The 284,886-nt window shown below is 43.6% G+C and overlaps 8 protein-coding genes and 2 long non-coding RNA genes across 38 annotated transcripts; 7 read left to right on the plus strand and 3 right to left on the minus strand.

Annotated features, from left to right (window-relative positions):
- The first annotated feature begins 5,492 nt into the window (after positions 1-5,492).
- Positions 5,493-17,931, plus strand: LOC109905044 (myotilin). 4 transcript variants are annotated; one of them, XM_031789848.1, is made up of 11 exons: positions 5,493-5,689; positions 9,799-10,613; positions 10,734-10,881; positions 13,040-13,132; positions 13,481-13,660; positions 14,052-14,089; positions 14,786-14,918; positions 15,371-15,578; positions 15,673-15,838; positions 16,074-16,207; positions 17,207-17,931. In XM_031789848.1, exons 2-11 carry the CDS (start codon positions 9,949-9,951, stop codon positions 17,317-17,319), a joined length of 1,878 nt encoding a protein of 625 aa, XP_031645708.1. In that variant the 5' UTR covers positions 5,493-5,689; positions 9,799-9,948; the 3' UTR covers positions 17,320-17,931. The 4 variants fall into 4 exon arrangements, with proteins under 4 accessions (XP_031645708.1, XP_031645707.1, XP_020357767.1 ...); XM_031789847.1 differs by having other exon boundaries at positions 5,495-5,689; positions 13,037-13,132; XM_020502178.2 differs by lacking the exon at positions 13,481-13,660 and having other exon boundaries at positions 5,501-5,689.
- Positions 17,760-29,662, minus strand: LOC109905045 (histone deacetylase 3). 5 transcript variants are annotated; one of them, XM_020502182.2, is made up of 15 exons: positions 29,391-29,662; positions 26,536-26,618; positions 26,161-26,303; positions 25,464-25,564; positions 25,252-25,308; positions 25,082-25,137; positions 24,843-24,976; positions 22,914-22,994; positions 22,502-22,575; positions 22,345-22,409; positions 21,979-22,068; positions 21,777-21,835; positions 21,624-21,703; positions 21,334-21,491; positions 17,760-18,719 (listed from the first exon to the last, which is right to left on the minus strand). In XM_020502182.2, the coding sequence occupies exons 2-15, from the start codon at positions 26,556-26,558 to the stop codon at positions 18,650-18,652; spliced, it is 1,191 nt and encodes a 396-aa protein (XP_020357771.1). In that variant the 5' UTR covers positions 26,559-26,618; positions 29,391-29,662; the 3' UTR covers positions 17,760-18,649. The 5 variants fall into 5 exon arrangements, with proteins under 5 accessions (XP_020357771.1, XP_020357768.1, XP_031645709.1 ...); XM_020502179.2 differs by lacking the exon at positions 29,391-29,662 and adding an exon at positions 27,110-27,509 and having other exon boundaries at positions 25,464-25,545; XM_031789849.1 differs by lacking the exon at positions 29,391-29,662 and adding an exon at positions 27,439-27,481 and having other exon boundaries at positions 25,464-25,545.
- Positions 29,663-31,551: 1,889 nt separating this feature from the next.
- Positions 31,552-45,285, plus strand: LOC109905941 (mucin-17-like). Its single transcript, XM_020503586.2, has 6 exons — positions 31,552-31,689; positions 38,075-38,316; positions 41,253-41,318; positions 41,426-41,489; positions 42,994-43,194; positions 43,455-45,285. The coding sequence occupies exons 2-6, from the start codon at positions 38,118-38,120 to the stop codon at positions 45,283-45,285; spliced, it is 2,361 nt and encodes a 786-aa protein (XP_020359175.2). The 5' UTR covers positions 31,552-31,689; positions 38,075-38,117.
- Positions 45,286-48,068: 2,783 nt separating this feature from the next.
- LOC109905046 (F-BAR and double SH3 domains protein 1) lies at positions 48,069-89,156 on the minus strand. Of its 2 annotated transcripts, XM_020502183.2 has the most exons (19): positions 89,064-89,156; positions 85,584-85,681; positions 85,064-85,109; positions 83,523-83,596; positions 83,118-83,262; positions 81,311-81,447; positions 78,304-78,367; positions 77,343-77,471; positions 76,623-76,745; positions 75,861-75,956; positions 75,567-75,686; positions 75,383-75,487; positions 61,169-61,450; positions 60,981-61,064; positions 54,579-54,771; positions 53,737-53,942; positions 53,244-53,433; positions 52,840-52,895; positions 48,069-50,507 (listed from the first exon to the last, which is right to left on the minus strand). In XM_020502183.2, exons 1-19 carry the CDS (start codon positions 89,082-89,084, stop codon positions 50,457-50,459), a joined length of 2,220 nt encoding a protein of 739 aa, XP_020357772.1. In that variant the 5' UTR covers positions 89,085-89,156; the 3' UTR covers positions 48,069-50,456. The 2 variants fall into 2 exon arrangements, with proteins under 2 accessions (XP_020357772.1, XP_031645711.1); XM_031789851.1 differs by lacking the exons at positions 48,069-50,507; positions 52,840-52,895; positions 53,244-53,433; positions 53,737-53,942 and adding an exon at positions 54,004-54,250.
- Positions 89,157-101,247: 12,091 nt separating this feature from the next.
- Positions 101,248-111,058, plus strand: LOC109905047 (stress-70 protein, mitochondrial). Its single transcript, XM_020502184.2, has 17 exons — positions 101,248-101,602; positions 102,980-103,038; positions 103,172-103,259; positions 103,555-103,736; positions 103,856-103,980; positions 104,111-104,184; positions 106,659-106,765; positions 106,883-107,045; positions 107,160-107,252; positions 107,593-107,802; positions 107,883-108,110; positions 108,222-108,326; positions 108,424-108,541; positions 108,922-109,016; positions 109,155-109,247; positions 109,420-109,560; positions 109,768-111,058. The coding sequence occupies exons 1-17, from the start codon at positions 101,522-101,524 to the stop codon at positions 109,855-109,857; spliced, it is 2,052 nt and encodes a 683-aa protein (XP_020357773.1). The 5' UTR covers positions 101,248-101,521; the 3' UTR covers positions 109,858-111,058.
- Positions 111,059-111,940: 882 nt separating this feature from the next.
- LOC109905048 (uncharacterized) lies at positions 111,941-116,708 on the plus strand. 4 transcript variants are annotated; one of them, XR_002257228.2, is made up of 14 exons: positions 111,950-112,055; positions 112,794-112,812; positions 112,982-113,031; positions 113,230-113,269; positions 113,441-113,487; positions 113,732-113,820; positions 114,017-114,054; positions 114,229-114,293; positions 114,509-114,550; positions 114,707-114,750; positions 115,123-115,169; positions 115,508-115,533; positions 115,711-115,794; positions 116,159-116,708. It is a non-coding gene; the product is annotated as an uncharacterized LOC109905048 (long non-coding RNA). The 4 variants fall into 4 exon arrangements; XR_002257230.2 differs by having other exon boundaries at positions 111,952-112,055; positions 114,017-114,060; XR_004202995.1 differs by lacking the exon at positions 112,794-112,812 and having other exon boundaries at positions 111,941-112,055; positions 114,017-114,060.
- A 169-nt stretch (positions 116,709-116,877) lies between these two features.
- LOC109905993 (fibroblast growth factor receptor-like 1) lies at positions 116,878-172,173 on the plus strand. Of its 2 annotated transcripts, XR_004202996.1 has the most exons (8): positions 116,878-117,351; positions 117,505-117,601; positions 142,647-142,919; positions 168,344-168,436; positions 168,529-168,807; positions 168,974-169,327; positions 169,709-170,984; positions 171,040-172,173. XR_004202996.1 is itself a non-coding variant. In XM_020503622.2 (7 exons), the coding sequence occupies exons 2-7, from the start codon at positions 117,532-117,534 to the stop codon at positions 170,110-170,112; spliced, it is 1,473 nt and encodes a 490-aa protein (XP_020359211.1). In that variant the 5' UTR covers positions 117,054-117,351; positions 117,505-117,531; the 3' UTR covers positions 170,113-172,173. The 2 variants fall into 2 exon arrangements, 1 of the variants encoding a protein (XP_020359211.1); XM_020503622.2 differs by having other exon boundaries at positions 117,054-117,351; positions 169,709-172,173.
- Positions 172,174-175,561: 3,388 nt separating this feature from the next.
- Positions 175,562-196,980, plus strand: LOC109905942 (basic proline-rich protein). 2 transcript variants are annotated; one of them, XM_031789852.1, is made up of 11 exons: positions 175,568-176,121; positions 178,681-178,815; positions 179,058-179,224; positions 179,550-179,824; positions 184,538-184,678; positions 185,016-185,181; positions 185,570-186,457; positions 186,582-186,770; positions 192,823-193,033; positions 193,967-194,070; positions 195,142-196,142. In XM_031789852.1, the coding sequence occupies exons 5-9, from the start codon at positions 184,550-184,552 to the stop codon at positions 192,999-193,001; spliced, it is 1,551 nt and encodes a 516-aa protein (XP_031645712.1). In that variant the 5' UTR covers positions 175,568-176,121; positions 178,681-178,815; positions 179,058-179,224; positions 179,550-179,824; positions 184,538-184,549; the 3' UTR covers positions 193,002-193,033; positions 193,967-194,070; positions 195,142-196,142. The 2 variants fall into 2 exon arrangements, with proteins under 2 accessions (XP_031645713.1, XP_031645712.1); XM_031789853.1 differs by having other exon boundaries at positions 175,562-176,121; positions 192,823-194,070; positions 195,142-196,980.
- Positions 196,981-214,504: 17,524 nt separating this feature from the next.
- On the plus strand, positions 214,505-226,798 carry LOC116353578 (uncharacterized). The gene is made up of 2 exons (XR_004202997.1): positions 214,505-214,700; positions 225,702-226,798. It is a non-coding gene; the product is annotated as an uncharacterized LOC116353578 (long non-coding RNA).
- A 12,344-nt stretch (positions 226,799-239,142) lies between these two features.
- LOC109905049 (casein kinase I) lies at positions 239,143-265,490 on the minus strand. Of its 16 annotated transcripts, none has more exons than XM_031789857.1 (12): positions 264,605-265,368; positions 264,115-264,221; positions 254,642-254,768; positions 254,328-254,426; positions 251,983-252,066; positions 249,483-249,622; positions 248,458-248,536; positions 247,728-247,802; positions 247,094-247,200; positions 246,619-246,731; positions 245,896-245,973; positions 239,143-240,993 (listed from the first exon to the last, which is right to left on the minus strand). In XM_031789857.1, the coding sequence occupies exons 1-11, from the start codon at positions 264,725-264,727 to the stop codon at positions 245,948-245,950; spliced, it is 1,080 nt and encodes a 359-aa protein (XP_031645717.1). In that variant the 5' UTR covers positions 264,728-265,368; the 3' UTR covers positions 239,143-240,993; positions 245,896-245,947. The 16 variants fall into 16 exon arrangements, with proteins under 16 accessions (XP_031645717.1, XP_031645716.1, XP_031645714.1 ...); XM_031789856.1 differs by having other exon boundaries at positions 248,449-248,536; positions 264,605-265,348; XM_031789854.1 differs by having other exon boundaries at positions 246,583-246,731; positions 248,449-248,536; positions 264,605-265,348.
- Positions 265,491-284,886: the final 19,396 nt, after the last annotated feature.

Consider the following 284,886-nt stretch of genomic DNA (forward strand, 5'->3'; position numbering starts at 1 on the left):
GACAGATAAAGCAAACTAAAGGAATGCTACATTCAAGGAACATGCTTTGTTAGACCTTCACAATGTTCTATATTTGATGAGAAAGTGGCTGAATGTTAATGGTACTATATAAAGCTTAAATAAGACCTCAGGCCATTTCATGTACCTGTAGTTTCAGAGGGCTTGCATGTCTATTGAGACAGTACTTGTTTACGTGATGCCTCTAAATACTCCAAAGCTGTCCAATGCCCTGCCTCTCCTGGTAATGTGTAGAGGAAAAGGTCTCTACATTCATGTTCCCTCCTTTACCTTTGCCTCTCAAAAATATGGGATTGTTGTTTCTTATGGCGACGACTGCCGGACAGAGGAGATGGAATGTCTTTAGATGCTTCGTTTAATAAGAGGACAATGCGAGGGGAGCAAGCGAAGGGACGACTAGTGTGAATATGCGAATTAAGCCCACTATCGATTTGGGACAGCACTTTGTCTCCAGTGGACATTCCAGACCAGGAGCAGGGAAGATTTATCTTACGCCATCTGTTTCTAAATCCAACTCACAGAAGGCTAAACAAATTTAGACTGTGACTTAGCTCAGGTTTCCTCTCGTCCTAATGCTCCATTCTAGCTAGTAGCTAAATCCCTCCAGTCCTCCAGTCCTCCAGTCCTCCAGTCCTCCAGGTCCAGGGCATCAATAGGTGGTGGAGGCCCAGTCACCGGATCTCATGCAGGGCACACTGTGAATACCATGCACCATTCTGGTCTGGGTGAAAGCAGTGTCATAGGGAAAGGTTTACATGTCTGAAACAAGCCCACTTGTTAGATGTCACATATCTGATATGTTGAAGAGATGAATCAGATCACCTGATCACCAGATCACAGATCACCTGACTGGGTGTTCAGAAGAAGGTGTCTCCCTGACGACCGTACGGGTTTCCCTCCTGACGACAATCCTATCATGAGATCCAGTCTGTCTGTCGTTAAATGGAGCCTCTGTTTTAAGGGTCATATGCCACTCACACTAACAACCCCATCTCTCTGGAGTGTTGGGGTTACCTCATGCACATGTCCATTTTCCTCCCAACTCTGTGACATGGTGGAGGCTTTTCTCGTTAGCCTAGCTGCTTGTCCTGGTCAAATGTGATCTGGTACAATCAGTAAATGTCTCCATGCTTGGCCAGGAAGAAGAAGTGCACGATGTCACAGGAAGGCCATAAAGATCATCAAGGACAACACCCCGCTATCATCCAGAAGGTGAGGTCAGTACAGGTGCATCAAAGCTGGGACCGAGAGACTGAAAAACAGCTTCTATCTCAAGGCCATCAGACTGTTAAACAGCCACCACTAACATTGAGTGGCTGCTGCCAACATACTGACTCAACTCCAGCCACTTTAATAATGGAAATGGATGGAAATTGATGTAAAAACGTGTCACTAGCCACTTTAAACAATGCCACTTAATATAATGTTCACATACCCTACATTACTCATCTCATATGTATATGTATATACTGTAATCTATATCATCTACTGCATATTTATGTAACACATGTATCACTAGCCACTTTAAACTATGTCACTTTGTTTACATACCCTACATTACTCATCTCATATGTATATACTGTACTCGATACCATCTACTGCATCTTGCCTATGCCGTTCTGTACCATCACTCATTCATATATCTGTATGTACATATTCTTTATCCCTTTACACTTGTGTGTATAAGGTAGTAGTTGTGGAACTGTTAGGTTAGATTACTCATTGGTTATTACTGCATTGTCGGAACTAGAAGCACAAGCATTTCGCTACACTCGCATTAACATCTGCAAACCATGTGTATGTGATAAATCAAATTTGATTTGATTTGATTTTGAAAAAGAAAAAAAGGTGTGTGTTTAGTGTTTTTTGTGTGATGCTTGTCCTCCTCTTAGCAGTGTGATGTGGTGTTGTTTTCATGTGAAGCATTTAGAAGTCTCATGTTGCTACTCTGGAGTGTTGAACCTTCCCCTAATGCTGTTGTATTGTGTGGGCGGGGGAGTTTGAGATGCTGACAAACACTGACGCATCTCCTGGCAAACACTGACGCATCATCTCCTGGCAAACACTGACGCATCATCTCCTGGCAAACACTGACGCATCATCTCCTGGCAAACACTGACGCATCATCTCCTGACAAACACTGATGCATCTCCTGGCAAACACTGACGCATCATCTCCTGGCAAACACTGACGCATCTCCTGGCAAACACTGACGCATCTCCTGGCAAACACTGACGCATCTCCTGGCAAACACTGACGCATCTCCTGGCAAACACTGACGCATCTCCTGGCAAACACTGATGCATCTCCAGATAGATACAGTTATATGAAATCCCATCAAATAGAATGGTTTTCTGTCTTTGTAACTAATTCTGATGAAGACCAGAATAAACAATTGCATGGATTTTGTCTGTATTCCACAGGAATAACCTGCAGTACCATATTTCTGAGTTGGTTCAGTCAACAGCACATGATTTACATTGTTGTAGAGTCTTGGCCCCAAGCTGAGCTCCCTCTGTGGGCCAATGGGATCCCCTTTCTGTATCAATAGACAGAGGCTCATGCCAGTATCCATCAGCACGGTGATTGTGGGAGATTAAAGGAGATGAACAGTGCCTTTCTGAGAAAAACAACATGATCCTTCAGATGGATAGATTGTTATGTAACCTTTACACACCATGATGATCACTCAGTCATTGGCTTTTGACACAACACACACACAGGCAGTTAAACTTGGATGTTTCATTTGTAAGGTCACATAGGGGGTGTTTTTATACTGAACAAAAATATAAATGCAACATGCAACAATTTCAAAGATTTTGCTGAGTTACAGTTTATATAAGGAAATCAGTCAATTGAAATATATTCACTAGGCCCTAATCTATGTATGTCACATTACTGGGCAGGGGAGGTATAAGCATCTGCAGCTCATGCTCATTCTCCCTTCCCTCTGTACAGAAATCAGCAGCTATTGGACACAGTGACACTCCCCCTGGGAAGGCCTGAAACATGACACAGTAGGTTGAAAGGACATGAATGACTAGAATGAAAAATGTTCAATGAAAACCAGTACATCATTTTCCGTAAGATATTGAGACATTGGAATGACATGGGGACAACTGTGTGATTGCACACCGTCTTGGGGTCTGTGTGTGTGTGTGTGTGTGTGTGTGTGTGTGTGTGTGTGTGTGTGTGTGTGTGTGTGTGTGTGTGTGTGTGTGTGTGTGTGCAGCATCCAGAAGAAGACCAGCACCATGTCTCTGACCATCTCCAGCTCCTCCAAAGCAATCTCCTCTTCCTCCACTGTGGTCCAGCAGCAGAGACACTCCAGCCTGGTGCAGCCCCTCTGCATCAGCCCCCAGAGGGTACCTGACACACACATTCCACATACTCACCAAGCTCGTCACACGATATACACACTCAACAGCTTCAACTGCTCCTGATCAATATTGATGATGTCATGTACCCACAGACAGACAGCATATTGACAGTGCTACTTTGTATTTTGGTATCTACTGATTGTTGTTCCATCTTGTTTCTAGACACAGAGTCCATCCTACCCCAGACAGTATTCAGGAGGTGGTGGCGTGGCCCCAACTTTTGTCGAGGTAAATTAATACAGGATACATCTTTACCCCCATCTGGTGACTGAATATGGAACTGAAGGTTTAGGTTGGGTTGGCACTATATCCATTTCATGAAGGATCCTTCCTCCTTATATCAGTGTGTCCAGTGGCCTAATCCTTGCCATTCAAATGGATTTACACCTACTCTAGTTCCTTATGACGTCCTAGGCAGTTATCTGAATATGACATAGCTTTTCAGTCAAAAGATGCCAAAGACCATTGTCTTAATTGCTGTCAGAAGTACAAAAATTTGTCAAAAGCATTCTTCTTGTCAGTTTGTTAACGATTGTTCCCTAAACAGCTATGAAAAAGTATGAAAATGTATGCACACAGTAAGTCTGGATAAGAGTGTCTATTAAATGACTAACAGCTGGGTACCCACTGTATGAGCGTAGGGCTGAGATGAGGAGAGTGGTTGAGATTGGAGGAGCTTGGTGGTGATGGCATGTGGGTGTCAACAGCCATTAGCTTTGATCCACTTCTCTCCTGTGTCCAGCGTCTCCATGACATCAGCACGGTCAAGGGTCAGCTGGTGGTTCTAGAGTGCCTTATTCGTGGAACGCCACCACTGCAGATTCTGTGGTACCGTGAGAATGAGCAGATAGTGGACTCAGCTGACTTCCACATCCTCAGAAAGAGTAAGTAGGAGTAGATCACAGTGTGAAACAGACCAAGAATGACCTTTGAGGCACTAAATAGAAATGCTCTTAACGTTCTCCTTTTTCAGGGGCTACTTCTGCATCAGTGCCAGGTGAGTTGGAAAACATACCCAAGGCCCACTGTTGGCTATTGAAGGACACATTTACCCCAGTTTGCCACTATAAGATGACCAATCAAACCTGATACATTGGTGCTGGTATGTCCTCCTCTCTTACCTCTACAGAGGAGCTGTGGACCCTTGTCATCACAGAGGGTTGTTCAAATGTATAGCTGGGAATCAGTTGGGAACAGTATCATGCGACACCATACTGGAGGTGTACCTAGGTGAGCAGAGACTAGCTTCAGAACTGGTCAGACACAGGAGACTACTGTTGTGCTTCTGCACAGCTTTCTTCATCCACTGTAATCCACATACAATCCTGAAATACATTCTGACAATGTGACCACGTCTGTGTCCAGACCTGGAAGAGCAGATGGAGAAAGAGACGCCCATGGATGAGCAGTCCTTAGAGTCTAATAGGCTGGAACCTTATGACTTTCCCTCTTTACTTCATGACATAACAGGGATTCCCCCTCCAGAGTGGCCAGAGAGCCCAGTCTGTGAGATTGGTCACCCACTTGAAGAACAGTGAGTTCAACTATTCTAACATCCTGCAAAAACCCTCAAATTGAAAGATGAATGTCCAGTATGCTGTTCTGTGAGACAGTATTTTTTTATTTTTTTTATCAAAATACCTATCAATAATGTAAATGTAAAATTTTGAGGAATTATTTTATAGGTCATCTTTGCTTTAGCAGGGATGAAGAGCTTAGAGAAATACAGTGTTTCCCTAATGTCATTTTGATTAAACTGCCACAAGAGTGGGCTATTGCCTTGTTTGAAGTTGCTGGTAGGCTGCAACAGTTTTAAACATTGTATGATCGAATTCTCTGTGTACATTCATTAATTAGGACTTGATTAAGATAGGTATTACTTACAGCGCTGATAGTTTGGTTTGAAGATGGTTTATCATCTGATTATAATAACAGGGAGGGGATTATTATTATTTAGCCTATTTGTCCTTAAAAAACATGTTTATAAGTTTATACCATGTTATTAAATAGGAGATTATAAAGGCTTGTGTGTATGCTAAAGGCACAACGAATGTGGGCGACTGTGACATGTAAATACAAATAAATGCAGGTCAGGGGTCGCATTACAGCCGCGCTCTGAAATCACCTGTGAGTCGGCGCGCACGTCATTCTGCATACCCGATGTGGGTGTACACAAGTTACTACGGACCTGTTGCACTCCAACTCTTATCACAAACATTTAACTCTCCTCTGCGGTGCCTTTATTGAAGTTGAAATAGCATACGATATTTAATCTAGGAACATTTATCCAGGTAAGCTTAATGCATTGTTTGATTAATTTGTCACAGGTGCAATTTATTATACACGTTTGTAATTGATTTATGTTTTTCTATAATCAGTTGAAATGTATAAATGTGTAGTCTAAATAAAACCTTGTGTGGTCGTGTTCTGAGTAAGTAAATGGAAATGATCTGTCCATGTTAGTGTTGACGTTCGTCTGCATATCATACCAGTGATTAAAGTGTTTAATTTATTAAGTGTCATGTCAAAGTGAGGTCACTCTATAGGCAACTTGGATTACTATCATTTAATTGTGCATACCAAAGAGTTCAAGAAACGTTGGCTGCATGCACACAGGCAGCCCAATTCTGGTCTTTTTTACATTAATTGGTCTTTTGATCTATAGCATCAGCTCTGAAAAAGATCTGATGTAAAATAACTGATGTGATTGGTCAAAAGACCAATTAGTAGGAAAAAAATATTAGAATTGGGATGCCTGTGTGTTGGTGCTGCTCTGTAGTGAATGTGTGATTTATCTTTAGGGCATGGTATTTGAGGTAGTTTAACAATACGGAAAATCCATGGTAACAGAAGGATGCTGACACTCACATTTGACAAAATCCCATTTACTTGAACAGTGCAGATGCAAAGTTTGGTAACAGAATGATGACAGAAAAAGCAGGAATTGTCATTCTGTTACCAAATGTTACACTGTTCAAGTAAATGGGCTTTAATGACATTTTAAGTGGAAGTTGTTAACAGTAGTCCTTGTGCATAGAGTTGTGTGGTTTGTTTAACTTCGCAGTCCTTGTTTTTTGTTTGACATTTTAAAGTGAAACATCTGAGTTGGCATCATTCTGTTACTGTGGAATTGCCTAATAGCTACAGTATTCTCTAATGCCTGTTTGTTTGACTAGGCAGGGACCGGACCCCTTTATACCCCCTGGTTTATTAAAAAATGGTACTTTCTGTCAGTGATGTGGTTCGCTAAGGTATAAGTCCCAAAATAGACTATAATTTTCCTAAGATTCTGAGAGCAGACTATTTGAAACTACTGTGATTAGTTTTGCTTATGCCCACTTGTTTAAAAAAATTATGTAAAAAAACAGTCCACTCTTCTCCATTGGGCTCTCTACCTGTTCTGCTTAATAGGACAATATGTCTTTGAATAATGGCTTGCATCAATGGAATCAACAAAAACACTCACTATTTACTTTTATTGATTTCCTTCAAAATGGAAAGATTGTCGGCCGCCACCCCCCGCAGCTCCTCGCCCAAGCCTCTCCAGGTTCTCCTTTAACCAAATCCAGATAGCAGATGTTCTGAAAGAGCTGCAAAACCTGGACCCGTACAAATCAGCTGGGCTTGACAATCTGGACCCTCTATTTCTGAAACTATCTGCCACCATTGTCGCAACCCCTATTACCAGCCTGTTCAACCTCTCTTTCATATCGTCTGAGATCCCCAAGGATTGGAAAGCTGCCGCAGTCATCCCCCTCTTCAAAGGGGGAGACACCCTGGACCCAAACTGATACAGACCTATATCCATCCTGCCCTGCCTATCTAAGGTCTTCGAAAGCCAAGTCAACAAACAGGTCACTGACCATCTCGAATCCCACCGCACCTTCTCCGCTGTGCAATCTGGTTTCCGAGCCGGTCATGGGTGCACCTCAGCCACACTCAAGGTACTCAACGATATCATAACCGCCATCGATAAAAGACAGTACTGTGCAGCCGTCTTCATCGACCTTGCCAAGGCTTTCGACTCTGTCAATCACCATATTCTTATCGGCAGACTCAGGAGCCTCGGTTTTTCGGATGACTGCCTTGCCTGGTTCACCAATTACTTTGCAGACAGAGTTCAGTGCGTCAAATCGGAGGGCATGCTGTCTGGTCCTCTGGCAGTCTCTATGGGGGTGCCACAGGGTTCAATTCTCGGGCCGACTCTTTTCTCTGTGTATATCAATGATGTTGCTCTTGCTGCGGGCGACTCCCTGATCCACCTCTACGCAGACGACACCATTCTATATACCTTCGGCCCGTCTTTGGACACTGTGCTATCTAACCTCCAAACAAGCTTCAATGCCATACAACACTCCTTCCGTGGCCTCCAACTGCTCTTAAACGCTAGTAAAACCAAATGCATGCTTTTCAACCGGTCGCTGCCTGCACCCGCATGCCCGACTAGCATCACCACCCTGGATGGTTCCGACCTAGAATATGTGGACGTCTATAAGTACCTAGGTGTCTGGCTAGACTGCAAACTCTCCTTCCAGACTCATATCAAACATCTCCAATCGAAAATCAAATCAAGAGTCGGCTTTCTATTCCGCAACAAAGCCTCCTTCACTCACGCCGCCAAGCTTACCCTAGTAAAACTGACTATCCTACCGATCCTCGACTTCGGCGATGTCATCTACAAAATGGCTTCCAACACTCTACTCAGCAAACTGGATGCAGTCTATCACAGTGCCATCCGTTTCGTCACTAAAGCACCTTATACCACCCACCACTGCGACTTGTATGCTCTAGTCGGCTGGCCCTCGCTACATATTCGTCGCCAGACCCACTGGCTCCAGGTCATCTACAAGTCCATGCTAGGTAAAGCTCCGCCTTATCTCGGCTCACTGGTCACGATGGCAACACCCATCCGTAGCACGCGCTCGAGCAGGTGTATCTCACTGATCATCCCTAAAGCCAACACCTCATTTGGCCGCCTTTCGTTCCAGTACTCTGCTGCCTGTGACTGGAACGAATTGCAAAAATCGCTGAAGCTGGAGACTTTTATATCCCTCACCAACTTCAAACATCAGCTATCTGAGCAGCTAACCGATCGCTGCAGCTGTACATAGTCTATTGGTAAATAGCCCACCCTTTTTCACCTACCTCATCCCCATACTGTTTTTATTTATTTACTTTTCTGCTCTTTTGCACACCAATATCTCTACCTGTACATGACCATCTGATCATTCATCACTCCAGTGTTAATCTGCAAAATTTTAATTATTTGCCTACCTCCTCATGCCTTTTGCACACATTGTATATAGACTCCCCCTTTGGTTTCTACTGTGTTATTGACTTGTTAATTGTTTACTCCATGTGTAACTCTTTGTTGTCTGCTCACACTGCTATGCTTTATCTTGGCCAGGTCGCAGTTGCAAATGAGAACTTGTTCTCAACTAGCCTACCTGGTTAAATAAAGGTGAAATAAAAAAAATCAAAAAAAAAATCTAATCAAATTGTATTGGTCACATGCACATGGTTAGCAGATGTTATTGCGAGTGTAGTGAAATACTCTTGAGTGGCCTGCCAGATTTCCACAAAAGGAAAACTGGCTGCATTCCAGGGAGAGGACCAAGAGCACTCCAATGGCATCTCTCGGTCTCCTCTGGATCACAGGTCATACCATTCCACTGTTCCCAAAGTACCCTGGCCCGTTACATAATGGAGAGAGACATCAGCTTGTGTGGTGTGCTGCTGCTCTCCATCTGTCAGAGATCGAGGGAATGTATACTGAATATAAGGCTTGACACTAAAGAGCAGGGCTGTATTGAGTTGGAGCGATTACAGAGTAAATCATGTGTAGAGGAGACAACTCCTTATTCTAAACCACAGATAATCATCTTGGTTTGATCATTTCTTTCTGAATGACCTTTAGCATTGAGTAGAAATAAGTTGTGTTGTTTCTAGACCCTGCGTGATTCTGTTGATGATCGTTGGCGACAGTGTAGCCTGCTCTGCTCTTACCCACAATGCTCGTCACATGGGCCCGGGTGTCGGAGTTAGCTGAGCTGCACCTGCCAGCTAATGTCAGCCTCCTGATTTAGCCACTCACACGTTATTAGAAACATACAGCAACATGTGTCCACTTCTCTTCAAGGTCATGTGGACACTGTTTGTGTTCAAGAATTGTTTATTTTACGTGTGTAAGGCAAGACAAAAGGAATTGCACACAGATGAACTATTACTATGCAAAAAAGAGCAACTGAAAATGGACTTTCCACCTTTTTAAGAAGGCTGTGCATGGGTGGGTACTGGTGTAACAATTTTATTGTAGGAAGGAATGTTGCTTCTTTGGTCACCACTTGTCCAGTTAACTTGAGTAATGCAGATGAAGTTACCAAAGTGTTTTCCCATTCAGGTGTCCAGATTCAGAGCTGCAGTGTGAGTGAAGAGGGTATCCACAGGTCAGAGGTCACATAAAGCCTGCAGAACCAAAAAAACAACCCCCAAACTGTTCACTCCCAGCAAGCCCAGCTTCCAGAACTCAAGAGACTTTGGAGGCAGTAGCATGAGCAGCAGTGTGGCTGACCTGCCCACCTTCTCCCCCAGCCTTTTTGCCCCCAGTGCCTTCAACTATGCTCGGCCACGCCAGTTCATCCAGTCTCAGCCAGCCTTTCAGGCCACCAGCTACAATGTCGCCCAGGCTCTGCCTCAGCCCAGCGGGAACAGCAGCAAGGCCTCTCCTTCCTCTTCCAATCTGAGCTTCCCCATTTCCACCCCTGCATCCTCACAGCTGACGGTGTTCCCTCGTGATCCTCCTCCCTCCGCTGCCCAGTCCATGTCCCCCTCTTGCGCCCCCATGCGCTCCACTATCACCCTCACCCCCAGGGCCTATGCCAGTGTCCCAGCCCCACCTGAGCCCAAGCCCAAGTCTTCTCCAGCTGCCTTCCTCTGCTCTGTCCTGCCCTCTCAGTCCACCCCACATTACAAGCCTGCTCCCATGTCTATTCCTCAGCCTCTATCCCCAGCTCTCTCCCCCAACCCCCCCAACCCTCTGCCTAAGCCCAGGTTTGATGCCTCCCTGCACATGGGACAGGGACTGTCTCTCCCTACACAGAGCCTGCCTATGAGTCAGTTTCCCCACTCTCCGCCCCCGGTTTCCATGCCACAGCCCCCCTTTCCTCCTCCCTCATGTGTGTCTCTGCCTCCTAGCTACAGAGGGACCCCAAACATGTGAGTTTCTATATTTTTGAACAGTAAATAAAACGTCTAAATATTACTAGTATGTAATAGCATTACGTTTTTAGTGTTAATGGTTGCCTTCTGGCTATCCTGTTCTCGTTCCCTCCCCAGCCTTCCCAAGCCCCCCCTGAAGAAGGCTCCTGTTCCTAGGTCAGGGTCCCGCAACACGGATGACGATATCCAGGGCTCCAAGGACGCCCTGATCCAGGATCTGGAGAAGAATCTGCGTACCAAAGAGGCCCGTAGGCAAAACAGCCAGGTATCCCTTTTAACAAACTGACCTGGTGTCAGTGGGGAGGAAAATTGTTTTTGTGTGGATATACAGTATCAGTCAAGTTTGGACATACTTACTCATTCATGGGTTTCTTTATTTTTACTATTTTCTACATTGTAGAATAATAGTGAAGACATCAAAACTATGAAATAACACATATGGAATCAGGTAGTAATCAAAATATATTTTATATTTGAGATTCTTCAAAGTAGCCACCCTTTGCCTTGATGGCAGCTTTGCACACTTGGCATTCTCTCAACCAGCTTCACGAGGTAGTCACCTGGAATGCATTTCAATTAACAGGCATGCCTTGTTAAAAGTTCATTTGTGGAATTTCTTTAATGTGTTTGAGCCGATCAGTTGAGTTGTGACAAGGTAGGGGTGTTATACAGAAGATAGCCCTGTTTGGTAAAAGACCAAGTCCATATTATGGCAAGAACAGTTCAAATAAGCAGAGAGAAACTTTATTCCATCATTAATTTAAGACATGAAGCTCAGTTAAAACGGAACATTTCAAGAACTTTGAAGTTCAAGTGCAATCGCAAACACCATCAAGCGCTATGATGAAACTGGCTCTCATGAGGACCATCACAGGAAAGAAATACCCAGAGTTACCTCTGCTACAGAGGATAAGTTCATTAGAGTTACCAGCCTTAGAAATTGCAGCCCAAAGAAATGCTTCAGAGTTAAAGTAACTGACACATCTCAACATCAACTGTTCAGAGGATTAAAGAACACCAATAAGAAGACTTGCTTGGGCCAAGAAACATGAGCAATTGACATTAGACCGGTGGAATTCTGTCCTGTGGTCTCATGAGTCCAAATTTGAGATTTTTGGTTCCAACTGGCGTGACTTTGTGACGCAGAGTAGGTGAACATATGATCTCCGCATGTGTGGTTCCCACCGTGATGCATGGTGGTGGGGTGTCTTTATTGGTGACACTGTTGGTGAGTTATTTAGAATTCAAGGCACACTTGACCAGCATGGATACCACAGCATTCTGCAGTGATACGCCATCCCATCTGGTTTGGGCTTAGTGGGACTATAATTTGTTTTTCAACAGGACAATGAACCAAAACACCTCCAGGCTGTGTAAGGGCTATTTGACCAAGAAAGAGAGTGATGGAGTGCTGTATCAGATGACCTGGTCTCCACAACCCAATTGAGATGATTTGGGATGAGTTGGACCTCGGTGAAGGAAAAGCAGCCAACAAGTGCTCCGCATATGTGGGAACTCCTTCAAGATGGTTGGAAAAGCATTCCTCGTGAATGCTGGTTGAGAAAATACCAAGAGTGTGCGAAGCTGTCAAGGCAAAGGGTGGTTTTCTTTTGAAGAATATAAAATATATTTGGATTTCTTTAACTTTTTTTTTTGGTTACTACATGATTCCATATGTGTTATTTCATAGTTTTGATGTCTTCACTATTATTCTACAATGTAGAAAATAGTAAAAAATAAAGAAACCCTGGAATGAGTAGGTGTCAACTTAGGACTTGTATGTGGATAGGGAAATGTAAAATATGTGAGTCAAGACAGATACTACACTCTAAATGTTAGTTTATTACCAAACCACATTAAATAAGTGTTTGTTTATTCCACTACCGTATGAATGCTGTACATGAATGTGTGGTTCCTATTTGATTTGAACCCATATCAGCGTACATCAGACCATTTAATACCACAATGTGGCCCTGGCAATTATGCAAGAGAAAAATATGGATTTAGTCATTTATCATTCCCTTGTAGCCTTCCTGTATTAATGTAATTCATGTCAAGGACACAATATCCTTGATGCCAGTTTCATTCTTCATTAGAAACCAACTTCCAATGAATGAAGGCTTCAGTGGAATCCCAGGGGCTTAGTGGACCAGTATAATATGATCAACACAAGGTAGCTGTTGTGTTGAAATAGACCCAATAACATTGGAGGCTGCTCTATGGACAGATTTACTGGCACAGCTGGTCCCAATTCACTCCCTACCCCTTCCATTTTTTGCAGATCTGAAGCATCTTAATAGGTAGAAAGATTTCAGTGGTGGAGTTTCCACCATTTGCTTCCAATTAACAAATTGGGACTTACTGGCATTTTGCAGTATACTGACTGAACAGTGGCTGGTTTCCTGTCTGTCTCTTGACAGAAGCTGTCCTATGAGGAGCGCATGGCTCGGAGGTTGCTGGGTCCAGATAACGCTGCCTCTGTCTTTGAGAATTCCTCTGACTCACAACCCGACCAGGTATAATCTACGCATATCACTTCTACATCATCCAGTACAGCCCATTTGGTTTGTAGGAAAGTTATTTAGGGAGGTACCTGCACTTAGACATTTACATTTGATATTTGAGTCATTTAGCAGACGCTGTTATCCAGAGAGACTTAGTGCATTCATCTTAAGATAGCTAGGTGAGACAACCACATCACAGGCATAAAAAGTACACTTTTCCTCAATACACTAGTTCACTTAGCTCAAGTCATTGTATATTTTAAGGATACATATTTTGCCATGCTACTGTATGTTTCCAGATGTTCTGATAATAGTTTGTCAGGCTGGGAGCCGTCGTTACTAATAGTATGTGGGTTTTAGGTTAGACGGGATGTTCCCTGTACCGTGTGTGTGACTAGTCCCCTGTCACTGTCCATCACCCCTGAGTCCTCCTCACACAATGGGCCTGGCCTCTGGTTCTGTTGTCCTCTTCAGTCACAGGAGATAAGTCTACAGCCAATCCACAGCGCTCTTCAAAGAATGCAGCTAGAAATAGCAGGGGTGAAGATTGTGTGCCAAAGCAGCATTTTCCCAGGGATTTGTAGTGTAGGATGCTGGGAATAGACCACCACACACACACACAGTAAAATACACGTGCCCACACCACAGGTATAGCCCTCTACATCCAACCATCCCCATTGTCCTAGGCATAGTGTCATGTACTTAGAAAGATTAGCAAGTCTCTGGTTATTCAAAAAGGTTGTTTCAAAGTAATGCATTTCAGGAGAAGGTGCAGCCTTGAACCTAGACAACCTTTGTGGGTCAACTTTAGTGTTGGCTAGTTTAGCGGCAGAGATGAATCGCAGCCTGTAAACAGTATAGGAATGGTTTTACACACAGATGGGTGCATTGCATACTTTTAATTCCCAAATCTCTCTGTCTTCTCTTGCAGCCAGAATCACCAGAGGGACGTAACACCGGAGGAATATGGTACCTTTTACCAACGGATAGCAAAAGCATGTGCAATATTTCATAGTACATTACATACTGGTATACAGATTTGCTGCTATGGAATGTGTACTGCATCACATAATGAAGCAGTAGGTGATGAGAGGAGGCCAGAAAGAGGGGCGCAGTGCTCCACGTGAGGATGAAGATGTGTGAATGAGGCTTGAGGTCTGGGATTGGGAGGCAGGTTGTCTGATCCGGGTTGGGTTTCCTGGCACTGCAGTGTGTTTGTGCCGTTTCCACCGTCTACCACGGGCTCCGGTTCCCCCCTGGCCATGCCGTAACGAGGACAATTATAGACCATGTACTGAGCGTGCTGACATGTCTGTGTGGCTTCCTCACTGGGATTGCCTTGTCTTCCAATGATGATAAACTGTATGTAAAGGGCACATGCTGTGCTGCTTGAAGTGAGTTGGTTTAGGATCCATGGATGGACTTGTTAATTTGCTTGTCAATGTTATGGGGTTTTCTGTACGGTTCAGCATGAATGGTGATGCAGCACAATTCATTAGTTCAATTAGCTCTCTGAAGCTGAAAAGATGAGTGAGCTCTGTTGTCTGCATGAGAACTCATTCAGCCATCAGAACAGTTATGAATGAAAGCACCTTTGTTCCTATCCTCTCTCCTTTTGCTTTCTCGCTCTTTCATTCTCTCTCGCTTTTTCTTATTTTTTTCAAGGGGCAAACACCACTCCGGTACTGATGTCAACGAGGGCTCAGCCATCCAGGAGAAGTGCTATGCTCCACGCTTCATCCAGGTCCCCCAGGACCTCACGGTGGAGGAGGGCAGGTTCTGTAGGATCCAATTCAAGGTACAGAACTGGATACGCTCTAATCAGTTTAGTAATGCATGTTGATAACTGGACTCATTCAACATTTATAGCTGGGATCCATTTCCTATGTAGGAACTTATTTCTGAGGTATCTTCTGTAAAGACCTTGTTGAACTATGACACTGACTCATGCAACACTTTTATTCAAGTGTAATGAAAGCCTCTAGTGACAACATGAAACCCAATAGCCCCTGTGACTAGAATAACCAGGTTGTAAAAGCTGCGCTATACTCCCTATCACCCCCCACTCTGGGCCCTTGCACTACGCCCCCTCATGACCCCCTAGTAGTCCACACTACAGTCCACACTCTCCCAGGGTCCTATTCATTAGCACACACCGTAGCAATTTATTTTCTTATTGGGCATTTCAGGTTGTCCCTCCCTGTTTGTCAGTTTTTTCCCTAATGAATACACCTCTGTCTGTGCCTTCAGGTGGGGGGTCTGCCCACACCAGACGTGACCTGGTACCTGGATGGTAAAGCCATCCGTCCAGACGACTACCACAAGATGCTGGTGTGTGAGAAGGGCATGCACTCCTTCATCATTGAGATCGTGACGGTGCATCACGCCGGAGTCTACGAGTGTATTGCCAGGAACCGCGCCGGGGAGAACCGCTTCTCCATGAAACTGGAGGTTATCGGTAAGGGCTGTTTTGACTACTGTCAAATAATTTCCCATCGCTTAGCATTGCTGACACTGCTCCACCTTCACCCCAACCCCTCTCACCTCTCCAGCCCAGGAGGTGCTTCGTCCCCCTACCTTCGTCCAGAAGATGCTGAACTCTCGTGCCTTGGAGGGGGACACAGTGAGGTTAGAGTCGAAGGTGGCTGCCTCCCCTCCACCAAAGCTCTTCTGGAAGAAAGACAAAGACATGCTACGCATTGACCCCACCAGAATGAGGTGGGTGGAACTTATATTCCATCACTTTCAGGGTGTTTGTATACCTTTTTAGAAGGAGAAATACTCACAGTAGAGATTGTAATTTCCATCCCTTAGCTGAGTAGAATATATCTGAAGTGTACATGTGCTAATTAGCTGATATAGCTTTGCTAGGTAACGTGAACCTCTTAGCTGAAAGTGAGAGGTTCTATTGATTCCATAAGAGGTTAACCCAGGCCTGATGTTTGTTCCCCAGCCTGTACCAGGACAGCACAGGAAGTCAATGCCTGCTCATTGAGAGGCTAGTCAAATCTGATGCAGGCTGGTACACCCTGTCTGCCATCAATGAGGCCGGCATGTCCACCTGCAATGCCAGACTGGATGTAGGAAGTAAGTGGACCTTGTGCATTTGTGTGTGGTTTGAAGTTAAGCACAGACTACTGTTCAGTTCGGAGGTAAATTGGCTGTTCCTTGTCCATGGTAGCTGTTCAGAATTCACCTCATAAACACCACAAAGGCTTTGGCCATCAACCCCCTGTGGCCCTACACAGCTACCAGCTACATGAACTACCAGTGTTGTAGAATAACTTATGTACTGTAGCAGCAGGGGGAAATGTTCTGTTATTCAATATTCGTAGCACTTTCTCCTGTTAGAATGAAGCAGAGGGGCCTCTTTCTAGTTTGCGTTTCTCCAATGTAAATGGAGGGTAATTCCCAGGAATGTATCCCTTGTCCCGCAAATGGTTGCCATGGCAGCGCAGGTTGTAAAGGCTGAATTAGAAACCCATAGTAGATATATTATTACTAGGGAAATGCGGGCCTGGCTGGCTATTGTATTTCCCCTTGATCACATAACATGCCATCTGTTACGCGGACCGAGAGCGGCCATGAGGTGAACCTCCATTCAGCCTAGCTCGCTGAAGTCGTCAAGTCTGTAATGGATCAGGTGAGAGTGCGTATTTTGCTCTGTCCACTCGGGCTTACTAAATGGAAAAACTGACGACTTTGCTCATATAATTGTCTCAGCGCTGTAATAATCAGGCTTCAACTGTGCAGTAACATTTGGCCGTGCACTCTACTGACCAGAAGGAAAGCTTGTCTTTCGAACCCCAAGGGTTGAACCTGGAGCTGGGGCTTAATACATCTCTTATATAAGCTGTTATTTTAGGAAACTCTCTTAGGATAGCAACACATTCCTCCTGTGGATTAGGAGATCCAACCATTTCTCAGATTGTTTCAAATAATAGGTTGGTAACATTTATGACAATGACCGGCTTTATTTAAATGTTTTATTACCTGGCTCAAACACACTTCCTCTTATTGCATTAGAGGTTCAAGGGTTCTATTCTGAATATATCCTGACCGTTTTATTTCATTCTGTCTCTGCAGCTCGCACCAACAAGCCTGCCCCCCCTACAGGCAAGCATTTTAAAGTCCCCCTACTCCGCCATCTCCCCATCCTGTTTCCGGACCCCCCCCTGTACGAGAGTGAGGAGCTTTAGACGACACTAAACCAGCAGTATAATAACCTGTTGTACCCCTCTGCTCCACTTTATACTGGTCTGTCAGTCTGTCCACTGAGACGGTCATGTTGTCTGTGCCTGGGGGAGGAAATTAATCAAAGTTTTGAGGAAGCAGATATACCCACAGTGCCTCAGTCTCAATCAGGACACCTCACCAGTCCCCGCATTTGTCAAATGCACTTTAGTTCGAGCCCTTCTGTTGTTTTTTTTAGGGTGGGCTGGTTAGATGGTTCTCAACATCATCCTCTAGTATGGTGAATCTTACCTGGCCTGAGCACAGACCTTTGTCAAATGCTGTCTCTGTGGTTTGCTGTTCTAGTTCAAGAATGAATCATGTATTGTCTCCAGATATCTAACCCTTTTGAAGTTCCTTTACAAAAAGCAGCATTTATGACTGCTGCTTCAAGTGAGACTCTTTCTGGTTTTAAAAAGGTAACATTATTTTAATGTATAAAGTATTTATTGGACAATTCTGAAATGTAAACGGTTGCCTTCACACCCAAATGTACGACCTCTGTCTGATTCTGACCATAGAAAAACATTTAAGTCTTATGTATGTGAATGAATGCGTAATAAAGTTTTTACAACACAGGTGGTCTCATTTCACTTTCTAAATATCAAATTGAGTATTTATAGATTGGAAGCATTGTAGCCATGCAGTTTTCCTATTTTATGAAAAAAAAGATCAAAACATTTTAACTTGTTATTCAGATGACCGACCTCTGATCCCAGTGTGTGAAGTGAAAACTGGTAAATATAAGCCTCACCTAGCAACCACAGGAAGTCGACGCCCTTTGGACCAAGGGGAAGTATCTTCCTCTTTATCCTGTGCTGGTGAATAAGGCCCAGATGTTTCATACACAATCATTCCCTCTGTTAATCTGGCTGTATTGGGCCCCTCTAGGCTGTCTTCTGGTGAATCAGAATGTTTTTTGACTCACTGCTGTTTATCCTGTTTCCTATTCACATGTACATATCTACCTCGTACCCCTGCACATCAACTGGGTACGGGTATCCTGTGTATATAGCTGTTATCATTACTCACTGTGTAAGTAAGCATTTCACTGTTAGTCTACACCTGTTTACGAAATGTGAGGAATAGCATTTTAAGTGCTTGACAATGTCCTCTACATACTCAATGATAGACATAGTAAAAAAAAAAAGGAATAAATGGTGGTCTCTGAGTATAGTATGGACATTGAATAGTCCATTTGTTGGGGAAAAGAAGTTTGGTCAACTGACTGCAGCCTTGATGGTTTCCCAAAAATATCATGAGCGACCAGAGGGGAAAAGTCTGACATCTGAGCGTTCAAATCTCCACATCGCTCTCCTTGTCGTTGTCATGGTCACCATCGTAGAACTCATTGGCTGCCTCTGGCCTGTAAAGACAAGCTATTTAGTTCCAGACTATCACACACCATACCAATGTCAGTTGTTCACACATACGATATACACTAAGGCTGGGATTCAATCCAATCGTGTTGCCGGCAATGTGCGCGCAGACACCACATCCATGGTAAATGCTGCATTTGTTGGCTCAATCAGAAATCAACTTTAAAAATGGCGCATTGTCGAAATCTGCAATCAGATTGAATCCCGTCCTTAAACTGGTCCTATTGATTCCATTACATGTATAATAGAACATATGCTCCTGTGTGTGTCACAGAGCTGGGACGATAAAACAAATGACATGACTTCCACTTACCGAGGCATGTTGCTACACAACACTCCTGTAGATTGTTCTAAAACAAATACTTGGTCAACTGTAATGGGCTTTGCATTATGTTGATTCCTGCTATGAAAGTATCTGCCTGTCCCTGTTTCGCTGCTGTGTGAGCGAGCCACTCCCTTCCCTCACTGTGACACCAAGGAGGGAGAGATGCATTCTGAGAAGCATATGTAGGGCATGTAGGCCATCATTGTAAATTAGAATTTGTTCTCAACTGACTTGCCTAGTTAAATAAAAAATTAAGAAAATGACTGTTGCTCAAACTGCTATTGTGGGAAACATTTAAGCAACTACTGTTCTAGCTACAGAGAGGAAAGTCACAGCTTTCTGTATAATTTTTTCTCACCTCTTGATATAGAGTTCATGACACCCCTTTAGAACCGCAGTAGACTAGTGTAATGGGCTGTGGTTTTGACGTGCTCGCAGAGAGTAATTTGCAGTGAATAGGCCTACAAATCAGCTGGGCAAGACAATCTGGACGCTCTTCCTAAAATTATCCGACGCCATTGTTGCAACCCCTATTACTAGTCTGTTCAACCTCTCGTATCGTCGGAGATTCCTAAAGATTGGAAAGCTGCCGCGGTCATTCCCCTCTTCAAAAGGGGGTGACACTCTAGACCCAAACTGTTACAGACCTATATCCATCCTGCCCTGCCTTTCTAAAGTCTTCAAAAGCCAAGTGAACAAACAGATCACTGACCATTTTGAATCCCGCTGTGCAACCTGGTTTCCGAGCTGGTCACGGCTGCACCTCAGCCACGCTCAAGGTACTAAACGATATCATAACCACCATCGATAAAAGACAGTACTGTGCAGCAGTCTTCATCGACCTGGCCAAGGCTTTCGACTCTGTCAATCACCGTATTCTTATCGGCAGACTCAATAGCCTTGGTTTCTCAAATGACTGCCTCGCCTGGTTCACTAACTACTTCTCAGATAGAGTTCAGTGTGTCAAATCGGAGGGCCTGTAGTCCGGACCTCTGGCAGTCTCTATGGGGGTACCACAGGGTTCAATTTTCGGGCATATCTTATCTGTATATCTAAACGATGTCGCTCTTGCTGCGGGTGATTCCTTGATTCACATCTATGCAGACGACATCATTCTGTATACATCTGGCCCCTCTTTGGACACTGTGCCATACAACACTCCTTCCGTGGCCTCCAACTGCTCTTAAATGCTAGTAAAACTAAGTGCATGCTCTTCAACCGATCGCTGTCCGCACCCCCCGCCCAACTAGCATCACTACTCTGGACGGTTCTGGCTTAGAAAATGTGGACAACGCCAAATACCTAGGTGTCTGGTTAGACTGTAAACTCTCCTTCCAGAATCGTATTAAGCATCTCCAATCCAAAAATTAAATCTAGAATCGGCTTCCTATTTCTCAAACAAAGCCTCTACTCATGCTGCCAAACATACCCTCGTAAAACTGACTATCATACCGATCCTCGACTTTGGCGATGTCATTTACAAAATAGCCTCCAACACTCTACTCAGCAAACTGGATACAGTCTATCACAGTGCCATCTATATTGTCACCAAAGCCCCACTGCAACCTGTATGCTCTCGTCGACTGACCCTCGCTACAGTTGAAGTCGGAAGTTGACATATACCTTAGCCAAATACATTTAAACTCAATTTTTCACAATTCCTGATATTTAATCCTAGTAAAAATTCCCTGTCTTAGGTCAGTTAGGATCACCACTTTGTTTTAAGAATGTGAAATGTCAGAATAATTGTAGAGAGAATGATTTGTGATTTTCATCACATTCCCGCTAGTATTTAGAGTTAGCAATCTAGTGTTTTGAGTTCCCACTTCCTCAGGTGGTGAATAATATTGTCAATATGCACAAAGATTTAGCAAATTCTCTGAAGTGTCATAAATCAAATCTAGATCATATTTTGACAGGTTGCACATCAATCATGCATTTCCTGTATTGTTTAGATTTTTTATTTTTTATAAAAAAATAAAACGTACTTCCTGAATCATAGGCTACCATCTCAGTTCTCTTACCTGGCACTGGAATTTATTATTTTGACTAGAGCCCTGCCGCTAATGCCAAGTAACTTTCTCTAAAAAAAAAAAAAAGTTATTTATTGCATAAAAGTTATATTTATCACAATTGGACTTTGTTCATAACGCCTATCAAAAATAATTTATTGCATATTCTTTTGTTAGCGCAAAAAATGTACATTTATTGCGATATGTATTCCCCCCCCACCATATCACCCAGCTCTAGCGTCACATAAGGCAGAGTGTGTTGACCTGGAATAGTTGTCCTCTGAACCCCTCTCATCTGGGTCTCCCTCATCAGTGCGCTCGTAGCTCAGGATGTCCGAGGGCACGTCGTGGATCTGGACACTGGGGGAATGGTTCAACATCTTCAAGTTCTCAAAGACCGTCGAACGGATCTGCTCCAGGTACTAAACAAGCACAAGATGGAGATAAATGACTTACACCATGGAGAGAATTCTGTTTGAATTGTTAAAACAGTATGTAGACTGTGGTTCAGAAAGAGAGAGGGAGGACCGCATGCTGTATGTCCTCAAACTGACCTGTCGGGAGTTCTGGTTCTCTATCCTGGTGCTGACATCTGGGTGGAGTGTGAAGTCTGGGGCAAAATACTCAAAGTACTCTGGAGGGGTGAGGAGAGAAAATTAGCAAATGGAAAAAAACTGTGGCAGAAGAGCTTAGGCTTGCTCGCTTACCGCTATAGGGCAGCTCATCACTAATTGGCTCATCAACCAGGAGGGAGGTCTCATAGGTCCTGGAATAGAAGAGCAACAGAGTTCATTCTTAAGTGGTTCCATATACACTGTGAGAATGTTCTCTTGGTCTCCATCAAAAACAACTGTCACCTAATCGCCCCACTATAGTCCAGTTACAGCACTGAGAGAAATGAGCCCTCACCAGCATCTGGCCACGTTGCGTACTGTGTACCCTCCTCCTCCCAGTACCAGCAGGGGAATCCTGAAGCTCTTCACAAACTCCACACACTCCCTATAGAAAGCATATACCCTGGGTGAGACAGTTTACCATAACCTGACTCCTGTGTTAACCAAATCCTGTACCAATTTCTCTATAATCCCTTAAATTTGCTCTCCTACCAACAGGTGGCAGTACATCCTCATAGAGTACATTGAATTCCATCCTCCAAACATGTATCCTTATCTCTATTAAGACACTTACCCATAAAGCTGTATTCAAAGGCAATTTAATACTGATGTAAGTGTTGGTGAGGGTTATAATGTATTATTTATTGAGCAATACACCTACCCATGGCCTCGTATACTGAGGTTGAAGCACCCTAATCTGTCACAGCCCAGAGAGTCAGCCCCACACTGTCAATGACAAAAGGTGCATGTGAGTCCCATCCTCAATACCACAATTCATGCAAAATACCACCGATGATCTCTGGCTGCCAAATTATCACCTGAAGAACGATACAGGTTGGCTGGTAGAAGTCCACCACTTGCTTGATGACTGGCTGAAAGAGTTGCCTGTAGCCTAAAACAAAGTGATATGTTAAGATATTGGACACATGGAAGAGAATTCATCCTTTCAATCATTTTAGATATTGACAAAGTGATATAATTGAACCCCTATCAAACATAAGGAAACGTATTGTTGGATATTATCCTGCATACTATCAGACCTTCTGAACTGTAACAGCCATCAGATAGATGTAAATAGTTTAGAGTGCAGGTAAACTAACAGTCAGGGAGCATAACATCTGATAATAGCACTCCCCAGAGACATCTCAATGGCCTCAGTCTAATAGCATTATCAGAGTGGAGCGCCAGAGAGCCAGCCTGAGTGGGAGATCCAGGAAGGACACTACTCACTCTGGTCATCGATCCCATCCCGGAGAGGTACGTTCAGGCAATAGTACCGGCCACTCTCAGCCCCTACCTCATACATGTCACCTATGGGACAAAACAGACAAGATTTGTTTAACAAATAATAAGCTCATTAAGACAACCTCTATTGTACCATAGAGATATTCAATCATTTAGTCATTAAGACAAACTCAAATCAAATTTTATTGGTCACATACACATGGTTAGCAGATGTTAATGTGTCTAGTTCAGACAGCGCAGTAATATCTAACAAGTAATCTAACAATTCCCCAACAACTACCTAATACACACAAATCTAAAGGGGTGAATGAGAATATGTACATATAAGTATATGGATGAGCGATGGCGGAGCGGCATAGGCAAGGTGCAATAGATGGTATAAAATACAGTATACACATGTGATATGAGCAATGTAAGATATGTAAACATGATTAAAGTGGCATTATTTAAAGTGGCATTGTTTAAAGTGACTAATGATCCATTTATTAAAGTGTCCAGTCATTGGGTCTCAATGTAGGCAGCAGTCTCTGAGTTAGTAATGGCTGTTTAGCAGTCTGGTGGCCTTGAGATACAGTGGGGGGAAAAAGTATTGAGTCAGCCACCAATTGTGCAAGTTCTCCCTCTTAAAAAGATGGGAGAGGCCTGTAATTTTCATCATAGGTACACTTCAACCATGACAGACAAAATGAAAAAAAAAAAGTATGGCTAGGCCACTCCAGGACCTTGAAATGCTTCTTACGAAGCCACTCCTTCGTTGCCCGGGCGGTGTGTTTGGGATCATTGTCATGCTGAAAGACCCAGCCACGTTTCATCTTCAATGCCCTTGCTGATGGAAGGAGGTTTTCACTCAAAATCTCACGATACATGGCCCCATTCATTCTTTCCTTTACACGGATCAGTCGTCCTGGTCCCTTTGCAGAAAAACAGCCCCAAAGCATGATGTTTCAACCCCCATGCGTCACAGTAGGTATGGTGTTCTTTGGATGCAACTCAGCATTCTTTGTCCTCCAAACACGGCGAGTTGACATTCTCCCAATCTTCTTCTGGATCATCCAAATGCTCTCTAGCAAACTTCAGACGGGCCTGGACATGTACTGATTAAGCAGGGGGACACGTCTGGCACTGCAGGATTTGAGTCCCTGGCGGCGTAGTGTGCATTACTGATGGTAGGCTTTGTTACTTTGGTCCCAGCTCTCTGCAGGTCATTCACTAGGTCCCCCCGTGTGGTTCTGGGATTTTTGCTCACCGTTCTTGTGATCGTTTTGAACCCACGGGGTGAGATCTTGCGTGGAGCCCCAGATCAAGGGGGATTATCAGTGGTCTTGTATGTCTTCCATTTCCTAATTGCTCCCACAGTTGATTTCTTCAAACCAAGCTGCTTACCTATTGCAGATTCAGTCTTCCCAGCCTGGTGCAGGTCTACAATTTTGTTTCTGGTGTCCTTTGACAGCTCTTTGGTCTTGGCCATAGTGGAGTTTGGAGTGTGACTGTATGAGGTTGTGGACCGGTGTCTTTTATACTGATAACAAGTTCAAACAGGTGCCATTAATACAGGTAACAAGTGGAGAACAGAGGAGCCTCTTAAAGAAGAAGTTAGAGGTCTGTGAGAGTCAGAAATCTTGCTTGTTTGTAGGTGACCAAATACTTATTTTCCACCATAATTTGCAAATTAATTAATTAAAAATCCTACAATGTGATTTTCTGGATTTTTTTCTCAAATTTTGTCTGTCATAGTTGAAGTGTACCTACGATGAAAATTACAGGCCTCTGTCATCTTTTTAAGAGGGAGAACTTGCACAATTGGTGGCTGACTCAATACTTTTTTCCCCCACTGTAGAAGCTGTTTTTCAATCTCTCTGTCTCAACTGTATCTGTATTTCTGGTTTTAACAGATACTCATATGGCTTGTCTTACCTGTCCCTGGAAAGAAGTAGTTCCCGTACTTGTGGAAGGATACAGTCATGACCCGATCAGTCAGGTAGAAGGCTTCCTGCACCCCATCACCATGGTGAATGTCAATGTCTATGTACAACACACGCGGGTGGTACCTAAAGGGACATTTACATTATTAGTTGTTAGAGATCCTTAGCGGGACGTGAACCCCGAATTGGACAAAAACATAATAAAAGACTGTAGGGGTGCTTTGCTCTTACTTCAGAAGCTCCAGTATACTGATGACAATGTCATTCACATAGCAAAATCCAGAGGCCTGAAAACCAAAACAAATGAAATCATGATATCAAAGAGCTGTACATAAGCAGGTGACCAGAGGCCGTAGAAATAAATTGTCTTGACAAAGAAACAAATGTTGCATAATTCTTACCTCAAATTTCTTAGCATGATGAAGACCCCCGGCCCAGTTGATGGCGATGTCACATATCTGCAAAGCAATGGTCCCGATCATTGATCAAATATAAATCTGGTCAACAATTTACCTGGCTGTATAAATTGCTGAATGGGTCTTAATAAATATGTCCGATCCGTAAATAGAATACATTTAACAGAAAATAAGCTGACTGCTGGGGGGGGGCATACCTTGTGGTTTAGCTGTGTCGCTCCCTGTAGAGATGCTCCTGTATACCTGGAGCAGAACTCAAACAGGCCTGGGAATACAGGGCTGACAGAGGACACCTTACCTTTATACAGGCCACATAGATAGATCAACAGCTGCACATTACACTGATCATAATATTACATGAGTCAAAAGAACATCCTGCAGGGCCTCCTGGGTGGTGCAGTGATCTAGGACACTGCATCGCAGTGCTAGCTGTGCCGCCAGAGACTCTGGGTTCGAGCCGGGAGGTCTATGGGGCGACGCACAATTGACCTAGTGTCATCTGGGTTAGGGAGGATTTGGTCGGTAGGGATATCCTTGTCTCATCGTGCACTAGCGACTCCTGTGGCGGGCCAGGCGCAGTGCACACTAACCAGGTGCATGGTGTTTCCTCCGACACATTGGTGCGGATGGTTCCGGGTTGGATGAGCGTTATGTTAAGTAGCAGTGCGGCTTGGTTGGGTTTCGGAGGACGCATGGCTTTCAACCTTCGTCTCTCCTGAGCCCGTACGGGAGTTGTAGCGATGAGACAATTGGATACCACGAAAAGGGGGTAAAACATTTTTGAAAAGAACATTCTGCACTTTGACAAATATATATTAAGCACAAAATATCTTATGAATCCAAATATACGCCAGGCAGTAATGTAATACATTATAGAAGATAAGACATTCTTACCAGTCATCCCCAACATTAAAGGTGTTGAGACTCTTTGTGAAACCCTGCATATTGTTGGGGCTGACCTTCTGCAGAAAGTCGATGTAATCTTCTGAGTGGAATCGGCACATGTCATGTTGTGAGGCTTTGTATGGTTTAAAAACCTGGGGAACATGGACCAGTCAAATTAACATGGTGTCAAGAAGGACATGAACTTGTCTGGTTTAATCGGGGTGTATTCATTTCGCTGATTCTGTTGCAAAACGTTTCTTAAATGAAGCAAACAGACTTAAACAGGGAGGGACCAATATAAACCCTTGTTTTAGTTGCAAAACTGTTTGGACTAATGATTACATCTCCAGCCTTCTCAGCATGTTGATCATCAGCAGGACTTACCTGCATCTTTTTGTAGAGGCCATAGTGCAAAACAAGGCTGTGCGTCAGCGAGAGACGATGGGGTTTCATAGGGTGACCAGCACCTTGATAAGGAAAGGAAAACATGTGTCAGTGTGTTGTCATCTCATACGCAGTTATCAATGTCCGGATTTCTCTGTGGTTCTTCTGCGTGATGCTATCATTCATAACATGCCAGCTAAATAGCTGTAGAATAAAGAAACTCTTGCAAACACACGACTAATAGCTAGTAACGTTAGCGAGATCAATTCACCCGATTGCTAGCAGAAATAAGAATCTAATACCAACGTTAGCTATCTAGCTAATCACAAACTGAAGAGGAAACAGTAGGTGGTTAAGAGCGTTGGGCCAGTTACCGAAAGGTCGTTGGTTCGAATCCCAGAGTTGACTAACTGAAAAATCTGTTAATATGCCATTGAGCACTTAACTCTAATTACTTCTGTAAATCGCTCTGGATACGAGTGTCTGCTAAATAACAACAATTTAAATAGTTAGCTAGCCGGCTTCTTAACATGCTAATCTGCTTCGTGCCTTTTGTAACCAAAATTAATCTTACCATAATGAAAGTTCCCCACATCCGGATCATAAAAATATGCTGTTCTGTTGGACATTGCAAACGAGACTTCTTGGTTTTTCTACGGTTCGCTACTGTAAATGTATCTTTCCTTCATTTAGAAAGTGGTCGCCATTGTAAACAGCGAGTAAAACGTACGTCATTGTCCAGCGACAAGCGAAGTGGGCGGGCAAAGACAGTACCAAAGATTATGGATGGTGTACCCGATTTACCACCTATCACCCCATTAAAAAGGTGGAAACATTTTACCAATCACACAATTCATATGGTGAATGTGGTAGCCCACACGCCACGTGTGTGGTACGCGTTACCTTTGAATAGTGATTCAGAACCACACATTGTACTGTGTGATAAGCGACATTTTCAATGGTGATTTTAACTAAGACTGAGTGCGCATGTTCGTCATAGAAGCCAACCCCAAAACCTTTCCCGGGAGTTTGAATGGTGTGATTGGTAAAAATGTTTCCACCTTTTTAATGGGGTGATTGGTGGCTAATCGGGTGAATATCCGCCCTAACAATGGGAGTCGTTGACCACAAAGCGGTATGGCGGGCTGTCCTAGCGCCCACCAATGCATTCTTTGGATTGGTGGAATTGTATTTTTGTAACAAAGAATATAACCTTTATTTAGCCAGTTAGGCTAGTTGAGAACAAGTTCTCATTTACAACTGCGACCTGGCCAAGATAAAGCATAGCAGTGTGAACAGACAACAACACAGAGTTACACATGGAGTAAACAATAAACAAGTCAATAACACAGTCGAAAAAATATTTTAAAGAGTCTATATACATTGTGTGCAAAAGGCATGAGGAGGTAGGCGAATAATTACAATTTTGCAGATTAACACTGGAGTGATAAATGATCAGATGGTCATGTGCAGGTAGAGATACTGGTGTGCAAAAGAGCAGAAAAGTAAATAAATAAAAACAGTATGGGGATGAGGTAGGTAAATTGGGTGGGCTATTTACCGATGGACTATGTACAGCTGCAGCGACCAGTTAGCTGCTCAGATAGCAGATGTTTAAAGTTGGTGAGGGAGATAAAAGTCTCCAACTTCAGCGATTTTTGCAATTCGTTCTGGGGAATGTCCTGGGGAATGTTCTTGTTACTTACAACCTCATGCTAATCGCATTAGCCTACGTTAGCTCAACCTCAAGGGGGGAACCCACCAATCCTGTAGAGGTTTTAACTGACTTGCCTAGTTAAATAAAGTTTTTATTTTTTTATTTTTTTATTAAATAGACATATGGCGGAAAGCTTTAATTCTTGTTAATCTAACTGCACTGTCCAATTTACAGTAACTATTACAGTGAAAGACTACCATGCTATTGTTTGAGGAGAGTGAACTTAAACATGTATTAATAAACCAATTAGGCACATTTGGGCAGTCTTAATACAATATTTTGAACAGAAACGCAATGGTTCATTGGATCAGTCTAAAACTTTGCACATACACTGCTGCCATCTAGTGGCCAAAATCTAAATTGCGCCTGGGCTGGAATATTACATTATGCCCTTTCTCTTGCATTTCAAAGATGATGGTACATCTTTTATTATATTATATCTTTTATCTAATGTGTTATATTCTCCTACATTCATTTCACATTTCCACAAACTTCAAAGTGTTTCCTTTCAAATGGTACCAATAATATGCATATCCTTGCTTCAGGGACTGAGCTACAGGCAGTTAGATTCAGGTATGTCATTTTAGGATATTTTTAAAAAAAAGGGGCTAATCCTTAAGAACAAATTCTTATTTAAGATGACAGCCTACACCAGCCAAACCCGGACGACGTGCCAATTGTACGCCGCCCTATGGGATTCCCAATCACGGCCGGTTGTGATACAGCCTGGATTCAAATCAGGGTGTCTGTAGTGACGCCTCTAGCACTGAGATGCCTTAGACCTCTGCGCCTCAAGGGAGCCAAATCAACCAATCAAATGTATTTATAAAGCCCTTTTTACATCAGCAGATGTCACAGAGTGCTATACAGAAACCCAGCCTAAAACTACAAACAGCAAGCAATGTAGAAGCATAGTGGCTAGGAAAAACTCCCTAGAAAGGCAGGAACCTAGGAAGAAACCTAGAGAGGAACCAGGCAGAGGGGTGGCCAGTCCTCTTCTGGCTGTGCCGGGTGGAGATTATAAGAGTACATGGCCATTAAAGGCCAGATTGTTCTTCAAGATGTTCAAACGTTCATAGATGACCAGCAGGGTCAAATAATAATCACAGGGGTTGTAGAGGGTGCAACAGGTCAGTACCTCAGGAGTAAATGTCAGTTGGTTTATCATAGCTGAGCATTCAGAGGTCGAAACAGCAGGTGCGGTAGAGAGAGAGAGTCGAAAACAGCAGGTCAGGTACAAGGTATCCCGTCTGGTGAAACAGGTCAGGGTTCCATAGCCGCAGGCAGAACAGTTGAACTGGAGCTGCAGCACCAGCAGGTGGAATGGGGGCAGCCAGGAGTCATCAGGCCAGGTAGTCCTGAGGTTCAGATCCTCCGGGAGAGGAGAAAGAAAGGGAGAGTGAGAGAATTAGAGGGATCATGCTTAAATTCACACAGGACACCAGATAAGACAGGAGAATTACACCAGATATAACAGACTGACCCTAGCCCCCCGGCACATAAACTATTGCAGCATAGATACTGAAGGCTGAGACAGGGTTGGGTCGGGAGACAGGGTTGGGTCGGGGGACACTGTGGCCCCGGTTTGTTGCTCAAGTACCTTGCCGTTTACCTTTGCACCCCTGGGCCAGACTACACTCAATCATAGGACCTACTGAAGAGATGAGTATTCAGTAAAGACTTAAAAATCAAGACCGTATGTACGTCTCTCACATGTATTAGCAGACCGTTCCATAAAAATGTAGATCTGTAGGAGAAAGCTCTGCCTCCAGCTGTTTACTTAGAAATTCCAGGGACAATAAGGAGGCCTGAGTCTTGTGACCGTAGCGTACGTGTAGGTATGTGCAACAGGACCAAATTGGAGAGGTAGGTAGTAGCAAGCCCATGTAATGCTTTGTAGGTTAGCAGTAAAACCTTGAAATCAGCCCTCGCCTTAACAGGAAACCAGTGTAGAGAGGCTAGCACTGGAGTAATGTGATAACATTTTGGGGTTCTAGTCAAGGTTCTAGCAGCCTGGTTTAGCACTAACTGAAGTTTATGTAGTGCTTTATCTGGGTATCCAGAGAGTAGAGCATTGCAGTAGTCTAATCAAGAAGTGACAAAGCATGGATTAGTTTATCTACTGTACATCAGTTTTGGACAAAAAGTTTAAGATTTTTGCAATGTTACGAAGATTGTAATCTAGTTTTAAATATTCAATTAGGGTTGTTGAGGTCAACCGCCTGTATTCAACGGAGACGCTATACTACTTGCCTCATGTCATGAATATGCATAGCCATCTCGAGAGAAGTCCGATATAACGTATTTTTTTCTCAAAGTTGCCGGGATGTCACGTGTACACTCAAAACAATTTAAGCATTACGAAACTTCTATTCGATGAAATAAACCTCACATAGCAAATAAGCAATTAATTGTTTTGTTTACCAAACTTGACACTCTCGCTTGGTGGTCGAAACAGCGAAAAAACGCCACCTGTTGGAGGGAGACAGATTTTCTGCCGATTTGGGCCTCTCTCTTCCTCTTCGTCTCTGACAGTACCAAACAATACAGTCTGTGGGGCGGGGACAGAAAGAGGGGCTTGGGAAATGTACTACCAATCACAGCCGCTAGGAGCTAGGCTAATACTTTCTCCCTGGCTACGCATGGCAGTCCGGCTGTTTTTTTATTATGGGTCAAATGTTGAGAAAGAAAAATGTCAGAGCTTAGTAACAAAAATTGTAGTTCACTTTTTATGATGAGTATGACTTATTGTAAGCAAATTTGATATCGATATGATGTGTTAACTAGCCTATATCCTTCACATAGCCTTCTGGTTATCCAAATGGTTTCCCCTTTATGTGGATAATGCATGGTGCTGACAAAACTAGCTTGATATCACTTTAGTTTAATCATATCATGTGTAAACTTGTCCAGTTCCTCTTTAACTCTTCTGTTCTAAGGGGTGTGTTCTTCAAGAAACAACATCTCACTGTAGTTATTGGATAAATTTCTAATGCACCCGTCTATGTAGATATTGTTGTTTATTTTTAACTGGACTACTAGAACAACTATTGAGTCAAACATCTTACAAATTTAAGCATTTGTAAGTATTATGCAGGATTTTGAAATTAGTTATTCAATGCTTCACTTTCAAATGTGGATTTTTTTTTTCAATTATCTACTGGTTAGCATCGATTAATTGGACCAATTGGATGAATTGTAAAAGTGTAACAGTCCAAAAATCTGGCCTCAAAATAAAATAACGGCTACACAATATGTCTTTGCTCTTTTCCCTTTAAATAACTTGCAGAATCTCATTCCCTCCGTTTGCTCCAGAGCAGCTCTCGTTTGGCCAGAAGAAAACTGTAGCGGATCTCAATGGATTTACTATATGAGATCACACACCTATCGGGATAGCATCCACATTTACTACGGGTTCATAATGTTTCTGAAAGAACGTAAGTAGGGTGCTTTGCAACTCGTTAAATAATGATAAAAGGGAACGGTTCATTATAGATGGGCGTATGGGCAGTTCAAGTCGGCAATTGAACCTGGGGAGCGTATGATGCAGCAAATGAATTGCTACACTGTTGTTATTCACAGCGATTGGAACATTATTACTATGGGAATGATATTATAGGATTATAATTAATATATATATTTATAGTTTAGCGCAGCAGTGTGTCATTGATTAATTATGTAGACTGCCTGATTTAGTCACGATGATGGAGCTACAGTATCAGGCGCTCAAGAGCATCCTCGGTCAAGTTCAGACTCAGCAAGAATATCTGGTTTTGTCATATTTGTCCTTGTCAAAATTCCATCACGTGTGCATGTCGTACAGTAGCTACTAGCGCATTTAAAATACCAAGGGCAGATGTGTTATCATGGGCCATGAGGCCGCCTGAAACTTGCAAAAGATGGAGTGCACTGCGGGGTGGTCACTCTCTCTGTTGTGGGTTTTCAATTTAGGCTACCGTTGTAGGTACGGGCCACCATGTCACGAATGTCACAATTCATTTTCGAACTTCACTAGTTTTTGTTAAAAGGATAGGCTTACAAAAGTAGAACTTGATAATTCCTACATGCTGTCCGACAGAGGCACTATGATCAATGTATAAAGGTGTATTATAAACTGGGTGGTTCAAGCCCTGAATGCTGATTGGCTGATTGCCGTGGTATATCAGACCATATAACACAGGTATGACAGAACATTTGTTTTTACTGCTCTAATTACGTTGGTAAAGAGTTTATAATAGCAATAAGGCACCTCTGGTGTTTGTGATATATGGCTAATAGCCATGGTATATTGGCCATATATCACACCCCCTCGGGCTTTATTGCTTAAATAACTAAGGAATAGCCTAGTGAGCCAAGACTTTACAAAATCCAACTAAACTTGAAATAGGCTACAGTGTTTCCATATTTAACAAAGTATAGGAAGATCGATAGGTTAAGTATATCCTAAATAGAGTTTATGATTTTTTTTCAGGTGGCTCAACTGTCCCCTGCTTTACCAACAGGCTACAGTGGCCATTGTTCCATTGCCTAGAAGCTGTCTTGCCTGTCCCATTGTTCCATTGCCTAGAAGCTGTCTTGCCTGTCCCATTGTCCCATTGCCTAGAAGCTGTCTTGCCTGTCCCATTGTCCCATTGCCTAGAAGCTGTCTTGCCTGTCCATTGCTTGTCTTTAGTTTATAGTAGCCTAAATGGTGTACACCTGTAGCCTTCATGTAGGTCTAACTGTAATATGATTAGTAAAATGTCAGGTAGTCATCACTGAGATCAAGGTCACTCATGTAGCCCTAAACTTGTACTTGAACTGAGACAATTAATGTTGATGTAGTTATACAAATATTGTACAGCTGTACATTCTTCACAGTTGAAGATATAGTGAAGGTTATCTGAAAGGAAATGGCTATTCAAAACGTCATGCATTTTTATGTCACTGAGGAGGGTCAGAATGTGGAAACAGTCAGCCATGGTGAGTAGAGGTCACGTATACAGCTGTGGGATCTTAATTTGATCACCCTGTTGAATGAGAACTTTCCTGTAAATGCAGGACATTTTAATCTTGTAGTGTATTTGATGTTAAAAATACTTCTGAAGATTGTAATTTCCACTTTCTCTTACAAAAAAATGTTTCAACCCCTACAAAAATGTCCATTAATTATAAAACACATAATAATTCAAATTTTCTGTTGCTGCAGGATTATTTTCCTGCTGTAGCTAACTGTCTCAAATTAAGATCCTAAAACAGTATTTGATATGACAGACTACGAATTCAAATGGCCAGTTTGTAGTTTTGAAATGATCATATGCATCTCTAGGAAATAAAATGTGAAAAAGACAGCTGACAACTGCAGGCATCACATATAAAAATCAATGGCACAATTGAATCAAGTGACCCTTTCTATTCTTAGCAATGGATCACATTATTTTCCACTCTCTGAAAAATTCTGTTTGTAATGATATGAGTACAGAGCTTCCCGAAAATGACAGGGCCTTTAAAAACACAATCATCAATGTGTGTGTTCCTGATGGGGGGCATTATATTGCTGAGTCACCTCAATATTCTCTGTGCTTATGCTGATGCAGAGATATTCTGCTTCATATTTCAATTGGCTTGTGTCGATTCCTGACATTTTCTTCTGCAAATACAATGTTAGCAAATTAGCTCATTGTAATTCAACAGATTTATTGACAATCTATATTATACATTGATGTACTGTAAGTATGACAGAGCTCTATACAGGACTTGTCCTCTTGTGACAGTGACACTAGACCATTGACAACCTTATTGGTGAGTGGCATAATTTAGAGGGACATATAGACTGTACATTTCTGTTTCCTGAGACATTAGTTGTTTCCAATTACACCCACATATTGTAAACATGTTAGGCTGAGAGAGTAGCCAGAAGGGAATGTACTATATTTCTATGAGATACACAGGAAATATTATTTTACTGCCTCAAGGTGGATCTGCTAGGGAGTATATGTCTGCTGAGGTGAGGGGCTTTCTGGTTGTGTCTAGGCTAGAGGTCGACGGATTATAATTTTTCAACACCGATACCGATTATTGGAGGACCAAAAAAGCCGATACGGATTAATCGGACAATTTTGATTTATTTATTTGTAATAATGACAATTACAACAATACTGAATGAACACTTATTTTAACTTAATATAATACATCAATAAATAAATTTAGCCTTAAGTAAAATAATGAAACATGTTCAATTTGGTTTAAATAATGCAAAAACAAAGTGTTGGAGAAGAAAGTAAAAGTGCAATATGTGCTATGTAAGAAAGCTAACGTTTCAGTTCCTTGCTCAGAACATGAGAACATATGAAAGCTGGTGGTTCCTTTTAACATGAGTCTTCAATATTCCCAGGTAAGAAGTTTTAGGTTGTAGTTATTATAGGAATTATAGGACTATTTCCCTCTATACCATTTGTATTTAATTAACCTTTGACTATTGGATGTTCTTATAGGCACTTTAGTATTGCCAGTGTAACAGTATAGCTTCTGTCCCTCTCCTCGCTCCTTCCTGGGCTCAAACCAGGAACACAACGACAACAGCCACCATCGAAGCAGCGTTACCCATGCAGAGCAAGGGGAACAACTACTAGAAGGCTCAGAGCGAGTTACGTTTGAAACGCTATTAGCCCGCACTAACTAGCTAGCCATTTGACTTCGGTTACACCAGCCTCATCTCGGGAGTTGATAGGCTTGAAGTCATGAACAGCGCAATGCTTGAGGCACAACGAAGAGCTGCTGGCAAAACGCACGAAAGTGCTGTTTGAATGAATGTTTACGAGCCTGCTTCTGCCTACCACCGCTCAGTCAGATCCTTAGATACTTGTATGCTTGTATGCTCAGTCAGATTATATGCAACTAGTAATATCATCAACCATGTGTAGTTAACTAGTGATTATGATTGATTGTTTTTTATAATATAAGTTTAATGCTAGCTAACAACTTACCTTGGATCCCCCGGGCTGACAAGGTGAAAATCTGTTGTTCTGCCCCTGAACGAGGCAGTTAACCCACCGTTCCTAGGCCATCATTGAAAATAAGAATGTGTTCTTAACTGACTTGACCAGTTAAATAAAGGTATAAAAAAATATATATATAGTAATAATAAAAAATAATACAAATCGGCGCCCAAAAATACCGATTTCCGATTGTTATGAAAACTTGAAATCAGCCCTAATTAATCGGCCATTCCAATTAATCTGTCGACCTCTAGTCTAGGCCCTATCCAGTTCATTCAGAAAGTATTTACACCTCTTGACTTTTTCCACATTTTGTTGTCTTACAGCCTGAATTTAAAATGGATTAAATTGAAATGTTGTATCACTGTCCAGTGGCCTACACACAACAATACCCCATAATGTCAAGGTGGAATTATGTTTTATTTTATGTATTCAACCCTTTTGTTATGGCAAGCCTAAATATGTTCAGGAGTAAAGATTTGCTTATCAAGTCACATAATAAATTGCATGGACTCTGTGTGCATGCAATAATAGTTTTAAACAAGATTGTTGAATGACTACCTCATCTCTGTACCCTCTGTACAATTATCAGTAAGGACTCTCAGTCAAACAATTATTTTCAAACACAGATTAAACCCCAAAGACCAGGGAGGTTTTCCAACGCCTCGCAAAGAAGGGCACCTAAGGGCCTCCCGAATCTCTGGTGGCACAGCTAGCACTGCGATGCAGTGCCTTAGACCACTGCGCCACCAGAGATTCTGGGTTCGAGCCGGGAGGCCCATGGGGCGGGGCACAATTGGCCCAGCGTCGTCCGGGTTAGGGAGGGTTTGGCCGGCAGGGATATCCTTGTCTCATCGTGCATTAGCGACTCCTTCCATTGGTGTGGCTGGCTTCTGGGTTGGATGTGCATTGTGTCAAGAAGCAGTGCAGCTGGGCCTCCCGGGTGGCACAGTGGTTAAGGGCGCTGTGCCACCAGAGACCCTGGGTTCGCGCCCAGGCTCTGTCGTAACCGGCCGCGACCGGGAGGTCCGTGGGGCGACGCACAATTGGCCTAGCGTCGTCTGGGTTAGCGAGGGCTTGGCCGGTAGGGATATTCTTGTCTCATCGCACACCAGCAACTCCTGTGGCGGGCCAGGCGCAGTACGCGCTAACCAAGGTTGCCAGGTGCATGGTGTTTCCTCCGACACATTTGTGCAGGAGGATGCGCGCTGTATTAAGAAGCAGTGCGGCTTGGTTGGGTTGTGTATCGGAGGACGCATGACTTTCAACCTTCGTCTTTCCCGAGCCTGTACGGGAGTTGTAGCGATGAGACAAGATAGTAGCTACTAAAACAATTGGATACCACGAAATTGGGGAGAAAAAGGGGTAAACATTTTGTTAAAGAGGCAGTGCAACTTGGTTGGGTTGTGTTTGTGTTGTGTTGTGTTGTGTTTCGGAGGACTCTCCGCCTCTCCCGAGGACCTTTGCCTCTCCCGAGTCCGTACAGGGGTTGCAGAGATGAGACAAGACTGTTGCGATGAGACAATTGTTAGATTGGTAATAAAAAAATGACATTGAGTTATTCATCCTATCAATACACAAATGTAACTCAGTTGCCAGAGAGGAAGGAAACCACTCAGGGATTTTACCATGAGGCCAATGGTGACTTTAAAACAGTTACAGAGTTTAATGGGTGAAAACTGAGGTTGGATCAACAACATTGTAGTTACTCCGCAATAGGGAGTGACAGAGTGAAAATATTCCAAAATATGCATCCTTTTTGCAAAAGGCAGAGAGTAAAACTGCAAACAAAATGGCTAATATATTTACTTTATGTCCTGAATACAAATGTTTGGGGCAAATTCAACACATCACTGAGTACCACTCTTCATATTTTCAAGCATGGTGGTGGTATCATGGTATGAGTATGCTTCTCATCGGCAAGGACAAGGGAGTTTTTAGGACAAAAAGAAACGGAATACAACTAAGCACAGGCAAAATCCAACCGGAAAACCTGGTTCAGTCAGCTTTTCAACAGACACTGGGAGATACATTCACCTTTCAGCAGGACAATAACTTAAAACACAAGGCCAAGTATACACTGGAGTTGCTTACCAAGACGACATTGAATGTTCCCAAGTGGTCTGGTTACAATTTTGACTTAAATCGGCTTGAAAATCTATGACAAGACTTGAAAATGGCTATCTAGCAATGATCAACAAACAACTTGAAGAATTAAAAAAATATATATGTGCAAATAGTGTACAATTCAGGTGTGAAAAGCTCTTAGAGACTTACCCAGAAAGACTCACAGCTGTAATCCCTTCCAAAGGTGAGTCTGACATGTATTGACTCAGGGGTGTGAATACTTATGCAAATGAGATATTTCTGTATTTAATTTGGAATACATTTGAAAAAATGTCTAATGTTAACATTGTTGTACAAAAATTGCGATATTTTGCCGACCAGGTACTATACAACAAAATATTAGTTGATGAGTGGTTGATGAAATCCTCACTTCTTGGCCTGTAGAATTTAGCACGGTGTGTGAGGGAGTGAGTGAGTGTGGGCCAAGATGCTCAGTAAAAAACATCCAATGGTGTGTACCACCAGGCCCAGCTCTCTCTGCCTGCTGAGATAGATAAAGTTGTCTCTAGCCAGTGGTACGCACAGGAAGTTGAGAACAGGGATTATCTAGTCACAACATGATGACAGGAGACTCAGGTGGCCTTACAAGACAAACACACAGGCCCATCAATGCCACTGAGTGGATCAAGAGTTGACATCTTCTGATAAGTGTGGGGGACCACCTTCATGGTTACGTTACTGACTACAGGACATATGTGTGTACCCATTGGCTATACAGGACTACACTACAGATAGAGGACGAGTGAAGACCCTTTTGAGGGATGACCGACCTGGAGGCATCGACAGTGGGGGAACCCCCTCCCCCGTATATGATCTTCCTCCTGGTCTTCTTCTTCTTCATCACTGGCCTCCTGGGCTTCCTGGTCTGCCACCTGCTGAAGAAGAAGGGCTACCGTTGCAGGACTGGGGAGGAGGAGGACGATGAGGAGTGTGAGCAGAAACTGGGACCAGACAAGAATGGTAGGTATCTACCAGGATCTGTCAGAGTGTGTTTACATATACTGTATATTGGCTTTTGATCTAATGTAATACCATTTCATATTTTTAACAAAGAGTAATAGTTAGTATATTACATTTATGTAAATCATGAATGCTTTTAAAAATATATTTATTACTTTCTAAATAAACTTTATATTTCCATGGAAATACATGGGTAGCCATAAGAAAGACCCCCCCCAATAGTGATCGACTATCGAGGATCGCTATCGGGCGATGTAGGCTTATACACAATCTCCCAACCTTCACACACACACACACACACACACACACACACACACAAACGGTGTGTGTGGTTACAGTAGGCTAACATATGTCAATGGCTTTAGGAACAGTAGTAACATCATGCAGGATTTAGGCTACTGACTGCCTAGCCAGTTGTAGCTCAATCTTGGGTGCAATGATCACATTCCCACACTGACTGACTGTGTGGAGGATCATTTAATTGGAGCCAACATGCTACACTAGCAAAGTTATGAATGATATAGCTGTCGGCTATATTAGCTACGACTTAGCGTTCTTTGTGCAGCTTCAAATGTCGAACAAAGTTGGAAGTTGGTGCGCCTCCGTCTGTCATTTTCTTCCCGCATGTTTTGCAAGTTGCAATATGTTTTTGTTGCAATATGTCTTTATATCCCAAAATAATAATTTTGGGTGTCATCTTTCCAAGCGCTCCATCTGAATTCACCCGCCAACATTCCTCTGCACTGCCACACGCAACTTTTTCTCAGCTGGCACAATTTGATTGGCTGTTGTCCGATTCAAACTGTAATCCATTAAATGAAGAGTTGATGCGCTGCACATTTTTTTTAATAGCCTCATTTTTAATATTTGGGCTTGGGGAGGGTATCAAGTCAGTTCGAGTCAAAAGGCTCAAGTCCAAGTTAAGTCACGAGTCATTGGTGTTAAAGTCAAAGTCAAGTTGCAAGTCATGATACTTGAGTCCACACCTCTGGTATATACATATGAAATGAGTAAAGCAGTATGTTAACATTATTAAAGTGACTAGTATTCTAATATTAAAGTGACCAGTGATTCCATGTCTATGTACATGGGGCAGCAGCCTCTAAGATGCAGGGTTGAGTAGCCAGGTGGTAGCCATGAAGGCTATTTAACAGACTGATGGCCTTGAGATAGAAGCTGTCTTTCAGTCTCTAGGTCCCAGCTTTGATGCACCTGTACTGACCTCGCCTTCTAGATGGTAGTGGGGTGAACAGGCCTTGGCTCAGGTGGTTGTTGTCCTCTGATCCTTTTGGCCTTCCTGTGACATCAGCTGCTGTAGGTGTCCTAGAGGGCAGGCAGTGTGCACACAGTGATGCGTTGTGCAGACCTCACTACGCTCTTGAGAGCCTCACAGCTGGGCGGTGCAGTTTGCGTACCAGGTGGTGATACAGCCTGACAGGATGCTCTCAATTGTGCACCTGTAAAAGTTTGTGAGGGTCTTAGGGGCCAAGACAAATTTCTTCAGCCTCCTGAGTTTGAAGAGCCGCTGTTGCGCCACCTTCACCACACTGTCTGTGAGGGTGGACCATTTCAGTTTGTCAGGGATGTGTATGCCGAGGAACTTGAAGCTTTCCACCTTCTCCACTGCGGTCCCGTCGATGTGGATAGGGGCGTGCTCCCTCTGCTGTTTCCTGAAGTCCACGATCAGCTCCTTCGTTTTGTTGACGTTGAGGGAGAATATATTTTCCTGGCACCACTCCACCAGGGCCCTCACCTCCTCCCTGTAGGCTGTTTTGTCATTGTTGGTAATCAGGCCTGTCATCTGCAAACTTGATGCTTGAGTTGGAGGCGTGTGTGGCCATGCAGTCATAGGTGAAAAGGGAGTACAGGAGGATGCTTAGCATGCACCCTTGTGGGGCCCCTGTGTTGAGGATCTGCGAAGTGGAGGTGTTGTTTCCTTCCTTCACAACCTGGGGGCAGGTCGTCAGGAAGTCCAGGACCCAGTTGCACAGGGCGGGGTTCAGACCCAGGGCCCCAAGCTTAATGATGAGCTTGGAGGGTACTATGGTGTTTAAGGCTAAGCTATAGTCAATGAACAGAACGAGAGCCCACAGTCCTTGGGACCGGTGGTACTGTGTTATCCTCAAAACGGGAAAATAAGGTGTTTAGCTTGTCCGGGGCAAGACGTCAGTGTCCGCGACATGGCTGGTTTTCCCTTTGTAACCTGTGATTATCTATTGACCCTCACCACATACGTCTCGTGTCTGAGTCGTTGATTTGCGACTCCACTTTATCTCTGTACTGACGTTTTCCCTGTTTGATTGCCTTACGGAGGGAATAACTACATTGTTTGTATTTGACCATATTCCCAGTCACCTTGCCATGATTAAATGTGGTAGTTTGCATTTTCAGTTTTGCGTGAATGCTGCTGTCTATCCACGGTTTCTGGTTTGGGTAGGTTTTAATAGTCACAGTGGGAACAACATCGGGGTCAGGGATATGGCTTGGAGAAGGCAAGTGTCCATGATTGATTTTTTAAGGCAGATACAAGGGGTATGCGTGACGTTTTTCGGACATGTCTGTCTTTATCCAAAGGCCCTTGGTCATTTACCAAGCAGGAAACTGTACTCTTTATGTTAGAGGATGTTATTTCAGCTGGAATTCAATTCAGTCCAATGTAACCACTGAACACTCACGAAGAAGTAATATTTCCCATATTGAATTAGTGTTTATTTAATGGGTACTTGAAAACCATGGGCCTCAGTGGAAGTAAACAACTTTAAAGGAAGTAGAATCTCGTGGAAGCATACAAACAAACAGAAATATGCTCCTTTCATTGAAGTAAGGAAAAACGGTCCAGGTCAATAACTTTGAGAATTTCCTTTAATAATCTTGAATGATGATGAAGCACGCTTGGAGGCAAGCTGCTTCGTCAGATAAGCTTTCATATATTACAGATGATGAAGAAGAGGAAAATCAAGACACCGTTGAACAAATCCTGAAGTGCATCATTGAAAATGAAGGCAATAACTTAATAGATACTACATTTTGTCAATACCTTTGGCACTTAAATACTGCAATTTAAATTGTGCTTAGCAAAAGTGTGTAATGTTTGTGTTCTACCTTCTAGCTAACATGGAAGCCTTCAAGGATATGCTAGGAAAACAGGATATATGTCAACATCATGATCCTAGGTACGTATTGCTAAGATCAATTTTTATTTTACTTAGTTATAATGTATTTTTGTGTAAGTAGATTTACATTCACCTTGTCTTACTCCAGCGTGTTATCACCGTTGGTGAAAGTATTTTAGTGCAGAGCTAAGGTTACTTCGTAACAGCACCAACTCCTCTCAAGTAATATACTCCTACTTTATTTCTCTCTGGAACAAACCAGTATTTCTGTGGTACATAATGCAAATGGTTTAAATGCAGGTCTCCTGTACTGTACTACAGGGTTTCCACCTGCTTTAGGCTGTTGTGTTTTCAGAGAGGCCACAACAATGGGTGTAGCCTACATTTCTATGTGCCTGTGGCAGTCAGGCAGAGTCTGGAGAAAGTCAATGTATTGTGTGGCTTGTATTTATGCTGGGACTAGCGGGTAGCTATGGAGTGGGGTGCCCAGCCCCTCTGTTCCTGCGTGATGCAGGGTGTCCTTGGGCTATCTGTCCCATGGGGTCACCTGGCTTAATGTTGTCTTGGTCTCAGCAGCTCTGTTATGGGATCTAGGCCCATAACCACAAAGTGTCTCAGAGTAGGAGTGCTGATCTAGGATCTGTCCATACAATCTGATTTATTTTTAACTTAAACTCTTACTCTGAGACTCTTTGTGGATACAGGACCTGATCTTTACTGCCTTGTTGTGAGGCAACGAGACAAATAGTCTCCGTACATAGTATGCTATTACTGCACTCAACCAACGTGCTTCTCCTTACATCCATATCAAGCATTCTAGGTAGAGATGATAGAGGGCATTCAAGGTAGAGATGATCGAGGGTATTCTAGAGAAACAGACCCAGTGGTGTGCTGTGATAATATAACTGTGATGTGCTACTAGTATATTGGAGAGATTTATGCTTGTTAATTAGATCCATGTTCTTACTTGGCACCTCTAGGTTGAGGGTTTTAGTGTTCCTGTCTGTTTACCAAGATAGTGCTCTCAGACTGACAGCAGCCTACAGGGCCGTGGCGTTCGTTGGTATTCTTCCCACACTCTCCTCTCTCAGCCAGCTACAGCAGCAGTACAGCTACAGTACTCCCCAGAGATGCTGCAGTCCTGATGGGATGGAGGTCACAGACAGAGGCGGCCAGAGAGGGGAACAGAGGGACTGATGGATCACACTAGAGACTCTTATTTTCACAGGCAGACTACAACAAATATGCTACTATAAACCAGATGCTTAGAAATGGCGTTTAGATGCTTAGAAAGATGTTTTTGGATGTTTTTGCTTAGTCATGGTCTAGAGTGTTTCCCAGACACGCTCCTCGGGACCCCAAGGGGTGCATGTTTTTGTTTTTGCCCTAGCACTACACAGTTGATTCAAATAATCAACTAAACATTGAGCTTTGATTAATTGAATCAGCTGTGTAGCGCTAGGACAAAAACCTAGGACCCCTTGCGGTCTCCAGGACCGATTTTGGAAAAGGAATGGAAAATAAACATGCTGACTGAATGGGTATTTCATTGTCTTTCCAAAAGATTACTGCGCAAAGAGAGCCTGGGGGGTATTCCACCTCATCACCACACAGTGCACTCTGGCGCCCAGCTCGACCATAAGTCCTGCACACTCTGTGTGCAAGGGCGGTCCAAGAAGGCCCGCCGCCTGAGCCGTGTGCCTCGGACCAATAAGCCCAGAACGCCAGGAGAGAGGAGAGAGTCCACTGTGTTCGCTGTGGGAAGGTGAGTCACACTGAACGGGTGTTTGACAACACAATACATTCATCTTTATTTATTTAATTCGTTTTTGCCTGGTAACCCATTAAGAACACATTTGTAGTCTCTCTAGTCACACTACTTTGTGTTTTCTAATGGGATTTAGGATTCAGAGAATTCAGAGGCCTTTGTGTTTGTGTTTAAGTACTTTACATGTGTACGGTTATGCTATCTAGGATTCTCATTGTGGTGATGTACAGTACTATCTGATATCCGTATACCTACAGGTTCCGAGTCACCCACATGGACAAGAAGGATCAGGGGTCTGGCGACCAGTTGGACCAATCGGAGGCCCTGGATAGTGAGAAGGCGGATGAGGAGGACCCCCAGAGGAAGGAGGGGTACAACCTGCAGAGCATGTTCAAAGACGTCAAAACAGAGACCACAAACGGTGTGGTGGCCACCGCGGCCAAGCGGAAGAAGAGTCTAGTTCTGTTCTCGCTGCGCAGAGGCAGTGATCCAGTGGGGGTCAAAGTGTCACTGAGCCAGCCTGTGGTGGAAGAGGAACCCCTCTTCAATGATCCGTTGAAGACTGCTCCAGTGCAGACCTCCAGCCCTGTGAAGGCCCTGTCGTCCCAGCCCAGCATGGGCTCTGCTGCACCTGACGACACTGAGATGGCCCCTGTTAAGATGTCCCCCACTAGGGTCACTTTTATAGTGTCCCCCACAGAGGCTCCCGAACCGGTCTCTCCCAACACGAGTCCAGCAGGAGTTTCCCCCCTAACGCCCCCGGTACAAGAATCCCCCATCACCACCCCAGTACAAGTCACCCCTATGACCCCTGAAATATTCCCCCTTACCCCAGGCTCCCCTACTAACCTAGCCCCTAGCCCCTTAAATGTCTCCCCTGCCACTTCCCCTGTACAAGCCCACCCTACCCCTGTACAAGCCTCCCCTACCCCTGTACAAGCCTCCCCTACCCCTGTACAAGCCTCCCATACCCCTACCCCGGTACAAGCCTCCCCTACCCCTGTACAAGCCTCCCCTACCCCTGTACAACCCTCCCCTACCCCGGTACAAGCCTCCCCTACCCCTGTACAAGCCTCCCCTACCCCTGTACAAGCCTCCCCTACCCCTACCCCTGTACAAGCCTCCCCTACCCCTGTACAAGCCTCCCCTACCCCTGCACAAGCCTCCCCTACCACTGCCCCCTTAAATCTCTCCCCTGCCCTGTCCTCCAGAATGGTGTCCCCCTCCCCTAACTCCTTAAATCTCTCCCCTTCCCTGTCCTCTAGAAAAGTGTCCTCCAATACTACTCCTTTAAATCTCTCCCCCACCCCTACCCCCATGCAAGTCTCCCCTGCCCTGTCCTCCAGAAAAGTGTCCTCCAATACTACTCCTTTAAATCTCTCCCCCACCCCTACCCCCATGCAAGTCTCCCCTGCCCTGTCCTCCAGAAAAGTGTCCTCCAATACTACTCCTTTAAATCTCTCCCCCACCCCTACCCCCATGCAAGTATCTCCTGCCCTGTCCTCCAGAAATGTCTCCCCTGCCCTGACCTCCAGAAAAGTCTCCCCTACCCCCTTAATGGTGTCCCCTATAGCTCCTCATAGCATTCTAAGTAATACTACTACTTTAGTCAAGGTGGAACAAACCTCACCCTCCTCCTCTCCGTTCACGACCTCAGCCACAGCCACCATGAAAGGGCCAGAACACAAGGCCGACAGCCTTGCTAGGTTTAAGGCCGACAAAGTCTCTCCCACTGTGGCCACTGTGAAAATCTCCCCCACCGTGGACCACATGAAAGTCTCCGCCACCATGACTCCAACAAAAGTCTGCCCCTCCAGTGGAAGCCCTCTAGAGAACAAGCTGGAGTTGGGTAGTGTTGCCATAGTCAACGCCAGTCCTGACAGTCAGAGGGAAGTCTCTGTGGTGTGTATGGCTGATGTGGTGAAGGGGGAGAAGGAGGACCCTGCTGTGGCCCAGAGCCCCCCAGAGGAGGAGAAGGAGGACGAGGTGGAGATGGAGGACATAAAGAACTGTCGGGTCAGCCAGGAGGAGGAGGGCGTGTCTCTGAAGGAGAAGAGGAGATCAGTACACAGTCAGCACAAGTGGTGAGAGAGAGAGAGAGAGAGAGAGAGAGAGAAAGGGGGAAGAGAGAGAGAGAGAGAGAGAGAGAGAGAGAGAGAGAGAGAGAGAGAGAGAGAGAGAGAGAGAGACTGTCCACGCCCCACTGTGACGAGGACAAATGGATATATAGCAATACTACGGAGGTAAACCAACCAGGCCATGTCAAAACTCAACTGAGTACACCATGCCAGGCTGGCTGAGACTGTCTGGCACCAACTATGAAGTGACATGGTTTCAAAACGACAAGGCTGTGATTCATCCAGATGGATGGATCTTAAACACTTGCATAATGTGACTAGCAGCACAGCTATAATACTACTCCTTTTATAACCAGACAGTGCAAGCCCAGGCCTCAGACTACACCAACAACCATCAATTATACCCCCAACAACCATCAACAATACCCCCAACAACAATCAACTATACCCCCAACAACAATCAACTATACCCCCAACAACAATCAACTACACCCCCAACAACCATCATCTATACCCAACAACAATCAACTATACCCAACAACAATCAACTATACCCCCAGCAACAATCAACTATACCCCCAACAACCATCAGCTATACCCCCAACAACCATCAACTATACCCCCAACAACCATCAACTATACCACCGTGTAAGTCGACCAAGAGAAAACAATGGGTAATATCGGTGTAGCCTAGCTACTTGTCAGTCTGTTCTGTAACTCTACTACATACTATGGAATTAGAGGCAGAAACGGCCTCTGAGTAGGTTAACTCCAGGTTTAGTCACCACTGGCTGTTTCTCTACCTATACAACCACATGCTTCCCATGTCATCTTGCAAATCAGTGGACCCATTTTGGTTCACTAAAATGTTACCAGGGGCTCGATTCAATCTATTTCGGCGAAGTTCAGGTAATTTCCGATTGAGTCAACAAATGCAGCCTTTACATTTAATTTGCGTTATAGCACTGAACTTCAGCAATACGGATTCAATTGAACCTAGTCCCAAGTGTCATTTAGGACATATTATCATCAAGGGTATTGATACAGCCCAAAATAATTCAGCTATCTGAGCTTCTAGATTCTAGCATGTGGATTCACTGTCTGTGTAGACTAATAGACTGAGAGACCAAAAGTCCGTCTTAGATCACTTTGAAACATCTATTCTTCCATTGACTCAGCGGTGTCCAATCTTATTAAGTTCAAATGTGTACAGTGGGACAGAAGTCTCCCTGCCCTGAGAAATGTTGTGCTGGGTATGGTAGAGTGGGACAGAAGTCTCCCTGCCCTGAGAAATGTTGTGCTGGGTATGGTACAGTGGGACAGAAGTCTCCCTGCCCTGAGAAATGTTGTGCTGGGTATGGTAGAGTGGGTATGGTAGAGTGGGTATGGTACAGTGGGTATGGTACAGTGGGTATTCTAGAGTGGGTATGGTACAGTGGGTATGGTACAGTGGGTATGGTAGAGTGGGTATGGTAGAGTGGGTATGGTACAGTGGGTATGGTAGAGTGGGTATGGAAGAGTGGGTATGGTACAGTGGGTATGGTAGAGTGGGTATGGTAGAGTGGGTATGGTACAGTGGGTATGGTAGAGTGGGTATGGTACAGTGGGTATGGTACAGTGGGTATGGTACAGTGACGTGATACAGAGGGTAGTTATGTCACTTTTCATATTCTCAGAGAAAACTAAAAAAACTAAAGCTAGTCCTTAACCAACCGTAACAAATACTCCAAAATGTTTCAGTCTGAATCGTGCTTTTAGCTAATGACTTTAGAATGTATGTTTAAGGTACTGGAATGTTATGTTATGTTGTTTACTTGGAAGCATACAGTAGCAGTGTACACGCTTAAGTCTTATTCATATAGAAACCATAGGCCAGCACTGCAGTTGATAAATATACATCATTAGGATGGTATTTTATCTGTAGTGGTAATTTGTTTTGTGTCAGGGCAGCTTCAATATTCCCACTGGACTACATAATAATGTGTAGTCCTGGATAGAAACATATACTTCCAGGGTTGTATTTACTAGGAACCAAACAGAAGCAATTTGGTTGAAACAGGGAGGGACCTACCTGATTTGTCCAATAAGAAATGCTTGTTTTTGTTTTCTGTTGCAAAACATTTGCTATGGTGTATCATAATGAATAGGACCCTGATCCATAGTAGTGAACAGTGTTTCTCTCAAAGACATACAACATACGCCTCACCTCTTCTCACTCGTTGACTCCAATTCCTTATTGCTGCACTTCATCATTTTAACAAAGAACCAATGGGATTTCAGTGTGATATGATGTTCAATGTCAACAGGGCATTAAGGCTGTGTTAAATTTTTTGCACAACAGATATTTCCTTATTAGCCAGAGAATACGGTTTTAGCCATACGATGACAATATTCCTGAGTTGAATTTGAATTATGGAAAATATGTGAAACTCTTGATACCAGATTATTTCATCTAGTTTTGCTTTGCTAGTTCTGTTTTCATTTACTACAGATGCATAGCACTTTGAAAGTGCTTTTTTATTTAACTAGGCAGTTAAGAACAACTTATTATTTACAATGACGGCCTACTCCGGCCAAACCCTGACGACACTGGGCCAGTTGTGCACCGCCCTATGGGACTCCCAATCACGGCTGGATGTGATGTAGTCTGGATTCAAACCAGGTACTGCAGTGACATCTCTTGTACTGTGATGCAGTGTCTTAGACCACTGCGCCACTCGGGAGCCCCAACCTTGTAGAGATAGTATCAACATTGAAAATATTATAAAACGCAATAAAGAACAACTAACAAAATGGCGTTTATATGCATTAGACATGTTTACTTTAATATACATCATAGATGTGAAATGGTCAAGAAATCAAAAGCTTACTACTGTATATATCTGACTGTATGTCACAGTCATAAATGTTTCACCAGCGAACAGTACTGTAACTCCATATGTGAATGGTACTATATCTGGTTATAGCTCTGCTAAGCACAGAATATGACTGATTTCAATTAAGATTTCATGTTTTCAAATTAACTGGCAAACAAAAGCACACCAAAGTTGTATTTTTGTGGAATCGAAGGAATCGTTACATACAGGAATCGAAGGAATCGTTACATACAGGAATCGAAGGAATCGTCACATACAGGAATCGAAGGAATCGTCACATACAGGAATCGTTTCCTGTATGTGTTACCAGAATGTGGTCTCCTCTGCTGGTCATGGCTGCTACATGCATTATCAGTTCACAGTAATGATCTAACTCCTTAGTCTTACACTGTGTCCATTGAGTGTAAAATATATTTAAATGTGTTTGTAATGGCCTTAGAATCATATATTGCATGTGTCTTCATTGACCAAAGCTGGAAATAACATATATATATTATATGCATACTATTAATCAACAACCTGATGATTTGAGTCATCTCAAATGTGAAAATGCAGCTGAACAATGAACAATTGTTAAGGAATCAAACTAAGTATATATTAAAGCTATGCATTTGACCATTGTTGTCTGTATGACTAATTGTTGAGGTGGACTTAACCCAATGTAGTACTGTTAGAGCATTTCGTTCTGATACTTCAACCATCCTGTAATTCTGAGGTAAGATATTAACAAGCACAAACACACCAGGAAGATTGTTTAATACATCTCAGTGTCCATGTTTGATTCTGGTTCTCATGGAAATAGAACATGACATCTAGAATATGGTTTACTACTGTATAATTAATACAGTGCATTATATGTGGTTTACTACTGTATAATTAATACAGTACATTATATATGATTTACTACTGTATAATTAATGCAGTATATTATATATGATTTACTACTGTATAATTAATACAGTACATTATATATGATTTACTACTGTATAATTAATACAGTGCATTATATATGATTTACTACTGTATAATTAATACAGTACATTATATATGATTTACTACTGTATAATTAATACAGTACATTATATATGATTTACTACTGTATAATTAATACAGTACATTATATATGATTTACTACTGTATAATTACAGTACATTATATATGATTTACTACTGTATAATTACAGTACATTATATATGATTTACTACTGTATAATTAATACAGTACATTATATATGATGTACTACTGTATAATTAATACAGTACATTATATATGATTTACTACTGTATAATTAATACAGTACATTATATATGATTTACTACTGTATAATTAATACAGTACATTATTTATGATTTACTACTGTATAATTAATACAGTACATTATATATGATTTACTACTGTATAATTAATACAGTACATTATATATGATTTACTACTGTATAATTAATACAGTACATTATATATGATTTACTACTGTATAATTAATACAGCACATTATATATGATGTACTACTGTATAATTACAGTACATTATATATGATTTACTACTGTATAATTAATACAGTACATTATATATGATGTACTACTGTATAATTAATACAGTACATTATATATGATTTACTACTGTATAATTAATACAGTACATTATATATGATTTACTACTGTATAATTAATACAGTACATTATATATGATTTACTACTGTATAATTAATACAGTACATTATATATGATTTACTACTGTATAATTAATACAGTACATTATATATGATTTACTACTGTATAATTAATACAGTACATTATATATGATTTACTACTGTATAATTAATACAGTATATTATATATGATTTACTACTGTATAATTAATACAGTACATTATATATGATTTACTACTGTATAATTAATGCAGTATATTATCATGCAAGCAAAAAAAACATCAGGCACAAGCTTATTTGAACTGCAATACTGAACATTTATTTCTACAGGATCTCAAATAACCCTGTATCTTATCATACGCAAATTATAAACATCACTTCCTACAAGATAGTTTAAAACTTCTGAAAACTGGTGAATGATGTCCCTGAAGCTCAGAGACAGATGAATCCATGTTTTTTGACATATTATCACGTAAACAATACAAGAATACTAACTTTCAAAAATAGTGTAGCCTGTCAGGAAGAGACAAAGCTCACCTGGTAGCTACATACTGTACAAGTCCCGGTGAGGGTGTGTTTCATCCTTTCGGTGAAGGCACAAGACTCTCCTGTGGTGTCCACTCGGTCTCTTCTGAACACTCCCCCACACATGCTTCCTCAGGGCATGGGGGAGTGTCTCTGAGTCGGGGGAAGAGGGGGAGCCCTTGTCTGGGACAACAAAACAATGAATAAAGACAGACAAACAGATGAAACGCTTCAAAAGAGACTGAATGTAGTTATACAAAACATTCTAACTACAGTAATAGTGTATTTTGAGCTTTAGAGAGGGCATTCAGCAGATCAACTGAAAAGATTTAAGAGCATGTTCACGCTTAAGGAGCATAATATCATGACTGAAAAACTGAGCCGCCTCGCTTTATGCGCCAAAATTCAATCAAGAAGATAGGACACCACAAAAAAGAAATAAGAAAATGAGGAAGCGGCACAAACCCTGCCCATCTCTACCCAGCCGTACCCAGCCCATCTCTACCCAGCTCTACCCAGCCGTACCCAGCCCATCTCTACCCAGCTCTACCCAGCCCATCTCTACCCAGCTCTACCCAGCCGTACCCAGCCCAGCTCTACCTAGCTCTACCCAGCCGTACCCAGCCCATCTCTACTCAGCCGTACCCAGCCCATCTCTACCCAGCTCTACCCAGCCGTACCCAGCCCTACTCAACACTACCCAGTCCTACCCAACACCACCCAGTCCTACCCAGCCCTACTCAAAACTACCCAGTCCTACCCAGCCCTGCTCAACACTACCCAGTCCAATCCTACCCAGCCCTACTCAACACTACCCAGCCCTACTCAACACTACCCATACCTACCCAACACTACCCAGTCCTACTCAAAACTACCCAGTCCTAATTAACACTACCCAGCCGAACCCAGCCCTACCCAGTCCTACCCAGCCCTACTCAACACTACCCAGCCCATCCCTACTCAACACTACCCAGTCCTACCCAGCCATACTCAACACTACCCAGCCCAGCCCAACCCTACTCAACACTACCCAGTACAACCCTACCCAGCCCTACTCAACACTACCCAGTCCTACCCAGCCCTACTCAACACTACCCAGTCCTACAGAGCCCTACTCAACACTACCCAGTCCCACCCAGCCCTACTCAACACTACCCAGTCCTACTCAACACTACCCAGCCCAACCTTACACAGCCCTATCAAATCCTACTCAGCACTACCAATTCCTACACAGCCCTACCCAAACCTACCAGGTCTTACCCAGTTCTACCCATCCCTGCCCTACCCACCCCTAACCAACCCTACCCAGCCCTATCCTGTCCTGCCCAGTCCTACCATTTCCTACACAGACCTACCCAGCCCAAGCCAAACCTTCCCAGTCTTACCCAGTACTACCCATCCCTCCCCACCCCTACCCAGCCCAGCCCCTCCCTACCCACCCTACCCAGCCCAGACCTACCCAGCCCAGCCCTACCCCTCCCTAACCATCCCTACCCCTCCCTACCCACCCACCCTACCCAGTCCTACCCAGCCCCTCCCTACCCACCCTTCCCAGCCCTGCCCTACCCAGCCCCTCCCTACCCACCCTACCCAGTCCTACCCAGCCCATCTCTACCCAGCTCTACTCAGCCGTACCCAGCCGTACCCAGCCCATCTCTACCCATCTCTACTCAGCCGTACCCAGCCCATCTCTACCCAGCTCTACCCAGCCGTACCCAGCCCTACCCAACACCACCCAGTCCTACCCAGCCCTACTCAAAACTACCCAGTCCTAATCAACACTACCCAGTCCTACCCAACACTACCCAGTCCTACCCAACACCACCCAGTCCTACCCATACCTACCCAACACTACCCAGTCCTACTCAAAACTACCCAGTCCTAATTAACACTACCCAGCCGGACCCAGCCCTACCCAGTCCTACCCAGCCCTACTCAACACTACCCAGCCCATCCCTACTCAACACTACCCAGTCCTACCCAGCCATACTCAACACTACCCAGCCCAACCCTACTCAACACTACCCAGTCCAACCCTACCCAGCCCTACTCAACACTACCCAGTCCTACCCAGCCCTACTCAACACTACCCAGTCCTACTCAACACTACCCAGCCCAACCTTACACAGCCCTATCAAATCCTACTCAGCACTACCAATTCCTACACAGCCCTACCCAAACCTACCAGGTCTTACCCAGTTCTACCCATCCCTGCCCTACCCACCCCTAACCAACCCTACCCAGCCCTATCCTGTCCTGCCCAGTCCTACCATTTCCTACACAGACCTACCCAGCCCAAGCCAAACCTTCCCAGTCTTACCCAGTACTACCCATCCCTCCCCAGCCCTACCCACCCCTACCCAGCCCCTCCCTACCCACCCTACCCAGCCCAGACCTACCCCTCCCTAACCATCCCTACCCCTCCCTACCCACCCACCCTACCCAGTCCTACCCAGCCCCTCCCTACCCACCCTTCCCAGCCCTGCCATACCCAGCCCTAGTCTAGTCTACATACCGGTCGTATTCTTCCGGCTGAGAGGTCAGGTGAGCTGTGTGTGCTGCCTGCACTCTCTGAGAGGATGTGAGAGAAAACAAGACCAGATACACAGTGTTCAGAGAAAAGAAAAGGAACAAAACAGTGCGTGTCCTGTACACTGTTAATGAAGACTACTGTGTTTCTAACAGTGCATGTACTGTATATTGTTAATGAAGACTACTGTGTTTTCAACAGTGCGCTTACTGTACATTGTTAATGAAGACTACTGTGTTTCTAACAGTGCGCTTACTGTACATTGTTAATGAAGACTACTGTGTTTCTAACAGTGCGTGTACTGTACATTGTTAATGAAGACTACTGTGTTTCTAACAGTGCGTGTACTGTACACTGGTTTTCTATGATGACGGAGAGTTAATCCCCACCTGCCCTGCTGTCTGACAGGCTCTGTGATTTCAGTGAGAAAGAAGCCTGCAACCTGTCCTCCGGGTCCTTAGGGGGCGTACTGTTTACAGACCAGGACCCAGGGCCAGATGAGAAGCAGAGGAGATTGCAGGGGGTTCCAGAAATAGGGATGGGTGGAGAGAATGGAGGAAGAGTGGGGGTGGGAAGGCTCTGCAGAATTAAAAATGTAGGAACAATGGGAATTCAGATCATGAAAATAATAGTAATCCCCTTGAGAATGCAGAGTTTTTGTAACAGATTCCAAATTCTATCTGCAGAGTTGAATCTTCTATCACTTGACTAGTCTTATGGAATGTGTTGTACAGTATTATACCACAAGGTGGCACACTTCACAAATAGACCTCATCCATACTGTTATGTTCAAAGCTTTCTTTCTCATCACTCCATGTATGTTTTGAGTCCAGGTACATTTGACAACAAAGTGTCATTCAGAGGGTAAACCAGATCTCTCACCTCCTCTTCCTCCTCTTTCTCCCCGTCCCCCAGCAGCTCCACCACCAGAGAAGGAAAGACCCCCAAGCGTCCGTCCAGCTCTCCCTCCCAGAAGCCGTCGTCCACCTCCCCCTGGCGGCAGCGCAGCAGCCTAATGACCGCCCCTTCTGGGAAGGACAGCTCCTCTGGTCCCTGGCCCTGGTACTCAAACAGAGCCCGTGCCAGACCTACACCACAGAACAGACCAGACCAGAACCAAACACACAGACATCAGACTGGTACTCAAACAGAGCCCGTGCCAGACCTACACCACAGACCAGACCAGACCAGAACCAAACACACAGACATCAGACTGGTACTCAAACAGAGCCCGTGCCAGACCTACACCACAGAACAGACCAGACCAGAACCAAACACACAGACATCAGACTGGTACTCAAACAGAGCCCGTGCCAGACCTACACCACAGAACAGACCAGACCAGAACCAAACACACAGACATCAGACTGGTACTCAAACAGAGCCCGTGCCAGACCTACACCACAGAACAGACCAGACCAGAACCAAACACACAGACATCAGACTGGTACTCAAACAGAGCCAGTGCCAGACATTCGTCACAGAACAGACTCAGACAAGTCAGTAATACATGGGTAAACATTGTCTACATTAATAATGATTAACAAGATGGCGACAGCATTACTAATGATTAACAAGATGGTGACACAGTTATATCAATGACGGCTTGAACCTGGAATTTGGCCACTTGTCCAAATGGTATGAATCATGTCACAAACATTCAGAGGTGGGAGAGAAGCTTTCTGGTTAGTGATGATTCTTAAGACAGAAGAGCCCCTACTAACCCCCAGAGTGAGGGGAGCGGCCCTGCTGCCTCTTGGAATGTTCTGATGAGGAGCTGGAACTGTTGAAGGACCAGTCCAGCTGGGGACAAGGGAAGCCCTGCGCCAGGCAGACAGAGGAGCCCTCTCCTGGTGACCACAGGAACTGCAGGTACCTCTCAGGGACGTAGCCAACCTGGCCTGCTGCATTACGGGCCTGGAGAGGAGCACACAGTCAGTGAGTGTCAATAACATGGCTTTAGGGATAGTATATTCAGGGACAGTTGGACTTCATAGATGTGTTAAGAAGATAGTATTATAGCCATTCAATTATGGCGTCTCGTTGGGTCAATTATGGAGTCTCGTTGGGTCAATTGCAACCAACAGGCTTAACGCGCAGCTGCAGGTTGGTGCTGGATTTCTTAAAACGCTACTAACGGGAGATTACGTGCACCGGCGTGTTAAAACAAACTGCTTGCAACCAAAAAAGCCACAAGAATAAACCAGATCAGTTCATCTCCCGTTGTACTGTGTCAAATTAGTTAGATACCGCACAGCTGGGTCTAGCTTCACTACTCCAGGCCCCAATTAAATATCGACTATCAGGAACATTGAAAATAGCAAGGCTGGTAATGAATCAATATTTATTGTAAGAATATGCACTAGACAATACACATTATTGTTGTCTATCAACAATGACAAGCCACCGGGGTCTGACAATCTGGATGGACAATTACTGAGGATAATAGCAGACAATATTGCCACTCCTATTTGCCACATCTTCAATTTAAGCCTACTAGAAAGTGTGTGCCCTCAGGACTGGAGGGACACTAAAGTCATTCTGCTACCCAAGAATGGTAAAGACCCCTTTACTGGCTCAAATAGCTGACCAATCAGCCTGTTACCAACCCTTAGTAAACTTCAGATTTTTTTGTTGTTGACCAGATACAATGCTATTTCACAGTAAATAAATTGAAAACAGACTTTCAGCACACTTATAGGGAAGGACACTCAACAAGCACAGCACTTACACAAATGACTGGTGAGAAATTGATGATAAAATGATTATGGGAGCTGTCTTGTTCGACTTCAGTGCAGCTTTTGACATTATTGATCATTGTCTACTGCTGGAAAAACCTGTGTTATGGCTTTACACCCCCTGCTATAATGTGGAGAAGTTACTTGTCCAACAGGTGTTCTTTAATAGAAGCCTCTCAAACATAATCCAGGTAGAATCAGGAATTCCCTAGAGTAGCTGTTTAGGCCCCTTGCTCTTTTAAATTTTTACTAACGACATGCCACTGACTGAGTGAAGCCAGAGTGTCTACGTATGCAGATGACTCAACACTATACACGTCAGCTACTACAGGAACTGAAATTAATGCAACACTTAACACTGGGACTGGGAACTGTCCCCGGAAGCTCTGGACTGGGAACTGTCGCCGGAAGCTCTGGACTGGGGATCGTCGCAGGAAGCTTGGTGCTTGGAACCGGCACTGGTGGTACTAGGCTGGTGACACGCACCTCAGGGCGAGCGAGAGGAGCAGGCACAGGACGTACTTGACTGGGAAGACGCACTTGAGGGATAGTGCGAGGAGCAGGAACAGGACACACCTGACTGGGAAAGCGCACTTCAGGGCGAGTGTGAGGAGGAGGCACAGGACGTACTGGACTGGGGACACGCATTTCAGGGAAATGACTGACTGCGAGGAGCAGGCACAGGACATACCGGGCTGTGGAGGCGCACTGCAGACACGGTGCGTAGAACCGGCACACATTGTACCGGAACGATGACACTCTTCACACGGTGAGTACGAGGAGTTGGCAGAGGACATACTGGGCTGTGGAGGCGCACTGGAGACACGGTGCGTAGAACCGGCACACATTGTACCGGAACATGACACTCTTCACACGGTGAGTACGAGGAGTTGGCAGAGGAAATACTGGGCTGTGAAGGAGCACTGGAGACACAGTTCTGGCACACATTGTACCAGAACGATGACACTCTTCACACGGTGAGTATGAGGAGTTGGCAGAGGACATACTGGGCTGTGGAGGCACACTGGAGACACGGTGTGTATAGCCGGCATCAATTGTTCCGGAACTTTAACACTTCTCAGGATGAGTACGGGGAGCTGACTACGTAGTGCTCAAACACACGATACATAAAGAACATCCCATAACCCACAGGTGGAAAAAATGCTTAAGTATGATCCCCAATTAGAGACAACGATAACCAGAGGCCTCTAATTGGGAATCATACAAATCACCAACATAGAAAATCAAACCTAGAACCCCACATAGAAGATATAAACTAGAACAATAAACCCTAGTCACGCCCTGACCTACTCCACCATAGAAAATACAGGTTTTCAATATTCAGGATGTGACATTGATACAACAGTAGCTAAGATGGGAAGAAGTCCATAATAAAGCGAGGCTTTGCCTTCTTAACAACACTATCAACAAGGCAGGTCCTACAGGCCCTAGTTTTGTTGCACCTTGACTACTGTTCAGTCGTGTGGTCAGGTGCCACAAAAAAATTGCAATTGATTCAAAACAGGTCAGCACGGCTGGCCTTTGGATGTACTCAGAGAGCTAATATCAATAATATGCATGTCAATCTCTCCTGGCTCAAAGTGGAGAGATTGACTTCATCACTACTTGTATTTGTGAGAGGTATTGACATGTTGAATGCACCAATCTTTCTGTTTGAACTACTGGCACACAGCTCGGACACCCATGTATATCCCACAAGACATGTCACAAGAGGTCTCTTCACAGTCCCCAAGTCCAGAACAGACTATAGGAGGCACACAGTACTACATAGAGCCATGACTACATGGAACTCTATTCCACATCAAGTAACTGATGCAAACAGTAAAATTAGATTGAAAAAACAGATAATAAAACACCTTATGGAACAGCAGGGACTGTGAAGCAACACAAACATAGACACAGACTCATGCATACACACACACACACGATAACATTGACGAATATGCTGATTCGGTGTGCGAGTTCATTAGAACGTGCGTTGAAGATGTCGTTCCCATAGCAACGATTAAAACATTCCCAAACCAGAAACCGTGGATTGATGGCAGCATTCGGGTGAAACTGAAAGCTCAAACCACTGCTTTTAATCAGGGCAAGGTGACCGGAAACATGACCGAATACAAACAGTGTAGTTATTCCCTCCGCAAGGCAATCAAACAATCTAAGCATCAGTATAGAGACAAAGTAGAATCTCAATTCAACGGCTCAGACACAAAAGGTATGTTGCAGGGTCTACAGTCAATCACGGATTACAAAAAGAAAACCAGCCCAGTCACGGACCAGGATGTCTTGCTCCCAGGCAGACTAAATAACTTTTTTGCCCGCTTTGAGGACAATACAGTGCCACTGACACGGCCTGCAACCAAAACATGCGGCCTCTCCTTCACTGCAGCCGAGGTGAGTAAAACATTTAAACGTGTTAACCCTCGCAAGGCTGCAGGCCCAGACGGCATCCCCAGCCGCGCCCTCAGAGCATGCGCAGACCAGCTGGCTGGTGTGTTTACGGACATATTCAATCAATCCCTATCCCAGTCTGCTGTTCCCACATGCTTCAAGAGGGCCACCATTGTTCTTGTTCCCAAGAAAGCTAAGGTAACTGAGCTAAACGACTACCGCCCCGTAGCACTCACTTCCGTCATCATGAAGTGCTTTGAGAGACTAGTCAAGGACCATATCACCTCCACCCTACCTGACACCCTAGACCCACTCCAATTTGCTTACCGCCCAAATAGGTCCACAGACGATGCAATCTCAACCACACTAACCCATCTGGACAAGAGGAATACCTATGTGAGAATGCTGTTCATCGACTACAGCTCGGCATTTAACACCATAGTACCCTCCAAGCTCGTCATCAAGCTCGAGACCCTGAGTCTCGACCCCGCCCTGTGCAACTGGGTACTGGACTTCCTGACGGGCCGCCCCCAGGTGGTGAGGGTAGGCAACAACATCTCCAACCCGCTGATCCTCAACACTGGGGCCCCACAAGGGTGCGTTCTGAGCCCTCTCCTGTACTCCCTGTTCACCCACGACTGCGTAGCCACGCACGCCTCCAACTCAATCATCAAGTTTGCGGATGACACAACAGTGGTAGGCTTGATTACCAACAACGACGAGACGGCCTACAGGGAGGAGGTGAGGGCCCTCGGAGTGTGGTGTCAGGAAAATAACCTCACACTCAACATCAACAAAACTAAGGAGATGATTGTGGACTTCAGGAAACAGCAGAGGGAACACCCCCCTATCCACATTGATGGAACAGTAGTGGAGAGGGTAGCAAGTTTTAAGTTCCTCGGCATACACATCACAGACAAACTGAATTGGTCCACCCACACAGACAGCATTGTGAAGAAGGCGCAGCAGCGCCTGTATCACCGCCTGGTACGGCAACTGCTCCGCCCACAACCGTAAGGCTCTCCAGAGGGTAGTGAGGTCTGCACAACGCATCACCAGGGGCAAACTACCTGCCCTCCAGGACACCTACACCACCCGATGTTACAGGAAGGCCATAAAGATCATCAAGGACAACAACCACCCGAGCCACTGCCTGTTCACCCCGCTATCATCCAGAAGGTGAGGTCAGTACAGGTGCATCAAAGCTGGGACCGAGAGACTGAAAAACAGCTTCTATCTCAAGGCCATCAGACTGTTAAACAGCCACCACTAACATTGAGTGGCTGCTGCCAACACACTGACTCAACTCCAGCCACTTTAATAATGGGAATTGATGGGAAATGATGTAAAATATATCACTAGCCACTTTAAACAATGCTACCTAATATAATGTTTACATACCCTACATTATTCATCTCATATGTATACGTATATACTGTACTCTATATCATCTGCTGCATCTTTATGTAATACATGTATCACTAGCCACTTTAACTATGCCACTTTGTTTACATACTCATCTCATATGTATATACTGTACTCGATACCATCTACTGTATCTTGCCTATGCCGCTCTGTACCATCACTCATTCATATATCTTTATGTACATATTCTTTATCCCCTTACACTTGTGTGTATAAGACAGTAGTTTTGGAATTGTTAGTTAGATTACTTGTTGGTTATTACTGCATTGTCGGAAGTAGAAGCACAAGCATTTCGCTACACTCGCATTAACATCTGCTAACCATGTGTATGTGACAAATAAAATGTGATTTGATTTGATTTGACATACAGTACATAAAGCTAGCTGCCATTGGACTCTGGAGCAGTGGAAATGCATTATCTGGAGTGATAAATCATGCTTCACCATCTGGCAGTCCGACGGACGAATCTGGGTTTGGCGGATGCCAGGAGAACACTACTGCTAACTGTAAAATTTGGTGGAGGAGGAATAATGGTCTGGGGCTGTTTTTCATGGTTCGGGCTAGACCCCTCAGTTCCAGTGAAGGGAAATCTTAACACTACAGCATACAATGACATTCTAGACAATTCTGTGCTTCTAACTTTGTGGCAACAGCTTGAGGGAAGGCCCTTTCCTGTTTCAGCATAATAATAACCGTGTGCACAAAGCGGCCTTCCCCCAAGGCCAGTCAAGTTCTTCCACACCGATCTCGTCAAACCATTTCTGTACGAACCTCGCTTTGTGCACAGGGGTACTGTAGAGTACAGTACAGTAAAGTACAATACATTATAGACATCAATGTTTGGGCTACATTATAATATAATTTGATTAGACTATAATTTAATGAAAACATATATTATATTAACTCAATCATGATTGGCTTGATGTGGATAGTTCAGGATACTTTATCTTCCGATAAAATGTGAATGTTAAATTGTCACAGTAAACGAGGAATGATTGTTAAATAGTCAAATCTGTGCTTAGTCTGCTCAAATAGAAGGTTTAATTTATTCTGAAGATAATACCCACCAGAGGGCTAAATAGTCTTGAAAAATGTTGGCAGTAACCATGACTTAAAGTTAACACTTTTAGGGAGCGGTAACATGGTGGCCAATAGTTGTTGCAGTTGAGATCAACTGTGTGGGATCTCATTAATGGTTTACAGAGAGCTCGCCTAATGTTGACAGTGCTTAATGTTGGTTGGAATTGACCCGTTATTTTTCACAACTGTTACGGATCAGTAAATATGAAGTTGAAGCAACATAAAGCCTCTCTTTCTCTAACAGGAAGACCGGCAGTTTGTTTACACTGTGCTTAGTAGAAACAGGAAGTGAGGAGACCGCAGGCATTTGGTAGAGTGGGCAAATGCGTGGGAACAACTGCCTGCTACAGTAAATAGCACTGTTCCATGAGACAAAATGTGCATCCCAAATGGCACCCTATTCCCTACATAGTTCACTGCTTTTGACCAGAGCCCTATGGAGCCTAAATATGGAATAGGGTCCTCATTTACCTTCAGCCAGTCCTCCATGTCCCCATCCTCTATCAACTGAAGCTCTTCTCCCTCTGTGATTGACAGCTCGTCTCCTTGGCAGGCCTGCAGGAAGATGGGCCAGAAAATTACACACAATAACACCTGAGAGGAAAATCCCATTCCTGTAATGTTGACATTTCTAAAATGTTAAGTCCTGATATTGTCACCTGATAGCTGTAGAGAACCATGCAAGTCAAGGGGTATCCACACGGCACAGAGCAGGAAGTTGAATCGATGAAAGTGTCACCATCTTCATCGTAGTCGTCGAAGTCTGTGAACTCAAACTCGTCCTCGGAGATATCTCCGTTGGACATGCGTGCCTCGCTCAGCCTCCTGTCCCTCTCCAGCTCCTCGTCTGCCTGGGTCATAGCACTGCTCACCCATGGCTCCACGTCCACCCCCGCCGACGCCAGCAGCGCCAGCCTGGACTCCGCCTTCACCCGGCTCACCTGGACACACACAAACATACCACTTACTACCTGTCACCCCTCCCACACGTCTCTCACAGGTACCTTGTACCAGATTACTTTTCCTCGATGTCATCCCTTTTACAGCCACAACTCAATGTAACACCTCAGGCACTGGAACACCTCAGACACTGGAACACCTCAGACACTACAACACCTCAGACACTACAACACCTCAGACACTACAACACCTCAGACACTACAACACCTCAGACACTGGAAAACCTCAGACACTGCAACACCTCAGACACTGGAACACCTCAGACACTGGAACACCTCAGACACTGGAACACCTCAGGCACTGGAACACCTCAGACACTGGAACACCTCAGACACTGGAACACCTCAGACACTGGAACACCTCAGACACTGGAACACCTCAGACACTGGAACACCTCAGACACTGGAACACCTCAGACACTGTAGCACCTCAGACACTGGAACACCTCAGACACTACAACACCTCAGACACTGGAACACCTCAGACACTGGAACACCTCAGACACTGGAACACCTCAGACACTGGAACACCTCAGACACTGTAGCACCTCAGACACTGGAACACCTCAGACACTACAACACCTCAGACACTGGAACACCTCAGACACTGGAACACCTCAGACACTGGAACACCTCAGACACTGGAACACCTCAGACACTGTAGCACCTCAGACACTGGAACACCTCAGACACTGGAACACCTCAGACACTACAACACCTCAGACACTGGAACACCTCAGACACTGGAACACCTCAGACACTGGAACACCTCAGACACTGGAACACCTCAGACACTGGAACACCTCAGACACTGCAACACCTCAGACACTGCAACACCTCAGACACTGTAACACTTCACACACTGTAACACCTCAGACACTGTAACACCTCAGACACTATAACACCTCACACACTATAACACCTCACACACTATAACACCTCACACACTATAACACCTCACACACTGTAACACCTCACACACTGTAACACCTCACACACTGTAACACCTCACACACTGTAACACCTCACACACTATAACACCTCAGATACTGTAACAACTCATACACTGTAACACCTCACACACTGTAACACCTCACACACTGTAACACCTCACACACTGTAACACCTCACACACTGTAACACCTCAGACACTGTAACACCTCAGACACTGTAACACCTCAGACATTGTAACACCTCAGACACTACAACACCTCAGACATTGTAACACCTCAGACATTGTAACACCTCAGACACTGTAACACCTCAGACACTATAACACCTCAGACACTATAACACCTCACACACTATAACACCTCAGACACTGTAACACCTCAGACATTGTAACACCTCAGACATTGTAACACCTCAGACACTACAACACCTCAGACATTGTAACACCTCAGACATTGTAACACCCCAGACACTGTAACACCTCAGACATTGTAACACCTCAGACACTGTAACACCTCAGACACTGTAACACCTCAGACATTGTAACACCTCAGACACTGTAACACCTCAGACATTGTAACACCTCAGACACTGTAACACCTCAGACACTATAACACCTCACACACTGTAGCACCTCAGACACTGGAACACCTCAGACACTGGAACACCTCAGACACTACAACACCTCAGACACTGGAACACCTCAGACACTGGAACACCTCAGACACTGGAACACCTCAGACACTGGAACACCTCAGACACTGGAACACCTCAGACACTGCAACACCTCAGACACTGTAACACTTCACACACTGTAACACCTCAGACACTGTAACACCTCAGACACTGTAACACCTCACACACTATAACACCTCACACACTATAACACCTCACACACTATAACACCTCACACACTGTAACACCTCACACACTGTAACACCTCACACACTGTAACACCTCACACACTGTAACACCTCACACACTATAACACCTCAGATACTGTAACAACTCATACACTGTAACACCTCACACACTGTAACACCTCACACACTGTAACACCTCACACACTGTAACACCTCACACACTATAACACCTCAGACACTGTAACACCTCACACACTGTAACACCTCACACACTGTAACACCTCACACACTGTAACACCTCACACACTGTAACACCTCAGATACTGTAACAACTCATACACTGTAACACCTCACACACTGTAACACGTCACACACTGTAACACCTCAGACACTGTAACACCTCAGACACTGTAACACCTCAGACACTGTAACACCTCAGACACTGTAACACCTCAGACACTGTAACACCTCACACACTATAACACCTCACACACTATAACACCTCAGACACTGTAACACTTCAGACACTGTAACACCTCACACACTAACACCTCACACACTGTAACACCTCACACACTGTAACACCTCAGACACTGTAACACCTCAGACACTGTAACACCTCAGACATTGTAACACCTCAGACACTACAACACCTCAGACATTGTAACACCTCAGACATTGTAACACCTCAGACACTGTAACACCTCAGACACTGTAACACCTCACACACTATAACACCTCAGACACTGTAACACCTCAGACATTGTAACACCTCAGACACTACAACACCTCAGACATTGTAACACCTCAGACATTGTAACACCCCAGACACTATAACACCTCACACACTGTAGCACCTCAGACACTGGAACACCTCAGACACTGGAACACCTCAGACACTACAACACCTCAGACACTGGAACACCTCAGACACTGGAACACCTCAGACACTGGAACACCTCAGACACTGGAACACCTCAGACACTGGAACACCTCAGACACTGCAACACCTCAGACACTGTAACACTTCACACACTGTAACACCTCAGACACTGTAACACCTCAGACACTGTAACACCTCACACACTATAACACCTCACACACTATAACACCTCACACACTATAACACCTCACACACTGTAACACCTCACACACTGTAACACCTCACACACTGTAACACCTCACACACTGTAACACCTCACACACTATAACACCTCAGATACTGTAACAACTCACACACTGTAACACCTCACACACTGTAACACCTCACACACTGTAACACCTCACACACTATAACACCTCAGACACTGTAACACCTCACACACTGTAACACCTCACACACTGTAACACCTCACACACTGTAACACCTCACACACTGTAACACCTCAGATACTGTAACAACTCATACACTGTAAACACCTCACACACTGTAACACCTCACACACTGTAACACCTCAGACACTGTAACACCTCAGGCACTGGAACACCTCAGACACTGGAACACCTCAGACACTGGAACACCTCAGACACTGGAACACCTCAGACACTGCAACACCTCAGACACTGTAACACTTCACACACTGTAACACCTCAGACACTGTAACACCTCAGACACTGTAACACCTCACACACTATAACACCTCACACACTATAACACCTCACACACTATAACACCTCACACACTGTAACACCTCACACACTGTAACACCTCACACACTGTAACACCTCACACACTGTAACACCTCACACACTATAACACCTCAATACTGTAACAACTTATACACTGTAACACCTCACACACTGTAACACCTCACACACTGTAACACCTCACACACTGTAACACCTCACACACTATAACACCTCAGACACTGTAACACCTCACACACTGTAACACCTCACACACTGTAACACCTCACACACTGTAACACCTCACACACTGTAACACCTCAGATACTGTAACAACTCATACACTGTAACACCTCACACACTGTAACACGTCACACACTGTAACACCTCAGACACTGTAACACCTCAGACACTGTAACACCTCAGACACTGTAACACCTCAGACACTGTAACACCTCAGACACTGTAACACCTCACACACTATAACACCTCACACACTATAACACCTCAGACACTGTAACACTTCAGACACTGTAACACCTCACACACTAACACCTCACACACTGTAACACCTCACACACTGTAACACCTCAGACACTGTAACACCTCAGACACTGTAACACCTCAGACATTGTAACACCTCAGACACTACAACACCTCAGACATTGTAACACCTCAGACATTGTAACACCTCAGACACTGTAACACCTCAGACACTGTAACACCTCACACACTATAACACCTCAGACACTGTAACACCTCAGACATTGTAACACCTCAGACACTACAACACCTCAGACATTGTAACACCTCAGACATTGTAACACCCCAGACACTATAACACCTCACACACTGTAGCACCTCAGACACTGGAACACCTCAGACACTGGAACACCTCAGACACTACAACACCTCAGACACTGGAACACCTCAGACACTGGAACACCTCAGACACTGGAACACCTCAGACACTGGAACACCTCAGACACTGGAACACCTCAGACACTGCAACACCTCAGACACTGTAACACTTCACACACTGTAACACCTCAGACACTGTAACACCTCAGACACTGTAACACCTCACACACTATAACACCTCACACACTATAACACCTCACACACTATAACACCTCACACACTGTAACACCTCACACACTGTAACACCTCACACACTGTAACACCTCACACACTGTAACACCTCACACACTATAACACCTCAGATACTGTAACAACTCATACACTGTAACACCTCACACACTGTAACACCTCACACACTGTAAACACCTCACACACTGTAACACCTCACACACTATAACACCTCAGACACTGTAACACCTCACACACTGTAACACCTCACACACTGTAACACCTCACACACTGTAACACCTCACACACTGTAACACCTCAGATACTGTAACAACTCATACACTGTAACACCTCACACACTGTAACACCTCACACACTGTAACACCTCAGACACTGTAACACCTCAGGCACTGGAACACCTCAGACACTGGAACACCTCAGACACTACAACACCTCAGACACTACAACACCTCAGACACTACAACACCTCAGACACTACAACACCTCAGACACTGGAAAACCTCAGACACTGCAACACCTCAGACACTGGAACACCTCAGACACTGGAACACCTCAGACACTGGAACACCTCAGGCACTGGAACACCTCAGACACTGGAACACCTCAGACACTGGAACACCTCAGACACTGGAACACCTCAGACACTGGAACACCTCAGACACTGGAACACCTCAGACACTGGAACACCTCAGACACTGGAACACCTCAGACACTGTAGCACCTCAGACACTGTAGCACCTCAGACACTGGAACACCTCAGACACTACAACACCTCAGACACTGGAACACCTCAGACACTGGAACACCTCAGACACTGGAACACCTCAGACACTGGAACACCTCAGACACTGGAACACCTCAGACACTGCAACACCTCAGACACTGCAACACCTCAGACACTGTAACACTTCACACACTGTAAACACCTCAGACACTGTAACACCTCAGACACTGTAACACCTCACACACTATAACACCTCACACACTATAACACCTCACACACTATAACACCTCACACACTGTAACACCTCACACACTGTAACACCTCACACACTGTAACACCTCACACACTGTAACACCTCACACACTGTAACACCTCAGATACTGTAACAACTCATACACTGTAACACCTCACACACTGTAACACCTCACACACTGTAACACCTCAGACACTGTAACACCTCACACACTGTAACACCTCAGACACTGTAACACCTCAGACACTGTAACACCTCAGACACTGTAACACCTCACACACTATAACACCTCACACACTATAACACCTCAGACACTGTAACACTTCAGACACTGTAACACCTCACACACTAACACCTCACACACTGTAACACCTCACACACTGTAACACCTCAGACACTGTAACACCTCAGACACTGTAACACCTCAGACATTGTAACACCTCAGACACTACAACACCTCAGACATTGTAACACCTCAGACATTGTAACAACCTCAGACACTGTAACACCTCAGACACTATAACACCTCAGACACTATAACACCTCACACACTATAACACCTCAGACACTGTAACACCTCAGACATTGTAACACCTCAGACATTGTAACACCTCAGACACTACAACACCTCAGACATTGTAACACCTCAGACATTGTAACACCCCAGACACTGTAACACCTCAGACATTGTAACACCTCAGACACTGTAACACCTCAGACACTGTAACACCTCAGACATTGTAACACCTCAGACACTGTAACACCTCAGACATTGTAACACCTCAGACACTGTAACACCTCAGACACTATAACACCTCACACACTGTAGCACCTCAGACACTGGAACACCTCAGACACTGGAACACCTCAGACACTACAACACCTCAGACACTGGAACACCTCAGACACTACAACACCTCAGACACTGGAACACCTCAGACACTGGAACACCTCAGACACTGGAACACCTCAGACACTGGAACACCTCAGACACTGCAACACCTCAGACACTGTAACACTTCACACACTGTAACACCTCAGACACTGTAACACTTCACACACTGTAACACCTCAGACACTGTAACACCTCAGACACTGTAACACCTCACACACTATAACACCTCACACACTATAACACCTCACACACTATAACACCTCACACACTGTAACACCTCACACACTGTAACACCTCACACACTGTAACACCTCACACACTGTAACACCTCACACACTATAACACCTCAGATACTGTAACAACTCATACACTGTAACACCTCACACACTGTAACACCTCACACACTGTAACACCTCACACACTGTAACACCTCACACACTATAACACCTCAGACACTGTAACACCTCACACACTGTAACACCTCACACACTGTAACACCTCACACACTGTAACACCTCACACACTGTAACACCTCAGATACTGTAACAACTCATACACTGTAACACCTCACACACTGTAACACCTCACACACTGTAACACCTCAGACACTGTAACACCTCAGACACTGTAACACCTCAGACACTGTAACACCTCAGACACTGTAACACCTCAGACACTGTAACACCTCACACACTATAACACCTCACACACTATAACACCTCAGACACTGTAACACTTCAGACACTGTAACACCTCACACACTAACACCTCACACACTGTAACACCTCACACACTGTAACACCTCAGACACTGTAACACCTCAGACACTGTAACACCTCAGACATTGTAACACCTCAGACACTACAACACCTCAGACATTGTAACACCTCAGACATTGTAACACCTCAGACACTGTAACACCTCAGACACTGTAACACCTCACACACTATAACACCTCAGACACTGTAACACCTCAGACATTGTAACACCTCAGACACTACAACACCTCAGACATTGTAAACACCTCAGACATTGTAACACCCCAGACACTATAACACCTCACACACTGTCTGAGCACCTCAGACACTGGAACACCTCAGACACTGGAACACCTCAGACACTACAACACCTCAGACACTGGAACACCTCAGACACTGGAACACCTCAGACACTGGAACACCTCAGACACTGGAACACCTCAGACACTGGAACACCTCAGACACTGGAACACCTCAGACACTGCAACACCTCAGACACTGCAACACCTCAGACACTGTAACACTTCACACACTGTAACACCTCAGACACTGTAACACCTCAGACACTGTAACACCTCACACACTATAACACCTCACACACTATAACACCTCACACACTATAACACCTCACACACTGTAACACCTCACACACTGTAACACCTCACACACTGTAACACCTCACACACTGTAACACCTCACACACTATAACACCTCAGATACTGTAACAACTCATACACTGTAACACCTCACACACTGTAACACCTCACACACTGTAACACCTCACACACTGTAACACCTCACACACTATAACACCTCAGACACTGTAACACCTCACACACTGTAACACCTCACACACTGTAACACCTCACACACTGTAACACTCACACACTGTAACACCTCAGATACTGTAACAACTCATACACTGTAACACCTCACACACTGTAACACCTCACACACTGTAACACCTCAGACACTGTAACACCTCAGACACTGTAACACCTCAGACACTGTAACACCTCAGACACTGTAACACCTCACACACTATAACACCTCACACACTATAACACCTCAGACACTGTAACACTTCAGACACTGTAACACCTCACACACTAACACCTCACACACTGTAACACCTCACACACTGTAACACCTCAGACACTGTAACACCTCAGACACTGTAACACCTCAGACATTGTAACACCTCAGACACTACAACACCTCAGACATTGTAACACCTCAGACATTGTAACACCTCAGACACTGTAACACCTCAGACACTGTAACACCTCACACACTATAACACCTCAGACACTGTAACACCTCAGACATTGTAACACCTCAGACACTACAACACCTCAGACATTGTAACACCTCAGACATTGTAACACCCCAGACACTGTAACACCTCAGACACTGGAACACCTCAGACACTGGAACACCTCAGACACTGGAACACCTCAGACACTGTAGCACCTCAGACACTGGAACACCTCAGACACTACAACACCTCAGACACTGGAACACCTCAGACACTGGAACACCTCAGACACTGGAACACCTCAGACACTGGAACACCTCAGACACTGGAACACCTCAGACACTGCAACACCTCAGACATTGTAACACCTCAGACATTGTAACACCTCAGACACTGTAACACCTCAGACACTATAACACCTCAGACACTATAACACCTCACACACTATAACACCTCAGACACTGTAACACCTCAGACATTGTAACACCTCAGACACTACAACACCTCAGACATTGTAACACCTCAGACATTGTAACACCCCAGACACTGTAACACCTCAGACATTGTAACACCTCAGACACTGTAACACCTCAGACACTGTAACACCTCAGACATTGTAACACCTCAGACACTGTAACACCTCAGACATTGTAACACCTCAGACACTGTAACACCTCAGACACTATAACACCTCACACACTGTAGCACCTCAGACACTGGAACACCTCAGACACTACAACACCTCAGACACTGGAACACCTCAGACACTGGAACACCTCAGACACTGGAACACCTCAGACACTGGAACACCTCAGACACTGGAACACCTCAGACACTGGAACACCTCAGACACTGGAACACCTCAGACACTGCAACACCTCAGACACTGTAACACTTCACACACTGTAACACCTCAGACACTGTAACACCTCAGACACTGTAACACCTCACACACTATAACACCTCACACACTATAACACCTCACACACTATAACACCTCACACACTGTAACACCTCACACACTGTAACACCTCACACACTGTAACACCTCACACACTGTAACACCTCACACACTATAACACCTCAGATACTGTAACAACTCATACACTGTAACACCTCACACACTGTAACACCTCACACACTGTAACACCTCACACACTGTAACACCTCACACACTATAACACCTCAGACACTGTATCACCTCACACACTGTAACACCTCACACACTGTAACACCTCACACACTGTAACACCTCACACACTGTAACACCTCAGATACTGTAACAACTCATACACTGTAACACCTCACACACTGTAACACCTCAGACACTGTAACACCTCAGACACTGTAACACCTCAGACACTGTAACACCTCAGACACTGTAACACCTCACACACTATAACACCTCACACACTATAACACCTCAGACACTGTAACACTTCAGACACTGTAACACCTCACACACTAACACCTCACACACTGTAACACCTCACACACTGTAACACCTCAGACACTGTAACACCTCAGACACTGTAACACCTCAGACATTGTAACACCTCAGACACTACAACACCTCAGACATTGTAACACCTCAGACATTGTAACACCTCAGACACTGTAACACCTCAGACCTGTAACACCTCACACACTGTAACACCTCAGACACTGTAACACCTCAGACATTGTAACACCTCAGACACTACAACACCTCAGACATTGTAACACCTCAGACATTGTAACACCCCAGACACTGTAACACCTCAGACACTGGAACACCTCAGACACTGGAACACCTCAGACACTGGAACACCTCAGACACTGGAACACCTCAGACACTGCAACACCTCAGACACTGTAACACTTCACACACTGTAACACCTCAGACACTGTAACACCTCAGACACTGTAACACCTCACACACTATAACACCTCACACACTATAACACCTCACACACTATAACACCTCACACACTGTAACACCTCACACACTGTAACACCTCACACACTGTAACACCTCACACACTGTAACACCTCACACACTATAACACCTCAGATACTGTAACAACTCATACACTGTAACACCTCACACACTGTAACACCTCACACACTGTAACACCTCACACACTGTAACACCTCACACACTATAACACCTCAGACACTGTAACACCTCACACACTATAACACCTCACACACTGTAACACCTCACACACTGTAACACCTCACACACTGTAACACCTCAGATACTGTAACAACTCATACACTGTAACACCTCACACACTGTAACACCCTCACACACTGTAACACCTCAGACACTGTAACACCTCAGACACTGTAACACCTCAGACACTGTAACACCTCAGACACTGTAACACCTCACACACTATAACACCTCACACACTATAACACCTCAGACACTGTAACACTTCAGACACTGTAACACCTCACACACTAACACCTCACACACTGTAACACCTCACACACTGTAACACCTCAGACACTGTAACACCTCAGACACTGTAACACCTCAGACATTGTAACACCTCAGACACTACAACACCTCAGACATTGTAACACCTCAGACATTGTAACACCTCAGACACTGTAACACCTCAGACACTAACCTCAGACACTATAACACCTCAGACACTATAACACCTCACACACTATAACACCTCAGACACTGTAACACCTCAGACATTGTAACACCTCAGACACTACAACACCTCAGACATTGTAACACCTCAGACATTGTAACACCCCAGACACTGTAACACCTCAGACATTGTAACACCTCAGACACTGTAACACCTCAGACACTGTAACACCTCAGACATTGTAACACCTCAGACACTGTAACACCTCAGACACTGTAACACCTCAGACACTGTAACACCTCAGACACTATAACACCTCACACACTGTAGCACCTCAGACACTGGAACACCTCAGACACTACAACACCTCAGACACTGGAACACCTCAGACACTGGAACACCTCAGACACTGGAACACCTCAGACACTGGAACACCTCAGACACTGCAACACCTCAGACACTGTAACACTTCACACACTGTAACACCTCAGACACTGTAACACCTCAGACACTGTAACACCTCACACACTATAACACCTCACACACTATAACACCTCACACACTATAACACCTCACACACTGTAACACCTCACACACTGTAACACCTCACACACTGTAACACCTCACACACTGTAACACCTCACACACTATAACACCTCAGATACTGTAACAACTCATACACTGTAACACCTCACACACTGTAACACCTCACACACTGTAACACCTCACACACTGTAACACCTCACACACTATAACACCTCAGACACTGTAACACCTCACACACTGTAACACCTCACACACTGTAACACCTCACACACTGTAACACCTCACACACTGTAACACCTCAGATACTGTAACAACTCATACACTGTAACACCTCACACACTGTAACACCTCACACACTGTAACACCTCAGACACTGTAACACCTCACACACTGTAACACCTCAGACACTGTAACACCTCAGACACTGTAACACCTCAGACACTGTAACACCTCACACACTATAACACCTCACACACTATAACACCTCACACACTATAACACCTCAGACACTGTAACACCTCAGACATTGTAACACCTCAGACACTACAACACCTCAGACATTGTAACACCTCAGACATTGTAACACCCCAGACACTGTAACACCTCAGACATTGTAACACCTCAGACACTGTAACACCTCAGACACTGTAACACCTCAGACATTGTAACACCTCAGACACTGTAACACCTCAGACATTGTAACACCTCAGACACTGTAACACCTCAGACACTGTAACACCTCACACACTGTAACACCTCAGACACTGTAACACCTCAGACACTGTAACACCTCAGACACTATAACACCTCAGACATTGTAACACCTCACACACTGTAACACCTCAGACACTGTAACACCTCACACACTGTAACACCTCAGACACTGTAACACCTCACACACTGTAACACCTCAGACATTGTAACACCTCAGACACTAACACCTCAGACATTGTAACACCTCACACACTGTAACACCTCAGACATTGTAACACCTCAGACACTGTAACACCTCAGACATTGTAACACCTCAGACATTGTAACACCTCAGACACTGTAACACCTCACACACTGTAACACCTCAGACATTGTAACACCTCACACACTGTAACACCTCAGACACTGTAACACCTCACACACTGTAACACCTCAGACACTGTAACACCTCAGACACTGTAACACCTCAGACACTGTAACACCTCAGACACTGTAACACCTCAGACATTGTAACACCTCAGACACTGTAACACCTCACACACTATAACACCTCAGACACTGTAACACCTCAGACACTGTAACACCTCAGACACTGTAACACCTCAGACACTGTAACACCTCAGACACTGTAACACCTCAGACATTGTAACACCTCAGACACTGTAACATCTCAGACACTGTAACATCTCAGACATAATAACTTAAACACACTACATATGAATAAGCCATAATACTAATAACATTAAACAGCACAGCAAAATAAGTGTTGTAGTCATCAAGGACATCTGGGGTTGGCTGTAGCATCATACTAGGTTCATATTAGCAGTACATTAACAGCATATTGGCTGCATTATGTTTCCTAATCCCAACTTCTTTCTTGTAAGTAAAGAAACATGTTTTTTCAGGCCAATACAAAAGCTTGATTACATCACATAACGCTTACTCTGAGCCCAAGACAACTGAATAAAGCAGGAGGAGGTGGTGGGTTGAATGAACAGTTCCAACTGACGCATGATGCCAGCAGCATTTGCATTTGTCCTTGTGGGAAGTAGGAAGTAGGCAGTGACACATTCCATTCAGATCCAGATAGAGGGCATCCACCTGGCTCATTAATGGGCCAGGCAGAGTGGAGGAGAGAGCCCTGTCGTTAGCTCTACAAAGGCTCTAGTAGTAGAAAGCATCCTGCATCTGCAGAGGCATGGCTATAGGCCTAGAACACACGCAGCCTTGGTCTCATCACCCACCAGTCACTTAGCATTAAATAACTACATCCACCTCTACACTGCACCATAGGAGAAACCTTTGAAGATCCCTTTTTAGTTCCAGGTAGAACCCTTTTGGGTTTCATGTAGAACCCTTTCCACAGAGGGGAACCAAAAAGGATTATCGTATGGGGACAGCCAAAGAACCCTTTTGGAACCCTTTTTTCTAAGAGTGTAAAGAAGGCTAACACCAGCGTATCAAAGAGGAACTCTGATAAAGCCTGGTTAATGACTGCTTGCCTTATCATTATCCATTTCCTGGTAGGGTGGAATAGTAGGAGGGTAATGTGAGGTCATTAACATTACGTTGGGCTTGTAGTAGCTAACAGTAACATTACGTTGGGCTAGTAGTAGTCCTACCTGTGCTTTCCTCACACTCTCCTTCACCCCCACCATCTTCTGTTCCACGCTGACTCCTGTGTCTCCTGACAGCAGTTTGAAACGCCTGTCCAGCATCTGCAGTGCCTATGAGGAAGGTAGACAGAGGTTACACAAGGTCAAGCTCCCGAACCAGAGGTAAACAGAGATTTCGCCCACTACTCACCCTATCTCCATGTGAGATGATCTTGTAGTCTTTGGCAGCCTTAGCAGACCACTTGCGGGCCTCCTTGTCCAAACAGCTCTCCCCCTCAGCACTGGAGCTATGTTGCTTCAGAATGCACACCTTTAGAAAGAACAGGAGGTGAAGCTGGGATTATCTCACACACAAAATACTATATGGAAATCTCAACAATTTCACCTCAATCAGGGTTTTATTCAAACAGCTTTGTGGATATTAATTGTGATATAATGGTGTTTACATGGTAATCAAGAACAGTGGTACTACAGTGAGCCACACCTTGTCTTTAGGGGCAACCTGGAAGTGAAAGCCGGCTGTTCTGGTGAAGACCGGGAACTCCTGGAGGAAGATCTGGATGTTCTGTTCTCTAGACACCTATCAGAGAACCAAACAAACGTCCTGACCTTAGTTCCTTTTTTATGTCTCTATTTTAGTTTGGTCAGGGCGTGAGTTGGGGTGGGCATTCTATGTTTTGTATTTCTGGTTTTGGCCTGGTATGGTTCCCAATCAGAGGCAGCTGTCAATCGTTGTCTCTGATTGAGAACCATACTTAGGAAGCCTGTTTTCCCACTATGGGTTGTGGGTAGTTATTTTCTGTTTAGTGTGTTTTGCACCTGACGGAGCTGTTTCGGTTGTTTCTTTTATTCCTTGTTGTATTTAGTGTTCAGTTTATTAAAATAATGATGAACACTTACCACGCTGCATCTTGGTCCTCACCTTCTTCCACCAACAGTCATTACACAAACCCTCATTACCTCCACGTTGGCACATTATTTATTACATAGTTCACTACTTTGGGCCAAAGCCCTATGGGCCCTTGTCAAAAGTAATGCAATATATAGGGAATATGGTGTTATTTGCGACACAGACACTAGTTCACATGTCTCCCATAGAACAGAACATCAGTCAGTGGTCTGTCTGGCCTCCATCAGCAATGCCCAGGTGAGGAATGTCACAGCTCTGGGTATTACAGTGGGGCTACTGTCTGTGGAAGGTTTTTACTGTGAAAAGGGCTTCAGTGGATCCCACGCACGGCCTCACCTTGGTGTAGTTCTCGCAGATCTTGCTAAAGTTACTATGCGTTGACCGGCAGGTGTCGATCTCTGTGCAGCACAAGAGAGTGAAGTGTTCTCGGATTTGCTCATACAGGTCACTGTCCAGTCTCTGTTGAGTAAACGACAGAGGTGAGAGCTGGGGTTATAGCCAAAGCCCTGATGCAATACAAAATCAGAGGTGATTTGAGATTTCCTTATTTTCCAATGTTTCAGTCATTCCAATGTTTCAGTCTGAGGGATTTGAATCAACTGATTCATAATGAATTACATTGGTTACTGCAATAACAAGAGTTGAGTCACTGAGTGATATTTCCCTTGATTGAGACATAGACACTTTCAAGAAGATTGTTGTCTTATGAATGTTCTGAGGGGGAAATACCCCTGAAATGAATGGTTTCTACTGAGCTGAATTTATGACTCACCTGATTACTTTGCAAAGGTAAAAAGCCAAAAAGGAACATTTGAGGATTTCCTATTTGGATGAATTTCAGTGTAGTTTGTGCTCTCCACTCTACAGCTAAGACAACCACAATGGGACAGGAAATTATGTCAACTAGCAGTGACTCATCACAAACAAAAAAGGAAGTTTTTTTCACTGACAGGAGGTACATCTGAGGGGACGATGCAGTGTGTTCAGTCTTATGACAGACTCATGATGAGAATCAAGAGAGACAGTATGCCGTTAGGAGATGCCAGGTGGTCTTACCCTCATGATGGCAGGCAGCTCTGCAGTGTAGTAGTACTGGTGATGAGAGTTGACGGCAGACAGTGTTAGAAGGTACTCATTACGCACCTCTGTCAGTCTCTGGTCACACTCCCTCAGCCTGGTATTCAGCTGAACAACGTTTACAGGGAGTGAGTTGAGGATAAAATATGTTTCATTATTACAATCAATTCTACTATCAAAATGTGTTTGATTTGATAGGTAATCAATAGGCAAAGTGCAAGGTGACTAAGAAGAGTATAATATTCAACAGCGCAAATGCATTATTCCTACATGTTTTATTGAAGACATTTCTTCATAGTAAAGCATATAACAGATAAAACACGATTTGCCCTTTCAGAAATATGTATACTCGGCCTCCCGGGTGGCGCAGTGGTTAAGGGCGCTGTACTGCAGCGCCAGCTGTGCCATCAGAGTCCCTGGGTTCACACCCAGGCTCTGTCGTAACCGGCCACGACCGGGAGGTCCGTGGGGCGACGCACAATTGGCCTAGCGTTGTCCGGGTTAGGGAGGGCTTGGTCGGTAGGGATATCCTTGTCTCATCGCACACCAGCGACTCCTGTGGCGGGCCGGGTGCAGTGAGCGCTAACCAAGGTTGCCAGGTGCACGGTGTACCCTCCGACACATTGGTGCGGCTGGCTTCCGGGTTGGATGCGCGCTGTGTTAAGAAGCAGTACGGCTGGTTGGGTTGTGTATAGGAGGACGCATGACTTTCAACCTTTGTCTCTCCTGAGCCCGTACGGGAGTTGTAGTGATGAGACAAGACAGTAGCTACTACAACAATTGGATACCATGAAATTGGGGAGAAAAAAGGGCAAAAAATATATTTTACATTAAAAAATGTAAATACAAATATGTATACTCTCTGTGTACTAACTAGCCAGGTGACACTTATGTGGCGGTGGTGGGGTACTTCAGCATGTGTCAGCCTACAGTAGCCTACCTTTGAACTCATTTTCTGCAAGCCTGTCCTAAAATGGAAAATTCCATGGTCACTCTTCTTGAATCTGAAAAAGGTCACATGATAGAAATAATCAAACCAAGACTCTTAATGACATTATTATAAATAATAATCGATAGACATAAAATATGCATCAACCACGTATCTGAACTAAAATGCAATGACTACAGGTTTACAGAACATTTAACATGCCACTACTTGCTCCCTCTCAGATGATGAATAATTTAACTATGTTACAAGTAGCCTTGAAGGCCCACTTTCAGTCAAAAATTTGATTTTCCTGTGTGTTCTATATATTTACATACTATGATGTTGGAACAATACTATGAAATTGTGAAAATCATGATAATGCCCTTTTAGAGTAAGAGCTGTTTGAAAAGACCACCTGAAATTTCAACCTGTTTTGGTGGGATGGAGTTTTGGTCTCCCATGGTGACATCACCAGGTGGTACAGTGCCTTGCAAAAGTATTCATCCCCCTTGGCATTTTTCCTATTTTGTTGCATTACAACCTGTAATTTAAATGGATTTAAATTGAACTCGTATAGAATTTCCATGTGGATGGGGATACTGGGAAAAAAAATGGTAGACTTTCAGGTACTCAACAAGAAGGTCTGATTTCAGTATTACTAAAACAGGAAGTAAGTAAGTAAGTATAAAGATCCAGTCCATTTAAAAAACTGGAGGCCTCTTACACTTCAATGTGGTGATATGAAAATCCTGGCAAAATGCATAGCACATAGAATAAAAGTTTGACCAGATATTGTTCATCCTGATACTATTTTTTTTACATGAACAATATATTGGAGATCATATACGACAATTACTTGAAACAACTGAATATTATGAAACATCAAAGATACCAGGTCTGATCTACATAGCAGATTTTGAAAAGGCGTTTGATAAAGTACGGCTACTTTAATTTTGGTGAATCTCTTACACAATAGGTTCAAGTTATGTACAGCAACCCCAGATGCAAAATAGTGAATAATTGTTACTTCTCAGAAAGTATTGAGCTTTTAAGAGGAGTAAAACAAGGCTGTCCATTGTCTCCATATCTATTTATAATGGCCATTGAATGCTAGCTATTAAAATTAGATCCAACAAAAACATCAAGGGGTTAGAAATCCAGGGGATAAAAACAAAAAAGTGTCAATTTATGCCGATGACTCAAGTTTTTTCTAAAGTCTGCAATCGGGATCCCTGCACATTGAAGATCTTGATCACTTTTTTAACCTCTCTGGACTAAAACCTAATTATGACAAGTGTACCATATTACGTATTGGATCGTTAAAAGACACAGTGTTTACGCTACCGCAACACCTGTTGTAACAAATCAAATGTGATTTGTAGTTTATCAATAAAATGGGCGGATGGTGAAGTAGACATACTTGGTATTCACATCTCAAAAAATATAAATGAACTTACCACAATCAATTTCAACAGACAGTTTGCAAAAATAGATAAGATTCTGCAGTCATGGAAAAATAGAAAAATATACCGGTTTCATTTGAGGACCAACATATTGACAGCTGCGCCATGCAGGTTGCAAAATAAATGGGAAGAGGTTTTCGATTTACCGATTCCATGGCACATGGTTTATGAACTGGTACAAAAAAACAACACTTCATTCAACACTTAAGAGTTTTTCAATTTAAATTATTAAACAAAATTCTTGCCATCAACAGAAAGTATTAACTTTTCCACATTTTGTTATGTTACAGCCTTCTTCTAAAATGGATTAAATGTAAATGCTTGGTCATTATGGGGTATTGTGTGTATATTGATGAGGGGGGAAAAAACTATTTAATCAATTTTCGAATAAGGCTGTAACCTAAGAAAATGTGGAAAAAGTCAAGGGTTCTGAATACTTTTCGGGGGCACTGTATATGGGGCATACAACAGTCTCAGCTTTGTAGATATTGCTGCGATGAGACAGAATCACTAGATCATTTATTCTGGTATTGCCCCTATGTAGCTTGTTGCTAGTCACAGGTTCAGGAATGGTTAAAAAAATCACAACCTTCACTTAAAATTAACCTTAGAAATAGTGGTGTTGGGCGATTTGGTCAGTCAATAAATAATATGATAATACTCGTGGGAATGGCTTTCATCTTTAGCTCACAATCTGTCGATACTATACGATTAGAAAGGTTGAAAATGTATATAAAACATCACAGAAGCTATTTTTGTTAATTATTCGCCATTTTAATAAAAAATTATCACATCTTCATTGTTACCCAGAAATAATTTGATATTGAGATAAAAACGTCTGCATTGGACCTTTAAGGCTGTCACATGGGAACAAAGCAGGGCTAGAGTAAGAGTATTACTGGAAAATCAATGAGTGGCTGGTGGGTCTGCATAACCACATCCATAGCCTCACCTTGTGAGCAAAACATTTTAGCAGCCAACCTCGTGGCAGCGAAGATTATTGCTTTTAGTTTTATAGTTCATTTCCTGCTATTCCACACATTTTACCATGGTGAGGAGAGAAGATTTAGCAATTTTATAACTCATTTCATGCATGGGGCAGAGAGAAATTTTGCAGTTTATAATATGAAAACTGATGATCAATGGTTGGTAATTCGACCATGCTTACTAAAAGTTTAGATAGCTGGCCGCTAGATTAATTTACCAATCTAAAAGAAAGTTGCTGACATGGGCTAATTTAGTGACTGCTGATGCACAACCACATTTCGAAATTGCACCTTGAATATTATATTATTCTAACTCTCAACAGTAAGTTGAGACCCCGACTGTGTCCCCCCCCCCCCCAAAAAATACATTTGACTTACTTCATCTTTTTAATTATCTACAAAAAGGGGGACCACGTGCCGCATGCCTCCAGTTGCCCATTCCTGGTATAACATACAGTAGTATATGGATGGATATTGCACACTGATCGTAAAAACAGACTAACTCCATTCCAAATCAACCTATTTCCTACATAGTGCGCTACTTTTGACCAGGCTCACACTCAGACTTACTTGGCCTGTGCGTCAGCAGCTTTCTCCCTGGCCACGTTAGCCATGTGACTCAGCTGGTAGTATCTCTTCTTGACCTTGTGGAGCTCTCGTAGTGCATCCACTACCTCACCCTGTACTCTCTGCAGCTGCTCTAGACCCTGTAGGGCAACACAACGCATCATATTATTACAATGTAATACAACAATATGCATGGGCGGAACAGCGTATAGGGGTGACTGAAGGAGGAACACACTGCATTTAAACTACGTCAAACTGTCTCTAGATTGACAGATTCAACAAATCCAATAGATTCAACGCTGGTTACGTTGTGCAAAAGGCAGGTTTTAAATGATAAATACTGTCCGTAGTTTAACAGTGCATGTAGCATGTGGAGGTCAAGGCTGTACAAGTGTAAGGGTTTTTCCAGGGTTTTCCACTGCTTGAATAGTAACCTTTAGATCACAATATTTTCAACGCTAACAAGTGACTCACGTTCCTGCTTTGTTTGATTCTCTGTCATTAACAACAACTACCACAAAGTAGCATAAAAGTCGAGAGGAAGTCGTCAGTAAGTACTGGTGCCTTTCCTAATAAGGTATAGAGAAAATGAAAGGCTTTGGCTGTTTGTGTTAGATTGTCTTAGAGTGTATTTCCCTCCTCAAAAAAAGTGAAAGTATGACGTGAGAAAACCTCTGGTGATGAGTTGTGTGGTTTTGTGAATGGAGACATTGTGGGCTTCATGAAAACTCCACTCAAAAACTACCTAATATGTATTTTTTCATGATGATGTGGCAAGTGACGCTTCCTGAAAGACCAATCATCTAGAAAACTTGACTGCTGACATGCAAATCATTTTTAGTACTGTATCAAGAGAGGACTAATGGAGAACAAAAATATTGTTTTTGGAGTGGATTTCTTTCTTTAAAACAGCATGCTCCGGTTACATAATGGAATCATTTTCATAAGGAGGAAGCTATCATAAGCTACACTCTCTTTTAACCTATATATGTGTCGGGGGGATAGGGTCAGTCTGTTATATCTGGAGTATTTCTCCTGTCTTATCCCGCTGTCCTGTGTGAACTTAAGTATGCTCTCTCTAATTCTCTCTTTCCTTCTTTCTCACTCTCGGAGGACCTGAGCCCTAGGACCATGCCTCAGGACTACCTGGCATGATGACTCCTTGTTGTTCCCAGTCCACCTGGTTTCAACTGTTCTTCCTGCGGCTATGACCTGTTCACTGGGATTACTATTATTTGACCATGCTGGTCATTTATGAACATTTGAACATCTTGGCCATGTTCTGTTATAATCTCCACCCGGCACAGCCAGAAGAGGACTGGCCACCCCTCAGTCTGGTTCCTCTCTAGGTTTCTTCCTAGGTTTTGGCCTTTCTAGGGAGTTTTTCCTAGCCACCGTGCTTCTACACCTGCATTGCTTGCTGTTTGGGGTTTCAGGCTGGGTTTCTGTACAGCACTTTGATATATCAGCTGATGTAAGAAGGGCTTTATAAATACATTTGATTTAGATTTATTTTAAATAAAGGCACCCCCCCCCCCAAAAAAAGAGTAGATGAATTCTAGTAGGCTTGATGTGAGTGTGTTCAAGCTGTTGATAAATCAAACAAGCTTTCACAGACTCCAAAACCATTTCTACACAATGTTCTCAGCTTAGTGAAGCCTGATGAAGAAAATGTACAGTTGTGAATAGATTATTTGTCTAAAAACATGCTTTTTCTTCTATCTGGTTACTCAGACTAGGCTGCACTGCAATGTGGATCATACATTATTTCAGTGCATCCTCCAATAAGCCACTGCACAGCTCAGCTCACCCTCTTGGCCTTCAGCTCCTTGACTGCCCTCAGGCTCTTCAGAGCGTCGGCAGTGAGTGAGCGATATCCGTCGGCCGCCGTGAGACGACACACTCCACTCTGTGCCGTGGCCTCAATCAGAGACCTCCACACAGCAAACACACTCCTGGCAGTATACACACAGACAGAAAGAGAGCGGTGTTATTACACCAGCACTATGGAATCCCCCTGATGTTAGACTGTGTTATTAGGGACGGGAGCATCTTCAATCATGAATAATTACAGTATTTGACAGATATTTCCTTCATATATATCTATGAAACTCTGAACGTAACTTGTTTTACTAAAATGGGGGTTGGAATGGCTGAGAGTAAAAAGGTCATTAACATGTAGCGGGATCAAACTATCAAGCTTATGATAGGTTACCCAGAGTTCAAAGAGTCTCCCTTGCCTCTTTGCCAGTCTTTCCTCTGGAACTGTATGGCCAGTCTCTGGAGGGCCTGAGAGAGAAGGATATGCTTTATTAAAGATGATAGGAAACACAATCAGGGATATTTCATTACATTCACCTTATAAACCTTGTTGTAACCCATAAATATGAATTTGGTTGGAGTGCAAGTGCAGGACCCAGCCTAAAGTGAACACGTCTTGTTTTTGTGTACAGGATAACATGTAGATTTGGAGCGAAAAGCAGAGTTTTTTATCAATACTAGAAGCTCTGCACTCGAGGCTCCTGGTGGAACATCAACACCCCAGTGAAAACATCGCTATCCAGTGTTCACTTCCTGTTTCAGATTAACTCACTGCCGACTTCAGAGAAGTGATCCAGGAGCTTGGCTCAGAAACACACTAGCTCCTTCACACCAAGACATCAAATAGCAGAGCCGCTACGCACCACCAGTAGTACTAAAGCCACAGACCACTTTTATTCTGAACTTTTCAGATGTGGAGGGATCGGTTCACAGGCCCTTATTTCACCATCGCCACCCTGCTACATTCCCCATGGTGCAAGGGTCTGAGGTGAAAACACTGGTCTGAGTGTGTAGGTTAACATTATTACAACTGTTAGACCTACTCCATAGGTCCAATGTTAATGCATTGTTAACAACAAACAGAACCAAGTGACAGCACCACAGGACACTCATTTCACTACAGAAACTAACTAGAAACCACAATGGTCAGAGGCAAGTTCAAAGTCCACGGCAACAAGTGGATAGGAGACTCAATAGGAATGCTCTCATGAACAGACACTACAGGAAGTTGCTACAGTAGCTATACCCCAGCTAGGCATGTTAGAAAAGTAAAAGGGTCCGTTTAGTGTATCTAAAGCAGACATTTCCACAGCCATTTAATGAAGTTATCAGCTTATCAAACACCCTATTATGTAAATCTTCTCAGAATGACGTACACCATGGATAACTCCATCGGGAAACATCCAATGGGACATCAGCACAATATGGGACATAATTATCACTGTTGTTTCTGGTTCCTGTGACAGATGCATACCTTGTGTTGTATTCCCCTGCCTTGCTTATGGACAACACCAAGGTCCCTGAAATACTCACTAATATCTGAATCAATATCTGAATGCATTCCATTTCAAAACATTCAATATGAGTGCTTTGAGTAATGCTTTTAATGTGGGGAGGAGGGTGGTAAGAGTGTTGCTTAAAATAGTTGTTGCGAGGATGCCACTAAAAACAGGTTAGTGTCCAAATACTCCAACCCCATTTCAGCTCAATGATACGCCACTCTACAAGATGTCCCAAGGTCGTATCACATGGTTTACTGCCCCCCATCACTGGAGAGATGAACATAAGACACGGACATACACCCAACTGAGCACAAATGTCAATTCAACGTCAATTCCACGTTTCGCTGAAACAATGTTGATTCAACCAGTGTGTGCCCAGTGGGACCTGACCACGGCTTGTCAATCAGCATCAACATTATGGGAGCCCTCTCACCTGACTGTACTCTTGTTCTATGGCAGCACGCTGTTTACTGAAGGACCTGGACAGAGAAAAATAAACATCACATCTAGGATATGTCAGTGAACTGCATTTAGGCAGTAATTATATCATCTATCCATCTATATATATATATATATATGTATATATCTCCGAGAGATAATTGTCAGAGAGCATTAGTCAGCATATACCTCTGTAAACACCCAGGAGGCCTGACCACATGCTAGACATCTGAAGATGTGTTCATAAATCGTTCTGTTTCACTCAGCATCGTTCGTGTATATTGGTTCTTGTTGTGATTACACTGGAGTCATACACACAATATTATCAAATATGTACGGTATGTATTATACAAACACAGGCTTCTGTAGGATGGGGGGGAAGGGGGGACAAGCAGGAGCAGGGTAGGGTAGATGGAGTAGGGGGTGGGACAGTGGGCCTTGGTGATGCAGGGTAAGTCAGGGTATGGCAGAAACAGGTAGGGAGGATGGGGCAGGGTGGGACAGGATGGTCACACCTGATGTCCTCCAGCAGTTCTACCTCCTGCTGCTGTTTGCTCTGCAGCCGCCCCACTTGCTCCGCAAAGGCCATCTTCACCTGCTGGGTCTCCTTCACCTGTCAATCAAAACAGTGACACATACCTGTATCAGGACCGGCCAGCACCGGGACTAAATCAAATCAAAGTTTATTCGTCACGTGCACAGTGGATGTAAACAGTACAGTCTATCCAGTCAATAAAAATAAGTGATTATAATTTACAGTGAGGTCCAAAAGTATTGGGACAGATAAAATGTTTTTGTTGTTTTGTCTCTGTACTCCAGGACTTTAGATTTGAAATTATACAATGACTATGAGGTAAAAGTGCAGACTGTCAGCTTTAATTTCAGGGTATTCTTATCCATATCAGGTGAATCGTTTAGAAATTACAGCACTTCTTCTACGTAGTATTAGACGGGGCAAGGACTCTTCAATGTGTCGAAATTGTTCCGCAGGGATGTTGGCCCATGTTGATTCCAATGCTTCCCACAGTTGTGTCAAGTTGGCTGAATGTCCCTTGGGTGGTGGACCATTTTTGATACACGGGAAACTGTTGAGCATTAAAAACCCAGCGGCATTGCAGTTCTTGACAGAAACCGGTGCACCTGGCACCTACTACCATACCCCGTTCAAAGGCACTTACATTGTTATGTCTTGCCCATTGACCCTCTGAATGGCACACACACACAATCCATGTCTCAATTGTCTCAAGGCTTTAAAATATTTCTTTAACCTTTCTCCCCTGCATCTACACTGATTGAAGTGGATTTAACAAGTGACAGTCCTGGTCAGTCTATGTCATGGAAAGTGTTCTTAATGTTTTGTATACTCAGTGTACAGTTGAAGTCGGAAGTTTACATACACTTAGTCATTAAAACTTGTTTTTCAACCACTCTACAAATTTCTTGTTAACAAACTATAGTTTTGGCAAGTTGGGTTAGGACATCTATTTTGTGCATGACACAAGTCATTTTTCCAACAATTGTTTACCAACAGATTATTTCACTTATAATTCACTGTATCATAATTCCAGTGGGTCAGGAGTTTACATACACTAAATTGACTGTGCCTTTAAACAGCTTGGAAAATTCCAGAAAATGATGTCATGGCTTAAGAAGCTTCTGATAGGTTAATTGACATCATTTGAGTCAATTGGAGGTGTACCTGTGGATGTATTTCAAGGCCTACCTTCAAACTCAGTGCCTCTTTGCTTGACATCATGGGAAAATGCCAAGTTCTCAGAAAAAAAATGGTAGACCTCCACAAGTCTGGTTCATCTTTGGGAAAAATTTCCCCACGCCTGGTACCACGTTCAGCTGAACAAACAATAGTACGCAAGTATAAACACCATGGGACCACGTAGCCGTCATACCGCTCAGGAAAAAGACGCGTTCTGTCTCCTAGAGGGACTTTGGTGCGAAAAGTGCAAATCAATCCCGGAACAATAGCAAAGGACCTTGTGAAGATACTGGAGGAAACAGGTACAAATGTATCTATTTCCACAGTAAAACAAGTCCTATATCGACATAACCTGAAAGGCTGCTCAGCAAGGAAGAAGCCACTGCTCCAAAGCCGCCGTAAAAAAGCCATACTATGGTTTGCAACTGCACATGGGGACAAAGATTGTACTTTTTGGAGAAATGTCCTCTGGTCTGATGAAACAAAAATAGAACTGTTTGGCCATAATGACCATCGTTATGTTCGGAGGAAAAAGGGGGAGGCTTGCAAGCCGAAGAACACCATACCAACCATAAAGCACGAGGGTGGCAGCATCATGTTGTGGGGGTGCTTTGCTGCAGGAGGGACTGGTGCACTTCACAAAATAGATGGCATCATGAGGCAGGAAAATGATGTGGATATATTAAAGCAACATCAGTCAGGAAGTTAAAGCTTGATCGCAAATGGGTGTTCCAAATGGACAATGACCCCAAGCATATTTCCAAAGTTGTGGCAAAATGGCTTAAGGACAGCAAAGTCAAGGTATTGGAGTGGCCATCACAAAGCCCTGACCTCAACCCTATAGAAAATGTGTGGGCAGAACTGAAAAAGTGTGTGGGAGCAAGGAGGCCTACAAACCTGACTCAGGTACACCAGATCTGTCAGGAGGAATGGGACAAAATTCTAAAAACTTATTGTGGGAAGCTTGTGGAAGGCTACCCGAAACGTTTGACCCAAGTTAAACAATGTAAAGGCAATGCTACCAAATACTAATTGAGTGAATGTAAACTTCTGACCCACTGGGAATGTGATGAAAGAAATAAAAGCTTAAATAAATCATTCACTCTACTATTATTCTGACATTTCACATTCTTAAAATAAAGTGGTGATCCTAACTGACCTAAAACAGGGAATTTTTACTAGGATTAAATGTCAGGAATTGTGAAAAACCGAGTTTAAATGTATTTGGCTAAGGTGTATGTAAACTTCCGACTTCAACTGAATATGTGTTTTAAAGTAGTCAAAAGTTGTATATCTGGTTCCATATTCATAGCATGAAATGACTACAACAAGCTTGTGACTCTACCAATGATGGATGCATTTGCAGTTTGTTTTGGTTGTGTTTCAGATTATTTTGTGCCCAATAGAAATGAATGGTACATAATGCATAGTGTTCTTTTGTAGTCACTTTTATTGTAAATAAGAATATGTTTCTAAACACTTCTACATTAATGTGGATGCTACCATGGTTAATGGATAATCATGACTGAAATGTGAATGATGAGTGAGAAAGTTACAGATGCACAAAGACCATACCCCCAAGACATGCTAACCTCTCACCATTACCAATAACAGGGGAGGTTATAAAACATGTTTTGGGGGGTATGATATTTATGGGGGTGAGTGCTGAATTTTTGTCCCAGTCCGCCTCTGGGTACATCAGCTGAAGACTTCAGTCTGAAGGTCAGAGTCAGCAACATCAGCGAACTAGTAGCCACTTAGCTCCGACACGGAGCCTGTACATGCACTATGTTCATTAATTCTCTATCGCTCTCTCTCTCTCTATCTATCGCTCTGTCTCTCTCTCTCTCTCTTTCTCTCTGTGTTATTGTGAATTGTGGACAACAGAATATAAGCAATTGCAGAATTAATGGTGCAAAATGTGCGTTGAGCATCATAAGGATGCTGACATCATTACTTGTAACCTACGAAAATGCCACAAGTGAAAACGTCCAAATTCAAATTAAGACTACTTCACAGGAGTAGGACTTTTCTAAACATGTTCCACTAAACAGTTCACCTCTTGTGAAATAATTCGCAATAACAACTTGCATTTTCAGAAACTTTACAATTATGTCAAATGTATTGTGCCAAATGAAAATAGAATAGAGATGTCAGCGGTACTTTCAACGTATTTCAACCTCTCTATGGTATTGCCACTTGCCACAGTTAATTTCGTTTGACATAATTGTGAAGTTAAAAACATGTAAATTGTTATTGCAAATTCTTGTAAAATTCTTACCTTTCTGGGAGGAGGTTGCATTTTCGGATTATTTAGCGTCTCCTTTTTATTGAAGCGCAATAGCCTACTTCCCGAAAGCTTTTGACACACTAAAGCATCTCTAGGTAGGTGGAGCATTACTTTGGACTAGCTGTTTTACATGCTCCAAACCCCCCTAATGGAATAGTGCCACCTAGCGGGCACGTATAATGCTGTCCTACAAGAGTTTCACTTTTGATCGCCAGGAGCCACATATGCTGTTAAGTTTTTTTGTTGGAGAGCCTAGAAGAGCCCAGGAAGGTGGCATGAGAAGCTACCTAGGTATGAAGCCACATCAAACAACTCAAGTAGTCCAATGTCCAAAAACATCCAATGATTTCTTTATAGTTTATTACATTATTTGTATAATGTTGGTTTAGGATGAGATAGAAATGGTCTTTGTTTCTAACCACTAGAATTGAAAGATCAACACCAGAAAGTAAAGGTCAACCAACGATATGGCTCTAATATTCTTCACAGATTTATCTGTGATGCACTTTGCCATATATAGACCTACATTCAGACCTAGGCTATAGTATCTAATTTACTGGTCATTTCACAATCCGGTCAATACAGGAACAGCAAACGCAGTAGCAGATATGTCTTCCAGGTGTTAATCCAATTATTAGCAATACAATTTCAAATTGATAAATAGTTAATAAAGAAATGATAAAGAAAATAATATAGAATCAAATGTTGTTATAGTTGATCAGTTGGGTGTAGAGCGGAGGTGTTGATAAATTCGAACACTTGTTTCAGCTGCTGCAGGAACATCTTCGGAGACACCACTGGTTCACAGTGCAGGGCTAGTTGAAAGCCCTTCAATGACAGAGAATAACACATACATCTGGTAAGATCTTTGTAATTGTGAACAATGTAACAGTAATTTCATGGCTTTTCAGTTATCTCTGCCATGTCCAGAATGTCATTATAGTCTAAGAACACTTTTTTTTAACCCCTTTTTTCATGATATCCAGTTGGTAGTTAGAGTCTTGTCCCATTGCTGCAACTCCCGTACGGATATGGGAGAGAGCCATGCGTCCTCCGAATCACGACCCTCTGCACTGCTTCTTGACACAGTGCTCGCTTAACCCGGAAGCCAGCCACACCAATGTGTCAGAGGAAACACTGTACAACTGGTGACCATGTCAGCATGCATGCACCCGGCCCGCCACAGGAGTTGCTAGAGCGCATTGGGACAGGGACATTCCGGCCGGCCAAACCCTCCCCTAACCGCTAGGCCAATTGTGTGTCGTCTCATGGGTCTCCCAGTCGCGGCCAGCTGCGACACAGCCCGGGGTCGAACCCGGATCTGTAATGACGTCTCAAGCACTGCAGTGCTTTAGACCGGTGCGCCACTCGGGGGGCCCATCTAAGAACAATTCAGTGCATTTTGAACAATTCTGTGCATGTTGAGGGGAGATAACTTACCTTGGACCAATGAATCCCTAATCTTTTCTTCAGTAGGCCTGCGATACGATGCACACTCTGCAGTGACTCCAGTCCTTGTTTGAAGTAGTCTGCTGTGCATGTTCCCTATTCAAAGTAACAGAAGAAAAGGGTTACAAAGGTACACATTGCATGGCATCCCACTGGGCACAGACGTCAATTCAATGTCTAATCCACGTTGGTTCAACGTAATTTCATTGAAATTTTGTGGAAGCCATGTTGATTCAACCAGTGTGTGCCCAGTGGGATGGCTCTACTTACTGTAACTCCAATTAACATTTTATGTTTCTCTTACCACTGATGTGATGGGGATTTGGAGACACTGGCATTTTAGATCCTACAGAGATAAGTAAATGTTAGAAAACACAGTTGACAGAATTGTTTAATATAACAATTGTACTGCAATACATACATCTAGGTTAACATTCCTTTAGCAGAGACCAATCCATCACATTAGGAATTCATATACTGTGATATGTAGTGGCAGGTAGCCTAGTGATTAGAGCGTTGGGCCAGTAATCAAAAGGTTGCTGGATCAAGCTGACAAGGTTGTTCCCCGGTAGGCTGTCATTGTAAATAAGAACTTGTTCTTAACTGACTTGCCTAGTTAAATAAAGACAACACAACCAGGTTTTGCTAATTGAAATGAGAAACCAAAGGAAGTTAGTGCAACCTGTGGTAGGAGGCTATGTTGTATCTGTGTGTATTCTGATTGAGATAAGCAATGTCACAAGACAGATTAGAGATGCTCTAGCAGCTTTGCTTTTCAAAAGAAGTGTTTCATGAAGTGCACAGCGTACATAAGAATCAGACAGGCATGTCTAGCAGTGAGATGTGTTTAACCTAGAGTACATTGAAGTGAAGAATAGATTGAGACAATTATCCAAGATTGTTATGGACTCACCATTCCAGATGTGCTGCAGCCTTCAGAACAGTTCTGTGGTTCAGGACACAAAGGTAACATTGGTTACATTACTTTCATCTCTAAAAGTTGTCTGGACTTTTCAATTGTTGAAAATGTTTTTGTGCAATAATAACTGTCTTACCTTAAGTGCTCCATCAATATAAGATTTTATATCTTTAACATGCTCCAGAGATCTTCCTAGGCGTTGTACTGGAGATGAGGCTGCCAGGCTAATCATCATTGAGAGCAGCAGAAGTATTGTACCTTTGTGTATTGCCATTTTTCTATTGATGAACCCAAGTAGACGACTGGTGCCTAATGACTTGGTTCTGGACCTGTGTGGCAGCATTTAAGACCCATTGTTGAAATTTCCAAGCTTTTGGGGAATCCCTGTTGCCAGTTTTCTCACTATAATTATTTGTCATACTATATTCTCCGACACAGGCAACTTTAGTTTGATGCCATGGCATGAGTCTATGTGCCACTGTTAACCACATATCACTGAAATCATTTGTGTCATTTCCTTGGGAAATTGATCTTCCATCTTTCTGGCAGGAACTTAGTCATTATTTACTACTTAGTTTTATTATCTAAACTATTCATTCATTTACATAAAGAGCCTTTGACAATCTTACAGACTAAGAAAATCAGCACCCCATACATATTGACATATCATTTTAAATAGGCAATCAGTGATTGGAACATCAATTTTTTTACTTAAAACTTCATTACACTACACGATCAATTTGATGTTATTTTAATGGACAATAAATGTTATTTTCTTTCAAAAACAAGGACATTTCTAAGTGGCCCCAAACTTTCTAACGGTAGTGTATATAACAATATTAGTGATATATTAATGATATATTCTTGTGTATTTTATTTTATGTGTATTATTATTTGGGAAGGTCTCTTAAGCAAGCATTTCACGCTAAAGTCTACACAAGTTGTATTCAGAACATGTGACATATACAATTGGATTTGATTTGATATATACCCATTGATCCTTGAATATTGTCAGAATGTGTGCATACTGGTAGCGAAGTCAGGTGCAGGAGAGCAGAGATTTGTGAACAGGAGCACACTTTATTTAGGCAAAGTGCAAAACGCGCAGTCACAAGAATGATGTTCAACAATAAACATCTTCATGAAAAAGAACACAGAAAAAACAAGCCAGTCTGGCGCGTCAACAACACACATGTAACACAAACAATATTACACAAAGACATGATGGGGAACAGAGGAATAAATACATGTAGATTGATTGGGGAATGAAAACCAGGTGTGCAGGGAACAAGACAAAACGTCGACCGCCGAACGCTGCCCAAGCAAGGAGAGGAGCCGAATCCGGCGGATGTCGTGACAAATAGAACTTATACATGCCTCATGAGCTTAGTTCAACTGTAGCACCTCATCAGAACCCAAAAATAAAAGCTTGTTTTATTCCATTGTATAAAAAGTAAAACTCTCAACAGACACAATATAGCCTCAAAACATGGTAAAAAACTATATCTGTGATATCATTGTTGGTCAATCCTTGAATCCATAGCTCTGTCTATGAATTTGAGAGTGCTTACATTTCTCCAATCCCATCCCTCAGCTATTTACTGAAACAGTTGTATGAACTGCAGATTGCCCCTTGAACAAGAAATGCCAACCTTTGGTTATAAACAGATGCTATCTTTTACTATACAGCGATGCATGCCGATAGATGGTAAAATAGTTATCAATCAAACATTATTAACCACATCAAACACAACACTTGGCTTTCCCTGTGATGAGCCGTTTACAGAAAATTCTGATGCCCACACCAGCAACGTGCTTTTCAAAAAAGGTCACTCTACACATCAACCTGAATTGCTGACATGCTAGGAAAAAGTGAAGATAAGAACTTGGGTTGAAGAGGTTATTTTCTTTGAAAGCAATACCAACTGCTATGTCATTGTGCACAGACCAAATTTATTAAGGAACTGTCGTTGAAATAACGCTAAAAGGAGTCAAAAAATAACAATTCATTTAAAAACATCATACCTGTTACAGTTATATCACAAATTGATATATTACACTGCATACAAGATGTTAATGGAATGGAATTGAACATACAGTAACATCAGTTAGTTTTCTTCCTCAGCTCAGTCTAGTTTAACAAAACACTGACCTTTTATTAAACAATAGTGAGCTATATTCTTTAGATTAGACTATGGTGAGCTATATTCTTTAGATTAGACTATGGTGAGCTATATTCTTTAGATTAGACAGTGAGCTATATTCTTTAGATTAGACAGTGAGCTATATTCTTTAGATTAGACAGTGAACTATTATTCTTTAGATTAGACTATGGTGAGCTATATTCTTTAGATTAGACTATGGTGAGCTATATTCTTTAGATTAGACTATGGTGAGCTATATTCTTTAGATTAGACTATGGTGAGCTATATTCTTTAGATTAGACTATGGTGAGCTATATTCTTTAGATTAGACAGTGAGCTATATTCTTTAGATTGGACAGTGAACTATTATTCTTTAGATTAGACAGTGAGCTATATTCTTTAGATTAGACTATGGTGAGCTATATTCTTTAGATTGGACAGTGAACTATTATTCTTTAGATTAGACTATGGTGAGCTATATTCTTTAGATTGGACAGTGAACTATTATTCTTTAGATTAGACTATGGTGAGCTATATTCTTTAGATTAGACTATGGTGAGCTATATTCTTTAGATTAGACAGTGAGCTATATTCTTTAGATTAGACTATGGTGAGCTATATTCTTTAGATTGGACAGTGAACTATTATTCTTTAGATTAGACTATGGTGAGCTATATTCTTTAGATTAGACTATGGTGAGCTATATTCTTTAGATTGGACAGTGAACTATTATTCTTTAGATTAGACAGTGAGCTATATTCTTTAGATTAGACTATGGTGAGCTATATTCTTTAGATTGGACAGTGAACTATTATTCTTTAGATTAGACTATGGTGAGCTATATTCTTTAGATTAGACAGTGAGCTATATTCTTTAGATTGGACAGTGAACTATTATTCTTTAGATTAGACTATGGTGAGCTATATTCTTTAGATTAGACTATGGTGAGCTATATTCCTTAGATTAGACAGTGAGCTATATTCTTTAGATTAGACAGTGAGCTATATTCCTTAGATTAGACAGTGAGTTATATTCTTTAGATTAGACAGTGAGCTATATTCCTTAGATTAGACTATGGTGAGCTATATTCTTTAGATTAGACTATGGGGAGCTATATTCTTAAGCAAAGAGTTCATTTCCTTAAATTCTACACATTTGGCCAAGAACGGAGACAAGATTTTGGCATTTTATAAATAACTTCATGCAATTCTACAAATTTTGCCATGAGACGAAGAGAAAAAATTGCAGTTTTATAGCTAATTCCCTGCAGTTCTACATATTTTGCCAAAGGGTGGAAAGAAAATGTTGCTGTTTTTAATATGAGACATGAGCAAGCGTGACTAACAAAATCAATGGAGGCCAGCCGGGCGTGAATTCAACCATGATTAATACAAGTTCAGACTTCAGGCCGCTAGACTAACTTACCAATCTAAAAAATGTTAGCTGAAATGGGCTAATTGAGTGACTATCAGTGACTGACATAAACGAGAAAAAAACTGCTGATGCACAACCAAAATGTTGAAATGTAACTTAATTGATCAACGGGCCTATGAAAGGGGTGTCTGCGGGCCGCCAGTTGCCCATCCCTTCTATAGTGTAACATTTTATTTTACAAGATAGATCAAGTTGCCTGAATTCTAGGTCTAGTCCTGGACAATGTACCTCTATGAGGCACATAACACATAGCAGGGAATTGGTACTGGCTGAAGATCCAACATTGTTGACCATTATGACACAATATAGCTACTCCTCTACATCCTGTTGTGCTCTGTTGATGATGAGGGGATCCAGAATTGATATAGCTACTCCTCTACATCCTGTGTTGTGCTCTGTTGATGATGAAGGGGATCCAGAGTTGATATAGCTACACTTCTACATCCTGTGTTGTGCTCTGTTGATGATGAGGGGATCCAGAATTGATATAGCTACTCCTCTACATCCTGTGTTGTGCTCTGTTGATGATGAAGGGGATCCAGAGTTGATATAGCTACACTTCTACATCCTGTGTTGTGCTCTGTTGATGATGAGGGGATCCAGAGTTGATATAGCTACTCCTCTACATCCTGTGTTGTGCTCTGTTGATGATGAAGGGATCCAGAGTTGATATAGCTACACTTCTACATCCTGTGTTGTGCTCTGTTGATGATGAGGGGATCCAGAGTTTTCCTTTTAACTGCATGGTGATGTCTGAGGGTTGAATGTTGATGTGCTGTAGATTCTTGACCCAATAAAGGGGATTTAAAACTGGTCTATTCATTCAAGGAACTCACTTTTCAGGCTCCCTTCACTGTCTGAGAAGTTCAGCAGCTCCTCCAGCTCATCCCCTGTGTCATCTTCCTCCTCCTCTGCCTCCCGGGACATCTGGGGCTTCCCCTCACCTTTCCCTCCCAACTCCAGGTAGCCCTTGGCTGTGGGGTTAGGCCCTCCGCTCCGTATACCAGCCTCTGCCTTAGCCTTGGTGCCTTGCATTGTAGACGTGTGCTCCTCCCAGACTGGTGTCCCCCCTGGACTGCCACCTCCTGGCCGGGTGCCTGCCTCTCCGCTGGGGGCTTCTGCACTGGGGGCCAGTGACACCGCAGACTTGCTGGTACACAGCCCCATGAAGGTCTGCTTTTCTTGTGCAAGCTTACCCTCACTATTTCTCTCACACACTCCCTAGACTAGTGATGCACTGTGCGTTCTTGATGAGACTGGCTAAAAGTAGGCATTCATACTGGTGTCTGTGTTGCTTCCAAGAGAGGCAGAGGAGCACCCTATTCAGTATTTTCCATAACAGCCGTTTTGAACAGAAGCTTTTGTTCTTCGGGTTCAGCTGGGTTTCAGAGAGCCCTTGACTTAAGACTAGTATCAAGACAGCTTGCCAGGGAAGTCTGTTGGTCGCAGTCACCTCAGCTCTCAGAGCACACACCTAATCTAAATCATAGCATCTCTTAATCATAGCATATACTTATCATGCAGTGTTATTCAGACTATTTGTAAATGCTCTTTTTGGACACAATTTCTCTAAAAAGCTTCCAAAGGTGTGCTGTTAACATTTAATCCGTTTTAAATCAATAAATACATTGATAAAATGGAATAATAATTATTGATGTAGAATTGAATTAATTACAATTATATGGATTAGGAGTCAGGTATAGTTCACAGCTATTAATGTCTCATGGACAAAGAAATGTAACAATTACATGAGATTATAATTCTGGGTTTCCAAGATTACACCACTACAAATGAGCTTTTTCTCTACTCATAATTATGTTTAAAAAGTGAATAATATACCTTTACCGTGTCATTTATTTTTCTCTGAAAGGAGAGAAGAGGCACTTATCTAACAGTGGCATGACCACAGGTGAGCCTCGTTTACCAAATCACTTTGTTGAATTACCACCCTGTTTCAATCCCTCATTATATGGGGGGATTCATTTCTCAAATATTATCTAGTGGGAAAGGTAAAATCATCTTACTGTGATGTTAAAAGTTCTGGATCATTTACTATACAGGATAGTTATGTACAGTTGAGGTCGGAAGTCAGGTTGGAGTCATTAAAACTTGTTTTTCAACCACTCCACAACTTTCTTGTTAACAAACTATAGTTTTGGCAAGTCGTTTAGGACATCTACTTCGTGCATGACACAAGTAATTTTTCCAACAATTGTTTACAGACACATTATTTCACTTATAATTCACTGTATCACAATTCCAGTGTGTCAGAGGTTTATGTACACTAAGTTGACTGTGCCTTTAAACAGCTTGGAAAATATCAAAAATTATGTAATGGCTTTAGAAGCTTCGGATGTATTTCAAGGCCTACCTTCAAACTCAGTGCCTCTTTGCTTGACATCATGGGAAAAATCAAAAGAAATCAGCCAAGTTCTCAGAAAAAAATTGTGGACCTCCACAAGTCTGGTCCAACGCCTGAAGTTACCATGTTCCTCTGTACAAACAATAGTATGCAAGTATAATCACCATGGGACCACGCAGCCATCATACCGCTCAGGAAGAAGACGCGTTCTGTCTCCTAGAGATGAATGTACTTTAGCGCAAAAAGTGCCAATCAATCCCAGAACAACAGCAAAGGACCTTGTGAAGATGCTAGAGGAAACAGGTATAAAATGATCTATATCCCAAAAAAAACGATATAGAAAACGAGTCCTATATTGGCGTAACCTGAAAGGCCGCTCAGCAAGGAAGAAGCCACTGCTCCAAAACCGCCATAAAAAACTGCACATGGGGACAAAGATCGTACTTTTTGGAGAAATGTCCTCTGGTCTGATGAAACAAAAATAGAACTGTTTGGCCATAATGACCATCGTTATGTTTGGAGGTAAAAGGGGGAGGCTTGCAAGCCGACGAACACCATCCCAACCGTGAAGCACGGGGGGTGGCAGCATCATGTTGTGGGGGTGCTTTGCTGCAGGAGGGACTGGTGCACTTCACAAAATAGATGACATCATGAGGAAGGGAAATTATGTGGATATATTGAAGCAGCATCTCAAGACATCAGTCAGGAAGGTAAAGCTTGATCGCAAATGGGTCTTCCAAATGGACAATGACCCCAAGCATACTTCCAAAGTTGTGGCAAAATGGCTTAAGGACAACAAAGTCCAGGTATTGGAGTGGCCATCACAAAGCCCTGACCTCAATCCCATAGATATTTTGTGGGCAGAACTGAAAAAGTGTGTGCGAATAAGGAGGCCTACAAACCTGACTCAGTTACACCACCTCTGTCAGGCGGAATTGGCCAAAATTCACCCAACTTATTGTGGTAAGCTTGTGGAAGGCTACCCAAAACGTTTGACCCAAGTTAAACAATTTAAAGGCAATGCTACTAAATACTAATTGAGTGTATGTAAACTTCTGACCCACTGGGAATGTGATGAAAGAAATAAAAGCTGAAATAAATCATTCACTCTACTATTATTCTGACATTTCACATTCTTAAAATAAAGTGGTGATCCTAACTGACCTAAGACAGGGGATTTTTACTAGGATTAAATGTCAGGAATTGTGAAAAACTGAGTTTAAATGTATTTGGCTAAGGTGTATGTAAACTTCCGACTTCAACTGTTGTTAGCCTACATAACACCATCTCTTCAGGAAGCGTGTCCACACAAGACACATTGGTCACTTCTGTAGCTCCCTAGAATAGGGTGGTATGTACCTCTAAACTAAACCACCGATACTGGGCGAGAGATTTTTTTTATCCACTTTGGGGCTAAGGTTAAGAATGGGGGTAGGCGATGGGAGTGTGATCCTAGATCTGTGGTTCGGGACAACTTAATTTGGTCTCACAGGTCTCATCGCATGCTGTTTGTGATTACAAAGTTTTGTCTGAGTTATAGCAGTCAGTGTGCAGGTTCCACCCTTTTCTCTGATGTTCTACAGGGGCAACCAACATGCCTGTGAGACTATGGAACACTTAGATACTGCTGAAAGGTGCAGTGTTTTTTTTCCCTCATAGTATAAATGCTTAAAATCCTCATCTTTTAAAGGCAATGGTCAAGTAATACAGTAGATGTTTTCCTCTGCCCTAAGGACCCAATGCATTTAATCAGGAACAAAATTGAGAGAGAAGTTATCTCTCCTTGGATGCAGTGAATGGATGTGTAAGAAAGCAATTGTAGCCTATTTGACATGGAAGTGCAGACAACTTATATCCAGTCTCTTTGCTGTCACTGTCTCCTGTGAAGAGGCCAATCTCACATTTTATTGTTGTAGTTGGTGAGTGGGGCCAAAAGTAGACTGGTGCTGAAAGAGGACCACACAACTGGGGGGGCATTAAGTTTTGAAGAGGATCAACTGAAATTGAAGATTCCTGGTGTCTGTGAAGACCACAGTTTGGTGTGACGCAGACCCGGTGAAGAGTGTGGTGAAACAGAGAAGACCCTGTCTGTCCTGTTGAGTTTTAATGCAGTCTTTTTACCCGACAAAGTCAAGTTATGATATGCCAATTATCCCGTGAGAGCTTTTGTCCCGAACCCATTGAGGTGTTTTAAAGGTGCCAAGCTTATGGCCATGTTAAAACAGTGTGTAGGAGGGAGATTCCTAGATGTGAGAAGTGTGCAGGAGGGCATAGAACTGTAGGGGTAGCCATGTTTTTATTTTACTAGGCAATAAGAACAAATTCTTATTTTCAATGACAGCCTAGGAACAGTGGGTTAACTGCCTTGTTCAGGGGCAGAACAACAGATTTGTACCTTGTCATCTCAGGGATTTAATCTTGCAACCTTTTGGTTACTAGTCCAACACTCTAACCACTAGGCTACACTGCCACCCCAATGATACTGGGGATCAGAAGTGTCCAGTGAGAGAAAGGGTCAGGGTCAGAGTAGTACAGAAGGTGTCAGGTGCTGAGGCAGTGAAGAGAGTTGTAGAGGAGGAGGGATCCTAAGAGTGCTACAGTGCTTTTGTAAGGTTGGCTTCTCAGCGTTCATAGCCATGGTTATCAACTTTACCGCAGAAATAGAACGTAAATCACAGAAAATAGATGTGATGGCAGCTGCAGAGAAGAACTTAGGTGAGACTTTACTGCAGAAGAGTTAGAAGGTGTGTTAAACTCTAGTGTCCCGTCTTCCCAGGCTGCCAGTCTGGTATAGGACCAGACAGGGCCAAGTAGTGGAATGGGGTAGTGGGGTTTTAATAGGTAAAGGGTTGGTGTGGCAATTTTTTCTTCCATTTTCCCTGTCCTTTTGCCCCTTTTCATATCACAAAGTGCAAGAACTTCAAACTTACATAAATGTTTAAATAATGTTACCTAATCCTTTACTCATTTCATGTGTATATACTGTTTTCTATGCCACTCCGACATTGCTCGACCTAATATTTATATTTTTTGAAATTACATTATTTTACTTTCAGATTAGTGTGTATTGTTGTGAACTATTAGATACTACTTCACTGATTGGAGCAAGGAACACAAGCATTTCGCTACACCCACAATAACGTCTGCTAAATTTGTGAACGTGACCAATAAAATTTGATTTGACCAATGCAGTAGGTGGCGGTGTATGCACCTGTCAAATGGGTGCGATTCGCCAATACAAACAAGAAGAAGAACACCGCATGACGTGTGCATCATCTTGTGGTGTAAAAGTTGAACTACTGAAAAATGTCCAATGACGCTTTCTTGTAAGGGTTTAGCATCTCTGGTGTCCGTTGGGTTTTTTGTTGCCAGTTGTGCCCACATCAGAGAGGGGGTAAATAATAGCCAGCTCTTCATTAATGCATGTTGATGAGCTGTGTTGTAAAGGGTGACACACATGAGAGTGTAAGGTAAAGTCCAATAGAGTCAAACAGATTAATAATATGCAGAAATACAAAATTTCGGCTGATCCCTTGATATGGTCATGCACTTTCATTAACGTTAAAAATGTAGTTTCTTTATCCAAATGTGGTGATGTTTCATCAGACCAGACACCGGTATTACTGATGTAATTCTCGTGAAAATGTTCACCCCTTTTTCAAAATGACCTTCATAAACCCCATGGTGTGTGATGGCCGCGTCTGATCATGATTATGTTTTAGCAGAATGTATCATATAAAATAATCATACTGCACACTAAACATACATTCCTGGTGTTCTGTGAGTATCTCGTCTGTGATAATTAAATATAATACATGGGGAAAGTATTTTTATTTCAAAATAAATAATTTGACTCAGGCAATCTTTGGGCTACTAAAAAGGGTCAGTTTCACAATGCATATAGCGACCCATGTGTTTGATAATTCGAGATCGTAGTTTCAAGTCAACTGCGTTGCTGAATGAAGAGCAGTCGTGCTACCATACCGGGTCTGACAGGAGAAAGACAGTCCTCGTTTTACCTTGGGAATTGTATATTTCGTGATAAATAAGATATACAGAGAGCGGGGTTAATTTAAATTCAATATAAAGTCAACAACTTGGGTTTTCATTGGGGCTCCATTTTAAAGTCAGAATTGTCAAAATGTTGAGTGTTGCAAGAACAGCTTCAAGGTCTCTCCCCTCTCCAAACTGCTCAAGAAGTGTGTCCTCCTTGATAAAGAAGGTAAATCAGCCACAATTGACAAATAATGTTAGTTTAAATGTTTCCAAGAGGTGTAATTGGACATGAAGGATAACTAATTCAAGTAGTAATGGCTAGTTTTAGCTAACTACGTTAGCTAACGTTAAATGTCGCAGCTAAAGTAGCGAGTTAACATCGTTTGCCATCTGTACCATCTGATGGATAAAGCTGCCATCCCGAAAAAATACTAGTTAAATTAAACCTCCTTAAGGATCGGCCCCTTTTTTTTTTTTCAATTTTTGCCTAAAATGACATACCCATACCCACATCTAACTGCCTGTAGCAAGGATATGCATATTCTTGGTACCATTTGAATGGAAACACTGACGCTTGTGGAAATGTGAAAGGAATGTAGGATAATTTTAACACACATCTGGTAAAAGATAATACAAATAACAAACCAAATGTTTTTCTTGTACCATCATCTTTGAAATGCAAAAGAAAGGCCATAATGTATTATTCCAGCCCAGGTGCAATTTAGAACGTTTAAGACTGATCCAATAAATCATTGCATTTTTGTTAAAAATGTTGTATCAAGACTGCCCAAATGTGCCTAATTTATTTATCAATAACTTTATATTTTCAAAACTGTGCACTTTCTCGAACAATAGCATGGCATTCTTTCACTGTAATAGCTACTGTAAATTGGACAGTGCAGTTAGATTAATCTTTCTGCCAATATCAGATATGTCTAAAGTCCTGGGACATGTTCTTGTTACTTACAAATACATGCTAATCGCATTAGCCTCCGTTAGCTCAACCGTCCCGCAGGGGACCCACCAATGCTGAAGAAGTTTTAACAATAGTAATGTCGGAAAACTATCTGTTCAAGAAGAAGACCTAGCCAGTTAATGTTAGCTTGGCAAGGCGTGACTAGTTGTACTGTTAAGCTAGTTAACGTTACTCGCTTGAAGTGATTGAATTGCAAGTGGTTTCAAACCCTTAAGCGGTTTGTTATTTTGTGTAAGATAAGTTAATGAAATGTGCAGGTCTTGTTATAAAGGGGGGCGTCATTAATCGTGAAAATAACACCTGTGACCATCACTGTGGTGTCCCAGGGCATGATGTTCAAATGTCATAACCAAACATCATTTTAGACAAGCTATGTAGCTATTTCATTCTTAACTGCCTTCATGTTGCTGGACCCCAGGAAGACACGGCAGCGGCTAATGGGGTTCCTTAATAAATACAAGTACATTCATAGACAATGTTTTATACCACATTAGGATTTTTGTGCATCCATGCCCTGTGTTAATTTAAAAATATACCAGTTTGTTTTCATTTATTGGTTGAAAAGGGTTAAGGACAGATTTCACTAAGTAGTCATGATATGGTAGCTAACCAATATTTTCCCCATAGGCTTGCTGGAATGGATTTCAGCAAGATGCTTTCAGGTCTGTGGCCAGATGTGACTATTCGTGAGTATTCTTTCCTGAAGTTTCTTTCCTGAAGTTTCCCAAGTAAACTAATATGTAAACTAATTAATATCAATATAGCATCCAAGAACATCTCTGACTATTTATGCTTACCTTGATTTACTTTGTTTTCCAGATCAGAGGCAATCAAAGGATCAGTGATTGGGATTGATCTGGGTACAACAAACTCCTGTGTGGCGGTTATGGAGGGCAAACAAGCAAAGGTCAGTTTATGTTTTGAGATGGCAGTGTTGTCACCCTCTGGCATGAAAATTATTAAATTATTATTAATTATTAATAAATTATCACATTTATTTATAAAGCCCTTATACGGAGTGCTAATACAGAAACCCAACCTAAAACCCTAAAGAGCAAGCAATGCAGATGTAGAAGCACAGTTTATCATTTCATCAGGGATTTAATTATGAATGTTTGACCTGTGTGATGAAGAGAATGTCTTTGAAATCATCTTTTGATAGTTGTTTTTCTACACTGTTACTGACTAGTTTGTTGTGACAGGTACTGGAGAATGCAGAGGGAGCAAGGACAACACCTTCAGTGGTCGCCTTCACAGCTGATGGCGAGAGACTTGTTGGCATGCCAGCCAAAAGACAGGCAGTCACCAACCCTAACAACACCCTCTATGCCACCAAGCGTCTCATTGGTCGTCGTTACGACGATGCAGAGGTTCAGAAGGACCTGTGAGTGTTTTACTATATATCTCTTATATACCTTACTAGCCATTGTAAGGCATCATTAGTTGGAAATGATTTTGAGGTGTAGATAAATTCATGACAGGTTTCTCTTTGTGGCTTCACAGGAAGAACGTGCCCTACAAGATTGTCCGTGCTTCCAATGGTGATGCCTGGGTCGAGGCCCATGGAAAGCTCTACTCCCCCAGCCAGGCTGGTGCCTTCGTGCTGATGAAGATGAAGGAGACAGCAGGTAATCTACCTATCAATTAGTGTTCATTGCCCCCGTAGGGGGAACTAGCATGCCAATTCTCTGTTACCAACTACCCCTGTCTGTGTGCTAAAAAAAGCATGCACTCATTGTAACATTTTCCTGGTTTTAGAGAACTACATGGGTCACAATGTGAAGAATGCAGTGGTCACCGTGCCAGCCTACTTCAATGACTCCCAGAGACAGGTATCAGCCTTACTTTATTTCTTCAACTTTGTCTGCTGAATCATTCATTACTGGCAAACACTGGTGACCGAAAGTCACTTTGTCACTAGCTATGCCTTTGCCATTGACTCACAGAATGGTGCTCTATCAAGCCTCAACTTTGATCAGTGTATTTGTGTCTGGCTGCATTTACACAGGCAGCCCAATTAAAATGTTTTCTTTACAAATTGGGCTTCTTTTTTTTTAAGAGGTCAACCGATTAATTGGAATGGCCGATTTCAAGTTTTCTTAAAAATAGGTCATCTACATTTTTGGATGCCGATTATATTGCAATCCACGAGGAGACTGGACCGGATTTGACCATATTAATGACCTAAGGCTTGTATTTGTTTGTTTATTATAATTAAGTCTGATTTGATAGCAGTCTGACTGAGCGGTTGTAGGCAGCAGCAGGCTCGTAAGCAATTCATTCAAACTGCACTTTCCTCCATTTGCCAGCAGCTTTTCGTAATGCTTCAAGCACAGCGCTGTTTATTACTTCAAGCTCCCGAGATTAGGCTGGCAATACTATAGTGCCTATAAGAACATCCAATAGTCAAAGGTATATGAAATACAAATGGTATAGAGAGAAAGTCTTAGAATTCCTACAACCTAAAACTTCTTAACTGGGAATATTGAAGACTCAAGTTAAAATGAACCACCAGCTTTCTCATATTCTGAGAAAGGAACTTAAACGTGAGGTTTTTTTTGCATGGCACATATTGCACTTTTACTTTCTTCTCCAACACTGTTTTTGCATTATTTAAACCAAATTGAACATGTTTCATTCTTTTTTTGAGACTAAATTGATTTATTGATGTATTATATTAAGGTAAAATAAGTGTTCATTCAGTATTGTTGTAATTGTCATTATTACAAATATATATAAAAATTGGCCGATTTTTTTTTTTTAATCGGCCAATTTTTCCGGTCCTTTTTCCGGTCCTCTAATAATCGGTGTCTGTGTTGAAAAATCATAATCAGTCATCCTTTTCCGGTCCTTTCCGGTCCTTTTTCCGGTCCTCTAATAATCGGTGTCTGTGTTGAAAAATCATAATCAGTCAGCCTCTACTTTTGACCAATCGGATCAGCTCTGGAAAAAGATCTTTAACTCCCAGATTAGAAACATTTCTTGTGATATTGTGTAGAAAGACATGACTTTACAATTTCAATGACTAAAATGTCTTATTTTTTTATTTAACCTATTTTGACAGGAGAGACCTATTGAGACCTAGGTCTCTTTTCCAAATGCGCCATCTATAATACAATATAAAATACATATTAAACACTATATACTGACCCAGTCAGAAGTTGACACACCTACTCATTCAAGGGTTTTACTTTATTTGTACGATTTTCTACATGGTAGAATAATAGTGAAGATGTCAAAACTATTAAATAACACATTAAATCGTGTAGTAACCAAAAAAGTGTTAAACAAATCCAAATATATTTGAGATTCTTCAAAGTTGCCACCCTTTGCCTTGATGACAGCTTTGCTTTGCTTACAATGTCTCAAGCAGCTTCATAAGGAATACTTTTCCAACAGTCTTGAATGAGTTCCCACATATGCTGAGCACTTCTTGGCTGCTTTTCCTTCACTCTGCAGTCCAACTCATCCCTAACCATCTCAACTGGGTTGAGGTTGGGTGATTGTGGAGACCAGGTCAACTGATGCAGCACTGATGCATCACTCTCCTTTGTCAAATAGCCCTTACACAGCCTTAAGTGTGTTGGGTCATTGTCCTGTTGAAAAACAAATGATAGTCCCACTAAGCACAAACCAGATGGCATGGCGTATTGCTGCAGAATGCTGTGGTAGCCATGCTGGTTAAGTGTGCCTTGAATTCTAAATAAATCACCAGGAAAGCACCATCACACCACCTCCTCCATGCTTCATGCTGGGAGCCACACATGCAGAGATCATCCGTTCACCTACTCTGCTTCGCAGAAAGACACGGTGGTTGGAACCAAAGATCTCACATTTGGACTCATCAGACCAAAGGACCATCATATTTGAACCAGAATGCAACCACATCTGTATGTAATGACAATATGCTCATGTCTCCGCCCTAACAATGGGAGCCGTTCTCCCAAAGGCAGGAAGGTAGGCGACAAGCTTAGGTCCAAAATAAGCCCATAGAAACGCAGTTGGCTTATTTTGGCAAGAGTGAAACTTCTCGCTTCGCCTCTTCCTCTTTGCTGTGCTTCCCTGCCATCGTTCGCTTTGTGACTGACAGGCGCCTGCCCTATCAATAGATCGCTAGAAGATGCATATGTTCATTCTAGCGGGAGGGGGCCCGACGGACTAACGAATTGAAACTTTAAATTAAAAGTAGCCTAAATAATATGAAGTGGAAAATGTAGCAGGCTGAAAATGAGTCTAACCGGCTGAATAGCCGACAGCCGGCACTAATGAAAAACGCTGTGTAATGAGTAGGTCATTTTGTTTACAGGCCACAAAGGATGCTGGTCAGATTGCTGGGCTGAATGTGCTGCGAGTCATCAATGAGCCCACTGCTGCTGCTCTGGCCTACGGTCTGGACAAGACTCAGGACAGAATGTAAGTATAACAACCCTACAAACTGCTGGAAAACTTCTACGACACCTAAGCAATGACCGTGACCTTATTTTTATCCATGCTTTTCGCTCATGTTTCACACCTGTCCCTGACTTGCAGCATTGCCGTCTATGACCTGGGAGGTGGCACCTTTGACATCTCTGTCCTTGAGATCCAGAAGGGCGTGTTTGAGGTGAAGTCCACAAACGGAGACACTTTTTTGGGTGGAGAGGACTTTGACCAGCACCTACTGACCCACATTGTGAAGGAGTTCAAGAGGGAGGTGAGAAGGAGGAAGTATCCTGGATAAAGAACTATGTGATACCTTTATCTGACCAAGCACATCTGCCACATTCAAGCCAGCCATTTTTATCAAACCTTTGGTTTCTCCTTCCAGTCTGGAGTTGACCTGACCAAAGACAGCATGGCTCTGCAGAGAGTAAGGGAGGCAGCTGAGAAAGCCAAATGTGAACTGTCATCATCCCTGCAGGTGAGTTTCATCCCACAGCAGACATTTATTTCATTGCCAAGCTAATGATAAGAAGAAACAAGATCTTGGTCAATAGAAATGACTTGCTTGTATTTTATACAGTCCCTTGACCCTCATGGTTTGTGTTGTAAGATCTGTAACCCCTAGCTGTACCCTCACACGGGGGCAGCTCTAGTAGAACAAACATCACATTCCACTGCATCACTCCTCTGAGCTAGGCTGTCCATCATCCAAATGTAAGGTAGTTCAAGTATGGATGATGCAATATGTAAAACCTGTATATGTTACCTCCCTCTCAATCTTGATGTAAAACATTTTACAGAGACTTTTTCTCCCACAGACCGACATCAATCTGCCCTACCTGACCATGGATGCCTCTGGCCCCAAGCACTTGAACATGAAGTTGACCCGCTCCCAGTTTGAGGGCATTGTGTCTGACCTGATCCGCAGGACAGTGGCCCCCTGCCAGAAGGCCATGCAGGACGCTGAGGTCTCCAAGGGGGACATCGGAGAGGTGCTTCTGGTCGGTGGCATGTCCCGTATGCCCAAGGTGAGCAGATCTCCCAGTTTCTATCCCACCTCATCATGCTTTGCCCCTCTCTGACCCTCCATTCTACGGTCTCCTCTCAGGTCCAGCAGACAGTCCAAGACCTGTTTGGCCGTGCTCCCAGCAAGTCAGTCAACCCAGACGAGGCTGTGGCCATTGGAGCTGCCATCCAGGGAGGTGTTCTGGCTGGAGATGTTACTGATGTGCTCCTTCTGGATGTCACACCACTGTCTCTCGGTATCGAGACCCTCGGAGGGGTGTTCACCAAACTCATCAACAGGAACACAACCATTCCCACCAAGAAGGGCCAGGTGCGGGACAAAAATCCTAATTTGTTCTGGCTGGTGAAACCTAAATTAATTGTATATACTTCATTGTCTTACCTCATCAGTGGTACTGATGCATTCCTCCTCCTCGTTCAGGTGTTCTCAACAGCAGCTGATGGTCAGTCCCAGGTAGAGATCAAGGTGTGCCAAGGGGAGAGGGAGATGGCAGCAGACAACAAGATCCTGGGACAGTTCACTCTGGTAAGTGTCCTAGCTGATTCATACTAACTCAATTTAAATGGGATATCTTTAACTTCTCTGATGTAAACAATGTCTTACTGATGTTTCGTTCATGCAGGTTGGAATCCCTCCTGCCCCACGTGGAGTACCCCAGATCGAGGTCTGCTTCGACATTGACGCCAATGGAATCGTCCACGTCTCTGCCAAAGACAAGGGCACAGGCCGCGAACAGCAGAGTAAGATCATCAAACAACCTGCCCTTGAAATGCATGCTTTCTGTGTAGGGTGCAGTCTTTCGGATGGGACGTTAAACGGGTGTCCTGACTCTCTGAGGTCATTAAAGATCCCATGGCACTTATCGTAAGAGTAGGGGTGTTAACCCCGGTGTCCTGGCTAAATTCACAATCTGGCCCTCAAACCATCACGGTCACCAAATAATCCCCAGTTTACAATTGGCTCATTCATCCCCTTCCTCTCCCCTGTAACTATTCCCCAGGTCGTGGCTGCAAATGAGAACGTGTTCTCAGTCAACTTACCTGGTAAAATAACTGATAAATAAAAGTAGGATTTCAGTAATGTGTTTTTACTTTACACTGCTTCTCCTTCACTTCTCCAGTTGTTATCCAGTCCTCTGGTGGCCTCAGCAAGGACGACATTGAAAACATGGTTAAGAACGCAGAGAAGTACGCAGAGGAGGACCGGAGGCGAAAGGTAGGTTTGACATTCTCTTATCAGCTGTCCGTTTGAACTTTTATCAGTTACATCCCCAGCTGGAGTTGGGCTGTGTTTTGAATAAGGTGTGACTGAATGCTGACAGTAAATCTTGGTGTCCTGTTTGTTTTTGCCTAGGACCGTGTTGAGGCTGTTAACCAGGCCGAGGGCATCGTCCATGACACTGAATCCAAGATGGAGGAGTTCAAGGATCAGCTCCCTACTGATGAGGTATGTGGGACATTTTATTATAATAATACATAGGATTTTTAAAGCTTTTTACAAAAACCCAAGGACACTGAACAGCAAAATGTACATAACTATGCATCAAACATCCCAAACAATCACAAATATCAGGAAATTCTAGTAGTCCTAGTATTTGAGTTTGTTCCCCATCTTTCAGTGCAACAAACTGAAGGAAGAGATTGCCAAAGTGAGAGACTTGCTGTCACGGAAGGATGAAGAGACTGGCGAAAACATCAAACAGGCTGCCACCACCCTTCAGCAGGCATCACTCAAACTCTTTGAAATGGCTTATAAGAAGGTAATTATTTCAGCATCCCAACATTGTCCAGTATTTTTTTATTTTTTTTATTTTTTCACTTGCATTTGTAAAGGATTGTGGCCAGCCTGGAAGAAGCCTGGATTGGTTGCTTAGCTTGTCAATTAAGAGCCCAACATTCTTTCACAATGGGTCAATTGATATATTGCTGTTATATTTATTAACCAGCTGTTCTCCATTTGGTCTCAGATGGCATCAGAGAGGGAAGGTAGCAACGGCGGCTCTGGATCGTCATCGTCAGAAGGTGGAACTGGAGAGAAGAAGGAAGGCCACCAGTGAAACCTTTGCACTTGTGGTTGTCTGGAGACATGGACTGATGGGCTTGGGATTGTAGACCTGTTGTCCTGAGTGGCAGCTATTGTATTCTAGTCATTCTCACATGCTGTGTTTTTGCAGTAAAAAGTATACTGTATATGTCATTGAGTACATTTACATGCACAGTAATAATTTGATATTAAACAGATTATGGCAGTAGGCAGATTATGCAATAGTCATGTAAACACCTTACTCTGCTTATCATAATCGGCGTAAGGTCAAAATCAAAGTAAGCATACGCTGATTAAAACACCAGGACGTGTAAACATTTTGTAATCGGCGAAGTGACCGTTCGGAAACAACTGAATGTATGCGTCTTCGGAATCATATATGTGGTGGCAGAATATTTTGATTGCCGATTTTCTGCATTTTTCAGAGTGCCATCGGGTAGCCTGATTTCATGTGTCCATGTAAACGTGATTATTAGGGAAATCGTTCTTCTTGCAAAGTTTGTAAATGTTTAAATTGAACTATTATATTAATCTGATTATCCATTATAATCTCATTAGTGTGTGCATGCAACTATACTCAGTGTATGTTCCTCCACCCCTTTCTAATTTAATTGTGATAGACTATATATCCTGTCCATTTTAAGAAATTATTTGCATCTGTTGTGAAGTAGTGAACTGTTTATAGCAATTGTGTTAGTCTGACTGTGACGCCATTTTGGGTTTCATTTTTCCATGTAGCTCTGCTGGTCTAGACAACAGTGGAAATGCAATAGAAGAAGCTTGGCTTTTCTCTAGCTCCATCCTGTTTATCTGCTCTATGAAAACAGTTGGAATATGTACAGTGATATGAGTGTGTGTGTGGTTAAAGATGTATAATACGACAATACAGCTGCAGGGTTGTATTTCTATTCTTTTGAATCTCTTTGTTATTCCATTCGGTACAGAAGAGCACTCATTCTTCTTGACTTTGTCATGGGTATAAGCTGAGTGAATGATTAGAAGCTACCATGCATACAAATAGATTTTGTTTTGCCATAACTATTGTATGATGTTTGAGCTGCTGCCTATCTGACATATAATTGGCAGCAGTAGTCTGAAAAGGAGAAAATAACCAGTCTGGTATGAGGTGGATTTATTGTCAAATTTTAGATTGATTTGATATTTGGGTTCTCAATTACAGATGCTAACTTTCCAAATAAAATTCTAAATTTCAACAGTGGTTTTGGATATGAGAAATTGGCAATACATTCATTGTTCTTTTGCTGGGACTGAGGCAGATGATGTGGAGTCAAGCCAAATGTATTTGTCACAGCCATTAACCAGGTTTCCATCCACCCTTTTTATGCGAATAAAATGTCGGATAAAAAATGTTTCCACCGAAATCGGTGAACTTTACAAATGTCGACAAAATACACTCGATAATGTGGCATCTTTTTGTGGAGGTAAAATTCCTTATGCGAGAATTGTCGGTGGAAACGCTTTAATGCGCAAATATTTATGAATATTGATATAATCATATCCAGGCTATATCACAACCGGTCGTGATTATTTGTTAGCCCATAAGGCGGCGCACCGGGTCCGGGTTTGGCCGGTGTAAATAAGAATTTGCTCTTAACTGACTTGACTAGTTTAAATAAAGGTTACGTTTAAAAAGTAAATAATATCGTAGTAAACTGCGTCACGCGATGACGTGTGGTCCTCTCAATACGACTCGCCGGGAAAGCGGGCAGTTTATTGCCGCGTTCAAGACAACTGGGAACTCGTAAATCTCCGACTTCAGTGTGTTCAAAATATCTGGGAACTCCGACACTTTTTTTAATGGTCATCCAACTCGTGCATTACCGCGTTCAAAACAACTGGGAACTTGGAAAAATAGATGCCAGTGATCTTCAGGTCGGATAGTCGGAGCTCTAGGAGGCCCGAGATCCCGAGTTGGATGACTGTTACAATCGATTTCTCCCATTCGGAAACCCCCTCCCTCCCTTCAATGAATACATTGAAGTCAGATATTCCTAAATTCCCAGTAGTTTTGAACGCGGCATAAGGTCACAGCGCCAACGTTTCTTTCTTGGAGGTATAGACCTATCCCACAATTCACAGCGGAACTGTAGTCTATGGTGCCAAAAGAACTATAAATTTGCAAAGGGCTAATTTTCAGTCCTTTTTTGTCTGACATGGCAATGAAGGAGTGTCGTGTTTATTTGTCGTCTGGTAAGCTTTTCCTGCTTTTAGGACAGTTTGAATGAAAATCCAGTTATTAATGATAACGTTGTAGCTAACGTTAGCTAAATAACACAATTGTGTGGAACTGACAGGGGCATGGTAGGAATGTTAATTAAACAAACTGCTAGCTAAACGCTAAGTTACCTAACTAATTTAAATATACGATTAACGTTACCTTCAGGTAGTTACTAGTTTCAATGGCTGCCATTTTACTGTTGACTGTTTGAGGCAAGTTGGTAAGGCTAACGTTACCTAAATAATTGGCAAGTTTCACATGCAAGGCCGAGATGACACGTGGTGCCACGCAAAATGTCGGACAAGTTGGCTAAAACAGTCATTCGCTACCACTTGTTTCATAGTGCTTTGTCAGAAGTCATAATTTTTACCTAGACATGTTAGTAGATATGGAATGGCTGCAAATGGGAATAACTTGATCCCCTTCAAGGGAACTGTTTCCCACATCCTAACATTCTAGACTTACAAAATCACGATTGGCTAGTTCGTGACCCAGTAGTAGTCAGCTGTACAGGCCAGCCCCATGCCTGAGTTAGTGTTACACTGTTTTAGTGGCTGTTGGTGCTGAGCTGTAGCGGAGCTGTGCCCATCTTGAGTGGGCTGTACCCACACTGGGGCAACCCTAGGAGAAGGGCCAACAAATATTTTTATTTAATACAGCCACGTCTGTAGTTACTAGTGAATTTATATTCTACTAATTTATTATTTCAGGAAATTCCAACTATTGAAGGTGAGAATAAGAATATTGTAAATGGGTATGTTCTGTGCAGTGATTTAACACATTCTTGTGTATGGTGATGAACCTTTGACACAGCACAATTCTCTATGCTTGTCTACATATTACTTGCTTATATTTATATGGCTTATAGCGCAATGTCTGAGCATTCTTTGCATTTCAGGAACCTTAATCTCTCAATTGAAGTCTCTTCAACTCTACAATGTTTTGAAGGTGAGGATGTCTCAGTAGTTGTAGCGAAACTCCATGAACAAGTACTTTAATGTGCAGTGATGCGAGCATTATAGCTTTAACCCAGCTTTCTTACTGGTGGTGACGACTTTTAAATTCTGAGCATGTTATTAATGGCCGCTACATTGTGTTTGTGCTGTAAGGACTTTGATCATTCCTAACTAAATTATTTTGTTTCAGGGGTGCCTAACTGAAATATTCCTTTACAACTCCATTGAAGGTGAGGATTGATCAGAATTATAGCTGAAAGACATGTACTGTGCAGTGATGATGACATTTATCACCTACTTATTGTCTCGTGAAGAACCTTCGGAACCCTGAGCACACTTCGTTCCTGAATACCTCACGTCTACATTCTGTGTATATATTAATGCTTTCCTTCATCTTCCAGACAAAGCATTGGATTGCTTTGACGGGATTTGATGGCTTTATTTAAAGGTAATGTACCTGTACCATGTGGATTGTCTTTTGGACCCAAGCTGTACTCATAATCATTGCAGAGGCTACTTCCTCGTTGGTGATCTCTTTTCCTTGGGAGAATAACCCAGGACTTTGGCACAGTTTGAAGTAGTCTCCATCTACAACAATCTGACTAGAAGACCTGAGACACTTTTATTTGTAATATGTTGAAACTAAACTAATGTGTTGCTGTGTAATGAGATTGGTTTGTGTACCTCAACAGGATTGTTCCTGTCTGGACTTGAATGGGGGTATATAGACTTATGCATCCTGCAGGTGACTCTCTAAACTCCAGGTCAGACCAAGTGCGAGGTAATGACCTTTGAACATGTTGATTTCTGAACCCAAATGGTACTGTCATAACTTAATGTGTGCTGATGAGAGCTTTATAGCTTTAACCCAGCTTTCTTACTGTTAGTGAAGACTCGTTAACTCTGAGCACATTTTTGTAATGGCTGTTACTGTGTACAGTATTTATTATGACTAATTCAGTGTCTTTGCATTTCAGGACTACTTGCCAACTACGGAATGTTTCAACTATTCAAGGTGACGGTGGGCATTATTTTACTAAGACATTACTAAGACATGTGCAGTGATGACATGTATCACCTACTTGATGTCTAGTGAAGAACCTTCGGAACCCTGAGCACAACTTCCTGAATGACTCTTACTGTCCGTTCTTGTATATGTTGCTCATAGGCTTTCTCTTTTCCACCTCAGGAATAATGTAGATGAGACTGGAGATGCTTAGGCTGTTTTCATGGCTTATTTGGAGTCGATGCAAGGTAATGCACTCAACATCTGAAGTGATTCTCCAACCCAAACAGTACTTCCATAAACATGCTGTGCAGTGATGCAAGCATTATAGCTTTAACCCAGCTTTCTTACTGCTGGTGACGACTTTTCAATTCTGAGCACGTTTGTAATGGCTGTTATGGCCGCTTGTGTTTGTGCTGTAAGGACTTTGATCATTCCTAACGCAATTGTTTTGGTGTTTCAGGGAAACCTGACTACGAAATATTACTTTACAACGCCATTGAAGGTGAGGCTGGATCAATTATACTAAAAGACATGCTGTGATGACATTTATCACCTACTTGATGTCTAGTGAAGAACCTTCGGAACCCTGAGCACAACTCTTCCTGAATGACTGTCTGTTTTATGTATACTTTGCTCATAAGCTTTCTCTTTTCCTCAGGAATAATGGAGATGCTTGGGCTGGATTGATGGAGTCGCTACAAGGTAATTAATTTTAAATGGGGGATTTCTGAACCCAAATGGTACAGTCAGGTACAGTGTACTGATGAGAGCTTCATAGCTTTAACCCAGCCTTACTGTTGAAGACTTGTCAATACTGAGCACAGTTTGCAGTGGCTGTTACTGTGCATAGTATTTTATAAGGACTTCATTTTACTTATCAGGTAGACTTACACTTTAGTGGGATGCCACAGCTCCATTCAAGCTATCGATGGGTTAGAATGATTGTAGCTTAACATCACGCATGTACTGCATTGATAACTTTACTCACTTGTGAAGAACCCTGAGCACAGTTCTTTCCTGACTGTCAGTCAACTTTCATCTGTATTGTTCATATCCGTTTCCTTCATCTTCCAGACAAAGCATTGAGTTACTTCGACAGGATTCGATGGCTTTATTTAAAGGTAATGTACCTATACAATGTGGATTGTCTTTTGGACCCAAGCTGTACTCCTAATCATTGCAGAGGCTACTTCCTCATTGGTGATCTATTTTCCTTGGGAGAATAACCCAGGACTTTGGCACAGTTTGAAGTAGTCTCCATCTACAACAATCTGACTAGAAGACCTGAGACACTTTAACTTGTAATATGTTGAAACTAAACTGTCGCTGTGATGAGAGCTTTATAGCTTTAACCCAGCTTTCTTACTGTTGGTGAAGACTAGTTAACGCTGAGCACATTTTCTAATGGCTGTTACTATGTGCGTAGTATTATAACTAATTAGATATCTTTGCATTTCAGGACAACTTGCTGGCTATGATTTCAAGGTGAGGATGGGTGAGGTTCTGTAGCTCAAAGACATGTACTGTGCAGTGATGATGACATTTATCACCTACTTATTGTCTAGTGAAGAACCTTCGGAACCCTGAGCACACTTCTTTCCTGAATACCTCACGTCTACATTCTGTGTACATATTGTTAATATTTTCCTTCATCTTCAACAGACAAGGGGGTGGCAGGTAGCCTAGTGGTTAAAGTGTTGGACTTGTAACCGTAAGGTTGCCAGATCGAATCCCTGAGCTGACAAGGTAAATCTGTCGTTCTGCCCCTGAACAAGGCAGTTAACCCTATGTTCCTAGGACGTCATTCAAAATAAGAATTTGTTTACTGACTTGCCTAGTTCAAGGTAAAATAAAAAAGCATTGACTTGCTTGGACAGGATTGACGGCTTGATTAAAGATAATGTACCTAGAATATCTGGAGTGATTTAGTTTTGGACCCAAGCTTGTACTCATAATCATGACACAGGCTACGTCTCCTTTGGTGATCTCTTTTCCTTGGGAGAATAACACTGGACTTTGGCACAGTTTGAAGTTGTGTCCATCTACAATAATCTGACTAGAAGACCTGAGACATTTGTAATGTATGTCTGATTTGTGTGTACCTCCACAGGTTTGTTCCTGTCTGGACTTGAATGGGGTATAGACTGCTGCATCCTGCAGGTGATTGACAACGCCAGACCACTTGGCTTGACCATCACTGGCAGGGTTCAGTGACGTGTGGTTCAATGGGCAATCCCTGTGGTTATATCTTTGGGGTGATGAAATATTTTATGACTGGGTTGAATGATGTTTTATAAAATCATGCCTAATTCTTGAGCGAATCAGACAGGCTGAGATTATTTGGTATTTTGGTCGGGTGCAGTTGAATATAAATCCCCAGTCAGAGGGTTTATTAGTAATTGCGGGTGAACAAAAGCTGACCTGCACTACTTCATATGACCCCAACTGTTCTATCCTGGCGAGTGGAGTATTGCATAATCCTGACATGTCAGTGTTTCTGAACAAATGTACCACAATGAAATGTTTGTATTACCTCAATTGTGGGCCCAACTGCATTACATTTATTTTCAAATGGTGTAAAATAAAATTATCCTTATGAGTCATGTCAAATCCATAACTGATTGTTTGTCTTTTTAATAAACAAAGTTAATGGCACAACAGACTTGACTCAAATTGTGGTTACCCCAAATTAACCCATGTACAATAAATTCGTTGATGGCTCTGCAGACTAGTGTAAGTGTTTAAAGGTCATATTTTGGGTGAATGGTTGGCAACCCGGGCCTTTGAGTGCCGATAATACTTTGCTTGATGTCTAATTGGACGGTTGATTTGAAAATGGCAGTGAAATGCTTTACAAGCTTTACGGTTTCGAGGGAAGATGCCACATTGTGCAAAGTAATTCAATGCCTCAACCCGATGGGGGCGCCGGTGAGGAGCAGCGTTCGAGCCAGTCCAGGATTGGCCAATGGTATGCCACAGTTCCTGGAAACTCGTGTATGTTCCTCATGGCGAAAGGGATTCGGAAGGGCACACCAGGAATGAAGAGAGCAGTGCGCCTCAACGGAACTTTAGCTTTTTGAGAGGAGTGGCGTTTATTACCCTTTTTTTTTTTTTTTAAATCAGGTACTACTTGGGCAGGTAGTCATTGATATATATGAATTAAATAGTTTCAAACGTGGAGGATAACCATACCGATATAACTGATTGTACAATAGATGCGATTATTACTTCTGACTCGACAGTGAGCGAATTGTTTAGATCAGTTCAGTGGAAAGCATCTGGCTGGCAGAGGAGACCCAACATGTGAGTGTGCCCACTGTGCTCTCTTCACTGAAATTGTCTGTACATTCAATTATGTCAATGTGGAGGTGTAATTTCAACGTAATTGGGTTAACCCAATCAGGGTTCTTACGTACGTTTGTCATTGAATTCTATATTTTGCCCATTTTCTTTCAGAACCGAATTAAACCGCAGTTGCTGAAAATGTTCTCTAAGGATGGATGCTTGGCTGTGTGTACAGTGATATTTATTCTGTCATCAAGTGAGGCTAGAGGTAAGGGATCAACTTCTTGTTACCTTTGTGCAGTGTATTCAATGTCACAAATAACCTAAACGAAATATAGAAATAATTATCAGCTTTCGTCTGTCCTCATTGATGTACAAATACATATGAAAATATATATCCATTTGAAAAGCTGAGTAATATGTGGACTGCACATTTTTGACATACATAATATTTTACACTTTATATACGGCACCCAGTGGCGAACAGTGCTGTTTAAGATGACGGAGGATTCTTTTTTTTCTTTTTTTAATGAGCCTAATTTCTATTACAGCATATTGGATGACTGTCATTCATATTCCATTCACCCAGTTCAATGTAACATCGATAGGTTTAGGCTACTACGTGATACTCAAATTTTCCCTATACCCATCACGAGGTTGTTGAAACCTAGCCTATGAATGAAAGTTTACAATGTAGCTGCACACAGTTTGAGAGAAAATGTTGAGGTGACAGACCACCTTGCACACTCTTACCTGCATCGAGCAGATCTAGGGTGTAGTCATTAGTCCAACAGTTTGCTTCCGTTTAAGAAACGTTTTTCAACAGATTCGGCAGTATAGCGTTACACCTGTGGGCCCCAGTGGAAATAAATTAATAAAACCAAACATTTACCTTGACTTAGAAGAGTTCCAGTCTTGTGCTGGATAGTCATAACCATATAGCTAACATAGCATCCCTCTGTTTGAGCCGGTTGTTTCAAGTAGACTAAACTAGCTAGCTAAATTAAACTGAAAGTTTAAAAAAAGAAATCTCTCTCTTGTTTCTTCTTAATTTTTGAAGAAAATATTTGGTAAAAACGGTTCAATTGTTTTTCCCTCTCTTTGAGTCAACCAGTCACCACATTTTATGCACGGCAATGCTAGCTATCTGTAGCTTATGCTTTCAGTACTAGATTCATTCTCAGATCCTTTGATTGGATGGACAACATGTCAGTTCATGCTGCAAGAGCTCTGATAGGTTGGAGCACGTCCTCTGGAAATTGTCATAATTACTGTGTAAGTATGGAAGGGGGTGAGAATCAAGAGCTTCCTAGTTTTTGTATTGAAGTCAATGTACCAAGCGGGGGATGGAAACTAGCTGTCCTCCAGCTAGATCATGCTGTTGAGGCCTCTGTATACATTAATTGCAAAACTGTGTTTTAAGAAATTATTTGGTGATGTGAATATATTTAGTAAAGTTCTTTCTAAAAAGTACAACTTTTTTTAATGTTTTACAATTTTTATGAAATTCACTGAGGAGGATGGTCCTCCCCTTCCTCCTCTGAGGAGCCTCTGCAGAATTAGCACCATAGATCATACTGTGTTTCCAAGCAGAGACACTAGTTGATTATTGTTTATATATACAGTACCAGTCAAAAGTTTGGACACACCTACTCATTCAAGGGTTTTTCATTATTTTTTACTCTTTTCTACATTGTAGTGAAGACATCAGAACTATGAAATAACACGTATGGAATCATGTAGTGACCAAAAAAGTGTTAAAAAAAATCAAAATATATTTTAGATTCTTCAAAGTAGCCACCCTTTGCCTTGATGACAGCTTTGCACACTCTTGGCATTCTCTCAACCAGCTTCATGAGGAATGATTTTCCAACAGTCTTGAAGGAGTTCCCACATATGCTGAGCACTTGTTGGCTACTTTTCCTTCACTCTGCAGTCCAACCATCCCAAACCATCTCAACTGGGTTGAAGTTGGGTGAATGTGGAGGCCAGGTCATCTGAGGCAGCACTCCATCGCTCTCCTTGGTCAAATAGCTCTTACACAGCCTGCAGGTGTGTTTTGGGTCATTGTCCTGTTGACAAACAAATGATAGTCCCACTAAGCGCAAACCAGATGGGATGGCATGTCGATGCAGAATGTTGTGGAAGCCATGCTGGTTAAGTGTGCCTTGAATTCTAAATAAATCACATAAATCACCAAAGGACAGATTTCCACCGGTCTAATGTCCATTGCTATTGTTTCTTGGCCCAAGCAAGTCTGTTCTTCTTCTTATTGGTGTCCTTTAGTAGTGTTTTTTTTGTTGCAGCAATTCGACCATGAAGGCCTGATTCACGCAGTCTCTTGAACTCTGTGAAGCATTTATTTGGGCTGCAATCTAAGGTGCAGTTAACTCTAATGAACTTATCCTCTGCAGCAGATGTTCAAAAGTCACTTAGAAATGCCCTTGTTTTTTAAATACATTTGTAAAAAAAATTGTCCATTAAAATAACATCAAATTGATCAGAAATACAGTGTAGACATTGTTAATGTTGTAAATGACTATTGTAGCTGGAAACGGCAGATTTTTTATGTAATATCTACATAGGCGTACAGATGCCCATTATCAGCATCCATCACTTCTGTGTTTCAATGGCATGTTGTTTTAGCTAATCCAAGTTTATAATTTTAAAAGGCTATTGATCATTAGAAAACCCTTTTGCAATTATGTTAGCACAGCATATATATATATATATATATAACGCAACATATAAAGTATTGGTCCCATGTTTCATGAGCTAAAATAAAATATCCCAGAAATGTTCCATACTCACAAAATGTTTATTTCTCTCAAATGTTGTTTCATTCACTCTTAGTGAGCATTTCTCCTTTGCCAAGATAATCTAGCCACCTTACAGGTGTGGCATATCAAGAAGCTGATTAAACAACATGATCATTGCACCTTGTGCTGGGGACAATAAAAGGCCACACTAAAATGTGCAGTTATGTCACACAACACAATGCCACAGATGTTTCAGTTTTGAGGGAGCGTGCAATTGGCATGCTGTCCACAGGAATGTCCACCAGATCTGTTGCCAGATAATTGAATGTTCATTCCTCCAATGTCTTTTTAGAGAATTTGTCAGTACGTACAACCTGCCTCACAACCTCAGACCAAGTGTATGGCTTTGTATGGGTGAGTGGTTTGCTGATGTTGACATTGTATGCCCCATGGTGGAGGTGGGATTATGGTATGGGCAGGCATACTACGGACAGCAAACACAATTGCATTTTATCGATGACCATTTAAATGCACAGAAATACCGTGACGAGATCCTGAGGCCCATTGTTAGGCCCATTTTCTGTAAGCTATCTTTGACCAACTGATGCATATCTGTATTCCCAGTCAACTGAAATCCATAGATTAGGGCCTAATTTATTTCAATTGACTGATTTCCTTATATAAACTGTAACTCAGTAAAGTCTTTGAAATTGTTGCATGTTGCATTTATATTGTTGTTCAGTATATACATTTTTTAAATTATTTTTATTATTATTATTCATTTGTTTAACCTACAGTTGAAGTCAGAAGTGTACATACACTTTGGTCGGAGTCATTAAAACTCGTTTAATGCACAAATTTCTTGTTAACAAACTATAGTTTTGGCAAGTCATTTAGGACATCTACATTGTGCATGACACAAGTCATTTTTCCAACAATTGTTTACAGACAGATTATTGCACTTATAATTCACTGTATCTCAATTCCAGTGGGTCAGAAGTTTACATACACTAAGTTGACTGTGCCTTTAAACAGCTTGGAAAATTCCCGAAAATGGCTTTAGAAGCTTCTGATAGGCTAATTGACATAATTTGAGTCAATTGGAGGTGTACCTGTGGATGTATTTCAAGGCCTATCTTCAAACTCCGTGCCTCTTTGTTTGACATCATGGGAAAAACCACAAGAAATCAGCCAAGACCTCAGAATTTTTTTTAGACCTCCACAAGTCTGGTTCATCCTTGGGGAGCAATTTCCAAACGCCTGAAGGTACCACGTTCATCTGTACATACAATAGTACGCAAGAATAAACACAATAGGACCATGCAGCCGTCATACCGCTCAGGAATCTCTTAAGAGATGAACATACTTTGGTGCGAAAAGTGTGTCACTTTCTAACCTTAGTTCCTTTATTATGTCTTCGTGTTAGTTTGGTCAGGGCGTGAGTTGGGGTGGGTAGTCTATGTTCTTTTTTCTATGTTGTATTTCTGTGTTTGACCTGGTATGGTTCTCAATCAGAGGCAGCTGTCGATCGTTGTCTCTGATTGAGAATCATACTTAGGTAGCCTGTTTTCCCCATGTTGGTTGTGGGTGATTATTTTCCGTGTCAGTATTTGCTCCATACCGGACTGTGTCGGTTTCCATTTATTCTCTTATTCTTTTGTTTTCTGTGTTCAGATATATTTCATTACAATTATATTATGGACACTTACCACGCTGCGTATTAGTCCGATCCTTCCTACTCCTCCTCAGAAGAGGAGGACGAAAACTGTTACAAAGTGCAAATCAATCCCAGAACAACAGCAAAGGACCTTGTGAAGATGCTGAAAGAAACAGGTACAAAAGTATCTATATCCACAGTAAAACGAGTCCTATATCGACATAACCTGAAAGGCTGCTCAGCAAGGAAGAAGCCACTGCTCCAAAACCGGTTTGCAACTGCACATGGGGACAAAAATTTTACTTTTTGGAGAAATGTCCTCTGGTCTGATGGAACAAAAATAGAACTGTTTGGCCATGATGGCCATCGTTATGTTTGGAGGAAAAAGGGGGAGGCTTGCAAGCTGAAGAACACCATCCCAACCATGAAGCACGGGGGTGGCAGCATCATGTTGTGGTGATGCTTTGCTGCAGGAGGGACTGGTGCACTTCAGAAAATAGATGGAATCATGAGGCAGGAACATTATGTGGATATGTTGAAGCAACCTCTCGACATCGGTCAGGAAGGTAAAGCTTGGTCGCAAATGGGTGTTCCAAATGGACAATGACCCCAAGCATACTTCCAAAGTTGTGGCAAAATGGCTTAAGGACAACAAAGTCAAGGTATTGGAATGGCCATCACAAAGCCCTGACCTCAATCCTATAGAAAATCTGTGGGTAGGACTGAAAAAGCGTGTGCGAGCAAGGAGACCTACAAACTTGACTCGGTTACACCAGCTCTGTCAGGAGGAATGGGCCAAAATTCGTCCAACTTATTGTGGGAAGCTTGTGGAAGGCTACCCAAAATGTTTGACCCAAGTTAAACTATTTAAAGCCAATGGTACCAAATACTTGTTGAGTGTATGTAAACTTCTGACCCACTGGGTATGTGATGAAATAAATAAAAGCTGAAATCATTCACTCTACTATTATTCTGACATTTCACATTCCTTAAATAAAGTGGTGATCCTAACTGACCTAAGACCAGGAATGTTTACTAGGATTAAATGTCGGGAATTGTGAAAAACCGAGTTTAAATGTATTTGTTTAAATGTATTTGGCTAAAGTGTATGTAAACTTCTGACTTCAACTGTAATTATTCTCAGCAAATAGTTTTTTTTATTAACAATTATGTTTACTCTACTTCCAATCGCACATTGAAATGTACTTTAAGGTCCAGAACAAATCCTCTGTGGTAAATCTGTTTAATGAATAACTGCTCACCCAGAGAGAGTGGCCTGCGCTGTGTTTACAGACCACGGGGCTGCACATAAATGTGGCTTTTGAAGCAACCCAGTTTTCATTAGTGGAGGAAGGAGGCTGTCAGAGAGCAAGCATGCCTTTTCTTGGAGTTGCTGTGGAAATATAGAGGTACCTAAGTTTGTATCTCCTGCCAAGTTGAAAGCTGTTAACGTATATCAAAGCAGGGCTGATGACATCTGCTGGGCTGTGTGGGTAAACCAGGGGAACAAGTGTTGCTTTATACGGAGCAGAGAGGAGCTGATGGTCTGGCCTCTGTGATCCTCTAGTCTACCCTGCTGACTCTAGTAGACTCAAGGCCACTGGCACTGACATTTCAAATCAAATTTTATTTGTCACATGCACCGAATACTGTGAAATGCTTACTTACAATCCCTAAACTAACAATGTAATTAAAAAAATAATAAGAGTGAAGAAAAAAGTATTTACTAAATAAACTAAAGTAAAAAATAAAATAAAAGATCAACAATTAATGAGGCTATATACAGGGGGTACCGGTACTGAGTCAATGTTCCGGAGTACAGGTTAGTCAAGGTAATTGAGGTTATATGTACATGTAAAATAAAATAAAATAAAATCACATGTATTTATATAGCCCTTCGTACATCAGCTGATATTTCAAAGTGCTGTACAGAAACCCAGCCTAAAACCCCAAACAGCAAGCAATGCAGGTGTAGAAGCACGGTGGCTAGGAAAAACTCCCTAGAAAGGCCAAAACCTAGGAAGAAACCTAGAGAGGAACCAGGCTATGTGGGGTGGCCAGTCCTCTTCTGGCTGTGCCGGGTGGAGATTATAACAGAACATGGCCAAGATGTTCAAATGTTCATAAATGATCAGCATGGTTGAATAATAATAAGGCAGAACAGTTGAAACTGGAGCAGCAGCACGGTCAGGTGGACCGGGGACAGCAAGGAGTCATCATGTCAGGTAGTCCTGGGGCATGGTCCTAGGGCTCAGGTCCTCCGAGAGAGAGAGAAAGAGAGAATTAGAGAGAGCATATGTGGGGTGGCCAGTCTTCTTCTGGCTGTGCCGGGTGGAGATTATAACAGAACATGGCCAAGATGTTCAAATGTTCAGAAATGACCAGTATGGTCGAATAATAATAAGGCAGAACAGTTGAAACTGGAGCAGCAGCACGGCCAGGTGGACTGGGGACAGCAAGGAGTCATCATGTCAGGTAGTCCTGGGGCATGGTCCTAGGGCTCAGGTCCTCCGAGAGAGAGAAAGAAAGAGAGAAGGAGAGAATTCGAGAACGCACACTTAGATTCACACAGGACACCGAATAGGACAGGAGAAGTACTCCAGATATAACAAACTGACCCTAGCCCCCCGACACACAAACTACTTCAGCATAAATACTGGAGGCTGAGACAGGAGGGGTCAGGAGACACTGTGGCCCCATCCGAGGACACCCCGGAAAGGGCCAAACAGGAAGGATATAACCCCACCCACTTTGCCAAAGCACAGCCCCCACACCACTAGAGGGATATCTTCAACCACCAACTTACCATCCTGAGACAAGGCTGAGTATAGCCCACAAAGATCTCCGCCATGGCACAACCCAAGGGGGATGGGCTAAAGTGACTATGCATAGATAATATATAATAAATAGCGAGTAGCAGAGGCTTAAAAAGGGGAGGGGGTCAATGCAAATATTCTGGGTAGCCATTTGATTGGAGGCTAGAAGCTGTTTAGAAGTTTTTGGTGCTCCCGTACTGCTTCCCATGCAGTAGCTGAGAGAACAGTCTATGACTTGGGTGGCTGGAGTCTTTGGCAATTTTTAGGGCTATAGAGGTCCTGGATGGCAGGAAGCTTGGCCCCAGTGATGTACTGGGCCATACACACTACCCTCTGTAGCTCCTTGTGGTCGGGGCCGAGAATTTGCCATACCAGACAGTGATGCAACCAGTCAGGCTGTTGATGTTGCAGCTATATAACCTTTTGAGGATCTGAGGACCCATGCCAAATCTTTTCAGTCTCCTGAAGGAGAATAGGTGTTTTCGTGCCCTCTTCACGGCATGTATGGACCATGATAGTTTGTTGGTGATGGGGACACCAAGGAACTTGAAACTCTCAACCTGCTCCACTACAGCTCCGTCGATGAGAATGGGGGCGGGCTCGGCCCTCCTTTTCCTGTCGTCCACGATATCCCCAGAATTGCGCTGTTGGTCTGGCCTCTGTGATCCTCTAGTCTACCCTGCTGACTCAGGGTCACTGGCCCTGACATGTTACCAGAATGTCAGGAAATAAAAACTCAATTCAGGAAACAAGCACAGTCCAAAGTGAATGATTATTGTTTGTTTAATTTGAAGCAACATTATATTTTGTATTTCATTATATCTCATTGGATGGGTATGGCCTATTTGAATTCCCTTATTAATGTTAAAATTGACTAAATGTTGATTTGAGTGTCAATATTAGGTATAAGGATTTGACTGTTTTTAAACCTTTTTATTCAGTTCAGTATGACACCTGTGATATGTTTCTGAAGTTGACATACCTACCTTACTGTAGAATTCTCACTATTGTGTCTCAGGGTTTAAGTGTGATATCATCATCCAGGTGGGCTCTGACTAAAGCTACCTGATGACATTCCGAGAGAGACTGCTGGGCTCTGACTACAGCTACCTGATGACATTCAGAGAGAGACTGCTGGGCTCTGACTAAAGCTACCTGATGACATTCAGAGAGCGACTGCTGGGCTCTGACTGAAGCTATTTATTTATTTATTTTATTTTACCTTTATTTAACCAGGTAGGCAAGTTGAGAACAAGTTCTCATTTACAATTGCGACCTGGCCAAGATAAAGCAAAGCAGTTCGACAGATAAAACGACACAGAGTTACACATGGAGTAAAAACAAACATACAGTCAATAATGCAGTATAAACAAGTCTATATACAATGTGAGCAAATGAGGTGAGAAGGGAGGTAAAGGCAAAAAAGGCCATGATGGCAAAGTAAATACAATATAGCAAGTAAAATACTGGAATGGTAGTTTTGCAATGGAAGAATGTGCAAAGTAGAAATAGAAAATAATGGGGTGCAAAGGAGCAAAATAAATAAATAAATTACAATTAAATACAGTTGGGAAAGAGGTAGTTGTTTGGGCTAAATTATAGGTGGGCTATGTACAGGTGCAGTAATCTGTGAGCTGCTCTGACAGTTGGTGCTTAAAGCTAGTGAGGGAGATAAGTGTTTCCAGTTTCAGAGATTTTTGTAGTTCGTTCCAGTCATTGGCAGCAGAGAACTGGAAGGAGAGGCGGCCAAAGAAAGAATTGGTTTTGGGGGTGACTAGAGAGATATACCTGCTGGAGCGTGTGCTACAGGTGGGAGATGCTATGGTGACCAGCGAGCTGAGATAAGGGGGGACTTTACCTAGCAGGGTCTTGTAGATGACATGGAGCCAGTGGGTTTGGCGACGAGTATGAAGCGAGGGCCAGCCAACGAGAGCGTACAGGTCGCAATGGTGGGTAGTATATGGGGCTTTGGTGATAAAACGGATTGCACTGTGATAGACTGCATCCAATTTGTTGAGTAGGGTATTGGAGGCTATTTTGTAAATGACATCGCCAAAGTCGAGGATTGGTAGGATGGTCAGTTTTACAAGGGTATGTTTGGCAGCATGAGTGAAGGATGCTTTGTTGCGAAATAGGAAGCCAATTCTAGATTTAACTTTGGATTGGAGATGTTTGATATGGGTCTGGAAGGAGAGTTTACAGTCTAACCAGACATCTAAGTATTTGTAGTTGTCCACGTATTCTAAGTCAGAGCCGTCCAGAGTAGTGATGTTGGACAGGCGGGTAGGTGCAGGTAGCGATCGGTTGAAGAGCATGCATTTAGTTTTACTTGTATTTAAGAGCAATTGGAGGCCACGGAAGGAGAGTTGTATGGCATTGAAGCTTGCCTGGAGGGTTGTTAACACAGTGTCCAAAGAAGGGCCGGAAGTATACAGAATGGTGTCGTCTGCGTAGAGGTGGATCAGGGACTCACCAGCAGCAAGAGCGACCTCATTGATGTATACAGAGAAGAGAGTCGGTCCAAGAATTGAACCCTGTGGCACCCCCATAGAGACTGCCAGAGGTCCGGACAGCAGACCCTCCGATTTGACACACTGAACTCTATCAGAGAAGTAGTTGGTGAACCAGGCGAGGCAATCATTTGAGAAACCAAGGCTGTCGAGTCTGCCGATGAGGATATGGTGATTGACAGAGTCGAAAGCCTTGGCCAGATCAATGAATACGGCTGCACAGTAATGTTTCTTATCGATGGCGGTTAAGATATCGTTTAGGACCTTGAGCGTGGCTGAGGTGCACCCATGACCAGCTCTGAAACCGGATTGCATAGCAGAGAAGGTATGGTGAGATTCGAAATGGTCGGTAATCTGTTTGTTGACTTGGCTTTCGAAGACCTTAGAAAGGCACGGTAGGATAGATATAGGTCTGTAGCAGTTTGGGTCAAGAGTGTCCCCCCCTTTGAAGAGGGGGATGACCGCAGCTGCTTTCCAATCTTTGGGAATCTCAGACGACACGAAAGAGAGGTTGAACAGGCTAGTAATAGGGGTGGCAACAATTTCGGCAGATAATTTTAGAAAGAAAGGGTCCAGATTGTCTAGCCCGGCTGATTTGTAGGGGTCCAGATTTTGCAGCTCTTTCAGAACATCAGCTGAATGGATTTGGGAGAAGGAGAAATGGGGAAGGCTTGGGCGAGTTGCTGTTGGGGGTGCAGTGCTGTTGTCCGGGGTAGGAGTAGCCAGGTGGAAAGCATGGCCAGCCGTAGAAAAATGCTTATTGAAATTCTCAATTATGGTGGATTTATCAGTGGTGACAGTGTTTCCTATCTTCAGTGCAGTGGGCAGCTGGGAGGAGGTGTTCTTATTCTCCATGGACTTTACAGTGTCCCAGAACTTTTTTGAGTTAGTGTTGCAGGAAGCAAATTTCTGCTTGAAAAAGCTAGCCTTGGCTTTTCTAACTGCCTGTGTATAATGATTTCTAGCTTCCCTGAACAGCTGCATATCACGGGGGCTGTTCGATGCTAATGCAGAACGCCATAGGATGTTTTTGTGTTGGTTAAGGGCAGTCAGGTCTGGGGAGAACCAAGGGCTATATCTGTTCCTGGTTCTAAATTTCTTGAATGGGGCATGTTTATTTAAGATGGTTAGGAAGGCATTTAAAAAAAATATCCAGGCATCCTCTACTGACGGGATGAGATCAATATCCTTCCAGGATACCCCGGCCAGGTCGATTAGAAAGGCCTGCTCGCAGAAGTGTTTCAGGGAGCGTTTTACAGTGATGAGTGGAGGTCGTTTGACCGCTGACCCATTACGGATGCAGGCAATGAGGCAGTGATCGCTGAGATCTTGGTTGAAGACAGCAGAGGTGTATTTAGAGGGGAAGTTGGTTAGGATGATATCTATGAGGGTGCCCGTGTTTAAGGTTTTGGGGAGGTACCTGGTAGGTTCATTGATTATTTGTGTGAGATTGAGGGCATCAAGTTTAGATTGTAGGATGGCTGGGGTGTTAAGCATGTTCCAGTTTAGGTCGCCTAGCAGCACGAACTCTGAAGATAGATGGGGGGCAATCAGTTCACATATGGTGTCCAGAGCACAGCTGGGGGCAGAGGGTGGTCTATAGCAGGCGGCAACGGTGAGAGACTTGTTTTTAGAGAGGTGGATTTTTAAAAGTAGAAGTTCAAATTGTTTGGGTACAGACCTGGATAGTAGGACAGAACTCTGCAGGCTATCTTTGCAGTAGATTGCAACACCGCCCCCTTTGGCAGTTCTATCTTGTCTGAAAATGTTGTAGTTTGGAATTAAAATGTCTGAGTTTTTGGTGGTCTTCCTAAGCCAGGATTCAGACACAGCTAGAACATCCGGGTTGGCAGAGTGTGCTAAAGCAGTGAATAGAACAAACTTAGGGAGGAGGCTTCTAATGTTAACATGCATGAAACCAAGGCTATTACGGTTACAGAAGTTGTCAAAAGAGAGCGCCTGGGGAATAGGAGTGGAGCTAGGCACTGCAGGGCCTGGATTCACCTCTACATCGCCAGAGGAACATAGGAGTAGAATAAGGGTACGGCTAAAAGCTATGAGAATTGGTCGTCTAGAACGTCTGGAACATAGAGTAAAAGGAGGTTTCTGGGGGCGATAAAATAGCATCAAGGTATAATGTACAGACAAATGTATGGTAGGATGTGAATACAGTGGAGGTAAACCTAGGTATTGAGTGATGAAGAGAGAGATATTGTCTCTAGAAACATCGTTGAAACCAGGAGATGTCATTGCATGTGTGGGTGGTGGAACTAATAGGTTGGATAAGGTATAGTGAGCAGGACTAGAGGCTCTACAGTGAAATAAGCCAATAAACACTAACCAGAACAGAAATGGACAAGACATATTGACATTAAGGAGAGGCATGCTTAGTCGAGTGATCAAAAGGGTCCGGTGAGTGGAGAGGTTGGTTGGTGATTTAGACAGCTAGCCAGGGCATCGGTAGCAAGCTAGCATAGGATGGAGGTCTGTTGTTAGCCACCTCATGCGTTCCGTCAGTAGATTAGTGGGGTTCCGTGTGGTAGAGGGGATTAATCCAAATCACACAACAACAACAAAAATAAAAACAATAGATATAGTTATAGAGGCCCAAGAAGAAAACATAATAATAATAATAAAATAAAAAATATAAAATAATAAAAAATAAAATTGTCCGATTGTCTATTCAGATAGCAGCCGGTAAGACAGCTAACGGTTAGCAGGCCGCAGATGGGCGTTCAGGTAACGTCGCGACGGAGGAGCCAGCCGAATAACTCCTTCGGGTAGATAACGTCGGCAGTCCAGTTGTGAAGGCCCGGTGGGGCTCCGCGAAGGCAGTAAAACGGGTCCGGATAGGTGACTGCAGCCCAGGTGTGATTGATGGAACTCAGGAGTGATTGACGGAGCTTGCTAGCTCCGGAATAACCTGATGACATTCAGAGAGAGAGAGGCCACCACAAGACTGCTGGGTAAATCAGATCTTGACCTTATTCTGTGGATTAGTCAGCATTGTTATCTCTGTTGATCCTTGTCTGTTCACTGCACTCCTCTCACACTGTGCGCATGTGCGTGCGTGTGTGTGCGTGCGTGTGTATGCGCGCTGGAATGGGTGGGTGGGTGGTAAAAGGGAAAACACTCTGTTGTCGTTGGATTGCTCCTTTCCTTTCTGCCTTGTCTGAGTCATCCTAGGAATGTCATGTCAGAGCCCAGGACGTTGGGAAACGTGTGCGTCTCTCTGGCAGTGTAGAGAGAGGTGCTATGCGGGAGGTTTGGAACGGGAACAGGTTCATTGTAAAGTACTGGTTTTGATCCAGGTGAGGGATGCAGCCTATTGGGTTTTGTCTCCGTTATGTATTGTCCCTTGCTGGCCTGATATACAAATACCTCTTGTTATTCTGGTGGGTCAGATCAAGAGTTCACAATCCTCATTTCATCGAAATTGTCTTCAGTGTCATGCATTCAAGTATTTATTTTCCCACAAGAGAGAGTTTGGTGTTTTTGAAGGGCTTCTACTTTTGTGTATGAGTGTGCTTGACATAACTGTTATCATACAGTGTTCACAGTTTCGCCATGTGGGTTTAATCCAAAATTCAGTTTCCCCTTGTTCACAGTATGAATCCTCCACTAATCATAGTTATGACTCCCGAGACTGAGCAGGGCTCACGAAAGGAAGTCCAGGCAACATGTATGCCATTGACCGCTGAGAAATACCAAGTCCATGCTGGCTGGCCCTCAATGAATGAAGAATGATGCTGCAGGAGCAGGCACATCACTGGGTGGGCTAGCATAGATACGCTCCACACACCAGCCAGCGAAGATAAAGTGTGAACACAGCCAGGTTGTGGAATGTTCTTGTTCCTCCTCTCCCTGGTGCGTCGAGAGAGTTCCTGTTTCTCACTGGCTCTTTGTGGTGTCTGGATTGGAAAGAAGTAGCCCACATTGACCCCCAGACACTAAGGCTCTAGCTAGTCTATCTGCCACTGCCAGCCCAACCCAGCTCAGTGCCCCGATGCTCAGCCACTCTCACCCAGCGTCCATGGCTCTGTGCCGGCTATCACAGCTCCAGGACCAGCCAGCCAGCCATCTGCCGGACCGACATGTTCAGATGGGCTTGGAGATTGCTGGCTCTGAGCTGATTTAAAGCTCCAAGTCAACCAGACCGTACCCACAGCTAATAAATAGGAAGTTGTTTAATTAGTACTTCCACTCAGCGGTACAGAACTCTGAAGAAACTGTTTCTTTCTCCGACGCAGTGACAGTCATGTTTGTTATTTTTCCTTTTTGTTGTCTTGGACATACATCAAAGAACCCAACTTGCGCTTTAACCTCTCAATCTGAAAATGATTTTGAGGAGTGTAGTTGGTGTTAAATGAGACATAGTAACATGCTGCATACTGCACAGTGTCAGTGAGGGAGTGTTTGTGCCATGGCCTCTCCTCCCAGAGACCTCACAGCACAACAAGGCCTTCTGGCCATTCAAGGCCCCTAAACAACCTTGTAACAATGTAATGAATAAATAGGAGATCGGATTCAGCTGATAGGCACACAGCCAGGCTGCTGATTATACAGGCTCTGCTGAGCCACGGGGACTGACTGGAGCCACGGGGACTGACTGGAGCCATGGGGACTGACTGGAGCAAGGGGACTGACTGGAGCAAGGGGACTGGGGATTGGACTGGCCTCTTCAGCCTCTGATGGCCAGCAGCGTAGTCTGGCACAAATCCACTTGTCAGGAAGGTGGAGGATGGATTGAACCCTGGACTTAAGTTTCTTTAAGTTTCCTGGTTACAACTTGTTTAGAAATAAACACTTAAGGCCTCATATCCCAGTATGTTTGAGGTACGTTAGAAGGATTGCAGGCGGCTGCAAACTTGTCTTTTAAAACTGATTATTGTAATACTATCTGTTTTGAGTCCACACTGTTCTGTCCATTCTCTTATGGTATTTCCCCTATCTTCAGAATACCTTCCATGTTCATCTCTTGCCTGATCCATCTGAGTGCTATTTGCTAGTACCTCTTCCAGCTGGCTGTCTGATTATGTGCAGGGTCCTGTTTGAAGGTGTGCACACAGTTAAACAGTATCAGGTGCCGCCTGGGCTTCGCATCGAGGACCTGACAGTGTCTGAAGACACAAACAAGAGCTGTAGCCAGAGCTGGCTCTCCTCTGACTGCTGTCCTGCTGCCCTGTCTTGCTACTCTGTTCTGCTGCTCTGTCCCTAACAGAGCGGAGGTCCAGTCTCATCCTGTAGACAGCCTGAAGACACAGGTAATGCGGAGGGATACCAGGAGGGCTTGGTGTGCCAGGAGAATGACTGATGTCAGCCAGGATATAATGTAGTGCTAATGTTACTGATGTTTTTAGATTATGGGTCAAGCTTAGAAGACAACTGAGTTTTTTGTCAATTGTGTAGATGAAGGAAACTCAGACCATTACCGTGGACCTATTGAAGCCTGTTTTCCACCAAGATGACCCTGCTAAAGGCCAATATGTCAGGTATTATACACTTAACACACACATGATCCCATTCAGAGTTAACACAAGCCCACCTTTCTCATATTGCGGTTGTTTTTACATTCTCTCTTAATTTTTGGCCTGGAAACAGACAGCTTGGCTTATGCTCCTGACTGTGTTCTCTGGCTCCATAAAGCTAGTGCTCCGTACAGCTAGTGCTCCGTACAGCTAGTGCTCCGTACAGCTAGTGCTCCATATAGCTAACACATTTTCATTAGGGAGAAGCCTTCTTATTAGATTGGAACATGATGTTCATTGTGGCAGATCTCAGTGAGTGAAGGACACACCAATGTGTTACCGTCCGGCTCTTACCAGTCCACATGAATTCAGCTTGCCAAACCCCATATTGTATATCTCACTCCATCTTTTTTCAATTCCACAGGAGAATTGTTTTGAAGTAGGTCCCAGTTTTCTTTGTTGTTGTGATCTCCGTTAAGCGTTCACACTTAAAACAAGTCTGTGGTGTTTCGCGTGAGGGGAAAGGAACTTAACGTAAACAAGCCAGTTAATGAGTTGCATTTGGTTTGAAGCATATTGCTCAAGCATGGCTATTTGAGAAGTGTTGGTATTTATAGAAGAGACATTAAAACACGAAGGAAGGAGAGCGGCTGGTGTTCAAACATTCCCTGGTTTAGATGAAGGCCCCCACTCTGCTGGAGGTCAGTGAGGTGTCAACCTGAGTGTGCCCTGGGTGTGCTCTTTACCTGCCTGAGCCCGAAGCTGCACTGTTTGCACAGGTGGGAAAGGGTACCTTGGAGTGAATGAGAGATTGGAAAGCCACTGTCATCCCTCCCTCCATTGTTCACTCCATTCCCGTGGATTTAGCTTGTCGGAGCAGAGCACTGGTACAAGACCAGGCCGAGTGTTCGTCACGACCAATTTGTTCTCATGTGGGGCCCCTCCTCCTAATGGAAGCTTGCTTTGTGGCAGTCTCTTTGTCCCATGGTAAAGGTGGGATTACACGGCATTTAACCAGGAGGATTACAGGAGCCTACCAACCAGCACCACTCCTCATAGCCCTACAATCTAGGCTTTTAAAATGTCACAGAACAGACGCTGTGAATATGCCCATTCTGTGCGTTTGTCCCATTGACTCAGGGCGGCTTCTCTGTAGAATCCTGTGGTTTTCTCAGAACACCAACATTCCAGGCATTTAGAACCTGTGGCTCAACGGAAGGGCCTCCTTAATGGCTTTCATCCCTACTCTGCTGCTTCACCCATTCAATGGCAGCTAGAGCCCACTACTGCCTGGCCCTGGTTCAATGCCGTAGGTCACACAATGTTATGGGACTAAGCAGCACAGTGCTAATGAAAGGCTCCCCTGATGAAAGAGAGAGAGAGGGAGTGCCCACCCGGCCCCCCTGATGAAAGAGGGGGAGCGCCCACCCGGCCCCCCTGATGAATGAGAGAGGGGGAGCGCCCACCCGGCTCCCCTGATGAGAGAGGGAGAGAGGGAGCACCCACCCGGCCCCCCTGATGAAAGAGAGAGAGAGGGAGCGCCCACCCGGCCCCCCTGATGTAAGAGAGAGGGGGAGCGCCCACCCGGCTCCCCTGATGAAAGAGAGAGGGGTAGCGCCCACCCGGCTCCCCTGATGAAAGAGCAAGAGGGAGCGCCCACCCGGCTCCCCTGATGAAAGAGCAAGAGGGAGCGCCCACCCGGCCCCCCTGATGAAAGAGCAAGAGGGAGCGCCCACCCGGCTCCCCTGATGAGAGGGAGATAGGGAGCGCCCACCCGGCTCCCAAGATGAGAGAGAGGGAGCGCCCACCCGGCTCCCAAGATGAGAGAGGGGGAGAGAGGGAGCGCCCACCTGGCCCCCCTGATGAAAGAGCAAGAGGGAGCGCCCACCCGGCTCCCCTGATGAAAGAGCAAGAGGGAGCGCCCACCCGGCTCCCCTGATGAGAGGGAGAGAGGGAGCGCCCACCCGGCTCCCCTGATGAGAGAGAGGGAGAGAGGGAGCCCACCCGGCTCCCCTGATGAAAGAGAGAGGGGGAGCGCCCACCCGGCTCCCCTGATGAAAGAGAGAGGGGGAGCGCCCACCTGGCCCTCCTGATGAAAGAGAGAGAGGGAGCGCCCACCCGGCTCCCCTGATGAAAGAGAGAGGGGCAGCGCCCACCCGGCCCTCCTGATGAAAGAGAGAGAGGGAGCGCCCACCCGGCCCCCCTGATGAAAGCGAGAGAGGGAGCGCCCACCCGGCCCCCCTGATGAGAGAGAGGGAGCGCCCACCCGCCCCCCCTGATGAAAGAGAGAGAGAAAAGCCCATCCGGCCCCCCTGATGAGAGAGAGGGAGCGCCCACCCGGCCCTCCTGATGAAAGAGAGAGAGAGGGAGTGCCCACCCGGCTCCCCTGATGAAAGAGAGAGCGAGGGAGTGCCCATCCGGCCCCCCTGATGAAAGAGAGAGAGAGGGAGCGCCCATCCGGCCACACTGTGATCCTACAGCAGCAGCAGGTTTGTGTAAAGCAGTAGTGGTCTGGCCCTATGCTACACGTTCTTGTCTGGGTGAATGTTATGCAGCCCTCCCTGCCCTCCATTCCCTGCCCTCCCTCCCTGCCTTGCCCTCCCTCCCTGCCCTCCCATCTCTCCCTGCCCTCACCTCACTCCCTGCCTAGTCTCACTCCCTGCCCTCCCTGCCTTGCCCTCCCTCCCTGCCTGCCTACCTTGCCCTCCCTGCCCTCCCCTCTCTCCCTGCCTAGTCCTCCCTGCCCTCCATTCCCTGCCCTCCCTCCCTGCCTGCCTACCTTGCCCTCCCTGCCCTCCCATCTCTCCCTGCCCTCACCTCACTCCCTGCCTAGTCTCACTCCCTGCCCTCCCTGCCTTGCCCTCCCTCCCTGCCTGCCTACCTTGCCCTCCCTGCCCTCCCTGCCCTCACCTCACTCCCTGCCTAGTCCTCCCTGCCCTCCAAGCTCTGCCCTCCATCCCTCCCTCCCGGACCTCTCTCCCTGCCTTCCATGCCCTGCCCTCCGTTCCTACCCTCCCTGCCTTGCCCTGTGCAACACACTCTTGTCTGGGTGCTTGTTATGCAGCCCTGCCTTGCCCTCCCTGGCCCTGTGCAACACGCTCTTGTCTGGGTGATTGTTATCCAAGCTACCCTGCCCTTCCTCCCTCCCTGCCTTGCCCTCCCTCCCTGCCCTGCCCTCTCTACCTAGTCTGCTCTGGCACGCACATCACGCAGTGACAGACAGACCAGCAGCCTCAGCGGTAGCAAGCTGTGTCTGTGAGACACAGCTGAACATGTAAACATTAAATACTGTCGAGCCAGAGCCAAACCAGGATTAGGAGCCTGGCATGAGACCCTAGCTGTCTGTCGGTGTGGACTGTTGACACAAAGGGTTGTGTTTAATAAGCAGGTGCTCATTACTTCTGATGGGGCCGGCGTTCTACAACATTACCCAGAATCCCTGTGGAGCTGTGGCTCTGTTTATGAGGGCAAAATCGGCGCATTGTTGCCCTTCCCTGTGGTCTGAGATGCTGGTGGTCCACCCTGTGTGTGAACAGATACATGTAGTCCCATACCACCTCCACTGGGTGACTACAGGCCAGGGCTGTGGGTTGGGTCCTCTTACCTTCATAACATTGTGCCCAGATCTGATAGGAAACAACACAACTATGGAACCTGAGCCTCCAGGCTTCAGACAGAGTGTGTAGATGGAGCGCCCAGTCCCCATCACTCCCTCCTCTGACTCACATGAATTCCATTCACGCTGAAAGGAGAGAAGGACATTTATATCTGCTCCAGTGAGTGTGTTAGGACCGGTGGTATGGAGAGGGGAGTCAGAGGTGGGTACATCATTGCCCCCATGCCCATACTACACAATCACCCACCCACCTCCGCACATGGGCCTGATGTCAGGGCGAACAGATCAGGCCCTGTGCCCTTGCCAGCTTCTGCCATGGTGGAGGTGGAGCGGGCATAGCATTTGCTCCAACATGCCAGAGCTAAAAAGAGGCAGACACTCGACGTCACCCTCCAGAAATGTAAAATGGTCTGAATTTAAGGAATGACCAGGTTTCTGTGTGTTTTTCTATGAAGGTAGGGGAGCGAGTGTTCTTCCAAGATTCCAAGACTGAGTTCTATGGTGTCTGTCTGAGAGACAGCTGGAGGGTTGGATGGGCTCTAGTGGGGTGAGATGGACGGAGAGGGAACCAAGGAAAGCCAGCGTAATGACAGACACACACTCTACTGTCCATTTACAGCCACGGTTGTAGCACTATAGTCAACTCCAGCTTGTCTCAAAACACCTCTAGGTGGAGTGTTGGAAGAGACTGAGTAAAATAACGCTGAAGTGACCTGCCCATGAAATCATCATGGGATTGAGACGATGTCTTGGATGTGCAGAGTTACACTGAACAAAAGCATAATCGCAACATGTAAAGTGTTGGTCCCATGTTTCATTAGCTGAAATAAAAGATCATAGAAATGTTCCATATGCCCAAAAAGCTTATTGCTCTAAAATGTTGGGCACAAATTTATTTACATTCCTGTTAGTGAGCATTTCTCCTTTTGCCAAGACAATCCATCCACCTGACATGTGTGGTATATCAAGAAGCTTATTAAACAGCATGATCATTACACAGGTGCACCTTGTGCCTGGGGTAATAAAAGGCCACTCTAAAATGTGCCGTTTTGTCACACAACACAATGCCACAGATGTTTCAAGTGTGAAATTGGCATAGGTATGCCAGGATATGGGCACAGAGATGAGCAGGGTTGCTCTCTGAATGAGAAGAGATCAAACTCAAGATGGATGGCACCTTGGCAGGAACTCGTTTAAAGGCTGCCTATCTTCTGCCTGATAACATTGTATCAGCACTGTGGTGTTTGACTTCTCTCCTCGCTTGCCGTTGAAAGCTGCTCATATACTTGCGATGTCTCTTCTTATGAATCCAGCTGTAATGGTATCGTCCACCAGCCTGTCTGGACACCACCCCAGAAGAGCTTCTTTCAACATGATCTTTTGATGAGCTGTCCTTTGATGGAAGTTATTGCAGTGCTCTCCCTTGTTCTATTCTGAAGGACACATGTTCAGTAGTCCTTCGCGATGAGCATGTGGCGATCTGCATGTGGCGATCTGCATGTGTCCATTCTACTCTACTCACAGAAACAAGCAGGTTCCTCCAATATCTTCCTTCCAATCTCTCTCTGTCTCTCCCTCTCTCTCCTGCCTCTCTTGCTCTCTCTAGCTCTCGCTCTCTCTCTGTCTCTCCCTCTCTCTCCTGCCTCTCTTGCTCTCTCTAGCTCTCGCTCTCTCGCTCTCTCTCTCTTTCACTTCCTTAACCATAATCATTTATCCAGGCAGAGCGCTGTCGAGGTCCGTTTGAAGCTCTCCGTATGACACCAGCCCAGTCCTTCCTCCTGACTCTGGTGAGGCCGCCCCAGCTTCAAAGCTCCTCTGGGGCTGCGGCTCGGGGGCGGCCTCCCTTTCCCATAAATCCTCCCTGAAATCAAAAACCCCTATCAAAATGTCTAAAACAGAGTGGTCCACGAGAGTACAAGCACAGTGGAGATTTAAAGTGATCCCTGGTTATCCATAGGTTAGGTGACCTCCTTCTGTCTTACACAGATTAAATGTCTTGGCTGGTTCCAGCTGTTTTGGATTCTGCTGCACTGAAATCCCTCTGACAACCAGACCAGTAACAGTTTCACCACTGCACTGAAATCCCTCTGACAACCAGACCAGTAACAGTTTCACCACTGCACTGAAATCCCTCTGACAACCAGACCAGTAACAGTTTCACCACTGCACTGAAATCCCTCTGACAACCAGACCAGTAACAGTTTCACCACTGCACTGAAATCCCTCTGACAACCAGACCAGTAACAGTTTCACCACTGCACTGAAATCCCTCTGACAACCAGACCAGTAACAGTTTCACCACTGAGGACGTCATGTCTTTCCTCCTTGTTGTTATTGATGTCGTTACCTGTCTGGATCAATAGGATTCATAGGCCTTCATTCCTAATGGTGGAAGTAGGAATGTTGTTTGCTGTAGGTTGTGGCACTGGGAGGTCTGTCTGTCAGGATGTCCCGTCTGCTGATGGAGTATCACTCTCAGCTCAACAGCAACTTGGATTTTAAAAAACACTGAATGGGGAAGACATTCAAACTTAACAAGACAAATTGGGGAAAAAAGGCTGACATTAATTTCAGATCAATGCTGCTATACATCTGTGTGCGTGTGTATGTGTGTGTGTGCGTATGTGTGTCTATGTATGTATGATTGTGCACGTGTGTGTGTGTCACTCCCCGTTTCTACCACACTTGGCCCTCCCTGTCATTGTTGGACAGAGAACACACTGCAGGGTTCAGAAGGCAGGTGTAGGACGTGGTGGGATCTACCAGGCAGGGTGTTTATTACGCTTCAATAGGGAGGAGGAAGGCTGTTTGTTGTTTCCAGAGCTGGAGCATGGGTCTAGGAGCATGGGTCTAGGAGCATGGGTCGAGGAGCATGGGTCGAGGAGCATGGGTCTAGCTAGGAGCATGGGTCTAGCTAGGAGCATGGGTCTAGCTAGGAGCATGGGTCTAGCTAGGAGCATGGGTCTAGCTAGGAGCATGGGTCTAGCTAGGAGCATGGGTCGAGGAGCATGGGTCGAGGAGCATGGGTCGAGGAGCATGGGTCGAGGAGCATGGGTCGAGGAGCATGGGTCGAGGAGCATGGGTCGAGGAGCATGGGTCGAGGAGCATGGGTCGAGGAGCATGGGTCGAGGAGCATGGGTCTAGCTAGGAGCATGGGTCTAGCTAGGAGCATGGATCGAGGAGCATGGGTCGAGGAGCATGGGTCGAGGAGCATGGGTCGAGGAGCATGGGTCTAGGAGCATGGGTCGAGGAGCATGGGTCTAGGAGCATGGGTCTAGGAGCATGGGTCTAGGAGCATGGGTCTAGGAGCATGGGTCTAGGAGCATGGGTCTAGGAGCATGGGTCTAGGAGCATGGGTCTAGGAGCATGGGTCTAGGAGCATGGGTCGAGGAGCATGGGTCTAGGAGCATGGGTCTAGGAGCATGGGTCTAGGAGCATGGGTCTAGGAGCATGGGTCTAGGAGCATGGGTCGAGGAGCATGGGTCTAGGAGCATGGGTCTAGCTAGGAGCATGGGTCTAGGAGCATGGGTCTAGGAGCATGGGTCTAGGAGCATGGGTCAAGGAGCATGGGTCAAGGAGCATGGGTCAAGGAGCATGGGTCAAGGAGCATGGGTCAAGGAGCATGGGTCAAGGAGCATGGGTCTAGGAGCATGGGTCTAGGAGCATGGGTCTAGGAGCATGGGTCTAGGAGCATGGGTCTAGGAGCATGGGTCTAGGAGCATGGGTCTAGGAGCATGGGTCTAGGAGCATGGGTCTAGGAGCATGGGTCTAGGAGCATGGGTCTAGGAGCATGGGTCTAGGAGCATGGGTCTAGGAGCATGGGTCTAGGAGCATGGGTCTAGGAGCATGGGTCTAGGAGCATGGGTCTAGCTAGGAGCATGGGTCTAGGAGCATGGGTCTAGGAGCATGGGTCGAGGAGCATGGGTCTAGCTAGGAGCATGGGTCTAGGAGCATGGGTCAATGAGCATGGGTCAATGAGCATGGGTCGAGGAGCATGGGTCGAGGAGCATGGGTTGAGGAGCATGGGTTGAGGAGCATGGGTTGAGGAGCATGGGTTGAGGAGCATGGGTTGAGGAGCATGGGTCGAGGAGCATGGGTCGAGGAGCATGGGTCTAGGAGCATGGGTCTAGGAGCATGGGTCTAGGAGCATGGGTCTAGCTAGGAGCATGGGTCTAGCTAGGAGCATGGGTCTAGCTAGGAGCATGGGTCGAGGAGCATGGGTCAAGAAGCATGGGTCTAGGAGCATGGGTCGAGGAGCATGGGTCGAGGAGCATGGGTCGAGGAGCATGGGTCGAGGAGCATTGGTCGAGGAGCATGGGTCGAGGAGCATGGGCCTAGGAGCATGGGTCTAAGAGCAGGGGTCTAGGAAAGAGCTGCCTCTATAGAGCCAATGGTCAGTCAGGTACCTCTCTGTCTCAGTCCAGCTGGAGCATCTCAACAAGACTACATCTCCTACTGCAGGGTTTCTCAACAGGTGGTTTTAGCAGCAGCAGTGTGTGTGTGTGTGTGTGTGTGTGTGTCTGTGTGTGTGTCCAACCAGACTGACTGACAGACTCCCTCTACTCTCCTCCTCCTCTTCTGTCTTTTATTCCACCTCTCCCCAGTTATGTGTGATTGTGAGCAAGCTCTTGGATCAGATCGGGGAGAAGTAAGGCTCTGTACTTCAGCCTCTTGGTCTCACTCTCATCTGGTGCTGCCTGATTTATTGGCAGCCAGGCTGTTTCAATGAGGCCACCCATATATTGCCAGGCTGTTTCAATATTTCAACTAACAATACTAAGTCATATCTTGCCATTTTCCCAGTAAGGTGAATTAGTGGTCAATGTAATGATTTGTTTATGACAGAATGCTGTGTTAACATTCAAACCTGCTGAAATAGGTCTTTATGGTCAACCTTTTGTTCTATTCGTGGAGACAGGGGAATTTTGATTCCATACTTGGTGCCGTGAAACCGTCTCGGTCTAACATTCTGGAATGTGCTGTAATTTAATTCCATCTCCAAAACAATCTTTACTTTTTTCTGCTGCTTTTTCTTCTGGCACTTTCCTGGATGGCAACCAGTAGACTCCAGGTGAAAACACTTCACTCCTCCACAGAGATGTGTAGTGCAGAGAGAGAGAGAAAGGGAGAGAGAGAGAAATCATTTTTCAATTTCCATAATCTTGGCAGTTCTCACAGCAGCTGCTGGTACAGCTACAGGATGTGACAGTACCAGGCATGAATGAGCACTGCCGTCCAACACACACATAACCGGGCTCCAGTTCTGAGGCCGCGCAGGAGGGCCAGAGGAAATGGACCCCGGAGCTCTCATGGGAGTCTCAGAGCGCTGAACGAACAGGATGAAAAGAACGTTGTGCACACAAGGACCGTACCGAAAGAAGGCAAGAAATTCCCAACTTCCCCGAAGTTGCCCCTCGCTCTTCTTGAGAAGGGTTATGTTTTTGAGTGGACTTTGGGTGGACCCAAGTTGGTTTGTTTTGCTGATTGGAATGTTCCCTTGGGGTAGCCTGACCCAGTTCTATACAGGCCTTCTCACACAGGGCCTATCTGTGTTTGTGGGCCTGGACACGTACAGATTGTGGTGTGGAGAGGTGACTCAGGGCCCCCCTCAGAATCAGACAGACACGGCAGGCCAGTGTTAGTTAGGGGGAAGCAGGTCTCTGGTCTGCCTTTGTAATTCCATTTTATTTTCCATGGTTCGTCTGGCTCACCGGCCCAAGGTCAGTTGACCCTGTGTTGCGAGTGGCAACAGAATGAATAAAATGTTTCATGTGATAGACGGAGTCAGTAAAACATCTTTATGTGTTTTGAATTAAGCAGCAAATGAAGTGTACAGTACTGGCTATTCTTGAATGGTGGAATTATAATCAGTTGATATAAATGACTTAGCCAGCAAATACACAAGGCCCATTGATACAATAACATGGAAATGGAATGAAAAGTTGTGTGAAATATGAAAGGAAACTATGCTATGAAACATTGATTAATGTGCACTGTCCCTCTAAAAATAAAATAAACTCAAACAATCCCCAATGTATGAATAGAGCAGCTTGTCCAGCTTCATAGCAAATGGAGCATGATTCAACCATGGGTCCTGCCCACTGCAGGCTACTGTATAATACCCATGAGCAGAACTTTACTATGTCTTACCAGATGCCCAGGTCTGGCGAATAACTGATGAATAAGTCAAAAAGGTATTAGCTGTAAACTGATAGGTAAATGATTAAGTTTGTTTTGATCAAGTTGTTGTGGAGTATAATCACAATCAGCCAATCAATCAAATGTATTTTAAAAAGCAATTTTTTACATCAGCTGTTGTCAAAGTACTCAGCCTAAAACCCCAAAGAGCAAGCAATGCAGAGGCAGAAGCCCAGTGGATCCAATATGACACAGGGTTTATATTTAGAAAGGAAAGCTGTAGAGAAAAAAATATTTTGTGGAACTGAACAATGACCGTACTCTGCCCATCTCTCTCTGCTCCTTCCAGGTCCACCGTGGGTGAGTCGTCAGGTGGAGGAGCGTCAAACGGCCAGGCTGGGGCGGACGGTGCGGCTTGCGTGCCCCGTAGAGGGTGACCCTCCTCCCCTGGTGCTGTGGGTGAAGGATGGGCGTAACGTCCACCCGGGCTGGAGCCGCTACCGGGTGCTAAAAAAGAGCCTGAAGATCAAAGAGGTGGAGCTGGGGGACGCAGGGGTTTACATGTGCCGCGTCACCAACGGCTTCGGAAGTATCACTCTCAACTACACCCTCATCGTCATGGGTAAGGCCAGGGAGGGACTGACTTCATCCACAGTCAGTGCACACCCTTGTAATGCATACACATACTGTAAATACAAATATTACATACACACTTCATGCTTTATGTTCCAATTATCTTCAACTCCTTTAACTCCTTTCATATCAAACCTCAGGAGAACATTACAGAACCCCAGCAGCTTCTCTGTCAGGTTTCATATCAAACCTCAGGAGAACATTACAGAACCCCAGCAGATCCTCTGTCAGGTTTCATATCAAACCTCAAGAGAACAAAGAGAGGCTTCTTTACGTGCTTCTCCTGTCACACTGCACCCAGGTACTTGTTTCTAGTGCCGGTAACTTCATCCAGTGTTCCTTATTTTATATGCACTGTTGGGGGTTTCACCCCCCTCTGACACAATGAGAAATTCATTTAAAAAACGAATTCAGTAAGGGAGTATATGGCGTGTGTGTCAGTGTGTGAGGTTGTGTGGTAAAAGAGTGAACTCTGGAAGGTGATTGGAGGGGGTGGGGGAGGGTGTAGAGGGTTGTTTGGGAGGTGCACCACTAGATGACCTGTAACACTAGATGACCTGTAACACTAGATGACCTGTAACACTAGATGACCTGTAACACTAGATGACCTGTAACACTAGATGACCTGTAACACTAGATGACCTGTAACACTAGATGACCTGCACCACTAGATGACCTGCACCACTAGATGACCTGCACCACTAGATGGATGACCTGTAACACTAGATGGATGACCTGTAACACTAGATGGATGACCTGTAACACTAGATGGATGACCTGTAACACTAGATGGATGACCTGTAACACTAGATGGATGACCTGTAACACTAGATGACCTGCACCACTAGATGACCTGCACCACTAGATGACCTGCACCACTAGATGGATGACCTGTAACACTAGATGGATGACCAGTAACACTAGATGGATGACCAGTAACACTAGATGGATGACCAGTAACACTAGATGGATGACCAGTAACACTAGATGGATGACCTGTAACACTAGATGGATGACCTGTAACACTAGATGGATGACCTGTAACACTAGATGGATGACCTGTAACACTAGATGACCTGCACCACTAGATGACCTGCACCACTAGATGGATGACCTGTAACACTAGATGGATGACCTGTAACACTAGATGGATGACCTGTAACACTAGATGGATGACCTGTAACACTAGATGGATGACCTGTAACACTAGATGACCTGCACCACTAGATGACCTGCACCACTAGATGACCTGCACCACTAGATGGATGACCTGTACCACTAGATGGATGACCAGTAACACTAGATGGATGACCAGTAACACTAGATGGATGACCAGTAACACTAGATGGATGACCAGTAACACTAGATGGATGACCTGTAACACTAGATGGATGACCTGTAACACTAGATGGATGACCTGTAACACTAGATGGATGACCTGTAACACTAGATGATCTGCACCACTAGATGATCTGCACCACTAGATGCCCTGCACCACTAGATGACCTGTTGCCTGCACCACTAGATGACCTGTTGCCTGCACCACTAGATGACCTGTTGCCTGCACCACTAGATGACCTGTTGCCTGCACCACTAGATGACCTGTTGCCTGCACCACTAGATGACCTGCACCACTAGACGTCCTGAAGCTTGCATCACTATAAATCTGCTCTGGTCCAGTGATGATGAAAGGCTCTGAGTGAGGAGTTGTGACGAGCGGCGCGAGCACAGATAAGGATAGCAGCCATTGTGTGTGTGTGTGTGTGTGTGTGTGTGTGTGAACGTACAGTGGGGCAAAAAAGTATTTAGTCAGCCACCAATTGTGCAAGTTCTCCCACTTAAAAAGATGAGAGAGGCCTGTAATTTTCATCATAGGTACACTTCAACTATGACAGACAAAATGAAGGAAAAAAATCCAGAAAATCACATTGTAGGATTTTTTATGAATTTATTTGCAAATTATGGTGGAAAATAGGTATTTGGTCACCTTCAAACAAGCAAGATTTCTGGCTCTCACAGACCTGTAACTTCTTCTTTAAGAGGCTCCTCTGTCCTCTACTCGTTACCTGTATTAATGGCACCTGTTTGAACTTGTTATCAGTATAAAAGACACCTGTCCACAACCTCAAACAGTCATACTCCAAACTCCACTATGGCCAAGAACAAAGAGCTGTCAAAGGACACCAGAAACAAAATTGTAGACCTGCACCAGGCTGGGAAGACTGAATCTGCAATAGGTAAGCAGCTTGATTTGAAGAAATCAACTGTGGGAGCAATTATTAGGAAATGAAAGACATACAAGACCACTGATAATCTCCCTCGATCTGGGGCTCCATGCAAGATCTCACCCAGTGGGGTCAAAATGATCACAAGAACGGTGAGCAAAAGTCCCAGAACCACACGGGGGGACCTAGTGAATGACCTGCAGAGAGCTGGGACCAAAGTAACAAAGCCTACCATCAGCAACACACTACGCCGCCAGGGACTCAAATCCTGCAGTGCCAGACGTGTCCCCCTGCTTAAGCCAGTACATGTCCAGGCCCGTCTGAAGTTTGTTAGAGAGCATTTGGATGATCCAGAAGAAGATTGGGAGAATGTCATATTTTCAGATTAAACCAAAATATAACTTTTTGGTAAAAACTCAACTCGTCATGTTTGGAGGACAAAGAATGCTGAGTTGCATCCAAAGAACACCATACCTACTGTGAATGAAGCATGGGGGTGGAAACATCATGCTTTGGAGCTGTTTTTCTGCAAAGGGACCAGGACGACTGATCCGTGTAAAGGAAAGAATGAATGGGGCATGTATCGTGAGATTTTGAGTGAAAACCTCCTTCCATCAGCAAGGGCATTGAAGATGAAACGTGGCTGTGTCTTTCAGCATGACAATGATCCCAAACACCCAGCAACAGCCCCAAAACATCACTGCTCTAGAGGAGATCTGCATGGAGGAATGGGCCAAAATACCAGTATCAGTGTGTGAAAACTTTGTGAAGACTTACAGAAAACATTTGACCTCTGTCATTGCCAACAAAGGGTATATAACAAAGTATTGAGAAACTTTTGTTATTGACCAAATACTTATTTTCCACCATAATTTGTCTGTCATAGCTGAAGCGTACCTATGATGAAAATTACAGGCCTCTCTCATCTTTTTAAGTGGGAGAACTTGCACAATTGGTGACTGACTAAATACTTTTTTGTCCCTGTGTGTGTGTGTGGAGGATGGAGGGTTAATGACTCAGTTAATGACTGAGATGGTTGAACTGGCCCTGGTCACACCTCTGTGGACCTCGTCCCCTGTGTCCACCTCATCATTTTGGAGCTCTGAGCAGGGCCTCCCTCCTCCCTCCCTCTAGCCTCCCTCATCCCTCCAGCCTCTCTGCGTGGGGAGTGAAGGTAGCATGCTACTTTCCTGTTTGGTCCCTGGGAGGGAGTAATATGGAACTGAGTTATAGTGCCCTGGCTCCCCCTGGGACTGTGCTGAAGTCTTACTGAAGTCATTAATTAACAATGGCCTCAAAACAGCCCTTGAACAAAACAAGGGCTACAACGCTGAATGCACACAGGTTGCATCATTACATTGCCCTACAGTACATTTTACGTGGTCTTCACAATCCATGTGCCGCATCACAACAAAAAGAATCACGCTACATTTCTTCGGTGGTTTGTCTACTTCCGTGTCTGATACCGCATGGCAAAGCAACGCACAAGTTGGAAAAGCCCAACGCACACGACACACTGCACACAGTGCCACGCACCGCAAGCTAGTCCAGCTGATGAGTCGCAGCGGTGCAGATTGCCGGCCAACGAAATGAATGGACTTCTGCCAGAACGCATACAGTTTGACGCAACAGGTGTGCACAAGGCTGAACTCAGAGGTAAACTATATGTAGAAGTACAGGAACTCAGGGCCATTTATGAAGGGGCTGATGATGGCTTATACTGGTTGTGAGTATGTGAGACAAAGCAGAGGATGTGATGTTGCCAAATTAGATCTGTTGGATTAAGTTTAAATAGGGTATAAATATCTCTAGTGACCCCTCCGAGGCCCCTGACTTGATCCACTCAGGTCCTCCCCTGCAGCAGAAACACTATGCAGATGTACAGTACGAGCCGGTGTGTCTCCAAAAAATTGTGTGAAACTAATCAAAATATATTTTATATTTGCGATTCTTCAAAGTAGCCACCCTTTGCCTTGATGACAGCTTTGCACACTCTTGGCATTCCCTCAACCAGCTTCACCTGGAATGCTTTTCCAACCGTCTTGAAGGAGTTCCCATATATGCTGAGTACTTGTTGGCTGCTTTTCCTTCACTCTGCAGTCCAACTCATCCCAAACCACCTCAATTGGGTTGAGGTCGGGTAATTGTGGAGGCCAGGTCATCTGATGCAGCACTCCATCACTCTCCTTCTTGGTCAAATAGCCTTTAAATAGCCTAGAGGTGTGTTGGGTCATTGTCCTGTTGAAAAACAAATTATAGTCCCACTCTGCGCAAACCAGATGGATGGTGTATCGCTGCAGAATGCTGTGGTAGCCATGCTGGTTAAGTGTGCCTTGAATTCTAAATAAATCACAGACAGTGTCACCAGCAAAGCACCATCACACCACCTCCTCCATGCTTCACGGTGGGAACCCCACATGCGCAGATAATAATTTACGTATGTCCCAACTACCAATAAAACATAACCATAAACATTACCATCAAAACCTATTTATTTAACTGACTTGCTGTGCTGATTTGTTGTTCATCTGTTCAGTCATTTCATTCTCAACTAGGATTGCTATGGAACGCCGTTTGGGTCTTTGCGTGCCAAAAAAGATACACATCAAATAACACTATTTGACATGTCAAATAAGCTTGTTGACCAATCAGGACCTGAATAGGACTGCACGTCACATAATAATTTAACACGTTCATACACTTTTACGTAGTTATTACACATTGATTACACTATCACTCGTATTTCATATGTCACAAAGATTCATCAATATGTATGCTATGATGCTAGTAAAGTTGTCTCGCGCACCTACAGTGCTGGTCATAAAAAAAAGCCAGCCAACTCATGGATGCAAAAAATAATATTCCCCAAAAACATAGCAAACGACAATCTGTTTCAGTAACTATAGTTAGCTAGCTAACTATATAGCTATGTGTCATCATATAAAATAACCCTAATTTATAAGACAGTTCTTATTTGATTAATGGTGGTCGGACCCATCTATGTGAAGCTAGCCACAATAAGAATTAGCCACAATAGTGGACTTTGCGGTAAGCCTTCAAAATAAAAGTATGGAAATTCTACTATTTGTATGCATTTGCATCACTGTCAATGACATACATTTATTTTGAAGGCAAACCACAAATTCCACTATTGTGCCTAATCCTTATTGTGGCTAGCTTCACAACACAACCCGTTCCAGTAGAGCCTCACTAGCCAGATGAAGCTCGCTGGCTGTGGAAAGCCGTTTGGGTCTTTTCATGTCAAAAAAGATACATGTCAAATAACACTATTTATGTAGTTATTACATATTGATTACACTATCACTTGTATTTCATATGTCACAACGATTAATCGATACGTATCGCTATGATGCTGGTAAAGTTGTCTCACGCACCTGCCCTTCCCCAAGCTCTGGACAGTAAAAAAGTTAGCTAGCTGATGGATTTGATGCAAACAATGTTCTTTCCCAAAAACACAGCAAAACGACAAGTTGTATTGGTGCTAGCTAGGCTAAAGCTAGCTAAATATCAAATAAGTTGTGGTAGGCTGGTTGTCAGGCTGGTTGTATTGGTGCTAGCTAGGTACCAAGCTAAAGCTAGCTACCCCAGAAGTTGCGGTTGAAAAAATGATGCTTTATTACCAACGCAGTATTCGTGGCCAGTGTTTGCTTGTTTGCTGACTTTTTTGTACAGCTTTGACAGGGCTACTGTATCTTTTTTGATACGCAAAGACCCAAACTGCATTCCATAGTATGTACAGTTGAAGTTTACATACACCTTAGCCAAATACATTTAAACTCAGTTTTCACAATTCCTGACATTTAATCCAAGTAAAAATTCCCTGTCTTAGATCAGTTAGGATCACCACTTTTATTTTAAGAATGTGAAATGACAGAATAATAATAGAGAGAATGATTTATTTCAGCTTTTATTTCTTTCATCACATTCCCAGTGGGTCAGAAGTGTACATGCACTCAATTAGTATTTAGTATCATTGCTTTTAAATGGTTTAACTTGGGTCAAACGTTTAGGGCAGCCTTCCACAAGCGTCCCACAATAAGTTGGACGAATTTTGTCCCATTCCTCCTGACGGGGGTGGTGTAACTGAGTCAGGTTTGTATGCCTCCTTGCTCGCACACTTTTTTGCAGTCCTGCACAGTCCGGCTTTGTGATGGCCTTTCCAATACCTTGACTTTGTTGTCCTTAAGCCATTTTTCTACAACTTTGGAAGTATGCTTGGGGTCATTGTCCATTTGGAACACCCATTTGCGACCAAGCTTTACCTTCCTGACTGATGTCTTGAGATGTTGCTTCAATATATCCACATAATTTTCCCACCTCATGATGCCATCTATTTTGTGAAGTGCACTAGTCCCTCTTGCAGCAAAGCACCCCCACAACATGATGCTGCCACCCCTATGCTTCACAGTTGGGGTGGTGTTCTTCGGCTTGCAAGCCTCCCCCTTTTTCCTCCAAACATAACAATGGTCATTATGGCCAAACAGTTCTATTTTTGTTACATCAGACCAGAGGACATTTCTCCAAAAAGTATGATCTTTGTCCCCATGTGCAGTTGCAAACCGTAGTTGGGCTTTTTGTATGGCGGTTTTGGAGCAGTCGCTTCTTCCTTGCTGAGAGGCCTTTCAGGTTATGTCGATATAGGACTCGTTTTACTGTGGATATAGATACTTTTGTAACTTATTCTTCCAGCATCTTCACAAGGTCCTTTGCTGTTGTTCTGGGATTCATTTGCACATTTCGCACCAAAGTACATTCATCTCTAGGAGACAGAATGCGTCTCCTTCCTGAGCGGTATGACGGCTGCGTGGTCCCATGGTGTTTATACTTGCGTACTATTGTTTGTACAGATGAATGTGGTACCTTCAGAAATTGTTCCCAAGGATGAACCAGACTTGTGGAGGTCTAGAATTTTTTTTCTGAGGTCTGATTTCTTTTGATTTTCCCATGATGTCAAGCACAGAGTTTGAAGGTAGGCCTTGAAATACATCCACAGGTACACCTCCAATTGACTCAAATGATGTCAATAAGCCAGAAGCTTCTAAAGCCATGACATCATTTTCTGGAATTTTCCAAGCTGTTTAAAGGCACAGTGAACTTAGTGTATATAAACTTCTGACCCACTGGAATTGTGATACAGTGAATTATACGTGAAATAATCTGTCTGTAAACATTACTTGTGTTTTGCACAAAGTAGATGTCCTCACCGACTTGCCCAAACTATAGTGTGTTAATTAACAAGACATTTGTGGAGTGGTTGAAAAACTAGTTTTAATGACTCCAACCTAAGTCTGTGTAAACGTCCTACTTCAACTGTATGTTGTGATGCTATTACTGTGTATCTCAGGTGGGGCAACATCTGAAAAATAGCGCACTTGGTAGTGTGTACCGTGCTCAACCAGTCGGCAAAAGCCAACATCACCCACGACAGAACGGTTGATTGTCAAGGGCAAGGAATTCCATTATCTTGGTTTTAATGGATTTTGCCTTTGAGTTGTCTCGTTGAAATTTTCTTACTCTTTTAAATGACTGCTCGACTTGTTGACTGCTCACAATTGTATGTGGTGCCATCAAATCAAATTTTATTTGTCACATACACATGGTTAGCAGATGTTAGTGCGAGTGTAGCGAAATGCTTGTGCTTCTAGTTCCGACAATGCAGTAATAACCAACAAGTAATCTAGCTAACAATTCCAAAACTACTACCTTATAGACACAAGTGTAAGGGGATAAAGAATATGTACATAAGATATAAGAATGAGTGATGGTACAGAGCGGCATAGGCAAGATACAGTAGATGGTATTGAGTGCAGTATATACATATGAGATGAGTATGTAAACAAAGTGGCATAGTTAAAGTGGCTAGTGATACATGTATTACATAAGGATGCAGTAGATGATATAGAGTACAGTATATACGTATACATATGAGATGAATTATGTAGGGTATGTAAACATTATATTAGGTAGCATTGTTTAAAGTGGCTAGTGATATATTTTACATCATTTCCCATCAATTCCCATTATTAAAGTGGCTGGAGTTGAGTCAGTGTGTTGGCAGCAGCCACTCAATGTTAGTGGTGGCTGTTTAACAGTCTGATGGCCTTGAGATAGAAGCTGTTTTTAAGTCTCTCGGTCCCAGCTTTGATGCACCTGTACTGACCTCGCCTTCTGGATGATAGCGGGGTGAACAGGCAGTGGCTCGGGTGGTTGTTGTCCTTGATGATCTTTATGGCCTTCCTGTGACATCAGGTGGTGTAGGTGTCCTGGAGGGCAGGTAGTTTGCCCCCGGTGATGCGTTGTGCAGACCTCACTACCCTCTGGAGAGCCTTACGGTTGTGGGCGGAGCAGTTGCCGTACCAGGCGGTGATACAGGCGCTGCTGCGCCTTCTTCACGATGCTGTCTGTGTGGGTGGACCAATTCAGTTTGTCTGTGATGTGTACGCCGAGGAACTTAAAACTTACTACCCTCTCCACTACTGTTCCATCGATGTGGATAGGGGGGTGTTCCCTCTGCTGTTTCCTGAAGTCCACAATCATCTCCTTAGTTTTGTTGACATTGAGTGTGAGGTTATTTTCCTGACACCACACTCCGAGGGCCCTCACCACCTCCCTGTAGGCCGTCTCGTCGTTGTTGGTAATCAAGCCTACCACTGTTGTGTCGTCCGCAAACTTGATGATTGAGTTGGAGGCGTGCGTGGCCACGCAGTCGTGGGTGAACAGAGAGTACAGGAGAGGGCTCAGAACGCACCCTTGTGGGGCCCCAGTGTTGAGGATCAGCGGGGTGGAGATGTTGTTGCCTACCCTCACCACCTGGGGGCGGCCCGTCAGGAAGTCCAGTACCCAGTTGCACAGGGCGGGGTCGAGACCCAGGGTCTCGAGCTTGATGACGAGCTTGGAGGGCACTATGGTGTTAAATGCCGAGCTGTAGTCGATGAACAGCATTCTCACATAGGTATTCCTCTTGTCCAGATGGGTTAGGGCAGTGTGCAGTGTGGTTGAGATTGCATCGTCTGTGGACCTATTTGGGCGGTAAGCAAATTGGAGTGGGTCTAGGGTGTCAGGTAGGGTGGAGGTTATATGGTCCTTGACTAGTCTCTCAAAGCACTTCATGATGACAGAAGTGAGTGCTACGGGGCGGTAGTCGTTTAGCTCAGTTACCTTAGCTTTCTTGGGAACAGGAACAATGGTGGCCCTCTTGAAGCATGTGGGAACAACAGACTGGGATAGGGATTGATTGAATATGTCCGTAAACACACCAGCCAGCTGGTCTGCGCATGCTCTGAGGGCGCGGCTGGGGATGCCGTCTGGGCCTGCAGCCTTGCGAGGGTTGACATGTTTAAATGTTTTCCTCACGTCGGCTGCAGTGAAGGAGAGTCCACATGTTTTAGTTGCGGGCAGTGTCAGTGGCGCTGTATTGTCCTCAAAGCGGGCAAAAAAGTTATTTAGTCTGCCTGGGAGCAAGACATCCTGGTCCGTGACGGTGCTGGTTTTCTTTTTGTAATCCGTGATTGACTGTAGACCCTGCTACATACCTCTTGTGTCTGAGCTGTTGAATTGAGATTCTACTTTGTCTCTATACTGACGCTTATCTTGTTTGATTGCCTTGCGGAGGGAATAGTTACACTGTTTGTATTCGGTCATGTTTCCAGTCACCTTGCCCTGATTAAAGGTAGTGGTTCGCACTTTCAGTTTCACGCGAATGCTGCCATCAATCCACGGTTTCTGGTTTGGGAATGTTTTAAATCGTTGCTATGGGAACGACATCTTCATCGCACGTTCTAATGAACTCGCACACCGAATCAGCGTATTCGTCAATGTTGTCGTCTGACGCAATACGGAACATATCCCAGTCCACATGATGAAAGCAGTCTTGGAGTGTGGAATCAGATTGGTCGGACCAGCGTTGAACAGACCTCAGCGCGGGAGCTTCTTGTTTTAGTTTCTGGCTGTAGGCAGGGATCAACAAAATGGAGTCGTGGTCAGCTTTTCTGAAAGGAGGGCGGGGCAGGGCCTTATATGCGTCGTGGAAGTTGGAATAGCAATGATCCAAGGTTTTTCCAGCCCTGGTTGCGCAATCGATATGCTGATAAAATTTAGGGAGTCTTGTTTTCAGATTAGCTTTGTTAAAATCCCCAGCTACAATGAATGCAGCCTCCGGATATATGGATTCCCGTTTGCAAAGAGTCAAATAAAGTTCGTTCAGAGCCATCGATGTGTCTGCTTGGCGGGGAATATATACGGCTGTGATTATAAAAAGAATTCCCTTGGTAGATAATGCGGTCTACATTTGATTGTGAGGAATTCTAAATCAGGTGAACAGAAGGACTTGAGTACCTGTATGTTGTCATGATCACACCACGTCACGTTAACCATAAAGCATACGCCCCCGCCCCTCTTCTTACCAGAAAGATGTTTGTTTCTGTCGGCGCGATGCGTGGAGAAACCAGCTGGCTGCACCGTCTCCGATAGGGTCTCTCCAGTGAGCCATGTTTCCGTGAAGCAAAGAACGTTAGTCTCTGATGTCCCTCTGGAATGCTACCCTTGCTCGGATTTCATCAACCTTGTTGTCAAGAGACTGGACATTTGCGAGGAGAATGCTAGGGAGTGGTGCACGATGTGCCCGTCACCGGAGTCTGACCAGAAGACCGCTTCGTTTTCCCCTTTTTCGAAGTCGTTTTTTGGGGTCGCCGGCTGGGATCCATTCCGTTGTCCTGGGTGAAAGGCAGAACGCAGGATCCGCATCGCGAACATCATATTCTTGGTCGTACTGATGGTGAGTTGACGCTGCTCTTATGTTCAGTAGTTCTTCTCGACTGTATGTAATGAAACCTAAGATGACCTGGGGTACCAATGTAAGAAATAACACGTAAAAAAACACGTAAAAAAAACAAAAAAACTGCATAGTTTCCTAGGAACGCGAAGCGAGGCGGCCATCTCTGTCGGCGCTGGAAATACAAGAGGAGATGGCACGTGGTTACCTGCTTCTATAAACCAATGAGGAGATGCCACATTACATCATGTACCTACGTTATATAGGTATGCACGTCAGCTTTGACATCGGTCTTGCACATCAACATTAAACTAGACATCGGCCGATACCGATGTTTGACATTTTTAGCTAATATCGGCCAATTCCGATATGTTCACCGATATGTCGTGCATCCCTAGTAAAATGAAAGAAAAACCCTGGAATGAGTAGGTGTGTCCAAACTTTTGATTGGTATTGTATGTCAGACTGCAGTACGACAGGTAAACTCCACAGACGTTGGTAGTCAACACAGAGTTATTCAGTGACATTCAATATCACCTGGAGTCATCATCATCAACTTGTCTCTAATGTTATCAAACCCTCCTCAGAGCAAGCAAAGACAGAGGCAAGTCTAACCTCATGTTGTGATCCCTTTTATTTAATGACCGTTGCAAGCCTGCAACACACTGATTGAGGTCGCAGTCATTTAAAGCTTTTTCTTAAACACATAAAACACAATTCTCACTGAAGTCCTTTTTTTGTGCTCGTCTGCATACACACATCAATGTAAACAAAATATAAACATATTTTTCCCACAATAGTGGCAGGATAAAATTACCCCATAGGTATTAGATGTGCTCTTGACTTATGTTTTTTCAGCTGCGTGTTATGTTTTATTCAAATCAAAGTTTATTGGTCTTGAACACAGATTTGCAGATGTGTACATATGGCAGCAGTCTCTAAGGTGCAGGATAGAATACCGGGTGGTAGCCGGCTAGAACAGTGACTAAGTTCCGGCCAGGGTACTGGGTGGAGGCCGGCTAGTGATGACTGTTTAACAGTCTGATGGCCTGGAAATAGGAGCTGTTTTTCAGTCTCTCGGTCCCAGCTGTGATGCACCTGTACTGTCTCCGCCTTCTAGATGGTAACGGGGGGAACAGGCCTAGGCTCTGCCACAAGGTCCTTGAGGATATTCTTGCACTTCCTGTAACACTGGGTGCTGTACAGTCGTGGCCAAAAGTTTTGAGAATGACACAAATATTAATTTGCACAAAGTTTGCTGCTTCAGTGTCTTTAGATATTTTTGTCAGATGTTACTATGGAATTCTGAAGTATAATTATAAGTATTTCATAAGTGTCAAAGGCTTTTATTGACAATTACATGAAGTTTATGCAAAGAGCCAATATTTGCAGTGTTGACCCTTCTTGTTCAAGACCTCTGCAATCCGCCCTGTCATGCTGTCAATTAACTTCTGAGCCACATCCTGACTGATGGCAGCCCATTATTGCATAATCAATGCTTGGAGTTTGTCAGAATTTGTGTTTGTTTGTTTGTCCACCCGCCTCTTGAGGATTGACTACAAGTTCTCAATGGGATTAAGGTCTGGGGAGTTTCCTGGCCATGGACCTAAAATATTGATGTGTTGTTCCCCGAGCCATTTAGTTATCACTTTTGCCTTATGGCAAGGTGCTCCATCATGGAAAAGACATTGTTTGTCACCAAACTGTTTCTGGATGGTTGGGAGAAGTTGCTCTCGGAGGATGTGTTGGTACCATTCTTTATTCATGGCTGTGTTCTTAGGCAAAATTGTGAGTGAGCCCATTCCTTTGGCTGAGAAGCAACCCCACAAATGAATGGGCTCATGATGCTTTACTGTTATCATGACACAGGACTGATGGTAGCGCTCACATTGTCTTCTCCGGACAAGCTTTTTTCCGGATGCACCAAACAATCAGAAAGGGGATTCATCAGAGAAAATGACTTTACCCCAGTCCTCAGCAGTCGAATCCCTGTACCTTTTGCAGAATATTAGTCTGTCCCTGATGTTTTTCCTGGAGAGAAGTGGCTACTTTGCTGCCCTTCTTGATGCCAGACCATCCTCCAAAAGTATTCGCCTCACTGTGCGCGCAGATGCACTTACACCTGCCTGCTGCCATTCCTGAGCAAGCTCTGTACTGGTGGTGCCCCGATCCCGCAGCTGAATCAACTTTGAGAGACGGTCCTGGCGCTTGCTGAACTTTCTTGGGCGCCCTGAAGCCTTCTTCACAACAATTGAACTGCTCTCCTTGAAGTTCTTGATGATCCGATAAAATTGTTAATTTAGGTACAATCTTACTGGCAGCAATATCCTTGCCTGTGAATCCCTTTTTGTGTAAAGCAATGATGATGGCACGTGTTTCCTTGCAGGTAACCATGTTTTTTTTTTTCGAACTCAATCAGCATGACAGAGTGATCTCCAGCCTTGTCCTCGTCAACACTGTGTTAACGAGAGAATCACTGACATGATGTCAGCTGGTCTTTTTGTGGCAGGGCTGAAATTCAGTGGACATTTTTGGGGGGATTCAGTTCATTTCCATGGCAAAGAGGGACTTTGCAATTAATTGTAATTCATCTGATCACTCGTCATAACATTCTGGAGTATATGCAAATTGCCATCATACAAACTGAGGCAGCAGACTTTGTGAAAATTTATATTTGTGTCATTCTCAAAACTTTTGGCCACAACTGTAGATGTCCTGGAGGGCAGGCAGTGGGCCCCTGATGATGCGTTGGGCTGACCGCACCACCCTTTGGAGAGCCATGCGGTTGCGGACAGTTCAATTGCCTTACCAGGGGGTGATACAACCGGACATGATGCTCTCAATTGTGCATCTGTTGAAGTGTGTGAGGGTCTTAGGGGGCCAATCCAAATTTATTCAGCCTCCTGAGGTTGAAGAGGTGCGGTTGCATTTTCTTCACCACACTGTCTGTGTGGGTGAACCATTTCAGTTTGTCAGTGATGTGTACGCCGAGGAACTTCGATGTGGATGGGAGCGTGCTCCCTCTGCTGTCTCCTGTAGTCCACGATCGGCTCCTTCGTTTTGTTGACGTTGAGAGAGAGGTTATTTTCCTGGCACCACTCTGCCAGGGCCCACACCTCCTCCCTGTAGGCTGTCTCATTGTTGTTGGTAATCTGGTTTATCACTGTTGTGTCATCTGAAAACTTGATGACCGAGTTGGAGATGTGCATGGCCACGCAGTCATGGGTGAACATGGAGTACAGGAGGGGGCTGATCACGCACCCCTGTGGGCCCCCCGTGTTGTGGATCAGCGTGGTGGAGGTGTTGTTGCCCACCTTCAGCACTTGGGGTCGGTCCATCAGGACACAGTTGCACAGGAAGAGGTTCAGACCCAGGGCACTGAGCTTAGTGATGAGCTTGGAGGGCACATTGGTGTTGAAGGCTGAGCATAGGTATTTATCTTGTCCAGGTGGAAATAGGCCATTGAGCAGTGTAATGGCGATTGCGTAATCCGTGGATCTGTTGGGGTGATATGCGAATTGTAGTGGGTCTAGGGTGTCAGGTATGGAGGTGATATGGTCATTAACTAGCCTCTCAAAATGCCCCTCATGATGACAGAAGTAAATGCAATGGGCCGATAGTAATTTAGTTCAGTTACCTGCACTTTCTTGGGTTCAGGAACAATGGTGGACATCTTGGAGCAAGTGGGAACAACAGACTGCAATAGGGAGAGCTTGAATATGTCCGTAAACACTCCAGTCAGCTGGTCTGCACATGCTCTGAGGACGTGGTTTGGGACGCTTAAATTACTTACATCGGCCACGGAGAATGAGAGCACACAGTCCTCATGAGCGTCGGCAGCTCTATGTTGTTTTTGTTGAAGTAGGCGAAGAAGGTGTTTAGCTCATCCTGGAGCAAGGCGTCGGTGTCCGCAAGGCGCCGGTGTCCGTGATGTGGCTGGCTTTCCCTTTATAATCCGTGATTGTCTGGAGTTCCTGCCACATACGCCTTGTGTCTTAACCGTTGAATTGCGACTTAACTTGGTCCCTGTACTGTCATTTTGCCTCTTCGATTGCCTTACGGAGGTCATAGCTGGTCTGTTTGTACATGTCCATGTTCCCAGTCACCTTGCCATGGTTAAAAACAGTGGTTCGCACTTTCAAATTTGCGTGAATGTTGCCATCTATCCACGTTTTTGGATTGGATAAGTTCTAATTGTCACAGTGGGAACAACATCCTCTATGCACTTCCTGATGAACCCAGTCACAGTCAGTGTATACGTCAATACTATTCTGAGAGGCGACATCATTAACACAGGTTGTAATCTCACACTGCTGGGTGAGTACTGCTGCTTTATGTGCTGCTGCAAAAACAAGGCTTTAAAATGTCTCCCTCTTTTTATCTCCACAGCAGTACACGTTTTGTTGTCAGGGGATGAAACATTTGGAAGCTGTCAGAGTTCAGGAGAGAGAACACCTTGACCCTTAACCTCTGGTGAGCCCACCCCTAATCCCCAGTGTCCCACACACTGTGCTCCAATAGCTCACATCTACACCACCATTACTGCTGCCCAAGGGCCTGGCTGTATATATCCCTGGCTCTAGCCCTGGCTCTAGCTCTAGCCCTACCATTCCCCAGCTGTGTAACTCTGCTGTTTTAGGGCCAGGCCGCATGCAGTCAACATTGTTAATGCGCAGCACTAGTGCTTCGCTTGGGAATTCAGAAGGAAAAGACTGTAGCTCTCCCTCAACCGTTGTACATAAGGGATGGAGTCAGGAATAGTTATTGCCCCTTTTCTGGGTCACATACCATGCCAATACAAGAGGCAAAGGAAGTCTACCAGACCCAGAACTTATACTGGAACAGAAATAGAAGATCAGTCATGCATAGATCGGTACTAGGCAGGTGAGTCTACTTGGCTTGCATGACCTTGCTGTTCTATATATGCCCGGTGTCAATGTTGACTCTGAACAACCACACAGGGTCGGCGAGAGACAGACATTCTTTCCTTGGAGAGTTCTCTCTGCTTGGGTTCCTTGTCTCTCCAGCAACACACCTATAGCAGCGCTCACAGCGGCGTCCCCGGACACCCACCCCACTGTCTGTCTGTCGTTATGGTGGAGACTGTGAGACCGTGGTCAGACGAGAGGCGGGTGCGGTCTGATGGTTGGTCGGTGAGTTAGGGCTGAAGGTTTTCTAGAGGGCCTGGTGGAGCAGCTCCAGACCTTTTGTTCTTTGTTTGCCGCTGTGAGGTACATGTGTTGCAGTTTAGCCCACGCCTCCCACACCTAAATGGATAATTGTATCAAAATTTCAATGGCAGGACCAGCTCTAGACCACTGCTGCGGCCACAGGGGAGTTACTCAGAAGTGCAGGCACACTTTGGATTGTGCCATGTTAAGGAAAGAGGGGGGTTAGTTGCCACCAGTGTTAATACATGACTCGTGGTGAAAACTGAACACTCCTCTCCCAGTTTCCTCCTCCCGCCACCAAACTCATAATACTCCTGGAAATAGAGTGCCTCAACAGTTACCACTTCAAACTCATCTGTTGCCTTGAGGGACAATGATTGACACTTATTTTCCAGATGGCTCACAGTTTCTTGTCTCTCTAATGGCCCGTGAAATATCGGTGAGGTAAGGTTTGTGAGTCTATAACATGTTGAGAGACGAAAAGCTGTTGACAGTGAGTAGCGTGAGTAGTGTTTACAGTGCTACAGTTGACACTGGAGATGACACATTAACACTTCTGAACAGTGAAATATGCGTGTGAGGGAGAGAGTCGTCCCTTTTGATCACGTTTTCACCGACGTGACAATGATCTAATTCTGATACTGCTTTTGTGACACAGAACCACAGAACTCCGTGACCTGACCCACCCGGGCATCCTAGGACATGTTTGTTTTTGTCCTCATTCATTGTAGTCAAATATGTTGCAGGAAGTTCAAAGCACAAGCACATATGGACACATGAATCCATGCTAGTGAGTAGTGGATGAAAGACAGAAAGATGAAAGGATGTTTGATGGAATTGAATCCATTCTAGTCTCAGATGAAATGAAGCTGAAAAAGGAGAGAAACAGAGAAAGAGTTGTCCGTTGTAAGTAGTAGGACAAGCAGTGAGGGAGTCAGTTCTGTCTAGACGTTGATACCTAGGGCAAGAGGAGGTTGGGGTTAAGTCTGTAGACTTTGATACCTAGGGCAAGAGGAGGTTGGGGTTAAGTCTGTGGACTTTGATACCTAGGGCAAGAGGAGGTTGGGGTTAAAGATAGTGGGTGAACTTAAATATGGAAATATGTTAAAGGTTATAGTTAGTTGAGGAGAGGTTTTGGCTGGGAGCCAGAAAGGTTCATGGTCAAGGTTAGTGTCAGGGTTAGCAATAAGTAATCTTCTAAACATGAGTACATTGTAATAACAATACAAGTAGGTGATGGAATTTTCATTGTGCTATAATTAATATGCTATCCGTACCAAAGACACCATTACGCTCGTCTATTCTCACGTAATGTTAGTGAGAACAGCTCAGAACAATGTTATCCTAAATAATCCCCCACTCCCCCCAGGCCCTGTGTGGCTAGCTAGGCCCTCCATGACCCAACAGAACCCTGCCAGCCTCCGCTAGGCTGCTGGTAGAAACAGGGGTTTGATCCAACTGAAAGGATGCAAATTAGCCACCTTGACCAGTTCACCACATTATAGTAGCTTTCATCCAGAGGCTCCTTGGAGTGGCCAGCAGGTAGCTGACTGACTAGAGGATTGGGCTGGGCCCTCAGCAGGCAGGATTCACCGTGGCCTGCCCACCCACCTTTCCTCCCCCCGCCACACCCCTCACAGCCAAGCACAACAGAGAAGAAAAGAAAATGCTGGGTGTAATTTCCTCTGGAGTCACCATGTGCCTGTTGCTGCAAACCACTTATGGCTCTATAAAAGATACCAGAAGACTTCTAATTAGCATTTCCTCCAGCGCAGAGCTAGCCTCCCCTCTGTCTCTCATGCTGTGTGGAGGGACGCTGACGACAACGCTCTCTAATTTGCCTGACTGCCGTCCTGCCTGCTTGCCTCTCTCTGGCTTTAATTCATGTGAGGTACAACAGACACTCAGTCACTGCTGTAATTAGCTATCGGCAGGCAGTCATACAAAGAAACATGTCAATTTTACATTGTGAAAAACATGGCTCCGTGAGATTTGTAATGGGGTCTTGATAATTGATTAACTTGATCGTCACACATTGAACAAAAAGCTTTAGTCTATTTTAAAAATGAAGCTCAAATCCTCTGAACTTACGATCTCCTTCTGACGTTCATGACATGTCAAGTTCTATGATTATCTTCTAGTCTGTGAATGTCTTTGCTCAAGTAGAACTCATATGTCATTCAGGTCCATATCACTGCTCAAATCTTATGACCTGTAAGAGGAAGGTAAAATAGCTCTGCTTCATTCTCTTCATGAACAGTATTGTTTTGGTAATAGTGGACCACCATCATGGAATGGAATTACCACATAACTCTATTTGATGTTTTCTAACATAAAAAGAACAACTCATCTTTCCATTATTTTGACGTTTTATTAAAGACTGTTATTTTGGCTTTTTGCTCCATTGCAGACACAGTGGCACGTGTTTGAACACAGGTACCCGGTATGAATGGAGAATGAGGCTTTTTGAGGGGGAGGCCCAAAAAGTTCTCCCAGTAGGAAAAAATTATATGGGACCTTATAAACACGGCCTAAACATTAAGAGTGTTTGTAAGGAAACCTGCAGAGTTCGAGCTTCCCCAGACCTACCGTCTCCAACCTTACCGCCGCCCTCTACCTTCCCCCTGCCCGTCTGTGTGTGCTCTGTGGGACTGGAGCAGAGGAAAAGTGGCCCCCTGTCCCCCAGCCTAGCGCTACAGCAGTCCAGCACCACTTTCCTCTCCACTACACACAGGAGCCAGAGCTGGAGCTGTCTGCTCAGCCGTGCTTTGCCTCCGTCATGGCGTCAGGCCATGCTACAGACGGCTGCCTGCCTGACGTACTTTCTTCAACGGGACAATCTTTTTCCACCACTCACTAAAAACTCCAACTGGTCACAGATGACATCAAATGTATTGAATGTATAAACATAGTATTAGAAGAAAATAAATCCAATCCTTAGGAAAAAGTCCAATGATCTAATAGCGCTGCATCAGGGAAAACCTGTTCTCTCCCTCCACACCTGTTTAGGGATAACATCCCCAAACATTAGCGCAGAGTGAAGGAATGAGCCCTGGCTGAAACCTCTTTAGACAAGATAATGCCCCCCTAATTCCACCTCAGTGCTGCTGAATAGCCCCCTCTCCCATGCCAATGGAACCATTACTATACCCAGGCTTACTCTCCCAGAGCCCTGGGCCAATAGTAACAATGGGGGCTGGGCTAGAAAAAACACTTGGTGGGCTTGGGCTCTCTGGACTCTCCTGTGCCTCACTACACTGTTGAGAAGCAAGGTGTGGCCTTTGCGCTGTAGTAAGACCCTCTGGACCAGAACAGTGGGATGAAATCAGGACAAAGGACAGCACACACACACACCTGACCTGACCCTAACACACCTGGTGACCTGAGGTTCCATCAGACAACAGGGATGTTGATGCTATGTAGAGAAGACAGAGTGGACAATCAGCTTAGTCTCTACTCCTGTGGTGTTCAGTGCTACTAGGAAACTTTTATATCTCAAATCAAATTGTATTAGTCACATGCGTGGTGTAGACCTTACAGTGAAATGCTTACTTACGAGCCCCTAACCAACAATGCATTTAAAAATAAAATTAAAATAAGAAATAAAGTAACAAGTAATTAAAGAGCAGCAGTAAAATAACAATAGCGAGACTATATACAGGGGGGTACTGGTACAGAGTCAATGTGCAGGGGCACTGGTTAGTTGAGGTAATATGTACATGTGGGTAGAGTTATTAAAGTGACTATGTATAGATGAGGATAACAGAAAGTAGCAATGCTGTAAAAGAGGGGGGGGGGGGCAATGCAAATAGTCTGGGTGGCCATTTGATGAGGTGTTCAGGAATCAATCTCACTATTGGTCATTTACAGATAAAAACTCAATGTTCTTTAAAATGTAAATAGATCCGGTATGTTATTTTACACAGACTCTGTTGTCACAATAAGGAGTTGTTGCAATTCATCTGTGAATGTTTTAACAACGTGTGAATCATTATTTCCTGCGTACCACACACAGTTGTTGACACGAAGTTAATCAAAACACAGTGTGTGTGTGTGTGTGTTTACAGTATATACAGTGCATTCGGAAAGTGGTCAGACCCCTTGACTTTTTCCACATTTTGTTACTTTACAGCCTTATTCTAAAATATATTGAATAATTATTTTCCTCAATCTACACACAATACCCCATGACAAAGAGAACTGATTTTTAGAAATGTTTGAAAAACAGAAATACCTTATTTACATAAGTATTCAGACCCTTTGCTATGAAACTCGAAATTGAGATCATGTGCATCCTGTTTCCATTGATCATCCTTGATGTTTCTACAACTTGATTGGAGTCCACTTGTGGTAAATTCAATTGATTGGACATGATTTGGAAAGGCACACACTTGTCTATATAAGGTCCCACAGTTGACAGTGCATATCAGAGCAAAAACCAAGCCATGAGGTTAAAGGAATTGACCATAGAGCTCAGAGACAGTATTGTGTCGAGGTACAGATCTAGGGAAGGTTACCAAAACATTTCTGCAGTATTGAAGGTCTCCAAGAAAATAGTGGCCTCTATAATTTTTAAATGGAAGAAGTCTGGAACCACCAAGACTCTTCCTAGAGCTGGCTGGCTGGCCAAACTGAGCAATCGGGGGAGAAGAGCCTTGGTCAGGGAGGTGACCAAGAACCCGATGTTCACTCTGACAGAGCTTCAGAGTACCTCTGTGGAGATGGGAGAACCTTCCAGAAGGACAACCATCTCTGCAGCACTCCATCAATCAGGTCTTTATGTTAGAGTGGCCAGATGTAAGCCACTCCTAAATAGAAGACACATGACAGCTCGCTTGGAGTTTGCCAAAAGGCACCTAAAGACTCTCAGACTATGAGAAACAAGATTATCTGGTCTGATTGAACTCTTTGGCCTGAATGCCAAGCATCACATCTGGAGGAAACCAGGCACTGCTCATCACCTGGCCAATATCATCCCTACGGTGAAGCATGGTGGTGGCAGCATCATGAAGTGGGAATGGTTTTCAGCAGCAGGGACTGAGAGACTAGTCAGGATCGAGGGAAAGATGAATGGAGCAAAGTACAGAGCGATCCTTGATGAAAACCTGCTACAGAGCGCTCAGGACCTCAGACTGGGGCGAAGGTTCACCTTCAAAAGCACAATGACACTAAGCACACAGCCAAGACAACGTAGGAGTGGCTTCGGGACAAGTCTCTGAATGTCCTTGAGTGGCCCAGCCAGAGCCCGAAAATCTCTGGAGACCTGAAAATAGCTGTGCAGCGACGCTCCCCATCCAACCTGAGAGAGCTTGAGAGGATCTGCAGAGAAGAATGGGAGAAACTCCCTAAATACACAGGCCTGCCAAGCTTGTTGAATCATACCCAAGAAGACTCGGGGCTGTAATTGCTGCCAAAGGTGCTTCAAAAAAGTACCAGTTAAAGAGTCTGAATACTTAGGTAATTTTAACATTTAAGTTATTTTTTTATTAATACATATGCAAAAAAATCTAAACCTGTTTTTGCTTTGTCATTATGGGGTATTGTGTGTAGATTGATGACGAAAAAAATTATTTAATACATTTTAGAATAAGGCTGTAATGTAACAAAATGTGGAAAAAGTCAAGGGTTCTGAATACTTTCCGAAAGCACTGTATGTGTGTGTGTTAGCCCAGTCTGCAGTGGACTCTGGGTTAGAATAGGTTCACTGTGTATTCCTGTGGGTCGTGCCAGAGGGTCGGCCCAAACAAAGCAGCGCTCTCTCTCAGCCTTGTCCGTTTGACTGCCTGCCTGCGCAGTTTAGGTTAAAGGCAGTTAATTGGTTTCCTGCTCAGGGTTACGTCAACACGCTGTCTTGTTTTAAACATTGTGGAAACTTGAGAGAAGCAACAATATGGCACTGTTTGCTCACCCCTGCCTCACATAGCCAGTTAGAATAATACCAGAGTTTTGCCTGCTTATCATTCCTATAGAGCTGTAGAACTTCCTACGCTCTGAAAGCCAAACACACGGTCATTTAGACACCTCACACTCCACTGATCTCCAAGCAGAATTATTCATCCTGTTTCACACAGAGCAGTCCTGAACACTGGTCACTTTAATTATTACATACTGTTTTATCCACTTCATATGTATATACTGTATTCTAGTCATGGCTCATCCTATATAACTTACTGCTGATCCTATATAACTTACTGATGTAAAGACCTTTTCTATTCATATACTGTCTATACACACCATCCTACATAACTACTGCTGTACACACCTTTTCTATTCATATACTGTCTATACACACCATCCTATATAACTACTGCTGTACAAACCTTTTCTATTCGTATACTGTCCATACACACCATCCTAATATATACAGTGGGGAGAACAAGTATTTGATACACTGCCGATTTGCAGGTTTTCCTACTTACAAAGCATGTAGAGGTCTATAATTTTTATCATAGGTACACTTCAACTGTGAGAGACGGAATCTAAAACAAAAATCCAGAAAATCACATTGTATAATTTTTAAGTAAATAATTAGCATTTTATTGCATGACATAAGTATTTGATCACCTACCAACCAGTAAGAATTCCGGATCTCACAGACCTGTTAGTTTTTCTTTAAGAAGCCCTCCTGTTCTCCACTCATTACCTGTATTAACTGCACCTGTTTGAACTCGTTACCTGTATAAAAGACACCTGTCCACACACTCAATCAAACAGACTCCAACCTCTCCACAATGGCCAAGACCAGAGAGCTGTGTAAGGACATCAGGGATAAAATTGTAGACCTGCACAAGGCTGGGATGGGCTACAGGACAATAGGCATATTGTGTGTGTATATACATATACAGTGCCTTGCGAAAGTATTCGGCCCCCTTGAACTTTGCGACCTTTTGCCACATTTCAGGCTTCAAACATAAAGATATAAAACTGTATTTTTTTGTGAAGAATCAACAAGTGGGACACAATCATGAAGTGGAATGACATTTATTGGATATTTCAAACGTTTTTTAACAAATCAAAAACTGAAAAATTGGGCGTGCAAAATTATTCAGCCCCTTTACTTTCAGTGCAGCAAACTCTCACCAGAAGTTCAGTGAGGATCTCTGAATGATCCAATGTTGACCTAAATGACTAATGATGATAAATACAATCCACCTGTGTGTAATCAAGTCTCCGTATAAATGCACCTGCACTGTGATAGTCTCAGAGGTCCGTTAAAAGTGCAGAGAGCATCATAAAGAACAAGGAACACACCAGGCAGGTCCGAGATACTGTTGTGAAGAAGTTTAAAGCCGGATTTGGATACAAAAAGATTTCCCAAGCTTTAAACATCCCAAGGAGCACTGTGCAAGCGATAATATTGAAATGGAAAGAGTATCAGACCACTGCAAATCTACCAAGACCTGGCCGTCCCTCTAAACTTTCAGCTCATACAAGGAGAAGACTGATCAGAGATGCAGCCAAGAGGCCCATGATCACTCTGGATGAACTGCAGAGATCTACAGCTGAGGTGGGAGACTCTGTCCATAGGACAACAATCAGTCGTATATTGCACAAATCTGGCCTTTATGGAAGTGTGGCAAGAAGAAAGCCATTTCTTAAAGATATCCATAAAAAGTGTTATTTAAAGTTTGCCACAAGCCACCTGGGAGACACACCAAACATGTGGAAGAAGGTGCTCTGGTCAGATGAAACCAAAATTGAACTTTTTGGCAACAATGCAAAACGTTATGTTTGGCGTAAAAGCAACACAGCTCATCACCCATCCCCACTGTCAAACATGGTGGTGGCAGCATCATGGTTTGTGCCTGCTTTTCTTCAGCAGGGACAGGGAAGATGGTTAAAATTGATGGGAAGATGGATGGAGCCAAATACAGGACCATTCTGGAAGAAAACCTGATGGAGTCTGCAAAAGACCTGAGACTGGGACGGAGATTTGTCTTCCAGCAAGACAATGATCCAAAACATAAAGCAAAATCTACAATGGAATGGTTCAAAAATAAACATATCCAGGTGTTAGAATGGCCAAGTCAAAGTCCAGACCTGAATCCAATCGAGAATCTGTGGAAAGAACTGAAAACTGCTGTTCACAAATGCTCTCCATCCAACCTCACTGAGCTCGAGCTGTTTTGCAAGGAGGAATGGGAAAAAATGTCAGTCTCTCGATGTGCAAAACTGATAGAGACATACCCCAAGCGACTTACAGCTGTAATCGCAGCAAAAGGTGGCGCTACAAAGTATTAACTTAAGGGGGCTGAATAATTTTGCACGCCCAATTTTTCAGTTTTTGATTTGTTAAAAAAGTTTGAAATATCCAATAAATGTCGTTCCACTTCATGATTGTGTCCCACTTGTTGTTGATTCTTCACAAAAAAATACAGTTTTATATATTTATGTTTGAAGCCTGAAATGTGGCAAAAGGTCACAAAGTTCAAGGGGGCCGAATACTTTCGCAAGGCACTGTATATATATATTATTGCTGTACACACCTTTTCTATTCATATACTGTCTTTACACACACACATGCATATTCCAGTCTCTGACATTGCTCATTCTGATATTTCTTAATTTAGATTTTTCTGAATTGTGTGTATTTTTTTGTTTTTATTGTTAGATATTACTGCACTGTTGGAGCTAGAAACACAAGCATTTCGCTGCACCTGCGATAACATCTCCAAATCTGTGTACATGACCACAAAACTTTGATTTGATCCGGTTGGAGCTCAAAGCAAATAAATCAGAGATCCTCCAGCAGTTTGTACTCATCCTTAGACCCCATGTGATTTATGCGACGCCATTTGCAGACACTAGTACTTGGGTCCTAGATGAAATAGCTCACCTCACTGAAACAATAACTGACCACTAGATTTATGTGGCCATATCTGAAGGATACTTTGTGGTAATGGCAGGAGGTAGGAGAACTCTCGTCTTTGACCCATTGGTTTTATATTGGCTTTGTTTCCTCTGTAGAGTGACAAGTAGATCATTTTTCAGCAATATTTAAAAAAATTAAGACTACATAAACACCCAACTTTGATGTTTTTTAGATACTAGAGTAATGTGTTTTGTCTTCCACAGTCCTATGATCAGATTTATTCAGAATGGGAATTAATAATCCTATGAATGTTATAAGCCCTTTCTTTTGCTATGAAATTATCTTCATACTCCATACATGGGTGTAAGTCACAGAGGCTAACCCTCAGTCAATGACTGACTGACTGTTTTTCAGATGACACAGCAGCGAGCCAGACAGACGCTCCACCTGCCGTAGTGGAACCCAATGCTGAGCTCACCCAGCTTGACCCTACAGGAGAGCCCTGTGGTGAGTAGCCGACTGCTTCCCTTCACTACATTACAGCCCTGCAGAATGTTATTGAAGTCTGTGTTAACCTTCATGATGTGTCTTCTCTGCAGTGAAGCCTCGGTTTAGTCAGCCCACTAAGATGCGCAGGCGGGTGCTGTACAAGCCGGTGGGCAGCTCAGTGAGGTTCAAGTGCCAGGCCAGCGGCACCCCTCCCCCCGTCATCACCTGGTGGAAGGACCAGACCCCGCTGCCACCCCCGCGCCAGGGCAAGCGCCCCCAGTGGACCCTCACCCTAAAGAACCTGCAGCCCCAGGACAGTGCCAAGTACACCTGCCATGTCTCCAACCCAGCCGGGCACATCAACGCCACCTACAAGCTGGATGTCATCGGTAAGGACAGGTCACTGCACTGGCCAACACCACCACCACAAATCATTTTACAGCACACTCCAGTTGTATTTATACCCCAGGCCTCTCTTACGTTGCCAAGGTAATTGTGCTGAGTGTGTTTGCATTATGATTCACATGCTTATGAATCCTGTCCATCTCCCTACAGAGCGCTCTCATTGCAAGCCTGTTCTGACCGGCACCCACCCGGTCAACACCACTGTGGAGTATGGTGGCACCGCCTCCTTCCAGTGTAAGGTCCACAGTGACGTGAAGCCTGTGGTCCAGTGGCTGAAGAGGGTTGACCCAGGCACAGAGGACCGCTATAACTCCACCCTGGAAGTCGGAGGGCAGCATTTTGTGGTTCTGCCCACGGGGGACGTGTGGTCCCGGCCTGACGGCTCCTACCTCAACAAGCTGGCTATCATCAAGGCCCGTGATGGGGATGCTGGGATGTACATTTGCCTGGGAGCTAACACAATGGGTTACAGCTTCCGCAGTGCTTACCTCACTGTGCTGCCAGGTGAGTACAGCCATTCACTAACTGTAGAATGGGACTTTACTGGGATGGAATGGCAGTGCTTACCTCACTGTGCTGCCAGGTGAGTACAGCCATTCACTAACTGTAGAATGGGACTTTACTGGGATGGAATGGCAGTGCTTACCTCACTGTGCTGCCAGGTGAGTACAGCCATTCACTAAGTGTAGAATGGGACTTTACTGGGATGGAATGGCAGTGCTTACCTCACTGTGCTGCCAGGTGAGTACAGCCATTCACTAACTGTAGAATGGGACTTTACTGGGATGGAATGGCAGTAGGTTATTCTTGTTATATCTTGTCTTAAACACGTCAGAAAGCTTAGATCTGTAGAGTTCACTGATCTCTCCACTGTTGTGTGTCCAGACCCTCAGGTGGAGAACACAGTGACTCCTCCACACCTGAGCTCCGGCCTGCCCTGGCCTCTGATTATCGGCATCCCTGCAGCAGCCCTCCTCATCGTAGGCACCATTGTACTCTGGCTGTGCCACAGCCGCCGACGCCACAACACCTTGCCACCCCGCGCCATGACCATGGTCCACCGAGACCAACACATCTCGGACAAAGAGCCCAGCACCAACACCCCCTGTAATGCCCTGAATAGCCCTGACTACCCCAGCCATAGACTGGTGGGCCTGGGAGCCCCAGTCCTTAGTGGGCCCCCTAAGATTTACTCCAACGTTTACACAGACATGCACTCGCACACACACTCCCACGCCCATATGGATGGTAAGGTCCATCAACACCAGCATTTCCACTACCAGTGCTAACCAGCCCCCTCTCATCCCACCCCACACCTACAGCCTTGTCTCCTAGCCACTGCTGCTATTCTCACCCAACAATGGACTATGAGCAAGGTAGATGGAAACTAGGAAAGGCTTGTAGTTCATATGAACTACACCTCCTATGATAAACAGTGCTAAAACCCTTACCTGGGATACACATATTACTAAGCTGCCTGCTTTGTAGGAATACCGCTTCATTGAGAAGTCTCAGGGCAAGAAATACCCTCTCACATGTGTGCCAGAGTCATTTCTTTATTATGTGTTTTTATACTAGACAACCAAGAGCAAACTCCAATTGTATTTTAAAAGATGAAAATTACTTACAAACAATCTTTGGATGCATGTAGCCCTGGATAAATAATTAATTAGTTAATGAGATATTACCAGGTTTAGGTTCAATTTAGGTCAACTGAAATTTGATTAAAGGTATTCCAATTTACACAAATGAACATTTCTAATAGAATTAACCCCAACTCTGGAATGTACTATTTTTTTTTTTTTTAACACTCATCTAAACATGTACCGGTATCCAAACTCCCAAAGCATTAAGTAATATAAGGAACTTTTAAGTTTGTGTAAATTGGAAAATGTAACTGTGACAATTTAAAATCTAGAATAAATGTTTACAAATGTGAAAGCTTTTCTATTCTCATTATAGCAACACAAACTATGCTGTTCTCGGTTCTGATTAGGTGGTATTATTCTCATTATAGCAACACAAACTATGCTGTTCTCGGTTCTGATTAGGTGGTATTATTCTCATTATAGCAACACAAACTATGCTGTTCTCGGTTCTGATTAGGTGGTATTATTCTCATTATAGCAACACAAACTATGCTGTTCTCGGTTCTGATTAGGTGGTATTATTCTCATTATAGCAACACAAACTATGCTGTTCTCGGTTCTGATTAGGTGGTATTATTTTTGTTTCATGTAGGGAAGTACAATTCATCAGGGAAATTAGATGGATTTTGTGATGAGGGCTTTTTTATTTTTGTATTCAGATATTGTATATGTATCCAACTAAAAAAAGCAGTATTATTAGTAGTATTATTCACCCTATATGTGTAAGATGCCAAATTATTTTACAGCGCTATAGATGTGTATTTTACTTACATTTCTTGTGAGGTATATTTTTATATAAGGTACATGAGGATGAGTATTGTACCTGTGTCTTGGTTTTTAAAACTCACCAAAAAGCTATTTAGTTGTTTTGACTTTACTCTTCTATTTTGGTAACAACCATTATTCCAGATTGGATTGAGCTATGGGTCATTTAGTGAAAAATGTTGATTGTATTGTTAAGTTGAATTTACAACTTTATGCTGACCTAGTTGTCTCATATTTGATTAAGAATCTGACCATATGATGTATACTGTATATAAGATAATGATTACAAAGAAAATGTAACAGTCATTCCCCCTCATGATGTCATTAGGTCTAGTCCCCAAGTGGTTTAGAATTGCCATGTTAATCTTATGCAATTCCTCTGTGAAACATTGCATGCTGCAACTCACCTCTGGTGCTCATGTACATTTAGTACTGTACAATAATATTTTTGTAATAAAATGTTTGTTTTTTTTATAACTGTTCTGTTTCGTGTAATGTTTGCGAAATGCATTTCAATTAAAACATTTTATTTTTTTACTTGTGAAATGTTTCTCTCTCTCAGAAAACAAAATGCTCACAAAACATTATTTTAAGAGGATTATCAGAGTAACAAATTGTATCAAAATATCTATTTACCATGAAAACGTCAGGGAGTTCAGTTGTTTCTTACCATGTAAAATACTCAAGTTGTGTTGAGAATGTGTTTTATGCCATCTAGTGGCATTTTAGCGCCATAGCTTCATTCTTAGAAAAGACGTGTTGTTGAACAACAATTTATGTGTAATGATTTCTCAACATTTTGTGTCAGTTCCTGCAATGAATTTGTTAAAACGCTGAAAACGTCCGTTCTTCTGTATCTCAGGTCCAAAATTGTCTGAGTTGGTCAATCTGGACTGCATATCTGACTGGCTGACATCTAATAAATAACTTGTTTGAGATGTTTCAAGAATTATCTTTTGCATGTACAAAAATGTGTTTAATGTAAAAGTTTGGTATATAGAGCACTATATTAATTGAATAAATGGCTGTTTTTCTACACGTCTTTCCCATTTACAGAATTGTTAAGTGGAATATAATGCAATATGTGAAGAATCGGCTGTGTTTACACATCCCAATTCTGATCTTTGTTTCGCTAATTGGTATTTTGACAAATCAGATGAGCTCTGTAAAATATCTGATGTGATTGGTCAAAAGACCAATTAGTGAAAAATATTAGAATTTGCCTGCCTTTGTAGACACAGCAATCTTTTGACTCACCTGTTTCTAGTTCGGGATGACACCCCAGGAAGATCTCAACTGCATACTCCGCTCGTCCTCTCTCAACCCATTGGATGAGAAAGCCAGAGGTCCTGCCCCTCTGACCCTGTCCTCCAGTGCATTTTGAGAAAGGAGACAAGAATATTGCATTTGAGATCTTCTCATGTTGTGTTAACAAATGTGTTAAATGTGCCAACACAATTACTGTTCCTAACTAGACACAAGGATGTGTTAAAACAGTGGTTCAACACTTTAAGTTAATGTACCACCAACTGAATTTTGCTCTGCCTGAAGTACCCCCTCATGTGCATTTTACCATTGGCTTGTGGGAGGGCAGACTCATTGTAAAGGCTGGAGTGCAATTAATGGAAGGCTATCAAACACATGGAAACCACACATTTATTCCATTCCAGCCATTACAATGAGCCTGTCGTCCTATAGCTCCTCCCACCAGCCTCCACTGAGGCCTATGGGCCCATGAGTCTTCTCAAGTACCTCCTGTAGATTGACCAAGTACCCGGGAACTACCGTGTTAAAAAGAATAACACAACTTGTTTTTAACACATCTGTTTTAACACGTGCTTCTCCACCTGCATTGCTTGCTGTTTGGGGTTTTAGGCTGGGTTTCTGTACAGCACTTTGAGATATCAGCTGATGTACGAAGGGCTATATAAATAAATTTGATTTGATTTGATTTTAAGAGTGTTGGACAAAAAAACAACCAACAACATTTCAAATGCACATGATACATATATATTCCCTTATATGATTGCAGTGTTGTGAATGCACAAGTTCTAATCTAAAATGTGATATTTCTGTGTTTTACACTATTACAACATTTTACATAATAACAAGGAACATCAACACTCAGTGGCTTTATACGTTTTCTGCCATTCACTACAGTGCATCCTAATTCCAACGTCTTCGTGTTCTTCTTCTACGATATTTTGCCGATCACACAATTTTATGTGCATTCCGCAACCTACTGTGCGGGATGTAAACAGGATTTCCCAAAATGGAACAAAATACTCAAACAGCTACCAAACTATCAAAAAAGGTATAAACTAAATCAAACAACTTTTCTTTAAAAAATATATATATAAAACGGATCTGATCCCTCAAGGGGAATCTGGGAGGTCGGGTCTTCCCGCGCCAGTACCTCTTGCAATGTAAAATCCTTGAGTCCCAAAAACTTTTCTGCCGCAACCACAATAATGTCCTTGTCCAGTTTCTTCTACTTCTTTGAGACTTATGCTGTACAGTTTACAACTGTGGCAATGAACGCAACAAAATCCACCTTTTTAACACACGGTATATTTTGTTTGGCAGCAAACATTTCCTACAGGCTGTGGTGTATCCACTACCATCTCTTCACCAGCACCACTTGTTTTCTCAATTATTTGAATCGCCTTCGCATAGGAGATTAGATTGACTGCTCTTACTTTTGCCAACTCAGTTTTCTTCACCCTTACTGGGCACTCCAGGAACTCAGGATCATGATCCCCACCACAATTGCAACACTCTCGTCCTTCTACACGCCGTTCTTCAGTATCCTCTGTTCGTCTGCACACATTTGAAACGTGGCCAAATCCTTTACAATTCTTCTCCGGTGGGTGGGGGACGAAAGCTCTTACAGCATATTTTACGTATCCAAGCTTCACATGAGTAGGTATTTGCTCTTTATTAAAAAAACAGCAGCACCAACTGACTCTTTTTCTCCATTCACCCAGTAGGTCAGACGCCGGGCACAAACCACACCAGGAATTCTCTTCAGGTGTTCAACCTGAATATCAATCGTCACCCCTGAAATCCTTGACATGTGCTCTATTCCACAAAACATCTGTTAGAATTTTTTTTTTAGGCCCACTACAATCTTCTTCTACTCTTCAGAAATACAATTAATCAAAATAAGACCATTACTGGTCAATCTGACAGACTCCATTTTTCCAAGCACATACTTAACAATTTGACATCTCAAACGGGTTTCCCACATATACATCCTTACTCAACCAACACATCCCAACAAGAAGCGACTCATTATCACTTACACTGGTATCCACTACAATTTTGGACTATTTAATTTTTTAAACATTTTTCGATACTACTGTTGTCCATTCAGAATATTTGTCTTCACCAAATTTACTCGACGCGCTGCTCAATTCGAACACAGCATCCACTTCCGACATCTTTCCTTCAAACGGCCTCCTAGCCCGTCAGCCTCGAACAGCTCTGTTCCTTCGCGTTTCGTTTGATTTGACATTTTGTAACCCCTCCTCGTGACTCCTCCTGCCTGGAGACCAGCGTGAGGTGCGTTCATGATCAAGTGGGATGTGGAATTTACCACATAATACTGTTAAAATGCACTTGAACGACCCTCCAACTGCTAATTACTAGTGGGAACTCATATATCGTTCTGAGCTCCCACATGCTGACTTCTGACGTGACATACTAAAATCATTTCCCCGATACCAGCCTTTTCGGCAGTGAAATGCAACAAAACATTATTTATTAATATTGTCTTTGAACACTATAATTTGTTCACAAGCATGATAGCTGTACTTTTAGATTATGGTTTACACAGCTTGTTGGCCATTAGCCAATTAGCGTTTCAACGAGTTCAAAGCACTTTTACATTTTTACAAATGGTAAATTCCCACCTCCACTTGGTTACGAACGCAACTATCGCGTCTCAGCGTCTGTGGAGTATGATTTATGCCAGCATGGAGATCATAAGGGCGGAGCCTGCGTTTGGCGGAAGTACGTTTCTGAGCATGCGCCATGATCTGAGCCAGAGAGGTAGAGGCGAAGCGAGAGGTTTTACTCCGCCCAAGAAAATAAAATCGCACAAAGTTAGGATTTTTTGTATGGAGGTCAACGAGAGTGTCAAATATTGTTAACAAAAATTGTAATTGCTAATTTTCTATACGAGGCTTATTTGATCTAATAGAAGTTTCCTAATAGTTACGTTTTTACGAATTGAATGATATAAGTGCGTCACGTGGCATTTCGACAACATTGAGCCTGTCATAGATAGATAGAGGACTGAACATGTACATAACCTGTTTTAGCATGGACATTGCCATTGAGGACTTCCACCATTTTAAAGTAGTCAAGTGGGTGATGATTCCTATGAGTTGGAAGCGATCAGCCATTGAAGAAGAAATAAGAAAACTGCCTTCCATCTTTGAGGACATGTATTTCCGCTGTTAGATGTGTCACTTGACTATCTTGTCTATCTTTGAGCTCAGAAATCGAGGTCCGAATTCATCTTTCATATTCTATGTTTATCGGATATATTGGAGACAGAGGGGCCCGGTCTAAGCCCTTAGACAAGGGTTGGTTCAGATAGAACCACCGGATAACTAAAACTGTGTTTGACCTTGCCACTGCCACAAACGGTTATAAGTTACTTCCACGGGTGTCGGGTGGGGATGTTGCTAACTTTCTAGCCAGCTGTCTGAGCGCATCTATATTGAGCGATTAGAAGCTTCAAGTAAGAGTCAATTAGCTTGCAAGCCAGCAGACGAGCTAACCTGTATTGAATTGAGAAAGAATCCCGTACAGACTGGATGAGCATAAGGACTACATCAATGAGCTCTCCCATGAGGTCCTCTGCCACATATTCCGGTCAGTGAAAGTCAAAGAGCAGAATTCAATTGACATGTCCCCCAAATGGCTCCCTATACAGTGTTTCCCCTATAGGCATTTAGTAGCGGTGCAGCACTGTTGATACATCGTGGTCGCGGTTTTAAATAATGTAGATGTATGCCACAGGAAGACCCATCCACCACCCCCATGCAGGAAGACCCCAGATGTTACAAATGTCAATTTCACAACAATGACCGTGATAGCAAATATTTTTTATAGCTAATCCAAGATAGGCCAGAGCCTGTCGTTTTCAATGGGAGCAAATTAATCATAGTGGGCAGAGCCAAGCATGAGCTAGGGAGATTCTATTGTCGCGTTTTAGCATTTATTTGCATATTTCCATTAGTGTGTACAATAACTCAATTCGCCTTTGCACTCCTGAACAATGATTTTTTTAAACATTTTGGCAAAGGCTAAAGTTTACAGAACGCATTCCATTCTGTTTTGTTACAGATTCTAGTTTTGGAAACCGTAAACTGTATGGAGATGAAATGTTTAATCTTGAGAAAATTTGCAGAATGTCAGCCAAAATCTGTCTCTCTCCATCTTCTCCCACTGCCATCATCTGGGCTTCTTCTCATCACCATATTTGGTAGTGAGTGGAACGGGTAACTAGATGCTTCACGTTTATACATCTGGTGAAATATCTGACTCATTGTTCTGAGATGATAGGGTAGCTGTGAATATATATATTTTTTTATGTATTTTCTATTTTATCTTTATTTTGACAGTCATGCTGAGATCAAGGTCTCTGTTTCATAGGATCCCTGTAATGACAAAAATATACATATCAATACATTAGTGTTGCACGGTATACTGAAACTTCAGTACTTTTTTAATACCAGATCATGAAAAACGTTGGGAAACTTTCAGTACTTGTCAAATGTGTGTCACGGATCAAGTCTATCAGCGCAGTCGATGTAACCCTTATAGCATGAGCACACCGTGCCTGCTCCACTTAGCCTGCACTGGGAGTCTGGGCAGCATCATATTAGCTCCCCACTCATACTGCACAGAAGTTAACACACTTGAATAATGCAACATGGTATATAGAAATGTTGAAACTGTTATATACTGTTTGCTATGTCTATACAGGCTAGAACACGTTACATTGGAAGAAGATTCCGGTATCCTCCAGCTTTGGATGCTATCTTTCCTTGCTAGTTTACAGCTGAAGCGAACATAATTTCACTACCCAAATACTTAGTTTGTGATAATATGCAAACCATAATGCAAAATATGCTGATTTCTAAGGTGATTGCCACCAATCGGGGGGGGGTTCTGATGGACCCACCCCTCTCTTGCCTCATAAATGACCTCATTACTGGTTAGAAACAGCAAAAAAATAAAATAAGCTACTTTTATGAAAATGATGTTGATCAGTACAATAAAATAAGTCCCAAATGGAAGGGAAACATATTGACATCTGAAATCAGCCTAAACAAGCTCAAAAACTCAATGCATGCACACACTCCTATTGAATATGCATTCACCTGTCTTGTGAATAGGCCTAGGCTACATCTTGATTTACCCAGTTTATCAATAGATTTACCATTAAATTATTACCGTTATGTAGTTAGATTGGTAAAAAAAAAGTCATTAATTGTATAATTTATTAATTAATGCATACATTGCTGTTTCTGAAAAATGTTGATGTAATTTTTTTTATAATGTAATGATATTGAACTTGGCAGTAGCTGAGTTTATCTGCCTGGTTCAAGTGCCATTCTGTGATTATTCCACAAGTAATTTAAAAAAGCATATTTACCTAACTCAGTGGAGATAGAAGGGATCTCCAGAGTTAGCCGTCCCTGAGACCGGGTCTGGTTTCTTCTACGCCTATAGGCTAACAATGAAGTAAGGTATGGCGGAAGTTTGTGTAAGAGGGCTTTATAAACAAAAGTAGTGCAATGCATCGATCTACGAAACTTCAGAGAGTGCCAGCCAGTTTTCTGATACAGAATGCAGTGATGTGTACTGAACCTGTCGCCCGTAATTAAGCGTAGTGTGATGATAAACTGTGTCAAATGGCTTCAATACAGTAGCAGCTGCATTCGTATAGATGATATCCCCGTAGTCTATAACCGGTAAGAATATTGACTGAATAATGTTTTTTCTTCTGTTTAATGAAATGCATCGGTGGAGGCTGCTGAGGGGAGGACAGATCATAATAATGGCTAGAACAGAGTGAATGGAATGGCATCAAACCTTGTGTTTGTTACTATTCCACTTCAGTCATTACTTCAGCCCATCCTCCCCAATGAAAGTGCCACCAACCCCCTGTGGAAGGCATGCCCTATTCCCCTAAAGGAATCCCATTTTAATGATTGACTTAACTAACTCATCGATATGCTTTCTGAAAGATACCCAGACTTTTTTAAGCGGGCACATTATCAATGTAGGCACCATCCATAAATCATCAGAAACTGTATCCATGCAGGTATCTAAACTTAAAAAGCTTTTTGGAAAATAACATATACTTAGTTTTACCTGCGTACGGGACGAATTTCAGTTCAAGGGCTTTCCTCGTCCATGCAGGTATCTACCTATGCAGGACGTCATGTGTATGAAGTGCCTGTCTCGGAAGCTCCGAGAGGCGGTAACACAGTACCTGCGCAGGGGTGAAGGTGGTGGACCTGTGTGCCAGCCGCTGGTGGGAGTACATTCCCTCAGGTAGGCAGAGAGGTACATGGTATGCTTTGAGTGAAGCTACAGGGGATTGATTATGATATTGATCCTATGCAGAATAGTTGATCTTTTTTTGAATGGTCCATTTTTTAGGGCTGTCAAACACAAATGAAAGATTAAAGCACTTAAGATTGCAGGTAATATGTACGTACTCTGTGACAGGGAACCTATACAGACTGCACTCTGTAGTTATCCCTCTGTAACTGTTCTGGCCTGGTGCAATGAAGCAGGATTCACGGACCCCAGTTTCCTCATGCTGCTGAAGAAGATGCCAGACCTGGAGCAGCTGTATGGGCTGCACCCCCGCTACCTGGAGCGGCACAGGGTCCGGGAATACCATGCTTTCAGCATCCCAGGGGTACTAGAGGCTCTTCAGGCCTGGCCCAATCTGCTTGTGAGTCTGGGGCTCATGTGTACGGCACTACTTTTGGCAAGGGCCCATAGGGCTCTGGTTGAAAGTAGTGCACTATATATAGGGAATAGGGTGCCATTTGGGACCCGGCCTGTGACTTATGCTCAATTCAGAAAACAACATTCATGTTGAGGTGATAGGTTTGCATAAAGATATTTTATAGTGATGTGATACATTTTGAGCTCTACCAGCTCTATGATACTGTATGCCTAGTAGAGATGTTGTGTGCTCAATGGACAACTGTATTTACCAGGCTTAAGACACTCTCCACAGTGTACTAAGTTATTGTACACATCTTATGTCCCAGGGGTGAATGTGCCAGAGATCCCTTGTGTGTTCATGTTGAGACACCTCTACCTAAAGTGGGTTCGCCTGACCAAGCCCCAGCCCTTCAAAGACTTCCTGTGTGTCAGCCTACGGACCTTTGTGATGAGGAACTGCGCGGGCCCCACCAACTCCCTGAGTGCGTTCCCCTGGTGACAGGCCTGGCTTCTGCCCACAACCTGGAGCAGCTGGAGTTTGTCAGAATAACCTTCCTGGGGAGGCTCATCCAGCACGTGGTGGAGGACAGCTGGAAGTCAGGTAAGCTGAGGGACCATCTTAATGATATGGTTCTGCCTTATTATTATTCGACCATGCTGGTCATTTATGAACATTTGAACATCTTGGCCATGTTCTGTTATAATCTCCACCCGGCACAGCCAGAAGAGGACTGGCCACCCCACATAGCCTGGTTCCTCTCTAGGTTTCTTCCTAGGTATTGGCCTTTCTAGGGAGTTTTTCCTAGCCACCGTGCTTCTACACCTGCATTGCTTGCTGTTTGGGGTTTTAGGCTGGGTTTCTGTACAGCACTTTGAGATATCAGCTGATGTACGAAGGGCTATATAAATAAATTTGATTTGATTTGATTTGATATTCAATTCAGTACAGTTTGTGTGTTTCAATCACCCTCTGCATTTACTCCTACCTATTGTGCCCCAAAGGGATTTCGAATATATTGTATTTGGTGCCTGTAAGCATGCACTTGAAGTTGACCTGGTCTACCTCATCATTACTGCTGCACGCAGGTAACAACTTACTGTTTAAGATCATTCAATAGATAAACATGATGAATGGGGAGATTTAGCGAGTGGTTTGGGTTTTCCTCAAGATTGCGTGAGGTTCGAATCCAGCCTTGCCTAGCCAAAGATGGGGTGTTCGCTGCACTGTAGATGGGTCTACTGGAGTTTGAGGCTTTGCACCTTGGATATGTTGATGAGTTCCTATTGCAGTGTGAGTCAGTCAAGGTCTAAGATGTTATACTGTATAGTTACTAGTGCTGAGCAATTAGTGCTTAATGAGGTCAGTTTCAATTTGATAAAAAATATATATCACGATTTAGGTTTCTATAATAAAAAATAAAAAACATTAAATGCATTATGTGGGTTGAATGCTTTAACAACACAGAATAAAACAATAAATTAAAGTCCTGTGATGGTAGTGACTGCCCAAGACTGCTTATCACCAATAAACCAACAGTTACTCACATTACTTCACTTTAAAGAGGGAATCAGCAGTTGCTACTTTCATTTTATGACTTATAAATGAATATGTACCCATTGATTCTTGAAGCACATAATTTATAAATGCCTCATAAGCTTAGTTCAACAGTTCAACAACTCATCAGAACCCAAAATATAAGCTTGTTTTACTCCAATGTTTGTAAACAAAGTAAATATAAACAAACACTACAGTATATAGCCTCAAAACAGGGTTAAAACTATAATGTTGATATCATGGATGGTCAGACCTTGCATCCATAGCTCTGACTGAGAGGTTACAATTCTCCATCCCTCAGCTGTTTACCAAAACAAAAATATGTAAGGAGTGCGATGTTCCAAAATAGTGTCACCTTAAACAGTTGGCAATGATTATGCTATTACATATGATGTATTGATTGATGTGTTCTCCTGGTGAGGTAAAATGAGTCACTCTGAGCTAGTGAAGTATGGCCTGGCTTATGTAATTGAGAACCCAGGGGTCATCACAGACATTGGGATGAAGGCTGTCAACGAGGTGTTCTCCTCCATCTAATTACATTTTTATGGAATATCTACATAGGTGTACAGAGGCCCATTATCAGGAACCATCACTCTGTGATCCAATGGCACTTTGTGTTAGCTATTCCAAGTTTATCATTTTGAAAGGCTAATTGATCATTAGAAAACACTTTTGCAATTGTTAGCACAGCTGAAAACTGTTGTTCTGATTTTAAAAACAGGCCTTCTTTAGACTAGTTAAGTATCTGGAGCATCAGCATTTGTGGGTTCTATTACAGGCTCAAAATGGCCAGAAACAAAGACTTTCTTCTGAAACACGTCAGTCTATTATTGTTCTGAGAAATGAAGGCTATTTCATGTGAGAAATTGCCAAGAAACTGAAGATTTCGTACAACGCTGTGTACTACTCCCTTCACAGAACAGTGCAAACTGTCTTTAACCAGAATAGAAAGAGGAGTGGGAGGCCCCGGTGCACAACTGAGCAAGAGGACAAGTACATTGCCCTCGCTAGAAGCATGTGTTTCAGACATAAGGAAGTGGATGGCTGCAAACTTTCTACTTTTAAACTCGGACAAAACAGAGATGCTTGTTCTAGGTCCCAAGAAACAAAGAGATCTTCTGTTGAATCTGACAATTAATCTTAATGGTTGTACAGTTGTCTCAAATAAAACTGTGAAGGACCTCGGCGTTACTCTGGACCCTGATCTCTCTTTTGAAGAACATATCAAGACCATTTCAAGGACCGCTTTTTTCCATCTACGTAACATTGCAAAAATCAGAAACTTTCTGTCCAAAAATGATGCAGAAAAATGTATCCATGCTTTTGTCACTTCTAGGTTAGACTACTGCAATGCTCTACTTTCCGGCTACCCGGATAAAGCACTAAATAAACTTCAGTTAGTGCTAAATACGGCTGCTAGAATCCTGACTAGAACCCCAAAATTTGATCATATTACTCCAGTGCTAGCCTCCCTACACTGGCTTCCTGTCAAAGCAAGGGCTGATTTGAAGGTTTTACTGCTAACCTACAAAGCATTACATGGGCTTGCTCCTACCTATCTCTCTGATTTGGTCCTGCCGTACATACCTACACGTACGCTACGGTCACAAGACGCAGGCCTCCTAATTGTCCCTAGAATTTCTAAGCAAACAGCTGGAGGCAGGGCTTTCTCCTATAGAGCTCAATTTTTATGGAACGGTCTGCCTACCCATGTCAGAGACGCAAACTCGGTCTCAACTTTTAAGTCCTTACTGAAGACTCATCTCTTCAGTGGGTCATATGATTGAGTGTAGTCTGGCCCAGGAGTGGGAAGGTGAACGGAAAGGCTCTGAAGCAACGAACCGCCCTTGCTGTCTCTGCCTGGCCGGTTCCCCTCTTTCCACTGGGATTCTCTGCCTCTAACCCTATTACAGGGGCTGAGTCACTGGCTTACTGGGGCTCTCTCATACCGTCCCTGGAGGGGGTGCGTCATCTGAGTGGGTTGATTCACTGATGTGGTCATCCTGTCTGGGTTGGCGCCCCCCCCCCCCCCCCCTTGGGTTGTGCCGTGGCGGAGATCTTTGTGGGCTATACTCAGCCTTGTCTCAGGATGGTAAGTTGGTGGTTGAAGATATCCCTCTAGTGGTGTGGGGGCTGTGCTTTGGCAAAGTGGGTGGGGTTATATCCTTCCTGTTTGGCCCTGTCCGGGGGTGTCCTCGGATGGGGCCACAGTGTCTCCTGACCCCTCCTGTCTCAGCCTCCAGTATTTATGCTGCAGTAGTTTATGTGCCGGGGGGCTAGGGTCAGTTTGTTATATCTGGAGTACTTCTCCTGGCCTATTCGGTGTCCTGTGTGAATTTGAGCGTGCTCTCTCTAATTCTCTCTTTCTCTCTCTCGGAGGACCTGAGCCCTAGGACCATGCCTCAGAACTACCTGACATGATGACTCCTTGCTGTCCCCAGTCCACCTGGCCGTGCTGCTGCTCCAGTTTCAACTGTTCTGCCTTATTATTATTCGACCATGCTGGTCATTTATGAACATTTGAACATCTTGGCCATGTTCTGTTATAATCTCCACCCGGCACAGCCAGAAGAGGACTGGCCACCCCACATAGCCTGGTTCCTCTCTAGCTTTCTTCCTAGGTTTTGGCCTTTCTAGGGAGTTTTTCCTAGTCACCGTGCTTCTACACCTGCATTGCTTGCTGTTTGGGGTTTTAGGCTGGGTTTCTGTACAGCACTTTGAGATATCAGCTGATGTACGAAGGTCTATATAAATACATTTGATTTGATTTGATACATTAGTGTCTAGTTTGAGTCCTCAACTGGCAGCTTCATAAAACACAAGTCTCAACGTCAAAAGTGAAGAGGCGACTCCAGGATGCTGTCCTTCTTGGCAGAGTTCCTCTGTCCCGGTGTCTGTTCTTTTGCCCATCTTAATCTTCTTTTTTTTATTGGCGAGTCTGAGATATGGCTTTTTCTTTGCAACTCTGCCTATAAGGCCAGCATCCCGGAGTCACCTTTTCATTGTTGATGTTGAGAATGGTATTATGCGGCTGCAATAGTCATTTACAACATTAACAATGTCTACACTGTATTTCTGATCCCAAACAGTAGGGTACATTACATGACCAAAAGTATGTGGACACCTGCTCGTCAAACATCTCATTCCACAATCATGAGCATTAATATGGAGTTGGTCGCCCTCATTTATTTTATACTGACCTCCACTCTTCTGGGAAGGCTTTCCACTAGATGTTGGAACATATCTGCTGGGACTTGCTTCCATTCAGCCACAAGCATTAGTGAGGTTGGGCACTGATGTTGGGCGATTAGGCCTGGCTCGCAGTCAGCGTTCCAATTCAACCCAAAGGTATTCGATGGGATTGAGGTCAGAGCTCTGTGCAGGCCAGTCAAGTTCTTCCACACCGATCTCGACAAAACATTTTTGTATGGACCTCGCTTTGTGCATGGGGGCATTGTCATGCTGAAACAGGAAAGGGCCTTCCCAAACCTTTTCCCCAAAGTTAGAAGCACAGAATCATCTAGAATGTAATTGTATGCTGTAGTGTTAAGATTTCCCGTCACTGGAACTGAGGGGCCTAGCACGAACCATGAAAAACAGCCCCAGACCATTATTCCTCCTCCACCAAAACTTTATAGTTGGCACTATGCATTCGGGCAGGTAGTGTTCTCCTGGCATCCGCTGAACCCAGATTCGTCCGTCAGACTGCCAGATGGTGACGCGTGAGTAATCACTCCAGAGAACGTGTTTCCACAGCTCCAGAGTCCAATGGTGATGAGCTTTACACCACTCCAGCCGATGCCTGGCATTGCGCATGGGGATATTAGGCTTGTGTGCGGCTGCTCGACCATGGAAACATACTTCATGAAGCTGCTGACTAACAAACACCTTCCGGAGGTGACTATGACTATCAACTATCAACTTATTTCCACCATAATTTGCAAATTAATTCATTAAAAATCAGCCTATAATGTGATTTTCTGGATTCTTTTTCTCATTTTGTCTGTCAGAGTTGAAGTGCACCTTTGATGAAAATTACAGGCCTCTCTCATCTTTTTAAGTGGGAGAACTTGCACAATTGGTGGCTGACTAAATACTTTTTTGCCCCACTGTATATGATATTAACCACCTTGGAAGACTGAATATAACAGTCTTCTAGGTATTAACACCTTCTAGGTCATAATGTTTCCTGTTCTGAGCAATTGTCTCTGAGTGACCTCTGTTTCTCCCTCAGGGCTGTGCCCGTGTGGGTCTGAGTGCTGGCACTGGGATAGGTGTCTCCTCAGCTCTGGTCAGCAACCAGAACTCGCACAACAACAACGCACCCAACATCCCACCGCACAACAATGACAACGAGGAGGGTGGTGCTGCCATGCCTCAGCCACAACACAGGGCCGAGGGTACGCTGCTGCTCACAATGTTACTTTTCTACATGACATTACAAACTGGGTGGTTTGAGCCCTGAATGCTTATTGGCTGAAAGCTATGGTATATCATACAGTATACCACGGGTATGACAAAAAAAATATTTTTACTGCTCTAATTACGTTGGTAACCAGTTTATATTAGCAATAAGGCACCTCGGGGGTTTGTAGTATATGGCCGATATACTACGTCTAAGGTCTGTATCCAGGCACTCTGCGTTGCGCATAAGAACGACCCTTAGCTGTGGTATATTGGTCATATACCACACCCCCTTAGGCCCTATTGCTTAATTATAACATTCCTACAACATTGCTACTATTTCTACAAACTCATGGCCTTAATACTACTGGTCCTCTGCTGCAGAGCTTCCTGAGGTGAATTGGATGGTGCTGGAAGAGAACATTGAGGCTGAGGTGGTGGGCCAGGCCTGGCCTGGCCTGTCGAGGAGGAAGAACCGCCTGGTCCTGGTCCCAGTCAGCCTGCTGAGGAGGAAGAACCGCCTGGTCCCGGTCCCAGTCAGCCTGCTGAGGAGGAAGAACCGCCTGGTCCCAGTCAGCCTGCTGAGGAGGAAGAACCGCCTGGTCCCAGTCAGCCTGCTGAGGAGGAAGAACCGCCCGGTCCCAGTCAGCCTGTCGAGGAGGAAGAACCGCCTGGTCCCGGTCCCAGTCAGCCTGCTGAGGAGGAAGAACTGCCTGGTCCCAGTCAGCCTGCTGAGGAGGAAGAACTGCCTGGTCCCAGTCAGCCTGCTGAGGAGGAAGAACCGCCCGGGTCCCAGTCAGCCTGCAGAGGAGGAAGAACCGCCTGGTCCCGGTCCCAGTCAGCCTGCTGAGGAGGAAGAACCGCCTGGTCCCGGTCCCAGTCAGCCTGCTGAGGAGGAAGAACCGCCTGGTCCCGGTCCCAGTCAGCCTGCTGAGGAGGAAGAACCACCCGGTCCCAGTCAGCCTGTCGAGGAGGAAGAACCACCTGGTCCCGGTCCCAGTCAGCCTGCTGAAGAGGAAGAACCGCCCGGTCCCAGTCAGCCTGTCGAGGAGGAAGAACCGCCTGGTCCCGGTCCCAGTCAGCCTGCTGAGGAGGAAGAACCACCTGGTCCCAGTCAGCCTGCTGAGGAGGAAGAACCACCCGGTCCCGGTCCCAGTCAGCCTGCTGAGGAGGAAGAACCGCCTGGTCCCGGTCCCAGTCAGCCTGCTGAGGAGGAAGAACCGCCTGGTCCCAGTCAGCCTGCCAACCCTCAGCCTGACAAGGAACAAGCAGGTCTGGACAGAACTAAATCCATAACAGAAAAGAGACGTTTCTCATTTTTATTTCTCTCTCTATCCTCTCACTATTCTCTCTCGCTCCTCTGACTTATTTTCTCCTCTGTCTCTCCCCCCTGTAGGTCCCAGTGGTGTTCAGTTTGTGGTGAAGAAGCCTCCAGTGGTGATGTCTGACTCGGACAGTGAGGATGAGGAGGGCCCTGCCAGACACCAGGCTCCTGGCTGGCCCCAGCAACACACCACCTATCCTCCTGAACCACCACAGCCCACTGGCAAGACTGCCACTGCTGAGGAGACAGCCACACACAGTAGTGAGTACAGCTGTTGCGTAGACCGTATTACCGGCAAACCGTCAGTCATGACCGCAGTAAAATCCTACGTGACCATCGGGTCATGGTAATCTCCTCTTATGCACTCTGGACATGCGTTGATAGTAGGCCTATCTACTCGCTAACGACGTCATGTCACTAATGGCCTGGTACGCCGTGCTCTATTTGCCCTCTAACCACTAAGGCATCAATGCAATTGAAAATCACATCAAACACTGATCAGAACTCTGTCATGCTTTTAAAACTCACCATTAGGCTACATTTTTCAACCTCACTGTGATGATCAATTTGAAGAAAGAAGTTCAACAGTAGGTTGAAACTGAGGGGAGAAACATGGTTGTTGTGGATGTTGTTTTAAAGCCAAACAAGGAAATGGACAGGGCTTTTCTGAGATGATAATGATTCATTCAAAGCATTTAAGATACTGCATGTAAAACACTCATACGCATACTAAAGCTTTTACATATGCGTAGGCCTATACGCACCGGCCAGTTTATTAGGTATACCCAACTAGTACCGGGTCTGATCCCCCTTTGCCGCCGTAATAGCCTGAATTCTTCAGGGCATGGATTCTACAAGGTGTCGGAAACATTAGTTGCTGAATTGGTATCAAGAGACCTAACGTGTGCAAGGAAAACATTCCCCACACCGGTACACCACGTCCACGTCCACGTCCAAGCCTGTACCAGGCAGGATGGGTCCATGGACTCGTGCTGCTTTTACAAAATCCTGACTGGCATCAGTTAATGACTCAACAGGAACAGGGATTCGTCAGACCAGGTGATGTTTTTTACTCAATTGTTCAGTGTTGATGATCGCGTGCCCACTGGAGCCTCTTCTTCTTGTTTTTAGCCGATAGGAGGGTGGTCGTCTGCTGCAATAGCCCATCCGTGACAAGGACCGACGAGTTGTAGCTTTCCGAGATGCTGTTCTGCATACCACTGTTGTACTGGGCCTTTATTTGTCTGTGTGAACTGCCTGTTAGCTTGCATGATTTTAGCCATTGGCCTTCGACCTCTCATCAACGAGCAGTTTTCGCCCACAGGACTGCCACTGACTGGATGTTTTTTGTTTCACACCATTCTCTGGAAACCCTAGACACTGTGAGAAGCCCAGGAGGACGGCCATTTCTGAGGTACTGGCATCAACGATAACGCCACGCTCCAAGTCGCTTAGGTCACTCGTTTTGCCCGTTCGAACATTTAATTGAATAGTGACTGAATGCCTCGATGCCTATCTGCTTTATATAGCAAGCCATGGCCACGTGACTCACTGTCTGTAGGAGCAAACCAATTTCAGGAATGGGGTGGTGTATGTAATAGACTGTCTGGTGAATGTACTGTATATGAGCCTGAATAAAATAATGATTGTGCCGTTATACAATACATGGCCTAATGGCCTACCGCATATTACTCACGGCAGAAAAACATGCAAAAAAATACAGATTTAAGATGTCTTTGGTACATAATTAGTGTAGCCTATACTCCAAAAATAAACAAGTTCTAGTAATTTCCTTTGTGTGGACTATATGATTATGCATACTGGATGGACTGGTTACCTAATGCTACGCACCAAACGTTCTATCCATGAGTGTGGGAGAGAACATATAGGCAGGCCGAGGCAATGCTGTTGGTTCATTGATTGTGTAGGGTGGATTACAGTGTTAGCCTACAATTCTACAGTGCCTTTGGAATGTATTCAGACCCCTTTACTTTTTCCACATTGTTACGTTACAGCCTTGTTCTAACATTTATTTATTTATTTAAATTCCCCCTCAAATCTACACACAATACCCCATAAATACAAAGCAAAAACTGTAAAAAAAATTAAAATAATAATAATATATATCACATTTACATAAGTATTCAGACCCTTTACTCAGTACTTTGTTAAAGCACCTTTAGCAGCGATTACAACGTTGAGTCTTCTTGGGTATGACGCTATAAGCTTGGCACATCTTTTTTGGGGGAGTTCCTCCCATTCTTCTCTGCAGATGCTCTCAAGCTCTGTCAGATGAGAGGGGAGCGTTGCTGCACAGCTACAGAGCCTTGCGAAAGTATTCGGCCCCCTTGAACTTTGCGACCTTTTGCCATATTTCAGGCTTCAAACAAAGATATAAAACTGTATTTTTTTGTGAAGAATCAACAACAAGTGGGACACAATCATGAAGTGGAATGACATTTATTGGATATTTCAAAGTTTTTTAACAAATCAAAAACTGAAAAATTGGGCGTGCAAAATTATTCAGCCCCCTTAAGTTATTACTTTGTAGCGCCACCTTTTGCTGCGATTACAGCTGTAAGTCGCTTGGGGTATGTCTCTATCAGTTTTGCACATCGAGAGACTGACATTTTTTCCCATTCCTCCTTGCAAAACAGCTCGAGCTCAGTGAGGTTGGATGGAGAGCATTTGTGAACAGCAGTTTTCAGTTCTTTCCACAGATTCTCGATTGGATTCAGGTCTGGACTTTGACTTGGCCATTCTAACACCTGGATATGTTTATTTTTGAACCATTCCATTGTAGATTTTGCTTTATGTTTTGGATCATTGTCTTGTTGGAAGACAAATCTCCGTCCCAGTCTCAGGTCTTTTGCAGACTCCATCAGGTTTTCTTCCAGAATGGTCCTGTATTTGGCTCCATCCATCTTCCCATCAATTTTAACCATCTTCCCTGTCCCTGCTGAAGAAAAGCAGGCCCAAACCACGATGCTGCCACCACCATGTTTGACAGTGGGGATGGTGTGTTCAGGGTGATGAGCTGTGCTGCTTTTACGCCAAACATAACGTTTTGCATTGTTGCCAAAAAGTTCAATTTTGGTTTCATCTGACCAGAGCACCTTCTTCCACATGTTTGGTGTGTCTCCCAGGTGGCTTGTGGCAAACTTTAAACGACACTTTTTATGGATATCTTTAAGAAATGGCTTTCTTTCTTGCCACACTTCCATAAAGGCCAGATTTGTGCAATATATGACTGATTGTTGTCCTATGGACAGAGTCTCCCACCTCAGCTGTAGATCTCTGCAGTTCATCCAGAGTGATCATGGGCCTCTTGGCTGCATCTCTGATCAGTCTTGTCCTTGTATGAGCTGAAAGTTTAGAGGGACGGCCAGGTCTTGGTAGATTTGCAGTGGTCTGATACTCCTTCCATTTCAATATTATCGCTTGCACAGTGCTTCTTGGGATGTTTAAAGCTTGGGAAATCTTTTTGTATCCAAATCCGGCTTTAAACTTCTTCACAACAGTATCTCGGACCTGCCTGGTGTGTTCCTTGTTCTTCATGATGCTCTCTGCGCTTTTAACAGACCTCTGAGACTATCACAGTGCAGGTGCATTTATACGGAGACTTGATTACACACAGGTGGATTGTATTTATCATCATTAGTCATTTAGGTCAACATTGGATCATTCAGAGATCCTCACTGAACTTCTGGAGAGAGTTTGCTGCACTGAAAGTAAAGGGGCTGAATAATTTTGCACGCCCAATTTTTCAGTTTTTGATTTGTTAAAAAAGTTTGAAATATCCAATAAATGTCGTTCCACTTCATGATTGTGTCCCACTTGTTATTGATTCTTCACAAAAAAATACAGTTTTATATCTTTATGTTTGAAGCCTGAAATGTGGCAAAAGGTCGCAAAGTTCAAGGGGGCCGAATACTTTCGCAAGGCACTGTATCTTCAGGTCTCCCCAGAGATGTTCGATCTGGTTCGGGCTCTGGCTGGGCAACTCAAGGACATTCAGAGACTTGTCTCGAAGCCACTCCTGCATTATCTTGGCTGTGTGCTTAGGGTCGTTGTCCTATTGGAAGTTGAACCTTCGCCCCAGTCTGAGAACCTGCTCCAGAGCTCTCAGGACTTCATCAAGAATCTCTCTCCACTTTGCTCCATTCATCTTTCCCTCGATCCTGACTAGTCTGCCTGTCCCTGCCGCTGAAAAACATCCCCACAGCATGATGCTGCCACCACTATGCTTCACCGTAGGGATGGTGCCAGGTTTCCTCCAAATGTGACGCTTGGCATTCAGGCCAAAGAGTTCAATCTTGGTTTCATCAGACCAGAGAATCTCGTTTCTCATGGTCTGAGAATCCTCCAAGCGGGCTGTCATGTGCCTTTTACTGAGGTGTGGCTTCCGTCTGGCCACTCTACCATAAAGGCCTGATTGGTGGAGTGCCACAGAGATGGTTGTCCTTCCGGAAGGTTCTCCCATCTCTACAGAAGAACTCTAGAGATCTGTCAGAGTGACCATCGGGTTCTTGGTCGACTTCCTGACCAAGGCCCTTCTCCCCCGATTTCTCAGTTTGGCCAGACGGCCAGCTCTAGGACGAGTCTTGGTGGTTCCAAACCACTTCCATTTAAGAATGATGGAGGCCACTGTGTTCTTGGGGACCTTCAATGATGCATACATTTTTTTGTACTCTTCCCCAGATCTGTGCCTCGACACAATCCTGTCTCTGAGCTCTACGGACAATTCCTTCGACCTCATGGCTTGATTTTTGCGCCAATGTACACTATCAACTGTGGGACCTTTTTATATAGACAGGTGTGTGCCTTTCCTAATTATGTCCAATCAATTGAATTTACCACAGGTGGACTCCAATCAAGTTGTAGAAACATCACAAGGATGATCAATGGAAACAGGATGCACCTGAGCTCAATTTTAAGTCTCATAGCAAAGGGTCTGAATACTTATGTAAATAAGGTATTTCTGTTTTTTCATTTTAACACATTAGCAAACATTTCTAATAACCTGTTTTCACATTATCATTGTGGGGTATTGCGTCTAGATTGCTGAGGATAATTATTATTTTAGAATAAGGCTGTAACGTGTGTGTGTGTGTGCAATTTATTTTTTTCTTTTTTAAAGTCAAGGGGTCTGAATACTTTCCGAAGGCACTGTATATTATAGTGAATTTAATTTTGAATAGCCTAGTAATAGGGCATTTTTTGTTTTCATATTAGGCTGACACATTACCTTTTCGGTAAAGAGTGTCTCACCACCATGTTTTTCCATCTCTCCTCTTTCCCTCATTCCTTTCTTCCCACGTGTTACTATTGATGTTCCCGAACAGATTTGACTTGGTTTCCCAAATTAAGCTTTGGGTAGCTGCAGGTCAGGGTTGAAGAGCCCATGGCATACAGAGATTGGGTGGAATATCACCTGTAGCGCAGCAAGAGGCAGCATTCTCCTCAAACAGTGGTTGATGCATGACGTGAAATAACAGTTCTTATAAGCACAGACATTTCTATATATGCAATCCTGTGTGAAAGCAGAGTTGTTGTGATGGTTGAGGATCCCAGCTGCTACTATATGTATTTCTCAGGGGCTCACCTTTACAACCGGCATGATTTAAACTGCGGGAAAGCGGTCTCAGTGCATACGGATGAGGTCTTTTTTTCCCCCCTGACCCTGTTCCTACCCATTTAATAATTGTCCATTTCTAAATCGAAACAAATTTTCTACATAAGACAAGATTTAAATTGAGAATAGTTTGATGGGTGACAATATATGATCACTTGATGAGAGAACAGGGTGTGCAGCCTGAGGCAAGGAACAGGGCGCAAGCTTTTTTTGCTACCTTTTTCAAATAGTCAATAGGATAGTGGCAGCATGCAGCCCATGTATATTAGATTTCTTAGGCATTCTAAACTAAATTTGCCAAATAAATCTAGCGTATTAGACTTTTACGCTCGACATAGCCACTTCATATCCTTTTCTAGTTTATTCAGCTAAGATGCAAAACATGTTTGTTAATTAATGGTCAATTACCGTAAGACCGGCCCCCATTTCCATTACAATAATCGTCTGACAATATTTCATGACTGCCATAGTCCTAGTAGTGAGTCTCTCAAATCTTTACTCCTCACATCGAAAGAGGCTTTCATAATTCTGGTAGAATATGAGACCATGAGACAAAATGTTGATGATGAAAAGCAATTTTCTATCCTTACCATGAGTCAAAATTATTTCCATGGCTTGTATTTACATTGTCACAGCTAGTCTCAGTATGCTCTGAGTCCTGTGCTGTGTGTGTTCCAGGTGGTAAAGGGAAGACGCCCCTGCGTCAGCGAGGGTCGCCCCTGCGTCAGCACCACAGTGGGCTGTGTACGCTCTGTCCGCTGGAGAGAAGACTCAGAGAACCGGGAGGAACAGGCCAGAGCCAGGGCAGGGGAGCTGGGAGACGAGGGGGTGATCAGGACTCGCTGCACCTGCAGTAGGGCTCGCCCCGGCCCAGAGGAAAGGACTCGAGGTGGGCCCAACCACCCATCCTCTGGAGGGTCAGGAGGAGGGGACAGGACCCCAGAGAGAAGGCAGGATCTGGGGGGGAGAGCAGGGGCAGAGGGGCTGGAGGCCCGGGGACCTTGTTGAGGAGAGCCCAGCCAGGGCGAGGGGTATGGCTGAGGGGCATGGTGGTGAGAGGATGTCGGGTCAGAGCTTCAGCTTCAGTCAATGCCACTCTGACATTACTTGTCCTAATATTTATATATTTCTTAATCCCATCATTTGAATTTTAGATTTGTGTGTATTGTTGTATAGTGTTAGATACTACTGTACTGTTGTAGCTAGCGACACAAGCATTTTGCTACACTCACAATAACATCTGCTAAATAAGTGCATGTGACCAATAACATTTGTAACGTCACTAGCTACAGTAGACTATGCAGGCTTTAGGGGAGGGGCAGGTAGCCTACACACACAAACTGGCAAAGATTTTCAGCTGGCAGGCAGGCAGACACTGGAATAAACCAGTGTGCTTTACCTAGCCACTTTGTTTTTTTGTGGGACTGGAAAGAAATGCCCAGAACATTAAATAATGTTATTAACTGGTTCCCATGCTTTTAAAATAATGGATCTGTTCCGGAACTGTATAGATCACTTTCGTTCTTGCATCTGGTTATTTTCCTCTAAAAAATGTTCTTCTTTCACAGTTTTCTGTTCCCTGAATGGGTTCCAACCCCTGACATTTGGTGTGTTACTGCCCTTCTGTTTCCTACAGTAGATCTCTTTCTTTATCATGGCCCTGGTGTCATTATAACTACAGCCAGCAGGTGGTGCTGTTGAATCCCTTCTGACCTCAATCAGCCATATTGTACTGTACTGTTGACATGGTGGTCAAGAACCAGTTCCTTCCTTCCTCTATCTAAAAACCTGACATAAACAACCACTTTCATTTAATCAACAGGGAGCTCATTAAGTATGAGTTCTTCCCCGAAGCCATGCGGACGGAAGAGGATGTGAAGAAGTATCCCAACTACTCCTGGGGCCGAGACATCTACACCTTGGAGGGTGAGATGGAGAAAGTCCTGTTCAGCACACTGAGACTGAGATTTGGTCTCTTCACAGCGGAGCTATGTCCTCCCGTAGGGTCACTATGCTACGTCCTCCCGTGGGGTCACTATGCCACGTCCTCCCCTGGGGTCACTATGCTACGTCCTCCCATGGGGTCACTATGCTACGTCCTCCCGTAGGGTCACTATGCTACGTCCTCCCGTAGGGTCACTATGCTACGTCCTCCCCTAGGGTCACTATGCTACATCCTCCCGTGGGGTCACTATGCTACGTCCTCCCGTGGGGTCACTATGCTATGTCCTCCCCTAGGGTCACTATGCTATGTCCTCCTCTAGGGTCACTATGCTACGTCCTCCCGTGGGGTCACTATGCTATGTCCTCCCCTAGGGTCACTATGCTATGTCCTCCCCTAGGGTCACTATGCTACGTCCTCCCCTAGGGTCACTATGCTACGTCCTCCCGTGGGGTCACTACGTCCTCCCCTAGGGTCACTATGCTACGTCCTCTCGTGGGGTCACTATGCTACGTCCTCCCGTGGGGTCACTATGCTACGTCCTCCCGTAGGGTCACTATGCTACGTCCTCCCGTGGGGTCACTATGCTACGTCCTACCCTAGGGTCACTATGCTATGTCCTCCCGTAGGGTCAATATGCTACGTCCTACTGTAGGGTCACTATGCTACGTCCTCCCGTAGGGTCACTATGCTATGTCCTCCCGTGGGGTCACTATGCTACGTCCTCCCGTGGGGTCACTATGCTACGTCCTACCCTAGGGTCACTATGCTATGTCCTCCCATAGGGTCAATATGCTACGTCCTACTGTAGGGTCACTATGCTACGTCCTCCCGTAGGGTCACTATGCTACGTCCTCCCCTAGGGTCACTATGCTACATAGTGGGATTTAGTGTTTTTCCATGCTCCATTTATTGTCCCCCTCAGGTTTTCATGATGCAATTCCTACATTATTTAATCAGTTTTTCTCAATAGTTCCTTCACTTGCCCCTTAGTGTTTTGGTGGCAGCTGCTGCTCTGCCCTGTTCTGATGTATCTACTCTCTCTCTGTTTGTAGGAGTGGTAGATGAAGTCCCCTACTCCATGATCACAGACTTCCCCTGGCTCCGTACCCTACGTGCAGCTGACCCCAACAGTTACGCACGCTACGACTTTGAGGATGATGAGAGCAGTGAGTGACTATGTCCACAGCTCCACCAGGCCAAACTGCTGTCCTATTTCTACTATCATTGGTAGTTGTGTTATATGATCCCAGTGATCTGGCTCTTTGTCTGTTGAGCCATTCACATGAATGTTTAGATCTTTTCAGGGCCTTCTTCTGTGATCGGTCTGGTACCTACCTGATAGTTAGCACTGAGTCTGTGCCAGTCAATCATAAGGTGCAGCCACTCGCTTTGTCCTGCAGCCACTCTCTTTGTCCTGCGGCCACTCTCTTTGTCCTGCGGCCACTCCCGTTGTCCTGCGGCCACTCTCTTTGTCCTGCGGCCACTCTCTTTGTCCTGCAGCCACTCTCTTTGTCCTGCGGCTACTCTCTTTGTCTTGCAGCCACTCTCTTTGTCCTGCAGCCACTCTCTTTGTCCTGCAGCCACTCTCTTTGTCCTGCGGCCACTCTCTTTGTCCTGCGGCCACTCTCTTTGTCCTGCGGCCACTCTCTTTGTCCTGCGGCTACTCTCTTTGTCCTGCGGCCACTCTCTTTGTCCTGCGACTACTCTCTTTGTCCTGCAGCTACTCTCTTTGTCCTGCAGCCACTCTCTTTGTCCTGCAGCCACTCTTTTTGTCCTGCAGCCACTCTCTTTGTCTTGTAGCCACTCTCTTTGTCTTGTAGTGCTCCTACTGTGACTTCTGCACCCACCCAGCGTTGAGTGAGAACTAGTGCTTTACTGCCTTTCCTATGGCGCTCCAGGGAGTTGGCACTGGGGTGTCTGTCTCGAGTTGCCTTGTTTTTGTATTTGCTGACCTTACATGAAGGGAGAGAGAGAAACCTATAACCACCTAAAAGGAAGTGATTCCCAAACCTTCCATAACAAAGCTATCACCTACAGAGAGATGAACCTGGAGAAGAGTCCCCTGAGCAAGCTGGTCCTGGGGCTCTCTTCACAAACACAAACACACCCTACAGAGCCCCCGGACAGCAGCACAATTAGACTCAACCAAATCATGAGAAAACTAAAAAATAATTACAAGACACATTGGAAAGAATTAACAAAAAAACAGAGCAAACTAGAATGCTATTTGGCCCTACACAGGAAGTACACAGCGACAGAATACCTGACCACTGTGACTGACCCAAAATTAATGAAAGCTTTGACTATGTACAGACTCAGTGAGCATAGCCTTGCTATTGAGAAAGGCCGCCGTAGGCAGACATGGCTCTCAAGAGAAGACAGGCTATGTGCTCACTGCCCACAAAATGAGGTGGAAACTGAGCTGCAATTCCTAATCTCCTGCCCAATGTATGACCATATTAGAGAGACATATTTCCCTCAGATTACACAGATCCACAAAAATCCAATTTTGATAAACTGCCATATCTACTGGGTGAAATTCCACAGTGTGCCATCACAGCAGCAAGATTTGTGACCTGTTGCCACGAGAAAAGGGCAACCAGTGAAGAACACACACCATTGTAAATACAACCCATATTTATGCTTATTTATTTTATCTTGTGTCCTTTAACCATTTGTACATTGTTAGAACACTGTATATATATATAATATGACATTTGTAATGTCTTTATTGTTTTGAAACTTCTGTATGTGTAATGTTTACTGTTAATTTTTATTGTTTATTTCACTTTATATAGTCACTTTATATATTATCTACCTCACTTGCTTTGGCAATGTTAACACATGTTTCCCATGCCAATAAAGCCCTTGAATTGAATTGAATTGAGAAAGGCTGCGCAGTGTGTTTTGTTCTCTTCTTAGCCATGGTTTAGGGATTGTTTCTCTCAGTGGGGGAATGACAGCTGCTTGACCTTCGAGGAGTTAAGAGCTCTGCTCTGTTGCTACCATTCATACTCATAGATACGCTATGTTGACCTCATCTTTCCATGCACTGCCTCTCAGTAAAGGTGATGTTGGAATTGTGTGGGGGGCCGGTGTATGTGTGAAAGCACCCAGGGTAGGGTGTATGCCTATGTTATTGTATGAATTGGATATCTGCATTGAGAGAAAACGGCGTGCATTAGCTTGGTGGAGAATTGAAAGCGCAAGGCTTTGTATTCTGTTCTCACTGGGATGTTATTTTTCAGAGGTTTTGAAATCCCTTTTTGTGTTTCGGAGAGATTTCCACTGCCATGGAAGAATATATCCTGCAACACTAACTCAAAAAAGTTCTGGGACACTGTAAAGTCCATGGAGAATAAGAACACCTCCTCCCAGCTGCCCACTGCACTGAAGATAGGAAACACTGTCACCACTGATAAATCCACCATAATTGAGAATTTCAATAAGCATTTTTCTACGGCTGGCCATGCTTTCCACCTGGCTACTCCTACCCCGGACAACAGCACTGCACCCCCAACAGCAACTCGCCCAAGCCTTCCCCATTTCTCCTTCTCCCAAATCTATTCAGCTGATGTTCTGAAAGAGCTGCAAAATCTGGACCCCTACAAATCAGCCGGGCTAGACAATCTGGACCCTTTCTTCCTAAAATTATCTGCCGAAATTGTTGCCACCCCTATTACTAGCCTGTTCAACCTCTCTTTCGTGTCGTCTGAGATTCCCAAAGATTGGAAAGCAGCTGCGGTCATCCCCCTCTTCAAAGGGGGGGACACTCTTGACCCAAACTGCTACAGACCTATATCTATCCTACCGTGCCTTTCTAAGGTCTTCGAAAGCCAAGTCAACAAACAGATTACCGACCATTTCGAATCTCACCATACCTTCTCTGCTATGCAATCCGGTTTCAGAGCTGGTCATGGGTGCACCTCAGCCACGCTCAAGGTCTTAAACGATATCTTAACCGCCATCGATAAGAAACATTACTGTGCAGCCGTATTCATTGATCTGGCCAAGGCTTTCGACTCTGTCAATCACCATATCCTCATCGGCAGACTCGACAGCCTTGGTTTCTCAAATGATTGCCTCGCCTGGTTCACCAACTACTTCTCTGATAGAGTTCAGTGTGTCAAATCGGAGGGTCTGCTGTCCGGACCTCTGGCAGTCTCTATGGGGGTGCCACAGGGTTCAATTCTTGGACCGACTCTCTTCTCTGTATACATCAATGAGGTCGCTCTTGCTGCTGGTGAGTCCCTGATCCACCTCTACGCAGACGACACCATTCTGTATACTTCCGGCCCTTCTTTGGACACTGTGTTAACAACCCTCCAGGCAAGCTTCAATGCCATACAACTCTCCTTCCGTGGCCTCCAATTGCTCTTAAATACAAGTAAAACTAAATGCATGCTCTTCAACCGATCGCTACCTGCACCTACCCGCCTGTCCAACATCACTACTCTGGACGGCTCTGACTTAGAATACGTGGACAACTACAAATACTTAGGTGTCTGGTTAGACTGTAAACTCTCCTTCCAGACCCATATCAAACATCTCCAATCCAAAGTTAAATCTAGAATTGGCTTCCTATTTCGCAACAAAGCATCCTTCACTCATGCTGCCAAACATACCCTTGTAAAACTGACCATCCTACCAATCCTCGACTTTGGCGATGTCATTTACAAAATAGCCTCCAATACCCTACTCAACAAATTGGATGCAGTCTATCACAGTGCAATCCGTTTTATCACCAAAGCCCCATATACTACCCACCATTGCGACCTGTACGCTCTCGTTGGCTGGCCCTCGCTTCATACTCGTCGCCAAACCCACTGGCTCCATGTCATCTACAAGACCCTGCTAGGTAAAGTCCCCCCTTATCTCAGCTCGCTGGTCACCATAGCATCTCCCACCTGTAGCACACGCTCCAGCAGGTATATCTCTCTAGTCACCCCCAAAACCAATTCTTTCTTTGGCCGCCTCTCCTTCCAGTTCTCTGCTGCCAATGACTGGAACGAACTACAAAAATCTCTGAAACTGGAAACACTTATCTCCCTCACTAGCTTTAAGCACCAACTGTCAGAGCAGCTCACAGATTACTGCACCTGTACATAGCCCACCTATAATTTAGCCCAAACAACTACCTCTTTCCCAACTGTATTTAATTTTTATTTATTTATTTATTTTGCTCCTTTGCACCCCATTATTTTTTATTTCTACTTTGCACATTCTTCCATTGCAAAACTACCATTCCAGTATTTTACTTGCTATATTGTATTTACTTTGCCATCATGGCCTTTTTTGCCTTTACCTCCCTTCTCACCTCACATTGTATATAGACTTGTTTATACTGCATTATTGACTGTATGTTTGTTTTTACTCCATGTGTAACTCTGTGTCGTTTTATCTGTCGAACTGCTTTGCTTTATCTTGGCCAGGTCGCAATTGTAAATGAGAACTTGTTCTCAACTTGCCTACCTGGTTAAATAAAGGTAAAATAAAAATAAATAAAAAAATATCAGTGTTTGAGAGTTTGGTGTTCTCACCTCCTACCTCTGGTGCTGACAGAAACCAGCTTCAGAGAAGCACCCTCAAGCTAAACGATGCAAGTGCCCTTAGATTTGTTTGTAAAGAACATTTAGCTTTTGTTTCGTTTTTTTCTTCTTATTTCTGCTTTGTTTTAATGAGTCTTTTCTTCACCTCTTTTCCTGAGGTCTGTCATTTGGGGGGGGTCGGTTGGTTTGGTGTGTATTATGAGTTATGGTCTATATTGCTCAGTTCTATTTACCTCATGACTTGGTAAAACGAGAGAGGACCGCGGAAGAATCCAAAGAAATGTGTCACCAAATCATTTCCGCAAATTATCCTGAAGAAGAAAAGGGGGAAACAATTAATTGAGTCTTTCATGCATACAAGCATTTCAGAATTCTCCCTGCCTCTAATTGAACCCTAATTTCAAGAGACTAAGAAGGGTGCTGGCTGCTTTGATTAAGGGGCATGGCTAGTTAGGGTCCTAAAAGCATCTCATTCATCTCTAGATGACTGCAGGCATGCGGACTGTGTCCAAGCAAGAGGACCTTCAACACATTGTGTTTTTTATGTGGAATAATAATACTTCTCTTTGGGAAGCACAACTAAGTTTTGTTCAAGCCAGTCTGGGTGACTCCCTCCACCCTCCTCTTCCAAAGCCAAGCCAGTCTGGGTGACTCCCTCCACCCTCCTCTTCCAAAGCCAAGCCAGTCTGGGTGACTCCCTCCACCCTCCTCTTCCAAAGCCAAGCCAGTCTGGGTGACTCCCTCCACCCTCCTCTTCCAAAGCCAAGCCAGTCTGGGTGACTCCCTCCACCCTCCTCTTCCAAAGCCAAGCCAGTCTGGGTGACTCCCTCCACCCTCCTCTTCCAAAGCCAAGCCAGCCTGGGTGACTCCCTCCACCCTCCTCTTCCAAAGCCAAGCCAGTCTGGGTGACTCCCTCCACCCTCCTCTTCCAAAGCCAAGCCCGTCTGGGTGACTCCCTCCACCCTCCTCTTCCAAAGCCAAGCCAGTCTGGGTGACTCCCTCCACCCTCCTCTTCCAAAGCCAAGCCAGCCTGGGTGACTCCCTCCACCCTCCTCTTCCAAAGCCAAGCCAGTCTGGGTGACTCCCTCCACCCTCCTCTTCCAAAGCCAAGCCAGTCTGGGTGACTCCCTCCACCCCCCTCTTCCAAAGCCAAGCCAGCCTGGGTGACTCCCTCCACCCTCCTCTTCCAAAACCAAGCCAGCCTGGGTGACTCCCTCCACCCTCCTCTTCCAAAGCCAAGCCAGCCTGGGTGACTCCCTCCACCCTCCTCTTCCAAAGCCAAGCCAGTCTGGGTGACTCCCTCCACCCTCCTCTTCCAAAGCCAAGCCAGCCTGGGTGACTCCCTCCACCCTCCTCTTCCAAAGCCAAGCCAGCCTGGGTGACTCCCTCCACCCTCCTCTTCCAAAGCCAAGCCAGTCTGGGTGACTCCCTCCACCCTCCTCTTCCAAAGCCAAGCCAGTCTGGGTGACTCCCTCCACCCTCCTCTTCCAAAGCCAAGCCAGCCTGGGTGACTCCCTCCACCCTCCTCTTCCAAAGCCAAGCCAGCCTGGGTGACTCCCTCCACCCTCCTCTTCCAAAGCCAAGCCAGTCTGGGTGACTCCCTCCACCCTCCTCTTCCAAAGCCAAGCCAGTCTGGGTGACTCCCTCCACCCTCCTCTTCCAAAGCCAAGCCAGCCTGGGTGACTCCCTCCACCCTCCTCTTCCAAAGCCAAGCCTGCCTGGGTGACTCCCTCCACCCTCCTCTTCCAAAGCCAAGCCAGTCTGGGTGACTCCCTCCACCCTCCTCTTCCAAAGCCAAGCCAGCCTGGGTGACTCCCTCCACCCTCCTCTTCCAAAGCCAAGCCAGCCTGGGTGACTCCCTCCACCCTCCTCTTCCAAAGCCAAGCCAGTCTGGGTGACTCCCTCCACCCTCCTCTTCCAAAGCCAAGCCAGTCTGGGTGACTCCCTCCACCCTCCTCTTCCAAAGCCAAGCCAGCCTGGGTGACTCCCTCCACCCTCCTCTTCCAAAGCCAAGCCTGCCTGGGTGACTCCCTCCACCCTCCTCTTCCAAAGCCAAGCCTGCCTGGGTGACTCCCTCCACCCCCCTCTTCCAAAGCCAAGCCAGCCTGGGTGACTCCCTCCACCCTCCTCTTCCAAAACCAAGCCAGCCTGGGTGACTCCCTCCACCCTCCTCTTCCAAAGCCAAGCCAGCCTGGGTGACTCCCTCCACCCTCCTCTTCCAAAACCAAGCCAGCCTGGGTGACTCCCTCCACCCTCCTCTTCCAAAACCAAACCAGCCTGGGTGACTCCCTTCACCCTCCTCTTCCAAAGCCAAGATAGTAATGCTTGTGGATTTAATCTAAATACGCTAATCACTGCCTGTACAGATACGCTGTATTTAATGGATCTTAGATGTGTTTTATATGTTTATATAAAGACAACTATTTCACATAATCAAAAGGGAGACCAGAATCAAGTGGCGCACCACTGTGTGTCATGAGTTGTCTGTTCGTGATTTAAATGTGAATCCTCTTTTTATTGAAACTGACCAGTTCACAGTGAGCTCTATAGAGTCTTTATACTGAAAATGTGTGTCCCAAATGTCACCCTATTCCGTATATAGTGCTCTACTTTTTAATAGAGCCCTATGGACCCTGGTTAAGAGTAGTGCACTGTATAGGCTCTAGAAAGCACCTGTGCATTATTCTAATCAAAATCCATCAGTTTAAGCTAGAGATATCTGATTGTCAGCCTTCCTCATCTTCGGCTGTTTAGAGACCAGAAGACATCCCGAAAATCACTCTTCTCACACATGTCTTTAGCGTCTGAACGGTTTGGCCTATGAACTAATATCACCACTCTATGGAAAGGTGAGACTCAAACACGATGGTGTTCTCTTTCGTTTTTGTAGCAGGTCGCCAAACGAGCTTTGAGAACTCCTTCACGTGATTGTAAATATCTTCGATATTAAGCATATCTGTCACGCCACACCCTTACTGTACCCATGTGACCTGTCACTAAAAATGGCTGTGTGGCATGACATACTGTCTATTACGTCACTCACGTTTGTTTTACATTACGAGTTTGCTGTTAATCACCTTCAGATTACTTTTATACAATTCTTCAACTAGCTAACTTGATTGCTTTTTGTCGGGCATGTCCATTCTTGTGTTAGCTCGCTAGTTCTTTGCAATCTGATGATGATGATGCCATGCACCACAGCTACCCGCGGTGACGGTTGACCAGAAAAGATCCATGTCTGAAATCTTTGAGAGGGTAAATGAAAACCTCAATGTGGAGCATGCACCTGCTGCCTTGGCGTCCACATCCAAGTTTGGATTAATACAGTTCTTCAAAGACTGAGACGTCCATCCTGTTGTTCAAATACTTTGTGAGTGAGCTCCAATGCACTTGGAGCGCGCCAAACGACCGAACCCCTGCCATGCCAAACATACACACTCGCTTAGCTACAGTTCCTGGTGCAGATGAGAATGATTTTGTCCATTTCTCCCGTGTGGACAAGTCATTTGCTTCGCTTGTTCTGCCTGCTTCTCACATTTAAGGCCAAGAGCTGCCTAACAAACGATGCAGGACATATGATCGCTTCCTACCCAGGACACACGACAGCTCTGCTTCAGCCGCTAGGCTTAGAAATTCAGCAGCGATACCGGCCTTCTATCAGAAGGAGCTGCGGGACCGCCTCTCTGCAAACTAGGATGCTGAGACCATGAACGAACAAACTGTATACAGTTACAGATCTACTCATCCAATTCCTTCAGGGCAATGATCACGTTTGGCAATACTGTGTGTTGCACGGTGCCACCTATGGTTACCGCAGTCCAAGCTCCCTGACAAAGAAGGTTCCACTCCTAGGTGTACCCATATCACCAGGCCAGACATTTGGCCCAGCAGCGCCCTACCTACAAGTGTCTTAAGGAGGACAGGGAAGCACAGATGGAGGTTCGGCTCCTCATCCCAAAGCCTGGAATGCTTCAGCAGCAAACCGTTAATCCCGTCGCAGGGCCCCAACTGGGAAGCCAAGAAACCAGGCCCAGACTCACACTGCACCTGCTGTGGAGGAACAGACCCTCTCAGCCATACCGAAGAGGTGGAGCGCAGAGGCGACACCATATGCAGGCCGCATCCCCTCTGCACCATAGCACGCAGAGCCTGGACCAAGACTCAACACCGTTTCCTCTGGAGAAAGTCAACGGCCAACAAATGAGTGTTTTGTGCACTCTAACGCAAGGCTACGCAGTACAATTTGTCAGCAACCCCCACGCTTCAGGAGTGTCTTAAAAACAAAAGCAAATACTCTGCTCAGAAATCTCCTTGTTCCTGGAAAAGCATGTAGTCAGAGGTAGAACCAGCGCAACAAAACAGCAGGTTCTAATCAATCTATTTTATTGCGCCAAAAAAGGGGTGGAGGCCTCCGTCCGATCCTGGACCTAATATGCCTGAATCGTCATCTTTCAGCACTTCAAAATGCTGCCAATCAAAACTATCCTTCAGTCAATAAAACCAGGTGATTGGTTCACCACAGTGGCATACTTACATATCCCCATCACACAGAAAATACCTGATTTGCTGTCGAAAAACATGTTTTTCAGTTTCCTGTTCTACCCTTATGCCTTTCACTCACCCCTCGTACTTTCATAAAGTGCATGATTGACACTATCCAGAAAGAGTGGTAATCTTTGACAAATTGTCTTTTAACATTCAAACTGAGAAAATGGGTGATGGCGCTAGAGAGTCAGCAGCTCCTAGCTCCACATGTGGTTAATACAGCACTGGTACAACAGACACAATCTATGTCCCAGAAAGGACCAACACAAAAAGCTGGACATTTCAATGACTTGCTGGAAATCAATACAATGGTGGTGCCTAGCACTTAAATTCCCAGTGGAGTTCTCCTAGGTCCAGTTTGCAACCGGGTGACTTTGATCACAGACACTTCTGTACAGGGATGGGAAGTCTTGAAGCATTCAGGGCTCCATGGTGTATGGTCAGCACCATGAACAACATGTCAATGTACTGGAGTTCACCTTGGACTCCGGCACTTCCTCCCAGTACTGATACGGACAGACAACAGAACCATAGATGCACACATCAACCGCCAGGGCAGACAATATCTCCTAGATATAGGACAGATACTTCAAAACCTTATTTCTTATGATACATTTTTTTAACTTTGTTTTGCTATTTATGAATATGTTATTCAAGGTGTTTATTTGGGCTATAGCAGTTAAGACCAAATTCAATATATATGTTTTTATACTTACAGGGATCCTAAAATTCGCAAGCCACAAACATTCATAGACTCGATTATAGATACTCTTACTGACAGTTGTGGCTGCTTTGTGTGATGTATTGTTGTCTCTACCTTCTTGCCCTTTGTGCTGTTGTCTTTGCCCAATAATGTTTGTACCATGTTGTGCTGCTTCCATGCTGTGTTGTTGTGTGTTGCTGCCATGCTATGTTGTTGTCTTTAGGTCTCTCTTTATGTAGTGTTGTTGTGTGTTGCTGCCATGCTATGTTGTTGTCTTTAGGTCTCTCTTTATGTAGTGTTGTGTTGTCTTTAGGTCTCTCTTTATGTAGTGTTGTGTTGTCTTTAGGTCTCTCTTTATGTAGTGTTGTGTTGTCTTTAGGTCTCTCTTTATGTAGTGTTGTTGTGTGTTGCTGCCATGCTATGTTGTTGTCTTTAGGTCTCTCTTTATGTAGTGTTGTGTTGTCTTTAGGTCTCTCTTTATGTAGTGTTGTGTTGTCTTTAGGTCTCTCTTTATGTAGTGTTGTGTTGTCTTTAGGGTCTCTCTTTATGTAGTGTTGTGTTGTCTTTAGGTCTCTCTTTATGTAGTGTTGTGTTGTCTTTAGGTCTCTCTTTATGTAGTGTAGTGTTGTCTCTCTTTATGTAGTGTTGTCTCTCTTTATGTAGTGTTGTCTCTCTTTATGTAGTGTTGTCTCTCTTTATGTAGTGTTGTCTCTCTTTATGTAGTGTTGTGTTGTCTTTAGGTCTCTCTTTATGTAGTGTTGTCTCTCTTTATGTAGTGTTGTCTCTCTTGTCGTGATGTGTTTTTTTGTCCTATATTTTTCTTTCATTTACTGGTATTTTTCATCCCATTTTGCCTTTTTGTATGCCGTCATTGTAAATAAGTTAATAACTGACTTGACTATTAAATGAAACACTTATCCATATATTAGCTTAGTAGAACCCCTAAAAGACCTGGAGACGAGGAGAGGACACTGCCAGCTTTCAAATTAGCCAGTGTACTATGTAATGCTGCCCTGCGTCTGGAGAATCCATTTCCTTGCTGGAGTTTAAGTGGACTCACAAGACAAGTACTGTAATATAGGTTGTGTGTCTGGTCTGGAGTAAGTCATTGTCACACTGTTTATACATTCTGACACATAATAGGTGTGTAATGTCCCCTTCTACTTAGTCTAAGCAGGAAGAGGAGAAGATTTGTGGAGATAGCATGTTGGACCTGCAGTATGTCTGTGTGACAGAGTTTGGCTAATCCCAGTAAGGGCTAGAATTAGTTTATTTTTCAACCTCAGAATGTAATGTTGTGTATTAAGTCTGGTACGGCAAACACCCTACTATTTAATTGTGCCAAAACTGCATATTAGAGGAGAGGGGAGGGGTAAACCTACAGATGAATTAAAGCACAGATTATCCATTATATTGACCAGATACTCAAGTGGCCACTCTAACAATTAAAATAAGTCTTCAAAAATGGAAGGTAGATTGGAGAATGCTAGATCTGGTGGGACTGAGAGGGCAGATATTCGTGTGACCAACGGTTTCCACTGGTTACCACAGCCACAAAGTCAGTTCGGAAGAATTCATGAAAACTAAAATGTGCTTTTTGGTTTTACTTTAAGGTTAAGATTAGGCTTAAGGTTACCAGTGTGGGTAGGGCTAGGTTTAAAATCACATTTTAAGAAGATAAATTGTAGAAATAAGCAGGGTGTTTGACATTGTGGCTGTGGTAACTAGTGACGATCAGGCACAAGTCAGAGAAAGTGTTTTTTCTCAAAATTGCTCAAAATCGTCAGATTAGTACACAACCTAAGCATTACGAAACTTCTATACGATCAAATAAGCCACATGTAGCACATAAGCCCTAACATTTTTTGTTAACCAAATTTGACACTCATTGATGTCCATACAAAAACTCCCCGCTTGATGATCGAGAAAAACTAAAAAACGCCACCTGCTGGAGAAGACAGATTTTGGGGCCCAGTTATCCCTCTTGCTTCGCCTCTTCCACTTTGATTAAAAGGAAAATATGTCCCTGAGCAGGATCTGGTGCCTATGCCCACCCTCCTAATTACCAAGCCTCACAGCCTGACTCTTTCCTGTTGATGTTTCCAAAGCTGCCTGTGTCTGTGGAAAACTACATTCCCCACACACATGATTTGAATATTTATGTCCCAAAATGGCACCCTATTCCCCATAAGTAGTGTACTATGTAGGGAATAGGGTACCATTTCGGATGCAAAAACATCTGGCAAGACCCTCCTTCTCAACCCTAGGCTGTTATTGTTATCTATGTTAGCGTGCTCAGCCCCAACATCCATATCTTGATTTCCACCAGAACAAATCTGTGTTTTATAATTGACCACAGTTGTGAAATGACTCCTAACTGTGTTCATGACGTATAAACATAATTTCCTATAGTTGGTACTTTGCAGACGTCTATAGACGGAGCGGAGTGTAGGACGCTAGATCTTTTCAGTCTTTTCAATCAATATGACCAAAACAGGCAAGCTATGTTGGAGCCAGGCAAGGCTATATTTCATTTGAATGGCTAACAGGCTCACTATCTGTGTGATGTAGATTGTTGAAATAGGGGGGATTCAGTGTGGTGACTCAAACCAGTAACGGTTCCAGCCTCTGTGACTGTCGTTTTATAGCTGAGACCCGTAGTTTCCCTTCTGAATCCCAGTCCAGCTAATTAAACTGTTTTGTGCTCCCTGTTTGTTAGTTAAGTAAAAACAATCTTCTCTCCCCAGATTGTTTAGCTGTAATTGGTCTGACTGGCTGCAAGAAAATCAAGCTAACTGTAATGAAATTATCTAATTATCTATTTTTCTTATATCTTTGGAACACCGGTGGTTGTGCAATACAGCAGGCCGCTGAAGTGCTCGGCTGGCAAGAGAGCTAACGAACGAGGGCAGCCAGTGCTGATTCTGAAAGCCACTTCCTTATATAGCCCTGTCATCTATTTGTCCCAGCAGCAATGGGAAGACTCAAGACTCCTAAATTGAGGGATCCGTTTGGTTCCATAAATGGCTGCTAAGTTCACGACTCCACCCTTCACCCCCATCCATTTACCTTCCTATCCCTCTATTTGTCTCCCTCATACATCCAGAGTTCTGACTGTCAGCCAAATAGGATATGTGCTCCTCTCCTCTCCTCCTGCTACAGTTTATCCTGCTGCCAGGCTGTATGGTTTCTGTCATCCCTCTCCCGGTCAGTCAGGCAGGGAGTCAGGCTGGCAGGCATGGAGGCAGGGAGGCAGGGAGGCAGGAGGGAGAGAGGCAAGCAGGTCCCCCAGGCAGGAAGGCAGGCAGGTCCCCCAGGCAGGAAGGCAGGCAGGTCCCCCAGGCAGGAAGGCAGGCAGGTCCCCCAGGCAGGAAGGCAGGCAGGTCCCCCAGGCAGGAAGGCAGGCAGGTCCCCCAGGCAGGCAGGCAGACAGGTCCCCCAGGCAGGAAGGCAGGCAGGTCCCCCAGGCAGGAAGGCAAGCAGGTCCCCCAGGCAGGAAGGCAAGCAGGTCCCCCAGGCAGGAAGGCAGGCAGGTCCCCCAGGCAGGCAGGCAGACAGGTCCCCCAGGCAGGAAGGCAGGCAGGTCCCCCAGGCAGGAAGGCAAGCAGGTCCCCCAGGCAGGAAGGCAAGCAGGTCCCCCAGGCAGGAAGGCAGGCAGGTCCCCCAGGCAGGAAGGCAGGCAGGTCCCCCAGGCAGGAAGGCAGGCAGGTCCCCCAGGCAGGAAGGCAGGCAGGTCCCCCAGGCAGGAAGGCAGGCAGGTCCCCCAGGCAGGAAGGCAGGCAGGTCCCCCAGGCAGGCAGGCAGACAGGTCCCCCAGGCAGGTCGGCAGGTCCCCCAGGCAAGCAGGCAGGTCCCCCAGGTAGGCAGGCAGGCCCCCCAAGTAGGCAGGCACCGCAGTCAGGGAGGCTAGGAGGCAGGTAAGTCCCCCAAGCAGGCAGGTTGGCAGGTCCCCCAGGCAGGCAGGCAGGCACCCCAGTCATGCAGTCAGGGAGCCCTCCCTGCCTCTCTACCTCCCTGCCTGTCTGCCTATCTGCCTCCGTGCCTGCCAGCCAGACTCCTTGCCTGCCTGACCGGGAAAGGGATGACAGAAGCCAAGCCAGTAGGCAGGTCCCCCAGGCTGGCAGGTAGGTCTCCCAAGCTGGTAGGGAGGGAGGCAGGCAGGGAGGCAAGCAGGCAGGGAGGAAGATGGAGTGAGGGAGGAGTTGGTCCCCCCTTTCCTTCTAAGCCTCCACTCTTCTGGGAAGGCTTTCCAATAGATGTTGGAACATTGCTGCGGAGCATTAGTGAGGTCGAGCACTGACGTTAGGCCTGGCTCGCAGTCAGCATTCCAATTCATCCCAAAGGTGTTCGATGGGGTTGAAGTCAGGGCTCTGTGCAGGCCAGTCATGTTCTTCCACGCAAAAATATTTCCCTTCGCTGGAACTAAGGGGCCTAGCCCGAACCATGAAAAACAGCTCCAGACCGTTATTCCTCCTCCACCTAACTTTACAGTTGGCACTATACATTCGGGCAGGTAGACTTCTCCTGGCATCCGCCAAACCCAGATTCCCCCGCCGGACTGCCAGACGGTGAAGCATGATTCAGCACTCCAGAGAACGCATTTCCACTGCTCCAGAGTCCAATGGTGGCGAGCTTTACACCAGTCCAACTGACGCTTGGCATTATGCATGGTGATCTTAAGCTTGTGTGTGGCTGCTCCGCCACTGAAACCCATTTCATGAAGCTCCCTGACGAACAGTTATTGTGTTGATGTTGCTTCCAGAGGCAGTTTGGAACTTGGTACTGAGTGTTGCAACTGAGGGCAAAAGATTTTTACAATCTACGGGCTTCAGCACTCGGCAGTCCCGTTCTGTAAGCTTATGTGGCCTACCACTTCGTGGCTTAGCCGTTGTTGCTCCTAGATGTTTCCACTTCACAATAACACCACTTACAGTTGACCGGGGCAGCTCTAGCAGGGCAGAAATTTGACAAACTGACTTGTTGGAAAGAGCATCCTATGACGGTCCACGTTAAAAGTTACTGTGCTCTTCAGTGAGGCCATTCTACTGCCAGTGTTTGTCTATGGAGATTGTATAGCTGTGTCCTCAATTTTATATACCTGTCAGCAACGGTTATGGCTAAAATAACCAAACCCACTATTTGAAGGTGTGTTCACATAGTTTTGTATATATATAGTGTATGTCTTTGAGAGCAGAGACACATCTGCCTCTTGTCAACCTATACTGTGCTATATAATAGTAAAGGAAAGGGGATACAACTGAAAGCATTCAACTGAAATGTGTCTTCTGCATTTAAGTTTCTTTCTCCCATTGCCCACATTGTTTAATGTCAGTCCCTCCAATAACAACAGACTGCTATTGCTTCTAGATGGGGTTGGTTGGTGACATCCATTGAGACAGTGAATGTGGGACTTGGTGGGAATTCCCATTGGTTTGTGTGTGTTTTACGCATTTGTGTTGCATGTGGCAAAACAACTCTAGACCCAGGGGTATTACATAATGCTGAAGGCATTCAAGTCATTAACAACTCTAGACCTAGACGAATAGATAAGTCCCTATTAATGACCTAGAATCCCACTGCCACCAAATATCTCTCCATGGAGTTCAAATGAAAGAGAACTGAGAAACATACTATTTGTTGTGTCTTGTCTTGTGCCTCTGCACCCTATCCTAGACTATCAGACTCCAACCTAGACACATAACTGAGTGCTGCAAAATAGCACTTTGAGAGATAGAAACAGGCAACTCACCACAAATCTGAGTTTAGAGGTGGTGGATGGACAACTGGGTCAAAAGACAGAGATTTAGCTAATTTTTTGATAGGTGAATGTTTGTGTACACTGCTGCTTGTATTTATCTATGTATATTTATGCTGCCATAGAATCATTTCTCAGCCAATCTAAACAAGCTGTATAATGTGAAGCCACAGTCTGAGTAAAGTTGATAATGTATCACCCCTTTGGTTTCTATAACAATTCATTTTCCATGGTGGGTCTCTATTTCAACAATGTTCTCTTAACATATCCATCAATTCTTGGTTCTTCGCTCAGTTCAGAGAAAGAACAAAAAAAGAACACAGGAACACACATTTGGGGCTCTGGAGGAAGATGGATGCATAAAATATATTTTAACATAAAAGTCATGTCTATTCTTGGGTAAAATCACTACGCTATAGAGCAAGACACAATATATACAACTACTTAGGGGGAAGCCCATAAGTCATGGGTCCTCTCCATATGAGGGAAAAAGTATACACACATGAAGCCTGCAATTTACAAGAAGAAAAAAGGGCCCTATCGGCTGGGCTATTAGGGTTGGGAGCTGCCAAGCCATGAGGCACTGGTTGGCTGCCGTCTTTAATAGCCCTCGTTTCTCCAGATGTAAACAGAGGAGCTTCTCCTAACATTGCCTTTTTAAGGCCTCTCCGGGAGGGAGGGAACAGGGCTGGGGGTGACCCTAGCTTTCTGCACAACCCTAATGAAGTTTCTGCCCCGCCCAGCCATGGTGCAAACCAACATTCCCTCATTTGTTTTACTCTTTTCACTTTTTTCCCCTTCAACGCCGTCCCCCCTCTGTCTGAATGTAGTCTTTTCCAGCCAGGCAGTACCTCCAGGAAGCAACAGCAGCATCTAGGCTTCGAGAGTCTGGAGGATGTGGGGTACGGGTCAAGGGGTGGGGGGTGGATGACACAGAATGAGTGACATTTCACAGACATGGCAGGGCACTCCCCCCACCCCCAGGAGATCCCAGTCCATTCTGTGTGTTGGATCCCCACAGCTGTAGGCATACAGGAGGAAACTTCATCTGGCAGGCTATGAGCCACAAGGTCATTGCTTTGTGTCCCATTTTTTTTTAAATGCACTCTCAATCTTTTGTATAATTTCAGCCAGTAGTTTTGAAAGTGGTGCTCACGAGACAAAGTGAATCTAATTCATACTATATGTTACAAACATGTTGTGCTTAAGATCCTGGAGTGCATTTTTAATGAATGAATACTCTGATGAATCTTCTTAGCTGACTCGGCTTGGTGAGCAGAATGTCTGATCACCACAATATATGATAGTGTTAAAGACATACGGTGCCTTCAAAGTATTCATACCCCTTTACTTATTCCACATGTTGTGAGGAGAAAATAAATGAAAATGCATTTTAAAAATTATACCCAATAATGACGAAGTGAAAACATGTTTTTAGAAATGTTTGCTAATTTATTGAAGATGAAATACCTAAATATCTAATTTACTTAAATGTTGGTGATCATTGCTGGTCAACCATTTTCAGGTCTTGCCATAGATGTTTAAGTAGATTTAAGTCAGAACTGTAAAACTGTAACTCAGGAACATTTCCTGTCTTGGTTAGCAACTTCAGTGTAGATTTGGCCTTGTGATTTAGGTTATTGTCCTGCTGAAAGGTGAATTAATCTCCCAGTGTCTGGTGGAAAGCAGACTGAACCAGGTTTTCCTCTAGGATTTTTCCTGTGCTTAGCTCCATTCCTGTTTCTTTTTTATCCTGAAAGACTCCCCAGTCCTTAATGATTATAAGCATACCCATAACATGATGCAGCCACCAACATACTTGAAAATATAGAGAATGGTACTCAGTAGTGTGTTGTATTGGATTTGCCCCAAACATAAGACTTTGTATTCAGGCCAAAAAGTTCATTGCTTTTCCACATTTTTTGCAGCATTACTTTAGTGCCTTGATGCAAACATGATGTATTTTCGGGAATATTTTTATTCTGTACAGGCTTTCTTCTTTTCACTCTGTCAATTAAATTAGTTTTGTGGAGTAACAACAATGTTGTTGATGCATCCTCAGGACAAAACTATCACAGCCATTAAACTCTATAACTGTTTTAAAGTCCTCATTGGCCTCATGGTGAAATCCCTGAGCGATTTCCTTCCTCTCCGGCAACTGAGTTAGGAAGGACGGCTGTATCTTTGTAGTGACTGGGTGTATTGATACACCATCCAAACTGTGATTAATACATTTCTCAAAGGGATATTTGATGTCTGTTTTTTATTTTAATATAACCCATCTACCAATAGGTGCCCTTCTTTGTGAGGCATTGGAAAACCTACCTGGTCTTTGTGGTTGAATCTGTATTTAAAATGCACTGCTCGGCTGAGGGACCTTACAGATAATTGTTTGTGATGAGGTAGTCATTCAAAGATGAGGTAGTCAATGTAACTTATTGTGACTTGTTCAGCTGATTTTTACTCCTGAACTTATTTAAGCTTACCATAACGAAGGGGTTGAATACTTATTGACTCAAGACATTTCAGCTTTTCATTTTTAATGAATTTGTAAACATTTTAAAAAATGTCACTTTGACATTATGGGATATTGTGTGTAGGCCACTGACAAACAAATCTCAATTGAATCCATTTTAAATTCAAAATGTGAAAACGTCGAGGGGTGTGAATACTTTCTGAAGGCAGTGTATCTAAATGTTCCTGAGATGTAGGATGAAGTGCACGTCTGTGGTGAGGGCTAACGTCTGGGCTGAGGGCTAACGTCTGGGCTGAGGGCTAACGTCTGGGCTGAGGGCTAACGTCTGTGGTGAGGGCTAACGTCTGTGGTGAGGGCTAACGTCTGTGGTGAGGGCTAACGTCTGGGCTGAGGGCTAACGTCTGGGCTGAGGGCTAACGTCTGGGCTGAGGGCTAACATCACCCGTAGTTTCCTAACTTGCTCCTCACCACGGTCTCCCCTGCAAACTGTGACAGCAGTTGGAAGATGATTGCCAGTCTTCTCATGTTGGATTGGCACCAGCTGCTTTGGCATGTTTCTCTCTCTTGGCCACAGGATATGTAGCCAATTACCTTGATGAGCTGATCTGTTGGCCCGTCACACTTCCTGTTGCTCTCCCTCCCATAGTGCTCTGACTCCTTCCCACCATCATTTGACATGAGCCAGACCTAGCTGTGTTTTTCAGTGCATGTGGTTGGCTCTCATAAAATGTCTTCATCGAACACTTCCATGCTCTAGTGAGCTCTCTTTACAGTCACCCTGATGGTTAGCTATGAAAAATTCACTACCTTCATCCCCATTATTCTCCCTCCTTTCTAAAAGCAAACAAGCTTATTTTCCCTCTGTTCTCTGGTATTCCCTCCTCTTTTTCCCCCTGACCTTTCAGTATATGATTCCCAACTTACATTCAGCGAATGCTTATGGGGCAGTCAGCCTTTTTGAAAGGAAGATAATTATTCCAAATAGCTGTGTCTGAGCGCTGTACTCATGTTCCCAGACCTGACTCGACCAGGCTAGAGCAGGCAGGAATGGCAAGGATCCCTCTCTCCTCCTTAATGGTTTCCACATGGAACTCTGGAGTGGGCGGCCAAGCCTACAGTACAGGCAGAAAACTCCAAATTTAGAAGAAATATGAAAATTGTCAAATGCGGCTTCCTTTGCAAGGGAGACAAGCCCAGCCCCCCCTCCACCCTGCCCCCTCCCTCCCCCGTAGATCTCCTTCTCAGACATTGCAGGTCATAGGCTGAGGTTACGGGGCCCTCACGCTAGCAAATCACAGAGCTCTGGGGGCTTTCCCTCATAGGTGCCTGCCCCTCGCCTCATATAAGGTCAAAGAAAAGTCTGTGCTCCCCAAGCCTTGCACCGGGAACCCCCTTCAACCAGTTGGGCTCACACATCGGCCATGGTAGCAGTGTTGGGAAGCTCCCCAACACCTCCCACTTCCAGCTCCCACCCCCACCCAGGCCTCACCACTCAGCATCAGCCACCGGGCCAAGTCTAGGACAGACAGCAACACAGGAGCCACCGAGGACCAGGGCCACAGGCAAAAGACAGCAGCACAAAGGTAAGTCTGCCTCTGCTGCACAGCCTTACATACACCCCCCTATGTACCGTATTTACTTGGAGAGTGAAGCTAAAACATTTAATTTGGCTCTATACTCCAACATTCTGGACTGGAGATGAATTGTTTTGAATGAGGAGAAAGTACAGAATGTCACCTTTTTATTTGAGAGTATTTTCATACATATCTATTATACCGTTTAGAAATTAAAGCACTTTGTATCTAATCCCCCCATTTGAAGGTGTCTTAAGTATTTGGTTAAATTAATTTACAGTATATTAAAGTAGTCAAATGTTTAGTATTTGGTCCCATATTCCTAGCACACAATTACTACATAAAGCTTGTGACTTTACACACTTGTTGGATGCATTAGCAGTTTGTTTTAGATGTATTTCGGGTTATGTTGTGCTCAATATAAATTAAAGGTAAATAATGTATTGTGTCATTTTGGAGTAACTTTTATTGTAAATAAGAATATAATGTTTCTGAACACACACAAAGAGCATGCACCTCAAAGCATGCAAACCTCTCACCATTACCAATAACAGGAGAGGTTAGCATTTTGGGGGGTATGATCATTGTTCCTCTATAACTTTCTCACAAAGCATTATTTACAATTCATTAATATAAGTGAATTTGTCCAAATACTTATGAAAAAACATATTAAAATGGGGGACTGCATACATAAAGTGCTTTCATTTCTAAAACACATACTGTATGAAAAAAACTCAAATAAGATGTGACATTCTGTACTGTCACCTCATATAAAACGTTTGATCTCAAATCCAAAATGGTGGAGTATAGAGCCATGTACATATTTTAGCTTCACTGTCCAATTACATACTTAGGGGAGTGTACATCTTTAGAGACAGGGTTCACTCCCCCAAAGTGGAAAATAGTCCACAGTTTTTATTTTTTATTTTTTTATTTCACCTTTATTTAACCAGGTAGGCTAGTTGAGAACAAGTTCTCATTTGCAACTGCGACCTGGCCAAGATAAAGCATAGCAGTGTGAGCATACAACAAAGAGTTACACATGGAGTAAACAAACAGTTGACTGGTATATGTGACATATTGTATGGTCAAGTGATACCCTGATAGATGCTCATAGGTAGAAGTCTTGATGTGGCAGACGGGTAGGCGATCAACAGAGTACAAGGTTGAAGGTGACTGATAGAGAGTTCTTTGTCACCTGTCAGGTTAGAGGTATAACTGAAGTTGTAATCATGTCAGGGTGGAGGTATAACTGAAGTTGTAATCATGTCAGGATGGAGGTATAACTGAAGTTGTAATCCTGTCAGGTTGGAGGTATAACTGAAGTTGTAATCCTGTCAGGTTGGAGGTATAACTGAAGTTGTAATCCTGTCAGGGTGGAGGTATAACTGAAGTTGTAATCCTGTCAGGTTGGAGGTATAACTGAAGTTGTAATCATGTCAGGATGGAGGTATAACTGAAGTTGTAATCCTGTCAGGGTGGAGGTATAACTGAAGTTGTAATCCTGTCAGGTTGGAGGTATAACTGAAGTTGTAATCCTGTCAGGGTGGAGGTATAACTGAAGTTGTAATCCTGTCAGGTTGGAGGTATATCTGAAGTTGTAATCCTGTCAGGGTGGAGGTATAACTGAAGTTGTAATCCTGTCAGGTTGGAGGTATAACTGAAGTTGTAATCCTGTCAGGTTGGAGGTATAACTGAAGTTGTAATCATGTCAGGATGGAGGTATAACTGAAGTTGTAATCCTGTCAGGGTGGAGGTATAACTGAAGTTGTAATCCTGTCAGGTTGGAGGTATAACTGAAGTTGTAATCCTGTCAGGGTGGAGGTATAACTGAAGTTGTAATCCTGTCAGGTTGGAGGTATATCTGAAGTTGTAATCCTGTCAGGGTGGAGGTTTAACTGAAGTTGTAATCCTGTCAGGGTGGAGGTATAACTGAAGTTGTAATCCTGTCATGTTGGAGGTATATCTGAAGTTGTAATCCTGTCAGGTTGGAGGTATAACTGAAGTTGTAATCATGTCAGGGTGGAGGTATAACTGAAGTTGTAATCCTGTCAGGGTGGAGGTATAACTGAAGTTGTAATCCTGTCAGGTTGGAGGTATAACTGAAGTTGTAATCCTGTCAGGTTGGAGGTATAACTGAAGTTGTAATCATGTCAGGGTGGAGGTATAACTGAAGTTGTAATCCTGTCAGGGTTGTAATTCCCCCCCGCCCTTAACCTATTTATACAATTAGTCATTTCTGGTAGACTTGTCTTTGGAAAAACAATGGTATTTTCCACCATATCTGTGTATTAATGCAGAATGCCATATCAGTACATGAATGGATGGTATAGATAGATTGATGGATTAAAATGAGGGGATGAGAGATGGAGACTGTGGGAGGGAGAGGAATCCGTCTGGAAGCCATCAAACCACAGAGCCTTTTCACATGACCCTGTAATGACCCTGGCTCTTCCTCCCCAGGGGACCCCCGTTCCCAGGGTCCCGCTCACATGTACACCAGGGTGGGAGGGGAAACAAGGGGTTAAGTCCTCAGAGAATGACAAAGACCTCTTTCCAGATGCTCAAAGGAGGACAGACAGAAAACCCTGGCCTGATCATACACACACCTACATACTGTATTCTCTCCCTCCCTCTCACTCTCAGGAACACACACACAATACCACAGAGGTTGTTTGGTTCTCTTCTATACTGTCTATATGGGTGGGTGAGGTTATCTCCATACTTTGTCTTACCATCCTTTGGATGCTATAGCAGCTCAAGCAATTTTTCCTCTCTCTCTCTCTCTCTCTCTCTCTCTCTCTCTCTCTCTCTCAGCATTCTGGGAATGCTTCAGTCGTTTTATAACTTCCTCCCTGGGTTGTAAAATGCTTTTCCTGCTGGGCTTATATGACTCCTCAAAAAAGATGCTAGATTGTCTTTTTGAAATCTCTGATTTATCTAGTCAATTTAATGCCCACTGTTCTTTGCCTCTTCCATATTGCTAATTCCTTCTCTTATTTAATTGTGTGCATGTTTGATGTACATTCACAACCTTTGACACCTGGCTGAAGAAATTGCCCAATTATTGCTCAATTCTGTTTATCCATGAGCCGTATGAAGGAACTTCACCCCCTGTGTAAGAAAGTCAGTCGTAAATCAGTAAGTTTATTATTTGTCTGTAGTGTTTTTAAGTCCATTATTGTTGTATTATTTTTCTTTAACCTTTATCTAACTAAGCCGGTCAGTTTAGAACAAATTCTTAATTACAATGACGGCCTACCATGGCCAAACCCTAACCCGGACGTGACGCCTCTAGCACTGAGATGCAGTGCCTTAGACCGCTGCACCACTCGGGAGCCCAAGATAGTGTATTATTCATCTGTAGTGTTTTTAAGTAAATTATAGTTCTTCATCATCTTTGTTTTATTTTCTGGCTATTCTAAAAAATAATTTACAATTCACTATCTAACCTACACACAAGCCAATGCGCAGACACACACACACACACACACACACACACACACACACACACACACACACACACACACACACACACACACAACCTTATTTGGCCCATTGTGATAAGAGATTCATCCTTTCTCAGAAATTCTCTCTCCGTCTTGAGAAATCCACCCAACCCAAATTACCAAAGTGCTGGGAATCCTGTGTTTATGGAAGGCATCTGAGGGAGCGTTGGGGGATCAGGCATGGGGGGAGCTCTGCTGTCCTGGATCTGGGATAGGATGAGAAACACAGCACATTGACCTACCATGGTGAAGATGGTTTATAATGTAAGAGACGCATTGACAGCCTTTGATTTCACAGCTTATTTGACTGTCGCTTAGGCATTAGCACAATCGATCACAGTAATAATTTATCCTCTGGATGGTTTAGTTAGACAGGGATGCACAAAGTTGCTTCCATAAGTTGTCAAATACTACTCTGATCATAATGTCTCAATGTATATGCATGTGTTACAAAGTAAGGCCCACGTGAATGTTTACCATGACTATTCAATTAGCCTCTGCTGTGACATTCATTTGTTTCTTTGTTCTTTGGCTCTGAATTCTGAGAGAGAGAGAGAGAGCTCAGAGGTACTAGAGAGGGCTGAGCTTCATCAACATCTGATTCATCCTCTGTGGTAGACACAGAGAGCAGGCAGAAGAGGGAGAAAGAAAAGAGGAGAGAGAGAGGGAGGCCCCCCCTCACCCTCCTCACGCTTCCTGCCTAGATGATTTAAGGAGATGGGGAGAAATGAGAGGGGACCTTAAAAGGCAATGTTTGGGCGTCTATTATCAGGCCATGGGTCTGTGTAAACACAGTGTCTGCCTGCACGTCTGTCTGTATATCTGTGGAGGTGAGCACTTTGGCACAAGTTAGGCACTTCACAGTTAGAGAGACTTGCACACACTCACTCACATACACACCAAAGTAAGCAAGTCCTGGCAATGTATTTTTCACCTTGTCACTTTCAAGTGATAGTTTCTTGACATCGGAGAAGAGTTGAAGTGAAAAGGTTTACAAATCATTTTGACAGATGTTTAGGCTGGAAAGGTCTTCAGTTATACGTTAAAATAGCCAGGTATTTAAACCAATGATATACAGAACATTACATTCATAACATCTAGCATATGCCATATACACGGCTCTTTCCATGACATACTGACCAGGTGAAAGCTATGATCCCTTATTGATGTCACTTGTTAAATCCACTTCAATCAGTGTAGATGAAGGGGAGGAGATAAATTATAGAAGGATTTTTAGGCCTTCAGACAATTGAGACATTGTGTATGTGTGCCATTCAGGGGGAGAATGGGCAAGACAAAATATTTAAGTGCCTTTGAACGCGGTATGGTAGTAGGTGGGGGGGAAATTGTTCATAATGTGTATAGCAAACTGTAGGCAAAGGTATATCCTTGCCTATACATGCATAGTAGTACAGACACCATTTAATACTCAAAGGAATGTGCACCATTGCTGTTGTATATGGCTAGATAACATTGATGTCATAACAACTACACTAGGTAAAACCGGATAAGTTCTAGCTACTCAAAACTTATGAGGAATCCCGAGTCCGTACGGGAGTTGCAGCAATGAGACAAGACAGTAACTGCTAACAAATGGATACCAAGAAATTGGGGAGAAAAAGGGGGTAAAAAATCATTTTAAAAATGAGGAAACTGATTTAATTATTTTGATTTCTCTATACATATAAACCACTAGTTCAAATAAATCAATATGGTGAAGTGAACACGACATCATCTTTATAAGTCAAAGTAATTTAATAAGTACTTGAAATGTTTGAGTTTAGCAGTCCACCTTACTTAGAAACTATGAATTATCATTACTCAAATGGAACTGTAAGTTTCCTTTTACTCATAGCCAGTCGATCAATAATATAACAATACTTTTAGCAAAAAAATGCATATTTAATTACAAATTCGTAGAAACTATGAGAATAAAAAAGGTTCAGAACTTCATCACAGCACAGTTGAAAATACAGTGCATTCGGAAAGTATTGTTGTTACGTTACAGCCTCATTCTAAAATTGATTATATTGTTTTTTCCCTCATCAGTCTACACACAATGCCCTATAATGACAAAGCAAAAACTGTTTTTGTTATAAAGAATAGAACATTTAAGTATATAAGTATTCAGACCCTTTTACTCAGGACTTTGATGAAGCACTTTTGGCAGTGATTACAGCCTCGAGTCTTCTTGGCTATGACCCTACAAGCTTGGCACACCTGTATTTGAGGAGTTTCTCCCATTCTTCTCTGCAGATCCTCTCAAACTCTCAGGTTGGATGGGGAGCGTTGCTGCACAGCTATTTTCAGGTCTTTCCAGAGATGTTCGATTAGGTTCAAGTCCGGGCTCTGGCTGGTCCACTCAAGGACCTTCAGAGACCTGTCCCAAAGCCACTCCTGCATTGTCTTGGCTGTGTGCTTAGGGTTTTTGTCCTGTTGAAAGATGAACCTTCGCGCCAGTCTGAGGTCCTGAGCGGATTTTCATCAAGGATCTCTACTTTGCTCAGTTCTTCTTTTACTCAATTCTGACAAGTCTCCCAGTCCCTGCCGCTGAAAAACATGCCCGCAGCATGATGCTGCCACCACCATGCTTCACCGTAGGGATGTTGCCAGGTTTCCTCCAGACATGACACTTGGTATTAAGGCCAAAGAGTTCAATCTTGGTTTCATCAGACCGGAGAATCTTGTTCCTCATGGTCTGAGAGTCCTTTAGGTGCCTTTTGGCAAACTCCAAGCGGGCTGTCATGTGCCTTTTACTGAGGAGTGGCTTCCGTTTGGCCACTCTACCATAAAGGCCTGATTGGTGGTTGTCCTTCTGGAAGGTTCTCCACAAAGGAACTCTGGAGCTCTATCAGAGTGACCATCGGGTTCTTGGTCACCTCCCTGACCAAGGCCCTTCTCCTCCGATTGCTCAGTTTGGCCTGGCGGCCAGCTCTAGGAAGAGTCTTGGTGGTTACCATCTTCTTCCATTTAAGATTGATGGAAGCCATTGTGCTCTTGGGGACCTTCAATGCTGCAGAAATGTTTCGGGTACCCTTCTATGGACCATTCCTTCAACCTCATGGCTTGGTTTTTGGTCTGACATGCACTGTCAACTCTGGGGCCTTATATAGACAGGTGTCTCCCTTTCCAAATCATGTCCAATCAATTGAATTTACCACAGGTGGTAATCAAGTTGTAGAAACATCTCAAGGATGTTCAATGGACACAGGATGCACCTGAGCTCAATATTGAGTGTCATAGCAATGAGTCTGAATACGTATGTAAATAAGGTATTTCTGCTTAAAAAAAATTATGAATTAGCAAAAATAAAAAAGAAAACGTTTTTTGCTTTGTCCTCTCTCCCCTCTTCCCTCACTGTAAATGCCAATGTGCTGTCATTACTCACATTTTTTGAGGAAACCTGTTACACTAAATATTTCTGAGTACAGTAACATAAAGTGATTTTATATTCATTACTGAAACCGATAGTCACTGTGACCCTGTAGGCCAGGGGTCCAGATTTGAGTTGTATCAGCTTGAAATTCTTTATTAACGCCCCCCATTAAGCCACCCCTCCAATATAATTTCCCAGTGGGCCTTGCCTTTTTGAGTGAATTGTGGAGTTACTACCCATGGCTGTATTTGTTAGTGACAGAGACATGGTTGTTGAATTTGTTCATTTTCAGTCCTGTGGCCTTCACCAAGTGAGTCCATAGGCAAATGTTATCATTATAATTAAACTCTTTATGACAATACATTACATATCTCATAAAGTCTTATTTTGAGGGTTAGCTTAACTCGATTACAGTGGTCTGAAATTCATGGTTTGCAGGCCACATCAGGTCTGCAAGTAGGGTTGCAAAATTCCAGTAGCTTTCCCAAAATTCCCAGATTTTCAAAAAAATGAGAATTTTCAGGAATCTTACATTTCCCAGGTTTTCCAGAAATCGCGGTAGTAAAATAATTTTGCAACCCTACCTGCAAGTCACATTATTCTGCCTTGCAAAGTGATGTGTAATTCCTATTAGAATCACTCCAGAGTGGGGATATCCAACGGCTTAAATGTGTATCCACCAGCAGCCTGCATTCATAATGTCTGCCAGGGTCAGGAACAGTGGGAGGAGACTACCTAAACCATTTAAACTGGAATAACCATTTCAATAACAGTTGCAAAAATTCTAACTAAATGATTGGATTAGTTTAAAAATGTATGTTATTTATCTGTGGGTAACATAAAATCAATCACCACATGCAAAACATGCAAAAACACAGATATACAGAATATCTTTTTTTCAAAGAATCTACCTGCAGTAGAACATACTGGGGAAAAAGTTCATTCGTTATCATAACTTTTTTTTAAATTGTTGGTGTGACTTCTCATTTAGTTTTAAGCCAGTATCACAAACATTTAAGTAACAGTGACTTTGAGTTCAACTTACTAGAAGTATTTGAGTTGGAAATAGCCTTGGGTTTACAAGTGTAATAGTAAAATGTTTTTAACAAGGAGCATGGGAAACAGGAAATGAATACAGAATGTGATGTAGATATCTGTTTGGGTAAGACATCCGGGGTCCTGGATGAGACCTGTATATACAGTGCATTCAGAAAGTTTTCACACACACCCCTTGACTTTCTCCACATGTTGTTGTGTTATATGCAGCCTAAATTGAAAATTGATTAAATTGAGATTTTCTGTCTCTGGCCTACACACAATACCCCATAATGTCAAAGTGGACATTACCCTGGCTGCTGCAATACTTCACGTTAGTCTCTGGTAGACTCCCAGCATGTTATTTAGGCAACACCTCACTTTAGTCTCTGGTAGACTCCCAGCATGTTATTTAGGCAACACCTCACTTTAGTCTCTGGTAGACTCCCAGCACGTTATTTAGGCAACACCTCACTTTAGTCTCTGGTAGACTCCCAGCACGTTATTTAGACAATATGGCAGCCCTTCTTTGTGACTGCTCTTGGATTTTTCTGGCTTCTCCTTCACCTTCGCGCCCTTTTCCCTTTTATGTCAGTGACTAGAAAAGGGAATGTATGCAGCCAGCCGTCAAGAGAGCGAGAGAGAGGTGGAGGAGGGGCATGCACGTTGAGCGCAGAGACAAACTATCTGCCTTCCTGCAAGAGCCTGAAAGAGTGAATGCTTATCGAAAGTTCAGCTACATTTTCCGGCTCAGAATTCCTTATAAGGGCAGAGGGAGGCTCCAGGAGAGGTTGGTTGAGACAACCTCGAGCTCTTTCGTCTTGGGGAGAGCTCCAAATTGCTCTGGAATTCTCCCCTTGTTTCTTCTTTATTTTCTTCACCTCTTTTTGGTTTTGCTTTCCCTCTTTGGACTAAACTGAAAACTCCTTCAGTTGAATTACAGGAGATTTATTGTACTCCTAAATAGACCTCATCATAGCAGCTGTGAGAACAACGTAGAGCATGGCTCTGTATAGGTCATCATCACTAAGCTAGTCAGTATCTCTACAGGCCATGCCTTAGCCACAAAATTTGACACCGCTATCCATGAGCCCATACTGTTGAGTGTCCAGTTCCTGTGTGTGTCTGTGTGAAGTCTTGTGAGTCTGCTGGAACTAGTGTTGAACTGTTCTCTTCTATATCTATCCTATTTCATTGTGGGGTAAACAGCAGAGGTCTGCCGGGACACACTGAAGTAAAGAGCAAGACATACACTGTATCCCATAGGTGAGAATCACATGCGGTCCCACAGTTACATCAACCTAATCCTCCTCAGAGTTCAGAAATCATAGTTGTGATAGACAGCTGATGTCACTTCTTATAAATGTTAATAATAATGCTTTCATGTAGAGTCTGGTGTGTCACTGTGAGTATCACAACTCCCATTTCTCATCCTGGGTCAACTCCCATCCCTCATCCTGGGTCAACCCCATCCCTCATCCTGGGTCAACTCCCATCCCACATCCTGGGTCAACTCCCATCCCACATCCTGGGTCAACTCCCATCCCTCACCCCGGGTCAACTCCCATCCCTCACCCCGGGTCAACTCCCATCCCTCACCCCGGGTCAACTCCCATCGCTCATCCCGGGTCAACTCCCATCGCTCACCCCGGGTCAACTCCCATCGCTTACCCCGGGTCAACTCCCATCGCTCACCCCGGGTCAACTCCCATCGCTCACCCCGGGTCAACTCCCATCCCTCACCCTGGGTCAACTCCCATCCCTTATCCCGGGTCAACTCCCATCCCTCATCCCGGGTCAACTCCCATCCCTGAAGGGCAGAGTCAGTACGTCTGTCTAAGTTGGCTGAAAGTCACTGAGGGGAAGGCTGTGTATCAGATGATATCAGATCCAAGGAAATTTGTTTGAAACCTTCCCATCCCCAGCGTCCCACAACATCACTTCCCCCCCGCGATAGAATAAGCTGATAGTGTGTTCTTTACTCTAATTCCATTATGGGTGTTTTTGATTCAGAGTTGTATTTTTACAACCAAGCATAATCACTAAATAAGTTACTGTAACTAAAATCAGATATAGTCTCTGAGCTCCATGGGAGTTTCCTCCTCCCTCCTCCCCCTGTTTCTCCTCCTCCTTCTCCTCTTCGTGGTGGCTGAGGTCTGATGTTGGGAGGCAGGGCACTGTGGTGTCCTGACCTTAGTGATTCCCAGAGGCCCAGGGAGCTGGTAACCATGACACACAGTGACACACATTCTGCCCCTACAACTAGCAACTAGCATAAACTAGCATAAACACCAACTAGCAACTAGCATACATAAACTACCAACACATAAACTACCAACTAGCATAAACACAACACACATCTACAGTCAGTTAAATTGTTATTATAATGTTAAAATATTTAATTAACTGGTTATCTTATCTAATGTATATGATTACACCAGTCTACATTCTAAATAAATAGCAATAAGAATCTACTGAGAAATGGTGCATGCCGACTTTAATTTAGAAAGGAGTGGGAGCAAGGTTAATGGGATGAGAAATGAGAAGTACCTATGCAGTGATTGAGCAAGAGATTTCAGAGTGGTATAGCTGAGGGAGGAATCCTGGATGTAGCATGAAGAGTAGAGGAAGTGTGTTTAGAACAGAGGGAGAGAAGGAGCTCCTGGTTGGGGTTTGGCTGGGTGTCCTGCAGTTCGGGGTGATGCTGCTGGCACTCTACCCCATCTGCAGTTGCTGTGAGAAGAACGTGCTGAAACAGGAGATGGCATGGAAGCTACAGGGAGGAATGCTAGTGGGAGCAGGGAGCAAAGGGAACACGGACAGGATGGAGCAGCGTTTAAATATGCAGGCAGGAAGGCAAGCAGGGGTCAAAGTCGTTTCCTGTTCCCCAACAATAACGTTTACAACCCCCACATTCCCCAACATACAGCCAGCCAACCTCACTCTTTATGGTACCACCTCTCTTACAGTTTCCAATTAGAAAATAACTGTACAGACAAGACAACTTTCCCAATTGAGTTCAGAATGTGTGCTTCATGTTGTTTGGTGAATGCCCTTAAGAATCCTTCCGTTGCTCTTTTTTCCCTACAGGTCAGTCTGAGCTGGGGTCTTAGACAAGAAACAAACCAGAGGGGTTCTAACACCATCCACTTTGCTAGTCAAAACAAACCTTTTCTTTAGTGATGTGAAGAGAAGACAGGTAAGGTATGATTGGGTGGGTGTGTGTGCCAGAACATTGGCATTGATATTTTACTGTGTAACTCTATTGCTTGGTCCTCAGGCCCCAGGTGCAGTGCTGCATCTCTGGTCAATTGGGAGTCTGAGATGAAGCACTGTAGCTCGGGAAGGAGGGTGCTGCTACAGCGGGGTGAGCAGTCTGGGACAGAGGGATAGCTCTATCTATCTCTGTGCCTTATAATCATGGAGACCATGCATGGAAGCTGTTATTGTGGCGATATGTGCTCAGAATATTAGGGAGGGAGGGCCCCCGTGACTGGTTCTGCCCCTCCCAGTCTCTCTCTCTTGCTCTCTTTCATTTTCTCTCTCTCTCTCTCGCACTCTCTCTCTCTCGCACTCTCTCTCTCTGTCTCTCACAGGTCTGGACATATATCTGAGATACCAAATCATCATTCCACCCATGATGTTAACATGTTAATGGACCATTAAAGACTAGTTCCTGGTGTGTTTTCCATGCTATAATTTATCTCCTCCTCCTGAGTGCATTTACAGCATTACCCTGGGCTTTTCCTCGCCCCCGGGGTCCAGTTTTCCCAGGAATCCCTTGGGTAATCACAACGGGGATTCCTGGAAATACTGTTCTTGGGGGTGGGGCTTGACTACATGGATCTGGGATAGTAATACAATCTGCTTGTAATATGTTCCACAGGCATGTGTTTGCAACGTAATGTCGTGTGAAAATGATATGACTGGGGAAGGACGATAAATAAACAGATGGAAACAGCTACTGCATACGGTACAGAATATCTTGATGCAAGGCCATTCTGGGTGCATACTCTGATGTAAATTACGCTACACCATTTTATATGCATTTCACTGTCAGAGGATCTTAATAAAGGCATATCATGTTATATAACAGCTATTTATAACTCTTTTTTATAACTTTTTTTTATGGGCAATGTTGCCACTGTGCAAATGTTAAAACTCAATAAAAGTTAACAATTCCAACATGTCTATCTCAGTCTTTCAACTTTATTGCAACACTGCAATTGTGATCATCATGTAAACTTGCTGGAATGACCCAAATCTAATTCTGGACAAACTGCCAAATATGAAAACAGTGCCCTCTACGTGTAGATATCCACACTACACATTGCTTGTCAAAATTTTCACCACAAGGGGTCAGAGTTGAGCCACTTCCTTACATGTACTAGGCGTAGGCCATGATCCTACATGTGCTACATCAGATTGCCATTATGGCAGACCAAAAATATTTGAGTCTTAACATATTTCAGTTCACATGGAGTAGCATTTAGACATAGAGGAAATGTGTATGAGTGTTTGTGGGCACTATTCTACAAACATCTTCAAGATGACAAGGAGCGTGTACCCCAAACGTGATGTTCTGTGTCCATTACAAGACGAGTTGAAACAATGTGTTAGTTTTAGACAAATAGATCTCCTTTGGTAGGAAAACCTAAATCACTTTTGTATGTATCAATTTATTACAATGGGTAACTTGGACAAAGCTCATATGACTACAGGCAGGGGACTGTACAATGTTAATATAATATGTGAAACAATAAAAACCTTTATTTGGGCACTGGGAAAAGGGAGAAGAAAGTGCTTTGACATGAAATCACTTATGAAGAGATTTAGAAAATCTCTGGGAATGTAGCGTTCTTTTGGGCTCCAGAAACAGGTGCTATACAACCTTACCCCTTCAGGCATTCAGGAAGAACATGTGTCAAAGTAGGCGGGTAGATAGTCACATTCATAATAGCTTTGCTACACAATATCATCTGTTCATCCATTGACCGTCTACTAGACATAGAACATTGTGTGGGCTGCAGAAATCTGAGCTTTCTCCAGCCTGGTATAAGAAAGACGAGCACCCCCTCGGTAAATGTTCCCTAGCTCTGCTGTCGCCTGCCTGCAGTCAGTTGTAAGAGGGTCTTCACGGGAGCGGGAATGTAACAGGCACAGCGTATGAGTAGGAAGGCAGGTAACGAGAGACAGGGAGAGGGTGGCCCTTTAAAACTCACTCCCTTCAAGGTTATCTGGAGACACCTCTGGGATCTCATCCAATCAACAGGAGACTCCTCAGGGACCTCTTTCAACCATCTGGAGACTCCTCTGGGACATCTTCCAACCATCTGGAGATTCCTCAGGGACCTCTTTCAACCATCTGGAGACTCCTCAGGGACCTCTTTCAAGCATGTGGAGAATCCTCAGGGACCTCTTCCAACCAACTGTGGAAGCCCATTCCTCAAAGGAGGGTGGGGAGGGGAGTGCACACACACAGACACACAAGGCACTTCTGGGATGCCTATATGCTGTAAGCTCTTGGTCATGTTTGGCTCTACTTGCCAACTGGAATCCACTACTGTGTTGATTTGAAATGTTAATACTGTTCCCTACTGTTGTTCCCTACTGTGAGAAACAGTGGAGACACAGAGAAGGTAATGTAATTCACAGCAGTAAATAAACATATTAATACTTTGAATCTGTTGACTTCAATGGCTCTTTGTAAGACTGTGGGTGGCCGTATGTATCAGAGAGGACTTATATTTGCTGTGGAGATGAACTGCTGCATTCAAGATAGACAAAGATGTTAGCAATATGAATAAAACAATTATCAGCATCAAATGACAATACTTAAACCATTAATAGATACATAAGGAAGTTAACACTTTACTCTTAGTGGCATTCTTTCTGTCTGAACGTTGCCTCTTTGGACTAGGGTATTAGCATTTCCCAGATTCCATGTCAACCATGCCATGTCACAGCTCAGCTAACTCACTAGGCTCTAAATGTTGTCCACGGTACACAAAAGGTTTCTAAAGTAACCTATGAAAGGTAGCATAGCATGTGTCCCACCAATGAATGAGAATTCAAATACAACAAACATATGACCTTGTAGATAAGGCCTAGCTGTTTCATGCTATCTGATTAAGTTGGTCTGGTTAATCTGCTCCTCCTGCTATCTGCTCCCTCCCATTGAGTCATCAATGGGGGGGGGGGCACACTTAGCGTTGAGGCACTTGAATACACACCCAAACTCCCTTACCTGCTGATAAAGCTGACTGCAACACACCTTGAATTGGGTTCGGCCAAGTTCAACCCCCTCGCTGAGTCACCAGCTGCTGTCAAGGCCTTGGAATCAGAGGCAGAACAAGCTGAGACTAACTTTTTACATCCAGACTGGAGAGTGGATAAGGGAAGGGTGACTGTGCCAAAATCAAACCATAGCGTTTGACCAGCACCTTGCCACGTCGACAGGTCACTCTCTGCTAGTGTGAAAGGAAGACTCCCAGTGCTCTTCATGCAGTCAGACTTGTTGGGCCAGGTGCAGGACGGGTATTGGCTATTCCGGTAGAGATAGAGGAATCTAGTGCCCAAAAGCCAGTTTTAGCATGGGAAGCGCCATTGAGGATTTTTACTATTATTTAGAAGTAGTCAACTGGGTGGGACTTCCTAACAGTAGCGGTGCGTGGATCAAATCACTGGGGAAGCCAAGCCCCCCCCACACACACCTTTGTTTTATCACAAAAACCTCTGTCCAGTGAAGTCCACAAAGCATATTGTATGTACAGTAACAGACAGTTACATGACTTACAGCATGGTCAAGCAAGTTAATGTTTCTAACATTTTTGGACAACTAAACACCACAGATATTTACCGCAAGTCACAAAGAAAACAGGAGCTGCCTCCACTATTCCAAAACCATTTCAACTTCACCATCATCAAATCTCCTCTGCTTAGTCTAATACAGTGACAACTGCAAGATAAAAAAATAAAATAAAATGTCCAATCAATGTAAACTAAATATGATGTGTGTGCGTGTGTGTGTGTGTGTGTGCACATTCATGCAAGTAGAAAAACATGTTGACTCACCCTACTTGAACAGAAACGCCAATGCCATCATCTTCTCTTTCACATTCACAAAACGGTCTTTCACTCATATGTACACGCTTCTATTTTTTGTTGTCCAGGGCTAACTGGCTAAAATGCTTGCTAGCCTAACTTCCATTCGTGGGAAATGTTAGCTAGTTAACATTAGCCTTCTACATTTGGCTACATATTGAACTTCCATCATCTCAGGCCAGGGGCACAACAATGTATGAATTAATGGTTGGATCTGAATCACCGTTATAATCATCGGCCAGTACAGAGAATTAAGTAAAACCACAAGTTCAAATCTCCATCCATGGATAATTTAGGAAGGGGACAATTTTGGTCAGAGAGGTGACCAAGAACCCAATTGTCACTCTGACAGAGCTCCAGAGTTCCTCTGTGGAGATGGAAAAAACTTTCAGAAGGACAACCATCTCTGCAGCACTCCACCAATCAGGCATTTATGTTAGAGTGGCCAGACAGAAGCCACTCCTCATTAAAGGGCACATGACAGCCCACTTGGAGTTTGCCAAAGGGTACCTAAAGGTCTCTCAGACCATGAGAAACAAGATTCTCTGGTCTGATAAAATCAAGATTGAACTCTTTGGCCTGAATGCCAAGCATCACGTCTGGAGGAAACCTGGCACCATTCCCACGGTGAAGCATGGTGGTGGCAGCATCATGCTGTGTTTTTCAGAGGCAGGGACTGGGAGACTTGTCAGGATTGAGGGAAAGATTCATGGAGAATAGTACAGAGAGATCCTTGATCAAAACCTGCTCCAGAGCGCTCAGGACCTCAGACTGGGGCAAGAGTTTACATTCTAACAGGACAAGGACCCTAAGCACACAGCCAAGACAAGAGTGGCTTCGGGACAAGTCTCTGAATGTTCTTGAGTGGCCCAGCCAGAGCCCGGACTTGAACCCAATCAAACATCTCTAGAGAGGCCTGACAAAAGCTGTGCGAAGCTCCCCATCCAACCTGAAAGAGTTTGAAAGGATCTGCAGAGAATGTGAGAAACTCCCCAAATACAGGTGTGCCAAGCTTGTAGCATTATTCCCAAGAAGACTCAAGGCTGTAATCGCTGCCAAAGGTGCTTCAACAAAGTACTGAGTAAAGGGTCTGAATACTTATGTAAATGTGATATTTCTTTTTTTATATATATACATTTGCAAAAAATTCTAAAAACCTGTTTTTGCTTTGTCATTATCGGAATTTCGTGTGTAAATTGATGAAGATTTTTTTTTATTTCAGAATAAGGCTGTAACGTAATAAAATGTGGAAAAAGTCAAGGGGTCTGAATATTTTCTTACTGCACTGTACATATACACAAAGCAGTACCAGCAAGACTGAGCAAGACCCAGAGATTATGTTCTAAAGAAGCTAGAAAATACATAGATTTAGTAAAAACATAACGTTGTCCTCTCTGATGATGTGTTGAATGCTTCATTCACACACAACTGTAGCAGAGAGAGTGGGCTTCCCCTAGGCGCAGCTCATCTTTTTATAGCCTCCCTCATTGATAAAAAGCCTTTCCAGCTACTGTGCCAGCTTTCTCCTCCCATCATCCATCTTTATCCCTACAAGGATAAAGGGGAGAGATATACAGGGAGTGTGTGGGGTGGGGTCTCTCTACCCGCATGGACGACCTCATATTTTATAATGAAAGTGGTAGCATAGATTCTGTGTATTCCTACATGTATATGACCCACTTTAGGCCACATGTAAGATGATACAGTACCTGGGTACTGCAAGGATTAGAAAGACCCCAAACAGGAAACAGTGAAAAGGAAAATACAGGTCACACAAAGCCATCCTACACCAAACAACTTGGCAAAAAACTATCTGAGGTGATTTGCTGCTTCATACCAGCACACAAATGAGCTGGTTTGAGATAAAGACAGGATTAGGTTATGTAGCAGGAAAGGTTTACCTAATATGTGGGACATAAAGAAAGCAACATTGTTGTGTTACTGTGCATGGGGGTATTTCACTGACCCAATCCTTTCACATTACTTAAGGAGGTAAACTACACTGCCTAGCTATTGGTAGGCTATACACAGTGGTGGAAAAAGTATCCAATTGTCATACTTAAGTAAAAGTAAAGACACTGTAATAGAAAATGTCTCCAGTAAAAGTGAAAGTCACCCAGTAAAATCCTACTTGAGTAAAAGTCTAAAACTATTTGGTTTTAAATATACTTAAGTATCAAAAGTAAATGTAATTGCTCAAATGCACTTAAAAATAAAAAGTACAAATTCCTTATATTAAGCAAACCAGACGGCACGGTTTTCTTGTTTTGTTTAATTTACGGATAGCCAGGGGAACACTCCAATAATCAGACATCATTTACAAACGAAGCATGTGTTTAGTGAGTCTGCCAGATCAGAGGCAGTAGCGATGACCAGGGAATATAACCATTTTCCTGTCCTACTAAGCATTCAAACTGTAACGAGTATGATAGGGTGTATGATAGGGAAAATGTATGGAGTAAAAAGTACATTATTTTCTTTGGGAATGTACTGAAGTAAAAGTCTAAGTTGGCTATAAACTGGAAAATTAGGTGGGCAAGCATTTCTGAGGTTACTTTATGCACTGGAAAATACCAGTAGCCCATTGTACCATCAACAGTAAACAACATAATTGAGAGACTATAAAAAGGGAAAACATTTTTTATATTGATCAGGTTGGCTGACCGGCAAAAACATCTGCATATGGTGGGGGGTGGTATTATTGGACCGGCAAAAACATCTGCATATGGTGGGGGGTGGTATTATTGGACCGGCAAAAACATCTGCATATGGTGGGGGGTGGTATTATTGGACCGGCAAAAACATCTGCATATGGTGGGGGGTGGTATTATTGGACCGGCAAAAACATCTGCATATGGTGGGGGGTGGTATTATTGGACCGGCAAAAACATCTGCATATGGTGGGGGGTGGTATTATTGGACCGGCAAAAACATCTGCATATGGTGGGGGGTGGTATTATTGGACCGGCAAAAACATCTGCATATGGTGGGGGGTGGTATTATTGGACCGGCAAAAACATCTGCATATGGTGGGGGGTGGTATTATTGGACCGGCAAAAACATCTGCATATGGTGGGGGGTGGTATTATTGGACCGGCAAAAACATCTGCATATGGTGGGGGGTGGTATTATTGGACCGGCAAAAACATCTGCATATGGTGGGGGGTGGTATTATTGGACCGGCAAAAACATCTGCATATGGTGGGGGGTGGTATTATTGGACCGGCAAAAACATCTGCATATGGTGGGGGGTGGTATTATTGGACCGGCAAAAACATCTGCATATGGTGGGGGGTGGTATTATTGGAGGGGGATATTTATTCGGGTTCACAAATAGACCATTCTGTAGGCCTGTAAAAAAATATGTAAAGCAACAAAAATTGCAACGTTCTGCCAACCAGCTGAGGAATGGATATGACAGATAGAAATGTAATAATTGTGTTCATACACAATGCTGTCGCGCAGTTTCACATGGACGCTACATCTGTCATATTGTGGGGCATAGTACAAGGTTCACATCGCAGATGATAACGTTTCTGTTTCACAGTGAACACAAACGTTACACCCTGCTGCTATAAATGTAGCATTCCGTACATCAATTGTACAACCTGTAATCGCGGGTGAATTTCGAACGTCCAATCAGCAGCTGAGATACAATGCGGCCTTGATAAAACGAGACACACTCTTTTCACGCCACTTCGATACAAAGTGATTTTCGCTAACCCCAACCCGTTTCCCAACCTTAACCTCAATCTCAATCTCCTCACCTTCTACGTTAATTTTCCTAACCTGTCGTGTTTTCCTAGCCTGCTACCAAAATGTCACTTCGGTATGGAAGTGGCGTGAAAAGAGTGTTAGCCTTGTTAAAAGGTTACATTTTGTCCTAAAGACATCCCCCTCCCATGTGGAATGCTGAAATCATGTTCTGAAATATGCACTGCAGACACAAATCCTTGGGGATCTGGTCCATATTATGTCTTCACTGTTCATGTATTTGCAGAAGCTGATGATGTACAAGATGTGGCTAAACAACATTACAAAGACAAATAAATTACTAGGATTAGGATAACAACATAGTTATCTTCAATTAAAATGTTTGTGAAATTAGATGTGTGGTGGTGCTGCTACTCAATTTTAACCTGGCAAGAGAGAGCTGAGCAGCAGAGCTTTTAACAATCCTTCAGCCCTTCCCCCACACCACACCAGCAGCCTAGGCTCAGTCTACTGTACAATAGCAACCAGGTCATGTCAATAGGGGATAAGTTGAGCCAAAGGGATAAGTTGAGCCACCCTTGTTTCTAAGAAACCATACACAAAATGAATCAATTGAACAAGGAAGGCTCTAAAAATGGTCAAAGACTCCACCCACCCAAGTCATAGACTGTTCTCTATGCTACCGCACGCAGCGGCACCGATGTACCAAGTCTGGAACTAACAGGACCCTGAACAGGTTCTACCCCCAAACCATAAGCCATATTTATTCCTTGTGTTATTATTTTTCTATTATTTCTCATTTTTTCCCTCTGCATTGTTGTGAGGGGCCTGTAAGTAAGCAATAACACTCAGTGAAGGCTCATCGAAGGGGGAAGGGGAAGGACCATCCTCCTCAGTGAATTGCATAATATAAAAAATTGTGAAATATTAAAAAAGTTATCATATTTAGATAAAACTATTCTAAATATATTAATGTCACCAAATAATTTATTAAAAGACTGTTTTGTAATGAAGGTCTACAGTAGCCTCCACGGCACTCTGTGGGGTAGCACAGTGGTGTAAGTATATTTAAAACCAGCTAATTTCTGTTCTCCTCTGGGTACCTTGACTTCAATACAAAACCTAGGAGGCTAGTGGTTCTCACCCCCTTCCATAGACTTACACAGTAATTATGGCAACTTCCGGAGGACGTCCTACAACCTATCAGAGCTCTTGCAGCATGAACTGACATGTTGTCCACCCATTCAAAGGATCACAGAATGAATCTAGTACTGAAAGTTTAAACTACAGCTAGCTAGCACTGCAGTGCATAAAATGTGGTGTGTAGTTGACTCAAAGAGATAGAAAAACAACAGTTGTACAGTTTTTTATAAATTCATTTCTTAAAAAATTAAGGAGAAGCAAGAATGCAGCCAGCTAGTTTAGCCTACTCAAACACCCAGCTCAAATAGATAGATGCTATGTTACCTAGCTGGCTATGGCTATCCAACACTGGAACTCTTCCAAGTCAAGGTTTTATTAATTTATTGCCACCGGGGCCTGACGGTATAACTGCTAAACTGCTTGCTAATTGTACACTGTACTGCATGATTGTAGCGGGTTTACTAACGCGTTAATTCTAGTAGATGTTGTTGGCATTAGCTAATATGCTGACAACAACGTAGGCTGTGTGTAGCAGTTATGATATGAAGGTTTGGCTTGGAAAGTTTTTTTCGCCTGGTCACTGACAGCTGATTTGTTGTGCAATGAAGTCCACAAGCAAAGGGAAGAGGTGAGAGGAGGAGAAGGCATAGATGCGAGAAGGAATTATGCAACAATCTGGTTGCTATGAAAGTGAACTGTGTTTGCGTGTGATCACGGGTGTATTCATTCCGCCAATTCTGTTGAAAACATTTTCTTAAACGGAACGAAACTGGGATAAACATACCTGAATTTGTCCCATAGAAACTATTGTTTGGAAATGTTGGACTAATGATTACACCCTAGATCAGCCAGATGCAGGCAATATTGTGCAAGGCGGTATTGAATGTGTCAATGTCTGTGACCTTGATTACTCAAATTCTTCTCAAAGTTTTCATAGGTTAGGTTCTAGCAACCTCATGATGGGTATAGTAACATTTGAGTACCTATCGATGTTACATTGAGCTGGGTGAACGGAATATTGAATGACAGTCATCCAATATGCTGTAATAGAAATAAGGCCATGCTCGTAAAAAAAAAATGGCATCCTCCCTCATCATTAACAACATTAGGATTATTTCCAGGGATACACATCATCCTGAAATATATGTACAGTTGAAGTCTGAAGTTTACAAACACTTAAGTTGGAGTCATTAAAACTCATTTTTCAACCACTCCACAAATTTCTTGTTAACAAACTATAGTTTTGGCAAGTCGGTTGGGACATCTACTTTGTGGATGACACAAGTAATTTTTCCAACAATTGTTTACAGACAGATTATTTAACTTATACGTCACTGTATCACAATTCCAGTGGGTCAGAAGTTTACATACACTAAGTTGACTGTGCCTTTAAACAGCTTGGAAAATTCCAGAAAATGATGTCATGGCTTTAGAAGCTTCTGATAGGCTAATTGACATAATTTGAGAGTCAATTGGAGATGTACCTGTGGATGTATTTCAAGGCCTACCTTCAAATTCTTTGCTTGACATCATGGGAAATCAAAAGAAACCAGCCAGGACCTCAGAGAAAAAAATTGTAGACCTCCACAATTCTGGTTCATCCTTGGGAGCAATTTCCAAATGCGTGAAGGTACCACATTCATCTGTATAAACAATAGTATGCAAGCATAAACACCGTGGGATCACGCAGCCGTCAGACCGCTCAGGAAGGAGAAGTGTTCTGTCTCCTAGAGATTAACATACTTTGGTGTGAAAAGTGCAAATCAATCCCAGAACAATAGCAAAGGACCTTGTGAAGATGCTGAAGGAAACAGGTACAAAAGTATCTATATAAACAGGAAAACGAGTCCTATATCGACATAACCTGAAAGGCTGCTCAGCAAGGAAGAAGCCACTGCTCCGAAACCGCCATTAAAAAAAACAGACTATGGTTTGCAACTGCACATGGGGACAAAGATCGTACTTTTTGGAGAAAAGTCTTCTGGTCTGATGAAACAAAAATAGAACTGTTTGGCCATAATCACCATTGTTATGTTCGGAGGAAAAAGGGGGAGTTTTGCTGCAGGAGGGACTGGTGCACTTCACAAAATAGATGGCATCATGAGGAACAAAAATTATGTGGATATATTGAAGAAACATCTCAAGACATCAGTTAGGAAGTTAAAGCTTGGTTGCAAATGGGTCTTCCAAATGGATAATGACCCCAAGCATACATCCAAAATTTGGACAAAATGGCTTAAGGACAACAAAGTAAAGGTATTGGAATGGCCATCACAAAGCCCTGACCTCAATCCTATAGAAAATCTGTGGGCAGAACTGAAAAAGTGTGTGCGAACAAGGAGGCCTACAAACCTGACTTAGTTACACCAGTTCTGTCAGGAGGAATGGAACAACATTCACCCAACTTATTGTGGGAAGCTTGTGGAAGGCTATCTGATATGTTTGACCCAAGTTAAACAATTTAAAGGCAATGCTACCAAATACTAATTGAGTGTATGTAAACTTCTGACCCACTGGGAATGTGATGAAAAAAATAAAAGCTGAAATAAATAACTCTCTACTATCATTCTGACATTTCACATTCTTAAAATAAAGTGTTGATCCTAACTGACCTAAGACAGGGAATTTTTTACTTGGATTAAAAGTCAGGAATTGTGAAAACTGAGTTTAAATTTATTTGGCTAAAGTGTATGTAAACTTACGACTTAAACTGTTTTGTTAGATATAATATTATATTACACTTGACAGAGTGATGCTGAATGTAAAAAAGGACTCAACTTATCCCACTCTTCCCTATAGCTTTTGTCAAATTGATTTCAAAAGTATTTTTTTCGTTTTAGCTAACCCTAAATCTTTTCCTAACCTTCAATTATTTATCCTAACCTGCTACATTAATTCTCCTCACCTGCTGCGTATATTCTTAAAAGCTGTATCCCTTCGAGACAAAACCCAGCAACCAGGCTTCACCACCTCATACAATGGACCCTTCCCTCTCTAACACCTCCCAGCATTATACAACAGTTCTCTAATTCCACTTTCTAGTGCCCACATGCAGCTGAAATTCTTTGTTTTGTGGGTAGTGCCTGCCTGCTTTTTAGAGGGAGAAAAGGTATAATGGAGGACAAGGCCAGAGAGAGAGAGCTAGGGTTTAGTTAGTATGGCATAGGTATTACATTACACCGCAGTAGCAGTTCTAGCAGGCAGTCATGTCTAGAAGGGATACATATTTTATTTTAGAGAACCGTAACCTAATTCTCCTAACCTGTTACATTAATTCTCCTAGTCTGCTACGAAAATACAATTTTAGCATAAACTGTATCCCATCTAGACAAAACCCCATCAGGGAGAGGGAAAGGGGGGAGCCAGATCAGCATGTGATACCTCCCAACCACTCGATCTGCCTGTATCACGTGGAGGCCATTCCTCTGCTTCGGAGCCTTTTATGAAGAGGCGGCACCGAGGTAGTTATATAAATCCTCTATTACTGAGATGGTGAATTAATCTTGATCCTGAATGGGATTGGTTAATTAGCAAAAAAAAAAAATATGAATACTGTTTTTCAAAATACTATCCTTTCCAAGACACTGGGGTACTGCTGTGGGTCAATAATGGTTGAATTGAAGTTTGAAATGGCGGATGATATCGTACCTTTAAAACATCAACAGTGACAAATTGTGAGATTCAAGTTTGACCTACTGTTTTTATTTACCTAGCTCACATACTAGCTTTGTTTTTTTACTCTCTCCAGTGTCATCCCTTTGGCCCCTTTTGTCTGGCCAGAAGGCTGTCTGGGGCCTCTCTCTTTCTCTGCAAACAGCTGCTTTCTGCATGTGTTCACCTCACAATGGATAAAATGACAAACATGCCTCATTCACCCTGCCGCAACCCTTGTGCTGTTGTCTTCCTAGCCTGGAGAATGACGTCTCAGACCTCTCTCTTTTGGTCTAAAAACCCTCACATCCTCCACTCCATCCATTTCTCTAAGCAGTCTGGTGTCTAGTGTGCCATGGTTGACAATTTCCTGGCAACACACAAGGTCCCTTCTAGGACTCTGACTTTCCAAAGGCAGTTAGGAATTTACACAAAACCAGAAAACACACTGGGGGATATATTGCCAGTGTGCTATTGAGAGATACAGCATCTTAGATCACTTCACTTTTGTTACATATCCTACCAGCTTTGGAAGTGACCATGCAGGATTGGCAATGCACTATGACTACACTGACAGATCCTACAGAACAATGCAAACACCCCAACAATGTTGTTAGGGGGAGGTTTAATCTAATACAGATGTCAATTTTTACTTGAAATAGTCCCATTTCCATGCTGTGTGGGGGGGGGGGGAGAAATACCTTCTGTTGCATTGCACTTTGCTCCTAAACCTATTGTGTAGTTCTCACATTCCTTCGCAGTTGTCCCACTAACCCTTGACACTACCATTGTCCTACAAGTATAATGAGGCATATGAGTCTCATACAGAAGACTTACTGCTAGGCCAGATTCTTCTTTGCTTTGGCCAGTTTTATGTAGAGTTGATGAGGTGTAGATAATTAAACGATTTTCCACGACAGCCATTTGAAGCCATTTTAATATTTACAGATATAAATCCTGGAAGATTTTTTTTTCAAAACACCACCACAAGCACCTACAACTACCCACCAACATCATTTACCAGGAACTGCTTTTTCTAGATTACAGCAATACCTTTTTAGACCATTTCCACAAATGTGTCCCTTTGTCTAGAGCAATCGGAGTCTGATATCTTTGAAAGAAAGTCTTTCCTTATCTATCCCCAATCCTGCCGATGTCTCCAGTTTCCAAATGCTTACAATACTAAGGTTGTGTGGTAGTCAACAGGTAAATGTGTAAAGACGAGCAAATGGAAAGCAAAAAAAATGCTTTTTTTCTTTTTCTTCAACAGCCATCATCATCATCCAGGCATAAGGCAATAGAAGTCAGTGTGTTCTTCAAATTACAGACTGGGACAGTGGTGCTGACAAGTCATTTGAATTTATTCTGACATGCTAAAAGGGAATAAATTACACTTTTATAGAACGTCCAGCTGTAAAATAGCTAATGCTGGGTCAGGGGGAATAATGGGGGGGGGGGGGGGTAGGACAAACTGCCCCTGGTGTACATCTGTTGTGACTACAGGCTGACTGAAATCCAAATGGTACTTGCCTTACAAGACTCAAAGTATATAAAAAAAAAAAAAACCCTCCAACACTTTCTTCGCAATAAAAAAAAAAGGAAAATTAGGAAACGGTTGCTACTCTATGCAGCAGCAATATGTAGTTGCAGAGAGAAAGTCCCAGAGTATTTTACAACAGGATCTGCTTCCCCTTAGAAAGTAACAAAAACACCCTTTCCCCAAAATGATCAATTCAATACAGGGAAAGACGACTATAAAACAGAAAGAAAAAAAAAGTTCTGATAAAAAATAAAAATAATAATATATATATATATATATATATATATAACAGGAAGGGCGGGTGGAGTGAGCACGTTTGTCTGTCTCAAAAACGGAACATTGAGGCCATCCATCATAGCAATTACATAAAACAAAAACATTTTCAAAATAAATTCATTGATGCATCATTTTTTTCTAAGCAATTTACAAACAGGTTTAGTCAAGTGGTGCCTAATTTATAATGAATATGCTTTTGTGGAGTTCATATTTTTTATTCGTTGTTTGAGACTTCAGAAGTACAATATTAATGCAGCATTCTAAAGAGAAACCTAGTGTTTTCATCTTCACATTAGAAGCTCTTCTAGCACATATCTGCAGGCAGAATCTTAATTACCTTTTCATAAAGGAAACAGTTTCAGATTACATCTTTCATTTTGCTTGAGGATGAGGGAAAAAAGTTGAATAAGGAAGAGAAAATGGTTGTTTCAAATGTTCAATCTGACTGACGTGTGTCTGGGTCATCATGCCACACTCGGTGACAGAGGGAATGGGGGCAAAGCTGCTCTGACAGGCAGCCATGAGGTGAGGGAGGCACCCAAACAGCAGCTCTCAGAGGGAGAAAGTATCAAGGGGAAAGTATTGGCAGGTGCACAAACATCCGCAGTGAGCCAACCATTTCTTAGTTTTCCGTTTTGAAGAAACAAAAAATCTTCAGGGACAGGACAATAGAGAAGGCTACAGCTTCGGAAAATTCCATACCAAGCCTGCTTTCTGTGTGGATATAGTATATACATACCAATATATAGATATATGCAGAGCATGTTATCTATATAGAGCGATTACATATATAGTATATATGGAAGGAAAGTTCTTTAACAGGAAAAAAGGGTTGCCCACAATGCCTGGCAGGTTCTGGTGAATTTGATCCTAGATGCCGGGGTGTGATTGGAAGGCAAATCCTGCTACGGCCACTCTGCTCTGCTTCCTTTCATTGTCTTACTGCTCAGAAACCTGCAAGACAAACGAAGAGACAGAGCGGGGCCATTGGTTACACATCAGGTAGAACAGGTTATCAAACAGGGTTGAGCGACTGCTATAAACGAGGCCAACTAAGTCACTGCAATTTTCCATCCCTGTAACATAAAAGTGCCCAGTCACCAGTCCCGCTCTGCAGCAAAGCTGGGACCTGCTGCTGCAGAGTGCCTGAGATGGGGGAATCAAACATTTATGCAGCCTTTACTCTGAGCCTCCTGTAATGAAAACATTAACCACCGCTTCAGCTTAAGAGGTTCACAACTAGCACAGGAGACAACAGCAGCTGTATAGTGTGCCGGGGAGTGGGTATAGATGTTCACAACTAGCACAGGTGACAACAGCAGCTGTGTAGTGTACCGGGGAGTGAGTACAGACAGAAAGACACTAGTGGAACGGTCATGAAGGAAACAATGCGGCTTATCAATAATCCTATTTGAAAGGGCAATGTTACACAGTGATCAAACAAAAACACAGTTAAAAGACAAATAGGGATGTGGCCTGCTTATGTGAGCCACACTTCCTTCATACTTGTCTGCAGTGGAAGGTAACCTTTAAAGACAGCCATTAACCAATTACATGCAGCACACCCATGCAGCAGTTGGCCTTTAGAGAGGTGCCAATCCACAGGACAGAAACATGGGCACAACAATCCTAAAAGATGTGAGGATTCCTTCATCTTTCTTATGGGCTCCTACAATCTTGTCTTCCTCAAGCAAGCCTTCGCCCATTGATGATGCATGGCGAGCCTCATCCAGTGGGTTTAACTTCTTGGTGACGGGGGCAGTATTGAGTAACTTGGATGAATAAGGTTCCCAGAGTAAACTGCCTGCTACTCTGTCCCAGATGCTAATATATGCATATTATTAGTCGTATTGGATAGAAAACACTCTGAAGTTACTAAAACTGTTTGAATGATGTCTGAGTATAACAGAACTCATATGGCAGGCAAAAACCTGAGAAAAATTCAACCAGGAAGTGGGAAATCTGAGGTTTGTAATTTTTCAACTTTGCCATTCCAATATACAGTGTAAATGGGGCCATATTTCACTTCCTAAGGCTTCCACTAGATGTCAACAGTCTTTAGAACTTTGTTTGAGGCATCTGCTGCAAAGTGGGGGCGAATGAGAGGGGATTGAGCCAGGTGTCTGGCAGAGTGCCACATGCTTGTGAGGCGCGGTCACGGCAGAGTGCCACATGCTTGTGAGGCGCGGTCACGGGAGAGCTAGCTCTCGTTCCATTGCTTTTCGACAGACAATGGAATTCTCCGGTTGGAACATTATTGAAGATTTATGATAAACACATACTAAAGATTGACAAGTTTCTACGACCTGTAATATAACTTTTGGAACTTTTCGTCCGACGTTCAGCTGGACCTGAACACGCGTTTGGATTTGTTTACCAAACGCCCTAACAAAAGAAGTTATTTGGACATAAATTATTAACTTTATCTAACAAATCAACCATTTATTGTGGAACTGGGATTCTTGGGAGTGCATTCTGATGAAGATCATCAAAGGTAAGTGAATATTTATAATGCTATTTCTGACTAATGTTGACTACACAATATGGAGTATATCTTTTTGGCTGCTTTGTTGTCTGAACGCTGTACTCAGATTATTGCATGGTCTATAAATAAAATAAAATAAATCTGACAGCAGTTGCATTAAAGAGAAGTATATCTAATTCCATGTATAACACTTTCATTTTCATCAACATTTATGATGAGTATTTCTGTAAATTGATGTGGCTCTTTGCACAATCACCGGATGCTTTTGGAACTACTGACCGTAACGCGCCAATGTAAAATAAGATTTTTTTGATATAAATATGCATTTTAGCAAACAAAACATACATGTATTGTGTTACATGAAGTCCTATGAGTGTCATTGATGAAGATCAAAGGTTGTGATTCATTTTATCTCTATTTGTGCTTTTTGTGACTCCTCTCTTTGTCTGGAAAAATGGCTGTGTTTTTCTGTGACTTGGTGGTGACCTAACAATCGTTTGTGGTGCTTTCGCTGTAAAGCCTTTTTGAAAACAGACACTGTGGCTAGATTAATGAGAATGTTATCTTTAAAATGGTGTAAAATACTTGTATGCTTGAGGAATTTTAATTATGAGAATGTCGTTTTGAATTTGGCGCCCTGCACTTTCACTGGCTGTTGGCGAGGTGGGACACTACCGTCCCATATATCCCAGAGAAGTTAAATGAGTGCAGCGCAAGTCGGGACATGATCTCATCAGATCTGAGTGATTTGAGAAGCATTTTTGACACAAGCTCTCACGAGTCACGTTCCTCTATAGCTGTACCCTCCAATGTGGTTTGACTCAAAGGAAAGGTAGTTTTGCTGCAGGGATGACATGGGAGGGTGTCTACAGAGTCAGAGGATTAATCCACCATGCAAATAAGCGAAAGTAATGGGTCTTAATTACACATGAAATGGTCTGCAGCTTTCGCTCAATGTGAATTGTTGGTTCAATTCAAAACCTAACACGGTTCTGACGGATGTTCCTGGCGTTTTAAGTGTCTGTAGGGGCCAGCTGATGCAACAGACAAGTCTCACTCACAGGTGAAAGGGGCAGCTCAATTCTCCATATGCAAACCATTAACAGATCAAGCCTCTTCTAATATAGCAAATAGCCTTTAGGAGACTTCACAGCAACATGGTGATGATATTTAGGCCTTACAGACACTAAAGACCAAGCGATCATCAAAATGTTTTGAGAGTATGGCTGGGTTAACGGAGTTTGCTTTGAGCTTTGGCTACTTGTGTTTGCCTGATTGTCAATGTGGCTTGCTCTAAACAAATATCATATAATACAAGGCCATTGGGCAAAACAGGAGGGCTGAAATGCAAATTCACATTAACAACGTTTCCATTATTACAAGGCTAAGTGCGGCCAAGTCAAACTGGTATCCAAGAAACCAGCAAGTTCGTTCAAGCTTCAATAAGCCAGAGCTCGGCTATTTAAATTTCTGGCTGTGGGTACTCAGCACCTTCGCTGGCAGTGTTATCTTAAATGGACAGCTTGCAGGAGAGAACACTAACCACCAGACCAGGAAATAACATGTCCTTTCTATACATCTTCATAACAAAAACAGGAGATAAAAAGGCTGGGGGTCCATTTACAAAGGTACTTTTTTTTATCAGTTCCAGAGGAAAAACTTTGATTTCTCCACCCCTGCATGAAAGGCACATAAGCAGAGCTCAACTGTGCTGCAGACACCGTGTACACAATGGATTAGACCAATACCACGTCATCACCAAAATCATATTTATAGCTAGCCCCTCACAGCACTTGTTCAGTGCCATCATGCGGGATGTTCCTTGAAAGAGGGGGGGGCATAGAGAGTCCTTGTGCTTTGATTTCCTATTCATATTTAATGGATTTCAAAGCTCTTCTCAGCAGTGAAGACACAGCACTGGTATAAGTCGGGCCAAAAATGATTTGCCTGACGTCATCGAGAGAACATTAATACAAAAAAAACTGTAACCCACAGTAAATAAATATAAGCCACAGGAAGCCCTGTTCGAAACACGGTTTAACCAACAATACGTCACAAACAAAATGGTAGAGGAGCAGAAAATGTAATGTGCTAAGTCAGAGGGGCTGGAGTGCTGGGGAAGAGCAGGATCAATACACTGAGCCCTCTCAGGGGTGCCATCCAGGTCACGTCATCCATTTACATGGGCATTCTTTCTCCCCAATCAACCTGCATTCAAACCCAAAACATTTTTGTCTAATAAACACTTAATCTGATTGTGTATTGAGAATTTAATTCAGCCCTGCCTAAAATGTTGGAACCAGGCACTTACGGACTAATACACGTGGGAGGGAGGGATTCATTTGAGTCCTCCATGCACTGTGTGCACAAACACATGGTGTGTGTGGAGCAGTGAGTTCTGGGCCAATGTGACAGCCATGGTTTAAAGGGCAACTACACTTCCTGATTTGGCCTCATTTTAGATTTGGTTCATTAAGAAATGCTAGCGGCCATAACTGAATTCAAACGTGAGTTAGTTTCATGTGGGTGTTCACAGGTGGGAAGAGTTAGACAATTTATTTAGCCAATTCGATTCAGCCTGTTGTTGTGTGACCATGGCAAATTTGGTTAAACTTTGGATAGCCCATCTCTGGGGATAGTTAGGGACCGTCAATAAATTACACAATGCAAAATGGAACAATATTTTTATGTTGCACATATTTTCTCATTAAATGCTTTCAATAATTGTATATGAATTTCTGTAATTTAGTTGGTTTTTAAGTCATTGAAATTTGGAGTTCCAACTTTTTAAAATATTGTCCCATTAACATTGTGTAATTTACCGATGGTCCTTAATTATCTAACCCCATTGGGATATCGAATGTCATTAAATTAACCATGTGCATTATGATCGGGTTGTGCCGCTGCGCTCTGAATGGATGATTACTTGGGTGCTGGCAGCTGTGGGTAGGATTAAAATAAACCCAACCCATGGAAAATGTTACGGTACCCTTCATTATTTAACAAAGTTCTTTCCTATCATCTCTCAAATCTCAATATTGGACAAGACTAAGACCAAAATGATCCTATTTACACTTTGTAGTGAATTTTGACACTATAATCAATGTTTGACTCAAATCTATGCCACATACGCCATTTTGAAAATTATAAATTGCATCTTAGGCGAAGTCGCTGTTTAATTTGGGGTGGCGACAAATAAAACACCACCCCTATGGTGGTTTTAAGTAAAAGGGGGTGAGGCATTGACTTGGTATAAGCGTTCCTTTTACTACCAATACAGGTCAAGTGGAAGGCTGCTCTGCAATTTCATGCCAGAGATTACACACCTAAATGGGCTATTGCCTAATCCCTGTGGAAATCCTAGTCATCACCTGATGAAAACTGCTTCAGGTTTTTTGAAAAATTGGGTTGACTCCTCTGCCATCAACCCTGGGCACCCGGGATACCCTCTAAGAGAGGGAGGGGAGAGACTGGAATTAAAAGAGGTTATTCAAGAGTCACATCACATGAGTACTAAAATCCACATCAAAACAGGTGGCCATTTATTACCATGAACAATTGTATCATACATGTGTGTGCAGTGTGTGGCTAGAATCTCACTCCCACTGTATCTGAGAGCATTACAATAACGATTAACAAGTGTTAGATCCAGGAACAATGATTGTGAGAAATCAAGAGTCAAACGTACATCATTTAGAGAAGGGGTTAATTCAAGAGGGAAATCAATTTTAACATCCACAGAAGATAATAAAGCCACAACCCTTTGTCCCAGAGAAGAATAAAAGACATTGGGGTACAAAGTTAGTAGTCAAATTTCCCAAGGACGCCTTTGCATCTGCAAGACAGACCAATTGAATTTCTCTTTATCTTTCAGGGGCCTCCTCGAACTAACACTGTTGTGTTGTTTGTGGTCTCATTAATCCGCTGGGAGTTAATAATGTTCCAAATCCACTTTTTTTTCTTTTTTCTCCCAAGCACTTTGAAGGGGGAATGAAAATGAAAGCAATTGGCGTCTCCATTTTTGCACTCGAAACGTCGCTTGGCTTTTTGCTACTAACCTTTCATGTTACTCTTGGGTTTGTCAGTTTGCTTGCCTGAGGGAGTTTGTGCCGGTTGCCCCTGTCCCCCTGAGGACGCAGCCTGCTGGGCTGCTTTCTGCTTCAGCATCGTCCAGTCAAACGTGTAGTCGTACTGGTGGTTCAAAGTCCTGGACAAACAGACACTTTCAGACATGCAGTCACACTGAGCTCACCTATATTCATCAACTCTTTACTGCTGCCAAAGGACAACTTGTTTTCAGCCTAAACATACATAAAAGCAGAAAGAGACTAAATGAAAAACACAGGTCTATAGAGGTTGCTCCTTTCACTGTTGTTTCATAAAGAACACTTCAGTATTAACGTCTAATACACCTTAAGGACTCCATATGCTTTACATGCAATGCAACCAATTCATTTTTCCTGCCTCGTGGGTATTGACAGTGAGAGAAACATGTGATTTGGTGCACGCGCGTTTCAGCTCCCTTGGGGACAGAGAGGTTCATGTTAGAGGTTGAGAAATGACAAGCACCTGAAGAGAATGCGGAACAGCTGACGCAGGTACATGTAGTCAGGCGCCTCCTCGAACCGCAGCCCACGGCAGTAGTTCAGGTACATGGCGAACTCTGCTGGGAAACCCTGGAAACAACCGCAGGAAAGTAGGAAGGTTATCTATCGATCCATGCCCAACTGTCTGGCTTACGGTCATGTATACATTATTTACCATGACAGTCGGTGCCTAAAAATACTCTGAGATGCGTTCTGGTAAGGCAAGTTACCGAAAGAAAAGAGCGAGCGTGTTTCACAAGTTAGTCCACAGCCTAATGCAAGGCATCAGGTTTAGCAGCACACTCTTTCAGCCAGCTACTTAAGTCTTTTAATGAGCAATGGCCATCATGCTTTCAGGTCCAAGGTGATGGATGCATAACAGCCACTATTTAAAGACTGGATTAGATTAGCGACACCAGCCAACATCTCTACTCTCGTACGCTACAAGACAGCCTTTAGAACTCCTTCAAACAGGATCGTACTTCACTGGCAGATGTGGCTACTCAAGGACTTCCATAGTAAGCATCTACCTTTCTGACCCGGAGGCACCAAATAAAAATAGGACCAACTCAGTCCGCTGGTGGGCGTGCCAGGTTGATTCTTCAATGTTCACTCACCTTACACAAAACCTCGACTGGAGTGGACATCTTCTTCTCGCTAATCTTCTCGTACTTCTGTTTCTTTGTGGCAGCCTGTGGAACATGTGGGCGAGAAATGAAAATGTTGTGCACCACAGTTTAACACTACCCTTTGCAATTTCTCAACACACACAAGCTTGTCACTGCTGGTGAGGTCAGTGGTCCATACAGAATGTAATGTATTAGTTTGGCCTGATGTGACTTACAGCACCGTGAAAGAGCCACCTAAGGGAAATATTCAGGAAAATATTGGGACATTTGAGGAAGTTTCGTATTTTTCTCAGTAATACAAATATGTGTACATAGGCTATGTCACAAAACACTATCTTGATAGGCCGGGCAACTGGGGCTGTATGTATATGAAGAATGGCTTGGTTCTGTAGGTATGTACCTAACACCTTGCTGAGGACTTGAGTTTCTATCACTGTAGGCTGCTGTTCCATGCAATTACATTAACACACAGCACAGATCTCTCGTGTTCCCTATTTAACCCTTGTAGCGTCAGAAAAGGGGAAGGCGCATTATGCTGCAAATGCAAGTCTTGGTGACTTTACAAAAGCATATAACTGAGTGGGGGGGGGGGGGGTCTAGTAGCAGAATCATGGAGGAAAAGCTGTGGCGAGCGAGCAAGTTGGTTTCAATGCGAGTTGGTGAAATATGAACCACTTATATAGTGGACTGGGAGCCCTAGAGTACCTGCCTGGCCTACCTTTAGACCCTGCCAGGGCAGGCTGGTTCTGTTGAAGTACATCAGGACGTAGCCTAGCGACTCCATGTCATCTCTGCGACTGGAAACAAACAAGCAGAGACATTTAGCATTCAGCACGTAAAAAGGTAACATCACAGTTGGTCCAAGAGCAACACATTTGACATTAATCTCAAGGCCCTTTGTAATTGTAATGGCTAAGCTGTACACTAACTTTCAGACCAGTGACATAGCATTTAACTGGTAAAGTTCAAGCAGGGACTGTCATTGAATAATTCACTTGAATTAGAGGGTGGGATGTCTATCCTGTTACGGTGTTTCAACAGAAGGCAATCCTTCTCCACTACTTCACATATTTTGTTTTTGGAGCACGGCTCAGTAGAGAAGCCACATACTGTTTTTTTTATATCCCAACTGAATGTGTCAAATGACATGAAAACCAGCATTCATAAAAAGCCTGTTTAGACAGGAACAAAAGGATTTCTAGCTATGTTGAATTCTATCTTATTACGAAAGTCAATGCTCACAACGTATCAAAGGTTTAAAGAAAATTACTGCACGCTTACGTTGCTGTAATATGCAATACAGATCAAATAAAAACATCTAATCTTGGACTCCCATGCCTACTGTACAGCTCAATGCAGAGTTTTTGTATATGATGGAAGCATGACTGGCTAAATCACACAGCCCTGTTTGTCAAAATTAGGATTCTGGGTCAGCCAAGCTGTTGGTGGAGGCTAGATTCTACCACGACCAATGAGTGCAGCTTGGTCATCATGAGGGCAAGTCCTTAGAGAGCCAGCTTGCAGCCCCAGCTGGAACACACAGTCTGAACATCAAAAGCTCCTTCATGCCACTCAAAAATGTGGCATGAAGTGCAGAAAAGACACATTAACCTCTATATTAAGCCCTAGGAATCCTATCACTCCGGCTGAAAGCATGCAAACGATAAGGAGTGAGAAGAGAATATCCAGCGAAGGCTGAACTAGATTCCAGATGACTATAGTTACTGGGTGGTGATCTCTTACCTCTGCTCGATGCCCAGGTGCGCGTTGATGCTGGCATAGCGTGCTGTGCCGGTGAGATTCTTGTCTTCTCGGTAAGGTATGTGCTGTCGTGTCCTGTTGTCCCGGTATTTTTTGGCCAGACCAAAGTCGATGAGGAACAACTGAAAGGATGGGGGAAAGAAAAAATATTGACATTTTAGAAATATCCTGATTTACAGGGAACGATTGACAAAATGGAGGCTGCCACTGTGCGAGATCATGGGTCTACTCTTCAAATATCCTGCTCTGCTCCGTGTACCATTTTACTAGCGAGGCAGCCATCCTCAATGCCCCTGCTTATCATCTATGAAAACTGTGCTGGCAGGATCAGGGAACACCCAGGGGTCAGAGTCAGATGGAATCTCTGCAGCAAACTCACGAAGGTTTTCATTCACTAATAGCTCCCTGCCTGCTAACAGCTCTTTATGGTTGTTGAAAGCCCCGGCCATCACAGTCTTGTCTCAGATCAGAATGATCTCATTTGTTGACTACCTGCCATACTTCTCCACTCTACTGCCCACACACACAACTGCAGATTGCAGTCCCTGAGTGCCTCACCCAACAGACGTTTTTCACTGAGGCAGCAGTGACCGGACTGGCAGATCCACTCAGCCGTGCCTATGCCTGCTTGGCTCAGCTGGGGATTCAAACCTTATTTCCTCCTGTCTACGCCTATCGGAACGTTATATTGTGACGCTTCGATCTGAAAAGTCAGGCCGGGAGGAAAGTCAGTTTCACACGCAACCGTCCACTTGCTGTAATATAAGTAACACTCCCTTTTCTGCAGTATTCATTAACTTACACCTTTGTCCTCTACCTTGATATACCTTCAGCTGGTGTTCAATAGCAACATTGCAGGCAGAATGAAACATTTCAGAGTCTATAAATACACAACGTAGCAAGGACAATGGCCACTCTAAATAGCATTTTCCAGTGTTCACAGAACAAAAGCAGGGGCTGGAGGAGCTTCCATTAAACCTGCAGAGCTGAAATAGAAAATCAAGGAAGTGTTAAGTTGAAGTAAGCTGCTATCTGGTAAGACATTTGAACATTCACTGACTTCACCTAGGTCTATGTCCTTAAGAACTACATAAATGGTAAGTGAGTTTTTTTAAATGTGAAAATAAGCCAACCATTACACTACAGCACTTGCATGAGCAATGCGTACAGTCGAAGGATTGCTGAAACTTAGTTTCATCATTTGAACCATCAGTAGAAATGAGAATGTGGTCCAAATACACAATCTATCCAATGTGTGGAGGACAATTTCACCCCCCCAAAAAAACACTTGTTCTGATGAAAAGCATCCCATTTTCTTCTCCATCTGCTAATATTCAAGGTCACTGTGAATGGGTGGTCAGTTACCTTGTAAATAATACTTCAACATCAGAACTGTACAAGCCAATGACTTTCAAAATAGGCTACATGTTGGTTTCAACTCTAACATGCCGAGTCACTCCATTTCTTTGAATTTTGGTTCAATCTTCAACAACATACCATTACCTGAACATTCACAACCGTTTCAAAAGCAACCAAAGACTTCACAGGCCCACTCTAACCAAGCAAACTGTGAAACAAAGCAGCACAAACCTAGATATTTTTAAAAGTCAAAGTATGTTTCATCAGAAGAGTTTCAGACTGAGGATTCTGGTTGCAAAGCCATACTAGTAATTACCCTTCAAGGAGTCAAGTTCTCTTCCCCTTTGAAAAACAGGAACTGAAAAATGTTGGACACCCGTCTGCCTGGCTGGTCCCCAATCTGGCCTTTCAGGTCCTACATTTTCCAAACATGATTTTTTCCGTCTTGGGTCAGCAGGTAGCCTAGTGGTTAGAGCGTTGGGCCAGTAACCAAAAGATTGCTGGATCAAATCCCCAAGCTGACAAGGTACAAATCTGTCTTTCTACCCCTGAACAAGGCAGTTAACCCACTATAATGCTACATGCAGGTCAAGTAAACCAAGTAGCTACAGTACTGCTGAGCCTACAAAAATTCTGTAGGAATTTAAGAAAATTGCCCTCAACTCAATGTTGGCTCATTTTGGCCAACACACATTTTCCTGTGATGACATATCCTGAAACACCAAGAGATAATAATTTGTGAAACCAAGAGAAATATAATCCTGTTTAACTGGCAAGTAAATCTCAAGAAACAGCGCCAAGGAAATGGAAAAAGAACCAAAATATAAAATTAGCCTAGTGGGCGCCGTGACGACGTCAATTGAGGAGCACGTCCTCCTCACAAAATCCGACAGCAGCTTCAACTACTTGTCACCATATGTCCTTCATCCACCTCAACACAGATCCCTGCAATCTGGAGTAGGTGTTCATCTCTAGATTTGTTTAGCATGTGTGTCTGGTTTAATGCCAATATGGTGTTCACCAAATTAATGAAATAAAAAAGTAGTACTCCTAAATGGGTAAAATAAATCCCAAAAGCAAACAGAATTTGGGGGAGTATTAAGAGGCGGTTGTAGTTTCAGACCTGGTTTAATCCTGAGAAAGATGGGTCCTGAGAAGAACTAACAGCCAAGCTTCTTTTCCTCTTCCCCACTGGAGATTCCAAACACTGAACAAATAGAGGGTGCAGTGCATCAAACAGGATTGCTGACAATCCCACAAGGCCAGCGCAGACAGGCAACACCAAGGCTCAGAAAAAGAACGGGAGGAGAGGGAGGAGAAGGGGAAGAGAAAGCCAAAGGCCATCCTTCATCCACCAGCAAAGCATGAGCTAAAATCAGAGAGGAGTCTGTGGTAGGACTTCCTAGGAGTTAGCCTGGGCTTAGATGCAAGCCAGTATTTAGGCTTGGCAGATGGGGGCGGGAGGGAGATGTCCTGCAGGATATGCAGTCCACACTGCAATACCAATTTCAGAGGCAGAATTGAAGACAATATAACGGCCCAATCCGATGTTATTCTTTCATGTAAAAAAACGCCCAGTATTTCCAAGCCTGTTTTGCGTTTTTGACTTTGCATTGGCTTTTTGATATTGCAGCATTTAATGCTAGCATTGGCCACAGTATAATTGCTTTGTACCATAATCATCCTAAAAAATTTGGGCCAACAGTCTGCCTGAGTGCAGAACACAATACGCAGTTGACTGACTGGCACAACTAGGGTTAAAAGAGAACTCAAATAATGAAGGCCATTCCCTAACATGGGTACTCATTTAGCAATAAGGCGTGAAAAGGCTTTGAAAAATGCAGCCACCCAACCCACCACCTCCTTGAGATCTCACAGGAAGCAATGGGTCCCCCAATTTTTGAAAATATTTTTTTTGTATTATCCTGAAACGGCTTTGAAACAGTAGACACCTTCAGTAAGGAAGAGGGTAGAATACTTTTGGCAGACTTTGGAAAAGCCCAATCTGGCAATTAGCAGCTCTACAGCGCCAAATAGAGGAAAAGCGTGCAGTACAAGAAAAAAGCATGAACTAATCTGCATGAAGCCGTCAATATATAGAGTAGATTTAGTACAGCTGCGAGAAACGCGTGACAGGACAGCCTTTGTGATAGTGGCTCTTGATTAGAGGATTTCTATAGAGCAGCCCTGGACAAAGCAACAAAACAAGCAGAGTATCACTCTCCAAACCATAGAGAGGAAGCTAGTGTTGGTGCAGTGTTCACATGCAATCTATTAAGAGGGGGGATTAAGGTTAAGGTTTAACAATTGCTCTTTGGCAGAGATTTATTTTCACCAATGGAGCCATGTCCAAATGAAGACTATTTCAGAAACACACTTCCTAAATTAAAGGCGACCACCCTTTTGGGCACAAGGTAAGGGGCATATAAGCACCATTGTAAAACAGCAGATAGGAAGCAGAATGCAAAGTGAGTTCAGGTGAAGAGAAAGGCAGTTGATTTACACATTAGGATAGAGTGGGGATCGCAGAAGCTACTGCTATGCCAGTCTTCCCATCCATTGAGTTCAGTGTCAGAACTTGCAATCCAAAAGGATTGTATGCGCACCCTTGATAAATAAACAAAGTGAAAAATTTCATGTGTATGAAAAAAATAAAATACGCTTTAGGCTGGCATTCACACAGACACACAATGGTAAACACTTATTCCAGACAGCACTGCCAAAAATGGTAATACAGGCTTCAATGCTTGAATACCCAAAAGGTACCGTTTCATTTTGATTAGACTAGTCTGATGAGTTTATATCAAGTAACACTAACGACAGCCACAGCTGGTGTGGATAGGTCCGTGTTAAAACACACATCATGCTTTAACTTTGCCAAATGTTGCCTGTCTGCAAGGGCTCAAAATAGTGAGTTATTTAAAAACAAAATACAAATCAGGCAACTTGAGATACAGTTTGTATATGAAAAAAGAATCACAAAAAAACGCCTTAACATTATTTTCTGCAAAGGGGAAAGAATTAATGGGATTACACATCATGCAGAAACCTTTTTGTTGTCCTGTCTAAGAACTCAAACAGATCCACACCTATGGTGCTGTCTAAGAGGGCCTGTTTTACCTGATTGTAAAACTACCTAAATGTGACTAACAATTCCATCCACATAACAAGTGGACTAAACCAACCACAAACAATTAGCCTTGAAAATGTCCATTACCAGGACATGAAGCCTATTCAAATATATATATATATATATATAATTTTTTTTAAATCACATTGACCTCAGAGGATTAGATAGTCAATATTTCCACAAGAAAATACATGAAACCACCAAAAGAAGAGAGTTCTATTAACAACATGGGCTACTAGTATCACTTCACACAATGGTGTATAAAATAAAAGTGAAACTAGGTCAGAGATTCACTCCACTTACTGCATCTCAGGAGGGGGAAACTGCTGAAAGCTTACCTTGTTACAGTGACGGCCAATACCCATTAAAAAGTTGTCTGGCTTGATATCTCTGTGAATGAAGTTCTTTGTGTGCACATACTCGATTCTGCTGATCATCTGTGGGGAAAACGCCAGTCAATCAGCTAACGCAGAACTTCAAAATAGACTGGTCTTCTTAGTCCATTTTCAAACGTTTCATAAGAATGAGAAATGTACAAGTAATATTCTCCCTTTGGCAAATAAAAAATGTATGTTTGTTTTTTTGTAACCAGACAAAGTTAAGCAAAGGGCCAAAGTGGAAGATAAAGAGCGATGATTAAATTGAGTTTTACCTGGTCTGCGAGCATTAGTACAGTTTTCATTGTGAACCTGCGCGAGCAGAAGTTGAAGAGGTCTTCCAGACTAGGTCCCAGCAGGTCCATCACTAGGACATTGTAGTCCTTTTCTTGGCCATACCACCTGCAAGACAGCACCAGCCATGCATCAATATTCATAATAACCATAAAAATGTTATTTCAGTGTTTTCTTAAGTAAAACTTTACATAGCAATTGCAGAGTAATTTATTAGGCCTATGTAAAATAACTGTTAATGCAACAGTTCTGTGTGGTCAAAGCTCATATTTCAAAACCAGAGGCAAAAATTTATGTGGAGGTTGAACTTTAGTCTTTAGGACAAAAACTGTTTGTATGGAGGTCATAATAACTCCATCCCAAACCCTAGGACTCCAGTGAGTTATTATAGGAGGCCCCAGCTATCATTAACAGAGATGCTTCTTTTTTTTTTTTTTGTCTGGCCTGACAATAGTTAAAGCGGGGCTCTTCAACCCCGTTCCTGGAGAGCTACCATCTTGTAGGTTCATTCCAACCCCAATCTAGCACACCTGATTCTAATAATTAACTGGTTGATAAGTCAAATCAGGTTAGTTACAACTGGGGTTGGAGCAAAAACCTACATGAGGGTAGCTCTCTAGAAACAGGGTTAGAGAGCACAGAGTTAGAGTCGGTCTAATCCTCACAGCTCTGACATTCGAGGTCAAAGAGACTCCCAACACTTCTCCAGTACACTGCCAGGCCAGCAGTCGCCAGGCAACCATCTTGTCCAAGATTCCTCTAAACAAAGAGGTATTGTCTGGGAATGATGTACTGCAAGAGTCGACACAGCCATTTCGCTACTCTGACAGATCTTGTTTTATCGGAATTAGCTACGGGTGTGGTTAGTCAATAACACTTTCACAAGACCGTCCATGGTGGCAGCAAAGAAAATACACTTTGAATAAAGTAAACAGTTCCAAACTCTGCATTTCTATGAGCTTACACACACCCAGGACACACACCCAAGCACAAGCGTAACAGCCAATATGTGGCAGCCAAAAAGTATGGTGCTAGAATTTGGTAGGTCTATGCAAAGCTTTTGAATGTTTGGTCAATAGGCTGATGGTCGGCCGAGATTTTTAGTCAAGCAGTGACAAATATATCTTTAAAAAATTGTATGGCACACGAGACACCTGTCTGATTCAGGTGTGTCTGAGTGGACTAATCCATTGCAGGGGCAGTGGGTATGGCACACCAGTAGTACATTTACTTATCATAAATTATAATCCAGTGTTTGGTTACGGTCATTTCAGTTAATGCATTAAACACATTATTATTACAGTCCCACTGTTGTCATTGTAGGACTGGACACATTGTTTGCAAAGCGCACAACCTAGGCTATACTTGTGAGAAAAAGGTTTTGGTTTATTATTTCATTCAATTTACGAGTTGTCAATTTATTAAATTGTCTTTTGTTTGGCTCGTTCCTGTCAATCTTGTAAGGACACGCACCTGATTACGCATAGAAGTAGGCCTAGGCTACCTGGTCTATGTGCAAATGCAGGTCTATAAATGTTCCCATTTGGAGATCTGATACCATTTCTGATTTAAACGCTCCAGTGATGGTGAGTAAAGAAAGTGATTTTTTTCTTTGCGTCAAACAGCAAGTAAACAGTCTGTTTTTACATCCATTGAGAATGACCATAGTTCCTTAACATAGCCTATTTGAAAAATCTTTCCAGCTCTCTCCATAACCACTCAGCATGAAAGTGTGGGGATGGGGGAAGACATGTCATATTTTGATCCGGGGGAAACGTCATAAAATAGACCTACCTGATTACTTCTTATGCATAGCGCAAATAGCCGACAGCTGTGTCTGTCTGGAGCTCACTGGCATGGGAAACTGAGGTCCCAGAATATTTTATACAATGTTGTAAGTTTGCTAGCACTAGCTTCTGACTGGATTAAGTTAGTTGAGACAATGTTTCTAGTTCCTTGAAAATACTATTTTCCTTCTGTTTAGGCTACATTGATTCATTATTAAATCACAGTGCCTAAAGCATCTGAAAAGCTCAGTAGCCTACACAGATTTGATTTGATTCAAACAGGGTGTCTCTATATATGGAAAAATACACCATTTAAAATTTGGGCAATTGAACAGACGACTCTCGGTCAACACTCCTAAAGACAGTTCAGATGCAGAACAATTTAAACCTGCCAATCTTTAGAATGCAAAACAAGAATTTAAAAAATCAATATGCTAATGAAGCAAGTGGCGTGACAGTCAAACAATTGACAGGTTGACAGTCAAACAATAGCTTGTGAATACAAAGATAATCCTGGCAGATCTGGGTAAACTCAATTCTTTACTCAAACTAACCATAGAAATATAATTGTACAGACAATGTACAGTTGCGGCCAAATATATTGGCACCCTTGCACTTTTCTTAAATAGTTCCATAGTTCTAAAATAAGCTGAATTTTTTAAACAGGAGAAATATGGGCATAATATCAGTGGAAACTCAGGCTGCTTTAGAAACAATCCAAAATGTAACTACAAAGGAAACTAAATTAAGGAAAGAAACAAGTCATTAACCGATAGGCCTAGCATTTTTTAAGGTGGAATTTTAAAAAGAGCAGAGTTTCATAATCTCAATGGACCCAAGAGAAAATGCATAAGCACAAGACTTCCCTTTGTTGATTATGCTGCGTTCACGTCATGTCGGAAACGAGGAACCTCTGACTTCAAATGAACCGAAGTTATTTGCGTAGGGCTTCCTATTGGTTGATTGTGGGGGGGCTTGTTCAGCAGGTTGTTCTGGCATTGACAAAGTTCCACGAGTTATTTCACTCTCTCAGCTAGTTCCTACAGTAACCTTCACAAACAAACATTCTAAAACGACTCAATTCAAAAGCACTATACAGCTCCTGATACTACCCAGTGAGCCTCAAAGCCTGCACTGCACATTAATGTACAATTCACACTCATGTACCAATAACTCTGAAATGGCCTTTAGCCCTTTGAGGTGCCCAAGAGAAGAAGTCACCTGCCTGGGTAAAACCCAGTATCTGCTGGAGGTACCAGCTGATAACCAGCTTTCAGTTGTGCAAATTAGAACTCACCAACCCCCTCCTACCTACCAACAGCCAATGGCTGGGCATATCCATTAATAGTTAACCAACACAAAATGGGTCTTATCTGTACACTGTATGTAGCTAAGTAACAGAATGCAGCTCTAGAGATTAGGTTACCAGTAAGCCACCATGCCTTGGTCAACAAGCATCAACTTAGTTTGAATATACCAACACACAGCCGGTAGTTGGCTAGGTTTCAAGTGGACTTCATCTGTTGATGGTCTTCTTTACTAAAGAGGAAGTTGGGCTCTCTGAGGCAGCAGGCAGCCTAGTGGTTAAGAGCAGTGTGTCCTTGAGCAAGGCACTTAAGTTTAAGCCAGTCTGGATAAGAGCATCTGCTAAATAAAAAATAAAAAATGTTTGCACAAGCTCCCGAAGCAGGTAATAATGGAATTATTTTCATCTCAATAACTTGGCTCTTACAACCCTTCAGTCAATTAAGTGGTACCATTTTCCCAGAATGTTTGCACTTAAGTTTAATCACTGGCTCTAGTCTAATATCCCTTTCATACACAGACCAAAATACATCTAAAATACCATGTCTGCACTTTTATACCAGCCTTTTCAAACATCTGAAAGCAGTCAAAATAAAAATTGAAAAATAAAAGCCACCCAAAGACAGTCATGATTCCTGCAATTTCACAGACCCTGTAACCAAAATACAAGTACTGGTCTGTGTGAATGGTTCTCTGCTTTTTAGCAGGTCAATTCATAAATTGTGTTGAACACCTCCATAATTAAAAATTGTTTAACACCTCCCTAATTTTAAATGCAAACAGCCGCATGGTTAACCAACACCCCCACTTTGACAGTTACCCACGATATGTATGCAAGGGGTATGTATACCTGCAAATAATCTAAACAAGGGGATGTTTGAAAGAGGGTCATAAACATGGCCTTGTATTGTTTACATGTAACATCACATATTCTGTCTGAAATGGGTATAAGTAGGTCTAATTAAAATGTGATGAAAACAGGAGATGGGGAAAAGCATTGGAGAACTTTCCAGATTGAAAATGTCAGGTGAGTTGCATAACAGAAAGGTCCCTAGACAGGTGCAGATGTACCTAAAAACAACTGGCTATGAGAGTACAGAACAGCAGATAAAAGTGTGGCAGCCCCAACATTTCTTGTCTAAATTGTTCTAGTTGAGTAGTGCATATTATTCAACAATGTATACAGTGCATTCGGAAAGTATGTAGACCCCTTTGACTTTTTCCCACATTGTGTTACGTTAAGAGCCTTTTTCAAAAATGTATTTCAAAATGTTCCCCCCTCAAGCTACACACAATACTCTATAATGACAAAGCAAAACCAGGTTTAGAAATTTTTGCACATTTGTTAAAAATAAAAACTATTCAGACCCTTTTTACTCGGTACTTTGTTGACTCAATTACAGCTTCAAGTCTTCTTGGGTATGACGCTGCAAGCTTGGCACACCTGTATTTGGGGAGTTACTCCCATTCCTCTCTGCAGGCTCTGTCAGGCTGCACATTAGGCCACTCAAGAACATTCCAAGACTTGTCCCAAAGCCTGCTTTGTGCTTAGGGTCGTTGTCCTCTTGGACGATGAGCCATCACCCCAAGTTGGAGGTCCTGAGCGCTCTGGAGCAGGATTTCATCAAGGATCTCCCTATACTGGGCCTCCCGGGTGGCACAGTGGTCCAAGGCACTGCATCGCAGTGCTAGCTGTGCCACCAGAGACTCTGGGTTAGAGCCCAGGCTCTGTAGCAGCTGGCCACGACCGGGAGGCCCATAGGGCAGTGCGCAATTGGCCTAGCGTCGTCCGGGTTAGGGAGTGTTTGGCCGGCAGGGATATCCTCGTCTCATCGCGCACTAGCGACTCCTGTGGCGGGCCGGACGCAATGTACTCTGACCAGGTCACTAGGTGTACGTTGTTCCTCCGACCCATTGGTGCGGCTGGCTTCCGGGTTGGATGCACGCTGTGTTAAGAAGCAATGCGGCTTGGCTCTCAACATTCCCCTCTCCCGAGTCCGTGCGGGAGTTGTAGCGATGAGAAGACAGTAACTACCACGAAATTGGGGAGAATTTTATATTAAATTAAAAATACGGATCTCCCTATACTTTTCTCTGTTCACCTTTGACTCGATCAGGACTACTCCCAGCCCATGCCGCTGAAAAAAATCCCCACAGCATGTTGCTGCCACCATAGTTCACCATAGGACAGCTCTAGAAAGTCTTGGTGGTTCCGAACTTCTCCCATTTAAGAATGATGGAGGCCACTGTGTTCTTGCGGACCTTAATAATGCATTTTTTGGTACCCTTCCCCAGATGTGCCGACACAACCCTGTCTAGGAGCTCTATTGACAATTCCTTCAACCTCATGGCTTGGGTTTTGCTGTGACATGCACTGTCAACTGTGGGACCTTAAATAGACAAGAGTGTGCCGTCCCAAATCATGTCCAATCAATTGAATTTACCACAGGTGGAGTCCAATCAAGTTGTAGGATCATCAAGGATGATCAATGGAAACAGGATGCACCTGTGCTCAATGTCGACTCTCATAGCAAAGGGTCCGAATACTTGTGTAAATAAAAGGTATGTTTATTTTTAATACATTTGAAAACATATCTAAAAAACGGTTTTTCCTTTGTCATTATGGGGTATTGTGTGTAGGTTGCTGAGAATATTTATTTATTTAACACATTTTAGAATAAGGCTGTAATGTAACAAAATGTGAACAAAGTCAAGGGATCTAAAAACGTTCCAAAGGCACCGTAAATAGGCCTCGTTAGAAGGTGGGAAAAAAGTTATCCAGAAGGGCCATGGAGGGGCCAGTAGTCTTATCTTACTATTAAATCATTCTAAATACCAGAGCCTAATGATCAAGGGCACCCAAGTGGCGCAGCGGTCTGAAGCACTGCATCTCAGTGCAACAGGCATCACTACAGCCCCTGGTTCGAAACCAGGCTGTATCACATCTGGCTGTGTTTAGATGTTTAGGGCGGCGCACAATTGGCCCAGCGTCATCCAGGTCTGGCCGCCATTGTAAATAAGAATTTGTTCTTAACTGACTTGGCTAGTTTAATACATTTTCTGTAAAAACATTCAAAATTACCCTGACCCTCAACAATTCACCATTAGGCCTAAACAGCATTGACAGCCCTACCTGAAACAAATAGGTACAACATTTTAACCAGAATCTAGCTATGTTCACAATCTCATATATGGTATGTTATCCATTCATGCTTTTATATGTTCTATTTACACTACCGGTCAAAAGTTTTAGAACACCTACTCATTCAAGGGTTTCTTTATTTTTTACTATTTTCTACATTGTAGCATAATAATGAAGACATCAAAACTATGAAATAACACATTTGGAATCATGTAGTAACCAAAAAAGTGTTAAACAAATCCAAATATATTTGAGATTCTTCAAATAGCCACCCATTTGCCTTGAGCATTGCACACTCTTGGCATTCTCTCAACCAGCTTCATGGGAAAGACACCTGTAATTCCTTTCAATTAACAGGTGTGCCTTGTTAAATGTTCATTTGTGGAATATCTTCCCTTCTTAATGCGTTTGAATCAATCAGTTGTGTGGTGACAAGGTAGTGGGTACAGAAGATAGCCCTATTTGGTAAAAGACCAAGTCCATATTATGGCAAGAACAGTTCAAATAAGCAAACAGAAATGACAGTCCATCATTACTTTAAGACATGGTCAGTCAATACAGAAAATTAAGAAATTTGAAAGTTTCTTCAAGTGCAGTCAAAAACAATCAAGCACCATGATGAAACTGTAGCCCAAATAAATGCTTCACAGAGTACAAGTAACAAACATCTCAACATCAATTGTTCAGAGACTATGAATCAGGCCTTCATGGTTAAATTGCTGCAAATAAACCACAACTAAAGGACACCAATAAGAAGAGACTTGCTTGGGCCAAGAAACGAGAAATGGACATTAGACTGGTGGGAAATTGTCCTTTGGTCTAGAGTCCAAATCGGAGATTCTTGGTTCCAACCACCGTGTCTTTGTGACACGCACTGTGGGTGAACGGATTATCTCCACATGTTTATTTCCCATCGTAAAGCATGGAGGAGGTGGTGTGATGGTGCTTTGCTGGTGACAATGATTTATTTAAAATTCAAGGCACACTTAACCAGCAAGGCTACCAGAGCACTCTGCAGTGAAACACCATCCCATCTAATTTGTGCTTAGTGAGACTATCATTTGTTTTTCAACAGGACAATGACCCAACACACCTACCCGGCTGTGTAAGGGCTATTCTACCAAGGAGAGTGATGGAGTGCTGCATCAGATGATCAGGCCTCCACAATCCCCCAACCAAATTGAGATGGTTTGGGATGAGTCGGACAGCAGAGTGAAGGAAAAGCAGCCAACAAGTGCTCAGCATATGTGGGAACTCCTTCAGGACTGTTGGAAAAGCATTCCTGGTGGAGCTGGTTGAGAGAATGCCAAGAGTGTGCAAAGTTTGGCTCAAACATTAACATATTCCACAAATTAACATTTAAGGCACACCTGTTAATTGAAATGCACTCCAGGTGACTATCACATGAAGCTGGTTGAGAGAATGCCAAGCGTGCGCAAAGGGAGGCTATTTGAAGAAAATCAACTATAACATTGATTTATTTAACACTTTTCATTACGACATGATTCTGTGTTATTTCATAGTTGTGATGTCTTCACTATTATTCTACAATGTAGAAAATAGTAAAAATAAGGAAAAACCCTTGAATGAAGTTCTAAAACTTTTGACCAGTAGTGTTTATCTGTAAATTACCCAATGAAATCAAGCCACACCCAGCCATAATTACAGACACCTGTGTTTCCCTTGAAACTATATAAACTAGTGACCCGCAGTGTTTGTCATTATACCCTGATGAAGACAAGCTTGTCTGTTGAAATGTTGGTAATTCAATTATCAAAATGTTTTACCTTTATTTAACCAAGTAAAAACGATTGGCGGTTAAAAGCATATTTTACGAGGTGACCTGGCAAGAAAGCAAAAGGGAAATAGCAACATGTACATAAATGACAGAAAATTACAGAATATACTCGTAAAAAAAGTCACAAGTCGCAGATACAATCGAAGATTAGAAACAACTGCAGCTATCACAAACCGTGTTGCCTGTTTTTAGACTGATCGACAAGGGCACTAAATCTCCCAACTTGAATATATTTTGAAGCATGTTCCAGGATGAAGGGGCATTATTGCATCTGAGCTCCTAGTGTGCGGCTCTCCTTTTCTTTTTCAAGTGTTCTACCCAAGCCAGCACCTCACCAAAGCAGGTGTGCGTTTCTTTCACCTCCACACAATCTTAAAATAGCCACATACATATTCCACATTTCCCTACATTCAGTACTCTACTGAATATAGGAGAAATGTGCAATATGTATTATGTATGTGGCTATTTGAGAAGTGCACAATGTGTATGTTGGGTAAGGTTTAATGCATGTATTATGCTGAGTGTAATGTACAGTGTATTTTGTAAACGGCAGTACTGTGTCCAAGAATTTTCACCCTGGGGACATTAAAGTTGATCCTATCATCTTTGATGGCTTTAGTATCCTTATGTCCCTTTTCCAAGTCAAATGCAAACAAGTGGTGTATCTTGTCACAACACCATAAAACAATTGTGTATCACTGATAATATCGATAAATTATAAGTCAACTGGGTAATTGAGCCTAACTCAGTTGTTTTAAACGTGCACAGACAGTTTACAGCCTGCCTCGATTATTAATTTCACCAATGTGTCAGTAAACTAACCCATTAACCAAGTTCTACTCTACATATTGCCCTATAACCCATGAAATCTAAAATAAACTAATTGTAGGTGTTTAATGAGAGCGAGATATGGTCCTACTTCAGCGTTGAAGTCACCTTGAGACAAAAGCAATTGGCCCAGATAGCTAGTTGTTTTCGCTAGTGCTGAGCCGCCATTTCCTAACAGGGAAGGAAGACATGTTGGAACAAACAATAAAAGAGGAGCGGCCATTTCCAGCACACCGATTTTTTTTCGTGGCCCGATGATTTTTTTGCACGTTAAAACTAGAGCAGTGAACACACATTTTGTGAAAATATACATGGCTCATGAAGGATTGGTCATTCGAATAATATTAACGTTAAAAGGGAATGTAAGTGGAACGTTTACATAAGCAAAGATCAAGGAAAATCATGAAGCCTTGGCGATTAAAGCTAACTAATGCCAGCTAACTAGTTTAACTTACCAACTACAACTGGCATATGGAAGTAAACCAGTGTTTGCATGAGAAATGTAACTGTACAAATATTGTACAATTAGCTATGACTTTTCTCCACATACATCTCCGATATTAAATTGTCCAAAATAATGAAAACGTATATTACCTTATGTGTGGGATTCCAACTCCTCCTTGTAATATTTTGTACAGTTTGCTTTCATATAACAACTGTGGGTGTCTGGCTTTCTGAGATTCCAATTTTACAGCTACCTCCTGTAAAACAAAATGATCAGTAAGTTAGCTAACGTAGTAGTCCACCGAGTTAGTAACACTTTAGACTAGCCACGTTAGCTAGGCAGCGTTTAGTTATTAACGTCACATATGCAGTCTATCGTAATTTACTAACTAGGTACAACAAACGTGTTATTTCTAAGAAACGAACGTTATGTAGTCAGTTATCTAAGTATCTTAGATGACAGTTAGCCAGCTAGGCTAATGTTAGCTGGGTATTCATTGAGCATAGTTGGCAAATATTTCAGCTAGCTAGCTAACGTTAGGAAGGCTAACTAAGCAATCTTCTGTTCAATCTCGGAGTCGGCTTGGCTGTTGGTTAACACAGCGAACACTTAGTTAAGCACTAGTTATATGTTTATTACCTCTCCATTTGTGATGTTGATCGCCAGGTATATGTCACCAAATGATCCAGATCCAATTTTTCTGACAAGTTTGTATTTTCCACCAACAATGAATTCGGCTTTTGAGCCGCTACTGCTTGCCATATCCTCAAAATCACGAGCAACCCCAATCAGTTTAAAATAGTATTCTCCGGGACTGCTCCGTCGGTTCCCCTACTCGGCCAGCTCGTTATCAGAACATATCGTGAACATACAATCCTGGTTGGTCGTGGGCTATGTACTGAAACAATGTAATGTTAGCTAACTAAGACAGACTTTGTTTATTCTCATGCGATATTCACAAGCTAGCTAGTAAAAAACATACAAAATTAACCCAACACATATCACGAAAAAGGCCAAACAATTATTCTGAAAACACTTCTAATGTGCCGTGTTAGTCCGTCGCCCAGTGCCTCGTCGCTAGCCTGCTAGCGTCGAGCTATCGAAATGACACCAGTGGTACTGCGAAGCCCCGTTCGATAATCTGTTTGTACCACCTCCGCGAGAGGGGCAATAATTGTTCTTGTTTGTTAAATTTTCGATGAAAGTTACAGATTTTATGTGGTTCTCCTTTGTTCGTATTATATTTTACGGAAACCTAGGGTCGCTGCTTTCCTTCAAAGCGCAACCCACTCACTCCGCCATTTTCTTGTCACTACTCCACAAAAATGCACTGTCCGTCTCGAGGTGATTCTAGCTAGCTTAGCTTCAGAACAAGGCGCAGGCGGGCGCGAGGAACACTGGGGGGCGCGAGCGCAGAGGACGCCTTGTGACGTTTTGAATTTGCGCTTACGAAAGAGAGCCTTGCCTAGTAAGTGCGCGTGAGAAAAATAAAGAAACAGTTTAGCATATTACAACGTTCAATGTATGCATTGTAATTAGTGTGCAAGATATCAAGTACTTTCCACTGATGTTTTCAGATCAAAAGCCGCGCTCTATCTTTTCATTTAATGTTCGGGACACATTTCAAATCTAAGCGAATGTTATGCCATGGATCATATAGCCAAAGCCTATGCGTTGGGACTTGACATTAGAGAACCCATTTTTAACAAATGTCTGTTTAATTTTGGTGACAGTTATTTCTACATAGGCTACTATATTGACAGCGTCATTGTAATAAGTGTCACCAGTGTTACAACGGTTCACTGGTGCCATCTATTGCCTCACTGATTCACAGATCTTTTTCGTGAAACAAATCCTAGCCTGTTTGACATTATCCTCCCTCTTAACACTTATTAGGTTGTATTCTCCTGCCCAGACATTGCTGACGCATACCATATTTTACAACGGCTGTATAGGTATTTTACATATCAGCTAATCACATAAATTATAGCAATCTAGTGCCGTTGAGAAAGTTAAACAAGGAACAGTCATTGGTGTTGGTAATATTATTTCTAGTCAAGAGCACATCTAGAAAACAATAAGGTCTTTAAAGAAGTGGAATTTATGGAAGCTGCCCCCCCCCCCCGCCCCCCCAAAAAATCTGACTAGGAGTTATGCAATAGTAAATCATAATTATGAGATAGTAAGTCATCATGGGATAGTTAGTCATAATAAGGACATAGTAAGTCATAATTATGAAATTGTATGTCATTATTATGAGATATAAAGTAATTATGAGAAAGCAAGTCATTATGAGAAAGTAAGTCATAATTATTAGATATGTAAGTCATAATAATGGATTACTAAGTCATAATTATGAGATACTAAGTTATTGTTGTGAGAAAGTAAGTCATTATTGTGAGATAGTAAGTCATAATTATGAGATATGTAAGTCATAATAATGAGATACTATGTCCTAATTAAGAAATACAAAGTCATTATTATGTGATATAAAGTCATAATTATGAGATAGTAAGTCGTATTTATGAGCTAGTGATAATAATGAGATAGTAAGTCATAATTATTGTAAATCTCAAATCTGTCGTTCTGCCCCTGAACAGGCAGTTAACCCACTGTTCCCAGGCCGTCATTGAAAATAAGAATGTGTTCTTAACTGACTTGCCTGGTTAAATAAAGGTCAAATTAAAATTAAATTGCAGCTGCATCATTGTGGCTATCTGAACCCGGAGGGAAAAAACAAGAGGAAAAAGCAGATAAATTCCAAATGTACCTCTGGTTCAGTCTCACATTGTCACTAGGAGTGATTGACTGGAAACATAAGGGAAAGTGTTTTGTACCTTCATATGATGAAGATGTTGTTCTGAGATCACATCCTGCTTCTGAAGGGGCCGGTACTTTCATACTGATCAACTGTCTCTTAATCGCTGCTCGCTTGTCCTCAAGCTAAAGAGAAATGTTGCACCTACCTCTCCAAATAAAGAATTTCCCTTGCTGTTTGGATCTTGTGCCTGTTTCAACACCTGATCCAGTTGAATCTGGAGATCTCATTGGCCTCCAGGGCTTTCTAAAGCAGGCAAATAGGAACAATAGTGTCATTAGCATGAATGACTATTAATCTAGTGTAACGCATGCATAATGCCGAAATTGTTGCCACCCCTATTACTAGCCTGTTCAACCTCTCTTTCGTGTCGTCTGAGATTCCCAAAGATTGGAAAGCAGCTGCGGTCATCCCCCTCTTCAAAGGGGGGGACACTCTTGACCCAAACTGCTACAGACCTATATCTATCCTACCGTGCCTTTCTAAGGTCTTCGAAAGCCAAGTCAACAAACAGATTACCGACCATTTCGAATCTCACCATACCTTCTCTGCTATGCAATCCGGTTTCAGAGCTGGTCATGGGTGCACCTCAGCCACGCTCAAGGTCCTAAACGATATCTTAACCGCCATCGATAAGAAACATTACTGTGCAGCCGTATTCATTGATCTGGCCAAGGCTTTCGACTCTGTCAATCACCATATCCTCATCGGCAGACTCGACAGCCTTGGTTTCTCAAATGATTGCCTCGCCTGGTTCACCAACTACTTCTCTGATAGAGTTCAGTGTGTCAAATCGGAGGGTCTGCTGTCCGGACCTCTGGCAGTCTCTATGGGGGTGCCACAGGGTTCAATTCTTGGACCGACTCTCTTCTCTGTATACATCAATGAGGTCGCTCTTGCTGCTGGTGAGTCCCTGATCCACCTCTACGCAGACGACACCATTCTGTATACTTCCGGCCCTTCTTTGGACACTGTGTTAACAACCCTCCAGGCAAGCTTCAATGCCATACAACTCTCCTTCCGTGGCCTCCAATTGCTCTTAAATACAAGTAAAACTAAATGCATGCTCTTCAACCGATCGCTACCTGCACCTACCCGCCTGTCCAACATCACTACTCTGGACGGCTCTGACTTAGAATACGTGGACAACTACAAATACTTAGGTGTCTGGTTAGACTGTAAACTCTCCTTCCAGACCCATATCAAACATCTCCAATCCAAAGTTAAATCTAGAATTGGCTTCCTATTTCGCAACAAAGCATCCTTCACTCATGCTGCCAAACATACCCTTGTAAAACTGACCATCCTACCAATCCTCGACTTTGGCGATGTCATTTACAAAATAGCCTCCAATACCCTACTCAACAAATTGGATGCAGTCTATCACAGTGCAATCCGTTTTATCACCAAAGCCCCATATACTACCCACCATTGCGACCTGTAACCTCTCGTTGGCTGGCCCTCGCTTCATACTCGTCGCCAAACCCACTGGCTCCATGTCATCTACAAGACCCTGCTAGGTAAAGTCCCCCCTTATCTCAGCTCGCTGGTCACCATAGCATCTCCCACCTGTAGCACACGCTCCAGCAGGTATATCTCTCTAGTCACCCCCAAAACCAATTCTTTCTTTGGCCGCCTCTCCTTCCAGTTCTCTGCTGCCAATGACTGGAACGAACTACAAAAATCTCTGAAACTGGAAACACTTATCTCCCTCACTAGCTTTAAGCATCAACTGTCAGAGCAGCTCACAGATTACTGCACCTGTACATAGCCCACCTATAATTTAGCCCAAACAACTACCTCTTTCCCAACTGTATTTAATTTTAATTTATTTATTTATTTTGCTCCTTTGCACCCCATTATTTTTTATTTCTACTTTGCACATTCTTCCATTGCAAAACTACCATTCCACTATTTTACTTGCTATATTGTATTTACTTTGCCATCATGGCCTTTTTTGCCTTTACCTCCCTTCTCACCTCATTTGCTCACATTGTATATAGACTTGTTTATACTGCATTATTGACTGTATGTTTGTTTTTACTCCATGTGTAACTCTGTGTCATTTTATCTGTCGAACTGCTTTGCTTTATCTTGGCCAGGTCGCAATTGTAAATGAGAACTTGTTCTCAACTTGCCTACCTGGTTAAATAAAGGTAAAATAAAATAAAAAAAAATAAAAAAAATAATATATATATATATATATATATATATACAGTGCCTTGCGAAAGTATTCGGCCCCCTTGAACTTTGCGACCTTTTGCCACATTTCAGGCTTCAAACATAAAGATATAAAACTGTATTTTTTTTGTGAAGAATCAACAACAAGTGGGACACAATCATGAAGTGGAACGACATTTATTGATATTTCAAACTTTTTTAACAAATCAAAAACTGAAAAATTGTGTGTGCAAAATTATTCAGCCCCTTTACTTTCAGTGCAGCAAACTCTCTCCAGAAGTTCAGTGAGGATCTCTGAATGATCCAATGTTGACTTAAATGACTAATGATGATAAATACAATCCACCTGTGTGTAATCAAGTCTCCGTATAAATGCACCTGCACTGTGATAGTCTCAGAGGTCCGTTAAAAGCACAGAGAGCATCATGAAGAACAAGGAACACACCAGGCAGGTCCGAGATACTGTTGTGAAGAAGTTTAAAGCCGGATTTGGATACAAAAAGATTTCCCAAGCTTTAAACATCCCAAGGAGCACTGTGCAAGCGATAATATTGAAATGGAAGGAGTATCAGACCACTGCAAATCTACCAAGACCTGGCCGTCCCTCAAAACTTTCAGCTCATACAAGGAGAAGACTGATCAGAGATGCAGCCAAGAGGCCCATGATCACTCTGGATGAACTGCAGAGATCTACAGCTGAGGTGGGAGACTCTGTCCATAGGACAACAATCAGTCGTATATTGCACAAATCTGGCCTTTATGGAAGAGTGGCAAGAAGAAAGCCATTTCTTAAAGACATCCATAAAAAGTGTCGTTTAAAGTTTGCCACAAGCCACCTGGGAGACACACCAAACATGTGGAAGAAGATGCTCTGGTCAGATGAAACCAAAAATTGAACTTTTTGGCAACAATGCAAAACGTTATGTTTGGCGTAAAAGCAACACAGCTCATCACCCTGAACACACCATCCCCACTGTCAAACATGGTGGTGGCAGCATCATGGTTTGGGCCTGCTTTTCTTCAGCAGGGACAGGGAAGATGGTTAAAATTGATGGGAAGATGGATGGAGCCAAATACAGGACCATTCTGGAAGAAAACCTGATGGAGTCTGCAAAAGACCTGAGACTGGGACGGAGATTTGTCTTCCAACAAGACAATGATCCAAAACATAAAGCAAAATCTACAATGGAATGGTTCAAAAATAAACATATCCAGGTGTTAGAATGGCCAAGTCAAAGTCCAGACCTGAATCCTATCGAGAATCTGTGGAAAGAACTGAAAACTGCTGTTCACAAATGCTCTCCATCCAACCTCACTGAGCTCGAGCTGTTTTGCAAGGAGGAATGGGAAAAAATGTCAGTCTCTCAATGTGCAAAACTGATAGAGACATACCCCAAGCGACTTACAGCTGTAATCACAACAAAAGGTGGCGCTACAAACTATTAACTTAAGGGGGCTGAATAATTTTGCACGCCCAATTTTTAAGTTTTTGATTTGTTAAAAAAGTTTGAAATATCCAATAAATGTCGTTCCACTTCATGATTGTGTCCCACTTGTTGTTGATTCTTCACAAAAAAATACAGTTTTATATCTTTATGTTTGAAGCCTGAAATGTGGCAAAAGGTCGCAAAGTTCAAGGGGGCCGAATACTTTCGCAAGGCACTGTAAGTCATATTTATGATATAGTGATAATAATGAGATACTATTTTTATTTATTTATTTAACCTTTATTTAACCAGGCAGGCAAGTTGAGAACAAGTTCTCATTTACAATTGCGACCTGGCCAAGATAAAGCAAAGCAGTTCGACACATACAACAACACAGAGTTACACATGGAGTAAAACAAACATACAGTCAATAATACAGTTGAAAAATAAGTCTATATACAATGTGAGCAAGGGAGGTGAGATAAGGGAGGAAAAGGCGAATAGAAGGCCATGGTAGCAAAGTAAATACAATAGAGCAAGTAAAACACTGGAATGGTTGATTTGCAGTGGAAGAATGTGCAAAGTAGAGATAGAAATAATGGGGTGCAAAGGAGCAAAATAAATTAATAAAGTAGGGAAAGAGGTAGTTGTTTGGGCTAAATTATAGATGGGCTATGTACAGGTGCAGTAATCTGTGAGATACTCTGACAGCTGGTGCTTAAAGCTAGTGAGGGAGATAAGTGTTTCCAGTTTCAGAGATGTTTGTAGTTCGTTCCAGTCATGGGCAGTAGAGAACTGAAAGGAGAGGCGGCCAAAGGAAGAATTGGTTTTGGGGGTGACCAGAGAGACATACCCGCTGGAGCGCGTGCTACAGGTGGGTGCTGCTATGGTGACCAGCGAGCTGAGATAAGGGGGGGACTTTACCTAGCAGGATCTTGTAGATGACCTGGGGCCAGTGGGTTTGGCGACGAGTATGAAGCGAGTGCCAGCCAACGAGAGTGTACAGGTCGCAGTGGTGGGTAGTATATGGGGCTTTGGTGACAAAACTGATGGCACTGTGATAGACTGCATCCAATTTATTGAGTAGGGTATTGGAGGCTATTTTGTAAATGGCATCGCCGAAGTCGATGATTGGTAGGATGGTCAGTTTTACAAGGGTATGTTTGGCAGCATGAGTGAAGGATGCTTTGTTGCGAAATAGGAAGCCAATTCTAGATTTAACTTTGGATTGGATATGTTTGATGTGAGTCTGGAAGGAGAGTTTACAGTCTAACCAGACACCTAGGTATTTGTAGTTGTCCACATATTCTAAGTCAGAGCCGTCCAGAGTAGTGATGTTGGACAGGTGGGCAGGTGCAGGTAGCGATCGGTTGAAGAGCATGCATTTAGTTTGACATGTATTTTAAAGCAATTGGAGGCCACGGAAGGAGAGTTGTTTGGCATTGAAGCTCGTCTGGAGGGTTGTTAACACAGTGTCCAACGAAGGGCCAGAAGTATACAGAATGGTGTCGTCTGCGTAGAGGTGGATCAGAGAATCACCAGCAGCAAGAGTGACATCATTGATGTATACAGAGAAGAGAGTTGGTCCAAGAATTGAAACCTGTGGCACCCCCATAGAGACAGCCAGAGGCCCGGACGACAGACCCTCCGATTTGACACACTGAACTCTATCAGAGAAGTAGTTGGTGAAGCAGGCGAGGCAATCATTTGAGAAACCAAGGCTGTCGAGTCTGCCGATGAGGATGTGGTGATTGACAGAGTCGAAATCCTTGGCCAGGTCACGGAATATGGCTGCACAGTATTGTTTCTTATCGATGGCGGTTAAGATATCGTTTAGGAACTTGAGCGTGGCTGAGGTGCACCCATGACCAGCTCTGAAACCAGATTGCATAACGAAAGCCAAGTTTGTTGACTTGGCTTTCGAAGACCATAGAATGGCAGGGTAGGATTGATATAGGTCTGTAGCAGTTTGGGTCAAGAGTGTCCCCCCCTTTGAAGAGGGGGATGACCGCAGCTGCTTTCCAATCTTTGGGAATCTCAAACGACACGAAAGAAAGGTTGAACAGGCTAGTAATTGGAGTGGCAACAATTTCGGCAGATCATTTTAGAAAGAAAGGGTCCAGATTGTCTAGCCCGGCTGATTTGTAGGGGTCCAGATTTTGCAGCTCTTTCAGAACATCAGCTGACTGGATTTGGGAGAAGGAGAAATGGGGAAGGCTTGGGCGAGTTGCTGTGGCGGGTGCAGTGCTGTTGACCGGGGTAGGGGTAGCCAGGTGGAAAGCATGGCCAGCCGTAGAAAAAATGCTTGTTGAAATGGTCAATTATAGTGGATTTATTGTTGGTGACAGTGTTTCCTATCTTCAGTGCAGTGGGCAGCTGGGAGTAGGTGTTCTTATGTCCCAGAACTTTTTTGAGTTTGTGTTGCAGGAAGCAAATTTCTGCTTGAAAAAGCTAGCCTTGGCTTTTCTAACTGCCTGTGTATATTGGTTCCTAGCTTCCCTGAAAAGTTGCATATCACGGGGGCTGTTCGATGCTAATGTAGAACGCCATAGAATGTTTTTGTGTTGGTTAAGGGTAGTCAGGTCTGGAGAGAACCAAGGGCTATATCTGTTCCTGGTTCTACATTTCTAGAATGGGGCATGCTTATTTAAGATGGTGAGGAAGGCATTTAAAAAAAATAACCAGGCATCCTCCACTGACGGGATGAGATCAATATCCTTCCAGTAAGTCATAATTATTAGATATGTAAGTCATAATAATTAAATACCATGTCATAATTATGAGATAATAAGTCATATGAGATAGTGATAATAATGATATTGTAAGTCATAATTATGAGATCATAAGTCATTATTATGAGATAGTAAGTCGTAATAATGCAATACTAAGTCATTATAGTTATGTGATAGTAAGTAAAATCAATCAAATCAAATTTGTCACATGCTTAGTTACAACAGGTGTAGACTAACAGTGAAATGCTTACTTATGGGCCTTTCCCTACCATGCAGAGAGAAAAAAAGAGAAACAATAGAAAAATAGAGAAATAATAACACAAGGAATAAATACACAATGAGTAACAATAACTTGGCTATATACACGGGGTACCAGTGCCGAGTCGATGTGCAGGGGTACGAGGTAATTAAGGTAATGTTGTCACGCCCTGACCTGAGTATTCTTTGTTTTCTTTATTGTTTTGGTTAGGTCAGGGTGTGACATGGGTGATGTATGTGTTTTTGTACTGTCTAGGGGTTTTGTAGGTTTATAGGGTTGTTTATCATCTAGGTGTTTATATATGTCTATGGTTGCCTAGATTGGTTCTCAATTGGAGGCAGGTGTTTATCGTTGTCTCTGATTGGGAACCATATTTAGGCAGCCATCTTCTTTGGGTATTTCGTGGGTTATTGTCTATGTCTAGTTGCCTGTGTCTGATTAGTATTATATAGCTTCACGTTCGGTTTGTTGTTTTGTAAGTTTGTTTAGTGTCCGTCTTTATTAAAAGTAATATGTATTCATATCACGCTGTGCCTTGGTCTCCGCCATACGACGAACGTGACAGAATAACCCACCTTAAAAGGACCAAGCAGCGTGATTGGGAGGACCAGCGCTTAATGGAGAGACGGACCGGGGAGAAGGAAGAATGGGTAACAACCTGGGAAGAGATGGAGAGTTGGTCGATCGATCCAGGGAGAGGGCCAGAGCCTGCATGGGATTCTTTGGAACAGTGCGAGGCGGGATACAGGAGAATGGAGGAACGGCGAAGATATAAGCGTACACGGCTAGCACGGAAGCCCGAGAGGCAGCCCCAAGAAATGTTTTGGGGGTGACACACGAGGAGATTGGCTAAGTCAGGTAGGAGACCTGAGCCAACTCCTCGTGCTTACCGTGGGGAGCGTGTAACTGGTCCGGCACTGTGTTATGCAGAGATGTGCACGGTGTCTCCGGTGCCGGCACCACGCACCAGGCCTATAGTGCACCTCGGCAGTCCAGTACGCCCTGTTCCTCCTCCCCGCACTCGCCCTGAGGTGCGTGTCCCCAGCCCGGTACCACCAGTGCCGGCACCACGCTACAGTACCCAGTCCAGAGCATCCGGCAACAGTACCCAGTCCAGAGCATCCGGCAACAGTACCCAGTCCGGCAACAGTCTACAGACCGGAACCTCCTACCACGGGCCGCAGACCGGAACCTCCTACCACGGGCCGCAGACCGGAACCTCCTACCACGGGCCGCAGACCGGAACCTCCTACCACGGGCCGCAGACCGGAACTTCCTACCACGGGCCGCAGACCGGAACCTCCTATGACGGGCCATACACCGGAACCTCATATGATGGGCTGCAGACCGGAACCTCCTACGTCGGGTCACAATCCGAAATCTACCGCGACGGGTCGCAGTCCGGAGTCTACCGCGACGGGTCGCAGTCCGGAACCTACCACGACGGGCCGCCAGAGTCTCCCTCCAGTCCGGATCCGCCAGAGTCTCCCTCCAGTCCGGATCCGCCAGAGTCTCCCTCCAGTATGTATGTTTATGGGGTTGTTTATCATCTAGGTGTTTATATGTCTATGGTTGCCTAGATTGGTTCTCAATTAGAGGCAGGTGTTTATCGTTGTCTCTGATTGGGAATCATATTTAGGCAGCCATCTTCTTTGGGTATTTCGTGGGTTATTGTCTATGTCTATGTCTATGTCTAGTTGCCTGTGTCTGCATTAGTAGTATTTGTTCGGTTTGGTTAGTGTCCGTCTTTATTAAAAGTAATATGTATTCATATCACGCTGTGCCTTGGTCTCCTCCATACGACGAACGTGACAAATGTAGCTATGTACAATGCCTTCAGAAAGTTGGTTCTATTCACATCACTTTACTTTTTTCACATTTTGTTGTGTTACAGCCTGAATTTCAAATTGATTAAATTGAGATTCTGTGTCACTGGCCTACACACAATACCCCATAATGTCAAAATGGAATTATGTTTTGGAATTTTTTACAAATTGATAAATGAAAAGCTGAAATGTTGAGTAAAAAAAAAAAAAACTTTTATGGCAAGCCTAAATAAGTTAAGTAGTAAAAATGTGCTTAACATGTCACATAATAAGTTACATGGACTCTGTGTGCAATAATAATTTAACATGATTTTTTTTATGACTACCTCATCTCTGCACCCCCCACATATAATTATCTGTAAGGTCCCTCAGTCAAGCAGTGAATTTCAAACAGATTTAACCACAAAGACCAGACGTTTTCCAATGCCTCGCAAAGAAGAGCACCTATTGATAGGAGCACCCCCTCAAAGCCTGGTTCCTCTCTAGGTTTCTTCCTAGGTTCTGGCATTTCTAGGGAGTTTTTCCTAGCCACCGTGCTTCTACACCTGCATTGCTTGCTGTTTGGGGTTTTAGGCTGGGTTTCTCTCCGGCACTTTGTGACATCAGCTGATGTAAGAAGGGCTTTAAAAAGAATTTGATTGATTGGGTAAAAATAAAAAAGCAGACATTGAATATCCATTTGAGCATGGTGAAGTTATTAATTACACTTTGGATGGTGTAGCAATACATCCAGTCACTACAAAGATACAGGTGTCCTTCCTAACTCAGTCGCCGGAGAGGAAGAAAACCGCACAGGGATTTCACCATGAGGCCAATGGTGACTTTAAAACAGTTTTTGAGTTTAATGGCTGTAATAGGAGAAAACTGAGGATTTATCAACAACATTGTAGTTACTCCAAAATACTAACCTAAATGACAGAGTGAAAAGAAGGAAGCCTGTAAATAATAAAAGTATTCATAAAAATGCATTCTGTTTGCAAAAAGGCATTAAAGTAAAACTGAATACAAAGCATCATGTTTGGGGAAAATCCAAGACAACACATCACGGAGTACCACTCTTCATATTTTCAAGCATGGTGGTGGCTGCATCATGTTATGGGTATGCTTGTCATTGGCAAGGATAGGAAATGGAATAGAGCTAAGTACAGGCAAAATCCTAGAGGGAAAACCTGGTTGAGTCTGCTTTTCAACAGACACTGGGGGACAAAGTCACCTTTCAGCAGGACAATAACCTAAAACACAAGGCCAAAATTACACTGGAGTGGCTTACAATATCAAGACAACATTGAATGTTCCTGAGTGGCCAAGTTACAGTTTTGACATAAATTGGCTTGAAAATCTATAGCAATACTTGGAAATGGCTGTGATCAACAACCAACTTGACAAAGCTTGAAGAATAAATAATAATGTGCAAATATTGTACAATCCTGGTGTGCAAAGCTCTTACAGACTTACCAGAAAGACTCACAGCTGTAATCGATGCCAACGGTGATTCTCACATGTATTCACTTAGGAGTGTAAATATTTAATTAAATGAGATCTTTCTCTATTTAATTTAGAAAAAATCAAAAAAATTCTGAAAACATGTTCTTAGACATTTTTGATTTTCTTTCAAAATGATGTAGACATATCTAATTTAATTAAGTATTTACACTCCTGGTATTATGGGGTATTGTGTGTAGATGGGTGAGACAAAAATGTATTTAATCCAATGAGCATAAACATATCTATTTGCATAAGGAATTGGCAAATCATCTTCCTTTCCAGCCAGGCCACTTGATTTCAACATCTAAACAAAGTGAACAGGCTGTTGTTCAAACAGTTAGAGATAGACAGGAAGGTGTATTCATTGTTAGCAAGCAAATAGATCCACGTTGGCTAAACTTTAAATATAAAGACTAACTGGCTACTCACTAGCAGTGGACTTGTGCTTGAGAGACCTATGTTCATTTTCTATAATGCCTGCTACCAGAAGTTGGCCATTATTAGTGGATGTGCATTGTGCATGGTTCTGGTTAGATTTGTAACAACTGCATTTTCATAGACTTGAAAGCCAGATCAATGATTATTGCAAACAAATTAGGTTACACTATTTTGATAAAATAATACAATTATTAGTGGGTCTTATGGTTGAAGGCTTATGTTTAGCCTAGGTATAATTTTATAAGCCCTGAATTCATTAGATTATTCCTGACTGTTTGAAATGCAGTGTATTGACCTTCAATTGTGCAACAAAGCTTGTTTAGAGAAAAATATTTTAAAAAATCAAGATATATATTGTGAATCTCCATAAGTTAGATATGATTTATAGGCCACAGTGCCCAGCCCTACTTGGGTGGCTGGAGTCTTTGACAATTTTTAGGCCCTTCCTCTGACACCGCCAGGTATAGAGATCCTGGATGGCAGGGAGCTCAGCCCCAGTGATGCAATGGGCCGTACGTACTACCCCCTGTAGCGCCTTGCGGTCGGATGCCAAGCAGTTCCCATACCAAGCAGTGATGCAGCCAGTCAAGATGCTCTCTGTGGTGCAGCAGTAAAACTTTCTGAGGATCTGAGGGCTCATGCCAAATCTTTTCAGCCTCCTGAGGGGAAAGAGGCGTTGTTGTGTCCTCTTCATGACTGTGTTGGTGTGTGTGGACCTCGATAATTCCTTAGTGATTTGGACACAGAGGAACTTAAAGTGCTCGACATGCTCCACTACAGCCCTGTTAATGTGGATGGGGCCGTGTCAGCCATTCTGTAGTCTACGATCAGCTCCTTTGTCTTGGAGTGCAATAGAGATTGCTTCATCTGTGGATCTGTTAGGGCGGTATGCAAATTGGAGTGGGTCCAGGGTGTCTGAGATTAGGGGGTTGATGTGAGCCATGACCAGCCTTTCAAAGCATTTCATGGCTACAGATGTGAGTGCTACGGGGCAATAGTTATTTAAACAGGCTACCTTGATATTCTTAGGCACAGGGACTATGGTGGTCTGCTTAAAACATGTAGGTACTACAGACTGGTTCAAGGAGAGGATGAAAATGTCATTGAAGACACTTGCCAGTTGGTCAGTGCATGCTCTGAGTACGCGTCCTGGTAATCAGTTTGGCTTTGTGGCCTTGTGAATGTTAACCTGTTTACAGGTCTTACTCACATCGGCTACGGAGAGCGTGATCACACAGTCGTCCGGAACAGCTGGTGCTCTCATGCATGGTTCAGTGTTGCTAGCCTCGTAGCAGCATAGAAGGTATTTAGCTTGTCTGGTAGACTCGCATTCCTGGACAGCTCTCCAGCTGAGTTTCCCTTTAGAATCCATAATAGTTTGCAAGCCCTGTATTTGTATTTTATAGGGATCCCCATTAGTTCCTGCTAAGGCAGCAGCTACTCTTCCTGTGGTCCAAACACATTAAGACATTTATATTACACATAAAACAAAATATAAAACAGTCCATCACTATCACCACATATCTACAACACAACATGTATGTGTGAGTATGCGTGTATCTGTACCTGTGTGTGTTTCTTCACAGTCCTTGTCGTTCCATAAGGTTTTTTTTTTTAATCTGTTTTTTAAAATCTGATTCTACTGCTTGTGTCAGTTACTTGGTTGTGGAATAGAGTTCCATGTAGTCATGCCTCTATCTAGCACTGTGTGCCTCCCGTAGTCTGTTCTGGACTTGGTGATTGTGAACAGACCTCTGATGGCATGTCTGTGGGGTATGTATGGGTGTCTGAGCTGTGTGCAAGTAGTTTAAACAGACAGCTTGGCGCCTTCAGCTTGTCAACAACTCTTACAAAAACAAGTAGTGATGAAGTCAATCTCTTCTCCACTTTGAGCCATGAGAGACTGACATGCCAATCATTAATGTTATCTCTCCATGTACATTTAAGGACAAGCCGCGCTGCCCTGTTCTGAGCCAATTGCAATTTTCCTGAGTTCCTCTTTGTGGCACCTGACCACACGACTGAACAGCAATCCAGGTGCAACAAAACTAGGGCCTGTAGGACCTGCCTTGTTAATAGTGTTGTTAAGAAAGCAGAGCAGTGCTTTATTATGGACAGACTTCTCCCCATCCTAGCTACTGTTGTATCAATATGCTTTGACCATGACAGTATATAATCCAGGGTTACTCCAAGCAGTTTAGTCATCTCAACTTGCTCAATTTCCACATTATTTATTACATTTATTTGAGGTTTAGGGTTTAGTGAGGGTTTTGTTCCAAATACAATGCTTTAAGTTTTAGAAATATTTTGGGCTAACTTATTCCTTGCCACCCACTCTGAAACTAACTGCAGCTCTTTGTTGAGTGTTGCAGTCATTTCAGTCGCTGTAGTAGCTGACGTGTATGACGTTGAGTCATCTGCATAAATAGACACTCTGACTTTACTCAAACTCAGTGGCATGTCATTAGTAAAAATTGAAAAAAGCAAGGGGCCTAAACAGCTACCCTGGGGAATTCCTGATTCTAACTAGATTATATTTGAGAGGCTTCCATTATAGAACACCCTCTGCATTCTGTTAGACAAGTAACTCTTTATCCACATTATAGCAGGGGGTGTAAAGCCATAACACATACATTTTTCCAGCAGCAGACTATGATCGATAATGTCAAAAGCTGCACTGAAGTCTAACAAGACAGCCCCCACAATCATTTTATCATCAATTTCTCTCAGCCAATCGTCAGTCATTTGTGTAAGTTCTGTGCTTGTTGAGTGTCCTTCCCTATAAGTCCTGAAAGTCCAGGGCGAACTCCTGGGCGCTCCTCGTCCCCTGCCTCAGGTGGAAGAGACGTTCACCTGCCGCTCTACCCTCGGGCGGGTGGTCGAAGTCCGCCCGGAAGAGGCGGGTGAACTCCTCGAAGTTGTTCAGCGCCACATCTCCTTCCACCCCCCTGGCGTTAGCCCACTCCAGGGCTTTCCCCGAGAGGCACGAAACGAGGGTGGACACCCTCTCACGTCCCGAAGGAGCCAGGTGGACGGTCCCCAGATACAGGTCCAAGCAGCAGGAACCCCTGGCAGCGTGCCACCGTCCCATCAAACTCCCTGGAAAAGGCGAGACGAATCCCACTGGGACCGGGAGCAGGGGAGGCGAGTATTGGAGACCTAGGTTGTGCTGGTGGAGGCGCTGGAGGGACTCCCTGTCTCTCCCAGCGGTCCATAGTCTGGACGACACGGTTCATGACAGCGCCGAGATGGTGAAGCATCGCCGCGTGCTCCCGGACGTGCTCCTCTACCCCCACAACGGGGGCACCCGCTCCTGCTGACTCCATTGATGGGTGTGGAATTCTGTAACTGGGTGAGTGACTGGTTTCCGGGAAGTTAGGTGCAGGAGAGCAGAGATGGGTGATAACCGGAGAACTTTAATTTACACCCTGGCCCAAAGGCACAGGCGAGGCAGCACAAAGCACAACCACGGTAACATGAATCGGATAAAACAAGACAAACAAACCTAGGTTTGAAACAAACCTAGCGCAAGCCAGCCTGTAGCGTAAAACCCTACACAAAGAACAATTCCACATACAGACATGGGGGAAACAGAGGGTAATATACATTTAGTCTGATGAGGGAATGTGAACCAGGTGTGCGAGAAAACAAGATAAAACAAATGGAAAATTAAAGGTGGAGCGACGATGGATAGAAGACCGGTGACGTCGACCGTCGAACGCTGTCCGAACAAGGAGAGGGACTGACTTTGGCGGAAGTCGGGACATTAGCCCAAAATATTTCTAAAACTTAAAGAATTGTATTTGTAAGAAAACACTCACTAAACCTCAACTAAATATTGTAATAAATAATGTGGAAATTGAGCAAGTTGAGATGACTAAACTGCTTGGAGTAACCCTAGATTGTATACTGTCATGGTCAAAACATATTGATGCAATAGTAGGTAAGATGGGGAGAAGTCTGTCTATAATAAAGCGATGCTCTGCCTTCTTAACAACACTATCAACAAGGCAGGTCCTACAGGCCCTAGTTTTGTCATACCTTGACTACTGTTCAGTTGTGTGGTCAGGTGCTACAGAAAACAACTTAGGAAAATTGCAATTGGCTCAGAACAGGGCAGCACAGCTGGCCCTTGGATGTACACAGAGAGCTAATATTAATAATATGCATGTCAGTCTCTCCTGGGTGAAAGTGGAGGAGAGATTGACTTCATCATTACTTTTATTTATGAGAGATATTGACATGTTGAATGCACCGAGCTGTCTGTCTAAACTACTGGCACACAGCTCGGACACCTATGCATACCCCACAAGACATACCACAAGAGGTCTCTTCACAGTCCCCAAGTCCAGAACAGACTATGGGAGGCACAAAGTACTACAAAGACCAATGACTACATGGAACTCTATTCCACATCAAGTTACTGACACAAGCAGGTAAATTAGATTTCAAAAACAGATAAAAAAAAAAACTTGTGGAACAGCGGGGACTGTGAAGCAACATAAACATTGGCACAGACACATGCATAAACACACACAAACACACACACACGATAACAGACGCACTATACATACACATGGATTTAGTACTGTACTGTAGATACAGTATGTTGTAGTGGTGGATTAGGGGCCTGAGGGCACACAGTGTGTTGTGAAATCTGTGAATGTATTGTAATGTTTTTAAAATGGTATAAACTGCCTTAATTTTGCTGGACCACAGGAAGAGTAGCTGCTGCTTTGCCAGCAGCTAATGGTAATCCATAATAAATCCTAAACACACGCACCCTCCCTTGAGCTTTACCAACTCTGCCATTCTGTGCTGCCGATGTAAAGAAAAACCAGCTAGATTTATATTTACCATTTTCTTGTTCAGCCACAACTCATAGAAACATAGGATATTATAGTTCTTCAGATCACGTTGATAGGATAGTCTTGAATGGAGCTCATACAGATATGTAAGTCATAATAATGAGATAGTAAGACACTATTATGAGATACAGTATATAAGTCATGATTATGAGAGTAGTAATGACTGCTCTTCCCCTCCCTAAAATGGGCTCAGTGTGAGGTGTATGAAGGCGGCATGTGCTCCAGAGAGAAAAAGTAAGTATAAAACACATGGGTTATTTACCTTGTGTAAATAGGGTTTCTGAGAGAGTATTATTCCTTTTATACCTATCCTACTATGTGCTGTAATGTAAGTATGAAGCACAAGGGTGAGGTTATTTACCTGCAGTAAAGAAAGCTTTGGAGAGAATTATTCCCTATATAATATAGATGATTGATGCTGTCTTTTAGGCTATTTCAATCACTAGGAAACACTGGCAAAGTGATGCCAGACCACACAGAAAGGTGAGGCAATATGTCAATAAGAACAAATTCCCCAGAAGTCTGAGAAAATAAGATGATGAAGCAGGTGCTAGATGCACCTAGAAACAATGATACTGACCAGATACTGACCAGTTTCGGTGAGGTAACTTTACGTGACCATGTTCTAGAAACATTTTCCCTATCATCAAAGGGACCACTGACGCACATATCTATTTTATGTATTGACTGTGGCTAGAAATTCGGTAGGGCGATTAAAAAAATGAAAACATATTTTGGGATAGAGACACATCATGAGCGGTCCTTTAACCGATACATTTTATTCTGATCAACCATGCTTAAATAAACAGTAAACAAATAACTTATAGACATCATCATTCGTTAAAAAACATCAAATCATTAGATAAATCTTGTAATTTAAGAGAAAGAGTGTAGACTCATTATTACGCTCATTAATCCTTGAGGTTTCTGTTAAGCATTGTACATTCAATCATGCTCTTTTGAATTGAAGGTACCACATTCCATTTATTTTTCACAGGCTCAACTGTAAGCATGTCTTGGTCAAGCATGGAGGAGTGTTTGAGGCATAACAAGAAGACACAGTTGATAACGTGGCACACAACCATTGGTTAATGCATGCAATGTCTGAGCAGGGAAATGAGACAGGGCCTGCAGTCCAAACATGTTATTTTTGACCCCTCAGCCCTTGCGCTAGCCGGATGCAGTTTGACTGCCATCTGAAGTGGAGGTCCATTTCACTAACGTTACCCCCTCAGCTCTCGATTCAGCTTGAGGTAGCGAGTGAAGAACCATGATCACTTGTGGGGTTGATATGACCCACAATTCAATGCAAACTGTACTCATACTTCGGTGGCTGAAGCATATGACGGCTGCATTTTCGGCATGTCAGACATAATTATGAAGCTAGCTTAACCCTCGTGCTGTCTTAAGGGTAAAAAATATGACCCACCACTATGTTTAACAGCAAAGAAATCCCACTAAATTATATTTTTTTATGACTTTTCCTAGTGACTCGAAAAAGTGAAACATCTCCTTTGTACATGTTTCCATGAAAGCTGTACACCACCAGGGTACAAAGACTGTCTTAGGGTCATTTTTGACCAGGCAGTTATAAAACGATTTACACACCACTAAAACCACAAAGACACACACACACACACACAAACAATGAGGCATTTAGATTATGTGTGCTACTGATTGAACTCAGTCAGCAGCTCCTGAAGAGGAAGATCACCATGGTCTGCAAAGTTAGAAAGAACAAGCCTGAGCTCACCCCTGTACTCCTCGCAACAAGTGGGAGAGAGGCCTTCTCATCAAAGTTTGCCTTCACCCACACCACCACTCTACTTTCTTACCTTCCATTGAGGAACAAGAATGTGGTCCTCCTGAGCACACTGCACAAAACGGCTGAGATTAGTGATCGTGAGGACAGGAAGCCAGTCATCATCTTGGACTACAACCACAACAAAGGAGGCATAGACAACCTGGACAAGGTGATTGGAACGTGCAACTGCAGGAGGATGACTGCCCGCTGGCCCCTGGTCATCTTCCATAACATCATTGATTTGTCCTCATATAATGCCTTAGTGATATGGAACAAGATCAACCCTACCTGGATGCCTGATAAGCGGAACAAGACGAGAGTAGAGCAGCTGGGAAAGGCACTTGTAACCCCACACATTCAAAGAAGGGAGCCCCTCGCCCGCACAGCAGCCTCTGCAGAGCTTGTGAAAGCTGTTCAGGGGGCTGAATCTTGTCCTGATCCACCTGAGGCTGCAGCTGGGGCAGGCAAGAGGTGGAGATGGCAATTTTGCCCCCCAAAGAAGGACTGTAAAACAAATACTGTGTGCTGCACATCAAATCAAATCAAATGTATTTATATAGCCCTTCGTACATCAGCTGATATCTCAAAGTGCTGTACAGAAACCCAGCCTAAAACCCCAAACAGCAAGCAATGCAGGTGTAGAAGCACATGTGAGAAATACATCTGCAAAGTCCATGCACCCACACTTGCATACTGTCCTACATGTGCTAATTAGAGTTGATTGATTTATGTTCTTCACGTTTTAGTTTTGTAACTATTATCTTATTTTATTCTTATTTATTGTTGTTGTTTATACACCTTGTGGGTGGGTGCAATGATTAAAAAAATGGGAGAAAACTAGTATTTTGTAGTTGAATTCCTCATTGTACAGTATATAAGAATATATCATGATGTTGCCAAAAAAGTTCAAGACTGTTATTGTTATTGCAAATTTCTGCTACTTTCTTAGGCTATACAAGTGCTATTGCTTGCAGTAGCTTTATCAATAATAATAATAATAATAATAATAATAAACAATTATAACAGGTGTGTTGTAATAAAAATGAGTGGTGTCCACTGATTTAAATGCAGTCTTTCTGCATT

Source organism: Oncorhynchus kisutch, linkage group LG15 (genome assembly GCF_002021735.2).
Source record: "Oncorhynchus kisutch isolate 150728-3 linkage group LG15, Okis_V2, whole genome shotgun sequence".
NCBI lineage: Eukaryota > Metazoa > Chordata > Actinopteri > Salmoniformes > Salmonidae > Oncorhynchus > Oncorhynchus kisutch.

Coding starts and splice junctions, on each gene's coding strand:
- LOC109905047 (XM_020502184.2), top strand. CDS start 101,522: ATGTTGAGTGTTGCAAGAACAGCTTCAAGGTCTCTCCCCTCTCCAAAC. Junction 101,603..102,979: donor TGTCCTCCTTGATAAAGAAG/GTAAATCAGCCA, acceptor TTTTCCCCATAG/GCTTGCTGGAATGGATTTCA. Junction 108,542..108,921: donor CACAGGCCGCGAACAGCAGA/GTAAGATCATCA, acceptor TCACTTCTCCAG/TTGTTATCCAGTCCTCTGGT.
- LOC109905942 (XM_031789853.1), top strand. CDS start 184,550: ATGGTGATGAGCTTTACACCACTCCAGCCGATGCCTGGCATTGCGCAT. Junction 184,679..185,015: donor CTAACAAACACCTTCCGGAG/GTGACTATGACT, acceptor TTTCTCCCTCAG/GGCTGTGCCCGTGTGGGTCT. Junction 186,458..186,581: donor GCCTGACAAGGAACAAGCAG/GTCTGGACAGAA, acceptor TCCCCCCTGTAG/GTCCCAGTGGTGTTCAGTTT.
- LOC109905941 (XM_020503586.2), top strand. CDS start 38,118: ATGACCGACCTGGAGGCATCGACAGTGGGGGAACCCCCTCCCCCGTAT. Junction 38,317..41,252: donor ACTGGGACCAGACAAGAATG/GTAGGTATCTAC, acceptor CATATATTACAG/ATGATGAAGAAGAGGAAAAT. Junction 41,490..42,993: donor TGTCAACATCATGATCCTAG/GTACGTATTGCT, acceptor TCTTTCCAAAAG/ATTACTGCGCAAAGAGAGCC.
- LOC109905993 (XM_020503622.2), top strand. CDS start 117,532: ATGTTCTCTAAGGATGGATGCTTGGCTGTGTGTACAGTGATATTTATT. Junction 142,920..168,343: donor CTACACCCTCATCGTCATGG/GTAAGGCCAGGG, acceptor ACTGTTTTTCAG/ATGACACAGCAGCGAGCCAG. Junction 168,437..168,528: donor CCCTACAGGAGAGCCCTGTG/GTGAGTAGCCGA, acceptor TCTTCTCTGCAG/TGAAGCCTCGGTTTAGTCAG.
- LOC109905049 (XM_031789854.1), bottom strand. CDS start 264,727: ATGGCAAGCAGTAGCGGCTCAAAAGCCGAATTCATTGTTGGTGGAAAA. Junction 249,623..251,982: donor CTTTCTCAGGATTAAACCAG/GTCTGAAACTAC, acceptor CCATCCTTTCAG/TTGTTCCTCATCGACTTTGG. Junction 248,537..249,482: donor CACCTGGGCATCGAGCAGAG/GTAAGAGATCAC, acceptor GTTTGTTTCCAG/TCGCAGAGATGACATGGAGT.
- LOC109905046 (XM_020502183.2), bottom strand. CDS start 89,084: ATGCAACCTCCTCCCAGAAAG. Junction 83,597..85,063: donor TAGAACAAGAGTACAGTCAG/GTGAGAGGGCTC, acceptor CTTCTCTCTCAG/GCCCTCCAGAGACTGGCCAT. Junction 75,957..76,622: donor TCTGCGAGAACTACACCAAG/GTGAGGCCGTGC, acceptor GTTCTCTGATAG/GTGTCTAGAGAACAGAACAT.
- LOC109905045 (XM_020502179.2), bottom strand. CDS start 27,164: ATGTCCAACAGAACAGCATATTTTTATGATCCGGATGTGGGGAACTTT. Junction 24,977..25,081: donor AGTATACTGGAGCTTCTGAA/GTAAGAGCAAAG, acceptor ATGTCCCTTTAG/GTACCACCCGCGTGTGTTGT. Junction 21,836..21,978: donor CGCAACGTGGCCAGATGCTG/GTGAGGGCTCAT, acceptor CTTCTATTCCAG/GACCTATGAGACCTCCCTCC.
- LOC109905044 (XM_031789847.1), top strand. CDS start 9,949: ATGAGCAGCAGTGTGGCTGACCTGCCCACCTTCTCCCCCAGCCTTTTT. Junction 14,919..15,370: donor TCTGTAGGATCCAATTCAAG/GTACAGAACTGG, acceptor CTGTGCCTTCAG/GTGGGGGGTCTGCCCACACC. Junction 15,579..15,672: donor CATGAAACTGGAGGTTATCG/GTAAGGGCTGTT, acceptor TCACCTCTCCAG/CCCAGGAGGTGCTTCGTCCC.